The sequence below is a fragment of the Thunnus albacares genome, chromosome 14 (assembly GCF_914725855.1).
Source record: "Thunnus albacares chromosome 14, fThuAlb1.1, whole genome shotgun sequence".
Taxonomy (NCBI): domain Eukaryota; kingdom Metazoa; phylum Chordata; class Actinopteri; order Scombriformes; family Scombridae; genus Thunnus; species Thunnus albacares.
In genome coordinates, this window is record NC_058119.1 from 5,041,332 (window position 1) to 5,329,689 (window position 288,358).

At 40.2% G+C, this 288,358-nt stretch overlaps 10 protein-coding genes, 5 long non-coding RNA genes and 1 other non-coding gene across 25 annotated transcripts in view; 7 read left to right on the forward strand and 9 right to left on the reverse strand.

Annotated features, from left to right (window-relative positions):
- The window catches only part of LOC122997195 (RING finger protein 122-like), a 13,713-nt gene extending 9,641 nt beyond the window's left edge, over positions 1–4,072 (reverse strand). Inside the window, exon 1 of the mRNA XM_044373218.1 lies at positions 3,029–4,072. Within this exon, the coding sequence (XP_044229153.1) occupies positions 3,029–3,053 (25 nt within the window). The 5' untranslated portion in view covers positions 3,054–4,072. The remainder of the gene's footprint in view (positions 1–3,028) is intronic.
- A 4,072-nt stretch (positions 4,073–8,144) lies between these two features.
- Positions 8,145–9,643, reverse strand: LOC122997247. Of its 5 annotated transcripts, none has more exons than XM_044373288.1 (6): positions 9,494–9,643; positions 9,306–9,391; positions 9,106–9,198; positions 8,752–8,895; positions 8,551–8,643; positions 8,145–8,369 (listed from the first exon to the last, which is right to left on the reverse strand). In XM_044373288.1, the coding sequence occupies exons 1-6, from the start codon at positions 9,531–9,533 to the stop codon at positions 8,175–8,177; spliced, it is 651 nt and encodes a 216-aa protein (XP_044229223.1). In that variant the 5' UTR covers positions 9,534–9,643; the 3' UTR covers positions 8,145–8,174. The 5 variants fall into 5 exon arrangements, with proteins under 5 accessions (XP_044229223.1, XP_044229219.1, XP_044229220.1 ...); XM_044373284.1 differs by having other exon boundaries at positions 8,752–9,015; positions 9,494–9,641; XM_044373285.1 differs by having other exon boundaries at positions 8,145–8,454; positions 8,752–9,015; positions 9,494–9,639.
- Positions 9,644–15,379: 5,736 nt separating this feature from the next.
- Positions 15,380–44,215, forward strand: xpo1b (exportin 1 (CRM1 homolog, yeast) b). Of its 4 annotated transcripts, none has more exons than XM_044372019.1 (25): positions 15,380–15,751; positions 17,147–17,278; positions 17,622–17,723; positions 22,734–22,806; positions 24,420–24,481; positions 25,768–25,812; positions 27,559–27,740; positions 29,251–29,299; positions 29,394–29,513; positions 29,607–29,735; positions 29,827–29,985; positions 30,091–30,288; positions 30,911–31,049; positions 31,783–31,964; positions 32,125–32,281; positions 32,411–32,574; positions 32,735–32,869; positions 33,403–33,586; positions 35,502–35,608; positions 36,216–36,410; positions 37,435–37,603; positions 37,813–37,947; positions 38,091–38,250; positions 38,354–38,450; positions 42,752–44,215. In XM_044372019.1, exons 2-25 carry the CDS (start codon positions 17,153–17,155, stop codon positions 42,896–42,898), a joined length of 3,216 nt encoding a protein of 1,071 aa, XP_044227954.1. In that variant the 5' UTR covers positions 15,380–15,751; positions 17,147–17,152; the 3' UTR covers positions 42,899–44,215. The 4 variants fall into 4 exon arrangements, with proteins under 4 accessions (XP_044227954.1, XP_044227955.1, XP_044227956.1 ...); XM_044372020.1 differs by lacking the exon at positions 15,380–15,751 and adding an exon at positions 16,117–16,281; XM_044372021.1 differs by lacking the exons at positions 15,380–15,751; positions 17,147–17,278 and adding an exon at positions 23,867–23,915 and having other exon boundaries at positions 17,633–17,723.
- A 2,082-nt stretch (positions 44,216–46,297) lies between these two features.
- Positions 46,298–57,880, reverse strand: sanbr (SANT and BTB domain regulator of CSR). 2 transcript variants are annotated; one of them, XM_044372023.1, is made up of 21 exons: positions 57,012–57,880; positions 56,075–56,226; positions 55,749–55,920; positions 54,519–54,615; positions 54,142–54,380; positions 53,867–53,925; positions 53,337–53,497; positions 53,045–53,131; positions 52,649–52,759; positions 52,264–52,387; positions 51,868–52,020; positions 51,540–51,682; positions 51,350–51,446; positions 51,115–51,219; positions 50,890–50,989; positions 48,998–49,083; positions 48,857–48,885; positions 48,686–48,759; positions 48,487–48,575; positions 47,268–47,350; positions 46,298–47,156 (listed from the first exon to the last, which is right to left on the reverse strand). In XM_044372023.1, exons 2-21 carry the CDS (start codon positions 56,222–56,224, stop codon positions 47,120–47,122), a joined length of 2,196 nt encoding a protein of 731 aa, XP_044227958.1. In that variant the 5' UTR covers positions 56,225–56,226; positions 57,012–57,880; the 3' UTR covers positions 46,298–47,119. The 2 variants fall into 2 exon arrangements, with proteins under 2 accessions (XP_044227958.1, XP_044227959.1); XM_044372024.1 differs by having other exon boundaries at positions 51,187–51,219; positions 57,012–57,687.
- Positions 57,881–58,276: 396 nt separating this feature from the next.
- Positions 58,277–62,672, reverse strand: pex13 (peroxisomal biogenesis factor 13). The gene is made up of 4 exons (XM_044373512.1): positions 62,491–62,672; positions 60,526–61,247; positions 59,963–60,085; positions 58,277–59,375 (listed from the first exon to the last, which is right to left on the reverse strand). Exons 1-4 carry the CDS (start codon positions 62,652–62,654, stop codon positions 59,002–59,004), a joined length of 1,383 nt encoding a protein of 460 aa, XP_044229447.1. The 5' UTR covers positions 62,655–62,672; the 3' UTR covers positions 58,277–59,001.
- An 11,868-nt stretch (positions 62,673–74,540) lies between these two features.
- rel (v-rel avian reticuloendotheliosis viral oncogene homolog) lies at positions 74,541–90,920 on the reverse strand. The gene is made up of 11 exons (XM_044373365.1): positions 90,793–90,920; positions 90,293–90,331; positions 88,241–88,380; positions 87,916–88,064; positions 87,140–87,231; positions 79,042–79,182; positions 78,035–78,139; positions 77,563–77,781; positions 77,303–77,359; positions 77,107–77,181; positions 74,541–76,984 (listed from the first exon to the last, which is right to left on the reverse strand). Exons 1-11 carry the CDS (start codon positions 90,797–90,799, stop codon positions 76,086–76,088), a joined length of 1,923 nt encoding a protein of 640 aa, XP_044229300.1. The 5' UTR covers positions 90,800–90,920; the 3' UTR covers positions 74,541–76,085.
- A 3,742-nt stretch (positions 90,921–94,662) lies between these two features.
- Positions 94,663–115,019, reverse strand: papolg (poly(A) polymerase gamma). Of its 2 annotated transcripts, XM_044372508.1 has the most exons (24): positions 114,636–115,019; positions 113,239–113,397; positions 112,858–112,924; positions 112,609–112,690; positions 110,726–110,835; positions 107,793–107,846; positions 107,312–107,423; positions 106,940–107,029; positions 106,640–106,778; positions 106,398–106,470; positions 104,716–104,836; positions 104,332–104,416; positions 102,696–102,749; positions 102,291–102,410; positions 100,457–100,566; positions 99,662–99,783; positions 99,381–99,538; positions 99,186–99,286; positions 98,849–99,051; positions 98,647–98,730; positions 98,501–98,557; positions 98,276–98,379; positions 98,058–98,158; positions 94,663–97,014 (listed from the first exon to the last, which is right to left on the reverse strand). In XM_044372508.1, exons 1-24 carry the CDS (start codon positions 114,650–114,652, stop codon positions 96,839–96,841), a joined length of 2,499 nt encoding a protein of 832 aa, XP_044228443.1. In that variant the 5' UTR covers positions 114,653–115,019; the 3' UTR covers positions 94,663–96,838. The 2 variants fall into 2 exon arrangements, with proteins under 2 accessions (XP_044228443.1, XP_044228444.1); XM_044372509.1 differs by lacking the exons at positions 94,663–97,014; positions 98,058–98,158; positions 98,276–98,379; ... (7 more) ...; positions 102,291–102,410; positions 102,696–102,749 and adding an exon at positions 103,577–104,018 and having other exon boundaries at positions 114,636–115,018.
- A 2,285-nt stretch (positions 115,020–117,304) lies between these two features.
- Positions 117,305–121,432, forward strand: haao (3-hydroxyanthranilate 3,4-dioxygenase). Its single transcript, XM_044372510.1, has 10 exons — positions 117,305–117,537; positions 117,730–117,808; positions 118,312–118,395; positions 118,708–118,814; positions 119,290–119,379; positions 119,481–119,524; positions 119,611–119,756; positions 120,805–120,873; positions 121,043–121,125; positions 121,296–121,432. The coding sequence occupies exons 1-10, from the start codon at positions 117,449–117,451 to the stop codon at positions 121,366–121,368; spliced, it is 864 nt and encodes a 287-aa protein (XP_044228445.1). The 5' UTR covers positions 117,305–117,448; the 3' UTR covers positions 121,369–121,432.
- A 1,696-nt stretch (positions 121,433–123,128) lies between these two features.
- LOC122996808 (transmembrane protein 229B-like) lies at positions 123,129–125,400 on the reverse strand. Its single transcript, XM_044372512.1, has 2 exons — positions 125,176–125,400; positions 123,129–123,888 (listed from the first exon to the last, which is right to left on the reverse strand). Exons 1-2 carry the CDS (start codon positions 125,312–125,314, stop codon positions 123,404–123,406), a joined length of 624 nt encoding a protein of 207 aa, XP_044228447.1. The 5' UTR covers positions 125,315–125,400; the 3' UTR covers positions 123,129–123,403.
- Positions 125,401–129,083: 3,683 nt separating this feature from the next.
- hcar1-3 (hydroxycarboxylic acid receptor 1-3) lies at positions 129,084–130,167 on the forward strand. The gene has a single exon (XM_044373419.1). It carries the CDS (start codon positions 129,084–129,086, stop codon positions 130,074–130,076), a length of 993 nt encoding a protein of 330 aa, XP_044229354.1. The 3' UTR covers positions 130,077–130,167.
- A 4,137-nt stretch (positions 130,168–134,304) lies between these two features.
- On the forward strand, positions 134,305–134,398 carry trnai-uau. The gene is made up of 2 exons: positions 134,305–134,342; positions 134,363–134,398. It is a non-coding gene; the product is annotated as a tRNA-Ile (tRNA).
- Positions 134,399–198,560: 64,162 nt separating this feature from the next.
- Positions 198,561–205,464, reverse strand: LOC122997147. The gene is made up of 2 exons (XR_006407155.1): positions 204,990–205,464; positions 198,561–199,746 (listed from the first exon to the last, which is right to left on the reverse strand). It is a non-coding gene; the product is annotated as an uncharacterized LOC122997147 (long non-coding RNA).
- A 7,078-nt stretch (positions 205,465–212,542) lies between these two features.
- On the forward strand, positions 212,543–213,731 carry LOC122997561. Its single transcript, XR_006407235.1, has 3 exons — positions 212,543–212,616; positions 213,293–213,381; positions 213,642–213,731. It is a non-coding gene; the product is annotated as an uncharacterized LOC122997561 (long non-coding RNA).
- Positions 213,732–216,676: 2,945 nt separating this feature from the next.
- LOC122997562 lies at positions 216,677–227,469 on the forward strand. The gene is made up of 3 exons (XR_006407236.1): positions 216,677–216,767; positions 216,852–220,342; positions 224,011–227,469. It is a non-coding gene; the product is annotated as an uncharacterized LOC122997562 (long non-coding RNA).
- On the reverse strand, positions 220,787–224,011 carry LOC122997563. The gene is made up of 2 exons (XR_006407237.1): positions 223,937–224,011; positions 220,787–223,045 (listed from the first exon to the last, which is right to left on the reverse strand). It is a non-coding gene; the product is annotated as an uncharacterized LOC122997563 (long non-coding RNA).
- Positions 227,470–230,188: 2,719 nt separating the features above from the next.
- Positions 230,189–230,555, forward strand: LOC122997255. The gene is made up of 2 exons (XR_006407191.1): positions 230,189–230,243; positions 230,338–230,555. It is a non-coding gene; the product is annotated as an uncharacterized LOC122997255 (long non-coding RNA).
- The last annotated feature ends 57,803 nt before the right edge of the window (positions 230,556–288,358 follow it).

A 288,358-nucleotide genomic window follows, 5' to 3' on the forward strand; every position in this document is an offset into this window, starting at 1 on the left:
TTTTAATCACATAATTGTGGTTGTCCTGACAATAGGTCATGCTAACTTTGTACTTGCAACCTCCGTAATCTGAGATTTCGTAATAGAGATAGAGGCAAGCAGTGCAAGCCTCCTTAAAGTTTCCAAATGATCTTCAAGTTTACATGAATCATTTCAAATACTTGTTGGAATCTAGGCCAGGATAGATTAAACACTTGCTGTAATATATGTTTACCTCTGTTGAAATAGAATCATGTAATGTAGGAAACGTTATGTAATAAATTATTACACAGATGAAAAGGCAGCAGTTTGGTTGGCCAGCAAATTGCCCTCAAAGCAGATTCCCATGCAGTTAGCTATAATAGCTCAGCATGTTAGCATTTGAATGGGAATAGAATCGGACACAGGCTGAAAAATACTGGAATTTCCTTGTTAGGGGCTAAAGAATGACACAATCAATAGAGTCCCCAGAAGGATAGTGAGACAGGTTTACGTGTCCATGTGTGTACTGTATCTTTCTCTTCATAGAGTAAATTCTTCCACTCTTAGCGGAGAATAGGTCTTTCATAATGGATCTGCTGCTGTAGGTTTATTGTTGTTTCTTTGAGTCCACTGGCTCCACCAGAGCCATAGCCATAGCCCTCCATACACAACTGTATCTGGCAGTCCCACACTTTGCTTGTTTCCACCACCCACTGCAAGGATGTGGGATTGGATTATAGGAGGCACACGTGTGTGTTCCTATCTGTGTTCTTTGTAAGGCCTGGCACACATGCTCAACACTGAATCTGGGAAGCTTCTTGTTTCAAATTGCAATGTAATGAGCTGCAAGCTCCAAGTTTCTGAACTTATATGAAAGATATGAGTGCATGTGTAGAGGTGGTGTGTAATGACATCTATGGAGGTGCCTAATTTCTAATTTGCGTTCAACTAAGGTAAGTGAGAAAGTCACAGGAAGGGAGAGAACTGTGTTCTTGTGACAATTTTTTTTCATGCCGATATTTTAAACTGTCAACCCAAGTGACAACCAGTTACCACCTTACTTGTATAATCAATGTTTTTAGGGTTATAAATTCTTAATGGCATAAATCCATAACAATAAAGATTACATGTACACTAGAGAAGAAGAGTCTACTAAGGGAGACAACTCTTTTTTTTTTTCTACCGGTGTTCACTATCCTCAGGATGCTTACTGGCTTTACCAGGGGGCAAACCTTACACATATTTATAAAATTCATAGGTCCCACAGCAAAAACCTCTCTGTAGCACTGCAAAGTACTTTCATGTGAACTTTTACAACCATCCTTGCGTCACACAGGAATGTGTTCCACTTGCTACTTGGCCCAAAAGCACTTACTCGCTGGAGTTTGGGCTCTGGGAGAAAGAAGTGTTTTCAGCCTGAGGGGCTTGAACATGGCACTTTTCATTCTGCATGACGCACATCAGCCTTAAACCACAGTAGTTAACACTTTCTTGAGGTCAAGAGCAACAACTTATATTATGGTGGAGACCTCCTGGTTCAAAAGTCATTTTCTAATGGACAGGGGTCATAGCAGGAGAGTGCCATCTCAGTGTATAGTGGGGGGTGGGGGTGGGGGTGGGGGGGGGGGGGGGTTGGGGAGGGTTTGACAGGAGGTTTGGGTGAAGGAGGAGGCAACTGTAATCTTAGCACGATGTTAGTAAATCATTGATAGTGGAGCGCTAAAAGGTAGGCCACCTTGCAAATGCATGCAGTCTGAGGGAGGACAGTACCTGAACACTGTTATACAACAATAGTAGGCTTGTTTTTTTTTTACAATTCTGGCTAGAAAAAATCTGGTTGTATTAAAGCATTCTTCAGAGGATGTTTGAGGTCATATTTCTGTCATGTTGGTGGTATATCACAGACAAAAAACACATTGTGATCATGGTTCTTATTGGTCATATATGTCATAACTTTGTATATAAAATAATTATATCTGGATTGGGAATTAGCTATTCATAAATCTATTACTAATTCTGTGTTAAAGTCCATAATTCCTTTGTAACTACTAGCTACTTTCAAAATAGTGATTTACTAAACCGTGTTGCACTGTCAAAACTTGAGAAATATCTCAGCTAGTAAAGATTTGCTAGGAAACATCTGTAGTGCTCTCCAATTCAAAAGCAATCGACTAAGCACAAGTTGTAGCATAACTTCAGAAAATTACCCAAGGAGGGTTGAATTGAGGACAACTGGACTTTGTTGTATATACTTGAAGATGTTTCGCCTCTCATCCAAGGGTCTTCTTGACTTGAACCGCAGTAGTTAATGCTTTCTTGAGGTCAAGAGCAACAACTTATATTCTTGCGGAGAGTTCTAAAGAAGGCCCTTGGATGAGAGGCGAAAAGTCTTCAAGTATCTACAACCAAGTCCAATTACCTTCTATTCAACCCTTGGATAACCATGACCTAAGTGACTGAGAATCTTCACAGACATTCAGACAATTACGCTTTTAGGGGGGAAAACAATAGATTAGAAGCTAAAAGCCAAACCTTTGTAAATGTAGGTATTATTATTATTCTTTAATTAATGCATACATGGAGAAATGTGTGTGTTTCAGAATTAGTAGAATTCATGCAGTTTAGAAAGTGTGGGAAATATATCTGATTATGCTAACCAAACCAACCCTAGGCTATTTGGTCATTTAGCTAGTCTAACATTATGTGGCATAATGTTTTGTAATTCAAAGTATATTGTGTTATTTTAGGGAAAAATCATTTAAAATATTCCCTGTTTACATAATCTTTAAACAGCATTTTGCATTTTCTTCTTTTTTTGTCAGTCTTAACAAGTTGTACATTAGCCAGCTAACATTTGTTTTGTCAGTTGGTTCTGTTAGCTATGTAACTTAACGCCACACCTGGCAGTTAGTAAAAGTAAATATATGGTAACAACTAATCCCTACAAGTAGTTTCTGTGGTGTAACCCATTTTAATCAAGTGTATGATGTGTGTGAATCTCCACTTAGTAAACCCTTTCCTTATAACTAGGCTACGTTTGAACTTAGGAAAAGCTGTTGCAACTTACCGTTACACCATTGGACAGGATGCATCAAATGTGTGGATGTTCGGATCGCAAACCCAGGAAATCTTTGGGCTCTTGAGCTCTCCAATATCACGGAATCAACTTTTCTGAGATCGTTCCTCGGACTAAAAAGGACAAGGTGAGGCCTTTATGTCCACTTCTTTTTAAGTTCAGACTACTTGACCCTGATAGTTGAAGGAGCGGATGGACAGTGAGTTAAATCCTTGTGGTCTGGAGTAAGCAGACCTGATTAGAGACTCTCAGTTCCTCAAAAAGACATCATACAAATAACCAGTCGCTCATCTGAACACTGTTTACTCAGTCAGCAGTGGTGATCTACCCTAAAAAAATGTGATACAAACACCCTCCTTGACCCAGATTTAGACTCCAAAACAAGACAAAGAAATCTAATTCCTGTGTCTTCCCTTTGCATGACAAACACTAAAAACAGTCTTGAATCTTTGAGTCTTGTCGATAAAAAGACAACAATGCTACTGACAGCATGAGGAAATATACTCCAAATCCCATCCAGCACTCTGCTTATGAACCTTTGGCCGAGCAGTCCCTGCTTTTTTGCTTTGTCTCCCCTTCAAAACATTGTCACGAGGCTCTCCCTCCCTTCCCCTTCTTTCCTCTTCACTCTTCCTTTCTTCCCTCTCCTTCGTCCTTTCCTTTTAGATCTCCACGTTGCTTTCCTCCTCTCTGGCTGTGAAAACCTGCCGTGGCCAATTATGGAGAGACAAAGGGAAGGGACATGGATGGATTCCCCGGCAGCACGGCCAGCCAACCAGGCAGGCAGCCTCAGTGTTCCTGTGGAAAGCAGCTCTTCATCTCTTCCCTTGCCTTTCTGCTCTGAACACAGACCACAAGATATATAACACAGGAAAACAGTGCAGCTAATGTTAATTCAGATTCAGACTGACGCTCTCTTCTCTTTTCCTGTATTTTCTTCTCACACTCACTCTCCTCCCCTCTCCTTCCCCGTCTCTCTTCTCCACTTCTCGTCTACAGCCCTCAGTTTGTAAACAGATCCATGCTCATGTGATTCGCTGTCTGCATCACAGCTCTGCTTTCACCGCCCCCTCCTTCCTTCTTCCTCCCTCCCTCCCCGCCTCCCAGCCCTCCCCTTACCCCTCGCCCCTCTGGGTTTTTCCCTCCACACACACAAGCCCCCTCCTCTCCCCTCCTTCCTTTGCAGCTGCAAGCTATTATTGAAGTAGCAGCAGAGCAGATGGCAGACGGGCAGATGTGGAAGCAGTCTGTGATATGATAGTTATGATGTAGTTTGATTGATTACATGCTATTTGTAGAACTGATCAGTACTGGTGTGAACTGTCTGTTTACAGACAGACCATAACTTGAACTGATTCAGATGGGGAATATTGATCTGTTTCCACTGAGACTGGACTGCCAACTGGGCAAAGCGGACAATGGCACCTGAGTCCCAGACCCTTAGCAGGCCCAAGGCTGCAGGTTCTCCATGTGGCAATTAGTTTGTGGTTTTAATTAATCGCAAATGTATTTGTTGATACTGTGTGCACCACTGAAGCACATTATAAACTGAAATGATAGGGACCTTATAGCATCACCACCATTATATCTAATCTTGAGCCCCCATCTTCTAGTTCAGCATGGAGTAAAAATGGAGTTTTATGTGGTGCATTTTACTAAATAATGTTGGGTGTAATGCCTACACAATACACAAAAAGTGAGTGAAACAGGGTGTCACCAGGGGTCCACAGCACATTGTTGCCCCGGGGCCCCATGGTGGGTTAATCCAGCCCTGATTTCCACAATAGTGTACATATTTCAGTATCATCTTGTCTCAGAGGCTTGTTCATGCTGATAAGAATATAGCAAAATGGTGAACAAACTATGACAGCCCGTACCATAGACCTATAGTGTGCTTGAATTTAAGTTTTTTTTACATTTTCAATACTTTGTCCTGGTGGAGGGCACTGTCACAACAAAGTAGCATGTTGTTAGCATGCTGATGTGAGCATTTAGCACAAGAGCAGCCTAACAGCTAGCTGCAAGCATGACTGTAGACTTGTTTATTGGTACCAATGGTGCAGGATAACTTGGTTACTTGTACTTCACATGAGTATTTCAGTTTTATGCTATACAGTATACTTGAACTCCCCTAGATTTCTAAATGTATTATAATATATATTATTTCTATTTGTAAATATTGTACTTTTACTCCATTACATTTATCTAACAGCTATACTATTTATGTTACAGTTTCTGATTTGACATACAAAACATATGATCAGTTTATCAAATATTATGCACTGATATATATGAAACTATTCAACATGATAAAAAATTGTTCACAGAACTTCACCTCAACCAGCTACCACATTAAAATACTGCTTATACGTTCATCAGTGATTAATGCTGATAATACTTGTTGGTGTACTTTTACTTATTTGTGATTTTGGGCAGAAAAGTGGTCAGATTTAAAGAGAATCAATATACAATACTGCCATCAGGAACCTTACTTGACACTATCTAATACTTCAGTCAAAAAATCAACACTAGGCATCAGGAAGCCATATCAGTAAAAACATAACAGATCATATACTGAGATGGGGACCAACATTCTTTCAGTATTACAAAGATAAGAATGCGTCAACCACAGGAAGAAGAGTCAACATAAAGACTGGTATTTTGCACTTGTTTCCTGTAGCTTGCTTCTTACTGTGGTTGTCATTTGTTGCCACTTTGCTCTCACCTGACCAAATGAACTGAGCCAAAGCAGTAAACACTCCAGAGTTCAAATAAACCACTCCACACACACACACACACACACACACTTGGTGTGAGCATGCCCTGAGGTTATGGGCCAGAAAAACTGCAGATCTTCAGCTCTGCCAAGTGAGGATTAACTCAAAACGGTGAGTTTATTTCCTCCTCCATAGCTGCTTCAAATGTATTTGTAGAACTAAAACTACAACTTTCTGAAAGATTTCCGTTATTAGCCAGTTTAATGCAGGCAGCATACATTTTCTCTAAGGAAAGAGATGTACTGTATTATGTGCACAGAATATGTTTGGTATGAAACTTAAATGGAACGTGAATGGAAAAGTGGTAATGGAATGAAAGTGGTAGCTAGAAAGTTTCAATAAATAAGAAGAATAAAGAAAAAAAGTAATATATATTTCTTCAGTATTCTTTACATATAAAGAGTGTTTGAGGGAAGGCTGTAGCCAAAAGGCTCAAAGCAAATAATAATAAAGTTTAAAGAGTATAAAAAAGCAGCCAGATGACAAATATGGGCTGGGAGAGTGTTTCTTAGTTTTATTTACTTGAAAACAACACTTTCCATCAATAAACTTTTGACAGAAACGGCAATTTTTCAAGATAAAACCCTAATGATCTGTATGGTAATGAAGCAGTATAACAAAGCGCCACCTGCTGGATGATGTGCAGAAGTGCAGCATGAAGGGAACAGCATTTCTTCAGCAGAAATCTTTCACATTAAACCAGAAGGCAGAAAACTCAGTTTCAGTCACACAATAAGCAGTGTGTGTGTTGCAAAAAAGACAACACGGTGCACCATAAGAAAGTCAAGTTTTTAAAGATTTTAAAGGTTTAGAACACATTATACTGCCCACAACATACTACGAAGTACTACTGGCATTTTGGCTTTAAGACATGTTTTAACAGCTGAAGAGGTTCTTCTTGAATGAAAAGCTGTAAAAAATAATTAATCTAATTTCTTTGCAGTACTAATGATATTTTGTTCTGCCTGTCAAATTATTTTGGTTCTATTTTCTTTTAGCATATTTTTGATGTCAGTATATTGTTGAATGTAATTGTGACGTATATTGTTTACTGTATGTAATGCAAACATGGTTGATAATATGTATTTATTTTTAATACAGACCCCAGGAAGAGTAGTTGTTGCCAAGGTAACAATTAATGGGGATCCCAGTAAAACTGTAGGAATAACTCAGTGTACAATACCCACACACACACTTTCTTGTTTAGTTCACAGATGCATGTGTAATAGCTAAGGTGTTAAATTCAAGTCCTTGTTTATAAGATGGTGTTGTGACATTTTGTGAGCATCTTGTATTTCTGTCTTGAATAATATTGAGGCCATTGTTAAAAGTAGGCTACACATTTAAATGTATTTCTGACACTTTATTACCTAAAGGACAGGTTCACAAATTTTCAGGTCTGTCTTAAAACAACAGTCAGGAGCCCAAATGAACATTGAAACAGGTTTTTCTTGCTCTGATCATTCCTCCTGTTCATACTGACACTAGAAGATCATAATGCACTTACAGTGTAAGTTGGGGACAAAATCCACACTCCTCCTACTGTGCAAAAATATGTAGAAGTTTATCTGAAGTTAATATGAAGCTTCAGATTCCAAATGAGTCAAATCAAGTAGATATCTTTCAACGTTACAGTCTTTTTAGTGCCAAAGTTCCTCTTATATTTCTACTATACTTCCACCACAGCTCAACGGGAAACACAAAGAGGGAATTTGATGCTAAAAAGACTTTAAATGTGTCAGATATCCACTTGATATGACTAACTCAGAATGCTGAAGCCTCATATAAGCTTCACATCAACTTTTAAATGTATTTTTGGACAAATTGCAAATTGATTATGGCCCCCATCAGTTACATTGAAAGCACATTTGAAGGATCTTTTAATAGTCAGTATGAACAGGAGGAATGATTACAGTGAGGAAAACCTCTTTCACTGTTCATATGGACACCTGACTGTTGTTTTAAGACACACTTGAAAAACTGTGAACCTGTCCTTTGAATATTGAAGTCCTGAGTCACAAATACAATGTTATTAATATAATGTATTATTATAAAATGTATATATAAATATCATGACATGTTATTTTTCATGGTACCATGTAATCTGATTGTGTTCCTCAGTTTTGTACTTAAATAAATCTGACATGACATGAATGTGACTATAATAGCATGTGTGTGACATTGGAAATGATGATTACCAAGAACAAATATCTGTATAAAATTTCAGTCCTTTTTGATTGTACTTCTAAATATATATTTCTTAGTAGGTTGCTCAGTCTAAGGTTTTTCTATTTAGTAAATCTTGCAATAAAATGCCCAACTCGTTTTCTGCAGGGATACAAGTATTTATTAATATTTTACTACATTTCTGTGTGTTTTGAACATATTCTTAACTGGCTGGCTGCTCTGTCTCTATCAGTGTCAGAGATCCTGTAGTACACTGGGGATTTAGAGCAGACCTTGGTGCTTTTTATGGCCTTTTCTGTGTGCTGCCCTTGGCGGAGGCCTTGTCTCACCTCCTGCATGTGCAAAGGAAACACACAGACGTCTGGAACCTGTATAGAGACCATTTAAGAAATCCATGAGCTGTGAGGCCTTGTGGATGTCAGGAAGCATCACAAGGGCTTTTTTCAACCGCACCTATGGGATCATAATAATGTTAAATTACATGTTGGAATCTGCAGGTACACTCAACATCTCAAACTAATTAACTGATTTGAATTGATGAGTTAGCACCTTCACAAGGGTTGCGTATGCAGGGAGGAGGCTGAGCACGTGGTACTTTTCATTCATATGTTTGGGCAAGTTATGAACACGAAGACACACACTCTGACAAATAGAAACCAAAAGATTTACTCAAATTAGCCTAGGCACCTAAAATCAACCACAAAGTAGAAAAAAATCAAGTAAAACAAACACAGTTTTGTGCCTCATTACCTGGCTGTGAGCTGGTGGATTCAGTGTGTCCAGCAGACTAGGCAGTGTTGGTGGCGGCATGTCACTGAACTCATCTTGTGGGAGACATTGATGTTCACTTGGACTTTCTGGTCTTTTATTCTCATAGGTCTCTCTGGCTCCCTCCTGGTATAAATACCCCACAAAGAAATCTGGTCTGCCGCATAGCTTCATCATGGCCCCAAAGGCATCATCAGCATTAGAATAGGTCACCACACCATGTGTGAGTCCATTTTTCACTATTTTCTGAGGTATGAGAGGAAAACATCTTGACCACACTACTGAGGACGGTGAAATAAATTCTTAAGCTTCTTAAACTGTCTGTAATAAAGTTACCTGAACTCTAACCACGTATCCAAAAGGTGAGCAGATGTTGAGCAGATCCTCAGCAGTAAATTCGGTGCCCAGGTTTGCATAGATTTTTATACTCTGTCAGCACAAAACAACTGTTCAAAACTGACATCTGACATCTTGAAGTGGTTAAGATTACATTTTCAGAGAGCAGTGGGTTCACTTGTGCATTTTTTAGTCCCTACCTTGAATTCATCCATCTTTGTACAAATCCTCCTCAGGCAGTCCCTCTTCTTAATGCTCAGTGGTGTTGTGGCTGATAAGTTGATAGCTGGTGATTTGAAGTTGATATTGACATTCACTCTCACATGGAGACTATTACTGTTTTAGTCTAGACTTCAGTTTTCAAAGGAAAATAATGTCAAATACCTACAAAACTGAGGTGAAATGTTGTTAAATGTGTGAAATATCATCAAATGAGCAATAATCAGATATAATCAAGAGGATATGCTCATGATAAAATCAAAAACAGGGGGGAAAGTATAGACAATTTCAGTTTCAAAAATAGATATTCTAAACAGGTCCAGTTTGATTCAAACCAAGCTGTTTCCCAGCAACACAGTTCCAGTTACTGCTCTTATCCAGACATCTATCTAGTGCACAGATGATCTGCAGAGTTCAAATTATGTCAAATAAGGAAAAGCAACAGCTGCCAGGTTGAGGTGACATGATTAAAGTCACTTGTGGTAATGAGTGTAAATCACTTTTTCTATCACTCTTCCTTTGGAATTATAAACTTATATAATATCTTAGGAAGCTTAGATCCAGTTTTGGAAAGTGGGGTCTTGGTATAACACATGCAGAGAAGTCTTTAGAGTAGGTAATAAAGCCCAGTGCTGGATAACAGATGTGTAAAGTGGGCAACTGACAGACAAAAAACCTGAAGCCAGGTTGTATTCCATCAAACAAGTGCTGGTTGGTTTCTAGGTCTGTGGTCAGAAAATGAATCAAATTATGTTTAGTGTACTGTGTTGAGTGTGCTTGATGGGAAAACTAAATGATAGCTTCCAGGAGTTGCAGAAGATATTGATCAGACTACTTGGGTTTTTATTTTGAGCTTAACTTGCCTTCAGCTTTAAATTCATTAAGTGGTATTTGATGTCACAGCTTTACTTGACAAATATTCAACAGATTTCAGATTTGTTTTATTGGAAGCCCACACAGTTACTGTTGAAATATTGTACTTTTTACTCCACCACATTTATTTGACAGCTACAATTCAGATTCAAAGCAGTTGGAGGAAAATTGTTGGAGAAAGCTATGCTGCATTCCTCTCCTTGTTTCTGTAAGTAATTCTGTGATATTGTGAAGTTTGAAGATCCACAACTGTTTGCTATAAGATTTAAAACCTGAAACTCACATCTACGTTTTTAGAGACACAGGTCGATTACAGATACAATATACTTTAACATTACTATTACTTCATAAAAGAGAACTGTACACACTGGAAGCAATTCTTGGACGAAGTTCATATTTCTCATTGGTGTCTAGACAGATTGTTTTATCATCAAAGTATAAATAGGTACCAAAAGCACTAACTGTGTATTCTGAACACTGTTTTTGTTGAGTCACAATAACAGAGATAAATCTGGGAAAGTGCTGTAAAACTTACTGTGAAGCTTACCACAGATTTTGACTTCATGACAATTATTGTTACTGTTATATGCATCTTTTTTGTACATTTCAAATGGTTGCTGATTCAAAGTAGCATGGGAACATGCCCAAGGGCTATAAACTGCCTTGTAACTGTTGCTCCACACCACCTCGTGGATTCAATCCAGCGATACTACAACTGCTGGATAACTTGTATAAAAAATCAACAGTTATTGTTTTTGCTAAACTAAAGAATCCAAATATAGATGTCATCGAGCATTAAGCTTGCACAACCAACCTAGACACGAACTCTGACCTAACTAGTCAAAAACACTTGAAGGAGGCCTGATCTTAATAGTGAGTGATACACTATTCCATAAACATACACCTGAAAAGACAAGATGCTCCTACTGGAAGCACTGTAATAAGCACACCAGAGAAAACACTGGCTGTAGTGTTATAATTGTACCTTCATCACAGCTTGTCTGCTCAGCTGAGCTGTAGCAGACTCACTCACAACCCTGCATTTTAAGATGAACATGATCTGTTCAGCCAGATGCACGCTGACGGACTGAAAGTCACCCTCCTCTAAATTCTGTAGAATCGATGAAGGGACAGAACAGAAACTATGATGTTGTTTTACATTAAATGCAATCACTTGTTTTGTCTTAAATAACCATTAAAGAGACCACTAAAACAATTCAGTGGTTTGATTAAACTATCTAACAATATATGGAGCAGTTAAAATGACAAATTACAATATTTAGATTGAAATTTATTTTGGTCTGCAATCAATAACAGAAATAATCAGGTCATATGTATAAGTATACAAATTGATATACACACACACATACATAGATATGTAAAAATGAGGCTGATACTCAAATACCTCAGTTGAAAACAACACAATAACTCAACTTCAAATGCTGCTTCCACGGTAATCCACAGTAATGCATTAATAACAGTAATTCAAAAATATAAAACCATACTCTTACAGGAGCCTAATGAGTACTTTAATATTGCGTACATTGAGCCAGTGGTCCATGTGGATTTTCTAGAATGACAGTTTTCTCCCCAAATGGGCCATGGGTAAAAAATCATGAAGTATTTGGTTGTGATTATTACGCATTTTTATTTTTTATGATCTTTTTTTTTTTATTGTTTTGCATCATAAAACTGAATGGAACATGGCTCTTGCATGTCTTCTTTTGGTCCTCTACAGTACATAGTCACACCAACGATGCATCCTCCTATACATAATGTCCACTTACAATGTTTGCTCACAACTCATGAGGGGGAGCAGCACATGCATACAGGTGGTATACATAGAGTGCATGGCAATTGTAAAGTAAAAAAAAATACAGAACAAGATAAAATAATCTTTCTTTTAATTGTGAGAACACAGTTATTGAAGCGGAAAAAGAACATAACAAATATATTAGGAACATATTGACATCACAGTTAAAAATCTGGCAAGTCATAGACAAAACAAAGAGCCCCTTTGAGCATATAGGCCAATTCACAAGTTCACATGATCAGCAGAAATGACCAGATTAACCATTTAATTTAAGAAGTATAGCAATTATCAATATAAATGGTAAAATCACCAGAAAAATTAAGTTGTCAAAACCTGCAGAAACTATAAAGCTCAGCAAACTTCTCTTGTAAACCCTTTTCACAGAAGTCATTTTGCCATTTTTGCTTGAATATCAAGGTATGATTTAGATGTGTTTCCTATCCCATATTGAGTATAAATTTACATCCATCAAATATTTATAATCTTGTTTCAGTGTGGCTTTCAATAAAAATGGTGTTTCTACTCATACATGGCTGTTTTTTCCCCAGCAGAGGGTGCTCCAGGATTGCATTTCAGATGCAGCAATATTTTAAATACTGGAGTTGCAGAAGATGGCGCTGTTATTTGTTTATATAATGTCCTGACTGAAGCATGGGCTGGAGTAGCAGGCTGATCACAATCACAACTGTGTATTTTAGTCCTAAGTGAACAGATACTATCCACAAGTATAAGCACATGAAATGATTAACATCACTTCAAACAGTCAAGGAAACCTAAAATATGACTATTTGTTATACAATATTAATATGTAGCGTAATTCTTCTGAAACTGTGCACCAATTTTCAACTTTTACTATTATAGGCTTTTATTCCAAAGCTGTCCATTCAGCCATTTGGTTAAAAGCAGTGTGAGCTCACACAACAAATCACAAGTGCTTTTTTTTTAGCTGATTGCCACATGGAGGTCAGCCCCCTAGTGTGGTGCAATGATAATATATGTAAATGGATGGACTGCCATGCCCCGACCAGACAGAACAAGATTTAACCAGCCTACGCCTGAGTGAGGTTGCTTACCCCCAAACTTCACACGTGTAACAATAAATTCCAGCACTGCACTTGGAGAGAAGCTCAGTTGTGTTGGCAGTGAGGGCCTGCAGGCAGTTGACTTTTCGTGACCAAAATGACACTCTGAATAAGATGACATGGAATTTCATAGTACTACGAGTTACTCGGTGATATCAGAATGATGCAAGCTTTGTGAAGTGTGGCTTACTTTGAGTGAAAGGGGCTGGTGAATGCTCTTTTGAATCACTGCTATGTGTTAACCCACTGTTTCAATCACATTACTTCACTGACAGTAACTATTTGAAACATCAACAAAAGTACATGCACAGATTTGAGGGTCCACACACACCTATTTGTAGATTTATGTTAATTTGCACTATAAGACTAAATAGTTGGGTATTAAGAAAATAACAATAATAATAATAAATGTTTATTTATGTAGCACTTATCAAAAGCAGAGATAACAAAGTGCTTTAGAAGGACAAAATATAAAACAATTATCGTAGATAGACATAACAGTCTATCCTGCATGCTTATTTGTTTGCAGTCATAGGCTAGAGAGGAATATAGACCTACGGTATATCAACATCTCTTATCCCATATACTATGTCTTAAGTTGAACTTCAGGTGAAGGTCTTTCCAAGACTATTGTATTCCTAAAAAGTGGGCTGACCAGTTTGTGGCTAGAAATGTGTGTGTTTTCTCTTTTCTTCGGAGGGCAGAGGATTCTAGGAATGCAACAGCACGGAGGGAAAACCAAATGACATTTATGAATCAACGCATAGATAATAGCCTTTGAAATCTTGTTTGTTAATAACAAATAACAAATAACAGATATAGGCCAGCTGCCTGGGGTATGAGGCTGATCCAAGAACAGGGACACATCAGCAGTGCACATATATAACAGGTGAAATAAAAGGTAATTTACATTTGTGATGGAAAATGGTATGTATATATAACTCTGCTGTCAATTAAATCGTTAAGGTTTGAGGTCACACTTTCCTTGAAGAGTTATGTAAGTCCCTGATAACTTTATCATACAACTCTGCACCTAAGCATGATTCCTATATTATAATGAGGGATCCACCTGCCATGCAATTCAGTATGACATTGGATTGTGGGCTTGACAGCATTTTCTATGAGCTGAATGATTACAGTGCACTTAATATAATGACCAGTGTGCAACACTAACCAAGATAATACCAGGGTTTGTTGCAATTACACATTTTCATCAAATAATCCATTTAAAACATGAAAAAAGGACAAAATGACATTTCCTTTCCAGCCCAAATGCTACGTGCACTTTAAAGACAGAAATGACTTTGAACAAACAGCATTTCAGCACCAGACTACTTCAAAGAACACAAATTGACCTGTACATGTTTCTGTGGCTCGCAGAGACATTTAGAAATGAGAGGTAGACATTGTTGCTGGGTAAAGACTCAAACGCCCTTCGAAAAATCCTCCCTGAATGACTTTACTGGGTTGTGTACTGTCTCCACTACACACCAAATCCAGTATTTTTCCATCAAGTAGCGCGCTGGACCACGTGACCACAGAGAGGGGGGGAAAAACGCTGTCATGTTTGCATCCTCAATTGACAGCGGTGCACACTTTTATATGGCTCTGAATTAGCAGAATGTGGACAGTGCTGCTGCATTTCTTGTCTCAGTTGCTGCTTACACTATATATTTATGAAGTCCACCGTGCACTTTGCTAGTGTTACAAATTCTCCTCCAGGTCGTTTTTCTAACCCCGTGCGCTCATGATCATGTAACCACTCCCACTCGTGGCTGGTGGAAAATTACCAGCTTTACAAGCAACAGGCAAATGAATGGTACTTGCAACAGTGTACCTGCATGAGACAGACACAGTACTTTCTGGATATGTTACGTTTAAAAGTGGTATAACTAACAGAGAGAGGGAGTCTAAGTGGATAAAAGCATTAAATAACATTAGTTTTACGTCTCGTGTTAATGCGCGTGTGCAGTCATGTTATCGGGAATTAACATGAATGAAGGTAATACATAGCTTTAACCTGAGGAATATCAATAAAACAGTAAGTTAATCTCTATTCTGATAAGCGGAGTCATGCAGGAGTCCACTCTGCACGGGAGTCTGCCCTCCTTTTTCTCTCCGGGCGGAGTAGTGGCGTGGGTGCCTGAGCGAATTGAAACAAACTGACAGGTCGATCCTCCAATAGGACGCCAGCTTGTAAGTCTCCGCCAAAGCTGTAGCCAATCGCAGAGTGGATGTGGGCGTAACCCCAGTCCAAACTTTACGCGGCGCCATCGGCTGAAAACTAAACCGAGATGGAATCTCCCAGTCTGAACCGGTTTCAACCGGTTGCGAGTCAGTTGCTTGAGAGAGGAGAGGAGGCGCAGACACACAACCTCCATCCCGCCCCGCCGGATATTTATTACAACAACGAATTAATGAGTGAATCAAGGTTTACTTTGTTCCGTAAAATGTACCGGAGGGACATATTCCTGGGTTTGCCGCGGTAGTAGTTTTTTGAATCCACATCAGCGGTTGTTCCCAGCCAGACATCTCTCTCTCTCACTGCTGGAGCTGGAGACACAGTCAACGCTGCTCAAACCTTTTTCTAACCAACAGTGATACTCAACTACTCACTATATCTTGTAGCTTCTTTTCAGTCAGAGCCTCGGACTTTTAGGTAGGTAACCGGCGGTGAAAGTGCAAACCTGCCATGCTGTGATTAACGTGTATTGACTGGCTTTACCTGTGCAGGAAATAAAATGCATTTTTTTGCTGTGTGGGGGTAAAAAGTTGTGTTAATATACAGTTTACGTTGCTTGTCACAGTGCTCCTGCTAAATCAGATACCCAAGTAGCATCATTGGGATAACCAAATAGCATTTAACTACTACTTAATGAGGATTAGCTAGCGTCGGCAGTCCATAGAAAGTGCTGTAACCTGACTAAAAAGCGTAACTAACCGTGTCCTGTAACGTTACGTGCCACGCTGCGGATGAATAAGTAACCAAACAAAGCTGTATGATTTAAATCCGTGCCTCTCCCATCCACAGCAGCATCAGCAGTGTGCGTGATGTGAGCGGATGTCAGGTTGATGTCGCTCGGTGCTTTAGCGACAGCCGGTGTTAACTTTATCCCAACAGACCTGTAAAAGTAATGTAAAGTGTAGCAGCAAATCCCCCAAAGCGTCAACTTCCCCTAAAGTTTCACAGTGAGTAACGTTACCATATCCTCGGTGGGAGTGGTCGCATTGGCGAACCACATGTGAACTGTTTGTACGACACACGGCTAGAAATATAGCTTAAAGGCTAGCCACTGTTAGCATGCTAGATAATGTCAACACAGCTGTAAATTGCGCTCCTTATTCGCAGTTTTAAACCGCAGGCTGCCTGTTAACTGTGAACTCCGTCACTTTACAGATGTAAACAACGTGACGTCGCCTCGTACATCCGGCACGTGGCTCCGTTAACCTTCTTAATATGGTCTTGTAAAGAAGTGACTGAGTAGTCGAAACGAGTCGGCAGTAGGGACTGATTGTGAAATAACTGCTGATATCAGTCTTTCAGAGATCGGTTTTAACCCACTGTTTTTGGTAGGATTTTATGGAGGCAGTCTGGTGAAATCCCTCCAATCACCATTAAAATGTAGGTTACCTGAAGTTTTGAGACATATTTACACTTACAGTCTGGTGTTGCCAGCCACTGGGGTGAGATAATTAACTTAATTTGTCTTTGCTGCAAAAGCCCCCCCCCTCCTCCAAAGTCCTGACTCCTGGGGTAGATCAGAGCGCTGTGCCCATAATTTGCAACCAAATGCAGCAGTTTTTTAAACTCAGCCCAACAGGACAACTGACAAAGCTTGCCTTTCCTTTGTACACTTTTTTAACAGTGGCAGGCTTGTGCCACCATGAGCCGAACTACTTAGAATGACAGCTCACTGGTGGGTTGAGGGGATGTTTGTTACGTGGTCAGCTGTTTGGAATTGTTTCAAAACACACAGTTCACATGACTTTGCCTGTTGAATGTGTTCGGTGCTCTCATGACCCCCCTCTCCTCCCCCTGCTGTCCTTGTTGCAGAGCTCTATGCCAGCAATTATGACAATGTTAGCAGACCATGCAGCACAGCAGCTGCTGGACTTCAACCAGAAACTGGATATCAACCTGCTGGATAATGTGGTGAACTGTCTATATCATGGGGTGGGACCACAGGTAAGATGTGAAGCAGATGAAATGTTTTATAAGCCATGGAACATAAATGTTTGTACCCAAAAGAAAAGGAAAATGTTTCATTTGGGCCAAGATTTTCATTTTTTAACCCACACCTGATCTAAAGTGCATTGTTTGTAAATTCATACTCTCCTGCTCAACCCGTTAAAACACATCTATCAATAACTATTTCATGTAATGTTTATCTGTTTACTTTGGCATCAATAGTGCAACACAATCAAGTCTAGAAATGACTTTCCTCCACCTTTTTTACAACAAGGATTTACAAGTCTCTTCCTGGCACCTGAATGTTAAATCTAAAGTGTCATCCATATTTCTCATACAGCAAAGGATGGCGCAAGAAGTGTTGACACACTTAAAAGAGCACCCAGATGCCTGGACAAGAGTGGATACCATCCTTGAGTTCTCCCAGAACATGAACACAAAGGTAAGTAAGCTTCATCCCACAAAACATTGGTGGGAAAAAAAAAACTTTCTTGTGCTTTGAGGAAGAAGTGCATGCAAAGGCATTTGTGAAGAGGAAACAAAAAAAACATTACACTAAATCACAGTGGTTTGCAGATAATGTACTCAAAGCAGCTTTATGTACCGTGAGCATGTATTGTGGGTGCACATGGACCCAGCAGAAGTTGAATACGTAGTCCTGGTGGCATTCGTGCCATGCCCTAACTCTTGAGCTATGTGGGACCTCTGTCCTTCAGATAAAATGAATTCTGCTGGATCTGAACCTACCAGACGAACAATGGACTTTGCCTGTCACCTCCTGTGGGTAATACAATACAATACCAAATATGCCTTTTAAAGTCCTGACCTGACAGGAATGTGCTCCTATTAGTCCATTGATCTTTCTTAATCATAGCAATCTGATGTGTCAGTATAGTTTACTCCTTTCTCTAGATATTTAAAGTTGATGCTTTTTTCTTTTTAAATTGTCGGCCATGTTCATGATTTAAATATTTAACCTGTGCACAATCTAGTAAATTCGGTAGTTGAATCATAATGAACACAAGTACAGTACCATTCAAAAGTTTGGAAACACCTTCCCATTCCCCTTGATTGAGAAACTGTGTCCAAACTTTGGACTGGTACTGTATATTTATTGAGTCATAAATTAGATAAAATAAAATATACAGTTGTTCAAAATTACTGCTCCTGAATTGCTTTCTATTCTTCAACAAATGGCAATGCAAAATTCAAAAGTTTCAAAATAATTCTGTGCAGCTTTTATGCTTTTCTTGACATCATTTAAGATATGAATAAAAAGCAGAGCTGCAAGTCCAACCCTTTCTGTACTGTATCAATAGAAAGGGCTATAGCTTACAAATGCCAACGTCAAGTAGAAGAATTAAATGACCTGCCCCATTCTCTTTGCTAGTGTTTATTCAAATATTTGGGCATATGTGTGTGTGGTTACTGGAACTCCTTGATAATTTAAAAAAAAATCATCAATGTATCAGTTTTGCAAAGGAAAATGGGCAAAGGTAGAAAAACAGGCAGTCACAGGGAAATGTTTAGATAAAGAGCTGCAAGAAATAAGCTTTTACTTTAGTTTGAGTGAAATCACCATCTCCAACACGTATACCATCAAGGACAGCAACACCTTTACCCTCCAGTTTCCTGTTATATAAAAAATGTCTGCATTATACCCGCAGCATGACCTGTGATCATGGTTATCACAGATGTACCAGCATTTTGGCACATGTTCAACTGCCGGAAACACCAGGTTCACAAACACTGCTTGAGCATTGTCAATAAGTATATTCTTGATTGATCAGTTTCATAACAGTAATTAATTAATTACTAATTAATCATCAACATCCTTAGTGTTTGAGGTTCTCAGATAGTTCTATCTCTTACAGTGTGTCTACTGATAAGTGTGCTGATACATCTGATAAAGCAAACTGCCTGTGACTAGTGAACCCAGTGATTCAGTCTTCAGACACATTCAGAGAATTGTACTAAGAAAACAGAATTGGCCATTATATTTATAATGATGAAGTGTAATTACATATTCTAATAATGAACCATAATGGAAAGCAAATGTTCAATATGAAGTTAAGTGCAATGCATCCACAACTTCCTCAAAGCAATTGGTGACATTTGCCTTTTTCTTTTTTGCTTGCCTGTAAGATTGCTTTTAACACTGACATTCATTACTAATGTCTGAGTTGATGTATCAACAGTACTTTTTATAGCTCCAAATTTGTAATTTGCCAAAAAAAATAGGGACATTAGAGGAAAAGAGGAAACAAAAGGTAAACACCTCTTGAATTCTGCATTTGTCTTGTTTGAATTGTTTAAAAGTGCATACTTTCAAAGCACTTTGAACATTTGGCTTCGTATTCATAATTACAGTAATCATATTTGAAGAAATGTAATGAATTCAAGCTGTGACTATTTGATATTAATCACAATGTTCCATTATGTTTATGGCTTGTAATAGGAAGAAAAGGGGTGTGTCATCCTGTGCATCATGACACAGCTAGGCTTTGACGGCAGGCCTCCACAAGGTCTACCCTTTTTAAATTCCCTTTGACTGAATTCTGTTCATCCGTTTCTATTGCATCTGTTTTATTGGACAGAGGGAGGGTGCAGGCTGCAGTCAGTAGGATCCATAGTAGAGAGACAATCTGTTGAAGACTTGATTTCACCTGTAGGGATCATGGCTCTGTTCCCGCCCTACCTTTCTCTCCTTTTCAGTGCATCCTCTTCCTCCTCCTCCTCCCTCTGTCCCCCTCAGTTCTTCAGCCAAGACCCTTTAATGATGTGCTTTTGCCAGCAAAAAAAGTTGCAAAACATTTGTCAGATTTCCTGCTGGTAATTTCTCTCTTTCAACCTCTTGTGGTGGTTTGTGCAAAGTGTGGCAGTTAAAGGTGAAACAAAACAAGTCAGAAATGTGACACTTGTCAGCGTGCCAAAGATTTCACCTTTAATCTTCCCAGCATCCATTGTCTGTAGCGCATTGTTAATCCGGCTTTAATAACATCCTATACTACATGCCATTCATTATTTTTTGGAATCATTGTACCCTTGTATTGATGATCCCTACAGTTGAAATAGGCACTTGAAGTAACACTAGATCAATAACTAACTTTGAAATAAAAGGTTTTTGGTTTTGTCTTCATGCTTCACTATAGAGCACCCAGAATTGAATACAGGGCGTAACCTGTGGTTGGTCTTGCTGTTCCTTATGACACACCAGTGATACCCTGTTATTTTGATTAAACCATATTCTGTGTTTTAGTTTTAGGATAATTGAGTCACATGGTTCAGGGTTGGGTATCGATGAGATTTTATTGGTTTGAATTTTGCTTAATGATTCTGGTTCTTATTAAGTTGATTATGCTCATTCAGATTCTTGGCGTGCTTTTTCAGTAATAAAAGAAACCAAATTATGAAGGCAAAAACCAACTTTATTTTCAGCAGATTTTAGGCTGCCATAAACTGCCATTTGTCATAAATCCTATGGTGTTTTGTGATTGTGTTTTTAGTGAGAAAAATCAAGATGAAGATTAATCTAATAATATTTAAGCTTGATGTTATTTTACTGGGACATGATAGCATTAGATGATTCTAATGGGGACTGGGGACATTGAAAATGATGCATTCTTAGTGGGCATTCAGACCAAAACCAGCCCACGAACAAAAAAAAATTCAAGATGCCACTTTCCTTCAGGTACCACTGATACCGTAAAACACAATCCAAAAGGTCCATTTTAACTAGTAGATCCATGTGTTTGAAGGATTATCAGAAAATAATCACTGCACCGCTGTTTACTTCCTTGGAATATTGTCATAGTGACAATGACTTCATATTTAGTTGTGATGTAGAGTAGAGTAGAGTAAAGTTGATTGTCCCTGAGGGGAAGTTTGTCTTGGGCACAGTGCTATGGTCTGTTGCTTCACATTAAAAAACATCACAAAAACATGAGAAGCGTTTGACACGATGCATGACAGTTACTTCACATAAAAACATCTTAAAAACATAAGGGACATTTGACTATACATCTGGCATTGACAACACGATGGCTTAAAAAGAAACTAAGAATTAAATCGCTAAAGTGCTAATGTGCTTGTGTATTCATTGCACATTGCTCTGTTGCACTAAGATTTAGCGTTGGAGTTCAGCAGTTTGATGAAGGCTGGAACAAACGATAGCTTCAAGCGGTTTGATTTGCACTTTGGCACTGAGAGTTTTCTTCGTACTCAGAGAAGAAGGGATGTTGACAGTCCGCAATGATTTTTGTTGCTTTTTTCAAGACTGCCTGCTCATACAGGCTCTGTATGGGATCATATTCTTTCTTCACTTTTACCTTCATAGGCATTTTGTGCATGCTGGCAGGCTTTTCAGTTGCACTGTTAGGTTGCCAAACCATACTGTAATTCCATATCTAATGATGCTCTCTAGGATTGCCCGCTAGAACATCAGCCTGATCTGGCTGCTCACTCCACAAAGCCTCTATCGCCTTAGAGAGCAAATAGTATATAGAAAGTAAATCTTATATGGCGTTCATTAATTTACCAGGAATGTGAGCAAGCATGTTTTTGATTGGCCAGTGAAACTCCTTGCAGAATTGCGTCACATTGCGGTCTGGCAAAAGTTGAGCCAGATAAACTTTTCGCCAGGAGACTCTGTGGGGTTTGCTGGAGCTCTCTGCATTGGCAACCCCGTTGTATCGAAACCAAAGTTAGTGTGAACGCTGTCTTGTACCCTTGCTTAAGTTAATGCTTCATCATGATACACTGAAGTTTTTATTACATGCAATTATTTTAGTACTGTGATCATATTTCACTGTATCACTACTGTTTTTTTTAAAAACTTATCTACAACAAGCTCCAGTTTGCCACTATAACACTAAAAGCACTATACTTGTGCTTTGACAACCAGAGACGCATAGTAGGATCGAGCTTTGCTTTCAAGAGTCGATAAGCAAAATCAGAAAGTATGTTTCTTCACAAAATTATTATATACTGGAACCAGTTCCAATCCAGTCAAAATCCGTTCTCGATGCCCAACCCTACATGGTTTCTGTAGCTTTGGTAAAGAAACATTTACCATGGACCTTGTTATTTCTTCTAGTCCATTAGACTCACTCTTGGAGCAATCAGAGCCAAAGCTGGTTAATGGATTGTTTTATTTTTCTGCTGTCTTGTCTGGTGTGATGCTGGGAGAAACAGCAGGACTTCTGCAGTGTTCCAGCTTAATGCTTCTAGAGATTTAAAAAAAAAAAAAAAACACTTAAAAGTCAATGTTCTGCATACTACAAAATCTGCATGAAATATGTGGTTCAGTCCGATTTTAATTTAGAAATACAAGCTATTACAGGCTGGTCCACCTCATACTGTTTTTGGTTCGTATTAAAATTACACAGTGCTTGTTGTTCAGTGTGTTCATAAGGGCTTTATCCTAATGCTTCTCCTTCCTTGCATATTACAGTACTATGCTCTTCAGATTCTGGAAACGGTTATCAAAACAAGATGGAAGATTCTTCCCAGGAATCAGTGTGAAGGTAAATTATTACCGTGTGGCATATCTGTGTTTGATACCTTTCACAAATACTTGAATTCTGTCCCTGTTAGTGCCTTTTTTTTAAATGTGACGTGCGGTTGCCAAGTTGAGGAGTACTCTGCCACTAAGTGTGCTGATTTGTTTTCTGCTCGACTGGCTTGCATTGGCTGCTGCAAAATGGTTTGGTTCTGGACTGAAGCAGTTGTTTTAGAGAGGAAACAATAAAAAACACCCCAGCACTGATTTTAAAGCTTTGTGAAGGGGAGCTTTGAAGCAGTAGAAGAACTTAAGTTAGTTATTTCTTGTCTTGCTTACATTGCTTTAACATGTATGTGTCTAATTTTTATGTGATTGTAGTACCTTTTGAAATTATTATGATGGCATGAGTTTTTGTTTGTAGAAAAAGGAGATGGTCCCAATGATAATCGATGTAGTCAGCCCATTTATATTAGTGCACCTAGATTGAATCTGTGGGGCAAAGCTGGAGGGGGAACTGGCATGCATTGATGTCTGCCACACTGTCTTTTTTTATGCTACCACTAGGTGCCGCCAAGCTGAGAAATTTTCAAATTTTACTCATAGGTGCTTTAATGACATTTTCTGGGAAAATTTACAGATGGTAATTTTATAATTATTCAACTTTTTTTCTTTAAGACAAGATCATGGGTAGAAGTGTTGAGGAAGTATCAGTTCAGTAATTTTGTATGGATGTAACAAATATGTAATGTTTTAAATCCTCCGTAATTCTTGCTTAGTTGCTAATTCGATTTTATCTCCACTATCCCTTGTTTTTTTTGTTTTTTTTTTAATTTTTTAAAACTATATTTAATGTCCTTTGTTACCAACTATAAATAAACACATTTTTTGGATTTTTTTTAAAGAATCTCAAAACAGCATGGGATTGAAATTTAAAAGATTGTGGTTTGAGCAAAGAAACAATAATTATGAAAAAAAAAGATCAATCATGTGCAAATCAGTTGATACTGCTCCCTTCATTCTTATATTTTTTGCTCAAAATTCATTTTTTCATTGACCTAAGACTTCCCTACTTCTGACCGTAGATGCCTGAATTTTGTTCAAGTGGCAAACCCAGTGCAGGGCGACCGGCAAGTATGTCTTTTCCCCCCTTGTGTCAGAGTATTGCCTTGTTTTCGGCTCCGCTCACTACACCCCACCACATTAGTTTCAGAATTCAGTACAACTACAGCCTCTAAACAAATGCGAGGGAGCTGAAAACACAGTTTTTTAACATGCTCTGCTCACATTGAGAATGTTGACTGTCTGTGAAAACATCCGGGGAAATGTAACTCCCACTGAACTGACCACAGTTTTTGCCCCATACAAGTTCAGTGGTAGTTGCAGCCCACATCCATATGTTGACCAACTGGCTTGGCAGGAGCATGTAAATGGAGGACCACACCTTTTTTTATAAAGCAGGGGTATACGGGGATAAGATTGGCAGATTCAGCTAGTGATGAGCCAGCAAACTGTGTAGGATTACAGAGTATCGTGCCCCAGGCAACTCGTCATGTCAGGATATGTTGAGGTTTACACATTTTATTGTTGCATGCTAACAGTGTTCTTCTTCTTCTGATATCTTTGTATATTTGCCAGGTATAAAAAAGTATGTTGTTGGTCTGATTATCAAGACTTCATCAGATGCTTCAAATGTGGAGGTGAGTAACACGTTGAATTTAAATCAAAAGTCAATAAAATATCTGGGGTAGTTGTCATACATGTATAAAATAATGCAGCACACATTAGTTATGATGAAATATCCTCTTAACATTAAGACTTTATCCCAAAGTTGGATCAATGTAAAAATACCAAAAATGTAGGTTAGAACAAATGATCATTTTTTTCTATAATTAGTCTTGATTAAATTGAAATGGACAAATATTTCCGTGTGAAGTTTACACTCATTGATATGGACTGGAGGTGTACTGACCACAAACATATTTGTGAGTCAACTGTCATTGCTCGTAGCCAGTCTCAGTATAGCCATGAGTAATGCTGGTGTAACCATAGCGTTGTGTACTACACACCAAATATGGTGACCTCAGTTGGTTTTCAGCCAGCTTAACCACTCAAACAACCAGAAGTTTACGTTACGATTGTGTTTTACAACACCGACAGCAACTTTTTAGGCCTTTCATCCAGAGAATGCAGCATTCGGCGAGTCAACAAGTGAAATCAACTCCAGTGAATTTTTATTGTTTACTGATGTATGAACAGTCCACCTGCAAACATGCATCTCCTGCATAAAAGAGGCAACAAGTGTACAAACATCAGTTGTCATCAGTGTGGTTCTGATGTAAAATGAAATAAATAGGAATTCAAATTCATTATTGATTACAGAAATGTTCAGAAAGTCACTTCTTGTTATGTGCAGTATGTTTGCCACTGTTGTTGCCACATGTATGACTCAACTGTCTGAACACAACATGGCAGGAACCCATGTTGACTGTGTGTATGTAGTTTCCCTGCCTAATTGAAGTTAGAAGTTATAACTGAAGCTCCCTTTATTATTTAATATTAATAGTGTTATTACTGTTCATGAAAACATGCTCAATGACTAAACAAAACTAAAACTAATTTCCAAAAATTAAAAACTGAAACTGAACTGAAATGTACCCTGAAAACTAAACTGGAATTGAAATCAGAGATGATGATGATTTTGATGATGTTGAAGTGATTTTTGTTCATTTACATTTCAACATGATTTTCAATGTTCTAAATGAAATGTCAAACGATGGGACATGCTGCCACCTTGCTATCTTTTAGAGTCTTTACTATTTACATTATTTGGTGTTTTAAAGGCTTCAGCTCTGTGGTGTGTAAGTTTTGAATAATGCAATCATTGTCATGTAATTTGATGTTATGAAATGACAAAGTCTGGACAAATGTTATGAAACTGAGATGATGCAATCAGAGTTAATTTTTTTTCTTGTTTATTTTTTAGAAAGAAAAGGTGTACATTGGGAAGCTGAACATGATCCTTGTTCAGGTAAGCCTTCGAAATCTCCAAACTGTGACTGTTAGAGCATCTATCAGCTGTTTGTAAACCTCTCACCGTCTGTTGCTGCTGAGCTTTTAGACTACAGAGTGGAGAAGACATTGATTGCACTGTTAAAGCCCATTTACTACATCACATGTGTACACAGTGCATCAGCCTGCTTCAATCTTTTTGTAACTGACATCTGAGGCTTGAGAATTGTTTGTAAAATAAGACTTTTTAATAGAAAACATGCTGAAATTGACATTATTGATGTGGGTGGAAAGCATTTGATCATTGCCTGTGTGCTTTTATATATTGTGAAGTTTAAATGTTGTTTTGTGGTGGGGATGCCTCAAGCCAGTCTGCAAGTGTTTTTTGATTTGTATTGTTTATATGAAGCTTTACCATTATTGTAACCCATCACAGTCTGGGTACACCAGCGGTCAGAAACAGCTCATTGTGCTCTGTTACAATGCTGGAATGTTTTCCCAACCCCACAGCGTTGCATGTGAGTGAATTGTGCAGCGGCACAAAGAAATGGCAGCAAACAGTTTCAATGAAGATATCCACACTGACAGCAAGAGAGCACACCGGAGCAACAGGCTCAGATCTAGCCAGCTGCTTATGTCTTACTCACTGAAAGCCACTAATACTGCAAGAGTATAAATAATACACACTATACAAGAAGATAATATACCAAATTATCTTTGTTTATATTACGAAGTATATTAAGCGAAATACAACATGATGACTCAGTGGTTCCTACTGGCTCTCACAGGTTAAAATACCAGCACTGACCTTTATCATTGCCTGGTGTGGATTATGGATTAGTGCAGATAAACTATATTAGTCATATCACTCTCTCTTCCTGTGAATGTTTGACAGTTTAGCCCATGTGACACACAGTACCACACAGTGCATATAAACAGAAACTGATGCGTCAACAGACTCTATTATACTGAAAGAGCACAGAAACAATGTGGGTTTTTGCATCTTCCTCCTCAACAATTCCTCAACTTTTGTAGTGATGCTTTTTAACCTGAAGATGTCACTCTCAATTAGACTCTGAACCCGGTGTCAGTCAGGTCCTAACTTCTTTATTAAATATTAAATGACATTAATATTAATTCTACTTGAACGTCTCAGCCGAGGTAGCTGATGGTCGTTAAGTGTTACTGTGGCCTCATGACTGGCAGGAGGATCATCTTGAAGAGTGAAAAACAATTTGACACCACCTCTTTGCGCGCATGTGTTTGATGTATATTCGCAGGAGGGACAGAGAAATTGGCTCACTGGCTACATGAGTGACTTTGCATTAATGCCAGTGAGAATGAGTCACTGCTTACGTCAGCTGAGCTAACATTGTTTTGGCCTTCAGGGACTGTGGAGCTCCAGATTCCACACTCATCCTCAGGAGGCTGCGTTTTAAATGTGTGTTCATGTATGTTGCAGTTGTACTTGTGTAGGGTTTGCTTGTATCATGTCACGTCAGAAACACACTTCAGTTTTACATCATAAACACATTTTTACAGTCTTTACTGCTTTACTACTCTGTGATTTTATTTTAAGTCCTCCTACGAAGTAGAAACAGGGGCATATGCTTGACTTGAGATTTAAATGAGGGGTTGTTATTTTTAGCAAGAGTCACAGATTCATCCCCTCAATTCTTCATTTTCAGATCACATGTCCTTCTCAGTGGAAAATGTCACTTTTGAATCATCTAACACCAATGTATGTGTGTCCCTGTGTCTGTAGATCTTGAAGCAGGAGTGGCCCAAACACTGGCCCACCTTCATCAGTGACATTGTAGGAGCAAGTCGAACCAGCGAGAGCCTTTGTCAGAACAACATGATCATTCTTAAGCTGCTCAGCGAGGAGGTCTTTGACTTCTCCAGTGGCCAGATGACCCAGGTCAAGGCCAAGCACTTAAAAGACAGGTCAGCATCTTATTAACCTCCCCTGGAAGCAGCATGTTAACTGTAGCTAATGTCAAAGAATTGGTTTTGCTGGAAAAACCTACCGTGGCTTCTATGTGTCAAAAGCTACAAAGTTTTGTGTGGAATATGACTTTAAAGTCAAGCTTTCTAAACAAACAGCTTAATTACAGTATTTATCCAGCATCTGTCTGTCATCAATTGAACAACGTTTTGTTGTTTTTTTTTGTTTTGTTTTGTTTTTTTCAAATTTACGAGTCCATGTTATTCCAGCACTTTCAGAGCATTACAAAATATGTCATTGTGTTGGCATTTGAAAATATTGCAGCAGGCAATTAACTCAGTGATGTAATGCTGTGATCTGTATCTAACAGAGTTGAAGACAAACTGCCTTCGCAGTGCTCTGGACGTTTGCCTGTAGCTGTTTACACGTTTCCACAAAGCTGCATTTGACAAGTCTATCAGCATTGACACAAGTATTATGCAATGACATTCTCAATGTTGTCTTAATTATGGGCAGTTTATGGACTTGTGTTTGCAGCCTGTAAATATACAGTGTGTATATACAGTATATAAGCATTTCAGCTGCTCTGTGTGGAGACTTTGATCTTAACAGTTTGAAGCAGGAAGTCAAAGATGAATAAACGTAATTTCCCTCATATCAAAGGACACTTGTCACCTAGCAAGGACTGCTGACTGTTGTTGATGTTTTGTTACATTATCTCACTGTCCAGGTTTTGATTATTTTGCCCTTCATCTCTTCAGACGTTCTCAGAGATTTTTAAAGCCTCCAGTCTTTTGACTGAAGGGAAAGCTGTACAAGTGTGCATTTTGTGCGTGTGCTGTCCTGAACTTGACATAAATCTGGCAGAGCTTTGATACATGTTTGAGAATATTTTCCAGCTGAAAAAAGAATCCCTCTCCTTATAGTTTTAAGCTATACACAGTGTCAAACCCCTGCAGAGTGTAGTAGAATTTCTCTTTGGTCTGTGTGCGGTTGATCCTGCTCAAGTCACCAACTCTCCTCCCAGCTGCATCCTTTCAACCACTACATTTGACTAAAGGTTTTTCACAATGTTGCGTTAGCCTTTTGTGTGTCACATAAGCTTTATAGTTGCAACTTTAAGATTTTAAAAATTGATTCATTTGAGAAGAAGTTTTAGGATTTTAGTGTTTTATAGAAGAGGTCGGCTTGTTTGAAATAAAGATTGGCTCCACTGACATCAGACAGTAGTGACTACACTTTAAAGTACCATACCTTCAGGAAAAGAGCCTTTTCATACAGAAAATGCCATATAATTACAGAATGAGGTGACTCATTACACTCAGCTCAGAAGATGACAGTGATTAATCAGTCACACTGTTGCTGGATATGTGTTTTACATCAAGCATAGAGACCTTTTACATTTTAATTTCAAGAGAGATTGTCTCGCTCAAATACAGCTTGATCTATGTCAGGGTCCAACTGTATTAGATGCACATGTTCCATAATATGCTCCTTTGTTTCTTCCAGCATGTGTAATGAATTCTCCCAGATATTCCAGCTTTGCCAGTTTGTTATGGTAAGCAAATCTTCATCTCTTACTTTTGAGTGTTATCATACCTTGTATTGTGCTTGCCCTTCAGCTGTTTGTCGTCTTATTGGTTGCACCGTAGGAAAATTCCCAGAATGCCCCCTTGGTCCACGCCACTCTGGAGACCCTCTTGCGTTTTCTCAACTGGATTCCTTTGGGCTACATCTTTGAAACCAAACTGATCAGCACATTGGTGTATAAGGTGAGTACAAACAAACACACACAATGTCATGTAGCAAGTTTACGTAAAAAAAAAAAAAAAGATCTTAAACTAAATCTGTTTCATTGTTTTCAGTTCTTGAACGTGCCCATGTTCCGCAACGTGACACTGAAGTGCCTGACAGAGATTGCTGGCGTAAGCGTCAGCCAGTATGAGGAGCAGTTTGTCACCCTCTTCACACTGACCATGTGTCAGCTCAAACAGGTGAGCTAAATAATGGACTCAGATAAGACAACAGTGACCTTTCCCTCTGTCTCAGATACAAATAATTTCCTCTTGATCCATATCCGTTTAGATGCTGCCTCTGAACACCAACATTCGGCTGGCCTACGCCAACGGGAAGGACGACGAGCAGAACTTCATCCAAAACCTCAGTCTGTTCCTCTGCACTTTCCTGAAAGAGCACGGGCAGCTCATTGAGAAGCGGCTCAACCTCAGAGAAACATTAATGGAGGTAAGTTGCAGGAAGACAGTATTATCTCAGTGGTAAGACAGCTCGTCTGCACACAGAACAAACAAATAAGTCCACGGTCTTATCGTTTCCTCTGTCCTCCTTCAGGCCCTCCACTACATGTTGCTGGTGTCAGAGGTGGAAGAGACTGAGATCTTTAAAATCTGTCTTGAGTATTGGAACCATTTGGCTGCTGAGCTCTACAGAGAGAGTCCCTTCTCTACGTCCACTTCCCCTCTGCTCTCTGGCAACCAGCACTTTGACGTGCCACCACGCAGACAACTCTATCTGCCTGTACTCTCCAAGGTATCACACAGAGCCAATACTATTTTTAATTCAAGAGTTTACACACATGTATATTCCGAGAGACAACCACTGCCTTGATTGACATGCTTCCTTCTTGTCACTTGATGACATGTGCTCACAAATTGATGTAATATGACAAAATAATACATTGTTTTGATGTCAACAACATGGCAATCAGCTGATTAACTCACAAATATTTAGAATTTGCTCCGTAGTTGAATTGAATACCAATAAGTAAACTATTTCTTAGAAGGCAGAGATGGCACAGCAGATGAAGAAGAGTTTCAGTTGAAGTATTAGCTTGCAGACATACTAGAACCAGTTGGCACCAGTCAAGCAACAGGTGGCTGTCAGACTGCTGCCAAAAAAGTCGCTAGTTACAATGATAATCAGCAGCCAGCAAAATAAAATAACCTCTCTTTGGTAATAACATGTAACATTTCATAACTTAGTGTGTGGAAATAGCCTTGAGACAAGCACCTCGTAGTATAATCATCTTTTTACATTTATGCCCACAGAGGCTACACCGTGATATGAGTGAGTGTCTGTGTACAAGTGTGAGAGCAATGAGTTTATTCTTCGATGTGTGCAAGTGCTGACGGGTGTTTATCCCTCGTGACAGGTGCGCCTGCTGATGGTAAGTCGGATGGCCAAGCCGGAGGAGGTACTGGTGGTGGAGAATGACCAGGGAGAGGTGGTCAGAGAGTTCATGAAGGACACAGACTCCATCAACCTCTACAAGAACATGAGGGAAACACTTGGTACGACTCAGTAATCAATCTACTTTTTTTTTAAAAAATAAATTAAAAAAAAAAAAAAGCCGTTTAGTTGATCAAAACCATAAAGAGTGCTCTTTTTTGCTATTTCTTTTGTATATCTTCTAGTTTATGCATCCATCCAGTAACTTTTTAATGGATTAATGCAGCTTCCTGCACACTCAGATAAGATTAGGTTCATTTTACTATTTAAGTATTGTAGGATAATCTGGTGGCTCAGTGGTTAGTACCGCCTGCTGGCTGGGGCTGCTCTATGTGGAGTTTGCATGTTCTTCCAGTGTCTGTCCAGGTTTCCTCAGGGGGCCAAAGAGAGCAGGTTAAAGGAGTTGGAACTGGGTTTAATAACGACCTGTCCAGAAAAGGGCTGCAGTAGTCTATGGCCCTCGATAGGATAAGCTGTTCACAAAATGGATGGATGCAGCTTTGATATTTATAGTCTTTACTATTGGTCACTTGTAACATTGGCTGAAATGTAGCGATCATGATCGCTCTACACATAATAACGATTGCAGACTCGTAAAACAGTAGCTGTTAGGCACCAACTGCTGGTGAAATAGTTTTTTGATGGATATATTGATCAGTGTCACACACTGCTTTTGTTCCATTGTTTCACTTGTTTCATGTTTGGTCCTGTTCACAGCTGTTCAGAGAAGTGCTTTGGCTCTAAGTTTTTGTTTTCCACCAATTGCACACTGACTGATACTCTGCCATCCTGCAGTGTACCTGACTCACCTGGACTACGCCGACACGGAACGCATAATGACAGAGAAGCTTCACAACCAGGTGAACGGTACCGAGTGGTCCTGGAAGAACCTCAACACATTGTGCTGGGCCATCGGATCCATCAGCGGGGCCATGCACGAAGAGGACGAGAAGAGGTTCCTGGTCACTGTCATCAAGGTATTAAAAAAAGCACAAAAGCGTCAACAAAAAGTAAAATTGCTTAGTTTATATGTATCACACTGTAAGTAAACATTTAAAGCCTTCACTGGTCAGGTCATTTGCTATTTTTCAACTCATTGTATCAAACAATAAACACTGAATCTTGTGTTTGTCTCAGGATCTGCTGGGTCTGTGTGAGCAGAAGAGGGGAAAGGACAACAAGGCCATCATAGCCTCCAACATCATGTACATCGTTGGCCAGTATCCACGCTTTCTCAGAGCGCACTGGAAGTTCCTCAAAACCGTGGTCAACAAGCTCTTCGAGTTCATGCACGGTGAGAGATGAAGGTTTAATTTTTTAAACTTGAATGCAATGTTGGAAATTCAAATACATTGGTTTGAAAATGTTAAATGTATGAATAGAATGCTCTTGAATGATGTGTATTCTGTCCCCTCTTCATCAGAGACCCATGACGGAGTTCAGGACATGGCGTGCGACACATTCATCAAGATCGCCCAGAAGTGCCGGCGCCACTTCATCCAGGTGCAGGTGGGAGAGGTGATGCCTTTCATCGACGAGATCCTGAACAACATCAACACCATCATCTGTGACCTTCAACCACAGCAGGTCAGCACATTGACGCTCATGGCTTTTTAAAAACGATCTCTAGAGATTTATCAGACTTTACAGCTGCAGATACAGAGAGACACAGCTGTTGCCAGAATTTCTCTCATTTGCTGTTGCTCAATCAAGTTTACTCGCTGACAAGCTCTTTTGTTTGTGTCAGGTGCACACGTTCTACGAGGCAGTAGGTTATATGATCGGCGCTCAGACAGACCAGGCTGTTCAGGAGCACCTGATAGAGAAATACATGCTGCTGCCCAATCAAGTGTGGGACAGCATCATCCAGCAGGCCACCAAGGTAAGAGACAAATATACCACCACATATTGTTTTTTAATTATGATTTTAATTAATTTAATTATGTATTTAATTATAATTATGATAGAGTTACCCAGTATATCAGTCTTCATCCGAAGTGCAGCCAGGATTCAAAGGCCATTAAACACTGAACAAAACACTATCAACAAATTAGCAATGTTTGTTAATTAACTTGTTACATTTTGAACTTGTTTATCTGTTTTAAATATTATGTTTATTCACAAAAGATACAACTGGTCTTCGGAGTGAAGTTGTTAAATTTCACTGATGATTTAAACTCCTGCATCACCAAACTACCTTCAAAAATCTGGCTGTTTAATTGAGCCTTCCTAGAGGAAACATATTTTGTGAAATGCAGTCTATAATTATAATTGTAAGTGTCCTGTCTTCAGCACTAAATGGTTGACTTATTATATTTCTAGTGAAATGAAGCCAGCAACTGTTGAATGTCAGATCACTACACAGTAGGAAATGACAGACAAACAAGAACAATGTGTTAATCTCTCCACCTGCAGAACGTGGACATTTTGAAGGACCCGGAGACTGTGAAACAGCTGGGCAGCATCCTGAAAACAAACGTCAGAGCCTGTAAGGCTGTGGGACACCCCTTTGTTATCCAGCTGGGACGAATTTACCTTGACATGCTCAACGTCTACAAGTGCCTCAGCGAGAATATCTCTGCTGCCATTCAGACAAATGGTAAGGGACGTGTGTCTGTGTGTGTGTGTGTGTGTACAGATTCATCTCATCGCTGTTCACACTCTGATGTCACATGAGAGTCATCAGAGACATATGGCCTCTTAACATCTACAAACCATCTAGTGTCTCTCTCTCTAAGATATAAACATATGTATCCTTAACACTGCTGAGTCTTAACTGTTCCTTGTTTTGGTTGTTAAATCTATGTACAGATCCGTACACTGCGTAGACCGTTGCTCCATTGTTGTTTAGGCATGCTGTCCTCTGTGTGAACAAGGCATCGTCTGTGTTCTTGTTTAAAACAAATACCCAAAAGGTTTAATACCACATCTCTGAAGATCAGTTTGTACTTGTTTTCTTGGCTCTATAGATGCAATAGATTTCTTCTTTATTACAGCACAGCAATGTATGTATTGGGTTGAAGTATTTGTTTGTTTTTTCATTTTTTTTGTCATACAGTAATGGCATTTTGTTGGTAGACCAGCATGACTGTGTTTTTCTTCTTGCTTGCGTCTGTTTTGGTGACTCATCTCTGAGCCGCTCTCTGTCTAATTGAGAGGAGCGATGCCGTATGAGGTGTGTCAGTAATGATCATGTATCAGGGACTTTTGCCACTGATTCAGAGGAGGGCAGAAATGCTCTGTACAAAGTACACACCAGTTACTATATGTGCTATGGTCATGACAATCTGTGTAGGAGGAACTAATTGTGGCCCTGTTTTCACCTGGTATTAACATGCGTTTCCACATGCATCCTGAGTGACCACTTGTGTCACTTCCCCGCTCTATATGCAAATAAACACGGACATCATTTCCATTTTCAAAGACCAAATTACTTTATTAACTGGCGGAAGGACCGGACCAGGGGTCTGCTCCGTCCAAAGCTGTGTTCAATTTATCTGATAACAGGATAAACAAATATACAATGCATTGTGTCCCCTCATGAAAATCAAACGACCGTCCTATTGATTCGCTCTAGTGCCGTGTCGGAATATATAGAGTCATATGCAGTGATCTCCCCACAGCTGCGCCTCCATTCAGAGACACTGTGTGCATTTACACATGAGACACAGCAACATAACTTCATTGATTATTTAAATCTCTGACACGCACACAGGATCGGTCAGGATCTAATGTTAATTAATTTTCCATGTTCTTCTACACATCCAATAGGTCAGCTGTTACACACACAGTCCAGGTTCATACTGTTTGGAGTAAAGCAGTCGTCCTCCTGATAAATCCTGAGCTCATTATGTCGAGCAGCGCAGCAAAACTAAAAACTGTAGTTATCAACTTGACAGGACAGAGGAAACTATCCAGCTACGTTTAGCTTCTGAATATGAATATATATATTCATATATATATATATATATATATATATATATATATATATATATATATATATATATATATATATATATATATATATATATATATATATATATATATATATATATATATAAAATCCTAAAAATTTGATTGAGATTTTTTTTTTTTTAAATAACCCGATGATTTTGGCTAATGTAATGAATTGCATAGCCGACAAATCAAGGTAGAAAAGGTTTAGTATAGCGCTTGACAAATCTGTCATCTCAAAGCAGAAATTCTTCATATCACCCAATCCTACTTGAACGTCTGTGTGTGCACCGACTGTAATGTATAGCAGATGAGAGGAAATCCTGATTCGCAAACACGCTCCTGCAGATCTATCTATGCTCAACAGTGGCATTCAGTTGAGTTTTTGGAGGTTATATACATCTTCACAAAACTCAGTCGCTATACCGGTATAGCGACTGAGTTTTGTGAAGATGCAAATGAAAATCGAGCTGAATGTAATTCACTGTATATTGTTAGACAAAAGTCTGGGGACATTTTCTTCATATATGTTTAACATGTGTTTCCTCTTTGTGTTGCAGGTGAGATGGTGACAAAACAGCCTTTGATCCGGAGCATGAGGACAGTGAAACGAGAAACTCTGAAACTGATCTCGGGCTGGGTCAGCCGATCAAATGATCCACAGATGGTGAGAAATTGTACTGAAATCATAAAAGATGTAGAAGTGTAATTGCTACATCAGCATTATCAACAGTAGACCTGAGTGTGAAAGTTCATTGTTGACCTTTTGAGATTGATGTTTGAAGCAATGTCATCTTGCAGTCACACCATCTGTTAAAGACTGTTAAATGTTGTTCAAAGCTCCGAAGATGAAGCTTTTAAATGGACCTTGACTTACTTTTTTAATCTGTTTTGAGTGTTTTGACGAACATTTCATTCTAAATTCACTCGAAGAAAAGGAATCATACTTAAGCAATCGATGAAACAGTTGACAGTAGAAAAGAAGTACAACTAATCCAGTTGGTATTTTTAGATCAAACACAAAGATTTCATTTCCTTGTGGCCATTTCTGCCCTTAGCTGTATTTTTATCAGCATAACAATTAATATTCATAGCTTTTCTGTTGAGTCGAGTTATAAGACATATACAACAATTTAGCTGCACTTTTGTAATGTACCTGTCAAAACTGAACCTTTGAGAATCCTCTCTTGAATCTTTTTCCAGCTCCTGTTTTTAAATGTGTGGATGTTCACGTTCTCCTTCCCTCCCTGCTCATCTCTCCCATTCTTTTCCAGGTTGGGGAGAACTTTGTTCCACCGCTGCTGGACGCCGTCCTCATTGATTACCAGCGCAATGTCCCTGCCGCCCGTGAGCCTGAGGTCCTCAGCACCATGGCAACCATCGTCAACAAACTGGGCGGACACATCACCAGTGAGATACCCCAGATCTTTGACGCCGTCTTTGAGTGCACCCTGAATATGATCAACAAGGTAACTGCTCGTATTCTGACAGCTAAGATTCTTAATGGTGATTCGCTGATCATCGTTTCAATCATCCAATCAAAAAACAGTTAAGTTTACTGTGTGATTTGTGGATATTAGAATTTTACAATTTTTCTAAATATGTGACACAAGCAGAAAGCCTTTTATTTCTGCATCTGTGTATAGTGTTTGATGATGATTAGCACTAGTTAAATACTGTACATTGATCTTATACTGTCTCAGTGTGGTAGGGGAGTGAGCACCTCAGTCATCAAAATCATAAAACATTTGAATTAGCAGCTTTCATTTTCTCACATATCAGCAGTCTATCATGTGGCTTTCACAGCAAACGGTATTAGACTTATAATGCTTGTGCACTTTCACGTGACTGGTCCTTGTTAGTAGAAAACCAAGATACAATTTAAGATGTCAATCAGCTGACTGCAGTCTAAAGTAACAGAAAACCTGATCTGATGATTATGATTGTATGTAGAGCTGAAACGATGAGTCAGATACTGTAATAGTACAGAAAATTGATCTGCAGCTATTTTTTTTTAGTCATATTTAGATCAAAATGCCAAACATTTGCTGGTTTCAGCTTGATAAATGTGAGGACTTGCTGCTTTTCTTTGTTGCAGATGATAGTAAACTGAATATCTTTGGGTTTAGGACCGCTGATGTGATGAAACAAGTGATTTCGATTTGTCATTTTTAGCTCTGTGAGGTGCATTTTTCATGTAACCTATACTGTGAGAACTACTAATGAAAAACTGCTGCGGGAGTTGAGTTTCTCAACTGTTTGTTGGCGATCATCTCTGATACCATGAGGCAAACTAGTCACAGCCTGCACAGAGCTGTTACATAAAGACATTTCCATGCCCTGTTTGTCATGTTTGAAGAAAAAAAAAACCCTCAACATTTAAAATGTGTCAATCACATGTCCTATGGTATAAAATATTTTGAGTTATGCTTTGTCTTGTCAGACTGGTGATGTAATTTTCTTTTAAAAATAAGTCTTGTATTTTTCTACTAGAACTTTGAGGAGTATCCCGAGCACAGGACCCACTTCTTCTACTTACTCCAAGCTGTAAACTCCCACTGCTTCCCTGCATTCCTCGCCATCCCCCCGGCCCAGTTCAAACTGGTGCTGGACTCTATCATCTGGGCCTTCAAACACACCATGAGGAACGTGGCTGACACCGGTAAGACTGCTGGGAGACTCACACCCATTTTACTACTTTTATTAATGTTCTTATTGAGCAAGAACACCTAGAGCATGAATACTAAATGATGTAAAACAAAACTAAGGTGCTGTGTTTCATCATGTTTTATACCAGGGTCTAGTGGGGACTGGTGTCAAAGGGGGGACATAAAAGATAATATATGCTGAGTTGTGTTTTTGCTCATCCAGGTCTGCAGATTCTCTACACGTTGCTACAGAACGTGGCTCAGGAGGAGGCAGCTGCTCAAAGTTTCTATCAGACATATTTCTGTGATATCCTGCAACACATCTTCTCTGTGGTCACCGACACATCTCACACTGCTGGTGAGTTTACACAGATGACCACAGAGGGCACTTTAACTTCACAAAAACTGAATTCTGAACGCAGATATTATACACAATACAATGTCAGAGGTGAGAATTCTGTGTGAATGATAGTTTCTGTAGTAAATGTATGTGTCCTGCAGGCCTGACGATGCATGCATCCATCCTGGCCTACATGTTCAACTTGGTTGAGGAGGGGAAGATCACCACGGCACTGAACCCCGCCACCCCTGCTAACAACCAGGTGTTCATCCAGGAGTATGTAGCAAACCTGCTCAAGACTGCCTTCCCTCACCTACAAGAGTGAGTAAAATACACATGAACACACAATCTGTACTGCAGTAAAAACCTGTTTGTCATTACTGTGGAGTTGTTCTAAGTGTTTGTGTTTCTCTGTTTGTTTTAGTGCTCAGGTGAAGGTGTTTGTGACCGGGCTGTTCAGCTTAAACCAGGACATTCCTGCCTTCAAGGAGCACCTTAGGGATTTCCTTGTACAGATAAAGGTGAGTTTGTCAGTGTACAAGTGGCCTACAAAGCTCTATTACACTCATTGAACAAACAATTGACCGCTGTGAAAGGGCAGCTGACAACCAGGGAAAGACCTAGTGATGGTCTGGATAGACTGCTGACTGGAGGGAACAGACCCCAGCAGGGCTGGCATGAGCTAGCTATTCATGCCAGCAGGATCCATCGCTTGTAAGCGTGTTGGATCCACCCATCTATTGGTACAAAAACTTCAAGACGAAGAATACCCCCTGAGTCCATGAGAGCAGGGGCACAAGGTGACTCAGTGATAGACCACACGGTAACAGACCCAGGAATGAAAATGACAATGAATCAGATGACAAGCATGGCAATTGACAGAGCAGCAGCGCTGGCAGGACAAAGATACAAAGCTGCATCTGTGGCTGGACAAAGATAACATCAGAGAAAGGGCTCAAGATATGCATGAGGGAGCTCGGCAAAGGGCCTTGCATTGCAAGCTCAACCAAGTACAGACCCACCAACAGACATGAGTCCAGAGCCCAACCAGCCTCGGCCAGAATTAAAGAGGAAGTTGAAAGGACGGAAGCCTCAAATCTTGTGACCTAAGTCCTGACAGAAGAAAGAGTGTGAGACCATCAGCGTAGACCGTGTCCATCTTCTAGACAGACTGAAGGGATGCTTAGAAAGAAAACTGGAGAAAATGGGAGACACCATATTAAGCTATGGGGTGGACAGGACACAGAAGGAACCATCAGTCCAGCCCAATTCCAGGAGACAGCAGGAAATTGAAAGACTTGTAAAGGAAATGGCAATGCTGCAAAGAGCAGAATGCCTGAGACCCCTTTTATAGAGACCCTTCGAAGTTTGTCAAAAGCCTCTTTGTCAAGGAGAAGAGTGGGATCCTTCGAGTACCTGTAAAGGAACTGAAGGAGCACCCAAGGAAGACCTACTCTGACAACCAGAGGCATGAGCCAGTAACCATTCCAGATGACATGCCACCAATTCACCCACCTGAGCATCAGATGGACACAAGGCCCCCCTATATGGAACAAGGTGGAGAACACAGTAAAATGGGCAAGAACAGCATCAGCGCCAGGGCCCAATGGTGTTCCTTACAGGCTCTATTAGAACACTCCCGGTGTTCCTCTATACCTCTGGAAGCTAATGAAAGTGGCATGGGGGAAAGGAATCATACCTAAGGCATGGCAAAGGGCAGGAGAGATCCTAATTTTCAAAGAAAAGAACTCCTCAACCATCAGCCAGTTCCACCAGATCAGTCTTCTGAATGTTGAAAGAAAGATTTTCGTAGATGTGGTGGCCCAAAGACTCAGCATTTTTGCAGAGCGACAACTTCGTTGACACATCAGTGCAGGAGGCTGGGATATGTGGTTTCTCAGGATGTCAGGAACATGCAAATGTCATCTGGCACCAGATACAAACTGCCAAGAAGGAAAAGAGCCCTGCATGTGGTTTTCCTCGATTTTACCAATGCCTCTGCATCAGTGCCTCACAAGACTCTGGACAGCTTTCAACTTCGTCCCAGAGGGCATCAGAAAGCTGGTCAAAGCTTACTTTCAGGATCTCATCATTCATCATTCAGTTCATCATTCAAGCATTACGATGAGTGGTCAGAGGGGAACACTTGAAGAATGGGCTGTGTTTTCCTCCAATCGGGGCGTACATGGATGATATGACCACAATAACACCAACAAAAGTATGTCACCAACTGCCTGCTGGATAAACTTCAAGGAAACATCAAATGGGCATGAATCAAACACAGCAGATCCTGCAGTATTTTCAGTGTCAAAGGCCGGCTCACAGACAAAAGATTCCGCATCAATGATTAGCCAATACCAACTGTCCTGGAGAAGCCCATCAAAAGCCTCAGATGATGGTACAACGTAGACCTCAAAGGGCAATGAACAGGTGGAAAAACTCAGGCAGGATACAATCAGCTACCTCAAGCAAATCAACAACACTGCTCTACACTGTTCCCACAGCTACCATCCTTCATCTGTGAAGGAGAGAAATGGGGGGCTAACCCCTCACCTCCCAACTTATGCCCACTTAACGCAGCCAAGGGACTGGGAAATGTGTGTTGAAGTAGGCCAGAGACTCGTCTTCCCATCCAAAATTGCAACAACCAAACTGTGACCGGATCTGGACCTCCGGTCCAACTCCTGCTGACGTGTCTTCATCATTGAGCTGACGGTCCCCTGGGAGGATGCTGTGGATGAGGCATACGAATGAAAAAGGCTGTGATCCGCCAACTTTGCAGCTGAAGCAGAGAAGCGGGGCTGAAATGTAAAAGTGTGTCAAATTGAGGTGGGTTGCAGGGGCTTTGTAGCCAATTCCATTGCAAGGCTCCTGAGGGAAGTAGGAGTCAGAGGCCCATAGGAAGGCAATGAAAGTGCTTGCCAATGCCACTGAAAGGAGCAGTCTGGCTGTGGCTGAAAAGAAGAGATACTATCTTTGCTGCCAAGTGACCATCTAGAGATTAACCATGAGACACACCCAGTTCTGATCAGCCTGCCTCAGCTGAGGGTGTCTTGTGATAAATAATAATGGTAGTAACATCATCTAGTGGTCATCTCCAAGAACAACCCCAGTCAAGTCAATTGTAATGCAGAAACTTCAGGGATTGTAACACCCAGTCCTACATATGAACTAATCAAGTCACTTTGGATATGATTTTCCCTATTCAAGTCAATGGAGCTTTTCTTTTCAACTCCCCTTGAACCTTTTCATACTCATTCCTACTTTCACCTAGAAATTTAATTTAAACTTAAAACCTTTTAACTTTATCACATTAGTCGAGCTTTTTCCTACGCTCTGTTATCACAGTTAAAGTCTTTTGGTCTTTTCAGGCCTTCTCAGATGTTAACATTGTTGTGTGTTGCACGAAATGTCTAAACCTAGAGTGGATGACATCACATATTCATTATCGACACCGTAGTTGCACCAGCTGTTTTAAATCCATCACCAGGTTTGTGTGTAAAGTCTTGTGACATTTAATTAGTTTCAAACTAGTGATTTACTAAATCAGGTTACACAAACTTAGTTTTCTAGTAAAAACTTTAGGAATGTGTAAAGTTGCAGTTGCAAGGAAACATCTATTGCATCATCCAATAAGCAACCAACTATAAAAACAGGAAGTCACTGTAGCATCACGAGCTTTAATGTAACTTCCAAAAATACTGTTGTAGGAGCCAAAAGTTTCAGCTCTTATATTAAGTCTGAACAGGTCAGATATTAGCAAGCTAACCTTAGTTTTGTCAGTTGGTTCATTTAGCTACAGTTCCACACGGCAGTTAGTAGGTATAAATATTCACCAGGTTAAATTTTGTGAATGTGTAAATCTCCACTTAGTTACCTTCTAACCAGACTAAGTTAGAACTCAAGAACAGCTGGTGCAACCAGCTCCAGCTTCCTAGGAAATTCAGCTCTCAACTAAATAAAATGACAAGTGCTTTCCTCACTCACACTTCCTCTGACACTTCAACTGCTTTCAGCTGTTATTGATACTTGAACTGAATTTAACTACTTCCAACACTTACAAGTCAACTGACCTTTCATCTGCCTTCCTCTCTTATTCTTTAAACCACAATTCAACTGCTGTGACTTCATTCAGTTTTTACACTCAAACTGAAACTTCTTCCAGCACTTCCATCATAACTGCTATTTCAACTTCTTTCAATGTTTGTATTTTGACTTCAAATCCAACATTTTGTGTTTCAGTTGTTTCATATGTTTCAACAGCAACATTTCAGCAGTGAGCAACTAGTCTTTTCTAGTTTAATGTAATATATCTGAATAGTCTGATCTAGAAGCAGTATTGGTAAGACTTCCTGGTTTTTACTTTATTTCTCTGATCATGTATAGTATATTTGTTTGCAGATAAGCTGAGCTTAATTGAACAAAGACCTGCATAGCTCTGGCTTTGCCATTTGTTGTCTGTGCTGCGCAGGCTTTGTCTGTTCTCACAGAGGTTATCAGTGACTGCATAGCTAGCTGCTTAGCTGTTGTTTCCATAAATAACATTTTCCTACATGGCCAGGCTGTCCTTCTAAGTATATGGAAGGTTTGTGGCTGCTGTGCTAGAGTTCAGTGAACTTGTGCCCAATATTTTGGCTGCACAATACTTCCTGTAGTTCACTGACTGGTCCAGTTCTCAGCTGTCAGGTGCAATTGATTCACTGGTTATTTTCCCAGCAAAAATGTGGACGTTGTGAGGTTAAAATTAAGCTTTGGAGATGTAGTGAGAGTCACGGATGGATGAAGATGTAATCTGTTTCCTTGTCATCTGCTGCTGTTCCAGGAGTTTGCAGGCGAGGATACCACAGACCTGTTCCTGGAAGAGAGGGAGGCATCGCTTCGTCAGGCCCAGGAGGAGAAACACAAGATCCAGATGTCGGTCCCTGGTATCCTCAACCCCCACGAGATCCCTGAGGAGATGTGTGACTGAGCACCAGCTCATCCAAACTGTACAGTACTCCAAACAACAAGCAAACAAATAAACCCTAACCACAGCAAACACAACAGAACCCAAGAGAGGCACTTGAGTGTGGTGGGAGGCCCCTCACCCTCTGCAGAGCGGGTCGTCCCATTGGATGTTTGTTGACCAAAACAATGCCAATAATATGTAAATGATTACCGCGTCACCCTGTGGCCCTTTTTACATAATATGCGTTTTCTATGGAGACTTTTTGTGTAATATCTTTCCAGAACTGTTAATCTAAGCTTACGTTTTGTTGGTCTCTGGCCCACCCAAGACCTGCATGATGAGGTTGTAACAATTAGGACAAGTTAACCATCTTTGTTTTTGTTCTGTTCCCCCCACCTCCCATGTTCTTTTCCCCAGTTCTTCCCTTTTTCCCCATATATTTGTTTATATATAAATATATTATATATAGTCTGAGCAGGGTTTTTGTGAAAAACGGCATATGTGTCAAGTCTGCATAGAGGCTTCTAGACCTGTATGTGACACAGGAAGTGGTGAGGTCTTTTAGAGGCGCACGCACCGCTTGTTTGGTGCCCCACGGCATTGTGGGAGAATGTGAATCTAACAGATAATGAATGAAGGCTTGAGAGATGCTGTTTCGTGGATCAGCATCTCTTGCTCACGAGTTAAGCTTAACCTAAAGAAGTGTTTGGCTGCTGCCGCGCAGGAGGGTTTTTTTAGGGAAAGCAAAACCGAATATGTGCATATCATCCCAATTGTATAGCATCTTTAATACCATGGGAACATTTTTTTCCTTTTATTCTATTGTTTCTTTTTGTTGTGGGTGTGTGCGCGTGTGTGCTGTCGCCTAGTCGACATCAGCGTTTTGTTTTCCTCTAAGAGGATTGTTGCTCATTTGTGAGCCTTCATTAATGGGATGTTTTAAGGAAGTGGCGGAGGTATTTATGGGTTCTTGGTTGGTTGCATCTTTATAACAACTCCTGTTTAACTCAGATGGCTTTTAAGATTTTGAATTGTACTAATTTAGATTGTTTACCATGCAGTAGTGCTTCAAGACACTACCTTTAGAGCAAAATGAAAATAAAACTGGGTTTACATTTAATTTTGTATTTTTGCATTTTTCATTTGTACCTGTTTAAGTTCTGTCCAAATAAACAAAAGGCTTTTTGTCCACAGAGCAAATGAATTGCCAACGAGTTTAATTAGGAAAAGAATGTATAAATCCAAATAAGTACCCAATCTCTAATGGCAAATTTCCCTTCTCAAGGTGTTACATTTGTTGTGAACTTTTTGAATTGATTAAAGTTGAGAATTTTATAACCCTGCCTTTGCTCAGATTTCTTCATTTCACAACAGAGACTCCTTTTTATAACAATACATTTCATCTTTTACAGTATATAACTCAAACATGCTTCTACAGAGGTGAAGACAAATACGTAAACAATCATGAATATTTCAATCAAGACAACAGAAGTGCAACATTATTGACTTTCCTGTAAAATGAAACTTTAGACCACATGAACTGATAACAGTTTGTCAGTGGGCCTGAAAATGTAGCATTTTTATCCTGAGATATGGACAAATAATGGTTTATATTTAAGGCTTCTATCCATCTTGACTAAGAGTGGAGAAGAAAAATGTTATGGTAGAACTCTTGTTTGGGTGCAGCTTCTGACAGACATCAGTAAAATTACAAAGTACACTTAAGATACTAAACATGTTAAATACATGGAAGATTAGTTCTTAACCATAATGGCATTAAAATCATAACATTCAATCTGTTTTACTGCATAAAAAAACTTCCAAATCACATAAACCAGTCATTGTCACTTCCTCATATGTTAAGGTATTGACTGAGAAGTATTTCTTGTTACGACAGCATGGTATGACTTATTTCTTGTTACGACAGCATGGTATGACTTATGAGAACCTTTTTTTAATGAGACAGGTTGGAGCATGTCTTACAACGAACATATAAGAGTGTTTTGGGATATAACAAGATAAACTAATATTTTGTTATAACAAGAAGAATAGGCAAAATATCTTCCTATGATGTAAAAAAGGTAGTAGAAAATATCTTGTGCAAACAAGACATTAGATCCATCTTGTTTGCACAAGTTAATATCTTGTGTTCCCAATATAGTATCTTGTGCATACAATATTATCTTTCGGGAAATCAGGGGCTGTAGTATGTCGTAAAAAAAAAATTGTCGTCAAGATGGCAGCAATATGCCATACCCATCAAATATTCAACCTTTTTACACACCTGGTTTAAGTTTGGTTCTTGTCTAAATCAAAGCTGAGTGAAATATATCACAGGATTTTAGATAATGGCTTTGATTTACCTAAAGAACTATATAAACCTGTATACTGACACCTGGACTGGCCTCTTCTGATCTGACCCAGCTGTCTGCAGGTGGATGATGATGGATGTCATCTGCCACACACAGTACTCCTGTGGCATGCGGCCATTTCCGCTTAGACATCTTTGGCCAGGGCTGGTGGTGGTGTAAGCTGACGCTGCCACTAATCCCTGTTAACATACTGGTATTACATTAAAGGTTATGATGACGATCTGCTACTGAAAGCTGAAACACTCATCTGAAGCAAAACCTGTTAGCTCCGATGCAACCACAGAGGAAGCTGTCCAAACTTTTAATGGCTGCAGAACCTTGTTTTTAATGTCCACAAACCCCTTTAAAGTCAGGGTCTTGTTGTTATTAATGACACAATTGTATTTTTTTGTCTTGCAGGCTTCAGTGTAGTCAGCATGTCTATCTTCTGGGGTATTACTAGTTAATAATTCTGCTTTGATGCTTTTATAACTGATCTCTCTCTGGGACCATAATTCAGTCCGGCTGTAACTGGACCCCCCTCCCTCTCTTCCTGACCCAGATCCAGAGATCCTCAGCCATTCTCGGCATCCGCTGTCGAGGAGAAGGGGGAACAGCTGGGGTAGACCCCCCTCTACTGCCCGCTCTATGCACTATGCCCCCTTATGCCCTGCTCTCTAACTACGCTGTGGGTAAGCAGGGTTATTAATACCGCTGTGAGTGAGTTATACAGGAAGAGCCAGGTTAGTTCACCCGCACCAGTCCGTGCCTCTCAAACAGAGAAGGTGGTTGACCCTCTCTCCACCCGGTGGCACATACCAGCCCTCTGTCCAGGACTCATTCTACAAAACACACACACTTCTTTTGGTTTTTCAGAGCTTTCATTTCAATTTCATTTTACCTTCATTCAATTCTGTGACATCACCTGGCTGACATTTGAAGCACAAGTGACAGGTTGTGGTTGAACTGGGGCAAAGTTGACCATTGAGAACCCACTACCTGCTTTAAGGTGATATACTGCCACCCAGTGGACAAAAAAAACAGTTGTCAAATAGAGTAGAGCTCTGGCTGAAGTTCATTCATGTTTATTGGTCCCAGTATTGAACAGTACAGTCACAGATAGGAATGACTTTAACTATATCTCTACCAGAACTGTAGGGGGCGACATGTGTAAATTATTTTAACATCTGTTTCAATTTTAGCGTCCGTCTGGCAGCAGGCAGAGAGAGTTAATACAAGTCAATTTCATGTAGTGATGGACTGTGATCAGCAGCTTACCTGACACAAGCTGAACTGTGTTGATGCAGTAAACATTTCTTTACCTACTATGAATCACTTAAGCTTCTCCTTCTACTCGGAAACTAGCATTTCAGTCCCAGAAGTGCGAGGTTTACTGGATCCAAACAAGTCAGGTTGTCAGGTAAATTGTCAGTTAACTAAACAAGCATTTCTTGTGTTGTCCACTTGTCTGAACTCCAAAAATAAATCCTAGAGAAACACTCAAGAGGTCGATCAGTCAAAGTGCATTTCCTAAGAGCTGATCTGGATCCAGAGTGCTGCTTGTTTTTCATGGACTGAGCACAGCTGCACAAATAAACCCTAGCTGAGTGACACGGGATGCAATGGATGGTGATCCGTACATAGTCACCTGAGTTAAGCACAGAGGGAAAGGAGCAGGACTGACAAGGGCTGAGGGGGAGGAGAGAGTCCGTGCTGGGTGGGCTGATGAGGGTTGAAGCACAGCTGGGGTATGAGCGGCGGCCGTGCTAGAGGCACTGCCAGTAGGACGATATGTTAGGAAACCTAGCCCTCACAGAAAACATCTTGCCTCTTCATCTGTTTTCCTGCTCATCTTTTAAACAGTTCAGCTGCTTTTTCTTCATCGAATCTTCTAGGTTGTCCGGATCTGAGCGTAGCGTATTTTGGTTCTGCGGGGCCAAAGAAGAAAAGGGTTCATTATTGAATGGGAGATGAGGAGGTAGGTATGTGTGTGTGTGTGTGTGTGTGTGTGTGTGTGTGTACAATACTATAAAGAGCACCTGGGTGTCTTCTCTGAACTCTGTCTTGATTGAGAGGTACTTTTGAACTGCGCTTCCAGTCTGCAGTAGATTCCCCCTGCCGGCTGCAACAGCATCCACACACACACACACACACACACACACACATACACACACACACACACACACACACACACACGGTAAAAAAGCTGCAAAAACTAGGAAAGCTCAGCACCAATCATGACAACATGATGTGTATTTAGGTCATAAATCCTGCTACAACTTATATTTATCAGTTCCTACCTACAGGAACAGATCATACCACAAACCTCCATCTCCTCCGGGCCCACAGTGCTAAGCTCTGCACCATGGGGGGATGGAGCCTTCTGCTCTGCTGCACCACGCTTTTGGAACAGCCCTCTAACCATCTGAGGACATCACAGACCCCAAGACTCTTTTAGAAAAAGCCTACAAATCTTTCTATTGAGGAAGGCTTTTTCATCTTAACTCTTCTTACTATTTTCTTTGTGTTGTATGTTCTATGTTATTAATACTGTCCCATATTGGCCTCAATATAATAATATATAACATTATATATAAGATACTTTATTCTGAAAATTACGTTTGAAAAAGTGGGGGTCGTCTTATATTCGAGGACAAAACAATTACATGTTCATAACATCAGGTAGAGAGTGTTGCATCATGGGTTGAATGTCTTTAAGTCAGTTTAGAGTATTTTTTTTAAGTCAGTAAGTAAGCAAGTCAGCCCAAAAGTAATTGGTTAGCTCAGTTTAATCTGTAGGAGTATCTGAAGGCTCATGTCATGTGTTTTTGGGAAGAAATTAAATCCTGACGAGCGAAAAAGTCACCAGTGTCTTCCAATGTCTTTACTGCAGAGACTGAAACATCTGTCAAGCAGTAAAGAATTACTGCTGTCACAGATGATAAGGAGCTCAAACACTAACTGCCGGAGAAAATAATTCTGACTGCTTCAAAGAGTGCGACTGATAGACAAGCTATACAAATGTGTGATTTAGGTTCTGCTTTAATGGTGCTGTATTACTTCACTTTTACACGAGAAAGGCTTTAAAGTCTAAACTCTATTCTCCTTGGATTAATAGCAACTCAGGAAAACTTTCCTTACAGGATGAGTGTGAAAACATGTTGTCAAAGACTGTTATGTCTTTTTCCACAAATAGCTGTTAGAAAAGGTGGGGTTGTCTTATACTGGGGTTGATACAGTATATGAGCAGACACGCACCTCTTTAGTATCCTTGGATTTGCTCTGCTCCTGATCGCCAAACCTCATCTTGGTCAAGTAGCCGATGATCTCCACCATGCGACGCTGGTCTGTTACAGATAGAAATCATTGTTAAAAAAAGATAAAGATACAAATATATTTGTGTCAATTTATGCTAAGAGCACTTCAGGTATTAATGTGCAGTAGAGTCCTCCTTCACCTTCTTCTCTCTGAGCGTCCTGGTTGTACCGCATGGAGCGAGAACTGTCCCACTTACTTTTCTGAACACTCACCCTGCAGAACACACAGGTCAAACAGATAAAGATTTAAATTCAAGATATTCAAGTGACATCAGACTAAGCATGAACACAATATTTACAGATGAACTCACGTGAAAGGTGTGTTGTCTCTGGACTGTGACTGTGGAGATAAAGTCAGATTTAGAAAACATAACAACACAGCACCACTTCTGCAGTATTATACTGTCTCTCCTCAGAATATGAATCAAATGTTAATGAAATCACTGACTCACTTTCTCTGGTTTGTCTCTGCGTTGGAAGTTTGGAGAGGACACTTGTTTTTTCAGAGGTCTGTGGGCCTTCTTGGCCTTTTTAGCAGCTGCAAACAGAGAAAAACAGCAACATGATGAATACACGGACGGCATCTGACGCCATCTGCTGGCCAAAGAGAGCAACTGTTTTATTTCCTGTCCTACAATGCGAGGGCTGGAAGTCACAAAAATAGAAATGATGAAAATACAGAGTGTAATAGTGTAGTCAGTCCTGGTGATGTGCTATAAATAGAAGCAGGTTTCATCATCTTTCCTCACTTCATTTGTATCATTCAAACTTCAGCAGTGACTGTGTGTTGACGGTTGGCGGCTCCCAGCATGAACAGGGTCAAATGAACTTAAATTCACTGAAACATTTACTGCAAATAAACATGACATTTACTGTGATGTCAGAGTTGATTAGTCACCCCGAATGATGAAACCTGAAGGCTTCACGTGTTAAATGATACACAGCCAACTGAATGATGCGAAATGTCTATTTTTATCATCTAACTTCTCACTCTAATAAGGAATCAAAGTGTCATGAATGTGTGATTGTGACATTCATGTTACAATTATGACACTTAGAAAGTGAACAGAATTCCTTTTTATATATATATTTCTTATGATTATCCTGTTACCTATGTTCTCAGCATCAGTGCATTATTAAACCTTTCAATTGCTGCCCAAAATACCAAACATTTGGAGGTTACAGCTATAAAAATTCTAATATTAGCTTGCTTATCTGTAATTCATCTACTATGACATTTATTTTTTAGGGTTATGCTGATCAAATGAATAAGAGATTTTAAAGTATAAGGCTGGTGATTCTCTATATTTTTCTTATTGTAAACAAATCTCATGTGCAGAGCAAAACCAACCAGGAACTCATCCTACTGAGTATTGTGCAATTTCTTCTACATTCTACTGTAACTTTGTCACGAAACTTCAGTTCAAAGTCCAGAACTTGTGATATGTAGCACAACAAACTAGTGAAGCTCTGTAAAGTGAACCGTGTTCCTGTGCATGCTCAGTGGTGTCTGCCTTACACAGAACTACTCTCTGTTAGTAGTCTTTGGAGCCGTTTCTACACAAACTACGAGATTTGTTGACAATAATAGAAATATAGAAAATTGCCAGCCTCATCCTTTAAAGGAATGGTTCAACATTTTTGGGAAATAAACTGACAGAAGATCAATATTCATTAATTTACTGTTACTGTACTGTACTGCCTGGCTCTGTCCACAGTGAAACATACAAAAATAGCTGTAACACTCACTGATTAACATGTTGCATCACATCTGTTTTTACAGAAATGTAAAAAAAGACAATTGGTGGTTTAACAGGCAGTCACATGGTATAACTACTTCTTGGCTAACAACAGCCGTCACAGTGAGCGTGTGAAGCTTCCAAGATTCTTCCTGGTGTTGTCATGGTAAGGTTGCCAGGTTTGGTACCATTGTGCCTGATCAGAGACCAAAACCTGCATTCACTGTATCTGACAACTTGTGACATACCCGGAGACAAAGCTCAGAAGTGCTGAACAGATGGAAAAACTGTTGTTTGTCCAGAAAATAGTCCCACCATGTCACTCCCGATAAAATTTCTCTGAAACTGATATGAATCTACTCATCTCACTCTTTCTGAACTGAACTGTTGCTTTAAAAAAAACTGGAACAGGAAACTTGTTAATTAGTTATGTCATAATTTGCCATAATTAATGAAAACATCACTGGGAGACTAGTCCCTGAAGAAAGTCAATGAGTCACTGCCCTGATAGTGCAGGTCAAATCAAAGTTCACACACTCCGTCACTCATTGACTGTCTGCTACAACCATGATCCCACCCTGTTCTGTCACATGAAGCTACTTCACCTTGTTTCTTGGACAGCTCCTCTTCGTCCCCCACTTCATCTTCAGTGACCTCTGACCCCGTGGTGTACTCCTCATCCTCTGACAGCAGAGACTGCTGCCTCTGGAAGGGCAAAGCTCACAGGTTTATCACTCTGTAAACATTGTGCTGCTAATAATTATTTTATAACCTGCAGTCATTACATCTGATCTCAGTAAAAGCATCATTTACAGTTTCTTTGCACACACCTGGATGCTGACACAATGATCCATAACAGAATATAAGCAGATATAATGAAGCAAATGAGAGGGAAGTCCTACCAGTTGCAGACTCCAGTTTTTCAAAAGGGAAAACTGGTTGAAAAGAGAAAGTAGCAGAAGTCAAAACTAGAAAAAGACGCATTGAGAGACTCACAGGTAAAAAAAAAAAAAAAAAGATCAGACAAAGAGAAACACACTTTGAAAGAGAGAGAGAGAGACTTACAGTGGTGCCATCTCCCCTCAGAGGTCTGAGGAGTGTTGGCTCCAAGAGAACGTCACAGTCCTGAACCTTTTCTGCACCGGTCGGACAATCATCAGCACTGACGCGCACAAAAAAATGTATTTCATCAGAAGGTTTAGTAACAAGTGGTTGTGTAAAACTCTGACATACACACACACACACTGATGCTCACCTCTCTGCAGGCGGCGTGTTGGACAAACACACTGCGTCTCTGTGCAGCAGCAGGTCATTCAGGACTCTGGTCTCAGCCAAGGTCGCCTCGTCACAGTTCTCCTCATCCGGCATGTTCACTATGTGGTCTCGCATCTTACAGCCCTGAACACACACAAAACACAACTTAATACTAAGCAGGATTTCACCTCGGCAGCTTTCACTAATTGTTTTGTGGTTGTGTTTCACTCTATTGTTGCAAAATATGGTATTATCACAAAATATGGATACAGTGTGTGTGTGTGTGTGTGTGTGTGTGTGTGTGTGTGTGTGTGTGTGTGTGTCCATACCTTGGGCATACCAGTGGGGTCAAAGCGGAGAACCCTCTGGTTGCAGCAGGGGTAGATTCCTGCACCATGCCAGCCTTTCTCTGTACCCATGCCAGGGTATAGCACACTGTCTGGATGGTACTTACAATGGGTCAGCTCTGCACACACAAACTCCTACACACACACACACACACACACACACACAAACTCTTTAAGTATGGATTAACATACAGTACTTAATAAAATGTCAAATTTACAGAATCAACTTGTTTTCTCCATCTCTACTCACATAATACTTGAGGAAATGTTTTTTTTCTTACTGTGTGTAAGATTCCCACTTTTTCTTATTTTCTTAGTTATGTAAGCCACAAACAAACACAGATACACAAACACAGACACACACATATACTTTCTGACCTGTTGGCATCGGGAGCAGGTGAGGTAGTTGACGGTACCCCAGATTCTCCAGTAGACCAGGACCCAGGACTTGAGCTCCTCATACAGACTAGTGATGTATTCATGCACATCCCAGTTCTTCTGCCTGCAAATACACACACACACACACACACACACACACACACACACACACACACACACACACACACACAGTGATAAGAAACTCAAAATGAGCAGGAAATGAAGGGAATGTTACTACAGCTTTAAAAGGTGACTGAAATGTTTCTGTTCTCTACTGTATTACTGCTGACAGCCAAACAAACACAGGAACTCTGACTACATGAATCTGGTCTATGGGCAGCACACTGCTGTCAAGTGGAGTCATGTCAAGCAGCTGCTATAATACCTCGGGTGTGTATAGATGATCTCTCCTCGAGCGTCAATGTTGATTTTCCCTGCAACACAAGAGATCTTGTTCTCTGTGTCTTTGGTCAGCATCTTAAGGCACAGACCACACCTGGGATGGAACACATGGAATATGTCAATAATAAGACTAACAACAAGAGGAAAAACACAAATCCAGGAAACACTGAAAGTGAAACTCTACAAAAAAAGGATTAAAAAGTCTCCTGCGTGCATAATCACATTTTTAATTTAAGGGTATATAACATCTTCCACATGTTAAAACTAACTTTACTGTCTACAGCAGGCAAGATAAACATATGTAGGACTTTTGTTAATAAAATGTAAGGCTTTTCAAGACCTGCATACAGCCTGTAAGCAGCTCACTGCTTCTACTCACCGATAGAGAGTGGAGGCGTTTCTCGGTGAATCTCTGCTCTGGTAGTTCGGGTCAAAGAGACGCTCAATTTTCTTTTGAAACAATTTGCTTTGAAAGCAGAATAGAAAAATAGATTTCATGTGTAAGGATGACTCATCATCACAGGCCTCTCTCTCTCTCTCCTCATAGCACTGTTACATCAGCTACCTGCTGCAGCACAGATGTTCAGACAAATAGCTGCTAACGAAACATTCAACGGACTACGTTCTCTCTACACCGTTTCCCTCCACCGTTCGCACGTCCCTCTTCTTACCTCTTGAACTTGTCTTTTTTGTCTCTGATGTCGTCTGCCTCGTTGTGGTTGAAGAGCTCGGCGATGCGTGTTGCCAGGTTGCTGTTGATGCAGTTCATGTTGCAGGGCGTGGCCACGATGGCGCTCATGTGTTTGTGACAGTACTGGATGCACTCCTCCACCTGAACGCGTACAAACACAAACAGCTCTCAAAAGATCTTTCACTTTAATTTCATTGAAATAATCCAAACTACACAACCACTGATCAAACACCACTGCTACAATGTTACTAATAAGTACAGCTGCAGTAAGAATAGTTACTGCTAACTGTCTAAATAACTCTTAACATCCATGCAACAAAGCTTTATCTATGGGCCTCTTGTTTTCCCTGGATTGTGAGAAATTATTGGTTTCAAAACAGGAATTAAGTGTATTATAAATGTGAATGTAAGAATTGCATTACAAGTTCTCCTCGTTACGTCGGAGAAACGAGGGGCCCGAACAACATCACCACACCAACAACCCAGCGTCGCACCACTCACAACACTTACTAACGTATCCATCTTCAAGAACTCGGAGGAGATCAGGATTGAGATCACATTGCTGGGCTCTGTAACCGATAAACACCACATGACCAACCGAGCAAACCCCACAACCAACAAACAACACAGAACACGCAGCCAGTGACCCACCAAACACACACAACATCTGGTGAGCGATAAATCAAGCACCACACACAAACATTACATGTGTGACAGCTCAGGCATTCCCATGTGTAATAATGTCATGTCTATTGTTGTTGTACAGTTCTCTTCCTGGATTTTACCGAGCCGGGGTTTGTCTTTGTTTCCCTCTCCGGCTGAGTTCCTCCTGACGTAGTTCATGAGCCAGTCGAAGATCTGAACGTCGCAGTGAACGGAGATGTCCACCTCCTCCCACCTCTGGGCGTCCACAGACAAATACTCGGCGAAGTAGCGCATCTCTTTCACCAGGAGATCTCTGGGACATGTGAAGTCCTGTTTCAGGTTTTTGGTCTCGTCGCACACATGGATGACCATGTTGGGACTGTGTGGGAACATTTTGGATGATTGTTTTTAGAAGGAGTGTCACTTTAAGACAGAGGAGAAGTGTGTGTGAGGAGTAGACGTGTGTTTTTGTTTGCTAGCTTCACTGCTGTGAGAAACAGCACTTCATTAAACTTACTCTCTGGGCTTCTGAGGTTTGTCATCTTCCTCTACTGAGGCTCGTTTCTCCCTCTTCTCCACAGCACCGGTCCTTCCTGAGGGTGTCGATTTGGAGCCTGTTGAGACAGAAAAAAATTAAATATACTGTAACTCCAGGTATCAAAAAACAATAAATATCAATATCATAGCTAGAGATATTTTTTGCCACTGACACATGTAATGTCATGTTCCAAAATGTTAGATTGTTGTGTTTAGAGCTGCAATGATTAGTCACAGAGAGGTGGAGCCATGCCTAGATCACTACCAATTTGCTTACATAAGAAATCGCAGCACAAATGATGCCATTTCTACAATAATGCATCTTGGTTTGAAGAATGCTTCCTGTTGCATAAGCCAGACTGCTTTTTATTGATTTTTTAGTTCTGCTTTTAACACTATTCATCCACACATCTTGCTTAAAAAATGAGTTCAGTTGAAGGTGAATCCCTTTCTGATTAAGTGGTATTATTCTTTTTTTATCAAACACAACAACTGAAAATTAATTCAAGATTTTTTTGAGCAGTCGACTGCACAAACGATACGACTTTGACCTTGACTGATTAACTGATTAGTTGTCAACTATTAAATTAATCGCCAACTATTTTGATAATTGATTAATCACTTAGAGTAATTTTTTTTTAAATGTCCAGATTATCTGATTACAGTTTCTCAAATGTGAACATTTTCTTGTTTCTTTAGTTTTCTCTGACAGTAAAGTGAATATCTTTAGGTTGTGGACTGTTGGTCGGGACAAAAGAAAGCATTTTAGGACGTCATCATGGGCTCTGGGAAACAATGATCGACATGCTTCACCATTTTCTGACATTTTATAGACCAAACAACTAAACGATTAATCGAGATTAAAATTAATTTAATCGATAATGAAAATAATCATTAGTGTTGTTTTCTACTAACTTAAGGACTGTTTCTGTTGAGAAAGTGAGTTTTTATTTTATTTACTATATTTCCTTTGAAACAAGCTTTTATTGAATGACACATTGAAGCATTTTACTGAAATTATTCCTGTGGTGAATCTAAGCTGTCACATCAGCAAATAAGACAATTTCAATAAACAACTGCAGTGTAATTAATAAGCATGTTCTAGAGGTTGACACAATAACAAACAGAACATTTTAATATCAAGCTCTAGTTGGTTCATCTGACTGAATGAAACTTTTTATCTGTACTATTTAAGGTGGCATTAACTGACCTGTAACTTTGCTGGCGCTCTGGCTGCTTCCTGTCTCCACCACCTCCCCGGTGTGCAGCAGCGTGGACAGGCCATCTGGAGGCGAGGTGTTTCCCTCTGTCAGGTCATTACACTGGTTGTCAACGTGAGGAAAACCCCCGGTGCTTTTCAGCTCCTCAAACCGACGGGAACACTGCAACATCACATCAGCGTAACAGTGTTATTTCTTATTGACGAGTCAGGCCTCATGCTGCTAAACCACCTAATGATGGATGGATGGGATGAGATGGGATAAACGGAGGAGTGGATGGATGGAAGCACTCATAGTTACCCAGCATTCCAGTTACCTCCTTGGGAGTGAATCCTGGAACCAGCTTGGCTACATTGTCCCAGTTTATGGGCTGTGGCACTCCCCACAGAGAGCCCAGCACCATGTCCAACACCAGGACGTTGTTGTCGTAAGGAAAGTTGTTGTTGTCCGAGCAGAAGCGGCTCATCTCTACAGAGACAGACAACAACAGACAAGAGGCAGTGAGTCAACAATGAATGCCAAACTGGAGCTGAAACAATAAGTCAATTCATTAAGTGACAGAAAACTGATCTTCAACTGTTTTAATAAATGTTTAAGTCATTTTCAAGCTGGAATACAAAACATTCTTTGGTTCCATCTTCCCAATTGTGAGGATTTGCTTCTTTCCTGATGTATTTTCTGATGTAGTTTTATTATTCAGCTGTGGTCACAACTGAGGATGTAGCTAGTGGAGGGGAATCACTCAGTTTAGCCAATTTCCATAAAGTTTAGCTCACACTGTCATACTAACATAATCTTTAAGAGGTAAATTCACAAACTACATCAAAATAAGTGACCTAGCTCAAATGAATCTAGAGATTTTGTTAGTTGATTAGTGGTTGTGATGTATGATGCTATCACTCACTGGAGGTCAAAGTTACCACCATCCTTTTCTACCACTAAATACATCACAGCAGGTCATATAACATGCTGAAAGCTCTGCAGGGATTGAATGAGATAATGTTAGTATGAGAGATGAGAGGATGAGAATGACTTGTACACACATTTTCTGATATAGAGTAATGTTATATCATGTGAATTCTACACAGTAAGTCAGTAATATCAGAGTAGTGATGCTAGCACAGGCCGAGTCGCTCTGTCCTCCTCCCGGCCGCACCAGCATCCGACGCTTTTAGGTCAAATTAAACGGTTAATTAAAGGCTCTCTACGACACATGTTCAAGCAAAAAGAAGGATAAGGTACTGTTAACATACTTATCTGGTGTCGGAGATATTCCTCCCCGTCGTCTCGTACATAAAAATAAACTGATGCGTGTTTTATGTCATTGTGTTTGGGTGATGCTGCGGTCTCCTACCGGCTAACTGCATCTACAGCTACAGGATATGCTGCCTTCAGGTACTCCTCCTAACAGTCGCGTATAGCTACACCCCTATTAAAAACTTTGCTCACTTCTGTCCAAGTGTAATGCACGGGTTTATTGAGTCAAGTATGGTGTCAATTAGCAAAATTGGAATTAAACTGAAATTAGTAAGCAGACCTTGAGCTGAGAGTGTTTGTCATTACTATTTCCATGGTCAAGAATGAACGTTCACTCCAAGTATCTTCCATAATACAAACATTTCCGATAGTACTGGAAGGCAGCATTAGCTTTAATCAGCTAGTCAGTAGCTACATATATATGTACATATACATATATATATATATATATATATATATATATTCTCTAACCCAGTAGGACTAAGGTAAGGTTATCCACAGGCTACTCTGTCAAAACCAAAGTAAGCTGTTAGATTCAAACATAATTTTGACTAAGAGTCGCGTTTTGTTTGGTTCCGTCGATATAACGATGACTCGTTGTGTTGTCGCAGACTGCAGCAGGTAGCTAACAGCTAGGCGTCCCGTTGCTTAGAGACAGCAGCCGTAAATCTAATGTTTCTATCATAAATCATCCTCGGACGGTCTAAAACTAGATACAATTGCAAGAGAGATACTAAAATATAGACATTCTTTTGACTGAATGATGCGCTAATATTTGTTTTTGCACTTATTATGTTGGGCTCAATTCATGTTGGACTGATGGACGTTTTTATTACTGACATGCCTTTTAATTCTTGGCACTTTATTCTTTTATGTTGGGAAACTTTTATTTGTAAAATAAGTATTTTTTTTTATGAGAAAATGCTTGAATAAAAGGTTGAAAGATTAATGGTAGAAGTTATGGTTATTATTTATTGGTAGGTTAACCAATGTATTAATTGACTAATCAGAAAATAATTGATAGAATAATCGAAAAAATAATTGAAAAACAAAACAGTAGTTGCAGCCTAAAATTAAATTAAATTAAATTAAATCAGTGCTCTTGGGTTTAAGTTTACTGTTATTGAACTTATTAGATGTTAATGATATGAAAACCTTACTGTAACTAAATACTTACTAATACGTATAAGAGTTTTGCTGAATTAAACTTTCAACTCCTTTTTATTTGCTTGATGAAGATATCACCCAATGGACAAAGACAGATTTTTGAAAATATTTATTTTCAAAATAATTATATTAAATATTTACAAAATTACTGTGTACTTCTGTAACTAATGAACTGTTGAAAATGTGCAAAATCAGCCCCCTCTCATTCTGAATGAATCATTCTCATTTTCTCTACTAAGAACACAATACAGAGGACAAAGCAGCTTACAAATGAGGGCCAAGACCAAATGCAAGGTTACATAATTATATTATGAAACTAAATACCTCTGCTTCGTTCTTGTTAGTGTACAGATGACATCGGCACGATTCATTCACTTTAACATGAACTAATTCTTGTTGTTGAGCAATCTGTAGACATTACATCTCGCATCAGACATGATTTTAAGAACAGCATTGCACCATACTGAGAGCGTGCACAAAGCTTTCTTTCTTACACAAGCTCTGACTAAAGAAATGTAAAGACAACCTCATAATTTGAAACACGCTGCTTCTAAACAGAACAGTACAACTACAGGGAACCTGTGTGTTTGACCAATAACCAAAATCAAAATTGTGTTTGAAGACTGAATCATAATTTTTATGAACATGGGACCTTGATCAATTCTTGATGAGGTCCACAGTGTTCCCCTAAATATCTACAGTCAGCTGTTTATTAGTCAAGCTTCAGAGTTAAACATCGAAAACAAAAACTGACTGAGCCGACCGATGTTATGAACACACACAGACTTTCATACAGAGATATGCACACACGCACAAACATCACAGGTCAGTCTTGTCTGGGATGTTTAGCACTGTGCTGGAGGGCAAACTGAAGCTGGAGTTGGATGTTCCCAGACTGACGGAAGCTGGTGTTTCTCTGAACACCGACTCTAGCAGCTCCTCTGAGGAAGCTGAGGTGGAGGCTGAACCGAGGCCTGGAGTAAAGCCTTGGGTAGGATTGGGCTGTGGGTGTGCAGCCGAGGCTGTGTAGGAGGCCTGCGAGTTCTCTTGCTGGACCTGAGCAAGCCTCTCCATCTCTGCATGTTTACGACCTCTCCTCTTGCCAAGGACCTTCACATAGTTGGCGGGGACAAGCCCTGTGGTCTGACCATCCACGCTGGCCAGCAGCCAGCCACGTACCCTGGGCTGTTGCTCTAAACACAGGCGAGAATAAAAAGGACAGTCTTAGCTCATCAAGGTGGAACAACTTTGTGGCACTACAAGTTAATCAAAGAAACTGTCACAAACAAGTTCACAACTCTTTACAAAAAGTAACAGTTTACGGTTACAAAGCATGTTCTCTTTCTCCATTACTGACTAGCTGTTTCATGATGAAAGCTTCATTATGACAACTAAACAATTAATCAGTTAATCAAGGAAATAACTGGCAGATGAATCAATCATGAAAATAATCGTTAGTTGCAGCCCCGCATCTTTGCAATACACACTTTTCAATTATGATACCACATGGGCACAAAAACAAGAGCTGTAATAAAGTTTCTTTGTATCTCTGTTAGTTGTTACCTTGGTTACAACTACACTTCCCAGGGTCCATATTACATACAGTAAACAACAAATGTTTGCACTTAAACTACATAAAGTACATTGTACAGTGAAGGAAATAATCTTCATCTAGTAAGACAATATCACTATCACATCAAACACAAAAACATGATATAAATAAACACGTTTCTCGATTAGCGTATTTCAACAAGAGATGTTGATACTAAAGAGTTCTCACCTTTAGGGGCGAGGTTGAGCATGTCTCCAGCCCGCAGAGAAATCTCCTCCTCAGATGAAGCTGAAAAGTCGTACTCTGCTCTTGCCACAACATGGTCATCCTCCCCGCTGGCCCAGTTAGTAGCTAAACAAAGAAACACAAAATATCTTTATTACCACTGCCATTCAACTCTTCAACACTGTCATATTTGCATTTTTTAGATTGTTTTTATGTGTCAGATAAAGTATTTTGAATTGAATTGAATACACAGACCAATGCTTTGATGTTGGTGTATGTGTGTGGCATATAGAATATCACATTTTCATTAAATCTTAAGCAAAAACAAAAACAAATCCACCAGTACTTGTTGACATACTGATATCAGTCTCTTATATTTTCTGACACCATTTACAGCAGTACTTCTCATCTGTTGCCACTGAGCCACAAGACGGTGCAGGTTTTTATTCCAAGTAATTGCTAAAGTGTGCAGTCAGTGTGTTTGGCTGGAAAAACCTCGGCACGGTCTTGTGGAAGTTTACTATCTCATCTTCAAGTACCAAATCTTAAATGTAACCAAATCTCACCGCTTTCCTCAGAGCCAGGGCTGGAGCTCAGCAGTTTCCAGATGAGATAGGGTCCACCCAGGACTACAGCGAAAAACAGAATGATTGGCCAGGACTTAACTTGACTCAAATCCTCCACCCCTGCTCCATGCCCTCTGGATGCACTTGTAGCCAGGGCGTCACTCGCACTATCTGCCCACAAGTCATCAACCTCAGAGTCTGACCTCCTCCCCAGCAGCCTCTGTAACCGTCGGTAGAGGTATCGCAAGGTGCGCACCAATGCAAATGCTGACAAAACCCTGGTGAGGTGCGCACGCAGCCGTGTCAGGTGATTGGCCACGTCCAGCACGGCACGAAAACTGTTATACACGGCTGAAAAGGTGGCGTCCAGCATCATACTAACTGAGGCAAAGGCCTGGACGATGCTCTCGATGGACTGGAAGGCACCGCGGCTACTCTCCTCTGCCTGCTGCACAAACCTACTGGGGGCAATGTCTTCTGTGTGGGGTAAGCGGCTGTACCCTCCGAGGCCGTAGCCACCGCCATAGCCACCACCATAGCTGTAGGGGCTGTAACCCCCATAGATGGAGCTCCCATAGGGACTGTAAGAGGAGGTGAAAGAGGTGTAGGACGGACGGTAGGACTGCTGGACGGGACGAGGAGGAATTGGGGGGGCCATCCTAGTCAGGACAGGAGGGCCGGCAGATACAGAGGGGCCGGCAGCTGGTCCAAAGTCTGTAGACCTGTTGGGTGAAAAGGTCAAGACGAGACATAAGTTACAAAACATCTTCAGTGATTTTTTATGTAATTTTATTATACAGAAAAGCATCAGTGGGATTTCAATGAAATATTAACTAAAACTACAGCAGGCATTTGGTTTTAGTAAACCTCTGGCACTTTTAGGCCATTTGACTCTTGGATGGTAAAACTTTGGCAATTAAAGATACATTTGTTTTCAGTTTATGGTTGTCTGTATAACAGCTAATGGTCTTTTCGTCATATGTGAGATTGTTTTACATAAGTTTATGGTTTTATTATTAGCATGTTGTACTAAATGTCTTGTTGCACTATGAGCTCACAAAGGCACAGTTTGTTGTAATGGACATAATGTCAACTCAACGTCATTATTGTGAGTCAACAATATTCAAAAACAACCCTTGCTGGAACATTGAAAATGAGTTTCTTCAAACATAGTCATCACATTATATCAGTGGTTCTAAAAGTGGGGTCCAGGGACCCCCAGAGGTTCCAGGGGGTCCCAAGCAAAAAGGGGAATCATTTATTTCACTATATTTCCATCCATAAGTAACACATTGACAGAATGACTAGATTGATCAAGGGTTTCATACATTTTCTGTAATAAAACATCTAAAAGCAAAAATTTTGTCAGATGGGGGTCCACGGTCCAATTAGTGTCATTTTCAGGGTCCTTGACATGAACACGTTTGAGAACCGCTGGATTATTGACATGAAGCTGCTCACAATCACAACAGTAACGTAACATCAATTATCTGGTAACTCAAACAGTGAAGACCAAAGGTTACACAGATTAAAAGACACTTATGTCGGTTTCATTTTAACTACAGTGACAGTTTTTTAAATGGAAAATGACAATTAATAAGCTTTAAAATGATGAAACTATTCATTATCAAGTTAACAAAACGTGTGAAATTATAGGTGGAGTTTGGCTAGAAAAGAACACATGAGGAGGCCTCGTTGGGCCCAACACAGCTAGCAAGTTGTACAACCGTTTCTTTTCTGGACAAACTTCTTTTAGGTGGCTAGAAATTACATGACAAATGGACAAACGATTGGTAAATTGTCGATAATTCCTGCCAGCATGTCGCTGTCTTCACTTTTTGGATGTCATCTCATGCTAAGACTTTAGCAGCAGCAGCAGCAGCGGCAACAGCAGCTAGCAGCTGTGGCGAGTAAACACAGACAGCTAAAGCTGTTTGTTGTTTTTTTGTAGCTAAAGCTGTTTACCTGTAGTTTACAGGTGCACTTATTGATCCTGGAATCCGCCTTTCCCATGGCTTTGGAGGAGGCTGTGAATCCATCGCAAATGTTTGTCTACAAAGTAAGAAAAATAATGCGGAACCTGTCCTGTACTGGTCCTGAACCTCGTCCGCTCTTCCTGCTGCCTTCATGCACTGCTCGTAATTTACGACACTGAAGTCAGCTTCTGATTCGGGGTTAAGGGGAAATAATAAAAAACATAAATAATCATATTTAGCCGCGGATTCTCTGTTTTTTCACCATTCAAACTTGTGGAAAAATGTTAGACATTATAGCAAAATCCTTAACGCTGTCTAAACCTACTCTCAGATCTGTGAAAAATTTATTTTGCTTATGAAAACAAAAAAGGGCAATTTCACTGATATTTTTCCTTCCAGACCACATTAGACCAGGTTCAGATAAACAACAACAACAACAACAACAAAACACTATACTTGGACTCGTCAAATCTGGACTAGATTACCAAGGAGACTCCAGAGTCTCATTAAAACACATTTCAGATTTGTGAAACCTTTATTCTATTTGTGAAAACTAAAAAAATCTCGTCTAATGTCTGGTCTAATAAAGAGGCCATTAGACAGGCTGAGTCTAGTGATGCTTTTAAGATGCACCTTAACACTCACTTTTATTCTCTTGTTTAATTTGTTTTTATTTCTATCTGGTTTCTTGGGTTTTAAATTGTCTTTAAACTTGTTTATGTATTAATTTTGCTTTATTTTCACAACACCTGTTATACACATATATGTCCTTATGCTTGTACATATATGTCTTTGTAAAGCACTTTGGTGCAAAACCTGTTTGCTTTTTCAAATGCTGTATAAATAAAATTAACTTGAAACTTGTCACTTAATGTGGTCTGGATGGAGAAATTTCAGTGAAATCGCCCTTTTTTCTGTTTCAGAAGCAAAATAAAGGTTTCACACATCTGAAAGTGGGTTTAAACAGCATTAAGGCTTTTGCTGCAATGTCTAACACTTTTTCATAAGAGTAAGTGGTGTAAAAACGGAGAATCGGCCGCTAAATATTATTGACCCTGAATTGGTAGCTGACTTCAGTATAATTTCTTACTTCTGATGTCTTAACCTCAAGGGGATGTGGGTGATTTCAATAGGTCTAAAGGGACTAATGTTAAATAGTATTATATATTAAATTGTTTGGTACATATCACTTTGTTCGTTAGAGGTTAGGATGGCTTCCGCGACATTAATCTCTAAACAGGCATAATGAAATTTCCAATGTCTCCAGGAGCTACAATAAGTGAAATATCCATGGATGTATTATAAGAGCTCTTATTATACATCCATGGAAATATCCCGCCAGCTCCTAAAGGCACCATCTCTTAGGCCAGAGTAATCGATAGAAGATACATTTTGTTCACGCGACTCTCGTTCAAAAACCTTGAGTATTTTAGTAGTAACTATAATCAATTTCTTCATTGCCATATTTCTCTATTTTTTGTCATCGATAAAATTACTTTTCAAATCCATTTACAACCTTGTATGTTTTTTCCACACATGATTAGTACGACCTGGACCCTAAAATAATAGAATGCATTTGTCACTTCTGTCCAGCAGAGGCTGCTGTGACTTATCAGAAAACAAGACCTGATAAACGTGTACAGCCTACAATATTACAATAAAAGGGAATTTCCCCCTTCTGAAACACACTGTGATAAACAAAGAAGCCACACTGTTAGTTAGTATCTTACAAACTAATATCCAGTCACTTTAACTTCACTATTTTTATATTCCCAGTGATTTGGCTGAAGAAAAACATTAACAGTGTCCTGAAGTTTGGACGTCGATTTGCACAACATGTATTAGGTGAAATGTGAAATGTGAGCTGAATGAAAAGACCTCTGTTATCAAATTAACATGATGCAAAAGAGTCTGCCATCCACAGACTAATGCCCCGTAATGGTTCCTCAATTAATACCTGACTATAAGCTTTTATCTGCAACAGCTGCTTTTTATTTGATGAAAATCCATTCTAAGAAAGACATAACATGTAATCAGTCTTAAATAGTTCAATCATTTCATCACAGACCACTAACGATAGATGGAGACTTTACTTGCGAAGCAGAATGTCCATAAATCTAAAAAATATATAGTGACATTAGTTTATGACACTGAGTATTATCACTGTTTTCTATGTCGGTTTCATTTCATTGCTGACATAGCAGCAGACTTATAATGACGTGTGAATAGGATTTGATGATGGAGTCCCCTTTGTGTTTTCACCAGCTCTCAAAATCAAGTAAAGTTTTGTTCGGTTAACCCTCTAGTGAGGTGTGTGAGGGGGCGACTCGTGATTACGCTGCTCTGAGCATGAGGAGAGCTCCCCTGAGCGCAAGTACATTGCAGAGGTGCACAGTGTGGTTTTAGAAGGGAGTCCTGTGATGTCAAGTGTTGTGTGGGGGGAGTGTGTACACAGCAGTCACATCAGATTCTCAGGGGGTAGGATTGCACTATGTGCCTGTGTGCTGCCACAATCTAGGCGTGTAGGAGTAAGGCTGCCGTTTGTGACATGATGGTGTGAGGATCCCAGGCCAAAGGTGGGAATCCAAAGTGTGGCCTGTGATGTCGTTGTGTGTGGGAAGACCTTTATGCTGATGTTGGTCCTGGTATTTGGGGTTCGTACTGAGCACCAGTGACCTTTTGCACTGTGATGATATATGGAGGTCAAAGACAGTAAAGGATAATTACATTTAAGCAAATATATAAAGGTCAACTTTCGTGGTCAAACATATGACGATGCCTAACCCTTTGGAGATTGTTGAACACGCCATCTGCTGTGAACGTGACTGCAGAGATTTGCTCCAGTTCAGCCACAAGAGCGTTAATGAGGTCAGCCACTGACGTTGGTTAAAAGGTCTAGTTCATAGTCCGCATTCCAGTTCATCCTATAGGTGTTGGATGGGGTTGAGGTCAGACCTCTGCAGGCCAGTCAAGTTATTCCACATCAAACTGATAACACCATTTCTTTATGGATTTCACTTCACTTCACTTGGGAGTCCTGAAGGTGTAACACACTGAATCTGAGGGGTTAAAAATGATTGACAAGATAGAGCAGCAAAATCTTTTCTGACTTTTCTTAAATGTTTTTGCTTTTTGACCTCTCCATGTCTGTACAAACTTTTAAAATGTAATTTGAGAAGAGAACATCACTGGTTATCACTATGAAGAGGGGTCACAAGTAGGTATGACTTAACTATGAAGAGCCTCAAGCTAATAAAGTTGGGAACCATCAGTCTAAAATGCCATTGCATGCTGGTAGTGTTAACATTTCCCTTAAAGGAGGAGTTCAACATTTTATTTGAATTCTTGCTTAAAGTTAGATGAGAAGATTGATAATGGTATCGATCTTCTCATTTGAGCAAGATAGCAAAAAAAGCAAGAAAGTGTATTTCCAAAAATGTCAAACTTTTCCTTTAATTGAAACTGTAGGCCTAAATCAAATGATGAAAAACAGCACCAGACCAAAAGTACGCAAATTCATGTGGATATACTTTTGGTCATATTGTGTATGATACTGATTTCGGTGATTAGCTTTGTTGACCCCACACAGGACAATTGAAGAATTTAGCCATATAAACTAAAATAAATAAAATGTTTCAAAACCTAGAATTCCTGAGAGAAACAGTGATTTCCTCCTTCACCAATACAAATGTGAACCAAAAGAAACACATCAGTGTCCCTGCAGTGTGTTGCACAAGTATTCTCTCGAAGAGCTGTCAGATATTTTTGGCATCAAGTGTTGCCTATAATTGTCAGATAATCTTAATGAAATAAATAGAACAATTGCTGGGGCTGCCACAAACTTACCCTGTATATTCCTGTGTTTAGAAAACTACAATTGGTAGTAATCATAAGACTGTTTAAACACCAAAAAATTGTTCAAAGAATCCCTAATCTTTTACTGATAACTTATATCTGTCAAATCCCTTTCTGTTTCTGAGCAGATATAGTTTGCTGGTCCGACCAGACCTATGACTTCACTGTAACACAGCGTTTCTCCACTTGCTCTGAAATTCCAGTCTTCCTAGCTTGTTATATGCTGTATTTTTTCTGGGCAGCACGCTGGATTGGCCAGAAAGTGAGGTGGTTACTTTAAACACTGGTTCCTCCTTGCTCTGTGTATGTGTGTGTGCGTGTGTGTGTATGTGTGTGTTCTCTTTGTGCTGTGTATGTGAGCATTGCATAAATTGTACATGACGAAGGGGAAGCTCAAGACTTGTACAAAAGTGGAACTATCAAGAGAAAATATTGGTGGAACCTACAGTACTCAGTTGAAGTTCATGTGTATTTAACACCTTTGTGTGTTTACATGTTTGTGTGGCTGCTTGTCAAAAAAAAGGAAATACAGTGACTGACTGCGACATTAGTTGCTTGACAACAACTATAATAGCCACTGTGATGGACATATAGGAAATATTATCAAGTTCCTTCATCTGGGTGTCAACGTATGAATCACTGTATGTATATATGTGTACTGATATGTAACAATGAAGTTGAGAAGAAAGGGTTTGAAGTTTGAAGGCTAATCAGCCAAAGTGTGTAACTTTGTCATATATTACTATCAGATACTGAACTCTATGTTTTGGCATTTTAAAGGGCATCTAGGCTAGTTAGCTTTTAGCAGGACTAGTTTATGCGGGGTTACATTTTCTCCATTTTGATAATATTTAGCTACTGCCTTATTTATGTGGTATAACTAACTCAATTACTGAGAAGTGGGATTTGGCTTTTTCAATCAGATGAAGCAGGTTGGAAAAATGTCAGTATCTAGTAACTAGTCACTCCGCTAGCTAGTTAAGGCTTGTCACTGCAGTTTGGTTTTTACCTTTGTTTTGTAGTTCTTGTCAGAAACTTTTTTTTTTCACATTTCTATGTACGATATTTTTATATTATAAAACAGATGTCAAAATCCTGTCTCAATGCAACAAGTACATATGTAATTGTTGTGTTTTGGCTTTGTATGGCAGTGTATATCACTGCTGAACAAGTGGTTAGGCCACTTATTCCTATCCACTTACAACATTAGTGAACACAAACAGGGAGTAGTCACTCACCTATAGAATAAGAGCTCTAAAAACAATGCTGTAACACACAGGTTTACACTGCTCTGGTCAAACATTCACAGTATGAGCTTGGTGGGATTTTCCCTGCTCTGAAACATGAGTTAGGTCTTGCATGAGGAGCCTTTCTAGCTACACGTAAGGTACAGTACCTATAATTAAAATGTGCTGCAGGAAGTTTGCAAATTGTAGGATCAGGGAAATTGCTCTCAGAGAATGGAAGTAATAACTGTTCTCCGTATTTCATGGAAAGGTGTTAGCTCAGTGATCTTATAGGTGGAAAAGATGACTATATGAGGTTATGACACTGTTTGGGAATCATCCCATGAGTTGATCCAGAAGTAAACAGATGTTTTTTTTGCCTGTTTACTAAATGAATGGGCCTTTTTGATCCTGTTTTATTCCTGAAAAAGGTGAATTACTGTATGCAGACCTGATGTGATAAAGAAGAAAGAAGAAAAAAAAATATTTACTATAATCCACTGGGTATGTTATCCTCAGTCTGGTGTATGTTATATCAAAATCACTGCAAACATTAGAGGTCAAATTTCTTATTTGAGCAAGAAAGTTGGACACAATAAGACAAAAAAAAAATTGTCTCCACATTTATGATTATTAGTAGTAATATAAAACCCCAGATAGCCAGATTTGTTTTCACTTGTTAAAATGCGAATACATACATAAAATGGACATCACGCTTAAAATACAGCACCAGTCAAAAGTTTGAACACATCTTCCTATTCGCTCGAATGAGAAAGTGTGTCCAAACTTTTGACTGATACTGTATATGTATGTGATAACATCAGATAAATCACAATAATGATGAATAAAGCTGATAAATACCATTAAAATCTAATTTGCTATTGTCAGTGCACTGTTGTTTGATTACATCAATGACAAGCCTGCCCTGTAGTAATCCTAGCCTAATTTGGTGAGATAATGCTGTGTTCATTCAGGTGCAGTGTGACCGGATGCCGGTGTTGTCAGCAACCACTTGCAGCGAAAGAGGGTTTCAGAGCTACAAAGGCAGGGGAGAGAAGGGGAAGGAGGGGAGGTGGAGCGAAGGGGCGGAGACAGAGCAGCAGAGGTGGGGATTACTGGAAATAGGTGGCTAAACAGGTCTAGCTTGCCTTTTCCAGGACATGGTTAGGAAATATTGCAAGATACGCATTGCATCAAGCGCTGAGGACAAACTTTCACTACGTATGCACAGAAGCACAAACATGGCCGAGCATACAAACACAACATACTGAACATGCATGTGCATCCACACACTCATGCAGTTCATTAGAACTTTCTATTTAATCCTACATTAATGCAGTGCAACTCCTTGCAGAAGTGAAATGTCCTGACTGTGGAGGAATTACTTCATTGTCAATGTGAGGACATGTGGTCCTCTTAAATGTACCAATACACTAGATTTGATGTTGCAACACCTTATTTCATCACACAGATCAGTGCCATCTTAACCTCTTTTCACACATGGATTTATTAACTGTGGACCAGTAAGCGCTGGGTTAGGGATTCACTCCTAAACAGCGCAGCCCAGGGTTAAAATTTTCACAATGCTGTTTTAGAAATAAACCTGAAAATAAGCACTCTGGGAGAGGGATTAGTTAGCCTGAGGATAAACGTCAGGCATGCCAAATTTCATGTTGCAAGTCTGAAAAGGAAATGAAAGTCCTTGACCAAAAAGTGTTGCCCAAAAGGGTCTATAAAACCAAGTGGCTGCCAGGCCATGAGCTGCCAGTGTGTAAATACCATAAAAATAAAATTTCAGAATCTATTCATGAGCAGGGTCCTCATGGTCCTTATTGCCCCCTAATGTGATAGACTTAAAATGTCACATTTAATTGCCCTCCCTCGCTCCTAAACATGTCGGGGCATCTTCATTGTTAAGCTTGATGTTGTAATTATTGGTCATTCAAGTGTGTGAAGTGGAACATGCTGAACTGTCACATAATGAAGATGTAGTAATCACACAGGTCTATATCTTGTGCTTGAACCTTTGAACTGGTGCTCTCTCTGAACTGAACTCCGGTCAAGAAAAATATTACGCCAGTGACGTTCAGATGTCAAAACACTGATGTTCTGTCAGAGGGTCAATGGAGTAACCCATGTAAACAAACACATTGTGTGCATTGCCATCATTTTATCTACAGATTAAAGGCTAAAAAAGAGCAGCATTTTATTGACCTCTATGATCACTGGTATTTTCTGGTGGTGTTTTCAATGTTTTATGAGCCAGTTACAGTAGATAACTTTAACAAAACTAGCAAAAATATGATTCCTTCCATCAATCTCTTTATGTCTGAGAAGACAGCTACACTAATCAATATTTTTATATGAACAATATGTCAAATGGATTTGTGTTATGTGAAAGGTCTCTCATAGTAAACCAACAGAATTATCACCCATCTCTGCAGTACCCCTCAGCTCTGCAGAGTATTTTAACTTTTTTCAGCTCATTGTTTTGGTTTTACTTCACTGTTTTGGTTCATTCTCGAGTCACCACTCTCATCAATCTCATTTCCAGCTGTAGCAAAAAAGCTCATAAACCCACTGTATGTTACCTGTCCAGCTTAAAACATAAGACAAAGTTAGCAACTAGCTGGTGAACAAAGTGGAGCATTTAGCAGCTGAAGAGCAAGATACATCCTTCCGAGATGGTGGAGACCAAACTCGAGCTAAAAGGAGAGTGAATGGGATTTATGTTAGTCAGGTGGCCAAAAACACAACTTCAAATCAATGCTAATGTTGCTTCATGTCTCCTGGGTGTGGCAATGGTTTGCTAACACATTAGCCATTTTAACAAAACGATATGTTTGTGTTGCTCTGACCAAAAGTGGCCTTAAACTTGTCTAAGCTATACTGTATTAATATTACTACTGACATTAGAGATTTTAACTGATAGTTGAGGTCATTAAGTTTCAGTTAAACAAAGTCAAATATATTGAATTGAAGCTTCAATAACAAATAGTGTCTGCAAATAAGTTGGGACCGGTGAACTGTGGTGGCCACGCTACATGTGAGCAAGTATTAGTAGTTTTCTTTTTTAACACTTGTTTTCATACAGCACACACTTTATTATTGACAGTTTGTTTGCTAATTTGAGTGCACGCATTTTGGTTAACATTCTGTCTTTGATATTTCTTATGTTAAATCCTGATTTACCGTTGTCTTTTGTTTCATGGATCCGGCGAGTCCTACCTCTGGCCAAAAGAGGCAGCACTGGTAAAGATGGCCTCTTATACTGTGGCTGGCAGGAAGTGGAAGAGGCCAACCGGGCATGTCAGAGGGGAGTCTGCCTTTCGGGATCCAGTTAACTTCAGTTACTTTAGGACTTTAGATTTATTTTTCTTGCTTTTGATGTTGGTTGGGTTGTAAATAGTTTCTTGATTTAAATCTTTGTTGAGATTAGGGTTAATTTGTGTTATAGAGTTAATTGTTTATTCCTGCCCCCCTTGTGTGTCTGTGTAGGCTAGCCAGTGTGTATACAAACCCCCCTTTTTTTTGTGTCATTTGTCAGGTCTGTTATGTTGAGTTCATTTTAGGTTGCTGTTTGTTTAGTTGACCTCAATTTGAGTTAAAGGGCCCTAGTTTTTGAAATTACTTTCCTCTAGTTTTTTCTATTTTTGTATATTGAAAAAAAATAATTTGTCAAGTTGAAATTAAGTTGTAAATAAATTACTAATTTTTGCTTTATACACCTTGTATTCTTGAGTTTTACTGCTTGGTCCCTGACATGAACCAAAACCAAAAGCCCGTGAGCAGATTGTTGACAGTATCCTGTGCACTGAGGCTAAATCAGGGTTCAATGTGGTTCCTTTCAACGAGACAGGAAGGAAGCTACAGCATTTCACCTCAGTCTCCCAATACAAGAGAAAACAAACATCTCCAATGTAGCACATCCTGAGTTCCTTGGTAATGACGCTTTAGGACACACTGTTTGTAAAGTACCTTGGCGATACAGAATGCAGAATTTTTCAAGAAATGAGATTAGGATCAAAATGTTGCTTTGTCACCCAATCAACATTTATTGCCTAATTGTGATGTAAATGTGAACAACACTGATGTGAATATGAAACTGTACAAGAAATTCACAGCGTCATCATGACCGTCATTAAAAAATGTTTACACCAGTGCAAGAAACATTTTTTGCATTTGCGAGAAGACATTTTCACCTTGTCAGACATTAAAACTCATGATATAATAGAAAGCCATAACATGATGACTTTTAACTTTGATGTGTATTTAATCACACTCTTCACATCTACAGTAGTCAAAGCTAAAAAAAACCCTTCACATTGGTTTTCTAATCTTTTGACTGCCATGGGGTGCAAAAGGTATAAATACTGCAACCTAAATTCAGATTTCTGAGTTTTTTAAATTTAATGTACGAATAATAGCTTCACACTTTTGTGTATCATAGAAATGTGTCATGCTGGTCATCTAAAAATCTCTTACCAGAGGTACTTAAAGCAAATAAAACCCCTAAATCTCAGCATGCTCCAGCAGCAGACTCTGAGATTTCAGGTAGATATTTAAAAGGTAATTCTTAATTCTTGACACCAGATTGTTGAAACTTTGAGGTAACGATCAGTTTCACATGTGTCAGAATTGCACGTCATTTCATGTAAAATTACGTGTAAAGCATCTAGTTCAGTTTGAAGCCCAGTGTTTAACAGGAGATGACATAACAACTGTCTTTCCTAGATTTGATCAGTTATTCATATAAGTCATAACAAAGGCATGATATAGATTATCATCTGTTTTTGGTTGCCAACATCTCATGCAAATAAAAAATCTGAGCTGATAAATTTCAAGTAAGTTGCATTATGATGCTATAGAGTATTTAATTGATTTATATATTTATTTTAAGAGGAACTAAAAGGAACATTTCTAGAGAGCTGTTAGGCGTGTCTGCACAATACCATACTCGTCTTCGAAACCACATGAGTAATACAACTAGAGATTAAGAGAAGCAACCCTTTGTTTAGTAGTAAACACACAACTGTTACTTAAAGCCAAGCGCCAGCATTTACTAAACTCTAACATTAACCTCAACTAGAATACACATTTAACATTAAAGATAAAAAATGAAATCAAGTATTTTAACATGTAAGTTGGTATATGCCACAAAATATGTTTAATATATAATGGTTTTTGATCTTAGAAGTAGAAAATAAAAGTTGTTAAGAGACAGGCCTGTTAATAACAATGTAGAAGTTTAAAAAGTGTTTGGGCCAAACACTGTATCCACTTACGTAGCCAGCATTGCTCAATGGTAATAACTATAATTGTCACCACATTTCCTTTATTGGGTAATTGGTGACTTCTAGTTTCACCCTTATTCTACACAGAAACCTGATAATTCAGAGCCTTAAATAAAAGCGAAATCACAATTTTTTCACAAAATGGACGTCTCTGACATAATAGCAGACACACAATATTATCCGATAGTATCCATTATTCAAACTTTCACAAGATTTCCCTGTGACTGCCTAAACTAGTCTCGCACACTCAGGGGGTAGTTAATAAGGGTTTAGGATTTACTGAATATATTTGATTATGCTTAAGTAGTTTAGTAAGTTATTTTGTAGTCTTGATATCAGGACTAATATTATTTTACTGGTGCTTAAGCTGTTGGCTTTCTTCTTCTGCTTTCTCCTTTTGGCAGATTTCTTGTCAAACCTGACATAGCACAAAACATAAAACACAATCTTGAAGGCAGCAGTTTCTTAAAAATGTAAAAGACTCAAAAGTAATGTAATCATTTATACATTTATAGTGTTGAAAGAACCAATCACTTCTTACATTTGTGTATGGACATGAAAACAAAAGGTTTCACGGGTGTACCACAACAACAGGCCACAAAAACCAGGTTTCAGTCTGGCTTACTTTGGATTTTTCATGTTGTTTTGTCTGATTGAGAAGAAAGGGAAGAAAATGTTTCAACCATGACCAAGATCATGCTGGAAAGTCATCTGAGGGCAGGCCTGGTGCAGCTTAAACTGAAAGTGCAAAGTCATGTGGCTCAATCTACTCATCACTTTGTTGAGACTTGCTTGAGTCAGAGTCATGAAGACATGCTTCACTGTCAGGCTATCAACACCTTATTATCTCCAACAGAAAAACAAAAAATCACACCTGACAGCCAGAACTGTCTTAAACAGTACATTTTACACACTACAACAAACATAAACTCTTATCTGTAATGTGGTAGTATTGTTAACAATGTGGAAATTTAGCTTCAACCTTGTACATGGTGATATCTCTCATCTTCCCATCCCACAAATGGTGTTGTTTTTAGTATTTAAGATCAAAATGACATTAGTCAAGACCTAATTAAAGTTCAGTGATGATGTTCGATGGCTTCTTGTAAAGGAAATTGTGTTCTATTAATTGATGATGTCATATAGGTCACTTAAACAGACAAAAGTCACAGGTGCCTATCAAAAATATTATAATTCCACCTATCAGAATTATTGTAGCATTATTTCAATGTTGATGTGTTATGAAAAGTAATTTAAAACAAAATCCTATAATTTTCCAAAAGTAAAGGTTCTCAAGTATTTTAGATGTAATGGATTTTACATTTTTTAATTATTATGCATTTAGACATGAAGAATGTGAGCCACCATATCTTGATATGATAACTTAGCGCAATATTATCATGTATTCTAATTGAATATATGAACAGATCATTCATGAAAAAAATACTTTGTTCAGTGGCATTGTATATGTATGATAATGCTCTCTGAGGTGTCCCAATATAGAGAATAGAGCACTGAACCATTTTTGATCTTATATCAAGACATCTTGTTGCTTGTTGCCTTATCACTTGTATAAATGTTACGTATGTTTGCATGGGGAGATCATGTATACAGTGTAAAAGATATCATATAAAGGTAACAATTAAATGACAAAAAATCTGGAATAAGACAGAATACATTTATTAAAAACTGATCCTGTAATAAAATTCAAAACATATCCAATCTTACAAAGTAGTCATCAAAATATTTACGTTCATTTAAGACAAAGAAGACTCTTGGAGGGTATACAGGTGATATACATCACGTTAGTATGAGCTAGGCTAAAGATGACAGACCAGCCCTGCTTAAGTGCCAGTGTTTGTCCATCATCAGTCACGTGTCCGATCAAAATGTCCTCGAGCAAGACGCTCTGTGAGGCTAAATGAATAAAAAAAACAAGAAAATACAAAACTGACATCTGTATCTGTAAAACATCTGTTAGAAATGCTCTGAGAACTCTGGATAACACATGTGATCACTGGTATGACATAGTCATTACAAAGGAAAGACACCACTCAATGTGCTTCCTCCCACTTCCTCAATGGAAATTTCAGTACCTCGCCAGTTCTTGAGTGCTTCAGCATGGTTATAGCTTTCACTCTCAAATATGGCTAACATGTATGTACAGAGTGCACTTAACAGCAAATGCTCTGATAAAAAATCAATAAAACAGTAACACACCTTAGCTGACATGTGTAATACGAAAGAATCCTTTACACAGCAATAAAAAATAAACCCATGACAACAAGAAATTTCCTCTAATGTACTTTCAATATGCCATCCATTTACCCCATTTTCTTTTTCAAGATTAAACACCCAAACAAAACATTGATTACTATACAATATGTTTAACGTGAATCCATCTTCACATGAGAAAAACAAAGAAAGAAAGTAGTACATTCACTTCTTCAGAACCTTTGTCTTGGAAACCATCAATGTGTCCTTTGGTGAGATCTTCATCATTACAACCTCACACATCGTTCATTGACATAAAAATCTTAACCTTGCAGAAATCAGCCAAACTCCTGTGAGCTCAGTTTTCAAGACTAGTCTGAAGAGCATCTACAGGGAATCGACTAACACCAGGACCTGGAAGCTGAGCCAATCAGTGAATTAAGCAGTGTGAATAAAATTATGATTAAACTTTGCACCTCTTGAAATACCCCAACTGTTCAGAGAGTAAAAGTTGGAGTGGAACTGGTAAAGAATTGCACAGTACACTAATCATGAACTGGGGCTTTAAACAAGGTGTCTTTGATATATAAATGAAGCAACATTCTGAAACTGCATGGTCTATTTGTTGTGTCAAATTTACCAAGAAACCAAAATTTAGTCAATAGTTTTTTGGAGAAAGGTGTCTTTCTAGATTAATAGTTGGAAATGGAAGTGCCACCTTTAGCCAATCAAATGTAGAGAGTATTCTTGGTGATGTCTTTGCTAAAGATGGAACTAGGTAGTAATCAGTTGTAACACCTAGAAACTATACCTTTTTCTGTTTGTGGGTCCAATAGGCTGCCAGTAATTTTGGCACGAATGTACCCAACCCAAGCAAATGCCCACTAAGCCTTACTGGGCCAGAATGGATGAGGCAAAATTTCTAGCTTTGCAGGCTTAACAAGACTGATGTAATCCTTGGCACTGCTTCTGTTTATTTCTTGATGCCAACAATGTCATTCCTTGTAGTCACTGTGCCGACTTGATTTGAGCCAGTCCGCTAAATTTGCATAGTGGCCATCGGCGGTCATGCCATTCTGTGAGAAAGGATTCTGAAGATTTTTAAGAGACTGGTTGTTTCCACTACCGTCTTGCCTCATAGGATCCATGTTGGTGCCATTGCTCATAGGACGAGGAAGCAAGTTGGTGTACGTGTTTCCTTGGCTTTCTCTTGGGGAATGCATGAGGGAAGTATGGGACTCTTGTACCACTGTGATCTGGGGCTCTTGTTTCAGCTGGAAGCCAGTCTGAGGCCCACCTCCCACCAGGTTCTTTAGAAGTTCATTCCCCTCCATTCCCTCTAGGAAGGGGAAGGAGCTCAGCCCCTGTGACCCCCCTCCACCTCCAGGTACAGACCCATTAAAGGTGTTCTGAACTGGATTGGGGGTGCTGAAATTGGGCCACATAGTCTGGAGACCCTGGTTCTGGCTCCCTAGATGGTTCTGGGCCCGGGTGTCAGAGGTGAGTTCCTCTCTTTGGTGCTGCATGTGGAAGAGATGCTGGGACTCTGACTGGCTCATTACAGGAGCCTGGGGGACTGTGTCCAAGCACTGCAAGTCCCTCAGGTTGAGCTGAGGGAGGGTGTTACTGTCACAGGTGTAACCAGACACTGGAGTTGACTGCTGTTGCCTACTGCTATTAAGACGTGGCAAATTGCTCATGGCACTTGCGGGATTGATGGTGACCGTATCCATTGAGAGTGCTGGGTTGGGATTTGCCCATGAATGGTTGACTGGCACATTAGGAGCCTGTGATGTCATCATTACATTCTGAGGGCTTGGTTGGTAGGGTTGGTTGAATATGGCAGGTTGTTGCTGCATTGCAGGCTGTTGCCTCACGTACATGTTGCTGAGGTCTGGAAAACATGTGATGGCTTTGAGTGTGATTGCAGGGTAGTATTATCCTGATCTGGATGAAATGTTGTATTTGGCTTAACATCATTTGCTATTTGTGGGAAACCAAGTATAAACCAGTTACCTTTCTGCATGTGACTCATGGTACTGTGTGGCACCGCCTTTGGCCTGTTCATAGCCAGACCAACAAAATGGCCAGCTAAAGGTGTAGAAAGGCAAAGAAACCATGTTAAAATACATAAATGTGTATTGACTTACTGAGGACGTGCTCATACATAGGATGAATTGTGCTCTACTATATTTAGTATCATAACTCTTACCTGACATCTTCATCAAGTTTCCTCTTCTCCGCTTTTTCTCATTATAGCCATAAGGGTCTAAAGGAAACACAAAAAATATCACAGATATGAAGGATGTGTGGTATAAGATCTACCCAGGTCTACTGACATGACTAAACTTTTCATCTATCAACCTGAATTTAAAAGTGGGCCTTCTTTCCTGGATACTATCAGACAAAGAGGAATGGCGGCGACAGTGCAAGTTCACTTATCACAAAATGAAGATGATGATCACTGCTCACCTTTGTCATCAGGCAGATATCTGAAATCCAGTGGTTCACTGACTTCCTGATCGGACGGTCGGCGCAACTGCATGTGCACGGTGACAGAGTCTGTTATGGAGGTATTATAGAAGGGTGGAGTCTTGAAGACGATAGCCACTTGGCGATGAACATCAGCTTGGGAGAAGGAGCCTTTGGCCTCCCAGCCATCGGAGGAGAAGAATCTGACCTCAATGTCATCTGGAGGAAAGAGGGATGATGGGATGACAGGAATGGAATATTGAATGAACATGCAAAGAGATGAAGCACTATGACTATGAAAAGCAAAATTCGTGATATGAAAAATGAATGGAAAATGGATTGAATGAAGATGCAAAGAGATAAAATAGAAGCAGGATAGATAAAAAAAAAACCTGATTACACCGTAAAAAGAACATAAAAGCGTGGAAATGCTTATCAATTAATTCCAAATGTATTCAGCACATCCATGTACCTTTCTGCACTTTGTCACACAGTAAGAAGATCTCATCCCCTCCTTTTACACAACCACTGTTCCTGTTGACCCGACAGATCCTCAGCTCTGCTGTGTTTGGGGCCCCTGATGATGCAGAAACACATGTTGTAAACATGCAACAAAATAGACAAACAAATCTGACAAATCAGATTGTATACAACTGAGATGCTAGTTTTTTTTTCATATAGAAAATGTCAGAATCTACTTTTACTTTATCTACTTTGTTAATGCACTGTTATGACAACCAGCTGAAGTGGCTCAGTGTAGCTGGTTTTATATCTGTCTCTGTTTAGAAGAAGACCACATTCAGTTTACAGTTGAAGCCTCACCAGGTTGAGTCACATGTCACATGCCTCCTGTCAGAAGAGGAAGTGCTCCATGGTAACGGTGTTGTTTGAGTGTTAACTTCCCCTTTCTCGTTGGTGTGTGAGGAACACTAAACTAGTTCACCAAGTGCAACACTTGAAACTTGTTGAGAGAATATCAACTGGACACACGTACACAGGTCTTGCAACACACACTTGTGTTCAAAGACGCTGCAGCTACAGGCACGTGCAAAGTGCAAACACAGTTATGTGTGTCACTTGCCCTATTGCATGTTTTATTACTATTAATTATAGTAGCAATATTATAGGATTCAATGGCAAATTGCACTGTTCCATTATAATCTTAATGCTGTTTCTCTTTTAATTTTTAATTTGTGCAAAACAACATAATAAATGTCTTAACAGTAATTCTGGGAACCATTTAATTGGTCCAATTAAAATGTCATGCAAATGTACATTATCACAAAATATTAGCTATTAGCAGCTTTCATGAATGAAATATCATCATCAGCTCCAACATCAATTGTACCCTAAGGTGGACACACCTAACCTGAGGCAGCCTGTATTCCCATAAGGGCAATTATATAGCAATTACATGATGTTGCCTAACGTGAGGTCATCATGAACACAGTTTGATGTAGACAGGGCTCAGCCACTCACTGTTGTCGTAAATGGGGTTGGTGACAATAGGGTTGAGTGCTTGGTTGTAGTGGCCAGTCTCATCCTGCAGGAAGACCTGGATACACAGGCGAACCACGTTCAAGTCGTACTCCTCTGACTGCAGGAGCTCCTCGCGTGGCACTAAGGTAACACACACACATAGAGATGAATGTCATTATCACAACCAGATGAGAGTGCTTTATAAGACATTGGTTGACATTGACTGACATAAATAAGCAAATTAGCCAAAGATCACTTACATTACAGAGCTTATGCTTTGATATTAAACAAACATGTTTTGTTGTTAAAGGTTCAGTTTACCCAAATAATATTAAGTTGCCAAAGTTACACATATAAAAATGTGTAAAATTACAAGTTACTTGTACTTAATTACAAGTTACTTGTACTTAATTACAAGTAACTTGTAATTAAGTACTTAATAATAGTATCATCAGCAAAATTTACTTAAAATAGCAAAAGTAAAAGTGCTTGTACTTAAAAAGTACTTAATGTTGAACCTATAATGGCCCCAGTTTTAATGTGTAAGTAGCTATCTATAATAAATAGTAAATCTATAAAAATGCATCATATTTTAGAAACTTACATGTTTTTTTTTGTAAAATTGCTAAATCTGTAACTATAGCTGTCAAATACTATATGTAGTGGAATAAAACATACACATTTCTTGATTTAGTGTAGTAGAAGTACAAATACTCAAATTCAGTACAAGGACCTGAAGTCTGTACTTAAAAACAGTACTTGAATAAAGTTGGTTACTTTTCACCACTGTCCGTCTCTGAGATTCCTGCAGTCACACCATTTAAATGGGGGTGAATAAAATTTTATTTGTGGTCTCAAAGCACTGAAAAATGACTTTAAAAACTCAGCAGCAATTTGTCCATCCAAAAAACAAATTTCTCATTACTGTGAATAATCCACAGACCCTGCAGGAAAGAATTTTCCCTGGAACTACTTTCTACTGAAAAAATAATCACTATCAAAAAAGTTAAATGCAAGGTCTCTGGATTATCTTGAGTAACCAGAATACTGTTTCTGAAAATACACTTTACTTTTACCACCATAAACAAATGACAGCAGATGTTTCAAAGATGGATATCTCAAAAATGGTGAACTGATCCTGTATTATCTCTTGTGCTCTAATGCAATTTGTAAACTGGGTTTAGGGGTGTTCACCCTCCACTACTTCACTTATTATGGGACACTGTAACAACAATATAAGCATGCAATCAATATAACTAATGATCAAAGATAATTTTAGAATAATACAATAAACCAAATGTAACCAAAGATATAGATGATCCTCTATAATGTTCTCATGGTCGTGTCAGTCAAATCTGTAAGCTGTACCCAAAACCTCAAGTTTGGATCAACATAAACACGTCACAGATAAGCTTATTCAAGCTACCTAAGCGGCCTACATTCTCATCTGCACACACTCACATACACACACACACACACACACATGTTCAAGCGTCACACATCCCACCCCCAGAGGCAACACACACAAACACACACCTTGCAGGGAGAGCTATTACTGAGAGACGCCCACACACCAACACACACACCAGGCTTTCACATCTGCCTACTTTCTCTTCCTCCATCTCTCAATTTCTATCTTTCGCTCTCATGTCGAGGCCATCCCCACCTACAATTTGTCGCCACGGTGACGCTCGGCAACGTCACCTCAGGGTGGAAAAAAATGTGTGTCTGTGTCTGTGTGTGAGACAGAGTCTGCACAACATAGAGACAGCAGTTGAGACTCCCTACATGACTGACCATGATGGCTCCTGACGTGTATGAAAGTGGTGGGACAGGACAGAATCTCAAGTTAAATCTCTTTGCTTTTACTCAAATCCTTCATAATGTGTTTCTCCCTTATTTAATGCTGTTTCAAAATGTGAACACCAACAGTACAATATCAAAATGTGTTTTTTACTCTTCCAAACATACTCCATGGTGATAATATGTGCATATTCTTCACAGAAACACTTAAGCATACAACAAAAAACTTCAGTGCAGTTACACATGAGATGTTGGGAAACTCCTCATCCTTACTGAACGTGAAGATTGACGTGTGCAGTGCAAACAGCTAGCTAGGCATTTTTCCTGCTCTGTCTCTGCATGTACGGCTGGCACCAGCCATTTTTCCTCTCGAGGTTCAAGTTCAAGTGAAGTCACAGGTCATTAGTGTTTCTGCTTAGTCAGAAGTCATCAAAATTGTGACTTGAGTCAGACTTCAGTCCATTACTGTGTAGTTAACAAGCAGGGGAAAAAGCAAAAGAAATGCTAACAGGTTATCCCCACATCTACTTGTGCATCTCTGAAGACAAGCAATGTGTATCTATGTGAAGGTTCAAGCTTTGTTCACAAGCTGAACAAAAACTGAAGTTTAAAAATGACAAGTTGCATTTTTATGGTGAGTAATATGAACTCTTTGCTGACCAGGAGAAGTGGCTTCCTGAAGTCTATGAAGACAATCTAAAGAGTTTAGAAGTACTGTATGTAAAAGAGTATGTAAATTTTTGACGTAGCATTACTGGAGTATACAGCATTTACCAAATGAGGAGTTCCCTTTATGTTTCAAAGGAAAGGGTCCTCTAGTTGTGCTCAGATAAGTTTTAACATTTAACATTTCTGAAAACAGTGATTATCTTTATTTGTTTTAACTTTAAGACCGAAATAAAGATCAGTCATCACAAAATAAGCACTTCATTCTTATGAAGCATATGACATTTCTGTCTGGACAGCTGCCAAACAATTTCATGAGTAAATCAAATTATTATGTCAAGACATAGCAGGTGCTTGCTTTCTTAGAACATATAAATAATTTAATACAGTGTAATTTTAAATGTGCTTCTTTAACATTTTTCCCAGAGGCAAGTATGGGTGAAACCACATGGCTTACAGTATCTATATGCATGAATGCTCATTGAGTGGAGGAGTTTGGGTGTCTTGAACAACAACAATGACACTGTGAGGATTAACCCTATATTCTGGGGGAGCAAATGGTCTCTCTATAACCATAAAATTATGCTGCTGCTGCATCTTCTATTCCAGATTTCTGTTTGGTCATCAGGTTTGCCTGCTGTAGGTGGAAAAGACAGACACACAATGGAGAAACTGAAGGAGGGAGAAATGAAGACTTGCTCGTGTATGAAAGCGGAACTGTCAGAGTAAATACCGATGGAACATACTATGTTGGTCTACATGTGTGCGTGAGTGTTTGTGGAGTATGTTATTGTGTAAGACAGATGCTGGACAGGTGCAGGAAAGTGGGTTGTGAGTAAGAGAGCAGGTAGTGGTGATGAGCAAATGTGTGTGGGCTGAGAGTCATCGGGCAGCCTGGCTGCAGCTGCATGGGACGAGACCATTGGCTATGGTGGTAAAGGGGGCAGCGACGGCTGGGGGGTCGGCAGTGGGCGGGGGGGTGGTTAGTGTGAATGTGGGAGCAGAATATGAGAGTGAGAAAGAAGGGGAGGCAGGTGCCAAGCTTCACCACAAACAGCCTCTCCACTGCATGACTCACAATTAACCAAGTTGACACGCAAATTTCAGTTTGTGTGTCTTACTGAGGTTGATGGAATGACTTCAGAACCATTACTTCATATATATATATATATATACCTTTACTGTACTATAAAACTACTGAGTGTAGAATTTTAACATTTTAGATTTCCACACCATCAGTTTTCCTTGGAAATCTGCAGGATTTCTTATCGCACATAGGGAATTGCTTTAGGGTACAAAAATTGAAGAGGAGGAATTTGGGTACAAATAGTACAGAAGTATTCTAGCAATGGCAACTGATACAAAGAGTAAAGGACCACTGGAAAAACTACAACCAGCAACAAACAGGACAAGTGGTGATATCTTCGTTGCGCCTGAAAGCATTTAGTTTTATGGAACGGTTTTTATGGAACTTGCTACCTCCACTGATACAACTCTCCATCATTATCTTATATACTGACGTAACACAATTAATTTACAAATGATAATGTGAATTTAAAGAATAATTTACATACATTTTTTGAAGTAGCTTTGGGCTGCTTACTCAGAAAGATTGTACATTACTTGTTACTTCTGTAGTAATACTATTACTAACTTATTACTCAATAATAATGGTACTTTTAGTTGTACTCGCAAAACAGTGGTAATCCAAATGAAACTCAATAGTTCTTCATTATAATATTCCTCCACAGCACTGACCAACTAGCCCCCAGCACTGCCTTTAAGGTGATGACCCACAACATCAGAATAGAAATAATATGTTTGTATGGGATCAAACGAGGGTCAATAAGATTTGGAGCTTGTGGAAGTTGAGAAATCCTTACAAATTCTGTAGTTGTAAATCACCCTTTGTAAGAAAGTTTCAGCCTAAAAGTCTTTACTCAGATGTTCATGAAAGCACTTCTTTTTTTCTCAATGTCTTCTTGTGGCCTCACAGTTGATAAAACTACACATCCTCTCCACACCTTCACAGACTTGAATTTGTCACGCAGTCTTTGAGTCTGTTCACAGTTTTACAAAGGGCCATCTACAGCCACAAGCTTTGAAATTTTTTTAAACATCATTCCGGAAGCTTTTTGATCCTTATTTAAGCCCATCTCTCTCTCACTCAGTAATATAAAAGTTATGAAATCACTATTGACTGTTTCTGCCCCTCCTGAAATGAACAAACATTTACCACCACATGGTAAGATTTGGTAGGAATAGTAATAAAAACATTACCACGTCACACACTCCACGCACACAGTAGGCAGTTCTGTGTCATCACTGGTAAAGGCGAGGTCAGACTACATGTTTAGGTTTTTACTACTAGGCAGTGATCTCATCATGGCTGTAATCTCATTAAATATAAGATATTCAACCTACAAGTACACCAATGTAGCTCAGGAGGTCAGGCGATTTGTGTAAAAGTGGTTAGGTGCAAGTGTGTTGGGGTGAGGGGAGGGGGGAGGGAGAGCGGGGGGAACTTATCTCCCCCGACACAGGAAGCAGCTGAGTTTCACAGCAGAAGTGAGCTGAAGAGAGGGGAAGGTTTGAGCTATGTGAAAAAGCGGCCCATCACATGTGGCAATAAAACACTACGCTTGTAGTGTAACATGTACCTGCAACCTGACCAGCAATCACTCAGCTCTTATATCTGTACCTTCCACTTAGCGTTAGAGGACTATTTTATGTGCATCGTCATGATGAGACTCTCTTCGGTTGTTTGTAATGTTAGTTAATCTAGACATTAAAGATTATTCCACTGCTGCACTCAGTTTAAGTCAACAAGAGTAAAAGCTAAGCACACAAAAAAGAAAGTATAGGTTCTCACACAAACTGTCTTCATCCAACTTTAATTCCGCTCTCTCAACAACTTTCCTATTGGTAGATGGAAGTATGTTAAACACGGTGGCCCATTTCCACTCATGCTGGGTGATGATGATGATGTTTGATTACCAGAATGACTCTACTTGGAAAAAATATTAACAAGATTTCTTTTATGATCTCATCCATGTTGGAGGTCAAAGCTTGGGTTATCTGCTCAACTCCTCCCTGCACTCCCTTTCTAAATAAAGATGCAGAAAGCACGCCTTTTTAAAGAGGAACAGCATTAAGATAAGGAATTCTGACCCATTATTCGCACACTCGTTTCATCTATTAAATTCCATCTGTACTTGTAACAGTAAAGAAAACCTCTCCTTTAAGGAATGATGGTAAATGATGTAACAGACATGTCCAATGGGATAATTTTGTGCTCATTTATGTGCAAGAAATCTAAGATTTTCTCTTAGTCCCTGAAATAAAACAGCAACAACATTAAATGTTATTTTTCTAGCTAGTTTCTGGCCTTGGAAGAGAGTTAATAAAAATATACACAAAGACCACAGGGATCCTACATTGCAAAATCTTTGCACACTCTGATATGACAGCAAAGACGGTAACTGCAACTTGTACAGACTTAAATTAGTTCCTTAACTCTCTATTATATAGAGCAGTTAAAGAATAGAGATGTGGTTATATATGATAAAGGTCAGTAGTCAGAGCAAGAGACTAAAAATGTCAGCCAGACTTAGAGGTTGATATCACACAGGAGCCATTTATATCAGCTTCACATTTCTTGTCAGTCTTTGAGACTCTGTACTTTACTAGTACTTTATGCCAGACGTTGTGGCCTTAAAGGGAGTTTTAAAAGGACAGACAATAACCCTGATGATGTCATTGGTGTTATCTCGGATTGGGACATGGGCATTTACAAGGCAGGGAAGGTCAACGAAAGATGTAACTGAATTGCATTATGGGTAATGTAGGATCCCATTTTGACTGTTCTTTTTCAAAATCTGTCTCATGTGAGTCTCCCAACTTAATGAAAGAAAGATGCAAAATGGCTGCAGTGCCCCTTTAAAGTATCTGGCATGAACACTTTTGCAATTACAGAAAGTGATGAATCAAAACACATGAGTGGAATTACAAATATGTGAAATATGTGTGGTTCACAGGAGACTCTTTGGTTAATGAAATTAATTCCAATAGTCTCAGTCACCGTTTATTGCCACTCAGACCTGCCAACATGCAAATTTGCCAAGTGGAGATTTAAAAGTGTGAAATATAGTTTTTCATATCTATAACTGTAGATCAGAGATTAGAGATCAGCATCAAACATGTTGTATGTTTGAAAAGCAAAACATATACTATATGTGTTTGAATTAAACCTGGTAATAAGCCTTCCATTCCTTCTATAGTTTTACAGACCTGTAAAGTACCAAACCCTACTTTTATCATCATCTCTTAGAGCTGGGGAACCCCCCTTGGTCCACCCTCCCCCTTTTAATGAATCCTGCATTCCCAGCTCTCACGTGGCATCCTGCACTGTGCTGAATTGAGCAACTGTGACCAAGAATGGGGAAGTAGCTCAACGCCTGTTTGTACACGAGAACCGCTGTCTGTCTGCACAGGAGGACCGCAGAATGAAAAAGAAAGCGCATAGAGGAAATGGCATTACTGTAGATAGTGCGGCTTTAAGAGAGCGGATTTCTGTCTTCATGTTAGGAAAATCTTCTCGACTGCCTGAGAACTGGGTCAACCAGCGTATGAAAACAGTTCTTTTGAATTGTTTTGAACCTGTTTAACAGTAATAACAGCAGGAAAAGCAGCAGCAGCAATAACAACAGACACAGTACCTGCTACAGTAACACTGACAATAAACAACTGCAACTGTACCAATAACAGGAGAATTCAGATTTTTAGGTACTTTACCTAAATATGCAAAAAGAAATGTCAGTATATCCATGTTTTTTTTAAATTAGTTTGCTGTCTGACTAAACTGTGGGGCCCTCACAGATACAAATGTTACATATGCCAGTATGGAACAATTCCTGTTACATTTCTGACATAATTAAAAAATGTGCCTTTGCCAATACAACATTTTTGTTGCACTTGTGCTCTTATTTACAGTTATTATTTAATAATAAGTTAAATCAATAAGTAAAAGGAAAGTCATAAGGTTAGCGAACTGTCTCTGTAGTGTCAGTTACAAAGTAATATGTGTGTAAAGTTTGCTAACATTAGCTCACATTAGCAACCACAAGCTCCTGTTCACACCAGACCAAGTGCGACTGTGACATTAAAAACCCTGAGCAACGCTGTGCTTTATTGCTTATGAATTTAACTTCATTTTTAAGAGTAAGATTTTGTTATTTCTTTTTTCAAAAGTTAAGGCTGGAATTATTCTGCATTTTTTTAGCCATGATAGCAAGCCGTGTGGCTCTAAGGAGAGCAATGTAGGTCGGTAAGTTGGTCAGTCCACCACTTTGGTCCCGACTGAAATATCTCAACAACTATTAGCAACTGCTGCTCAAACAGGAGTAAACACTTTATTGGGGACTATTTTCATGTGTGGATTAATACATATTTGCTGCTTTTGTAAGCATTAACAACAGCAGGACGGTGTAAGCAAGACTGACTACAAACTACAGTGGCTTTGCTTACTGTAATGGAGGAACATGTCACCTGCTGTCAGTGTGATGTGTACTCCCCATTAGATGAAATCAGAAACAGACAAAATAAGGAACTTTGGAGCCAGAGCACTTACCGTTGAAGGGGTTGATGCCTCTGGTAATCCTCTGTAAGATTGCTTCCTTCACCTCCCTCCTCCTCACACACTGGATACCCAGATTCTGGAAACTGTGGGAATAATAATGGAACAATGACATGAGAAACTAGCACTATTGCAACAAGCTGTTACTATCAAAACACACAAGGTCACACTACATACTGAGTTGTGTATGAAAGTAATAAAGTAATGATGCAATCAATCTCAGCCATCTGGTTTTACTTGTAAAACACGGAATATCTAAATGTATCTCAATTTACTACTTCTAGGTCCATGAGGGAATTGCAAATTATAAACACCAAAAGATACTGACTCATTCACACTCTCACACACACATGCTCGAGTACACTCTCTCTCTCTAACACACAGCAAATATGGGTGATGTCACTTGGGGAATTCCCATATTGCCAGTCTCATTACAGACATGGTTTGACAAATATGCTTTGTGTGAGTGTGTGTGTGTTTATGTGAGAGATTTGCTTTGAGTTTCTTCTTCTGTATCTGAGAGGTCACCAATTTACACTCGATGCCTTCCGAAACCGCCAAGTGAAACGAGAAATACTGTTAATAGAGAGCAAATTGATTATGTTGTGGTGTCTACATGTACGACAGAGAGAGTTTGTGTTTATTTATTTCGATGATGAAATGCTGATTAAGACCGAGACCGTGGTGGTAATTAGTCTGACAGTGAAGTCAATGAATGCTATTGGAGAGGAGCGTTGTTGGACAGAGGTGACTGTGGGAGGTGAACTCACGCGATCACTCTGCGGTCCGGCCCAAACTCTGCCTCATAGTATCCGTCTTTGCAGTCCTTCCCCACCAGGTCATGCGGATGTGGTCGGTAAGGCTCGTTCTTCGTCACCAAATAAACACGCACCTTCCCCTTGCCGCAGTAATTCAGGATCTGAGGATGGAGAAGAGGAGGTTGTTTTAATTAATAGGTATATATATACAGATACACATACATTGAAACCAGAGGAGGCTGCATTTCTATACCCAAATGTACACTGTAAGTGTTTCTCTGTACATATGAATACATAAATCTTTGCAGTTTTAGAGGCTGAAGTTAAACTGACTGACCTGCAGACTGGGGTAGGTCCTGTTGTTGTCAGAGCTCTTCTCGCCGGGGATGCTGCCGGCAGAGCGACCCTCACACTTGTACCTGAAGCGCATTCCTCTCTGTTTGGGCTGCTCAAAGATCTGGATCTCTGGCTCGGCCACTAGAGGGGACAGATGATGAGAACAGTCAATGAACATACTTGGAGGAAAAACAAAACATAATTCACTGCTTTTTGTTGCTCCTGAGTGGTGCTGTCACTAACAAAACTATCAAATCTACTTTCATCAACAAAAACTCAAGGCAGGTAGAGTCAGCTCAAAGCATGAGTACCCCTGAGTTTTTATTACATATGACTGCTGAACAGGTTTTGATCATTTTTGTTTGAGTTAGTTCTTTGCTGGAATTACAAAAGTTCAGGATCAACAGGACGAACAGGATCAATAAGTCTAGCTTATTGTCACATTTACTGTATGTAAACAGTGATTTGCAGGTCACAAGACGTCTAAATGTTTTGGTTAAAACTGGGCAAAAAAGGCCTTTTGAGGGCATTTTGACACATAACAACAGGAAAACTCAGGTGTAACTAATGAAGAGCATCATAAATGTTATTAGTAACACCTGTTCTTTTCCTACTGTGAAAAGTCAAGATGTCTGCTGTGAAAAATTAATATTAATTGTTTGGCCTACCTAATGCTCAGATTTTAGAGCTGATGTTTAATTTTTTTCTCTGTATTTTGCAGATATGCCCAAAGGTTTGTTTAAAAGGGATATTTACATCCTAAATATGTGTTAAGCCTGAAGTGAAAAACCTGATGCTGGCTTCAGAATCCCACTGTCAACTATCTATGCTCCATGGAAAACATGACTTATTATATTATTTGATTACAGAAAGATGAGGCTGAAAAGGAAAGAGACTGATAACTGCTCTTTTTTAACCATGTTTCTTCATTTCTCCTTTTTGTTTTCTATAGTAAGCAGAACTTGGGCAGATGGTGCCTTAATCTGTGTACTGAACTGTGCCAATGTAAATGTCTGTTTAATTGATGACCTCATCCTAGTCCTGTTATTCTACTAAATTTGAATGTTAAAAAATATAAAGGTAATCTTCACAATTCTTTGAAAAATCGCAAAAGATTTCTCAGTTGATTGATCAAGTGAAGCTAAGGCAAACCTCACATACTCATCTAATAGTTCTGTTTCTGATAATCCAATTATATTTCAGAGTATAGTTAAGCTTCTAGTTGAAATTGTTTGCTAACACACTGTTGAAACTACAGTTAAATGTAACCTAGACATCTAAAAATATTTTATTTAACCAAATTCTGCCTGGTTGGATCTCTAGATGTCTTTTTAACTGCAAATCACCAATTTAGTTCAGTCAAGCCTCAGCTACGCTGCATCCAAAACAAAGCATGAAATGAGTTTTATCAGTCAAACTTTGATCCTTAAGCATGAAAAAAAAACCTGCCCCACATGATGCCTGTGTGAGAGGAACTAAAACTGATCCGGGAAGTGTCACTGTTTTTGGTATATAGTCTTTCAATGATTTAACAACACAAATATGTCGTTTTGTGGACATGACAGCCGAGCGACAGGCGCTCTGACCAAACTGTGGGACCTTCACACACATACAAATCTTATATAGGCCAGTATGGATCAAGTCCTGTTACATTTCTGACATAATCAAGAAATGTGTCTTTGCCAAAAAGCAGCTCAGCCATGTTCTGCCCTCTCTCATTTCTCTTTTTCACTCTTTTGCAGCTGCTCTACAACAGCAGCAAAAACGCTCCAAACCCAGAACTGAGATATGATGTAGCGCACACACACACAGACAATTTTATCACAATATAAATATCACCACAAACTATAAAGATGATGATTGGCCCTCGCAGACACTCACAGCACAGGTCATAAAAAGCAACGGAACTTGCTTACCAATAAAACAAAAATGAGGAAGTGAAAAGACACTTCAATACATTGAGTGATTTTTTGTATGTTTTTGGCACTTATACGCTTTGACTTGTGGAGACAAGCAGCTTATTTTCACACAAGCGATATCAAAATGTACTTACTTAGGTGTGGATCGTCCCCTAGCATGGAGGGCATAAGAACTGAGGAGGAAAATGTTGACATATAGGAACAAATTAGGCAATTATAAACACGAATAAGACACAAAATCCAACTAAATAGTATTGATAAAATTAAAAAAAATGATAATGTAGCACTTGAAGTGGTTTGCAGTGTTTAGCAAAATCATTCACTTCTACTAAAGCTGCGCTGTAAATCCTGACTCTGACTCCAATATCAGTCAATCATTGCAACAAGGAGGAAGTTTACTTAACTCATACAAATAGTGCCACATAGTATCATTTCACTTAGCAGTTAAACATTACTGTTGCTACTCTACATTTAAGCTTAACATATTCACATGAATCAAAAAGTTACATTTGAGTTATTACATGTTTTTAAACATCACATGCATGATTACTGCTATTTATTTCATTCTATCTTAATCTCTCATTCTGCAGTTCAGCATTGTTATTATACAGTAAACAAAGGTGTTGCTACTCACCGTCCATGGTGCACACTCACACACGCACACTCCCACTCTCAGACTTATCAGAGGTTATTGTCTCTTGGAGAACCCCGAGCTGAATGAAGTGACAGTGGACAGGAAAAGTAATATTTGTCAAAAGAGGTCTAGCCGGGAATTCCCCTCTGTCACCGCCCCCCTCCATCTGAACTGACCAATCAGAAGCCACCTGAGTCACAGCATCGAGCATAAAGGGGAAGGAGAATTAGAGATTAGACAGAATGTGGGGAAATATGGGAACTCAGTGCAGTGCTTTAAGAGTTTGGTAGAGGAAGGTGGTAGAGGAAGGCACATGACAGCAGCTTGCAGCTTGGAAAAAGACATTAGAAAGGTTAAAGGCATAAAAAAAGAGTCAAGCATCCTGTGGTCTACTGGATCTATATTCAACTGTAAGCAGTGCTGCAGACCTACTGCATGTCACCACATGCATCAGGTAGCACCTCACTCACTGTAAAGCATGGAGGCACCATCATACATACCTAATGTCGTCCAACACCGATGGTTAACATGATTTTATATATAAAGCATTTTTAAGTTAGCGGTCCACAATGAGCAAAAAGAAACTATGGAACCAACTTTGTTTTTTTAATCAAGACTTTGGGAAACCCAATGCTTTCACCTATGAGCCTCATACATTTGAGTCACAAAGCTAATTATCCGTTTTTATGGAAAATGTATACCTGGTGATCTTTAACAGCCCAGAAGGTTGTTTAAATGAATAATTTGACACTTTGGAAAATAAATGTGTTTGGTTTCTTGACAAGAGTTAGATATGAAGATTGATACCATTCTTAAATAGTATAAGTAAGATAAATATGTAGCCGGAGTTAGTGGTGCCATACCATTGGTCCGACAGCCCATTATTTCCGAAACCCCAATAGTTTGGAAAACTTCCCATTGGACCAAAAGCCCATTAGTCCAACAGACTGTTATCCCGAAAACAAAAGCCCAATGCTGCGAAGACCTGTTGCTCTGAAAATACACATTCCCCCTAGAGTTTTCTGCCCCTAATATCTTAGTGTATTTTGACATGCAAACGCGAAGATACCACCAAAATGCTTGCTTTTTAGTGCATTTAGTGCATACTAACCCTAACCCAAAAGATGATAATTGGAAGCCTAATTGGAACGCCTAGCCATAAATAATGGCAGTGCGTCCATCACCCATCGATTCAGCACCATGGACAGGGCTGGCAGTCACGGAGCTCCAACAATTCCAGAGTGTGTATTTTTGGAGCAATGGGTCTTTGGAGCAGTGGGTGTTTGTTTTCGGGATAACAGGCCGATGGACTAATGGTCTTTCCATCCAGTGGGACATTTTTCAAACTATTGAGGTTTTGGAATAATAGGTCTTCGGACCAATGGGCAGCAGTTCTCGGGCTAGTGACCAGTTAGCTTAGCTTAGCAGCAGTTTTTTCCAGGCAACCAGTGAAGACTCCAGGAAGTTACTGCCATTGTATTTTCAAATAAAAAGCACATACCATGGAAATCAGTGAGCTTTAGAGGTGCTGGTAGGTGAATTTTGTTACCTTGTGACAGAACCAAGCTAGCTGTTTCCCCCTGTTTCCAGTCTTCATGCTAAGCTCAAAGACTCTAATCTAAAAAATATTCTCTTTGCTGCATGATTAAAATACTTTTTCTTATCCAAATAAAGATGATAATGTGAACCAAAATTTACAAAAAAAATCATATCACTTACATTTTAGCTACCTGGACAGGAAACAGTCACAACTTGAGAAATGGGTTTTGTTTTTTCATCCAGATAGTTAGAAGAGTGTTAAAGGATTCTGTAAATACCTTCAGATCACTGTTGAGTGTTTCAGAGATTGGTATTTATTTTTCATAAAACAGCTAGCTCTGTGACTCAAATGTAATGTTAATACAGGAGAGACAAAAACTGGGGCTAGCTTGGACATGGATCAAATCAAGTCGAACCAGCAGTGGATGTGTCTATGCAAAGATGCTAAAACAAGGTTGATGTGGTCTTCACTTCTCATGCATGATGCAGCCAATACACATAATTCATAAGGACAACAAACTACAAATAAAACATGAAGGAAATCAAGGAATGGCCTGCGTCTGCTCATTCCAGTATAAATGTAAACCTGTTTTTAATTCAGATTGTATTGGCTGCATTACAGATTGTATGTCATGGGATGACAAATTTAGGCAGATTTATTTAAAGGATCAGTGTGAAGGATTTAGTGGCATCTAGTGGTGAGGTTGCAGATTGCAACCAACTGAATAGCCCTCCCCTTCCAAGCGTGTAGGAGAACCTACGGTGGCAGCGAAACTCACAAAAAACACGACAGGCCCTCTCTAGAGCCAGTGTTTTGTTTGTCCATTCTGGGCTACTGTAGAAACATGGCGGTGCAACATGGCATCCTTATTGGAAGAGGACCCGCTCCCTATTTGGACATAAAGGACTCATTGTAAGGTAACAAAAACACAATAATTCTTATTTTCACGTGATTATACCCTAATTTAAACGTACTTAAGAATATTATATTCCATGTATGCCAAGTCAGTTCCACTAAATGCCATTAAATCTGACACACTGGTCCTTTAATGGTTAGGTTGGATTTTGATGTTTCGTGATAGAAGTGGCTCTCCTATCGACTGTCCTGCCAGTGTGGCTCCCATGACAGAAATAGTGAAGACCTCTGGCCGACTTGATGTCGATTTATCTATGAATTTGTTAGTTGGCTAATGTGGAGAATTTTGACTGGGGAAAAAAAAAAACAAATGAGCAGAAGAGGAAGGCTGAGGACAAAAATGAAAACGTAGGAGGGGAGCAGAAGAAAATCAAGACATTTAATGCCAAATGGCAATAATTTCAATGAGGACACTATCAAAGAGATTTATTATGCTATATCTTATTTTTTTCTAATACTTATGTTTAAATTGATCGTGTGGCTTTCAATCTGGTTTATTTCAAGAAAAACATTTTGGCTGGTAACTTTAAAATCTAGTAGCAATATTGGCTGGTGATCAAAAAAGTTATTTTCAAGCCCTGATTACAAACACAGGCTGCATGGCTGTAGGCCATGTTATACAGACCATAACTCAAGATGTTTACAAGTTCTATCAGGTGAGACTCTTGATACCTGTAATGACAAGACCAGTCTCAAAGCAACCATGAACTCAAGGAGTGCATAAAAAGGAAATTCTCATTTTGACAAAGGTTAATTCTTTACTTTGTTTAGCCACCTTCGGTTTTCCAATCTCACCACAAGGTCCATTTAGTAGCTGTTCTGGAGCTTTCAATTGTATCACACCGTCTTCATCAGCAGATGAGAGTGTGTTCAGTTGTCATGGAATTGTAGATGTTCAAATTTCCATTTTTTAAGCACTTCATGGACTTCTCCTCCTTGTTGGCTTAAAGTCAATGTAAAGGAAAATGAGAGATTTTTAAAACAAATTGTACATGTTAGAAAATAATTGCTGAAAATTTGAAGAGACTAAATTATGTAGTACTGAATTGTGGAGTTAGAGCGTTAAACTGTTTTTCACCATTTCTGTGTTCAGGATTTTTTGGGCAGGCCTGAAATGGTGGCTCTTTGATTTAGAGAGGTTACTAGCATGACCCCTCCTTCACTATATAAACACTAGAGTGCATGTACTCTTAGTTACGGGTAGCTTTACAAATTTTCATCAGAGACAATTGTGATTCATTTCGGATAATCCACTGTTACTGGTGAGTGGGGCCATTTTCTCAAGGAGGGGTCTCAAGGAGTTATTTCAAACCCAGCTGAAGCATCTGTTGACGGTCTGAGTCGCCAGCAGCTTCGGCTTGTAAAACATTCAGCGATGTAAAACACGCAACAAAAAACACCACAAGACACCTGTGTAGTTTTTAGGGGTTTAATGGGTGTACGGATTCATTTAAAGGAAGTGATAAACACATACAAAAATACCCTTTCAATACATTTTAGAAACAAACATCTAAATGACCTCTTTTTGTTAAATGTTTCCGAACAGCAAAACATGGGTTGTCTGAAACAGAGTGGTGCAGATTTCATTCAAAAAAGACCTACCTGCTATGAATGCTATTAAAAAAAAGATCACATGGTACAAATATGCAAATATAAATAAAGTGATAAGAAAACCCCCAATAATGAAGAATATGCCTTTTTGAAAAAACTGTTCTCTGTACATTTCGTTGGGGAAACTGATGCTGGAAAAAGAGCCTGTGTCCCTGCGTCCTAACTCTCGCCTTGTTAGTTACACAATGCAGCAGCACATGTTGTATATACTGTATATATCCTCTGTGCTGAAATCCACCACAAAGATGCCCAGCTTCTGACCATAAAGATGGAGGGTTGGGGCCCAAGGCAGGAAAAAAAGTTGTCTCCTGACCCCCCACCTGTGGCCCCAGGAGATGCTTTTTAAGAACCTCCACAGGAGGCGCATAACACCCATATCTAAGGGAATTCCGTCTCTCTCCGACACATAAACAACCATCTATGCATGCACGCTCACACACAGTCAACCACATACACATGCATACACACACAAACCAGCACAACTTGTCAAAAAAGCTTCGAACCATTTTTTTTTTTTTTTTCACAAAGCACCACAAACTCTTTCATGGACATGAAACGCGCTCACAAGCAGGACCTGGCTTCTTCAGGATCAAGCTTCACTAGCCAACAGACCACGGTGAACTGGTGGGGGTGGGGGGGTCAAGCAGTAATCTGAAGAAATTACTTTTTCTTTGTTTAGCCCTCCTGATGGCTGGGTTGTTGACCACATGAGGATAACTTTACATGTTAAACACAGGTACGTACAGTACACGAGAGTCAAGACTGACATTTGAGCACTCTAAACTGTCCTGCACTCATTTGATTCTTTTTTGTGTCTACCACAACTATCTGACATCTAAAGCTTGAACAAACCATGAAAAGTAGGCAGATAATGAATAACTCAACCTTTTCTTTTAATCCAAGACAATATGGTTTTTCCATTGTTTCATACTGATCTTTCCGAGAGCTAAACAATGACTGAGAAGCTTCAGACCCATTTCGTCACTTTCAGAAAACGCCTGACAGTTTCTTGTTGTCGTTAGGATGATTTTCTTGCTCTTACCGGCACCTGAGAAGCACTGCTGTCGCTGGGCGTCTACTACCGTTTCTGTTAAACAAGGATCTGGATAATATGATCACCTACATACACACTGCAAGTCCGATACTAACCTGGAATCCTCTTTGGGTAGTCGTGGTGGTCTAAAGAGTCGTGGTTGTGATTTCCGTCATATCCAAGCAAACCCTCAATAAATCCTCCCTGCAACTGTATCCAAACTTATACGGTGTTTACAAAAAATATTCAGGGCTGGAGACAAATTTTTTTTGGACAAGCAGTAGAGAAAAACAAAAAATTACAATTTTTTAAACTTTTTTTTCACGTTTTTAGATAAAACTACAATAGAATGATCAAAAGACTTAACAGTGATCTTTTGCTTTTTTTTAAGACAAAAAAGTTATGTACATCAACATTTACTGTACAGGTTCCTGTTTGGGAGAAAAGAAAAGAAAAAAGAAAAGAAAAGAAAAAAAAAAAGAAATCAGCATACACCGGAAGTGTGTGTAGCAAGCATCGATAAATGTTCTGGGCTGTTTTAAAACATGTTAACTCGAAAAAAAAGAGGAAAATGAAAAGAACAACAGCTCATTTTCCATCTGTACTGTGTACATATTTAAACACTGAGGGAGAAGACGAGTAAAAAAACTGCCGCTTTAGTTCCCATGTCGGATATCTCCGTAACTGTTGTGTTAAATGCTCTCTGGCTGTGAGTTTGACCGAAGGTGCTGACAACATCTGGTTTGACCAAATCACCTATCCACTGGCAAATCTGTTATCACTGGAGATTTGAGGTGAGGTGTCCATCCTGCTGCTTCACACTTAGGATTGTCCAACCTGAACGCACTCCCCCTCTCCCTGTGTGAAGTCAACTTCTCGGTGTTAGACTTAACAACAAAGCCCCACCTCTGTGTTTTTATGCATTCATCCAGTCTATAGTTGTGTGTTCAAGCTATGTGGATTCTGGCCTTTTCTGTTTCTTTCAGCCTCTTGGCCTGTTCCTCCAGAGATGGAGAGTGGGGTCTCTTGGAGGGCGCTCCGTTCAGTGGGTCGGCTCCTCGGCTCACTAATGTAGGTATGGAGCTGCCGACGGGGGGCACAGTGGGTTTGGATGCAGTATTTTCTACAGAGAGAGACACAAAGACAAAAACACTTGATTAAGATTTTATTTTAATTATTTGAAGTTTAGTTTTAGTCAACAAAAACCAAAGACGTTGTAGTCTTTGTCTTGCATTTTTAAGTCTTCTAAGCTTCTTCTAAGGTTACAGCTCTCACCAACTTTGTACTGTACAGTCACCATGGTCACAGGTGATAGAGTCACAGGTGCAAACGTAATCCTACTAAAAAAAAATTGACAAAGAATGACAAAACAGTGTCATTCTTTGTCAATTTTTTTTTAGTAGGATTACGGTTGCAATTAGTCCATAAATATGTACTGATTACTAATCAGGAGCTACAATAGCTGTGTTTCCATCTAATGTCAAGCCAACTTTAAACAAACTTTTGACATGTCGCAAAAAAGGGAGAAAAAAGAAAAACAGAAAAGAAAATGCAAATCAGGCACGTTTCCATCAGCTGGTTTGGAGTGAATAAACTAGGCTACGGGAAGCCTAGTTTCATCAGGAGTTGGCAGTATAGGTTACGCATGGCTGTAATAAAGAGAGAGGAAGAAGCAGAGGTTGCAAACCAGAAACAAAACCAGTCACCATGGCCATCGACAACAGAAAAATGGAGAGAATTTGTTTCAAATTGGGCAAGTTGTAATTGTTCTTTCATGTCAGCTAGTATTGGCAGCGGAAACAGCTAGTCAGTCATGTGAGTTAAATGTCCGCTACGTCAGAGCTTTTTCGGCAAAGACGTTTCCACCTTCCATTAAGCGCATTAACGCTTTCAAAAAAGGAAAAAAAACACCTCAAGCGAGCGTAAAAATGATTTCACAATTACTTTTGTGTGAAACTGATGAAGTTTTTCTGAATTCCTGTTTCCATCAACCTTTTCTAATGTGATACTTGCAGGTCAGAGAAAAATACTTTGTTTAAAAGGTCATTTGTCCATTTGTTCATCTTTCAAAATATTGTTACGTTATTAATCAAGCCTATTTTGACATGATGAGAACCTTGATGACTTCAGTTTTGAGAACTAGTATGGAAAAAACAAGACACTCACTTGACCCAATGACAGGAATGGACATGCCTTTTTCTTCACTGGTGGGAGGAGCGTCAGTTGTGAGGGTGCCCTCAAACACTGGGGGCTTGGGAGGTGTGATGCTGCACGACATTGAAACAGACGAGCCATGATGAACAATAATTGCAACGGAAATACAATCAAATAACACCAACAGTTTCAACTGCCCTAACGGTGCTGGAAAAACAGCTGAAGCTCACTTGTGGCGGTTCAGGGCCAGTTTAATGGAATTTTTCACAACGCGACAGCTGTTGCTGGCTGGGAGAGGCGAGGAGGCGTCTGGCAGCTCCATGCTGGGAAGTCTCTGAGGTGGGAAAAGGTGACATTTCACAATCCTGTCATTTAACATTTGCTTCAAAGAAACCCATGTCCAGCAGGCAAGGTATGAGATGACCTAATGTTAATTAAAAACCAGAATAAGTTACCTGTGTTCTTGAGGTATCGATGGTTGGAATGGGCTTAGCCTTTGATCCAGAAAGAGTCTAATTAAAGATGAGAGAGACAGAATGTGAAACAGCTGATTTGTTTTGTTAATCTTTACACAAATCTGTCAGACAGAGTTAACACCTACAATGTTGGGTCCTTCTCCATGCATATGGGAGTCAGAGGATGGTGGATATGGCTCTTTGAAAGTAGAGTCATCATTGGACACCACCTGCAGCAAAAACACAGCAAAGTGTCACAAAACAGTCAAATTCCATTAAGTTTAAATCTAACGCCAAATGTATTAAACACACATAACTCCTGCTGTGACTGGAGAACAGCCTGTCTACCTCTGTGTCTTTGTGCCTCTTGGCCAGGTCCTCTTGTGTAGGTGAGTGCGGTCTCTTGGCAGGAGCTCCATTGACGGAGTCCTCCAAGCCGTTGGGCTCCTCTCTGGGGCTGCTAGTGGTGTTGGGCTTCACATTCCCGCTCAGCACTGTGGTGACGGAGCTGCTGGCTGGTGGAGAAGGAGCCTTCGCTTTAACCGGTGGCTCTGCAGAACGCACAAGGTCTATTTATTCACAACAGCTTTTCAAATACAGATAATGTTTTGTGCAATTTGTTTTCACTTTGTTTTACTACTTCACAGATTCCTGCTATATATGATAGTGTAAAAATTAGACTCACTTGAGCCGATGACAGGGATGGACATGCCCTGGTCTGTAGCAGCAGGTGCTGCACTGGGTGCTGGGGAGCCTTCCACAAAAAGCTGCTTGGGAGGGCTGACACTGCAAAATACAGAGTAAAAACAACTTCAGTATATACACTCAGCATCATGTTGGGGATTTGAGCCTGGTCATTGTGAAGATGTGTGTATCATACTTGTCTTCTGTGTCAGACGTGGGCTTGGAGGGTTTGCTGGTTGGGGAGCTAAAGGGAGTCCCTGAGTCTGTGTCTCTGGAGCTGTCCAGGTGACTGCTGTCCAGAGAGATCCTCTTAGAGCTCCCCCCATTAGAGCTACGGTTCAACTCCGCTATGCTCTGCGCAAAAAAAGGGGAGACATTTGGAAAAGGAGGTGAGTGAACCGAGGAAAAAAGAAAAAAACACGAGAGAAAAGACACAATTACCTTTAAATGACATGCACGGTAAAATACCTCACTCACCCTCTTCTTCTTCTGCACCAGTTCAGCAGGAAGGTACTGGTGGAGCTGTTTCTTCTTTACATGTGTTGCTTCAATCTTCATCCCATCCTTCAGCATGTTAATGTTGTTGGCTTGTCTGTACACTGCAGGAGACGTCATGCCATGTTAAGGTTCACTAGTTACTGGCATGAATGTTTGTGTATGATTGACTTTCTTCAGTGCATTGATACTTTCAGACACTTCTTGCAGTCATGCAGTAACAGATTAACTATGCTATATTGTGCTAGTAAGTTATACTTGTGAATTTTGAAAGCTGGCACTGTATTTTTCTGTATCATCTTGAACACAAAGTGATTTTTGTTATGAATCCAGTGAACTAAAGCTGCTGAGTATATACAGCATATGTACCACAGGGCTCGTGCCTCTGTGCACCAGAGCCTTAAGAAACATTGAACACAAACTAAACAAACCAAACATTATCAGTTATTTTTAATTATAGAGGTTATTTTTCGTTATAGCAACACCTACAGTTACAAAAAGGTCTTTTGTTTTAATGTGATTTAATTTCTGGTTTACTAAGAGTTAAAAAAGTTGTGATGCCTGTGATTAAGAAAACACTGATCAATTAAAAAGTTGCTAATAGGACAACAAAAGCTGAAATATTCAGTTACAGTATAAATATCAAGTTAATATTTACTATATAGACTTAAATGCACTCACAGTATGCAGTGATGCTGGTAAATGATCAGCACTGCCGCCCATTTTATTCTATGACAGCACTCTCAGAGAACTGTAATATGTAATACGAGGACCTACCAGTGTCTGTGAAGGACTGGATGTCGTATGTCAGGTCAATATTCACACTCTCTGCATTCTCCACTTTCTTGAAGATGATCCCGATGAACCACATGGACACAAAGTCGTTCCTGTTGCAGAAACACATAAGGAACTAAATGAAAATTGCTCCTAGACCAGAGTATTTAACATAGGTTTATGATTTTTTGTGAGCTAGAATCTTTGACAACATGACAGAAGGCTGTTCTTATCTGTCTGTGATATTAGAGCAAGTCAGGCAGGTTGAAATGTCACATCTAAAAAGGACTCTTAAAGCTGCGTTCAAGCATGATAATTAACAGCAGCAGTGACTTCATGACTTCCTGGCTTACACTAGCAGTATTCACACATGTCAAAACCAAACTTTTCCATTCCAATTACTCAAGAAAAACAAAACTTGCTGAATGTGCTTTGTAAAAGGTTTAATGATTAGCAAGGCTTTCCACAAGGCAATGGAGTAGCCAGCCCGTGGGGAAAGTAGCCAGCTAAGGGGGTCAGGGGGCTCTCCCCCACAGAGAAAGCTTTTGGTCATAACAGGCCAAATTTGGTGGACTCTGGCACATTCTAATGCCACTTTTCAATCATTTACACTGATCTTAATTATTGCATATTTTAATGAGTTTACCAACTGTAAACATGTAGTGAATCATTGTAAAGGAGAATTAGGCTTCTTGTGTGTTTTAGCCCACACAGTCTATAAATAGCTATTAATATTTAAAGCCACACCTATTCCTGACTGATCAGAACTTTTAGAATTAAGACTCATGAGACCTTATTTATTATTTTTTATTTATTTATTCATTGACACCTTCAATGTAGGGTTTATCAAGACATGCCACAATGATAGTTAATGTATTGTGTTACCTGAAACATAAATGCACTCTTCAACGAAAATAAACAAGGTTATTTTAAGGGGGGGAACATGTTTTTAATCATATGTCTTATCTAACCTATGTGTTGGTTTTAAATGAAATCAATTATAAAATATATCTATGCCAAAAATAACATGTGAATCACTTGATTCAAATCATGTGAATCTACTGACTCAACTCCTCTACTTCTAGTCACCTTCATCTTCATTTTCATCTTCACTATCATCCTGAGTGGGAGGCTGAGGCACAGCCTACATTTTCCTCATACGACACAAGCCTGTTACTTTGACAACATTGCCTGTTTTGCTGTGTGTTTGCAATGCAGCTTAGAGATGGTCCTGCTGTAAAAAGCTCAGTGTAAATAAAAGATAATTCATTAATCCCTTCGTTCATTGAGACCATATGTGGCGTATATGGAAAATGCAGCACGTTTAAGTGAACTTTTTAATGGTTTCTGCACAATCATCAAGTTGCTGCCACCGGTGTTTTCCAGTGTTTTCTGGTTTTTCTGGTGTTTTCCAGAGTAACCCATCTAATGAGGATGTCCTGTTTGTGCAATCAATGCAACTCTTCATGTGTTTTGTAATCAATTATTTTGCTAAACACTGATAATGACTCTCCACTTGGCAGGACACAACCTCTCACACTCACATTCATATAGAACATGTGGGGGCGGGACTGATACAGACATACGCACGTTTCTCCGTCATCATGCTCGCACTGTTTTGAAGTGGAGACTAGTAGTCGTAAATGTATACGCAAGTGAATCACTACTTGTTAATCAAAACTATTTGATTAGAAACAAAAATATAATTAAGTTGCCAGCTGGACTTAAATGAGTAGTTGGCTGTTTGGCCGGCAGCCAGCCCTTACTGAAAGCTCTAGATTAGTGGGATATGCTTTCTCACTCAGCTGTTTCTATGTGTGGATAAAACTGGACTTACTCATTGCGGTTCTCTTTGGACCCAGGGAAGGACTGTGGGTTGACATGAGCCAGGGTGATGTACTCATTCCTCTCCAGGTTTCCCACCAAAACACGGATCTTGGACTCCACCAGACCAATCCTGAGGGAAAACATCAGAATGCATTCGCAGAAGTGTCACATATATTGTAATACAACTTATCTTCACAGTACTGCAAGACACTTTCCTGACTTCAGAGTTTTTCATTTAGTTATCTTATATCTGTTCCTTTAGAGCATAAATGCAAAAAAATAAATAAATCACTCTTTACTAACAATGAAGAATGGCAGAGAGTTGCTCTCTGGTTTCAAACTATGTGATAACGAGGGCGGTTTTACATTATTTGACCCTGTAGACCTGCTTGAAATCCAGACCTTTGGCACTCACCATTCTAAGTGGTTTTCTTCTGTGGACGCACTGGCAGTCAGAACGATGTAATGCCTGCAGAACAAAACAAAAAATAAACCAAGACTCAAAGTAACGAAGTCAAACAGACTCCCTGCTAAAACACTGTGCCTAAACAGCCATACAAATAAAATGTGTCCTGATTGAACGAATCCCACATACACAAATACAAAATCTATACCCTGGGCCTGGCACCGTTCAAATGTAAAATAACATATTTGGACTCAAGATGGACAGTTTATGCTACTAGCGGCTGATGTCGCCTCACACAGAGAAGAGGAGCGAGCTACAGCTCTGATAACGTCACTTCTTTATCATTTTCAATCTTCAGCCCAAACTGACTATCTGATTTTGCACAGCTCTCTCTGGAGCCACAAAGGCTTTATGTATCTTTTCACATATGCAGTAGTACTCCCCAACACCCAGAAAAAACACTTTTGGTGTTCTTACATTACTGGGAAGTAACAAACTGTAACCTAGAGCTTCCCAAAGACTGAACCTTTCAGAACTTGTAAGGCACAGACGGTCGTTCTGCCTTGCTTTTCTTACAGCAGGACAGATATCATCATTGTTCTTTATTATAAAAAGTCCTTGTCGGTGTGCACATGGAAGTAAAATGATGGTAACTGCTGTGTTGTGTTTGTAGTAGTTGAGATGTTTCGACATATTTGCTTGACCAATCGCAAGCGACAGTACTGTGAGCGTCCTCCACTCCCCTGCGAGTACCTGGAACTTGATTTATTACCACCTCTGGAAGGGTTCTGACATTTATTTAGCTCCTGTAACTCGTCTCCAAAGCGATCGGAGAACAGCGGAAGCAAAAGCAGTTGCCGTTGTCAGAAAGAAATGACAACGGCAACAAGCTCATTTAACGGCCGGTAAGTCTCAGTTATGGAAAAACACAGATGGATGTATAAAATTGATGGAGTTCCCATTTAAGACCATACAACAAAGGAAAACCTTACTCAAACAAGTCTCAATATAAACAGCATTTATTGCAGGCCTACTGTATTAGAATCAATGCATCAATCTAAGTTGTGGGTTGCAATCCATGTCATGCGATTCATGTCATTTTATTGGATAATTCAGCACCGTTTTGATCATTAAAACTCCTGTGTCTGCTGTGCTATACAGTGGAACAGTTCACACTTGACACTCGTGCTCAGGCGACTAATGTAACTCCAAAAGGCAGTAGAAGCTGGCAGAGAACTCAGTTGTAGCACTTGAATAGTGTGGGAGGGACTTTCATAAACAAAATGAGTCGACCAAACTCTGCTGACCACAGTTAGGATGAGTCAAATCTGCCTAAACCAAAAAAGTGAAAACAATAAGTTGGTAGGAAACTTGCTTCATCTGGTTTTAGTTTCAACAGCACAAATACAGTTTGTGGCCTCCAAAAATGTTAATGTCACACAAACAGCTCATTTCCACACATGGATATATTATGATGCTTACTTTTTAAAATGCGTTTTGAAAACACATTTTAAAGAATTATTATCTTGATTCAAAGAGGAAATTACAACTGACGTTTCTGTCAGGATCATACAACTCTACACGCTTTATTGATCTCGCTTTGGTTTATGAAATGTTCTATCCTTCTGACAAAATCAACACCTACTTGTACTTTTGGAAAAAATTGGGTGGCTCAAAGAGCTTGGACCATTCTGCTTTTCCCTGAAGAATCTCATCTGTGACGCTGAGACCTGATCACGTGAGACACAAAGGGACAAAGACATATTAAGCTAAACAATTCAATATTCAACGTGACATTCTGGAGAACATAAACAAAAGGTAGAGGCTCATCTTTACTTTCTACTAACTCTATTTCTATTAATATTTACCACTGTAAATATAGTTGTAAGAGGATCAGAAATGTACCGTTACAACTGCTTTTCACAACACTAAGCCTTTAAGAACTTTACAGAAAGCAGAAATATGCTTATGTATTCATTTTCTCTTAACATTCTTCATTGTGTCACTGTGCAGTTTCAGTCTTTATTACCGTATTTGAACTCCTCGCTCATGATGGTGCGTGTTGACGTGGAGACGTTGTATGTGGAGTTCTGCTGGGGATAGGCAGGTGTGATGATGGGCATCAGGTGGTATCTGTCAGATGGGTTCACCTAAACAAAATAAAAAAAATAAAAAGGGACAGCAAAGGGACCATGATTGGTTGCGATGAGAACTACACTACACCCACCTAACTGCCTGAAGCAAAGCAACTTCACACCCACACGCTCAAGAGGTATCATAAAACCAACAGCATACATCCCTCCCACCCACACACCCACACCCACACACAGGGTACATCCCAGTGCCCTGAATTGTCTCTGCACTTCCCTCATTTGCATGTTTCCTCATGATATTAGTAGAAGAAACTACGTAGGAGATGCAAGGAAGGGGGACAAATAAGACATGCTTCCCTCTCAAATATCATCTCTAGTGATATGTCAGTTACTGATAAAGGCTGCACCACTGGTTCCCCTGTCAGTGGGCTGTAGCTGCTCGGTAGCGTCTTTCTACAGAGTTTGACTTTACACAGAAATTATTAAGAACTGCCCAAACAGAAAAAAAAAGACAGCATTACTCAGTATTAACCCACACAATAAACCTGTATTTAAACTGTGTGGAGCCCACTTAGTTTATTTTACATCACCAACTAATCTCTATTTTTCTCCAGATGCCCGCCATTCTTCAAGATACACTTCCTGCTTTCCCATATGAGAATATACTTTAGATACTAATTACTATTTTGAAGTGAGAATACAGCTGATATTTTGAATAGTTGATGGAAACTAATCACATTACCAGCAGGAAGTCTTTGCCTTCCAGTTATTTGTGTCTACACCGTAAATGCTTCATAGCACACAGAAATAATTAAGCAGCTAAAACATTTAGGACGTTATGTATTATATTGTATGTAAAACTATACTTTCTGCCCAACGCACACAGAGATTGTTGGCTCTGCTTCGACTGCATGGAAATGACACCAATACACAATTAAAATGTGTTTATTGCTGAAGGAACATAACATGATAGCAAATACACCAGCTAGAATATTTGAAATAATGTTTACAGATGAATTACTTTGGGTGATTTTCTGTTATGATAAACATAACGGTAAAAGAAAGAAACTAAAGAAATAAAACAAAGCCCTGGACTAGCAAAAAAGACTGCGTGTAAAAGGTATCTTTAACACATAATTATCAATGATAACTAGCAAACAGCTACACCCAAGTTGGTGCTGTTATTTTCGACGGTATTTTTTTAAAACTTTTTTTGTCGGTTTAAACACAGTCTGCCGTATCAGGTCAGCTGCACTGTCCAATTAACACGCTAACACACTTCATTGAAGGGGTGTGTCCGTCTGATAAAAAGACGTCCACGTAGGAAGTCTTCCTTGCTCCAAGCTGCTCTGGGAAGCCCCCTCCGAGCAGAATTAAGAGTATTGGAACTCATGATGGGGGGGAGGGGGGACCCGATCGATTTCCGGGTCACACGAGGACAGAGGAGCGAGGAGACATGAAATAAGAGAAATGAAATGTACCTGTATCTGTTGAACAGCAACAAACTTTTCACAACTCAGCCCATTAGCTGTGGCCAGATAGTCTTTACTGTTCTTGCACAGCAGTCCATGTAATAAACACAAGTCAAATAATATGATAAACATGTGGTTATACTTACTCTAGGATCCCACACAGGTAAATTCAGATTACTGTCCTCAGGTTGTTTCAATAGCACAGGATTCGGCCACTCCCTGGGAGGGGGAAAAAAATGACAAATGTAGTAAACAAATTTTCAAGCTTTAAATGTTTATTTGTGTAAATGATGAGACAATTTATACTACATCACACAATGCTGTGAAATACTGCCATCAAGTGGATATTAAGAAAAATGAAGTCATAATTAAAGTGTTAGATTCTCACCATTTGGAGAAAACCAAGAAGAACTTGTGGACGAGCGTGGCAGCAACAGCGTTTGGGTAGAGCTGGCAGGTCCTGGCCACCAGCATGGCCCATGACACTCCACCCAGAAACCCCAGCATGTTGGAGTAGATGCCGCGACCTGCAGGCACAGGGTACATTAAAACAAGGCAGTGTGTCGTTTGAACAACGCTGGTGTTATCTACAAGAGGTTTACTGGGTTACAGGAGGTTGGTCATGTGTAAACCAAATTGTGAAGGCATCCATGAGAGATTCATTTAAGAACACCTTAAATCTACTTACGTTTTGCCCACAGTTTGATGGCTCTCAATGTGAGTCTGAAGTTTTCTTTGTTTGGCACTAGATACAAAATTTCATCTGTCACTCGACAGCCTGTAATAAGACAAAACACAAGAATCCTCAACCGCTGTCGGACCACTATTACACAGTATAACTCAGTTCATGTGTAAATTCCAAGGCAGAGAAGGTTTATGTTTCACATGAAGACAAACCACTGTTATACTTGCCACGACTAGCTGCACAAAATGTGATGCAATATTGGCTTATTTTACTTTTTTACTTATTAAATGTCATTCTGGAAAACAGCATCAGGCCTAAGGTCAATATAACCTTTCTACTGTATGTGTACAATCCAACAGAAGCCATGTGGTGTACCATTGAGGCTGCGGATACAACGAATGTCCAAGTTTCTCAGGATGGAGTCCCCCCTTAGGTCCAGGTTGTCTGGAATGGACTGTAAGGCCAGTCTGGCAAAAAGCAGGTCAATCTGTTCAGACACAGACAGAAGAGTCAAAAAGAAAGTAGAGTTTAAAAAAAAAAAAAAAAAAAGTATAAAACACCGTTCATCTACAACATCTTATCCTAGTCAGAGTTGAATTTTCTGAACTTGGTGCTTCTCTGGATCAAATACATGAGGCCCTGAGGTTATACCTACAATACAACAACTATAATATTAGACACAATGAAAGGCATTTTTAAAATCATAAAAAGGTAGATCAGTGCTGCTCAACTCTTGCAGGAATGGCAAATTCTTTGCAATCCACTAGCCAACATCATACAAGCTGGCAGCAGGTCAGTAACTGAGAACCTCTGATGAAGACAAAAAAAAAATACCACTTTGCCCTCAGTAACTTACCTCTATTCCATCAAATTTGAATTTGATCACTGGTACAAAAGCATCCTCGACAGCCTTGAAAAAGCACCAGAAGAGACAACATCAAAAACAAATCTGGGACGAGGCAAAGTCACAAAGTGGCATTATTGTTGTATGAAACAAACACCAAAAGAACAACAAGTGAAAAACAAAATTAAGAACACTGAGCTTGCACACTGTAATGTGTTTCAAAACAGGTAAAGTAATGTCTCCAGCATAGCACTCATTCAGAATGTCACCTACAGTGCAATGAAAATATGTGTAGACCCTTAAGTAACAGCTAAACTAAATTTCAGTGGAACCTCATCAGATTTGTGGGTGCAGTGTGGATACAAATTCAGAAAACTAATATAAAGTTGTTGTTTTTTTTAAGTAGTAAAACTTTCAAGAAATATCACCTAATTATGAAACTTCATTTCCACATAATCAAAGTTTCACAACAAACAAAACTTAAGATGTATTGCACACTTTTAACCATGTGTACTGGTGTTAGTAAATACACACATTGGGAAATTAACAGTTTGCTAGCAGACCTGGCAACACCACAGGCCTGTATGCTGCTCACCTCCTGAGAGTTAACACATTATTACTCTGCTTTATTAATCCTCTACCAACTCAGTAAATGTAACTATCATACAGATGTAATCCAGCAATCCACACCAGTGTTAGGCATACTCCTGCATTCCCAGTACAGTGCACCGTAGAGAGCTGAGTTCTCTCCCAGGAGCAGTGATGTAAGCAGTCTGTTGCTCTTGCATCTTCTACACTGACAGCGTTGCTGCACAGTGTAGTGCAAATGTAATGCTTATTAAGATCTTTTTAAGCCCTCCATCGAGAAAATGTAATACCTTTCTGCAGCAAAACAAATGCACATTAGGGCTGAGCTCCATGTTAGAAATCAATTTGACAATTTTAGTCAGGATATTTTTCAGGGTAAATTTGTATCTCCATATAACAATCATATTTAAAATCACATAAAGTGATCAAATTAATGGCAAATGCAATGAACTGTGTCCCACTGTTACACTTTACATTAGATAAAACTTTAAAAAAGAAAGCATTTTAACATAAAATTTTAATTATTTTGATTTTGACATTGTGTGAAACAATAAGGCTGTTCTGGTCGTTCTCACACCCACAGAGTAAGACTGTACTTAATTCTCCCCACTACGACACATACATCATACAGTATATCTACCTTTCAACCACTTTAAAGCTATAATATGTGACTGTTCCGCATTAAAATGGCTAAAAACGACTAGACGTATATATATATATATATATATATATATATATATATATATATATATATATATATATATATATATATATATATATTTTGTGGAGTTGTGTACTTACATTATCCCACATTTACTTTACCCCAAGTTTCTAACAATTTTCAAACCCAGAGAAATACCCACTTTTAATCAAGGTAACGGTCCGTTTCATTAGGTCACCTGTCAGTGGCGTCATACTCCCTCTACCAGAGTATACGTGCACAAGATGCATACGTCAGCTTTGTGGTTGTCCACAACAAAAGGTATCTTCTAAAGAGTATACACTTACAAGATTATACGTCAGCGTTGTGGTTGTCCGCCACAATGACGTCTACTTAAGAATACACATCTACAAGACAATACGGCGGCGTGGTGGCTGTTTGCCACAATGGCGTCTGCCAAAGAGTATACACATAAAAGACAATACGTCAGCGTTGTGGTTGTCATAAATTGACTTTTATTCAGTTTTAAGCCACATTTTTATGATAAACTTTTTTTTAGATCGTAGCCGTGTTTAACTATATCTTTTAACCAGATTAAAAATTTTCGTCATTTGACGTCTGGATCTTAAGTTATCAGAGAAACAAGCTGAGCAAACGTCAGCAGCCCCTCCCAGACGTCCTGTGCTTACCGAACAGCATCAGAGAAACATTGATTTTTTACGTGAAACTGCTTTATTCAGTGTTTTACCTGTTTTAATTACCGGGTCTGTTTGTTCTGGAGAGGAGGAAACCTCTGAACGATAAACACTGTAATAATCCTAACCCGGAGAAGCTGGTTGATTAACAATGAAGACAATCACTCCCATGATACCTCGCTACTTCACAACGTCATCAAACTACATCTTTTGTTATTGTTTTGATTGAGAGACCCTTAGCGGCAGAAATGACATATTGTGCGTTTATCTCCAGCTAAGACACATATGTTACAGTATATCTATCTTACATTCACATTAACAGCCCATTAAATCTGTAAACTCCAGCTAAGCAGTCACCAAATCAAAAGTCTGCTCCTCTCCTTCATGTTGCCCGCTGCAGCTCCGCATTACAAACATTATTATGGAGATTCTAGCAACTATCAGATATAACAGAGGACTTCGCGTCTCCTCTGAACCCCCCTGGCTAACTGTCTTTAGATGAGCATCATCTGTGCTGTTTTGTGTATATCTTTAATCCTGTTACTTTGGTGAGAGCAGGTGGCCTGCGAGAAACCAATCATCAACATTACATAAAAAAGAAAGAGCTGGACTACACTGAGTCATCACTGAAGACCAAACCATATTAAATAAGAATCCTGTGGGGAGATATTTCTCACACAACTAGGCATCGCCTCAAAATTTAAGACCTAGCATAATTAACAATAAAGCTTTTTTGTGTGAATGATAAAAATGACCTTAAATTCTGAACATCTTATTTAGGACTTTTTTTAAAAAGGAATTGCTGGAACCCTGACTGAAAAACATTTGATTCAACACTGTGACTATTCAAGGCTTAGGAATGAAACAGGGGCTTCCTTCACTGGGAAATGACCAAACATGGTGGTTCCCCTAAATGACTTGTGAGATTTTGGACACTGAAGCCTATACATGAGTTTATTTGTTGTCTTGTGTTTAAATGTCATAATGCCACAGAGACTCACCCTCAGGTCTTTGATCTCTTCGTGCTGTTTCAATTTCTCAAAGAAAGACTGGAAAAAGTCACTTCTTTCTACGTGGCGTGGAGCCACACATAAGGCATCAATATCAGCTCCTGTAATAAACAGTCACTTTGATCAGTGTAATCTGTGTGAGTCAGTAGGTTAAATGATTGTGAGGACTTCAATAAGAATCTGTCAGGTACACAGACGGTTAAAGAGTTCATGTGATAAAACATTATGCATAAACACCTTTGACTGTGAGCTCAAAAGATCATGTCGAGACACTAAAGGGAAAACTGGACTGGAGATAGACAGCGCTACGTCGAGAGTCAAACTGCTGTCCAACTGATAAATCCAGCCGTGCGTTGGACAGTCTCAGCCCACAAAATGACAGGTGTTTAGATATTTATAACAAATAAAACTACACATCAGGGCTGGTTTTGCTCGACACAGATGACCTCTCAATGCAGGCAAAAATGAAGATTTCAAGCATTTCTTTGAAAGACACACACTAATTTTTGTGCACCTTTAACAGTGTATCAGCTTAGCTTTTATACTGTGAATAGGGCTGGGTATCGGTACTCGATACCTTTAGAGGTATTGACTGAAGTAACCCAGTACCAAGAAGTATCGAAACTTCTCCAGTAAAACGATACCTGCATTTAATGTGACGTGTGTTTGGTCTTCTAGAACAGCAGCTACAACCCATAGGGTCTGTGGTGATAATACTTCAATGTACAGTTATTTAATAAATATAGCAAAAATTTGAACACTTTCAAAATGTATTTGTGTAAAAATCATTCAGATGGGGAGGAGTGGTGGCATTTCACGCAACTGAATGCTTCCATTCACATTATCGAATGAAGCAGGAAAAAAAAAAAAAGTAGTTCTACTCTATTGGTATCAATATATCACTTACAGGGTACTGGTATTGGTACTGGTATCATAATTTTTTCAAATGATACCCAGCCCTAACTAAACGATATAGTTATATTCTACAATAAATTAGACATTTTGAAATACTGAACAAACTGAATTAAAGCCACTTTTCATTTGTTTGCTCTTCTCTGCAGTTCACTTTCATATCACAACTGTGATATGAACAGGTTCCAGTTTTAATGGAACACAATGTGGCAGCTCTCACATTCATTTTAATCAGAAGTGAAACAGTGCACAATAAACAGAGCACTGGGAATTGCTCGGGGGTTATAGAGCTGATACCAATCAACTAATAAAACAACTAAATGAGCACAATTACCAACTGTGTAGATTAGTTTAAACATCCGTACTTATTCAGATTAAAGGGAAACACTACTTAGTTTGCTGAAAATTTTTTTTTAATAGCTTAATTTAAAAAAAAAAAATTGTTTCACAACAAACAGCAAAAAACATAGAAATGCATTTTTCAATAATACATGTATCATTCAAATCATTTTCAGTTTCTGATCTTATTCATTGAATTTTACAGCATGTATGTACTACATGTAGATCACATTCCTACTCAAGCCCTCTGTCCATAGCAAGCGTGTTTACTGTTTTTCACACCCCAAAACTGGGCTTTTCAAAAACTCTCTCCAGCTCAGACAAATACGACAATGCTGGCCTCATGCTTTAGTGTGGAGAGAGAAAACTGTGCTTTTCAAAAACAATGACACATGCCTGCTTAGACTAGGTTGAGTGCAGTGGGGTTGTATTGTTATGGAAGCAATTTTCTTTGCCTTTAACCCTCTCTGTCATTTGTTCAGTGGAACGTCAATATAGCAGATCACGTCCTACAGGTGCTGTCATTGATATTTCATGTTGTTAGACAAGCATTAAGTAATGATTTGATTGATACTGTTACCACTATGAGTGAACACATGAATAAAAACAACAACTAGACATACCTTTTGTGTGCACTCCAAGACGGTATGAACCAAATGTAAATATCTTGCCCCCAACACAGCTTATAGCTGATGGTGGAAGGTTCTGAAGAGAGAAACATAGAAAATAAAGTCAGTATGACTTTTTTCCTCTTTATGGCATATCGGCAAGCTTTCAACTGTTTTAGTGTCTTTAATTCATTAGTCACCTTTAATGACTCCATATTGCATCATATACAATTTCACCAATTTAGAAGGCATGACAGAACCTACCTTTAATTCACTGATCTCTGCGATCCATTCTTTAACAAAGTTATTCAACTTCCCAAGAACTGCAAGTCTGAAAAGAGACAACTTGGGTGTAAATAAATAATACATACAAAACATATTAAAAACTTCAGTTGTAAATATGTGCATTCAAGCAACAAGGCATACACATGGAGTGGCACCACAATTAGTAAAATACAGTACTAGATTGCTAAGTTTCTACGAGGGAAGTGCCGATTAAAGTCTACTATACACACCTAAGTACATTAATTTACAGGTGTTTGTGTGTAACCTGTGTACATGCACATGCTGCAATAACTGTATACCACCAAGATAGTCAATAATAGTGTAGAGGTGTATAAAATTTTCTACTGAGCAATTTCTCACCTATGGTTCAATTCCTCTTCATCTTCAAACACCCCAAAAGGCTTCATAGCATCACAGAGCTTCTTGGTGTACTGGTGGTCTATTTCTCGTGGGGGTGCAAGGCTAATGGCAGAGGTGATGCCATAGTGTTTCTGAGGCTGCTGCCCACCAGGCATGGTGCTGTAAGGGAACACGACAAGGTGCAATACATTACATGACAGCTTCTACACAATGACAGTTAACCTTACTACTCTCATTTTTTGCATGTCACAGCTTCTACAAGTCATTCATAAATAATGAAAAATATGTAAACTGACAGTTGGTTACTACGTCAAAGTTCCTTCCACTCAGACATATGTTTTTCTTCTTGTTCCTACAGTTGGATGTTTGAGCTTCACTATGGAGAATGATGCGAGCAGAGTAGACACTAGAAGGCTGTTTTCACATTCATCTGCTGAAAGTGGAAAGTTTCTCTGCGTTGAAAAAACAATTTTAAAGGGGCCTGTGAGGATGACTTGTGACATCACAAATAACTTTGAAGCCAATCCTTGTCCAATATTCAACTTAAACAAGTGTGATGAGGAAACATGAAGCCTCCAGTGCACAAACACTAAAAATGGACTTAACAGTGAAGTAGGAGACATCTTGTATCCAGCAGGAAAACTTAAGAAATCAACAATGTTTACAGATGAATAGATTCTGGATTTTTAATGAGGGAGAAGATGTCATTTTAAGGATGTTAGCGTTATAACAATACCTTTTTTTGTGGAAAAAACATATCAGATACACATTAATGTTCCAAGCAGAGTATTCTTATACGTCTTAATATATGTCTAGAGGGGATCTTTAAGGATAAGACATTTCTCAGCCACAGTGCTGTGTTATTGTTTGCTGTTTTCTGCTCCTCTGCTTACTGTTACCGTGAATCCATGTGTACACACAGCACTGTGCTTAACGTGCATAACCTGGTTAACACATGTATCAATAGTTCTATAGTTGTGTGCAATTCTAAATGTGACAGGCAAATACATCGACATTGCAGAAAGAAGTTAAAATGTGAAAGTATTGCGCCTCAGCTAGCTAGCGAGACGCTACAAACAGAGCCGCTAACAAACTGGCTAATTTAGCAGGTTAGCAAACGTTAGCTGCCTGGTGCGGAAGAATTGGTTTAAATAATGACTCGTTTTCCGGTCCAACCTACTTGAGAGTTGACATTTTCTCAAACAAAAACAAGTGAAATCGTGCAGTTTGTTAGGCTCGTTCACAGTGTAGCTAAGTTACCCAATAGCAAACAAGCGGACTAGCCAGCTAACGGTGGCTGCAGGCCTTGTTTGGTTGTTAGCCTATTCTTTTAGGACTCTCTCAAAACGCGAACAGAAACGTTCACAAGTGGGAAATGTGCCACATGCATGACTCACCTGGACATTTCTTTCATGACACTCTAAAAAGCTTGCTCTGTTTGTCCCGCTGTAACGTTTAACCCGTAAAAAAACTAAGAAAGTCAGCAAGTAGAGATGGTAACAGCCTCGACCTGATTACAACAATGGTCACTTTCCAGAGAGTTCAAACCTGCCACTGAACCGGAATCACTTCTTATAACGTAACGGATCCGTTCGTAACCCTGATAGCACGGTCATGTCTAATTCATTAACAAACCACACGGGGTGTTTGGATGCTATAAACTAAACACGCGTTTAATTGCTGTTAGGACCTTTTTTAAATCAAATCTACAACTGTAAAGGCGTTTGTCAGCAGCACGCTGGGTAACCACCGTCAGAAGAAGCACCGCCCCACCGAGGAAATCACGTGACCACCGGGGCCTGAAGCTGCCGCTCATTTCAGCTGCAACATACCCGCACCTGTCTCACAAGGTGGGTTTCAAGGGGAAAATGCGAGATATATACACTTTATTGAAGAGTTTGAAAATAAGGCAGCATAAAAAATAATGTATAATATGTTAATAAGCGGATACTTAGGGAATATTGACTCAATGTATGAAAGTTAATGTTGTAAACTATGTTTGTAGCTTGTGTTGCACAGTTGTTCAATGTTCAACTGTTCAATTTGTCCATTTACAAATGAAATATTATGGTTAAGTTATTGTAACTGTTATATTTGTATAAAAAAGACTGGAAAATAATGCATGTCATAATGCATTTCAGTGTGTAAAATAAAAAACCTGCATGTCTCAAAATAAACTACTGTGTAGTGTTTATTGAGAACACCTCGCAGAAAAGTAGGATTAATGGATAAAAACATAAAATAAAGGTGTAAAATGAAAACTAAATGAATCAATTACAGATGCATCAATAGGCCTAAAAAAACAAACCCAAAAAACAACTAAAATGTGGAGAGGGTGATAAAGGCTAGCATTTTGAATTGACTAGTTAGTATTTCCACTGTCAATACAATTTTGTAAACACAAAAAAGCCTAATGATATTCTTGCCTTTTTCTCTCAGTGTCTAATGCTTGTGACCTTAGTAGCCTACTTGTGGAGTTAATTCTGTCACAGAAGAACTGGAGCTAATGTGTTGGCTCCACGGTATCCAAAGTATATAATGATCATCTGTAATTCATATATTGGGAAAATACAATCATTTAATTTTCTCGTTTGTCAGAGGATAATATCAGCCAACTGTACACCCCTAGAATAAATTCACTGAAGAATCAGAATTTGTCAGCTAAACTGACAGCAGTCACAGTAAAACAGGCAGAGATTTTCATTATTTAAACAGGAATTGTTAATTATGAATAAATGTCTGTGACGTCTCTCTATCTCTCTCCTATCTACCACTCTTTAGTTCTCTCCTTTTGTTTGTCTTCCAGGAGTGCCAGTGTTAAGAGGTCCATCAGAATTAGTTGTCTGCAGCGGAAGAGGGAGTGGTTTAAGGAGATAAAAGGGCTGCTGTCCTTGGAGGTTCCTCTTTTGCTGAGCAGCCAGGGAGCCTTCCACATGGCCTTCACTTTAGATTAGTTTGCTTTTGTGTTATTTTCCTTTACTACAACCCACACTTCACTCATCCACATATGCTTTACACCACTGACGCCTAACATTCCCATATTTCATTATGAGTTCTTATACTTAGTTTAATAAATACCGTTTTTCACCTTTTATTAGTGTCTCATTTGTTGGAAGTCCTGAGCCAGGTTTGTGACAGAAGGGGGCTCGTCTGGGAACAATGTAATGTTATAATGTCCCACATAATAAATGTATAAATGTATCACCAAATAAAAGCCACTGCTATGTATAAATAATGGAAGGCAGGTATTAACTCCACTGTTTGTTCTTGTTAGCAGCCACATGCTGTCAGTCACATGGTAATAAATAAAAATAGAAGTCATGTGAATATATTTTCCATCCAACACTGTTTGCAAGTTGTCTATCGTGAGCTGAGGTGAGATGTCACTTGTTCCGGTATTTACACTTCCTCCCAATTGGTAGACTTGTTGCTTTATCTGATCTTTGGTTAAACAGCTGCATCTAGTGGGCACTTTAAATAATTACATCTGCTATAATATAACCCCAAATATTGTGGTATTCTCGTTCTCATTTGTCATGTGAATACAGATTAGATTTATATTATATCGCTAAACATGACAACAAATATATACAACATACAGTATAACTATAGGCTATCTTATATTTAATGTATGTATTTAAGGGACATGTTTTAGACTAAATATGACAATTTGTCACAATTGGTCAATGTGCTCTTTTCTCAACTGTGTTTTTATAACCAAACATATCATAAAAATTAGAATTTACATAAAAATATTTATAGTAGGCTGAATAGGTTAAATAAAACAAGTTTAAAATAAGTGCCTTTCTTTAAAAAACCCTCTATTACAGTAATGTTCTCAGCATTTTGTTTATCCAGTGTGTGTATGTTGTCTCACTGGAGTTGCTTTGAGCATGATGACTCTCAAGACCTACATCCTTCTGTCAGACCTCTATGAAGGCTCTCCACAAGAAATCCTAATGAGAACACGTCTGTTGCCAGCTTGGATTTATGACTTTTGCAATGGAGTCTCTTCAGGACAACACTCTGTTACTGATTGTAACTGTAGAGGCAACCTTTCACCGGTCCACAAAACAGAACTCCTCCCCACTTAGCTTACACTGACTTCTGCATTTTGGACTTTCAGCGACAGTCAGATTGTTTAAACTACTCAAAGCTGACTGGTCAGAGTGGCTTATACTGCAGCACAAAGCCTCAAGAGATTTTAATAATGAGCAACAGTCCTCTTCTGGTGAATGTGGAAAATTGGATTGCAGAAAACCAGAATGCTTTCCTGCCACCAGTGTGCAACAAGCTCATGTGAGTAGTCACTTTTACTTTCATATTAGCTACATTGTTAATATGTGGGCAATGGCAGTGCGTTTTCAGGTTGAAAATCTCTGCAAATCACAACAAGGGCGCAATTTTTTATAGTGAAATGAACAACTAATGGATTATACATGACTATATGAAGACATGCAGTGAGCACGTGATTGTCTTTCTCTCTTTTAGGCACTTTTCCCAGTTGAACATAATGTTTGTAGGCGGACCTAATACCAGGAAGGATTACCATATAGAAGAAGGGGAGGAGGTAAAAGAGAAGCACTGATTTATTCTGCATAAAGTTTCACTTCCACCACTGACATGCAAACTTGGCTTAAACTACAAAAATATGAATGACTTGAGCATAACTGAGGCTGTTATTTTATCCTTCAGTGCTTTATTTAACAGTTTTACATTTCCTACAATATCATAACTCCCCACTTCCAGTTCACCACATAATGACTGCCTGTTAAAGCTAAACTCTTCCCCCACTGACCAGGGTAAACTCCAGCACAATGTTGCAATGCTACCGCTATTTGCTTTGCCTGGGTCCTGTTGTTTCTGGCATGCTTTGCTGTCAGTTATTCTGAAGTTTAGTGTCAAAGTATAGAGGGTGGTCAGCTGACATGCAACAGTGGCAATTGAGTAACAAAAAGTTGTAGAAATTTTCTGCACTTCCCTGAATATGTTTTAATCATGTGTGATATTAAAATGATGTGTTGTTATCTGATCTAGTTGACACTATCCTATCCCTCTCTCTATTTCAAATAGCTGTTCTACCAGTTGAAGGGGGACATGTGTCTGAAGGTGATTGAAAATGGCAAACACAAGGATGTACACATCAAAGAGGGAGAGGTGAGCTGTTGTATGCTTTAATACACTCCAATACTGGTTTACCCTCTTTGACATGATTGTAGTTCTGCATAATTCATCAAAATATAACATAAAATATATTTCTATACATGCGGTGTGGCAGTACAACATGTTGAAAGATAATTCACCTGTCCCTCATCACTTTAAGGGTTAAGCATTTTTCTCATTTTTGTAAATGAGAATAAGATGCTCTGGTGCAATTTCGTCAGTAAAAATTGGATGATGAACGTTGTTACATTCACACTGTTGCTTTCTGACAGTCTGCATTTCATAACTTTTTCTCCCCATTCTTAGATGTTCCTGCTGCCAGCTCGGATCCCCCACTCCCCCCAGAGACAGGCCAACACTGTGGGACTGGTGGTGGAGAGGAGACGGCTGCTGACTGAGACTGACTGCCTCAGGTTAACTATTGTACCTCCCTCTCTTGTCTTCTCTTGTCTTCTCTTCTCTTGTCTTCTCTTCTCTTCTCTTCTCTTCTCTTCTCTTCTCTTCTCTTCTCTTCTCTTCTCTTCTCTTCTCTTCTCTTCTCTTCTCTTCTCTTCTCTTCTCTCTCTCCTAGGCTACAGGGGCCTTGTAAAACAACTATATGCAATGCAACGTGAACAAAAAGTGTGCACAATATGCAAAATGTAACTTTTAGAAATATGTACAGTGTGACAGGAAAATCACAACAGATTTAGAGAGAAAATTGGAAATTCATGTAAACATGAATTGTGCAATACAAAGACTGCATATTCTCAGAAGTACATGTTACCCAGATAAACCACAGGATTCATGCTTTTAATCAGTGAGTGAGTACAGACATACATGTTAGAGTTGCAGGTCTTTAACAGGCTCAAAGCCAGCTTTAACATTGGAGTGTGTTGGTGCTTTCAGGTACTATGTGGACGGTACAACCAGCATCCTGTTTGAGAAATGGTTCTACTGTCAGGATCTAGGGACACAACTCGTGCCAATAATCAAAGAGTAAGACACATTCTCGCTTCATACACAGCTACATACAGTCCCCATCAGTCTTTATTTGTTTTAACACAGTTTCTTGTTGTTGGATGACTTCTTACTTGCAGGTTCATGGTATCAAAGCAGTACAGAACAGGAAAACCTGACCCAAGTGAGTTATTATGAGATTTCTTGTATTATTTAATCCAGGACCCTGTAAAGTTTCAAATAGTTTCATAATTGTCTTTGGCTGAGCAGATGAAGTCTTCAGGGAGCCTCCGTTCCAGATGAACACCTTGAATGTGATGTCGCCCTTCTGCTTTAAGGACTGGCTGAACAAACAGAAGCCATTCCTGGCCAGCGGCAGGCCCATCGATATGTTTGGAGCTCAGTTTGAGACAGAGGTATGAGGAAACATGTTATCAAATGTGTTTTCAGAGGCAGCAATACAGTTTTAAATTGTTATAATAATAATTGAAACATATATATTCTTCTGTCAAATTTCATTCCGTGACCTTAGGTTTACCTGGAAATATGAAATATGAAAACTGTGAACCCAGTATACAGAGCACTGCATCATGCTGACACTTTAAACTGAAATCATTAAAGGTCTCCTCCAGACATGTTTTAAGACATATAAAAAATACTCTGCTAGGAATAATAATTTGTGTCTCATATGGTTTTTGGCTGGACCAGTCCTATAACCACGGTTGTCTGTGAGTGAGTGACTGAGTGAGTGATGAAGTTACACCATTGGTTAGTCAGCTGAGCGTTGGAGTTTCCCCATTGACTGTTGCTCTTTCGAAATGAACTGGTGCGAGATGATGAAAGTGGACAGCAGTATGACACAGAGTGACTGTGTTTCCTGCTCCGAGCTCTGACGCTCTCAGCTCCGGTGTTAAATGCAGCCAAGTCTGCTAAACTCCTGTTTAAACAGACGCGTACCAGCATCTCTACATATCCTCCTCTACCGTCCAGTGTGATTGACTCTCTGGCTGACGCGCTGTCGGCAGCTGGCAGGAGACGCTCCACTGTGTGTTTGGATTTTATAACTGAACTAATACCAGGACGCAAGTTTTTTATTACTCTGACATTTTCACATCACAAATGATGAACAACAGCATTAAAACACAACAAACAAGTAAAATAAGCAACTCATGTAGGCTGTTATATCAGTCTAGTGTGGGGCGGCTGCTCTGCAGGTGCGCTTGATTTGACTGTAACTGTGGTAACCAGGTGGAGATAAGCCTCCTGAATTTGCACCCAAAATGCTGTCAAATTTCCTCTTAAATGGATCTCTTATGATCCATTTAAGAGGAAATTTGACAGCATTTTGGGAAATGAGTTAAAGTGGTTTTAATTGTAAATTTACCAAATGTAGCAGAATTATCATTAAGGACAGGAGCAGATTTGATGTGCTATAGGTAATGCTGCTTCTTATGATCCTCACAGGCGATGCTGTTTGGACCTGGGTTGACAGAGAAGTCATTACGGCAAAGTGATGTGTGGATTTGGCAACTGGTATGTCCTCTAAATGTGCTGCCTGTTCTCTAGCTCATACTGCCCCAGCAGTGCTTTTAGATGCTGCAGTCCATACATATGGATCCATGCCTGACCCTTTGTTTCCACTTAACCAAACTCTTCTTAAACATCATTTTTCTTCTTCTGCTTTTCTCTCTTTGTCTGTCAGGAGGGATCATCAAGAGTAACTATGAATGAGCAGGAGTTCACTCTTTCTGCAGGAGACAGTTTACTCATTCCTGAACAGAACCAGTAAGTCAATATTAACAATAAACGCTTCCAATCACAAAGGGTATAGCAATTTCCACCCCAAAATATCCCTGTTTGGGTGTAGTTTTAAGGGAAGTGATTTGGCAGTAAAAACATATTTCAAGAATCTGATTTTTACCCTAAAAAATCTTAAATGTCTTCTTCTCCTGTAGGCACCAGTGGCAGAGAGATGAGGGGACTGTTGCTCTGTTTGTGGTTCAAAACCCTGAGCGGAAAAGACCCTGAACTTTCACATACTATACATACAGTATGCTGAATGTGTGGGGAGGAGGACTCCTATCTGCACAAATACAAAATCAAAGTATCAAACTCTAAACAGGACACTCACTATCTGGATCTGGTAGATTGCGTATCATTCCACACAGCAAGTATTGTAAATCATGCCCTCATTTCAGTAAAAGGATTCTGTGATGTGTTAATGATAGTGAACTTTGAGCCTATTGATAAACACCAGAACCTATTGAAACGGCAAACTGCACTTTGTAGTAGTTACTTAAGTTAATTTTGTCACTGCAATATATAATTATTATATTAGCATCTTTATTGTTGAATAAATATAAAAAAATGTGTGATGTGATCATTTATCTTGACACACTTCTTGAAAGTTAATGACCTTTAATTCTTATGATTTTCACCTCTCCTGTTTTTCCCCTGAAGTGTTTATGAGTCAGGCTCATTTATCCACAACCGACTCATATAGCCTCATGTGATTTAGTACATAGATTGTCCCTGGACGTGTACAAGTTGAATAAAAGCTTTAATCAGGTGTTTCATGGATAACTTAGTGTAGAATTATCACTTTCCTTATGTCATCAATGTCAGTTGCATCACAATCACAGCTGTACTGTAGCTGTATAATAATACTACTTGAAACACAAGTTTCAACAAGTTTTGGGAGCAGTCAACTTGTTGTCAAATGATATCTGTTTGTAGCATGCCAAGTTGAGCTTGGTTTTCTTTTATTTCAACACCATAATTCTCAGGGCCTTTTCCAGACAAACCCATAACTGCCTGGGCAAGATTTCAGAGCCTATTTGTGAGATGCAATAGGAGGGATTTTCCACTGAAATATAAAACTGTGTCCCAGTATTGGGTACATGTTGACGAAGCATAGGGGCAGGCTTAATGTAGGTCAAATCCACTGCAAGAAACACACGGATCACTCATCATTGTTGGATATTTGCATACGTGCTTAAACTCACTAAAACCTAAAATGTAACTAGGCTACTTATTCTAGAGCTCAAGGGAGTCAATGTTTTTCCTGTCAATATTTTTACATTTTTTATACCTAAATGTTTAATTGCAAAGTGGTCTTAAATGGCTCTGATTCCTAAAATGACTCTCTTTACACTTTCAGAAGTCGGGTTCTGATAGTTCAGTTCTGCATTCAGTGACAAAACAGTTCAAGCCAATGAAAACAATCTTGTATTTAAAAGAATAGTCTGTCAGTTCAGGGAAATATGTTAATTTGCTTTTTTGCTGAGAGTTATATGGGTAAATCAATGCCACTCTCATGTCTGTGTGTTGAGTGTGGGGTTTGAAGAGGCGGTGGGCTTAGCTTAGTTTAGCAAAAAGACTGAAGAGGGAGGAAACAGCTAGTTAGCGCTGTCAAAAGTTCAAAAATACACAAAAGCAAAAGTGCACTATTAACCAGACAAACAGAAATGTTAAATGACAGTTTGTGATTTTACAGGATTCTACATGCTGGAACTATTTCTCAGGGTGCGACCTCCTGGAGGCAGAGAATCAGAGACTTTGCCAGGAAACTAGCAGACACCTCGTGAAATCATTACGCTCAGCCAAGAAATAGTCCAGCACAACCCCCACTTATAAAACCACAAATTGTTGTTTTTATACTTTGATTTTTATCCATGCTAACTGTTTCCTGTTGCTTCTATAGCTTTGTGCTAAATTAAGCTAACAGTCTCCTGGCTGTAGCTTCATATTTAACAGACAGATATGAGAGCAGTATTGATTTTCCCATCGAACTCTTAGAAAGAAAGCAAATTACTTTATTTCCCAAAATGTCAGACTATTACCATAAAGCAGTCATTCAATCAGTTACAGTACGTGAGAAAAAACACTCACAGATTCAACTACAAATTGTCAAATTTTATATGAGACAGGTCACACAGGTCATTTTTTAAAAACAAAATGTCAAAAACTCACAAAAGAATGATATTATTCCTAAAACATTGTCCATAAAATGCTTTGTGGCTGTTGTTGGAAGCACAGTATTCCACATCACAGTGATATCATTTCAGTTGAGCAGTTTTATCCTCAGAGTGTTCCTGATCACATACTGCTCTGCTATAAAGGCAGCCACAGCCCAGGGTAGTGCATACTCCAGAGTCACCAGCCCTCCCAGGTTGTACCTAAAATCTGAGTAGTCCCAGGGACATGCCCCCAGTAGCGTTAGCCCTGCCCCCCAGCTGAACTCCCATAGGTAGATGAACACAGTGTAGGCTGTCAGACGCAGAGGCAGTGGGTAATGCTGAGCCAGCAGCCAGGCCCTCAGGTTCTCCATGAGGTAGATTGCAGTGGCATACATAGGCAGCGCCCACAGGCTGCTGTGTCCCGCCAGCCTCCTGTCTTGGGTGCTGCACCAGTCCCACACAGCAGTGAAGGCCACCTCACAGAGGCAGCCATGCAACGCGTACACATAGAGACGAGCCAGAGAGGAGAGAGGACGACTGGAGACGCTCCCATGTGGCTCTCCTGGGACGTCACCTTCAACATCTGTCCCTGTCACAAAGAAGCCGAATTACTGTGTGTGTTGGCATGTGGTGAAAGTGACATGTTCTCAAAGACACACATGATGGTACACTTAAAATCATTTCCGCAAAGATTATTTGTAGTTTAGAATAAAAACATGAACATAAGGTGACTTAATTCTATTTGGACAATAGGTATTTCATGTTAAAGCTGCTTAACCTTCACTTCAAATGTAAGTTTAGTGCAGCGGTTACAATGATAAATATCTGAAGAAATGTCTGTTGTTGCCAAATATCTGTTCTTTAATAGATGTCAAGTTAAAACTTGCTCAAGTAAAAGTAAAATTACTGACAATTATTGAAATACAAAACTGTTTCAGTTACAAGTGTGGCACAATCAGTACATTTTTGTCTATTTGAAAGAAATTGTATATTATACATGTCACTGAAAAGTTATGCATGAAAAAAAAGAATGGGTGTCTCTCAGCTGGCCATAATTCATATATCACTGAACACACACACACACACACCCACACACACACACACACACACACACACACACACACACACACACACACACACACACACACATTTTCTCACAGAAAAGCTAATTGGGTAAAGAAAGTGTTTTTTCCGACACATTTTCTTCTGAGAATTTTATTACTTGACACTGTCAATCATAAAATTCTCCCGTCTTTAATAGATATACTAATGAATTTTCAATTTCTCTTTTAGTTCCTTTTAAATCCTTTTACTTCTTAAATTAGTCTCTTTTGGAGAAGACACAGTGTTCCATGTGATATATTAAAAGTCAAATCAAGTCAATTTTATTTGAAATTGCATTACATTTGGACAACTAATATTATTTCGATTTGGAAGAGCAGATCTTTCCTCTAGATTTTCTTTTACCACATTGTAATACCTCCAGTGTGTACCGTTGCCTTCGTCCATTCTCCACACAGCATAGTGTACGTGCTCTAATATGGATTAACAGGCTAATAGCCCGGCTTAGCAAGTTAAAGTCTTGGAAAATCTTCAACAGGTTTTCTCTCTGCACTAGAAAATAGTGTCATCTACAAATGCCAAATCAACTTGACTGTCTCTGTCAATTAATTATTTCTCCTCAAAATAAAATAGAATTAACAGAGGTCCCATAGTTGCATTGAATTCAACTCCATAACTTCATTGACTTCAATTGAGATTAGGATGCATTGTCAATGAATGCCACATCAAGCCTCAAAGTGCAGCTTTCAGTAGTCATTAAACATAATGTAAAAGTGCCATTAACAGTCATAATTCTCACTTAGGTCATTATTACCTTGTGTTCTCCTTGCATTTAGCTTTCTCGCCTCCATCCTTGGACAGCATATGGGTCTCTGTGCCTTTGTAATCCCTCTGCTTCCCTGTGTATGTGTGTGTGTGTGTATGTGTGTGTGTGTAGCTCTTGGGCTAAACATTAAGCTGCTCCATGTTATCAGAGTGAGACAGTGATGTCTCTGTCACAGGCTGAGGCTGCATAACTGTTCTGCACACAGTAAGTGTATTGATGTGTGCTTTCAGAAGGCAAATTTAGGATAGTCATCATGCACAAACTCCATTTATTGCCGTATTGAGTCATGTTTTGGGTCGGCTCGGAGGTTATCAGTGAAACACAGTAGTTGGGTGTGTCAGGGAGGCTGCTCGAAAATATACATAGATGGAAGAACTGACTTGTGATACTCGGTACTGTAAAACATACAAACAATACAGTACATACAGAAATACACACCTTTGACTATTTTAAACTATTTTACAACAGTAATTTTCAACTTTGGCTCCCAGCTTACCCGCATTTGTGATATATTTTGGATATTTCCAAGGTCATACTATTTCCACTACATTCATATTAATCTACAATATTTAAATCTCCTTGTATTCTTTATTTGTTTGTCTGAACAATGTCCAGCTTTCAAGTCTCTTTTTATAATTAAAACAGATGAAGGGAATTCTTAGTGACAAAACACTTGATTGAAAATGTTCTTGATGTTATTTACAACTTCACAAATGGCACAAACATCATCATAATGCTGATTTATATACATGTACCGTATGTATGTTGAAGTCTGCTGGGGTCTGTTTATTGAGATATGTGCCTTTGTGTTTGTATAGCCTCTATGCAAAATATAAGAATTCATTTGCATATTCAAGTTTATTGTTTTTTTGGAATGGGTATACAATAAAACTCTGTCTTCTATATTAATAAATAATCTTTGTGTAAGCAGTGTTATTGTTCATTTTGTTTATTTAAGCAAATGAATGTCTTGGCTACAATAAAGAGTTTTATGATAGCATGAGGATCATTAGTAGTCATTTATCTCTATGTTTAAAAACGAGGATCTCATAAGCACATACAGCAAAGCTTAGAGACACGTGTTCAGAGAGCTGCCAACACACATGAACGCATACTGTATAAAGATGGATGCAGAGTGCTACTTGTACAGTTTCACACATGCACAGCGTAAACTGTTGCCATAAAGTGTCTCTGAGAGCAGATGTCAGTCCTGACATGGTGCCACTGCTGGGTCCTGTGTGTTTGTTTTGTGTGTACTCTAATAAAACAGTTAGATGAATGGTGGACCTCCAGATCAGAGTCCAGCGATTCTAGCAAACACACCTTCTCGGAAAGGGGACTACACCGCCGCATGAAAGTCAGTGACCATAAAGTTATCAAGCTGACAAAGGTCGGACTCTTCACACAGTAGTGAGCCGGGCTGAGTTTTGTGCATGTGTGTACAGTGTGTGTGTCAAATATTGATGCATATTGAGTAACCAAGGAGAGTTTGGTTAGGGAAATTAACAGAAAAACCTTTGCTTGTTTTTGAAAGTCATTTATCAATGTTCAGTCAGTCTGGTACTCTGAATTGAATGCACCCAAATTAAATTTAAAGTAATTTAGAGAGAAGATGACTTGAAATGAGATGGAATGAGTTAGTAAATGGAAAACAACTTAAGACAAGATTAGATGAGATGAAATGATTTGCATGTCCTTACATGTTTTGTAATTTTGTGGTCTATGTATTTACTATGTTTTATGCTTAAGTCTGTGTTCTGTGTTTTACCTGGCTGCAAGATACATTTCCCCTTAGGGGCAATAAAGTTTAAAGTCCCCCTTCACTCAAAAATATATTTTTCTTCTTGTTGCTTCAGTTGGATGTTTGAGCTTCACTGTGCAGAATGATGTATGTGCAGAGTTTGAGAAGACTGTTTTCACTTTCATCTGCTGAAAGTGGAAAGTTTCTCTGTGCTCATTGAAAATGAGCACAGTGGAACAACCATCTCAGAGACACATTATTGCCCCAAGCAGAGTATTTATCTTAATACATGTCTGGAAGGGATCTTTAAGTCAGGAGTTGTCTATGTGCTCGAGATGGCACATGGACACTTCATAAATCACCTAAATGAGTTGAAATAAAGTGCAGTAGATGTGATGAAATGAGGACCAGACAGGGCAGGGCAGATGTCACATAATTTTACAAAGGTCAGGGTCAAGGTCGCAAAGGTCTTCCAAGTGCGTAGGAGAACCCATGGTGGAAAAATCCTCCCTAGATCCAGTGTTTGGTTTGTCGTTTCTGGGCTACTGTAGAAACATGGCAGTGCAACATGGCGGGCTCCATGGAAGAGGACCCGCTCCCTCTGTAGATATAAGAAGCTCATTTTAAGGTAACAAAAACAAAACAATTCTTATTTTCAGCTTATTATACACTATTATACACACATAGCATACAGAAGTGGGCCAGTTCAGGCAATGATGCGGCACTGCTGGCCTTCTTTTGGCATGGAAAATGTGAGCCTTAAATGGCCTGCATGTAAAATAGCGAATATGGCCCAAATATCCAAAATCAAATGTGGGTCTTTTTTTTATAAAGATGTGATGCTTTCAGGTTTGCGTATTTTGGATGTGGGCCAGTTCTGTTTTATCTGTTTTTTTCTTGGTTGAGATACAGCTTGATTGTGGCCCAGATCTGGGAAACAGGAGCTAACCTCCCAAGTGCCATCATTCCATGCAGTACGTGGACCGGATGAAAGTGCCGAAAGTGTCAGGTATGGGCCGAGCTGGGCCACAGCAATTTTGCTACCTGGGATACTTATGAATATTATATTCCATTTCTACCAAGTCTTTTCCACTACATGCCACTAAATCTTACACACAACTGTGATCTCAAATACCAGACATGCTTAATTCACCGCTACTTTTCTCTGGAACCTTCGTCAACCATCATCCTCATGTTATGACAAGCCCTCTGAGAACGCCAGCTTTTATACACAGTGTGGCCACGTAGCCAACGCTGACTTGAGAGAAGGAGTGCAAGCAGGTTTCTTAGGGAGCCAACAAATTTAATACTACAAACGGATACAGGTGAGTAGTGAAATTTCAACTTTTTACCTCTTCTGTATCACATGTTCATTTGAGTTTAAACTCTAGAAAACTTGCGATGGTCATTATCTGTGTATCTTTCACCATTAATGTGCAATATAAAGAATGTTGAACTAGGTTTTGTAGGATATAAATGGATGGGAAAAGGTGAAATTCTTTTGGCATACGATTATACACATTAAATCATATATTGTAACGGTTCTAAAAGAACATGTTCTGGCTGACATGTCCCTCTTATTTTTCACTTAAAAATTAAAGCACTGCTTTATCATGTATAGAAAGTTTAGATTAAAAGCAAAGCTTGACATTTTGCAGATAATTCGATGAGCGGTTTGATAGCACTCTCATATTTGTCTGTCACTGACTATGCAGATCAATATCTTGTTTTATATCTCAAAATATATCTTGTTAACCTAACAAGATATATAGTGTTGACTGATGAGCTATGGAGGCACTGGTAGGTGGCCAGGCTAGTGGTTTCCCCTTGTTTCCAGTCTTTATACTAAGCTAAGCTAACTGGATGCTGGCTGAAGCTTCATGTTTAGTGAAGAAACATGAAAGTGGTATCGATCTTCTCATCTAACTCCTATGAAAGGGAAAGGGAGTGGGAGGGGTGTTCAGTTGGTTGCAATCTGCAACCTCACTGCCAGATGCCTCTAAATCCTACACATTGGTGCTTCAACTATTTGGGCCATGTAATATTGAGGTCTATAATACTTTTCTCTGTCCTTCTGTCCTCTTCAAGTTTCTGCTGAAAGATCTGCTGAAAAAGGAGCAAAAACTTGAGAGATCAGACTGCATTTACTGGTGAAATGGCTTCTGCTGGTATCCCCGAGGTGATGAATGAAACCACTTTCTTTCACTGCAAACCTGACCAATATGGAACATCGACTGCGCTGATTTTCATGATCATTGAGATGATAGTGGGCTTGCCAGGCAACATAGCAGCCATGTGGATTTTTTATTTCCACATGAAGTTCTGGAAACCCCACACTCTCTATCTCTTTAATCTGGTTCTAGCTGACTTCCTGCTCCTCATCAGCGTGCCTTTCCGTATCGACACTCACCTGAATGGGGACAATTGGGTGTTTGGACAGGTCTGGTGCCGCATCAACCTCTTCATGCTGTCTGTCAATCGCTCTGCTAGTATTGCATTCATGACAACTGTGGCACTGGATCGTTACTTTAAGGTGATCCACCCACATCATAGCATCAGCCGTATGACCTTAACTCAGGCAGGGAAGATTGCAGGCCTGATCTGGATTTTGGTGATTGCCCTTCGGATTCCGCTGTTGACCATCAACCTCCTGCACCAGCATGACAACCTTGCCCTGTGTCGCAGCTTTAGCTCTTACGAAGTACCTCCTTTGGTGATAAAGGTGCACTATGTGGCCTACATTGCAGAGTTCTTCCTGCCCTGGTTCATGTTGCTGTTCTGCTCGGTCCGGATTACCAGCTACCTGCGCCAACGGCAGATGAACCAGCAGAAGAGCATGTGGAGAGCCATCCTAGCAATAGGGGTGATCAGTTTGGTGTTTACCATCTGCTTCCTGCCAGCTATAGTCACAGGCCTGGGTGGGATTTACATCAAGATGTTCTATCCCGAGGACTGCACATCCTACACACGGATCACCCAGCTCTTTATGGTGTCTATCAGCTTCACCTATCTGAACAGCGCATTGGACCCTGTCATCTACTGTTTCTCCAGCTCCATGTATCGTGACGCCCTCAGGAGCTCCATGAGTCACCTGTGCTTTGTGAAGAAGAATGTCAGACCAACAAGCAGCGTTGCCAATAACTGCTGAAAGGTGACTGAATTATCTATAGCCCCCTTTCTTGTAAGGGTTTATCTCTAGACAATAGACAAGTCAGTGAGAGTCAGTGTTATCAAGATTATTTCATGGAGGAGTTTTGTTTTAGACTACTGAAAATAAATGCTTCAATAAAATACTATATACATTATATTTCAATGGATGCAGACAGAAAGTCACCTAGAAAAAGATGAAATCAGTCAACCCTTGTGTGTTGTCTACTAAAGATACTACTGGACTTTGGGATGGGACTTTGTATAAGTCAGTGATGCCTCTCACCCACCTACACACTCAGTCACTTAGCTGCACTTTTCTTTTACTCACTCACTCACTCACTGATATTCACTGACCAACTCCCTCACTCAGTCATGCACTCATAGTGACTGACATTCACTCAGTCACTTTCTCAGTCATTCATTCACTACAAACTCTTATAAATACACACTTAACTTGGACAGTTACAGCTTGCATTAGAGGAGTATGTTAATATTTTTATAATGTTTTATGTCTTTATTTGTGTACACTGTTCAGACAGTCTGCATTACTTGTTTAAGTATTTACTTTTTAAATGACTGAAATGCAGGTTTAATTACCTGAATGAGTTTGATGCATTGCTTTTTTTTTATTACTTTCTATTTCTGTACACATGTTTAGCATCTTCATTTAAAATGTTAATAAAGTGAGACAGTTGTATCTTAACATTTTAAGACACAATTCAAATGGCTATGGTTATTCACTGTTGTAAATACTGTAAGTGAGTAATATCAAGTCGCAAGGTTAGGAAAAAAATACTTTAAAAGTTTAACAAAACTGATTGTACTCCTCAATGCTAGCAGTCAATTACTTAATAGTGTGTTGAGTAGCATGTTGTACATATTGCAGTTTACAGTAAAAATCTGTAATTGTACCTCTTGTGAAAAAAGTGCAAATTAACAGTAATGAATTGCAATCCTTTTGGCAGTATTTTACTGTAAAAGTAGAAAATAACAGTTGTATGCTGTATTTATAAAAACAGCAACAAACTGTTAATTTCAGCAACAGCAAGACACCACTAATTATAAAGTAAATTAATGGCAACCCTGCTGCCTGTTTTGTTTTTTTTTTACCATTTTTTGACAGAAAAATCTTTAACAGTGTACATTACTACTCTGAAGGCAACCTAGTAGCCCAATGGAGACTTTATGATGCTGGACTCATTGACTGAAACGGAGTTGCACCATTGTGTGGCAACAACAGACAACACTAATGGTGGCACTGAACAAAAAAATCAGTTGTTTAAAACGGCATGAAAAACAAGTTTGTTCTCCTATAGTTCATCATTTTATTTTATTTTACATATTTGAGATGACTGGTTGATTAGTTTGGAGGAAGTGTGTCTTATCAAAGGCTTAGAGCACTAAATGCTATCTCACTGCTGAAATATTCAAACTATACGTATGTGGGAGTGACATTAACATGAGAAAATACAGTGAGAGCTGTATTCAGAGAGCTATTCAATATTTATCCTTAAAACTGTATAATATGGATGTGAGCACAAATAAAAGCAGCAAAATGTGAACATGGGTTGATCTGTTGGCACTGATTGTATCTATTTGTTTCCATACACAGTAAAAGATTTACTAGTGTAATTCTCACATGTATTTCTGATAATGAATGGATACAATTTTCACGATATGCTACAAAATATTTATCAAAGAGGAAAAACAAATGCATAGCTCTTACAATACAATACAATCTCATTAGCACTTCTGTCGTTTGGCTTTCAGAGTGTGGAGACCCTTCATTTTACATGTTATTAATTATGCCATATTTAATATGCACCTATGCACAGTGACATAACACAACTGTTTTCTTGCCATGTAATTGTTTTTCTATCCCATCTCTAAAGAAATGACTCCACAGAAGTTATTCTGTGAATTGTGGTTCTCGTTTACAACACAAAACAAATTTGCCTCAATCTTTTCAAAAAGATTCCTCAAAAAGCTGCATCAGGGGCCTATAGATTCCAATCCAATCAAGGAATCACAATAATTATACACAATTAATATTGATGTTAGTATTAAAGGAATAGTTAGTGTTATTAATGACAACTTATCGTGATATGCTAATCTAAAACTGTTTTTTACACATGCAACCATGCAGGTCACTTGTAGTAATCATGCATTACTATACATTCATGCACTTACAGCTGGATCATGGATGCCTACAACAGTAAGACTACAAAAAACACATTATTTGATAAACATGTATAAAAGGGAGGAAGATATTGATTAAAGGTAAGATTTTCCATGTAAATATTTACAAAAAAGTTAATAAGTAGTCAGTTAGTTAATAAATAGATAGTTTACTATCTTCTTAGTGGATATTCTGTTCAGGTCATTGCAGATCAATATAACACCATGTACACATTAACAACACAATGTAACGTACAATGCGTCCACACAGGTACAATCTGTACAGTGAAAATATTTGAAATGGACCACAGTGTAACACAATATGGCAGTATACCAGTAAAAATAGGTTGATAAACAAGAGACAGATAGACAATGGCTGGACATTAAGCACAGAATTGTACCAGAAACACCATAATGATGTTAATTACAGAAAGAAATGAAATGCTGAACACATAAAAACACATAAAAACAACACATGAAACACATAAACATTGTTATCATGTCCATCCCAATCTTCCTATCCCCTTTAAAATTAAGCTTACAGTGAATAGTCTAAACAGAGAACATGAATGTGGCGTCTCAGAATGTCTGTATCAAAATTCACATTATCTGCTACCATTAGAGAACAGCTGCTGTCCTCTGTAATTGTTGGGTGTTACTAAACTATTACCAATTTGTCTAAGATTATGATGAGAGTTGTTGTTGTTATTTGGTTTAGTGCATTATCAATGTACTTTTAATTAATTTAATTGAACCTGTCCCAATATCAATAAAACTACATTAGGCTGTGCTACTTGTTGGACATTTAATTGGGCTAGATATGATATTGTGCCTAAAAACACCTTTCATCTGCTGGTAATGAGGAGGAAGGCACACCAGAAAACTATGGGTAACAGTTTGCTATATTTGCCACTCTACATTTAAACAACGGTTGAATGACCGTAAAGACATTTGTTTTGTGATTTTTTTTTTATTGCGTGCAGGTAAACAAGAGGTTCAGTATTGCAACATTTGGGTATCACAGGTGCACATTATCATAAAATGATAGGTAATATGAGTTTTTCTTTCTCCATCACTTTATTTAAAGAAAGCATCACTTGCAATGTGTGTGAAACAATTTGGCATCATAATGAAATAAAGATAACATAAAAGACATGACTTCACTTTGAGTTTGTCGATACCGTCAACAAGGTAAGAGGACAAATGGTAAATAGTACTAATAAATAAATAGATAGAAAGTAACTTATCAGAAAAGGTAGGCAATAAAATCAGATTTCTTTCAAAAGTCTTGGAGCGTAATAACTGTATGAGCACATTTCTTATTGTTTATAACTTGGATAAACTCAAAATACTTTCTAGACCTCCAGACTTATGGATGTGAAATTTTCCCGGTAAAATTAATAAACTGACAGTCTGGTTTTTGTTTTCATAGTATAATATTACATCCTTGGCTTCCTGCTTAATTGAATGGTTGGATTGAGTGTCAGAATAATCCTCAATTTTTTCCTCCAGAATCCTGATGTGTACTGACATCCATAAAAAAGATGTTAGGTTGTCTTCTTCATTTTTACAAAAATCACATTTGTTATTGATATCCACAAATCTTAAGATGAATATAAGTAGTGTGAATGTTTCCTCGTGTGTCTGTGGTGCATGACGTCATTGACCCATCCTCGTGACCTGAGCTCGACAGCCAGCTGGTAAGCAGCGCCGCTCTGTGCTCGGTTTCATTAGCAAGACGCAGGGTCCTGGAGGTCATGAAAAGTCCCAGCCGACACATTATTTGGCCATAAATTCAAATTTGGGTCCATAGTGACATCGTTTGTATTATTTTGTGTGCCCTAAATGGCACTGCGTGTTAGAAAGTAGCTGTCATTTCACCATTATTCGTTGAGCCTACCGTTGTGGTTTCATACTTTCATCTCAAATATAAACGTTTGTGAGTAGCTTTAGTAACAGCGTCATCAAATAAATTCAGACAGACGACACAGGAACAATTGATTAGATGTTGCTTGTTTATAAACTGAACTGCGGCTGGCTTGTAGTGAGCTCCAGTGGCGCAATCGGTTAGCGCGCGGTACTTATATGACAGTACACTGTAGAGCAATGCCGAGGTTGTGAGTTCGAGCCTCACCTGGAGCAGTCTTTTGATAGCGATCTATCGCATATTTATGTGAATTCATTTCGTTTTGTTGAAAAAAGATATAAATCCTATTCACATCGGGATTCTCGTCGCATCTCTTTGTGACCATTGAAGCTCGTAACGAGAACAAGAACAATGATACAGCTTTAAATGTAACGTAACTGGGAACCCTTACACATAAACCACGAGTCAACAGGAATATTACAGTTACATCATAGAACCATACCAAATACCATAAAACAGGCTACAGTAAGATCTCTTAAATTCACTTATAGACACACAAAAGTCTACACAGAGAATTTATCTAAGCATATAGGGAGGCATTAGAATATATTTGCATTATCTGATGTGATGTTTTTTATACCAACAAAGACACATTATGTCATTTATATACATATTTTGGGACAAACTTGACAAAAACATCATGGAAATGGTGGCAACAAAGCAGGTAAGCATTATTATTTGAGTACAGACTACAGACTGAAATAGTATTCCAGCTTCGCGGTCAGCAGGGGGCAGCATCTCTCCATCTCTGCACAGACTCAGGCTTAAAAAGGGAAGTACAGTTACACTTACAGTAGGCTATAAGCTGACTTCATATTGTATCATATAATAATCATTTGTTTAAAGTGGATGTCAAATTTTACATCTTGCATGATGTGAAATTTAATTTCACAAGTAATTTAAATTGTTATAAATTCTCAAATCATGCCCACAGCAAATCCTTAAAATCATAGATTTTTAAGTCAAGATTTTTTTTTCTTTGTATTGTAAATTTTGAGGTTAAGAGTTCAATCATTCCACATCTGCTTTTCTCTGGTCTTAAACAGTTTTCCAGAGACTCAGTTTAACTCTTGGACCATTTCATTTCATTAGTGTAGCAGTATAGCATATGGTCACATTCCTCTTATAAACATCAATAACTTGGTTTAACAGTCACGGAATGAAAATATTAGTTCACATGCCAGTGATTAGATTGTGAGTCAGTGTGAGTGAAAAGTGTTAATTATGTTCAATGAATTGTCATTGACTTGGCAGTTTACTGTCCTGCCAGTAGGGGTCGTTGCTGTCCACTGTTTGAGCCCGCTGCTCTTTCCCTCCTGATGCAGATGAGAATGCTTGAATATGACTGGCTGTGTCTCCTGTTTGAATGAAAACAGTTGGTCCGGTTGTGATCTTCCCACTTCTGCACTCCCTGTAGTCTCTCTGCTCATTTTACACATGCAGCTACATTTGACATGAGCTGACTTTATTATCCAGTGGGAGCAAGGACACTGTAGGGATCACTTCACATCTGCACTCATGGATGTCTGTGTATGTTGTTTGTGTGTGTTTATGAAGATGTGCCTTTAGTAGGTGCAGCTTCAGTCAAACAGAACAAGGAATTGCACTCATTCTGTTGCTCCTGCATATATGAAAGTTAAAGAGGTAAAACTATTTTTTCCTCTTGCCACACTGCCAAGAGGGTAGAGTATGAGTAAAGCTCTGGAGATGTGATTTTTGTGTATGTATTTATGTTTGAATTGAAAGTTGGATAATATGGGGCGTAGGTGTTCAACTATGATGCAAACCTCAGTTCAAAACAAACACACACACGCACATTGATTTCAACAGTGTTAACCTCATGATGAATGAGTCAGATGCCTATCATTGACTGTCACAAGCGCAAGAACAGGGCTAATGTAGAAAACAGGGTGTGCTGAGGGACTTGAACTTGCTCCATTATGATCACTTGAGGCCAGATGCAATGAGCATGAGATCACCAGATTACAAAAAAAGTTGGGACATGTGTGTGTGTTCGGGTTGGAAAGAGTACTGGATTACTCTTTCAAGTAAGGCATATTTAGTTTATTGAAGTGTGGGAGGGAAACTCATAAAAACTACTCAGAACATTTCCCACCTGATCCAACAAACACATGCTGTAATTTTTCTTTAATTTTCATCACAGTCCCTATCATCACTGCACTATACCTGCCTGTCCAAACATCTGCAGGAGAGTCTTTTCATTCTACCAGTGTTGTCTTTTCTCCCCCTCCTTCAATGGAGGGATGATGTATTATTGTGTGCTCACTGTAGAATAAATGTACTATGCAGTGACAGAACAATGGTGACTAAAGTATAAACTGCAATCAGTTGTCATTGTAAGGTAACTACTATGTTACAGGAAATGTGATGAAGAGAAAAATCAGATAAAAGACAGAACTTAGCAGTGCTAAAGCTACATGCTAAGTCATTTTAATTGAAGCTCGTAACTCTTGGAGCATTTACAAGAATGTTGTATGCACCTACTATCACACAAAAATGTAAGCATGCATGGAGCTGCTGTCTCTCAACATAGCTCATGCAAAAGTATCAGCATGGAATCTTCTGTCTCAGTGTAGCATAGCTAAATCTAAGAACACTACATCTATATGAATGTTTTGTGTCTATTCCTGTTACCGTCACGTGTCGAGAATTTTTCCAGGTCACTTTTTGTCTCAAGTCCAAACAATGTCTTGGTGACATTGGTGTCTCACGTAAAAAGTAACAGGACAGTGCATGGTGTACTAACAGTTTACCAGTATACACTGTGCATCTTTTTTGTTTTGTTTCGCTTATGTCAGAACAACCTGTGCAGCAATATTAGATCAGAGGTTAGTATTGTTTATACAGTAAGGTTCATATCAACCATCACATTCCACTTGGGACACATTTTGTCTGTCTGAGCATGATGTGGGTCATCATGTTATTAGCTGTGCAATAGCTTTGGTTTGTTATGATTTGAATATACAGCTCACCGACCTGTTTCACTCCAATGGAGAGGTTGATCAGGGTGTGTAGGCATGAGTATGAGTGGTAGTGTAATTAAAATAGTGAAATTGTGATTGCATTGGGAATGGGAATGTAGGAGTGGCTGAGAGTGTGTGATGATGAGAAAGAAAAATACAGACAGTGTATGTGATGGAGAGACCTGAGAATAAACAGAGCTTGAAGGCACCATAACGGTGAGTGTAGGTGTTGTGGCAAGGCCTGTTCCTCTATCTCTGCCCTGATCTGGCCTGCAGCATTAATCACCTCCTCTCATTACCCAGCCATCTTCATGCACACACTTGCATGCACACACACCACTGCAAAGGACCGCAAGTAAGTGTTGTTTTTTTTTATCAAATACATGCAACAACTCTTTTGCAGGCTGCAACTGGTGACAGGTTGACCTATGTCAAACTCTAATGTTGATTTTCGGTGTTTTGAAAGTCATCCTGCAAGAGTATATTAAGATCTTTAGATCTAAACCAGCCTCCAACATGTTACAAACCATGCGGCTATGTGTCACAAGCTATAATTCACATCTGTCTTTGGTTAGGACTGAGTGTTCGCTCACTATCTAGCTGTCTGACAGCTCCCAGGCCCAGCTGTTATGTATTGTGGCCCATGGGCTCTGGTCATTACGTGTGAAGGTATAATTATTATCATTATTGTTTTTTTTGTTTTTTTGTTCTTCCACTGCTCTCTTAAGCCTGGGGCCACTTCAGTGATGAAGCGCCTGTCAAGTTGCCAAAAGGAAGTGATGTCATTCTGCCTGGCCGCACACCAGCAAACTCTGAGGTCAAAGGTGTGTCTTGACAGAAGGGGAGATGTGTGTGTGTGTGTATGTGTGTGTGTGTGTGTGTCTGTGTGTCTGTGTGTGAGTTTTTGTGTGCGTGTTTGGGACATAACCTACGGCCAGGGAGGGTTATTGAGTTTCGATGAAGATGTGAGATAATATTTTGTTCTTAGGCAGCCAATTATGTGACTGTTCTTCATGGGATATGTGTGAATTTTGGGGTCATCTGGTGAAGAATTCCCAGATGTGCCATTTACATTTTTTTAACCTACACTTTCTCAAGGTAAGCCGTGAATGTCGCTCACACTTCATCACCATCATCTTTCATCTTTAGCAGCAATTGTTCAGGAAATCTTAGTGTGTGTGTGTGTGTGTGTGTGTGTGTGTTTGGGAGGGGGAGGAGAGTGTTGCACTGAAAGTAGCACCATGATAAAGCAACGCTATGGGCTGTGATCATGTCGCTACATAAAATGAAATTTAATCCAAGAAGTTCAGTTTGAAAGCTCATCAGACACACTGCACAGCAGTACAAAAGCTTTATAGGTATATATACACACTTTGGTGTGTTCAGACTTTTGACTCGTTCTGTAGTTCATATGAATTAGTCTACATCAAAGGAGAAGTCCTTCCAATTTTTCTGGATTTACACTGTTTTTCTTTCATTGGTCACAGAAGGAAACTAATATATGTCCTATTCAAATGAATAACTGATGTTAGGCAAATTACTTGAAAAATGTAATACCTTACATATTACATATTACTCATTAAAAAGTAATAACAATACTTAACTGTCTACTCAACAGCAAAAGTAATCAGTTAATTACTTGTTACTTAACTTGCAGTTCTCAGCCATCAGCTCCATTAAAGGTGCCTTCAGAGCCTCCACACCCACGTTACATCATCCTCATTTAACTTGTGTAGAAAAGCAATACGAGACGTTGTGTTTTAACAAGCAGCCAGTCTGCAGCAGTGACTACATGAAAAGTCTCATCCTGTCAGTCAAGCTGCATTGTTCTCACAGCTTACAACTCTAACCACATCCCCATACCTCCATCCGCCACAAGCTAGCACGTACCGGACCAGTCTGTCCAATGAAAATACAGAGACCAAACTGATATCAACCCTCCATCAAACTACCTGTAAGATGGCAAACAAGTTGTAATTACTGAATTTCAAATTGTAATCTCTTGCACTAGTTGTTACTAAAAAAAGTTGTTACAAAAAAAACGTGTTACTGTGTTTTGTGGTGTGGTAATGCTTTTTACCATGACGCACTACAGAGAAGTTTCCAGGTTTGTGTGTGTTTACCTGTTGTTTGGTGAAGCATGGTAATACAATACAGACATGCATACAGTACATGTATGCTTGTCTGTATTAAATATTATATATGTATGTTTAAGGGGTAAATAAAGGTCACAACACTGGCTTTGTTAAGTTCTGAAAGAAAGTAAAAGTAAATGAAAGGTTGCTGGTTGCTGTAATTTGTGCTGTGCGTTCTCACTCAGGAGTAATGAAAAGTGAGCACAGCAGCAGGTGGCAGCTGGAAACTTTTTTCATGTACTGAGCACTGTGCTCAGCCCAAAGAGCCAGATGCACTTAAGAAGTGGAGTGTCTACAAGTGCATGTGTGTCGAGGACAAGGGTGTGTAAGGCCAGTTGGCTGTCTTCCCTGCTGCACCACCTTAAGCTAATTAAACATCCCTCCAACAGCCTGGCTACTTTGCCAACTCCAATCACACACACATACGTATACACACACACAAACACAGTCTTCCTGGAAATTACAGTGGATTTAAGGGATTTGCAGTACTTCACTCTTCATTTACAGTCTCTTGGGTCAGATATGCAACTTGTTGTATGAGTCAGTGTCTGTGTGAGTGTATTGTATAGGTGCACATGAATGTACTCTTTTCCCTTGTTTTATAGCCAGGAAACTTGTGCTTAAAACTTTATAACAAACTATTGCAGTTTCCCATAACTTCCAGGAAACTTGGACTTATAACCCCCTAACTACTGCAACTTCCTATATCTTCACAGCAAGTTTTAAGGCTTTCATTTGTCAAAGGAAAAAACAACATGGGGAGTATTATCATCCAGGCCAGAGATTTTGTTTAAATCCCAGCCTCCGCCCCTCTCCTCTGGCCCGGGATTCTGGCCTAGCGGGGCCTGGTGAACGACCACATCCTCCACTGCATGCATGCCCATCCAGATAGATGTCACAAATAATGGGGGGAGCGCTGGGAGATTGTTTGATTTATGTGTGCGCAGGGCCTTCTGGAAGAGGAAGAGTGTGTGACCTGATGGAGGGCCAGAATCTCTAAAAGGGTCCTTCCTGAGAGTCTGAGCCAAGCAGCATTCTTGGCTGGATTGACCTGAACTCATCAGAGGGAGACAGAAAGAGAGAGGAGAGTTTTTATATGTTGTTAATACCAGTGTGTATTTATCTTGCTTTCACAGTTGTCTCCTTTACTGTTGCTGTCTTTTCCCATGAACAGTTATACAGCTTGCATGCGCAGATAAACACACATAAGTTTCACATCTCTGAATTTGATCATTGTAGTTTGAAACATCTGCTTCTTCTATAATAGACACTGAAATAAACACACCCTCGCTCAAACACATGCATGCACTAGCCTCCGGACACCATGACTTGTGTATTTGCTGCTTTGTTGCTACGACAAACACCATAATCTTCATTTTGGCATGAGCCAGGTGCGTTTCATAAATCCTCCAAATACTTAATATGGACCCAATGATTTATAATGCGTCCATTGTGTCTGTTTTGCTCACTGCGTAACAATCACAGTATGAGTCAGATATGGATTGTATAAATAACAGAATTGTGACCTTTGGAAGCCGGCTGTCTGATCCTCTGCCAGTGTGATTGTGTGCTCTACCTGCATGGCCAGCTTAACGTCACTGCGGCCGGAAAATGAGGGTCTGATTAGTGTTAGTTTTTAGTGCATCAGAGAGAATGTGTACATGTGTAGCTGCTTGTGTATTTGTGTTTGTCTAGGCAAAGACGCTTGGCGTGTGTGAGCATATTTCAACATGTTTTTTAATGAATGAATGCGTAACCTTTTCTTTCTAGTGTTTCTATTAGTGTGTTTGTGTATCAAAAATGACAGCATGTCCTGACTATTTGGTGTATAAACTTGCCTGTGTGCAGTGTTACTGTAAAAAATGTACAACTGTTGAGTGCTACAAATTAATATAAAAATGATATGACAATTGATATGAGCACGTTCTCTTAGACATACAGTATATTTGTTTTGATTTTTGATTACACTAAACAAATAAGAAGCTTTAGGAAATTATGATTGAAGTCAACATGAAAGAACTTGAAAATTTAGTATCTAGGAAACCATGTCAACTTAATGTAGCTCACATGTAGTGGTAATACCTGCTTTACTGTGATACGGTTTATAAAATTACTTCTTCATTATTCTGATCATTACAGTCAAAAGTGGAAATATATTTATTAGTGAACGCTATGGAGTTATCTACTTAATATCAAAATGAGAAACTGCTGGCAAGTTATGTCTGACAGTTCAAGCTAGAGATATCAGAAACCTAAACTGATCCTGGTGTTGAGCACTGTGTCCCCTTTAGCTGCTAAGCTAATGCTAACAACAAGCTGCTGCTCTGCACTGAATGTCCGGAGATCTCTATTTAAGTGATTAAGCTGTAAAAGTTAAGTTATTGTAAAGTATTTACGTGCGTTAGCTAGAATTAGTTGTCGTTCACTTAACCCTATATCATTTAGTAAACAGCAGTCTGATAGTCTTTTTGAACAGCAAAAAGCAAACTTTTTTTTTAATCAAAATGGTACAGAGTGGTGCCCTTCTCAAGTTAAGACTTACTGAATCCCTTTCATTGTTGGAGGAACATTACAGGTTGCTTATTTACACAGTGACTATGTTTACATGCACAAAATATTCCGGTTTTTGCCCTTATTCCAAAAAAGACAACATTCCTACTAAGCTGTTTACATGGATTAATGGAAATGAATACTCTGCTAATATTCCTGTTTACATGCAGAGCGTTTTCAAGGTTTCCCTCTGCTCCAGTGGGAACGGAAAACACGAGATCGCCGCAGGCAATGAAGTAAACCAGTAAGGTGAAAAACATTAGTGAGCTGCTGCCTGATATTTATAAGCGATACTGATATGATTGATACTATGAATGTATAGTTACAGGCACATCCAGTATCTAGGTTGTCCCATGATGTTTACCACACTGCTGAGTGTTTTTGAGTCATTGAGGCTGTACGTCAGGATAATAACCAATACCCTCTGTCCCGTCATGGAGAAATTGCGCTGTGTTTTTCCAGTCCGCCCCAAACAGCTCTCCACTCTCCTCTCATTGCTCTCCTCTGTCTGCCTTCCTGCTCCAGCATATGTCATTTTGCCTGCGCAGGGGTGCGTTACACAACCGGCCCATCGTGCATCTCTATCCTAGCCTTGCGAACTTTTGGCTAGTTGGTTTGTTTACAACGCACAGAGCTGACCGTAAACAGGCAAGAGGCCGTATGTTGCAAGAGGCCGTGTGTTGCAAACGGCGGTAAAAACCCCAATTGAGACACATAGTCCGAATGTGCTGTACACATGTCTAAAGAATGCTTTTAAATATCGGCATATCCCACGTGTATTAAAGGGAAAATGCTACATTCAGAATATGGCTTAATTTGAAATATCTAAACGGAATATGCTGTTTACATCAAACTCGGAATATTGTCATATTCAGAATAATAGTGTGCATGGAAACGTGGTCAATGTGTCTTTACAAGCAAGAAGTGACGGATGTGATGTTACCTGATTTGTTTGCTTGCAGTGAGTGTTTTTGAGCACACAGACATATATGCTTTCTAGGTAAAAGCCAACAATTCATTTTGTTGTTTGGCTCACTCAAAACAAATGTTATATTGCTTATAAAAGCTGAAATTGAGAAGCTAGCCAACAGTATTAATCTTGCTCTAATGATTGTATGGGTACACAGAGGTTGTAGGATATAGGATTTTATATTTTAAGAAGTTGATTGTTGCAGTGGCCTGGTGTGGCTCAAATTTTGTGCCTGTAAATGTCTATATGTGCTCAATGCAAACATATTGGCAATGGTCCATATTCCTCCTCCCTCTCTTTGTCTTATGTGTACCGCACATGCCAGTATCAACATCTCATGTAGTCAGACAGGGTACAACCGGGCCTGTGTGTGTGTGTGTGTGAGTGTACAGTATAAGTGTGTGTGTGTACGTGCATTAGTCCTGGGTGTTGTGTGGATCTGTCGGCGCCCAGCCTATCGCTCCCCGTGGGCACATGAAGGGCGGTATGGTGGCTGGGGGCAGGGAGCTGCTGACATGACCGCCCAGTTCAAAGAGATGGAGCAGAAGATGCAGGCAGAGAGCGAACAGACTGGCCTTTATATTCACCTTGGCTGAGCCTGGGAAAACTCTGCAGCCCCCCGTCCTCGCCTGTGGTTACAGGCAGGGAGGCAAGTGGACTTACAGGTGCTGCATAGTGCTGCTTAGACTCTGTGATATGCCAGAATCTGTGATCTGTCAAAAAAAACTCACAATATCCCATGTATTTCAATGAGAGCAAAGCGTTGATGGATGGCACGGATGGTAGCATAGTGTGTGTAAAATATCAGCCAGCCTGTCAAAAAGTTGAAAAAGTGATCTTAATCTTTCCACCCCTGTTCACTTATTTTAATGTAGCCTTATTACGACTGTAAATTGAAAATAGTTTAATAGAACACAGGCAAATGTCATTTATTGTCTGACTTCATCAATCAATGAAACAGTTTTAAGTGTTTTTTTTAAAAATAACAATTTAGTAAGAGAGTAATTTAGTAAATTACTGAGAGTAATTTGCTCTTGATGATCTTTTTTGTCAATAAAAACCCAACACTTCTTCTGTGTTTACTTGTCTTGATAAACTTTGTGTAGTGAACATTTCAACAGCACTGATTCCATCAATACAACAGCCGCTCTGTTGCTTTGATGTTCTCTTCTCTATGACAAATACTGTTTTTATTCACTCATTATTTCCATTTGCTTCCCTTTAAGCTGGTTTTCAAGTGTGGCTAACTTACTGTCAATGAAACTCACCACTTCCTGCGCTAATGTTTCACATTAAAATCCATTAAAATCCCTCCTGTTCCTGGCAAGGTTTTAATTTGAAACATGTACAGGAAGTGTCGGGTTTTATTTATATCTAATTAATAGCGCTACAAAAACAGCAAATAGAAGAGACTCTAACAGTAAATGCAAATACAACGCCCCTCAATATTTTTTGATATTTGTGCTGTTATTTGAGACTTGGACATTATTTGAAGACAAGATCATTTCCTTCTGCCTTCACTTTGAAAAGAAACACCATATTCACGACCCATGTATTAGCATGCAAGAAACTGTGGAACTTACAAATTGATCTGCAGTTTTGTGAGTGAAAATCATTTGTTAAACAGGGAACTGACACCACATGCATGTGTATGTGAATTTATGCTATTACAAAATGTAACGTCAAATATCTATGAAGATGTGGTAACTTGATTTGGATGGACTGAGGGAACGACAAAAGGACAAATCACTAAAATTTACATTTTCCTTCTGTTTTCATTTTGACAGGTTTGAAAATGTAAAATAAAAACTTTGCTTATTTAAAGTTATTTTTTTCTGCAAAACTCACTGTAGCAATAACTGCTGTATAAGTGCTGTTTGATAGAACAAAAAGCAAACACACTTTTTCTAACCCGTTTAAGTCCTACCCATTTTACCCCTCACCATGGTCTCTTCATCCTCATCCTTCTAGTTCCTCCTCTTCTCTCTTCTCCTCTGGCACTTCCACTAGCATGGCGCAGCTTTATTTTCCATTGGCTCCATGCTGCAGCAGCTCACTGAAGTCATCCCACTGGTATTATTCCATTGGCTTTCTATGTAGCACCATTCTTCTCTGCCCTACATACAGCCTGGCTATCGCTTGGTGTTTATAACCTGCAGTCCATGCACTCACACCTGGCTGTAGATACTGTTATACTTGTTGCCCTGCCATCCTGCCCTGCCCTGCCTTAGAGCTACGGTACAACTATCCTCCTCCAGCTACACACAAATTACCCTCCAGGATCTTTATTTTTCCTATATTTTTAAACTCTAACATATTTTTTATGACACCTTCCAGAGGGCTGACTAAGATAACACTTGGTACTGAAGCAGTCTTAAGTGTACATTGGCAAGGCTGGGCAGGTGTCACTCAGCAGGCCCTTTCTGTTTTATTAATAGTGTTTTATGTTTTGCTGCAGATGGCAATGAATGTGGCTATTCAGCATAGGGTGCGAGGAAGGACTGGAGAGCAAAGCGAAGGAAGTTGTGTTTTGTAAGGACTGGCTAAGGTAGCTTGGTATGCTCCGCCAGTGTCTGATGTGAGCGATCCAGGGGGTGTCGGTTGTTTGTGTGTGTGTGTGAGTGTGTGAAGGGAGGGGAGAGGCTGACATCATTCCTTCCAGTACTGAGGGGGTTGTTATTGTTGCCATTCTCAGCTCATAGAGCTGGAGCTACAACAAACATTTCTATGGAACTTCATATCACAGGGGTTCTGTCATTTCCTACTGTATACGCACACACACACACACACACGAATGCACACATGCTTAGATACAGTCTCGCTGACTGACATTCACACCCATATGTACTGTAAGCATTAAAAAAGACCAACACACTTCATACACATACGCACACACACACACACACACACACACACACACACACACACACACAAAAACACCAGCAGATAATTTCCAGTTTAATTAAAGAGCGTAGGGCTGACACTGCTGTATTATCACTCCTGGTGAAACCACCAATTATGGCTCAACATCAGCTGTAAATCTGCCCATCTTAATAAGCTAAAGCTGGGCTTGGGGTGGGGGGTTACAGCTATGTGTGTATGTATGTGTGTGTGTGTGTGTGTGTGTATGTGTGTGTGTGTGTGCATGGGTAGAAGTAGGCACTTGCTTGCACATGTTGCCCAGACTTGGGGCTTAAACACATTAGGCTGCATGCAAAGAACATGCTTTCAGGGGAAATTTATGAAGCCTGACAGCACGGTGCGGGCGAAGCAGTCATTTTCACTGAATGGAGTTTAAAGGTGCAATCTGGAATTTATTTGACCATCCACACTCACATGTGCGTTAAAAAGTTTTACTTTGGGAAATAGCTGATGGGAAATAAGCCTTCTTTAAAACTTTGTTAACCCATCATAACTCAATGCAAATGTTCGACATATGAAAAAAGCTTTGATGCAATTTATCACTCTTATTTTGGCTTTGTATGAAAAGCAGCACATTTGAAAGTGACGAAGCAGTGTGAGTCTAAAGTAGTGTGACAATGATTCCATTGAGGAACTAGTGGCAAATTTTGGATTTTTGAACATAAAGATCAGGAATTGAAACTTTAAGAGGGATATTTTATTTATTGTTGCAGATAAACAAACAATATTTAGTTATTAATTATAATCCTTGAGATTTTCATTATGTTAAACCCAAATTTTGATAATATGTATAGTAATCATCTTATTAGTTATTGACATTGAATGTAACAGTCTCTAATTGGCTGTCTTTGGGTTCAAATTATGTATCCACACACAAGGAATTCACTGAAATCTACGCATGCATGACTGGCCATGGTGTAGAAAACAAAATCCAGAGCGTGTGTGTATTTCATGCAAGGCAGAAAACAACATTCAATTGTGAGTTCAGTATTAACGTGTCAGACAACACTGTTACCTGTTAGGCTGCATGTATCCGATATCACTCCCTATTTACTACTTATTTACTATATAGTGCACTATATCTACCCTGCTCCACTTTATTTGAATGTCTGAATTCTAAGTGTATAAATATATCCACTATATAATGCCATAAAAAACCCACAATTGAACGAAAAAGTAGTGTCCATGACATGTTCACTTCTTTCTGCTAACAGTCCCCAATGCACTGCATTTTACAAACGTGAAAATTACTGTTGTGCAGCTCTACATCTGACAGCGATGACGCAAACTGATGATGATTAGTATGTGTCCCAAATCTCAATTTACTGCTCACTACTAAGTAAACTGTTGAGTGTCAGTTATATAGGAATGAATGAATGAATGAAGGAGTGATTTCAGACACAGTGTTAGTCTTCTTAAAAAAGTAACTCACTCAGTCCACAGTGTGTTTGAGTGCACTGTATATGTATGTATTTTCAAATACCAAAACATTGTCACATTTGACTTGTGGAACATAAGCAGTTAAATCTTGTAACACTTATGTTAATGATCTTGTATACTCGTTTTTCTTTCATTTGTGATTCTGTGAGGGTATGTGTTGGTTATATCAAGTGGAATAAAACATTTCCTGTTCCTTTCCATTTCAGTTGTGAAAACATGGACTTTATCCCCCTGCCTTCTGTCTGGCTGTCTGTCTGTCAGTCTCACTGTGTGTGTGAGTGTGTGTGTGTGTGTGGGTATGACTATGACACAAACCAGACTTAAGACCAGTTGATGAGGATGGCTTGTCCAATTGGGGAAAAAAAGCTGTGTCTCCCCTGATTTTTGGGTCAGTGGATAAGGTTAGGGAAAGGGTTAGGTTTAGGTAAGTAGTGGTTATGGTCAGGGTTAGGGTAAGTCTTCAGGAAATGAATGTAAGTCTATGTAAATACCCCAAAAGTGACTTAAGTAAACCTCTCTCTCTCTCTTTCTCTCTCTCTCTCTCTCTCTCTCTCTCTGTGTGTGTGTGTGTGTGTACTCAGTGCTCAGGGTGGAGATTAGGTCTGGTATTAATGGGATGTCCCTTGCTGCATGTCCCCTCTCTCCTCCCTCACATTCCAGCGTCCCAAACATACACTCTCAAATACACGGCCTTATGTGACCCCTCTCCACCCTGCCCTACTTGAACACACATACACACACAGTCACACACACATTCCCCTTAGGCAATGCTTCACCCCCTCCCTCACCCTACCCTCCCTTTGGACATCAGAGCAGGCCTCCCCAATCCCCCTTTAGCAAGCACCCAGACCTGTTAAACCAACAGACGGCCAGGTCTATTGTCCCACAGCTTGATCTGGAGTGTGTGTGTTGGTTTGGCCTGGCCAGTAGGTTAGGATAAGATTTGGACAGCGTTGGATCCCCTCTAATCCCAGAAAAGCAGAGGAAAAGCCGAGTCCAGGACCTCCGGCGCTTTCAGGATACACCCTCCTTCACCTGCGCGCGCACACACACACACACACACACACACAGTAGTGGACATAGTGGACCCCATAAAGATCGGCAATGATGTCTTCCATTACCTAAAAGCCTGGTCGCACCAGAAAGTAGAACAGAAAAATTTATTCGCCCATCTTTGTAAAATATGTGCTCCTAGTTCGCTGACACATTTACTACTCACAGTCAAGCTAAGCTAATTGCTAACATGGTATCCAGCTGATAACATAAGCAAGTGGTGCAAATGCATCCCCATCATTATTTAATTTGGGGGATCAAAGTTATGGTTTTGCTACTCAACTTTTTTGTCTTTTTAAAAATCACCATACAGTCCCCACAATCAGGTGATTATATATGAGAAGCCAATATCGATGATCGTTTTACTATTTTCAGCAACTGACAAAAACAAGTAATAAAAAAAATCACATATTTTTGGATACTTTGAGTTGGTTCAGTCGAAACTGTCGCTGATCGTTTGCCACAGCATGCTTTAGCTGTCAATCATAGTCAGTCAATCCACACTGGAGTCTGACTGTTTACAAAGGTGAGAAACATGCCATTAAGCCTAACTGCGATCATTGACTAATAGAACAAGGGAAAAGCTAGGCTAGCATATCTTAAATGAACCTGCTTGGCTCACTGACCCCAGTCAAACTTTAACTTAGCTAAAAGTAGGATTGTACTGTCGCTGAAATGCTGAACCGATTTGCACGGCAATGTTAGCTAACTTTGGCAGCCCACCCACCTAACCTACTCGCTGATCGGACAGTGTGGAGACGGGACATTCGCAAGGGAGCTGAATCAGAGTCGGCTCTTTTAAGTGTAACGTGGCTATTGAGAATAGCTACCTGTAGAACCTGTGTGTAAAATAAACAGGTGGGATTTCATTCATCCAAATTGTTTGTACTGTGTTGCAATTGTTAGACTTTGAGGATGGCCTTGTGACTATTGAGGATAGCAACCCTCAGGTTTAACATTGTTTAACCAGGTTTAATTGTCCAAATCATATTGTGATGTGTTGTAAGGATATTTCATTCATATAAATTGTTTGTCCTTGTAGCCAAGTAGCCTGTGTTCTTCTACCATTTTAGACTACATAATGTCTTTTTAAAATGTAATTTCAAATATGAAATAGCCATTCTTCTAATAATGATTTCCTGTCCTGATCCACCCAATTATAAACTGTTCTTGATGCATTCTTGGTTTTCATAGCACCCTCAATCAAACTAATTTAGACTAGTGCAAGTGACTTAATCCATGAGGTTAGGTGGTGCAGAAATGCAGGAAATTAGTTTTAAATTACAATTTTTTTTCCCGGCGGAGGACCTCCAGACCCCCACGCCAATTACGTACCTTTCCAAGTTTGCTCCCCCATTTTAAAACGTAACCAGGTGCCTATGGTTAGCACTAACAGTAACAGTAGCTTTTCAAACTTATTTCTATTTTCTCTGTACAGGACTCTTTGCAACGCTTTGGCATTTCGTTCTCAAAAGTGTACAACATTTAATTTAATGAAGAGTTTTATTGAAGTGGAAAAAAAAGCTCTCCAAGCTAACAAGTTGACACTTAGCAAGCTCTTTAGCTTGGTTGCTAACAGAAAAATAAGTTCACACAGTTTATTTAAAACGTATTTGTATCATCAATTCCTGTCTCATAACTGTCTGCAAACCATTGTTCTTTTGTGAGGCAGGTTATCCTCTCGCAAATTTGTGCATCAAAGTTCACCAAACTCGACAACAGTTAGCATCGGTTTACTTCGCCCCTGCTGATTTTGCTGGCGTGACCAGGCTGTAATACAAATTCTTCAGATTAGATCATAAAAATTCACATGCCCCTACACCGTAGCCCTAAACTTGACCCTTACCCTAACCTAAACCAAATTCTAATCTTAACCATGAAGCCAAGTCCAATCATAAGACATACCCCAGACAGTATTAACCAAAAGTTTGAAAAGATGTGGCTAACCATTCTCAGAGGAACAGAAAGAATGCTTTCTAATACCAAGAAGAAAAATAGAAAGCAAGAGATTCACATTATTCATACTGGGAGAACAACATAAAGTCATTTTTCATTATATGTCATTCCTTCTGTCTTCATCATACCTTTCATTTCCCACACTTTCAGTATTGAATGTTCCCCCTTCAGCCTCCTTGTTACCATACATAATACATGATACGCATTCAAACGCCTGTACATTCAAAACAAGCTTTGATATCCCCCCTCCCCCCCTCTACGTCTTCTTAACCCCCAGCTCCTGAACACTCCTCTGTGACTGTTTCAGAGGAAAGAGTTAAGCCGTGGGGTGTAAGTGTAATGCACACTGCCCTTGCGAATTGACTTTAAACGGGGGAAAGAAAGTCAGAACACGGCAAACGGTTTTGATTTATGGGAGCAGAACCACATTTGATATTCATTTCCGCAGCTGAGGCCAGCTAAAAAAACAGCCCGCAAATAGACCCATACTGACAATGGCACAGTGTAGCCCTCCAGTGTGTGTGCATGTGTGTGAGAGACAGTGTGTGTCTCAGAGCCTGCGTGCGTCACTCCTATTTTAGGAATGTTTTGGGGCTCTTTCAGTCAAATTCGCCGCAGATGTTTCTGATTCGCCAAACACATATAATAAGTAATTATTGAAAACACCTTTCGGTTGCCCAGGGTTGTGTGGTGCTTCATTTTGTGTAATCGAAGCTGTGGTTTCTCAGAGAGGCGCAGGATCCAAGAGTTTATTGAAAGCCAGCAAAACAGCCCCGCAGTCAGAGTTTCCTGAAAGAAGAAGAGAGAAAAGGGAGCTTAAAGAAATATTCCCCATCCCGCCTCGGTGAGAAGACAGAAGGAGAGAAGAGAGGGAGGGAGGTCTGGAGATGGAGAGATCAAGAGGGAAGGATCAGCAGCAATCTTAGCCAGTCAGGTGGAAAGAGATGAGGAGATTTGGTGGTTAGAGATAGAGGGATGAAGAGATTGCTCATCATTAGGATGACTGACTAACTGAAACTCTGACTAAGACTATAACTGGGCATGTAAACTGAAATATTTGCCTCTGATTCAACAACAATGAGCATAAATAAAAGAATATAATATACATACACTATACTGTTCAGAACCAGATTAAATGGATAGATCACACTAAGAGGACTGTGCCCCCCCCCCCCCTCCCCCACTTGCACATTTTGATATTTGGTAAACAAACAAAATGACTTTTAACCAGGCCTGGATTAACACAGTGTGGCGCCTGAGGGTGACCACAATTGAAGTGCCCCCTTCCTCCCACTTTACACGTATAAAAGTGAAATTTACCATGGGTATATAAAGACCATAGATTTACATGAATTTATTGCTGAAGTACAGGCTCAAAAAATGTAAGATACAAACAAAAAACCTGACATCATAGATAGACATGAGCCTACAAACGCCATACTAGCCCCACACTGATCTGAATGCAACTCACATCCCAATGCAACACGTCATGCTAAATATCGTTCTTTCTATCATAAATGACCTGTATGAGCCCTACATGCAAAACCATTACACAGTAAGTCTAAAAAAAAAAATCAGTACACACATATATCAAATAAGGTAAGTCCAATAACAACTGTTGCAAGCAACCATTTCAACAGCTGAATGATCACAGGGCGCCAGGTGAAGTGATGTGTAGGTATAAGGAATAGCACAGACCTAGAGACAATGTATTGCATTGCATAGGCTATTAGAAATTATGGTTGATTTGTTGTTTTCAGAATAGCATATTTGTGAGTCACCTTCACACATGGATACATGCAGTAAATGAGGTTTTACCCTCTTCAATAGTCTTGTCCTGTGATGTTGATGACTCGTTGTCCATCGTTGTTGCTTATGGTGGGGTTTTTGTGTTGTTGTCAAGGAATTATCCTCAGTATTTGTCAAAGTTATGACCCACTGCTGCTCTACTAATGTAACATTGGGGCTCAAATCACCTGCCTCTGCCGTCGAGTCTTCGGGTGCAGAGGGTCTTGCAGAAGCTGGTAACTGAGGCTGGTTTGTGGACTTTGAAATCGTAGGGTCTGAGAGAAACTTGTGTAAAGCCCCTGTCTGTCGTTATCTTTCTTCCTCTTCATTTTTCTTTTTTATATTTGCACTTTGCTGCACCCAAAAGCATACCAATACCAAAAAGCTGCTAGCCTGCTACTAACATATGAGCATGACCTGAACTGGAAATACTTTTTCCTGCACATTGGCGCTAAGATAACATTGTAAATGTTAAAAAAGATTAAAAAAAAAAAAAAGAATAAATATATATACATTGAACACATACATTAAAATAAAGTTTTAGAGAAAGTTGTATATATTTTTAAAATTTTTTTTATATATTTTAAAATATATGTTAAACATTATTTAATGTTGGCAGTTGATGTTCTTTACCCCTCTGTCTGGGCCCTTTATTAGGGCTATGAGGCCCTAGGCATGTGCCTAGAATGCCTGTGTGTAGATCTGGCTCTGATACTATTAGTAAGCACAAACAATTGACACCTCCATACAGGAGACAGCAAATGTAGCATGAAAAGTAGGGAAGGTAAACTGAAACATTCATAAAACGTCAGAAACAAGAGGGAGATGTGAATCACATTTGTATTTCATTTGGATGTGTGCACTAGTCTCTATGAGAGATGCCCAGTGTACTTGAGCACACCAGCAGTTAAAATGGCAAACTTTTCTGGGATACATACAGCACACATGTATGTATACACATATACAGTACATATCAGTGGATTTGGCTGCGAGGTGAGGTAAATCACATCAACTTTGAGTCCAAAATAGAGGATGCTATAGCTTATTAGCTGAATTGCTAGATTGAATTTTATTTAACTCCTCTGTCTGAATATAAACTGCTCCATGAAAGAGGAATGGTTTGTAGCTAGTCATAAATACAATGTCTTTTGAATAAACTTATCTTATTTGGCTGGTGATCAAGCCGACCAGCTTGATAATGTAGCTTTCCAATTAGTTTTCTAGTTTGTTAGCTTTGAGAGCTTTTTCCCATCTTCAGTTGCTTTTCATTGAAAAAAATAATGTTCAATCTTGAGAGCAAAATGCCAGAGTGGAGTAAGCAGCACATTACAGAGAAAATAGATTGAACCACAGATAGATATTGCGATTGACTAGTGCTAGCATGTTCAATATTTTGTGATAATGCGTAGATAAACTTCCCTGTGCCACTTTGTTTTTTAATGATAAAAATCCGACGAGTTAAGACGTTTTATGGAATTATCCGTTTATTCTAGTCGTCTCTCTGCACTGTATCATTGTTCATTTCCCTCAGTAGAGCTGCATTGACTTGCCACTGTGGAAAGTCTCTTTGACTTTCGATAGTGTTTGCACAAGCTTACATGTCTACAAATTGGTGTCTGCGATTCTTTGTGGGTGTCTGGGTGCTTGTTCTGTATGAGGGTGTTTGTGTTCTGTGTGTGTGCATGTCATTTAGAGAGAGAGGGATTTAGCCGAGAAAGAAAGACAGAGAGAGAAAGACAGAAAGAGATTGGAGACGGGATGGGGGATGACAAGCTGGATCTGATTACGGGTTGGAATGGCTGGGAGGGTTTGCGGTGCAGCGCTTTCTCAATAGTACATTCCTGTGTGCAAGCCGGGGCAGGATCCACTGCTACAGGCCGGCCTCTGCCAGAGGGATTGAGTGAAAAGGACGTCGTCAGAACAAGCAGCAGGTCAGAATTCACGTTTAGTAGGCCCTTGCTAGATAGAAGGATAGAAGATGAGTCATTCACACATCCTGCTCCGGCCTACATCACACTGGAACACAGTTTAACGGGCCTCTTGTGTTATATGAGCACAGCAGATATTTTCTGCTGCTCGGAGGTCTAAGGTTGGAACGGGGTTTATTGTTTCTGGACGCTAGGTGGATGTCCAATTCACATGCCCTCTGAAACTGTCAACACCGAGTGTAGTGACCTTTAAAGAAGGAAGCCGACTTTTTAGAAGCTTGTGTATGCCAGGGTTTTGTGTGTGTGTTTGTGTGTGTGTGTGTGTGTGTGTGTGTGCCAGCGTGCCAGCAGGAAACGTCTGACAACTGTACAAATCAGCGCTTTTAAAAGTCAACAGCTGTATGCCAGCGTGACCCCTAAGTACTGGAAAATTCAAAGACTCACCTGCTCTGTCGGATAAAATGCTAAATGTTGCCGATGGGTGCTTTGTGTCCTTCCTCTCCTTTCTACACACACACACACACACACACGCACACACACTCACACACACACACACACACACACAGAAACACATCAGTTAACAGATCAGACCTGTACCTGTCTAGCAGCCCCACTGGGAATAAGCCAAATGTCTACTTTCTTGAGCTAACTGTCTGACTGGCTGTTTGTACTTGTCAGTTAACGACAGACTGTTTCTCTTCCTGTCCCTCCAGATTCTGCACTCACTCTCTCCTCCTTTAGCACACACACACACATAAAAAGCACTCCCTCTGCGTCAAGTTCAGGCTGAGGTTTTGACACGAGTCAGTGAACAACACAGAGGTTCCCATGCTGAAAGCTGATAAGAAGGCCTTCCTCCCACTGCCAACTCCTCTCTCCTCCCATGCGGTGCCAGGCAGTGTGTGGTGTTTGTGTGTGTGTGTGTACGCAGGGAGCTGGGAAAGGTAAGTGGGAGGATGAGGAGGGTGATGCAGGCCTTCGCCCGGGCCTTTGTTCCTTCTCCTACTCCTGCCGCCATGGCTGCTGACGGTAAACACCTCAACCAACTCACAAAAGAAATCCCCTCCTTGCCCTTTAGTTTGATTTACTACACGAAGGAAATAACATTAACTTGGCCGTGCACCACCACCACCACCCCCCCACTAGCTCTTTGTTCGCAGGTTTGTTTACTATTCTCTGTATGGAAAATCCTTCAGGAATGTGGAGGAAGTGGGTGTTTCCTCCAGGAGCTGAGTTTTAATGGGTTTGGGTGGAGGGGAACAAGAGACGGGGGAGGATGGGGGTGGCTGTTCCAATATCCCACAATGCTTCAGGTGGTCACGGAGCAGGTTGTGTGTGTGTGTGTGTGTGTGTGTGTGTGTGTGTGTGTGTGTGTGTGGAGCTGGCTTCAGGTTACCTGAGGCAGCCAGGCTTATTTTCCATCATTCCTCAGGCTGCATTAATTAAAGGTTAGTCCAGTACGTTAAGCTTCAATCCACACCTGCAGACACATGGACAGGATGGATTTCCCTCTGACCCTCCACCAAGCATTTTGAAAAGAAAATATGGTGATGATAATAGATTGAGAATTTCTAATTTAATGTTAGTTTTTGGATTGCTTATGAAATATGAGACAAGAATTCATTACAGCTGCTCTAATCAATATTTTTATACTAACGATGGATCAGAATAGTATGTGTTCTGTGAAAGGGGTCCCTCATATTGATGAACCCACATAGAGTTATCACTGCACACACAGTTCACCTCAGCTCTACAAAGCCTTTTAGCGTCTTTCAGCTCATTGTTTTGGTTTTATGACCCACAACAGTTGTTTTCAGTGAAAAAGCTCTGATAAAAACCAACTACCTGCCCAGCACCAAACTGCAAACAGTAAAAGTGAGGGGCTATCTGGTGAACATAGTGGAGCGTTTAGCAGCTGCAGAGCCAGATATTTTTTCTCAGGGGTCAGTGGACCAAAACAAAGCTTAGAGAGAGAAAATATTGGACTTACATTCATCAGGTGGCCAGCAACTTTATAAGGTCATAGGTCAATGTTGTGTTTACAGCTTGTTCTGTCAGATACCACTTAATATGTCCAATAATTTAAAAACGCTCAACTTAAAGTCCATACAAACACATTCATTTCAAAAGCTGTTTAAACATTAAGATTTCAAGTGGCTCATGACTTTCCTCTAAATTTACACATTAATTTGAAATATTTGAAAAGTCATGATCATTATTGGCAATTTAAGGTGTCATTAATGTAATGTAATGGTCCCTTAATTTCAAAGTATCTCAATTAAGAAATTAAGTAGATTGTAAGAGCTACAAGATCACTTTTACTAAATAATTCATCCTTATTTTACTCCTGAAAGCATATCAATTTATGTTGGGGTGTTAACATAAATTTTATGGCTCATTCAATGTATAATTAAGGGTTTGCTTTCATATGGCTATAATGGATACATTTTGAGGGGTTTTTACCCTTTAAACTGCATCCATTAATCTACCATCATATGATGCAATCCATTACTCCATCATTTGTCCCCTTAAAAACATGTTAATTGCATCATTGTTGATACATCAGTAAATAATGCGGTCAGATAAAAATGATGGATCCAGTTTCATAGTGACTGTTTAGAGAACAGCTCATTTCCTCTTTAGTTGTTATTCTTGACATTTATATTGTAATCATTCAGCTCAAAGCGAATTTACATCTGCAGTCCCCCACAAATAAAACATAGAAAGTACAGTACAAAGCAAAAAACGCACAGAACACACCATACAAAATACAATATACAAAGCTACACACAACAGCACATCACATACACCCACAATGTCAATTAGACATTAATAGTATAAATCAGGTAGGACATTCCACTGAGTTGTGGCTTTCACAGAGAAAGCTGACGAAATGGTATGGTACAATCTTGTATAGAGGATATTCTGGAGGATCTAATAGAACTTACTGAGCGTGTGTACACAAAGTCACATAGTGGAGGAGGGGCCGAACCATTTAACATTTTATAAACTAGGCACAAATACGAGAATAATCGAAAAATCCCAGAGCTCAGTAAAGTGTATTTCTCCAGTGCCCTACAGTGATGGAAATGATAATGACTAACGTCACTGTTAGTCATTGCCACTGGTTTACTGTTAGTGTTGTGTGGAAGTCTCTGTGTTGACCTTTGACCCTCTGCTACCAGTAAAACACACCTCTGTGATTACACACATCCCTGCGGTCACCTGCAGCCTTTCTCTGTGACCTCTCGCATCAACAGCTAACCCTGTGTATAAAGCTGTTTATGTTCAAGTGATTATGTGAGGACAATCCAGATGAGGAAAACATGACGACAGTAACAGTGAGTGTAATAAACTATTAGTTCCTGGCATCTACGCAGGAAAGAAATAAACTGGAAGAAGTGTTTGCAAATACTGGGGGTCACAACCTTTCCATTGTAAGCATAACTTTAGTGGATGATGCTCTCACACCCACTCTCACTCCCCCCTCACTCTTCCACCATTCACACACACACAGCATTGCCCTGTGAAAAGGGGCTGAATCATCTGTGTTAATGAGGGCCTTAGATTTCCATGCCGCTCTGATTCTGACTGTGTCTGCGTCTGCCTTGACCACTAAAGAGCCCCAGCTGCCCACAGAAATGCCTACAAGGGGATGCCTGCCTCCTGACTCCATGTGCTGGCGTGTGTGTGTGTTTATGTGTGTGTTTGACCAGAATGAAAAGTACACTGTGTACCTCTTTTGTGTCATTGTGGAGGGGTTTGTCTCCCAGCTTATAGTAGCAGATGCGGTGGCCTCCTGGAAATAAACCTGCCTTAAAGAATATTTAACCAGAAATTTAGTTAATCAGAGAGCGCACGAAAGCCGCACACTTCTGTGTGACATCACCACTTACCTGACATGACCTGTATTATCTCAGCAATATGAAACAAAGCCGAAGACTGATCTGCAAACACTACAGGTCTGGTTTGAATCATGGTACCTGTTGCTGCAGCTTATTCAGTTTAATCCTTGAGGTTTCTGCATTTATGTCACTGTAATTTACACTCATTTCAGCGGTTAGTACACGTGGACTGTGTCTGCCTGTGCAGTGTGTGTGTGTGGAAAAGAGGAACAGGGAGATAGGGGGGTCTAATCTGTATGTGTGCCTGTCTTTCTATCTTCGCAGGTGATGATCTGATCTCAGGTGTGTGTTTGTGCCCCCCCCCTCCACACCCCATTCTTCCAATCTGTCCATCTCTCAGCGCTCTTGTAGCAGCAGATGAGAGTCCCACCCTTCTGCAGCAGGTGATCACAGGACTCGTTTTCTGTTTTATGGAAACAGGCCTGTCATGCTGGTATGTGGACCGTCCGTTAACACTCAGCACATGAGCATTGCTGCCAAACAGTGTATATCTGTTTATAGAGCTAGTCGCTAGTTCTACTGAACTTTTTAAATCCTAAATCCACCATAACTTTAGCATTGATATCGCTCATTTATCCAAATGAGGGAGTATTAACGAAATTCTCAGAGAAACATTAGATAAAAGTTTTCATTTTTGGCAGATCTGTTGTCTTTAAAAACAGACATTGGGCTGTTCAGTTGTCCGTCTCTGATAAGTGGGAAGGTCCTCCCTGAAGACAGTTTATAAAAATTGATGTTGGGGAAACCATAAAAATGAGCAGAATTCCAATCAGTGGCCGCATATGAATTTGTAATTCTTGATATGGGAAGACTTGATGCTGAACAGTGTGAAAAACTGCTGGGAAACCTGCATCTACCTGCTGCCTTAAGGAGCCACTAACCTACCAGAAAATATTTTATTCACACTGCTTTTAGGAAAAAACTGCTCACCAGCACAACCTACAGTCATAAATTGTCAGCCCATTAGCCAATACGGGTTGTTGAGGAATACAAATCTTGACCAAAAAATTACGTGGAACTATGACAAAGATTTAATCTTTAAGAAAAACTGGCAATGGCTATATATATTTAATGACCTTATGTTTTTCACATTTGAGTGTTTTATTTTTCCTTTTATTGAAAGAATCATAGCAGCAGAGGCATACAGAGGCTGTGTGCTCTCAAAAACTGAGCTTCAGGCCCGTCCATCAGGACGATGTCCTCGGGCCTTTTGCTACTGAAGTAACAAAGCAGGAATTTGTTTATCCCATAAAGTGCCATTGCACTTTATAACACACATAAATGAGTTGCAGCTCTTGTGCCCACACACATTTTTGTAAACTAGTCTGCACATAATTCTTAGCACTCTTGTGACAGTAGCATTCCATCAGCTGCTGTATTTTCATTGCTGTATTCTTTCATCTGCACCTTTGCTATTATTAGTTGTTATACCTTGTACTTGTATACACACTGGAGGCCACTGCTGCATAGTATTAAGGCTGTTTATTGCTGTGTTGTTTTCTCCTGCCTGCATGTATCACGTGGGCTATCTGTCATGTGTGGACTATGTCTTTGATGTGAAGTTCTTTTTGTGCCCACACTGTGAGTCAATTTCCCTTCAGGATAATAAAGTTAATCAACCAGTGGAGAATTTTATTGTCTTGTCTATGTAAATCTTCCTCCATTTACTAGAAAAAACAACACTAACCCTGACATTTTTAAACTTGGCTGGAAGTGAAAGAAAATTTATATTATTCTAAAATACTGAATATAAGAAAAGCATTGGCTACCAGCACCTTAAGACCAAAGATATTTCTATAATTACTAGCCTTCAAAGCCTTAAACCATACAGCACATAAAGTACCATCATATATAGACTGGTCAGTACACCAGATCAACAAGTCATTAGGATGGAGGTAAAACAAAAATCTTGCTCAAAAACTCTTTCGCAAAGTTCTCTTTGCAGCTCTTTTAAACTTCAGTGTTTTTGATTAACATCTGCCACATTCCAGCTCTTTTACACACAACTCAGACTGCTCAGATTATACGAGGCTAGCATGTAAACATAAATCCCGCTCGTCTGGGCAGTAGACAGCTGTACATAACCACAGCAACGTTTCTACAGCCGTTGGGATTTTCTTTTCTTGCTCCAACCCAAACTCTGATGGGAGGAGGCTTCAACTTCAAGTGAAGGGCTTGATTTGGATAGGAGTTGTCATATTTAATAAATATCAAGCACTGCTCAGAGAGGCGATTCACCGCGTGGATGTATACAGCGAGAGGCTGCCTCGCTGTTTGTGGTCAATCCTGCAGATAACATGTAATGGTGGGGTTAGGTGTGTTTTGGATCAATAGGATTACTGTAATTGGCTAGCTGGATTGCAGGGGCAGAACAGTCTGGGTGTCACGGCTGAACAGACCATGACCTAACGGATGATGGAGTTAAACCATAGCTTGTAAAAAAATAATGGACGTAGCCACTGTGACATCACCCACTGGTTTGTGGACTCCTGTTTTAAAGCCTGGAGTTCGGCATTTTGACCATCGCCATCTTGGATTTTTGGAGCCAGAAGTGACCATAGCCTATTTACATGAGAGGGTGGAGCTGACCATAACGCTAGCTGCTAGCTTGGTTATCATGGTGCACTTACAGTCTATGGTTAACTGTGATAATGCTTATGCTAATTTTGGCTAACGAAAAACAGGCTTAAAAGGAAATGTACTCACCGGAAAAACTGAACAGCTGACTCCTTGGAGGATTTTTTAGTACAACCAAATGCTGAACAAGACTTTTTAGGCAACCAAAATGTTACAATTAAATTTCATGAACTGAAAACATTAAAAAAGCAACAGCTACGCCTCTGGGGTTAGGATACGTAACCAACGTTGTTACCGTGGTAGTAAGTTGTCAATCACAACATAGCCACACCCGAAAGCATACCCTGATTTATCATCTATTGTACTCTAAATGGGACCATAATTTACAAAATGAACATCATGCTGTATTGAAGAAGACTTGAAACTAGTGATTGAGACCATAACACATCGGGAAAATGTTTAGTGAGGCAATAAATCAGGTGAGAAGTAGAGTAATTTTCTCATAGACTTCTATGCAATCAGACTTCTTTTTGGAGCCAGTGAAGCCGCCCCCTGTTGATCACAAGAGAGAATGCAGGTTAAAGGCACTTCATGGCTTCATTTTTCACACCAGTAGCTACTGGCTTGAGTTAAACACATAGTTGCAGTTGCAAAGCATAGTTGCAAACTGAATTTAGGAGAAGAGGAAAATAAAACAGCCTATAATCTATTTTGAAACACAAACAGTATACATAGTATGAGTGTGTGTATGTGTGTGTGTGTGTCCTTGTGCTTAAAGCAGTATGGTTCCTAGTAAAAGGCCAACCAGGGATGGTGATAGCCCTTAGTGTATATCCACAACTCCTGCCGTCTCACCTATAGATATAGGTGAAACAGTCTGTCTGTACATAGATATATAGACATAGACTTACATTCAGTTCCTGGAAACTTACCCTAACCCTAACCATTGACCCAAAAATCAGAGTTTTACCAACTGGGGATATGACTTTCATGTCATGTCCCCAGTTGCACAAACTGCCCCCAATCAACTGGTCTTAAATCTGGTTTGTGTCATTGAAAGTGGCTTAAGTCTCTCTCTCTCTCTCTCTCTCTCTCTCACACACACACACACACACACACACACACACACACACACACATACACAGGCTCAGCCCAGCATTTAACCACAGTGTTTACTGTTATCAGATGAGCCTGTAATCTGATCTCTCTTGGAGAAGAGACTGAGTAGACACAGGAGATGGTGATAGTGGGGTCATGGTCAGTAGAAAGAGGGATAGTGATTGGATGTGTGTGTGGTTCAGGTGGGTGGTGGCTGTAATTGCTACCTATAGAGCCCCCCCAGGGTGAACTCATGATATGTGCTGTAAACGGGTGTTGCCGGTACTGCTGGTGGGCTTTGGGGGTGTTTCTTTAATTAAACCAATACATTGTCCTCTAAAACCCTTGGCTCCAAGGTTCTGGATGTAAAATGAGCAGATGATTAGAGAGCTCTGTCTCTCTCTCTCTCTCTGCTGTTCTTTGGAAAATTAAAAGTGGTCACACTTTTTTGTGTCTACATCTGCTGATAGACATGCATACTCGCCAAGTGTATGTTTCTCCCAAAACTAGGGATGCACAAGGGTAACTACACACTAAATCATTTTTATGCTGTACACATAATCACATAGGTCTATGTTGGCATATGATTTTAATACAGGTGATTTTTACAATTTTACATTTTGTGTAAAATGATATTTTTCTTTGCAAAATTAGTTTATTTCTGTCTGCTTGGATTTGACAATGCAGCTCAGCTGAATTCTCTGCCCCTTCCTAAACATGACATATTAGGCAAGACTCTGAGGTCTATTCTGCCACACTTAGTATAAATATCAGAACACTGGCTAACCATAGCTTTAATTTGTGCCTCTCACATATAACGTCTGGTACCATTAACAAGCCTGATAAGAGACGGCACAGAGGCGACATCATACATGAACTCATTCATGCTACTCAGAGAATCGTGGTTATGCAAATAACCCAAAGATTTATTCCTTTTCTGTGGTAGTAAACACAACACATGGGTCCAACGATAACTGTGCTATATTGTGTTATATTACAAGATATTCAGGGCTGACAACAGTAATGTTAGCCATGATAAACAGCAGGGCTTCGGCTACGTACTGACACTCCCCCACAGACACACACACACACACACTGGAGAGTAGAGCTGCTAGCTCAGCTACAACACAGGTACCACACAGAAACTAAAGGGACATGAATGTGCTTCTAGTGACTGTCAAAGCTCCAGCGGAGTGTCTTTGTTTCCGGAGTGTCTGACAGCGGTCTCTCATGGGTGTCCCCTGACTCCCCCGCATCTCACACTACAACACAACACGATACAACGCAAAGCTGGTCATTTTGTATTAGCATGAACTTCTGGATAGCTAGCTGAACCGGCCAACCACCAGACACTGGATGGGATTTTCACAGTGTTACTTTATGTTTAAGGAGTCATTGACATACCTGGTTACTCAGTCAGGACAGTTAGCCAGCTCTCTAGCCACAGCTTTTTAGCCACAGTGGCACAATTATATGTTGTCTAAGTGTGGAAGAGGGGTGCTTGTTTATTCTATCTGTGCCGCCTTTACAGGTGGACAGCACACACCTGTAACTGTCTCATTAACAAAACATTTAGACAGTTTAGATCACTTGTCTCCCCATCATCCAGGTTGCTTGTTAATATATTTCCAATTGATGAAATTTAGTGACTAACCGATTATTGATTAATCATTGACATCCCACTGGTGAAGCAATTCCAAACTTGGATTTGATTTCTGCACATTTAACCTCCACACACATGGATGCCAACAGACTGTAAAATGGTAAGAATTATCTTTGTAAATGTAAAGACATGACAAGAGGTTGGTAATAACAAGGAAGTAGCCAGAAGGTTAATCTACATCTACATGGCTAGCCTTTGTCTTTGCTTTCTCAACTGTAAATTGTTAGCTGTCGGGGCAAAGGCCCCAGTTGAGTTTCCTCTGACCCAGCATCTGCTCCCACCATGTCCCACAATGCAGCAGTGGTGCCAGGGGAAGTGTAGTTTGGGTTCATGCTTGTTTCATTGTGTTTCCAGCATGCCACATCCACAAAGGCATGAAAGACATCTTGCTGGGGGAGACGGGTGAGGGAGGAAACCAAAGCAGCTGGAGCACGCTGAGTCCAGGCAGTTTTCCAATGCGAAGAGAAAAATGTTTCACTTTTGTCCTGCTGTATCATAACAATAACAACAAGAACGCAGCTTTTGTCACAATGCTTTTCCTCGATGTGCCGCCGCCTTCTCACATTCACAGAGAGATGTTGTTGTAGGTTTTCATCGAGCCATTCAGTGTGTGTCCTTGTTTTGTTCTGCCTGTGTCACAGTGATTTAGGAAGTTTGCTGCTATTTGCAGAAATAGTGATGCGATAGTATCAACGAGAAGCAGACAGGGGGCTTGGATACAACACCACAGACTGAGATGGCATTGCTTCAGATTATGTTGTTGTCACACAGATATAGTTAAATAGTATATAATATGGCTGACTAACAAAATGGCCGCCCAACTTTCTGTGATTTTACTTGTTTTTGTAGACTTCTTGTAAAAACTATTTAAAATTTGATACATTCTGAAGGAAAGTGGGGAGCACAACCCCTTTACTTACATAATGAAACACTGTTAAGAGTCTATATCCTCTGTGTTTTATTAAAATTATTAGATATTGAGTGGTGATCTGAAATTGATGTGAGAAGTGTAAGTGAGAAGATTTACATACCATACAGTACGCATTAGAAAATTCATAAAGTCATGATGAGTCATGAGCATCTCTGTTATTTACAAGTAAGTCTTAAAGGACAGGTTCACAATTGAAACAAGTTTTTCTTGCTGTAATCATTCCTCCTGTTCATACTGACATTAGAAGATCATTATGCACTTACAGTGTAAGTGATAAGGGCCAAAATCCACAGTCCTCCTTCTGTGCAAAAATGTATTTAAAAGTTTAAAATGAGTCAAATCAAGTAAATATCTTTCAACGTTACAGTCTTTTTAGTGCCAAAGTCCCTCTTTTTGTTACTATACTTCCACCGCAGCTCAACAGGGAAACACAAAGAGGGAATTTGATGCTAAAAAGACTGTAAATGTGGCAGATATCCACTTGATATGACTAACTCAGACTGCTGCCTCATATAAGCTTCAGATAAACCTTTAAATACATTTTTACACAAAATGACTGTGTGGACACACTGTGGATTTTGGCTGACATCACTTACATTGAAAGCACATTTGAAGGGGATCTTTTAATAGCCAGTATGAACAGGAGGAATGATTACAGTGAGGAAAACCTCTTTCACTGTTCATGTGGGCACCTGACTGTTGTTTTAAGACAGACTTGAAAAATTGAACCTATCCTTTAAGCTTTCATCCAAGCAGGTTATAAACATGACCTGGTTCACCTCAAATCTCAGTTTTATAAGGTCAAAGAAGACTGGCTGTATGTTGTTGAGGTTTGATTGATTTAGGCAAATCACAGCAGAGGGTGTTATTATGGGTAAGTGAGTCATCCTCATTGCGCCAACCACAGGCCTGTTCATGTCTTAGAACATCAGTTGGTAACCTGTAAAGTCAGTTATGAGGAGAGCATGTGATGTGACAGTTATGCACACAAAAACATATGTGTGAAAAGAGCAAGCTCAAGCAGTTGCTTGTCTCAATGGACTCTTGTAGAAGTAAAGGTGTTAAATGAATCAAAAAGGTGTTAAATTAGGTGCTACATTGTACTTTCTATGTCTTGCTGTTAGCTATCCTGCTAGCTAGCAAGGTAGCAAACAAGCAAAGTTAGGCTAATCTGATTGAATGTTAAGCTACCAAAGGCACGGGTGAACTTCCTGTGTTGAAATTAATGACACCACGCTAACACTGACATTATGAAGTTGATATGACAAACATGTTAGCAACCAGACTATTCACACATCCAGCCAACACAGAGCAACATTAATATTCATTTGGAGTTGTGTTTCAAGCAATCTAACAAATGTATTCCCTCTCCATTTAGCTTTGTTTTGCTCTGTATCAACTCCTGAGGGAAATATCTGGTTCTTTAGCTGCTAAATGTCAAGTCAAGTCAATTTTATGTATGTGGCCCCAAATCGCAAATCACACATTTGACTCAAATGGCTTTACAATCTGTACAGCGCCCCATATCTTTAGACCTACGATTCAAATGAGGAAAAACTCCCCCCCAAAAAACCCTTTAACAACAAAAAAAGGAAGAAACCTCTGGAAGAGTAACAGAGCAGGTATCCCTTTTCCAGGACACGCATGCAATAGATGCTTTGTGTACAGAGTAGACAGAGATAACAGTAGTAAAATTACAATATAGAAAATCAGAATGACAGTATTAGACAGATATATGGAAGATACCAAGGAGCATCAAGGTGCCGCCCAAACAGATAGGACCTAAGCCACACAACCTTCTCTTTACCACGAGAACATGGAAGAGGATAGACGTGTACACAAGCACAGCACAGCACAGCCCACTGAAAACAGAGGATGGGAGAGAGAGAGGCACACAGCTTGGATGTCTAGACCCTGCTCTGTTATGTTCACTGATTCATTCCTAGGTTTGTCTGTCAGGTAATGTACAGAGTAAAAAAATGGTTATGCTCACAGTAAAAAAAAAAAACCCCAACTAAACAGCTGCCCGTTGGATATGAGGTTGATAAGAAGTGGTGAGAGTGAACCAGCACAGTAAAGTTGTGGGCCGTGAAACCAAACAATGAGCCAAAAAGTCGATAAAAGGCTCTGTAGAGCTGAGGGAAACTGCAGAGTTGGTGGTGAGTCTCTGTGGGTTTGGCACTAGGACCGACCCCTTCCATATTACACATAATCATTTTTTCTATTGTTACTATAAATATATTGATTAGAGCAGCTTTAAGTCAACAGTAAATGTAAACATACCTGCCTTCAAAAACTACAGTATTTTAAAAAAGTATCTAAAACTGAGTAAGTTGAATAAATGTGATTGAGCTCCCTTGTGGTTCACACTTATTCTCCTTTACACGTAATTATTATTAAGTTTTATTATTATTATTATTATTATTATTATTATTATTATTATTAATTTATATTTAAGTAGCCAAAAATATTTTTTGTATTTAGGTTACTTTCAGTTTCACATTACAACAGATAAAAAAATGAAAAAGAACAGAAAACTTAGTTTTACTTTTGCTTAAAAAGAATCTTTGCTACAACACATGCAACACCTGCTACTTTTTAAATGGCCTTAGTGTATGTATTACTGGCTTTTTCAACCCACCTGTAGCTTCTGAGGAGAGCATAGTTGAAAAGAAGACTGCTAAGTGGCTGCAAGATTCAGATGTTTAACTTCACAATCCACTAATCACTGAAGGTCAGAGGTAACTCCACCAGGACTGTGTGTGTGTGTATGAGACACTACGGTTATAACATGAGAATTGATTGATGGACACACAACAGCGAGCTCCACAGCAGCATCAAGTGAGCCTTGAGGCATCACACTGACATGCAGACACATACACAAATTGTAGTCATGCTCACTGGCACAAACACACAGATTTATAGCTCCGGTCCTGGAGGCATGAGTTACTCGCTGTCTCCCCTAAGACGTAGCCACTCACCCAGAAAATAATGACCCTTGGAGCGGCAGTCAATCATTGCTGCCCAGAGAACATTCAGTCCCCTGGAAAGCAGCAAATTTATGAGAGGACTCATATTATCTGGGTTTCCCATTGGACTTACCCACATAATCAGGCCCTGGAGAACACTTATATATATCTGTCAGAGCACTCTGGTTGCCATATTACTGCTGTAAACAACAATAAAGAGTTTGGTTGAGGTTACACACATAAATGACTGACTGACTTAATCACAGCCATTTATTAAAACACTTCTAATTAAATGTATAATTATAAACCTGGTTTAGTTGATTCCTTCCATCATATTATCTGTTATTAAAATATTTTTTTACCTTCATTTTAGCTCTTTCATCTTGTAAAAGAGCTAAAATAAAGCTCTTCTTGCTTTTTTATTATATTCAATGTACATATTAAATGTGGGGTTGTTATGGGCCGAGTGCTTTGCTTGAGGACACCCTGATGGGGATATACTCCCATTAGAAAGGGAATACTGGCTGCTAGTTCAAATCCTCACATATGTAATTGTGGTTTTGCAGTGCAGCCACCAGGTGTGAGTGTTTGATCCTCCCCATTCCACTCTCGTCCTCAGGCTGTTGCTGTAAACAAGAGTGGACTCTTCCTGAACTGCTTTGTCCAATCATCACTAATCGATGTAATCTACAAAACACTCTGCTTCTTGATGCTTGTTTAGGATATCTGTGACAACATTAACCACTTAACAAAACAAAGGAAACTTCAAATCACAATCACAATCCATACATATAATTATCTCAAGATCCTGGCTCACCTCATCTGTCATGACATGACTCAGAGTGCGGTGTCACTTTAGCCAAAATAAACCTACTCCGATTGTAGACTGCAGATCAACCAGCCTAATTAAACAAGAACAAATCCAGTCATGTATTAATAATCTATGCATGGAGCAGGTCTAGTCTTGTTTATCCTCACCTACAGCAGAGTTCAGAATCTGTATACTCTGGCTGATGTTCTTCACCTCTGGCTGATGTTCTTCACCAACTGGGATTTCCTTTCAGCTTCAATGCAGTACACCGTTTTTTGGTGGAGATAGGCTTGTTGGACATGTTTAGTTGTAGGAAAAAAGACAGAGTCATCCAAGTGTCCCAAATAAATCATTTGGCCCAGCTGTCTATTGTGTTGAGTAATATAAGGCCCCAAGCTAATGTTTTAGCACACACTGCAGGGTGATAACTGCCAACACTTCAGTATAGGCTATGCTATGTTTAGTATGATGTTATGACTGCTGTGGTAGTTTTGACAGATAAACATTACATGAAATGTGACATCAAAAATACACTTTTTAAACCAGATGCCAGATTAAGCTACTAATGTTGTTTCTAACTGAGGCTAATGTTAGATTCCCAGGTGGCCAAAATGGGACCAACTGAGGCCTAAATCCGGTATGCCTCATTCTGGGATTGATGCCAATTATGTGATGAATAGCATGTCAAAATTTATCTATCATTGGTCCAATTTTGGGTGCCATCACTGTCCCAAACCTAGTCCAAGTGCTGCTAGTTTGAGCGAATTCTCAGCAAATCAGCCCGAGTCTACATCCGTAAACCTCTTTAAATAGCCATGAAAGAGTAAGCACACTCTCAAATTCGGCTAGGAACATCTAAAAAATGCAGCAGAGGAGTGGAGGGTAATCACACATGGATAACATGCATGGCTTGGAAGCCTTCACCAGCTCCTTATGTGCTTATCTGATGGCGTAATGACTGGTATTGTTGTATTCAATGCTTGAGCAGCAATAAGTGGAAGTTTACTACTCAAAAAATGTTTTTGGGTGTAGTTACTCTTTAAGTGTTAGTCATGTTTGGCCCTCTGGTACAAGAGAATAGCCGATACTCCATGAGCCGTAATCGTCCCAACTCGATAATAATAATATACTAGAACAAGCTGTTGTATTGGACAGCCAGTGTGCATGCTACTCAAAAGCCAGCAGACTGTCTGTTTCTGTGTGTATGTGTGTTAGGAGGCTGTGGGGTGGAGAATAGTGACTGCGCATGTGGAGACACACTTTGCCAATGGTGACAGGATCAGTCAGCGTTTGCCAAACTCAGAAGGAGATAGAATCCATCAACGTGAGCTGAGTCCTGGAGTGAGACAGCCAGCTTACTTACCCCCAAAGCAGGAGGGGGAAAGTTCTCAACACTTTTCAGCAGCTTACCCGCTGTATTTCCATAGATGGAGCCTTTTGTACCATCATCATCACCATGTTGACTCATGGTAAAATAGTAAAGGGGTCCAAGCAGTGGGTAACACTCAGGTCTTAGTTGCTGTTTCACACGTTTGCATGTTAAAGTGGCTTTTTGTATGAGCTTTGTATATGTATTTTTCTGAGCGTTAATGTGTCATTATTTGCATTTTATGTGTGTTTCTCTGTATGATTCCTACTCTTGGATGCCACCGTGCCTCTGTGTGTTAGTGTGTCAGTGTGTGTGTGTGTGCGTGTGTTACCAGCAGACCGGCGGTATGGCTGAAGGCCCGGCCATGAGAAGCAGCAGGATGACATCAGGGGACAAACTGTACTCATAACAATGTTCGTTTCCACGTAAACGAAGGGCCGCTTTGGCTCTGTCTCCACAGTGTCAGCCCTTCACCTCCAATCAGCACCCAGCATCATTGCCATCAGGGGGCCATCAAATTACGTCGTCCCACTAGCCTTGACCTCCACGCTGACTGCAACTTATCCACTTCACATTGGTTTCCTTATTCTTTCCCTTTGTACCTCTTTCTTTGTCCTTCTGTTTCTGTTTCTCTCTATCTTCCCTTTCCCCCCTCCTCTCTTTCCATTTCTCCCCGTCTGTTCCTCTCTCTTCCTCTTACTCCTTCTGTGTTGTTGGTGATGGCTGTTTTTCTTGGCAGGTGAAAAGGCGAGATGGTGGTTCAGTCCCAGTGACACTGCACATTTTCCCCTCTTTCTCTCTCTTCCTCTCTTCCCTTCCTTTCTCTGACAGTCTATTCTTGGCCGATGACTCTGCGTCCTCAGCAGTTTATAGGCGTAGCTCTCCCAAGGCGTTGCGCTAATTGTTATTCCATTTCCCCATCGCTACATCACTACATCTGAATGTGAGACTGATTGAGTTTGTGTGCGTGCATTTGTCTTTTTCTGCCTGTGATCATTCAGTCGCTTTTGTATATTTGTGCAAAAGTGTGTTTGTATGCACGTCCTTCTGTTTGAGTGTGTGTGAGTGTACATTCAAGTTGTCACGTTGTGTGTGTGTGTGTGTCACTTATCACCCCAGCATCTCATGAATTAGGAAAGCCTGGCATGGTTGCCAGTGTTCCACAGCGAGCGGGGTGAGTGTTATGTAATTAGACCTGGTTCTATGGATGCTGCAGATGTCTGTGTGTTTCGGTGTGTGTACGTGTGTGTGGGTGGGTGTTATGGTTAGCTATCCATCTCCAGGGCATCTGCTCTCCATTATGTTTTAATGGATGTCAGATAAGAACATGACAAACGGATGCAGAAAGCCTGAGAGACACCTCAGCCGCCCCACTGGGGGAGCTAGAGACTCATGGAAGAGAGGACAACTCTTCTGTTTTTCCATTTTTCTTCTCCTCTCTTCCCACCAGGGACCCAAAAAATGGAGCCAAATAATTTTTGACGATAATTTTTATGATTTGTGTTGGCTCTGCTGAGGTGCCAGATGGGTGGGATTTGCCACATAGAACAATACAATGAGTGCCAGAACTATTAGACAATCATTTGAAAGTATTTGAAAGTCAGTTTGTTGAACTTTTCTGTGGCTTGCAACTTGACTTGACACTATTTGGGCTGTTTTAATGGTGTAAACCCCACCTAACCTGCTGGTGCTCCAAGCAGGTTTAAATAAATATTCAAAATTATTTGACCCGACTCTGTTACTCTATCTGTCTGTTCCCATTTATATCATCGCACCTTTCCTCTCCCTTTGACTGCTTTTCTCTTCCTCCATTCTTCAGTCACATTTAAACACCCAACAAATCAAATCTGACACTTTTTATAAAGGAGGGAACACAGCCATGGCAAAATGACAACCCCGTGGCTAAAGTAAGTAAGTAAATAAAATTTTATTTACATAGCACTTTTTAAAAGCAGGATTACAAAGTGCTTTACAGTTGCAAAAAAGGCAATAAAGCATTTGAATAAATCAAAGACAAGCAAAAACATTAATAAAATATCTTTGAAAAAATAAAAAAACGTCTGGAGGTGAGGTTTAAAACACTTAGAGTTTGTTGATCTGACCCACAGAGGGAGCCCCATAATTAAGGAACCAGGACAGCAAAATCTCAATCATGTCTTGAACTTTGAGGGGGACACAACAAGGAGCCCTGAAAGGAGGAGTGGGCCTATATAGAGTCAGAAACTCATGGATGTATGGTCAAGCCAAACTGTGTAAAGTCTTAAAAGCCTCAAAAGTCAATCCTGAAGGGTAATTAGCAAATTAGTAATCATGCAGAATTATCTTGAGCTAATTGTAAATGTGCTACAGGTTTTTGGCTTAATAAATGATACAGGACATTACAATAGTTGTGACATGAAGAGACAAAACAATGGATGATTTGATCAAGCTGTTGGAAAGAGGACGGGGCGTAGTTTGGTAATGTTTCTTGATTGGAAATAACAGGTCTGAATAAGATGTTTCTCAACTGGGAATCAAAAATGATTCCAAGATTTCTACAAACCAGAACCTAAGTTTGATTTGGAGCAAAGACAAGAACTTCAGTTTTGTTGTGAATTTATGAGACATCCAGGCACTAATCTCCTTAAGACAATTATGTAAAATAGTCAAATTTGAAAAGGTTTCACAAATGCATACAGCTGGACATCATCAGCAAAGATCTATGTTGATGATGTCCTGACTCTGAATGTGCTCTAAAGGGAGCATGTAAAGAGAGAATATGAAAGGTCCCAGGATTGACCCTTGAGGAACATCAAAGGGCAGAGAGGCACAGACACTTTCACAGCAATCCATTCAAGAGCTGTACCAGATATCCCAACTAACTTTGCCAGATGGTTATATAAAATATTATGATCTATGGTACTGAAAACAGCACTTAAATCCAGAAGAATTAAGATGCAACTTTCACCACGATAAAACTGCAACAAGATGTCGTTTGTGACTCCAAGGAGAGCTGACTCTGTGCTGTGCCTCTGGTGGAAAAGATAAATATCCGACCATTCCTTACTTTGCGTCTTTCCCCCTCTGTCCTTTTTCCTTGCCTCTCCTGGATCACCTCTCATTTTTCCAGATGGTCTTTTCACACTCCATTCATTCTGCTTGGACAGCAGGAAGTCAAGCCTGTATGGGACACTGGGACATGACTGTGTCCCCCTTGGATGCAGATCCACCCACTGGAAATTAATTGGAACTCTGGGTTCTTTGGGATCTTCCAAGCTAGCTCTGCCAAACTGGCCGCAAAGCCAACAAAATGAGTTATGGTTTAGCTGACCCTGATTTCACTGCCTTTTGCTCTGCTGCTCTTCTCACTTGTTCCTTTTCTTATTTTCTGCCATGCCAGAACTTGATTTGCGAATATGAGACACTTTAATCTGGTTGTACTAGTGCTTGGTTTAGCGTAAGGTATTTCTATCAGTTGTATGTGGTGTTATATTGCAACCATAAAGACGTGTCAGAAATCAAATTCTCTCTATATTCCTTCCCTCCTTCTTTACCTCCACCCAACCCCCAACCCACTGTAGTCTGTTTCTCATTGCCGCTCTCTGTTGGTTCGCCAGCATGCGTCAGAACCTCCCTGCGGCCCCTTCAAATAAAGACAGTAATGCACATGACTTAAACCAAGTGCTATTCCAGTAACCATCTTCCTCTGACACAAATCAGGTGCAATGGTTGGACTCCTGTCCTGTGTTACGACCCCTCTTTGAGACTGTCAAAGTGGGGTCTTGGAAGCAACACGGTTTATGACTGCTGAGTGTTTGAAATGCAACACTCCTCACAGTGAGCCCATAGCACTTCAATTAAGGTCTTGTGCAGACTAGGAGATGCTACATCTGCACGCATTACAAGATGCTGTTTGTTTACACAGACACACAATTAGCCAGAAGTAATGAATGTTTTGGTTCAGGTGTGACCTCTCTCTCTCTTTCTTTCTTTCTTCCCACTAGATGCACAAAGAAACATTTGTCCATTGGCTACCAGGCTGAAACTAGTGATGGTAATGTGCAGCAGCAGATAAAACTCTCACAAACATCCAGTTAGCGTAGAGGTGGCATAAACTGCTGAACAAAATTCAAACATGTTGTGCTGCTGACCTTCTCCCAGCAGGGTTACAATGAGACCTGCCAAATATGTGCCCTGATAATTTGACTTGAACCCGTCTTGTTTGTTAGTTGATGTTAAGCCTAAGAAGCTTTACTCCAGACCTACATGAGTGGCAGCGGGGAGTTGTGTTGGTGGGAGGTGTGTGTGTGTGTTTGTGCACATTCTTATATGTATCTGTCAGTACCTGCACCACTATGTTGCCACGTCTGTGTGTATGCACGCAGACACACAATGACCCTTTATTGCTGTGTCATTTACACTGAGAGTAGAGACCGTGTGTTGGCGTGCATCTATGTGTGCTTGTGCATGTATGTAGAAAGTATTTGTGAAAATCTGTATAAGTATGTAAATAATGGTGCTTTTGTGTGAGTGCTTGTGTGATTATACACCCTTGTGACGCCTGTGTTACTGTCTTACTCTCTCTCTCTTTGCTGTCACTTCACACACACACACACACACACACACACACACACACTTGATTTTACTCCTATGAGGATCCTTCAATAAATGCATTGATCCCCTAATCTACATACTGTATCATCTACTTAAATCATGGAGAGATAAACCTACAACCTGCACATAAAAACGTAACAGAGAGATTTTTAGGGAAGGCTGTATACTGCATGTCATATCACCATATATCAAAGACTGAGCTACAATGTGTAAGAGTGACACATCTCTGCTGAATGAGATGGTGTGTACTCACTGGATTTGTACAAATTACATTGTATTGACAGAATGACTAGTGTTTGCAATTCTTTTGAATAAAACAACAAATTTAAACAAAATTGCACAGACAGAAAATATCTGGGTTCACATGACAATAGCAATCCTCATCTTTTGTAACATAGTGACCCAAATGACGAGTGCTGGCTGCCTCTGAGTCTGCTCGCCATTCAATCAGCCTGTGTCTGATTATTGAGTGGTGGGCGTTCTCCATCTTTTGTCTATGGTGGTTGGAAATGCAGATCCTTGATGAGGCAAAGCATGAGGTAAACTTTTTGGAGTGTTTATAAAGGGGCTATAGGGGACTTATGGAGGATTACGCAGGATTTCCAAAGGATTGGTTTGGTTAATAAATGCAGGCTTGTTGGGTCCTGTTTTTGAAGGACAGAGAGGGAATGCTGGTTGGCAGAGAGGGCAACACATCCATGCACGTATGCACAAACAAACGCATGCATATATTTTAGGCTTGCAGTTGTTGTGGTGAGATGAAACCTGCAGCAACGTTTCAGGAGCTCTCTTCATCTGATAGGCCAGCTCGTAAATCCAAGAACAGATCAGTGGAAACTGCACTGGCGTGCTCACATTTACACACACAAACACACACACACACACACACACACATCTGTTAAGTATCATGGCCCCCCATCCATCGGGGAACTATTGCTGGGCTCTTGAAAAACAGACAGCAATCACCATCTGAGAGAATGAAAAGCAGCAGAGCGTGTAAGGAGAGGGGGAAGCATAGGAATAGGAAAAATACCACGGCTTTAGATCCTACTTTCTGAAACTGTTGGTTGGAACCCAAAATGAATCAGAGGTTTAGTTTTGTTTGTTCCGCATGTGAAGAAACACCAAGATGTGTCAATGAGCATGTTTTAGTTCATTAATTATGACCCACAGGCTGGAATACCTCAACATTTTGTATCTTAATTAGTTATTTTCCATTTAATCCACCTCAATTCTGGGAAAACAGTGCAATTCTCCCCTGAGCTAGCACTCTGCACCATATTTGGTTTTCCTCACTGAAACACTCAAACAGATGATTGTCACTTAAGGGATAAACTCAGACTTTTAGAAGTCTATCTTAATGCAATACTCCCCTGCTAAATATTTGTCGAAAGAGTTATTGATTGCTGTTATTATTCCTCCTCTACACACTGAAGAAGAAGAAGTTAAATTCAGCTGAAGTTAGCCAAATCAAGTGAGTGTCTTCCAAAGTTACTGTGTTTTTAATACAAAACCTCTTTGTGCTCCTCCAGACAGTCTTTCCTTGCTAAGCTGCAGCGGACTGGAGGGATACTAACACAAAGAAGGAACCTCATACTGGCAAGACTATAACTTTGGAAGATACCCACTTGAGTTGGCTAACTCAGTCTAATGTAGGCTAATATTAGCTTTGGCTGAACTGAGGTGCATTTTAGCATAAAAAAGGATTGTGGATTTTGTTCCTCTTCATACAGATAACTGCATTAGGAAGGGATGTTTTCCTAGTCAATATAGAGAGGGGGAATGATTATAATAACTAATAACCTAAGATATGTGATGTACATATTAGCATGTGAGTATTTTCAGATTTAAGGTTTTAAGATAAATTTGAATTTTGTACAAACATATGTGATGTGCAAAATGGGTTTTTGGTTTCTATTTTCCTACCAGAGTTGTATTCAGATTAAAGGCATCCAAATACAAATAGTGCAGCATTAATTATTCCCAAAAAAGTATGTAGTCAAGTTGCGTTATTTTTAAGATGAATAACACTGTTCTGCTGACTCATCGGACCGCAAAATCTAAACACATGCATGCACAATCTGATAAACACTATACACGCCTAAACCTAGAAATCCATTGTATAGAAATAGATTAATAAATATTCTGAACGTGTGTCTGATTAGGTGCAATAATTAACTGTACAGTACAAAAACATCAGAGTTTGTGGAGAGTGATTGAACAACACTGGAACACAGAGGATATGATGCACACCAAGAGAATTTGATAGCTTGATGTGCTGTGTGTACTCAATGTTGTCTGTGCATGTGTGTGTGCGTGTGCTTGCGTGCATGCGTATGTTTAGATTTTGCGGTCCGCTGAGTACGCATAACTCAAAAAACACACTCGCGCTTGGCACAAAAGACTACAGGGCAGCTGTGATTGGCTGCAACAGGGCACACTGATCCACGTTAAATCCCTACAGAGAGAGAGAGGGAGACAGAGAGAGGAGACTGATGGAAAGAATGAGAAACCAAGATGGAGAGAGACAGACATAGAGAAAGATTCTTCCAGATTGAGAGCATTCCTGCTTTTATTGTATATGATGCAAGCTACTCGCCTCTTTAGCCCATTGACCTTTTGTTCGATAGGGAATGAACATGCACACGCACACACGCCCACACACACAAACACACACACACACACTCCCGCCCTGAGTCCTCATTTTGCAGACAACTCTCAGCTGGTCTGGACTTCAACCAGCACCGCTAACTCTCAAAGTAAACACACTGCTGAGATATTTCAATCTTATCACCATTTGCTCTCTCCCATTCACCCCCCTGCCCAACTCGCTCTCTCACTCTCTCTCTCTCTCTCTCTCTCTCTCTGTCTCACACACACACCATTCAAACATCACCCCTCCCTCCCGTGTTGATAACTCCTTTTTTACAGTGTGCCTTGGAGTGTTTTACAGTAAGGGATTGGCCCTTGTGTGATTTATGAGGCCTTGGGTTGTGGCATGGTAATAGCAACCGTACCACACAGTCGTGTTTCCATCACTTCAGAATGCATTACACTGACTTACACTCATTGCCTGGAAACCTTAATCATAACCACCACATGCCTAACACTAACCCTTACCCTAACCTTAATATCATCCTAAACTTACCTTAACTTTAAACCAAGTCTTCACCCTAAAATGATTTACATTAAGGGGACTTGCTTTTTGTCTCCGTAACAGAGGTGAGTCCCCACAACATGAGAAATACCTGGACAATACATTTCTCTTCCCAGAACCAAGTGTTACACATTTAGACATGACTGATACTGATGAGTTGATCCATTGCTTTTAACAATATAAACCATTACCTTAAGTAAATTGAAGGTAATCCATTAATCTCCATTAAAAATATCTAAAATCTCTTGCGCAGCGCAGTCTGTACAGTGACACAGTATCTGTTGCTCTGGCTCTGTACTCAAACACTTTGGATTTAAATTGAAGAAATGACTTGGAGTCCTTTTTATCTGCAGTACCACCTATTTTAAGTCAATGCAGTGAGACGTTTATGGCCAAATAGTGGAAAGTTCTTCACTGGCCAAGCCAGTCACCTGACCTCATTTTAACTGAACATATGTTTCACTTGAAGACCAAACTGAAGGCAAAAAGGGAAGACATCAGTGTCTGCTGATGTGTGGTTATAGATACCAGCCAGCCATTTATTGCAACCAAATTTTAAAGCTGTGCTAATAAGTTTCGTTATATTAACAATGGATCAAATGACTGAATGGGTCTGTCCAAATTCCCACACTTGCAGCATTTTCGAGTAGTCAAGTGCCTACTTGTGTGATGAATTTCCAGTAACTGCTACAGTTCCCAAGTACCCGTTAAGACCACAAGAGTGAGGAGGTTGATCAGAGCTCACTGAGACATGCTTGATTAATGAGGCCATCCCGTGGCTTGCACAAATACAACACTGTACATGGCTCAGTCGAGCTTGTTGGTTCTATTTATCTTTCCAACAAACAGGTAGGATCAACCATACAGTAAAAACACATTTAGGAGTAACAGTAAATAAATAAATCAAATTAGAAGCACGTGGCTCAACTGTACATAGGAGACATAATAAAATGTTATTTGGAAAGTTTTCTGGTTAAAAAGGAATAAATGTCTCAAAATCATTGATAAAATTATATTAGAATGAATGTTTCAGATACGTAATGTTGTCCCCTCACAGAGAAGAGCAGGTTTGAATAATAAATAATAACCATCTGTGGAGGTTCTGCCAACTGTTTAGTGTTTGGAGATTAATAATATTCACGCTGAATCCAACATGTCATGAACTTCAACTTCTTCATGTCTGTTTATAATTACTCTTCACATAACCAGCTTATCAGTGCATTACAGTCAACAATGTTATGCAATACACCGTGGAGAATTGTGGGATACACTTGGCTCTGAATACCGCTTTGAAGCAGTATTAGGAGAAGTGTGTATGCGCGGGTTAAGTGTAGTGTGTGTTGGCAAACACGGGACACACTGGCCTACTACCTCACCGACTGCCCGTGTTCAAGACTGCAAGTGTTGGTATTAGGACACACCCTGTGTTTTGTGAAAGGGTCGCTTGGAGTGACAGACCCACAGAGAATTATCAGTCAGTTCTGCAGTTTCCCTCAGCTGTAGTAACAGTGTTAACATCTTTTAGCTCATTTATTTTGTTTTATGGCCCACAATTTGACTTTTTTGGTTCACCCTCAGCTGTGAACAACCTTATTGTCAGCCGCAGCACTCAATGTACGCTATCTTCCTAGCATCAAACCGCAGGCCAAAGTCAGCAAATAGCTGGAAAACATAGTCAAGAAACAACCTGCTAAAGAGAACGTGGTAGAGAACAAACCAGATCAAAAGGAGAATGAATATTGATCAAGTGGTCAGAAACATGACTCCAAATGAATGCTAATGTTGCTTTGTGTCTGTTGGATGACAATTAGGACAGGACCAAACAGGTTTACCATTACCAACTTTATAAGGTGACAGTATGTCAATGTTGTGTTTTCAGCATGTTTTGCTGCCCACAAAACCCCCCACAATGAATGTTGCTAATATAATGACTATATTACGTCTATGTTAACATGTCCAATTACTCTCTGTTTCAAACAATCTGGGTCATATTTGAAAATTTAAAGGGTTTTTTAGTTGTACTAATGGCTTTAATGAAGGTTAATAAATAAGTAATGCTTTATAGATCAGTCATAACCCATTAATAAGAACAACTTTGGCTTACAAGTTTGGAAAAAAAAATCTTTTTTTTTTTTTAAAAAAAGGACATTTTGAGTTCTCTAGAAGACTTCTCCAATGGGCCGTTCAATTACTTATCCTCTAGAATATGGCTGAAGATAACAAAAATCCTATTACTAACAACTTTATAGGCTTGTTGTAAAAACACTCTATTAATGACTTACTAACATTTGTAATCACAGACTTAATGGCTTAGAAAATGAGACACTCGTGAGCATGTTTTAAGGACCTAACATTTGCAACTCATAATAAACTCTCTGACATGCACTGATAAATAATCTCATGCTCTAGTTTTGCTCACCCATTAAATCAACTGTTATTACAACACGATTTTCATCGACACTTTGATTCTCGAATCTTGCCAGGTTTCCAACAAGAGAGTTGCATCACCTGCAGACCAGCTGTGTTAGTTTAGGCGTTCCTGTCAGAACATTCAGTGACCAGACAAGGAATCAGTCACTTTAGGCTTTTAAATAACTAATACGTAATCTCATACTGAACTGATTATCAAGGGGAAGTGAAGGTTCAAGCCAACATGAATTTTTTTGGAGGCAAAGATTTGAGGCAAAACTGAATATAAATGTGTATAAATGTGTGTTATTTCAAGTAGTTAGACCATCAAAAGGACAATAAATCTCTCCATTGAAACCGAAGATATTATAATATTAATGTAATGTAATGTAACGTAACAGGGACCTTACTTGCCATGCCATTTTTGAAAATACATGTATTCACTTTTTTTGCCCAGAGTGAGATGAGAAGATGGATACTGTCTGGAGCAGGGAGACAGTTTGCCTAGCTTAGCATGAAATAGCTAGCCTGTGACAATTTGCCATTTTTACATTATAATTTTAGCACAGATGATATAAGATATATCATGCTAATCTATGAGCTTTAGATGCACAAGAAAATGAATAAGTGCATTCCCCCCAAATGTCGAAGATTTTTTTTTTACCCAAGAAGCCAAGAAACTTGCCTTAAAGGCCAGTAAAGAAATCAGGCTGCTTTAAAATGTACCTTTCTGTGATGCTCATATCCTGATTAACAACTGTGCCATCCTGCTATCTGAAGGCAGTTTTCGGTGTCATGTAGGAGAAGCCTGAGCCTTCCCCCTGCTATAACGGGGCTCTATCTCTCCCACATAATTAGGGTCAGATCTTATCATCACCTCCCTCCCTACCTTCTCCTCCTCCCTTACAATCACTCCAGCTCTCTTTCATCTCCCCCAAAAGAATGCTTGTTTATCTTTCGCCCTCTCCAGATAGGGCAAGAACAAAGATGCTTTTTGTGGTTATGTTTGTGCGTGTGACAGAGCGAGCACACACGCATGAGTGAAGTCAGAAAATAGCATACAAAAGCAGAAAGTGTGTGATATTTCGTGGATGAAGGAGCCTGTTTGGAATAAATGTGTGTGTGAAACTGTCGGCGACTGCGGAGCTGGAGATAGAAAAGACTTAGAGAGGCTTACATACATATACATACACACACACACACACACATTTCCATTGACTTATTTTGACAGGTTTAAATGTCAGGAATCATTCCATCATCTCCTTTCTGAAAAAATGGGAAAAAAGAAAAATATTTATATATAAAGAGATTCTATTTAAGGCTCAGAGGGCAGGTTAGTGAGTGATATAAAGAGATGCAGAGAAAGTGAGAAAGAGGCACTGTCAACTATGTGTGTGCTGTCTGATGCTCATTTACCTGTGCTGTTTACTCAATAAACTACAGGAAAACAGCACTAAGTACTGTTTTTCATGTCAGGAGCTAATTGGACAGTTTGCGTGTGTAGACCCTCACAACGCTATCACTGTAGAGGCTAACTGCTGGCACCTTGTAGTGTGAGTTACCAACCTCAGGCTGCATGCTGGTAGCTTGAACAGACAGCCTCTACTGTATTTGAGATTTTGAACACATGAAAAACACACACAAATCTGTAAATTTATCATTTAGTGTACATACAGAGTATATTGTTTGGGAAGAAACTGCATTTTTGTAGGAGTGGTATTGTGGTGTGCAGGGCATGAGCCAATCAAATCACCTCCAACCGCCAACACTGTAAAGACCAATCATATGTGTTCCCTGTTCCTCCACCCTTCCTGTGCATGCGTGTGTGTGTGTGCATGCGTGTGTGTGTGTGTGTGTGTGTGTGTGTGTGTCTGAGATCTGGATATCAGGTAGGCTCTGCGGCTCCCATGTGGAGGGGAGGTGGGTTGGATGTTTGGATGGAGGGAGTGCTGATGGAGGAGAGACTGAGCGAGGGGATGGGTGAAGGATTCAGGGGGGTGAAGAAGAAAAATAAGAAACAGCTGGCTTCTCTGAGTTGCTGGCTTCTTGTCAAACAGGGAGAAAGGAGGAGAGATGGCGTCACCGAGCAAACCGTTGCATGGACTGAATGGATTACGGTGCAGTTGAAATGCACATATGAAAATCTGCTTGTATGTTCATGCATTTATTACTTTTCTTATAGCTCCAGTATCCTATGACCACTGGCTGCCCCAACTACCTAGGGTCCTCACAGGGATCATTACACTTTAAACTCATCTTTTGTAACGTCTCCCTGTTGAGCTGTTTTATTCCTGGCAAGTCTTGTGTCCTCCACCCAGCCATTAAACACCCTCCCTGGGATGGTCTCTCAGGACCCCTGGATGAGGCCCACCAGTGACCTAGGGGTTACTTGAGTCACAGCCCTTGTGGTGCTCATCTTCCAAAAGTAAAACGGTTTCTACTCATAAAAAGAATAAGATTAATATTGGGGTTACAATACATGCATGCATTGTTGGATTGAAGTGATCATTTGCTCATGATCAGTGGTGGGTACTTGAAAAATGTAATCAATTTCTCATTATACGTTCCTCTTCAAAAAAAAGTAGTTACAATGCAATTACTTTGCAAAACAGCAAAAGAAATTAATTAGGGACCAGCCTGTCTACTGAACGTAGAGAGACTAAACTGATGTCAGCCTGTAATCAAACTCCCGGTTGTCAATAAGCAGCAGGAGATGGACCCAGGTGCAGGATGCAAGAGTAGCAGGAACTGAAGAATAATTCTTTATTTAGGCTCGAGCGCAGGCAGAGCTAAATGGAACTGAACAGAGCAAAACTAAACAACGCAGAGCAGAACAAACAGAGCAGAACAAAACTGAACAAAGGATCCAACAAGACTGAACTGAAAACCAGAACTTAAATACAAACTGAACTAATGAAACAATAAGGAACAGGTGGCAAGACACAAGAGCAGGCTGGGAGCTGATTGGCTGGGGAGGACACAGGGAGCAAGGCAGGGCTAATCAGACTGATGCAGGGCAGGTGTGAAGGGAAGTGTGGAGAGAAAAGCAGGCTGGGAACACAGGAGGAAAAACTCAGGGCAAGCAGAAAGCCAAAAACACAATCATGCACTTGACTATAACTTAAATACACACGTCACACTTAGCAAATACAGTAAATAAACTACAGCATTACATAACAACCTAGGAACTCAAACATACATCGCTGTGGACATAAACATGAAACAATAAATTTGTCAAGTGGAGTGACCTGCGTGTAACAACAAAAATAGGACTGAAGGACATCTAATGCTCTGAGTTTCAGTTCACTTTTGCACGTAGTTTCTATGAGGGTCAGTATGTAGCAAGCAACAGTCCTTAGTCACATTTCCTTAAGAAAACAACTAGTATGAAAGCAAACTTCAATTACAATTTCAAAGGCCTACTGCCACTCAGTCCAGTTCAACAAACAGGGAAAAGTCTGAGGGCATCCAGTGGACTGGTGGAGGGACATAAAGCCAGACTGGGACAGAACCATGACACCAGTAAGATAGCAAACATACCGACAACAAATTGTCAAGGTAAGAGAGTGTTACTTGGATTGGTAACTGTAATGTGATTACTGAATTTCATATTAATAATAACTCCACACTTTGTTGCTGGAAAAAGTAGTAACAGTAATGTAATAACAGTGATGTAATGTCCTTTTTCAGTTACGCATTACTGTCTAATGTATTACTAAGGCTTCACTCAGTACTGAACTTAGTTACTTTAATGCCAGAACATTCTTTTCTTTAGATACTTATTATTTTTAGTATTTATGTCCTCAAAGGACACAAAAATTCTGAATTGAATCTCTAATAAACTTTTAACCATAATTCTGTTTTATTTTACAAAATTGGTCTTATTATCATAACTTTGTCTATTGGCTATATCAACACTAACCAAGTTAACTGCTGAAATCTTGAAATGCAGCAACATCACTGAAATGAAATCAGACAGGGCAAGAAACTTCAGCGGTCAGACAATCAGACTGGTTTTAAACAAACTCCCTGTTAGCCAAACTCATCTGGAAGAGACAACAAAGGTGATGATCTAAATGATTACACTAACTGTCTGTTAAACATCCAACACTGTTTACAGACCAATTTCCTGGTTCAACTTTGACCTACTAGCCAACTAGGTGTGCACACATTTTTACTGTGTAATGAGGGATTACACTGACATTTTCTATGTGTTCATTTCCAGTATTATATAAAGTGAATCATCCTTTAATGGCCGATCAGATTTTTTAGTAAGGCCAACATTGGTCCAAATCAAACCCATACAGTATATGAGCCTCACCCTACTCACAGTCCCTCACTGCAGATGTGAACGTACATGTTCACATACACTTGATGTTACCTTTGTAGGCCATTTAATTTGATTAATTTTTGAAGGCTGAAGGCTCAAGCACTAATTTCACATGGAAAAAGTAATTAATCGCACCACTGTGTAACTGTGAATTAAAGATCCATGTTTTCACACTCTATGAATCATCTTGTGACTCCTTCGGGGACCATGACCCTCAGACTGAGAGCTGCTGTGTTGGTGAATAGAGGAAGTAACTGAAGGATGGAGAAAATAAATGGTTGCGTTGTGAGGTTCTTGGATTCGGAGCAGGGAGAAAGACTTGTGGAGTGACCCCTAACCCCTCACAAATCATACAGGAGTGTGAGTTTTGTCCATTAGCGGTCAGTTTGTGGCCATAACTCAGGGTTTGGTCTGTACATCCCCCATTGCTCCCACCCTTTATTTTTATTCCTCAAGACCCCTACACCTTACTCCTCCAACTCCTCACCCCCACCCCTCCTGACTGTGCCCCACACACAACCCTATAATTTGGGTGAAAGATTCAGCGGCTGTTATTTTTATTGAATTCCCAATAACGTCGCTGAGATTACAGTTAAGTGCAGGCCGCTGGAGCTCTCGGCTCTGTTGCAGGAGCCATTCTGGGGCCAGTGGGATGCTGAGACTGGTGCCAGGGTGGGAGGTAGGGAGGTCATTGGCTGTTTTTTACAGAGCGCAGGGGAAAACGCAGGGCAACAATCATCACATTTATAGATGGCTCACCACTCTTGCTGGGACCCTGGCAAACGCTGCCAGGTTTAAAGCCAGCCAGCGGGCTACTGGCCACTAATAAAGGGATTTCATCCACAGGGAGTTGTAAAGGCACTCCGTAGTATAAAGAGATGTGTGTTTGTGTGAGGTAGAATGTGTATGTGTGAAAATGTACCTAAGTGTGGTGCATACATATTCAAGTGTATGGATAATTGATTTTATATGCTAATGAGACTCCCTCTGTTTGTGTGTGTCGGTGTGTACGTGTATTGTATTAAAGCTCTTCAGTGCAACTTATCACAAAGCAGCCTGACCGCACTCATGACTCAAATGTGCGCCATCCAGGGCCTCATGTCCTCTTTTACGAATTTTCACTGAATCACATCGACTAATTTGTTCCACAACAGTTGTGTTTTTGTTGCTGTTGCTAAGCAACGGGTCTATGATTAGCGATTATGAATGGAGGCCTATTTGGCTCTTTTCAAGGCTGACACAGTGACGTCAAACACAAGGCTGTTATTCATCCTTCCTCTCAATCAGTAATGTATCAGACTTACAATCTAACGTGTGTGTGTGCACGATTGTTATGATTTCAAGTCCTAAAGTTCAGAAATGTTGGAGTGGCAAGGACACCGTTCTAATTAAATTGACCTAAAGCAGTGTCTTCAAGGCTATGTTCAGAGTTTGGTGCATAGCTGCTGCATAGTGTGTGTGGGGGGCAAAACAAAAGCAACAATATAATACAATCCGCACTACAACAACTACCTTTGTAAAACTTATAATTGACTGTTCGCTAAACACCTTCCCCTTTGTGTTTCCACAGTGAGTTCCTCACTGAGCTGCAGTGGAAAGATTGTAACTACAAAATTGTACACAATTTGGACTAAAACTGTTGTAACTTTGGAAGATATCCACTTGATTTTACTCATTTGAAAGGCTGAAGCCTCATATTAGCGTCAGATGAACTTTTGAATACATTTTTGCAGGGGAGGAAGCCTGTGGATTTTGTCCCCCATCACTTACATTAAAAGTACATCAGGAACGCATTTTTCTTTTAATGGCTAATATGGACCTGAGGAATGATTACAGCAAGCGAAACCTGTTTCAATGTTCATATGGGTGCCTGACTACTGCTTTAAAACAAATTGAAAAATTGTGAATCTATCTTTTAAGTGCTTTAATGTCTTTTTATTAGGTTTTCCAAAACCAAAAACACAAGCATGTCCTGCTAACTAGCTTACAACCCACAGTAGTAACCGAGCGTTAACCTACTTTCTAAACTTATCCTGCTTTTTATTGGATTTCAGGAAGGTTATGCTCCAGCAACCCCAACCAATGTTACTGGGGAAAGCAATAAATTTGCACATAAATTTGCAATAAATTACACATCATCCTAAAGGCCTTTTCTCTTGTAACGTTAAAAGTGAAAATATATTGTTTGTACCAAAGAGGGCCATTTTAGAAGGAAATAACAGTGATTTTGCATTTTTATTTATGATACCAGGACTAACAAGTTCTACATTGCAGAACAAGAACAATGCTGTTTCTTTATTTCCATTTATGTCTTCCACCTGATCATCAGCTGGTAAGGATGGTGACGTTTTGCCTGGGACATGTAGTGTTATCCTCAATCTTAACACAATATCATGAATGTAGCCATCAAGTGCATATTTAAATTCTAAATCAATACATTTTATTTATTTATTTAGTTGTTTTTTATTGGATAGTGGGCAGGACACAAGGGGAGAGAGAGATGGGTATGACATGCAATAAAGGTCCCTAGCTGGAATCAAACTAACAATGTTGCAGTTATATGGCATGAGCAGTAACCATTTGGCTACCAGAGCACTCCTAGCTGGAAATGTTTTAAAGTCAGCCGGAGACAGAATTAATTGGTGAGCTTTAGAGGTGATGTGTTTTTGAACGATGGACAGATTTGACTGGCTGTTTCGCCCTGCTTTAAGTCTTTAAGCTAAGCTAACATCTCACTGGCTGTAGCTCCGTATTTAAAGGCCCCATGTAATGGAAGTTGGAGTGTCTTTAGCTTCTGTACTGTGACTTATTTCCCAGTGAAATGGAACATTTGAGCGGTGTAGTTACAAGAGGGATTTAAATTAAATCCTTCGCAGTTGATTGGACCCTAAAAAGTGGGTGGGGCTTACAGAGTTTTGCAGGTACAGAGCTGCAGGGAGATCTAAAGAGAGCTAAAGAGGACTGTTGACTTCACACACACCTCCTTTACCTGTTGTTAGATCAGGAGGAGAACGAGGGAGAGATGAATGAATTAAACCTCAGCCACATTGATTTAGAAATGAAAACAAAGATTTTTCCCACTAAAATCCAAACACTATTCTCCTCCTATCTCTCTCTATATTGCTCTGTTAGCTACTATGACCCACAAATGGTGAAGTGTGTTTTTTTATGTCTAGTGTGGCTAGCTTCTTGCCACAAGTCACATTTGATTGGATGAACTTTTGTAAACATCCTTGGGTGAGGGATGAGTCAAACATTTACAGGAAGAGAAAAAACTGAGATTTTGATGTAAAAATACTCTGATACTGATTTTTAGACATATATTTGGCATATAACAAGAGATTAATAAACAATTAAAACAGTGACATGGGATTAAAACTGGGAAAATGTACATTTCATTTCATGGGGACAGAAGAGTGATAGCGATCTTCTCATGTAACTCTTGGCAAGAGAGTGAATAGGCACCTTTCCCAAAATGTCAAACTATTCCTTTAATAACAAGAATGAATTAATAAAATCAATAACAGATTTTAACTTAAAAAAACAAAAAAAAACAATGTAGGTATTTTATTTCAAACATGAACCCATGTTTTCCTCTCTGTAGAACTCTTTATGTTATTTCCCTCCCACTGAGTGAAAAGAAAAAAATCAAATCTGAAAAGCTTCAAGTTCAAGTTCCTTCCATAGGTGGACTGTGTTTGTTACATATGAAAAATTGCCCTGACATTTACACCACAAGTGCAATAGTGGAAATAAAAACTGCCAACAGACGAGACAATGTGCAACATTGGCCCATATGTCTACAACACAATCCTATGTGTGGGGAGCCGCTGGTCTGGTCAGTGTAACTCTCTTTGAGTGTTACGCTGTGTAGTGAAATCTGGCCTGCTGTGTGTTTTACCCCTCCTGGCTGTAAGTCTGAACCTCTGGGGTTCTACTGCACTTTCTCACGTTCCTCATCACATACACACACATACATACCACACAGTGACACACACTGTAGCAGCGGTTGCCCAGTGCTCCCCAGAGAGCAGGTTTGGTTACAGACTTGCATGAATCGCAGTGGTGACACTGCAGACACTTGACTCCACCACTGAGGGCAGTTTGGAGCCAAAATGGCCTCCACCGCCTGCCCACCACATGTCGTACTCCCAGACACAACACTGTTTCTGAGCTGGTAGTAGATTTTTCTCACACTTTAAATGACGTTATTGTCTGTTCAGTTCTGAGTTCAACCTTTCGTTCCCAGGACCACCAGACCACCCCTACATCCCACAGCTGTCTTTAGTGTAACCTCCTGGATGATCCTCTGAGTAATCCTCCCGTAATGATACTCTAATCACTGGAGAGACACCAACACTGTTATCCCTCCTACCCCCTGAAACCCCTTAACCCCTCCAAACCAGAAACCTGGACTGTGAACATGACAGCTTGAACTTGCTGGTCGCCTTGCATGACACTATGATGAACCTTCACTTTCATTTACTTTTATGACAAGTAGATAGTACATTTTCTCATCCAGAACAACTCAGTTGCGAGTTAAGCATTCGTTTAATTTTCCGAAAATGTTTAAAATGTTGTAGAAACTGACATGCAAATTTGATGTGTTTTTATCAGCTGGGTTAGAGGTAAAGTTGCTGTGCTTTGGTGCCACCTAATTTGACCACATTTCAAGTTAGTTGTTATCATGTGAAGATAAAAACAAAGATGTTTGGCAATATTTCAATGCTCCTGCAGTTAAAATCTTCATATACTATAGATATTTAAGAAGGCTCTTAAGTATTGTATGAGCTGTGGTGGTATGATGTAGCCAAAACATTGGTTGGGCCTATATATGAATGATAAATACACATTACAAATCAAAATATCTCCTCATCAGCTAAACTGATTTTTACATTTCAGCTGAGATTTTCTAAGTTCATTCATCATAATTTGAATAATTTGAGTATATCAAGAGAATCGAGTTGTAGTACATTATTTATCATTCTGTACTGTAACAGACATTATGCTAAGAACTAGGTTGTATTGCATCACGCTGCCTCTCTGATCCTTCTCTGCAAGAATTCTGTGTTTGTGCATCTTTGTAGTCGACGTGATTAATCATATAATTGAGGACAATGACTTTCTGACAGTCTTCCTGCAAAGGTATTCATGGTGTTGGATTAAAAATGGCAGAAGTAGCTGCGTGACGAATGAACAAAGCTTCAGCTTTTTTGAAGCTCCCTAATTAACACATTATACCTCATTTGTTAAATATGTACGATGTACGTGCAAAAACAACAAGTTGCTGTTGACTATTTCTTGGCCGGGAGGAGTGACTATGAGGAGGCCACTACTTTGGGCCAAGAAATTATCTGGCGCATAACCTCCAATAGAACTGTAGCAAATGAGACAATATTGTGTTTGACAGTGACCCTTGACTGTTATCTGAACACCAAAAATAAGGGATTTCAACTAATCATTGTCCTTTAATTGCACTAGCAGTAGTCAATGAAAACGTGTCTGAAAGCCTTGAGGAACGACTTTGTGGATATTTCTGTTTGTAAGGATCCTTAAATCATAGTCTAGTATTACTGTACATTCCTGTTCAGCCTGTGACTAAGAAAAAGGGCAGCTGTCTCACTTTTCTCAGACATCCGAAAAATAGATTTGCTGTCTGTAACTGCTGCTCTGCTCTTTTCGTGCCCCTGCACTGGCCTGGAGTCGTGTAACTGTGTGACCTCTGACCCCCAAGCGGCATGGAGTCTTGTTGACGTAGTGAGCGGATAGGAGCTGGGCTGCAGTCCGTGGCAGCTTCTCAGCGATTGCCAATAAAGCAGCACTGTGATTTATTCGGGCCACTGCTGCCAAAAATAAGCAGAATAGAGTTAAACTTGTCCTTGGCAAGGCAAGATGTCTGATTCCCGATTGTGCCTCGGCCAAGAACATCTCTTCCCTGCCTCCAGTGTACACAAACACAGACACACACACCAGCCCTGTCGCCCCTGATTCGTTGTGTACGTGTGTGCGTGTGTGTTCACTCAGACCCAACATGTGTTGTGGCTCATCAAGCCAGAACATGGAAACTGTGAGTGGCTGCAGATGTTGAGAAGAGAAGAAGATGAGGTTGTTTTTTTTTTTCACGCTGGCGCTTGGTTTTAACATGCTTCCTCGCACTCCACTAAGACGCCTCAGCAGACCTTCGTCTTATCCCACAATCACCGGGGCTTAGAGGGGGATCTCATAGTCCACATAGTTCTCACTGTCCATCACCTCCCGTCTCTATATAGTGATCCCCTGAGGATTAGGGCTCCAAACTGTATCTGAACTTATTGCTGCACGTATAGAGAGACACACCGGGTCAAATAGGAAGCAAGAACAGAGTGCGAAGTAGATTTGTGATCTGAAGGTCATCAAATAAAATCTTATTTGTTTGCTAGAAAGTCTTGACATGAACTAAAAGTATCAGGGATGAGCAGAGAGGAAACACAAAGACAAGACAGTTGGGGGTTAGAGAGGAAGAGAGAATTCTTCAAATATGAGTGGGCGAACAGAACAGACAGTACCATCCATTGATAATGCAATTAACAGGCGCTCATGCTATCAGCCATCATGACTAATCCTGAAATGTCACAGCGGCCACTAAGGAATCCACCCGCAATATCCCCGTGGTAATTGCGTCGGCATCCGGATGGGCCGACGGACGGGCCGCCACACCGCACAGAGGGGTATTCACCAGACGAGACGTGTGGGAGAAAAAGCTTGACCTTGGAAACTATACATTAAGCCTGTGGTGTTAGCAATCTCTCACCATCATCGTCACACTAGCACGGATTCTCACACTCCCCCCACACACACCTGTCTGTGCGTGTTAAGAGGGCGGTCTGGCCAGTCTGGGAGTTTGTATGACGATGCTGCTTTGGGGGTCATGAGGTCACCCTGCGTGGAAATGTGTGTGCACCTTTTTATCGACTGAACAGTTGCTGTGTCTGCAGTGTGTGAAATGTCTCCGGCCTCTCAAAAGTCTCTCTGAATAAATCACCAGACTGGTTCTTGGGTTTTTATTTCACTCAGCTGCAGCTCCAAATTTATTTTGGATGTACTGACCACAAAGTTTTTGGGGCCAAATATCTGCAAAAATATTCTGTGATACACGCAGTCATGGGAAGGTCTTCACCAAGTCTCTGGTTTCTTGTCATTTCCTGTCAGTGTTTGACATGAGAAATAGATATTATATTTTACTCAGGTGCAGATGCACCATGAAAGAAGCAAATGGATAACATCAATAAAATCTGAATGGTCTTTTGAAAGCAGACAATGTATTATTATCCTGCTCTAAAAACCATTAGGGGTACTATGAGTAAGATATTGCCAAATTCCTGGACATGCTTTTGTGAGATTCAAGAGTCCAATTCAACTCTTGCATTCAGCTGTTTTATTTAGATAGTTTCAAGTACTGATGGAGTTCAACTTTCTTGGTTCACGGGCTCTTTCACCCTGAAACGCTACATAAATATATTTGACTGAAATTTGATTGTAACAGTGAAATGGTGTGCAAAATGAGGGAAACAGAGTCTCTTGTTTATGCCAGAAAACTTACATGAACTTGTTTTTCAGAGCTTATAAGGAATCAGAAGTGACTTTATAAACTTTGATGACAATGGCCTTACAGAGTACAATCCTCTAGAGAAAAGCTCAGAGTACGTTACACAACATTAATCTGTTTTCTACAGTCTAGCCTGGATAAGTGGACACATGTAAAAACACAGGTCTTGTATTGGACAGAAGAAAATAGAACCTTTAAGAGATGTGACATATATTTATTCATAAATATGCCAGCAATGTTACAAAGAAGACAACTTTTTGTTACCTCAGAATGTCTCTGTGTCTCCTGATAGATGACAGCGCAATGATAAGGCTTAAGGTATGGTCACATTACACTACTGAAGCCTGCAGCACAGACGTATTCAAGAGTTTACCTTTGTTAAACTTTGACTAGCGGATGTGCTTACTCGGCCAATGGAAACACTGCTGTACTGTGTTTGGAAATTTATTTATAGAAAGTTATTATTCTGGTCTGTTTCATCACCATTTTCAATACATTATCACCCTACCATGCTACAAACTGCAGTGACCATAACTAAAGACTTAAAGCCATCTTGTGTAACATATGCTAAAGAGTGGCCACAAGTGGCAATTACAGGATAACACACTGTAAGACGAGTAGAGAAGAATCATACAGTCAGCAAACAGAGTGAGTAATGTCAGTTATACCACAATATCTATCTAAAGTTTGCTAACACTGGTCTTATTGGACTACGCAAGACTGTTGGATTGAGTTGAACAAGGTAGACTCTATTGCATATGAATTCAACTTTTCATTTGTAATAGTAGGAATGTGCAATAGCTTTGATTCTGGCTCAGTCATGATGTCATGATGTGGGCGACAATGAAGTTGTCAATGATGTTGACGATTTGTCTTTCACTGCTTGTTTTCAGCACCTTGCATTGGTGGATTACATATTCCTGTAATGTTAGTGTAATTTCTTACTGCCAAACCAGTTCCCCACTTGGACAAATAAAGTGGAGACTTGAACTTAAAGCACCCTTCACATTATTCTTTCATCCTCTTTTTCTCCTCCTGATCCCCCTTTCCCTACTTGTCCCATCACTCCTCCCCATTTCCACAGAGGACCCCAGAGCCCTTATGCAACCCAATCAGGACCCTATTTAGGGAAATCAAGTTAAATAAACTGTGATGTGAACCGAATCCAAATAGGGACTCTTATATAAGAATGAGGTTGCTTCATAGATGAATGGCTCTTGGAATGGACATGGATTCCCAAGGCCTGTATTTATTTTCCTTACCATCGGAATAGCTTTGCCTGAGAGCTTCGTGCCGAATGAGGATGGAAAGCAAATGAGAAAGAAATTCAGCCTAATTCATTTAATCTCAAAGAGTCACTCCCCAATCCCACGCTTTAAACATGATTGATTTTTTTCAATAAACAGCACTCAGTGAATCAACACTTTCCCATGTCGATTAGCTGAGAACTACGGAAAGATTGTAGGTGCATGTGCAGGTTTAAAGGGATAGTCCCCATTTTCTGAAGTGGGGTTGTATGGAGTACTTATCCATAGTCAGTGTATTACCTGCAGTAGATTTGGGTCAGCATGCTGCCAGTTTGGAGAAGCAGGCAGAAGTACCAGCATGGAAGCTAAGTAATGTACTGCTGTGGACGGGGCAAGCAGCAAGATGTATTTTAGCCACCTAAAAAAAGCCCACCTAAAAATATAAATATCAGTTTAAGTGTGTGCTATATTTATATATATATATATATATTCACCACTTCACCACTTCACCATACCATCAGACAGCCCTTTCCTTTAGCACTACATTTTCTCAACCGTAGAACTTCCTACGCATGCTGCACACTGTATTACGCCGCAGACCAGCTGAAAGTGCTGTTGCGGCATAATACAGTGCATGGCATGTGTAGGAGTATGGAATTTCCATGGTTTAGAAAATGTAGTGCCAAAGTAAAGAGTTGTCTGATGGCAAGGTAAAGCGGTGAAAATATTCTAAATATAGTGTACACTTAAACTGATATTGATTTTTTTAGGTGAGCTTTTTTCTAGTTGGCTGAAACATGTTTTGCTGCTGGCCGCGTCCACAGCAGTACATTACTTAGCTTCCATGCCAGTACTCCTCTCTGCTTCTTCAAACTGAGGGTGTGCAGGCCACCATCTACTGCAGGTAATACACTGACTATGGACAAGTACCTCATACAACCCCACTTCAAAAAATCCAAACTACCCCCTTAAGTGTGTGTCAGTTCATGTGCATGTTATTGAATCACATTCCTTTTTGCCGGTCGGTCCCAGCACACCAGGATTACACCTCCGATTTAAACTGCCTCTGTCTCTCCTGATGTTGACACTGGATGCGGTGAAGAATTGCAGTATCTTTTTCTGACAGGAGACAATGCCAATAATCCTTGAGAAATAAAATGTTTAGTTACGAGTGTTACGTGATTTGGATGAGGAGTATGGGTTTTTACATGAGGCTCTCACGCATGATTCTGTCAAAAGAAAGATGAAACTCTGCACACTATAACTCCCTTCAATGCAGTTTAATGAGACATCCACAATGATTGTGTCAACACGATACACAAATGTTTATGCAGAAAGACTTAAATGTGCAAACAGCACAGTGCAGAGGGGATTAGTGTTTGTTTGTAGGATGAGATGAAACTTTATTACCTTGCGAGGCAGCTGGATTTGCGAGATTGTGAAATCACGAGATCACACGTGAATCCATCTTGTCAGGCTTCAAGTTATGCACTTATGTCCGGACCACTGGTGGTTCAGACCAATCAGCATCCTATGAGGATAGTGAGATTGCAAGGTAAGACGGTGATAGCAGACAGTTCCTCCAATCACCTGCCAAGTATGTTTTTGAAAATGCCTGCTGTTTTCCAAACAGTTTCCAAGGATGACTTCTCAGATGGTTCTGTGCAACAAACCATCTGGTCTGTCAGATTAGAAACTTTAATGATCCTGCAGAGAAATTGGGTGGTTGCAGTAGTGACATTATGTGGTTCATCAAAGAGAGAAAGGAATACAGCAAATATAGAGTATTTAACATGAAAATAGCAGAGCATGTGCAAAAATTTGGTTTCAGAATTGTGGGGTGTATTTTAACCCACCAACATGATAATGAAACTGGTCTTGCTGTTTTATTTTACACATTTTAACCTGTGGCCTGCAGGTCAGTATTATTTATGCACTAACTGAGGATTATTTTTAGTTTCATTGATAGAGGGGTGATAGGAAATTAAATAACATTTGTATTTTCCATCCCAAAAACCATATAAAAATAAATAAACTGATAAAATATGCAAACACGCAAGACCAAAATATAGTTTTGCAAATGCAAATGAGTGCTACTTGTAGTTCAGAGAAAAGCGCTACACTTAAAAGTCTGTAGTTTCCCACAGTGTCACACCCTTTGAAGGTGAGCAAGAGAGTTAAATGAGAATATTGACAATGCTCTCATGTTTTTACAGAAACATGACTAGGTCAAAACCTATGGCTGGACCGTGTATGGTCAGTGTGAGAAATTGTGGCCATTGTGTTACAGGGATAGTCAGTGGTAGTGTCTATAATGTGAATTCCTGGATATTAAATGTCCATTTGCAATTTTCTGTAGCAGTCCCAGTAATATTTGCTGGTAAAGTGTATTGAAGTAGCATATCACATAAGATGGTTAAGTTATGTTTGAGTTATTAAAAAAAGGGTATAAATGCAGTTGCAAGAACAATTCTTTCCTCTCATACATTGGGATGTTTGATTTGAACTTATTTTAATTCTGATTATAAGTTTTCTAATTATCTGTTAACCCCCCCTGCTTTTTCATCTGTTTCACTCTGTGGATGTCTCTTGTTTTTCGTTCTGCATTGAGTGTTTTGTCAGCGTGATTGTTATTTGGGGCGCTTTGACTGTGTGCTCTCTCTTTCATGCCTCTATGCGCCTTTTTTTCTGCCTTTCGGTTGAGAATTATGGAGGCTGCAGTGGAAATTGTAAATGAAAGTTTTGACAGCATTTTGAGTGCAAATTCAAAAATCCACCTGGTTACCGCAGTTACAGTCAAATCAAACGCACCTACAGAGCAGCAGCCCCAGACTAAACTGATATAACAGATATATTAGTCTCATATTTTACCTGCAAGACTGGTGTTTTAATGCTGTTGTTCATTGTTTGTGACGTGCAAATGTCAGAAAAATAAAAAGCTTGTGTCCTGGTATTAGTTTATTTATAAAATCCAAATGCAACGCGGGACGTCTCTCCTGCGAGTCTTGGGTTGTCTAACTCTTGGCAAGAAAGTAAATAAACTCATTTACCAAAATTTTGAACTATTCCTTAAATGTAAGGCTTAATAAGCAGCTTTTTGTGTCTATTTTCAAACTCTCTAATAACAAGGGCTGCTATAAGGTTTAGTCACCAAAGCACCATTATTTTCTCAGGAATACTGTCCTTTGCTTTTAGTGCTAATAAGCAAATGTTAGCATGCTAACATGCCAAACTAAGATGGTGAACATGGAAAACATCAGCATTTTAGCATTGGTATTGTGAGCAATATTAGCATGCTGATGTAAGCATTTAGCTCAAAGTACTGCTAAGTAGAGCCTCGCAGAGGCACTAGCATGGCTCTTTTTTGGTGGTTGGATGATGAGAAGATTCAAAGAGATTTTAGTGAGTATATGGAAATATAATCCAAAAAAAAAAAGATGAGATTTGTACATTATCAAGAAATAAAGAGAAATAAGAGAGTTGGAGTATGAAGAAAACTTGGGGGACATACACTGTATTCACAGTTCTGTGCATGTGCAACTTCCCCCCACTAAGCACTTGGCTTGCCCCCTTTCTCTCGGGGTAAATATTGACATTGGCTGTGAGATGAGTAGCGGGGATAGATTCGAAAAGGAGATTGCCATTTCCCAAACTGAGTCTAAACTCTGTCCTACTTTCCATCTGCCTCAATGATTAACAACAGAGAAGAAGCAGGTGAAAGAAGAAGAAGACAGTGAGGATGATGACGATGATGATGAGGAGGAAGAGAACATGAACTGGGGGCGTTTCAGCGATATGTGTCTTTTGTATGAGTTTAAGGAAGACAAGTTTCATACACATCTCTGCTGACACCCCATTTCAGCCTCTGTTCAAGTCATTCAGTAATCCCACTCTCTACAGATGAGGCCTCTTTCCCAAAACAAACATGTCTGAATGACCCTCGTCCACCTCAGCCTCCAATAAAGGACACAGGTGTTGCTCTTTAATTCCAGCTGCTCACTATAACTGTTATCTTTGTATATAAATATCAAGATATATTGATGTACTGTTTTCATCTTTAACTCAGGAATAGCTCTGCAGGAGCGTTTAGCATTGAGTCTGTGTTTATCTGTTATGTAAGCATGACAACGCCATAGAAAACCTGTGCCATAGATAGGACGATATCCTTCTGTGGATAAAAAACATCAATCATCTCTTCCTCTCGTTCTTTCCATCCCTCACTCTGTGTTGCTTCCTGTAGCTGAGCTCAGCACTGATATCTGCTCAGCCTGTCCCACTGCCCCGACCTTTGCCCTAATGTAGCGGATAAGGAAGTGTCAGTGGGAACCAGCCGGGTCAGGTTGGGTCTCAGCCCTGGGATCCTGGTTCCTGGCTGCTCCGCGGCCCCGCCATCCCCTCCCTGTATCGAGCCCTCCACATGTGTTTCCTGTTGTTTTTCAGACTAACAGCGCTGCGCCGGCTCACTGCACCAGAGCAGGGGCCTTTTCCTGAGGCTTTGTTTGGCCTGGCCTCTGGGAATGGCTTAAATTTAGGTGTGTGTGACAGAAGACCCCCTCACCCCCACAATCATCATGTATGCCACAGCCAATACAGTTGAGCCTCGTAAAGACTGGCCCCTCTTTTTCCCTTTTTTATACCTCTCGCCTCCCTTCTCTGTCCAAATTTATAACTTGAGAGCAGAAGATCAGATCTTACAACTGTAAGGAGGAGGGGGAGAGGGAGAAGAGTGTGTCTAGTCTGGTTATTCTGATCTGTGTCAGCCCACTATTGGCCTTTTATCAAATACCAGATATGGTTCAGTCATTGCAGGTATTGTCATTACATTTTTATGGTAGAATTAATCTTTAAACATTATGCATGGAGGTTCATTCTTGACCATGGAAACAGAGGCCTGACAAAATCTTACTGCAACTGTACTTTTTCTGGGCATTTTTGCCTTTTTTGTGCCTTTATTTGACAGTTGACAGTGTAGAGGAAGACAGGAAATTAGGGGAGACAGGATGGAATGACAATCAACAAAAGTCCCCATGATGACAACTAGGCTGAGTTACCTCTATACGCTGATGAAGACTGTGAGATGTGCTTGTCAACAATAGACAGTTACTATTAATTTGAAACATATAATCCCTACACATACTGTAAAGTGTGCATATGGCTTGAATTTACAAATCACTGATCTGTCTGTCTGTATCTATAAGATAATGGTTGATAATACTTTATATGTTTCCCCAGCAAACTCAAACTTTTGTTGTTTGTTCAAGGTCTCAAGAAGCTAAGACCCCCCCTGGCTCCCCCCAGGATTCAAATACTGCTCTCCATCAACTCCTGAGGGAAATATCTGGCTCTCATATGTTCACCAGTTAGTCAACTAACTACTGTTTAGTTGTGGCCAGGTAGTGTGCAGTTGGAAACAAGGTAAGACTGAATTGTAACAGTAGAGTTGTGGATCACAAAACAATGAGCTGAAAGATGCTAAAACGCTCCGTAGTGCTGAGGGAAACCGCAGAGTCAGATGATAATTCTCTATTGCGCACAGTCATTTGATCCAATGTTAATATAAAAAATTTGATTAGAGCAGCTTTAGAATTTTAAACTGCAGCTTCTGAAGAGTAAAAAAGAACATTTCAACTGCAGGGATAATGTCACAAGCCAATACTGGTGCTATGAAATCGCTTCGACATTTACTTTCTGAAATCGAGAGCCTGATTTGATACATTACTAAAAATACTAAAAGCTCACATAAAAAAGAAATGCACCAATTACAGCTGGCAGTATGATGGATACACACACACACACACACACACACACACACACACACACACACACACACACACAAACACAGCTGCAGTGCATGTCAGTTCATGGAAACATAATTTTTAGAAAAATGCTCAGGTCACTCATCTTCAGTTCATTTATAAATACAGAGTTCACCTTTTGAGCCTTTTTAAAGCTGTAATCGATGTTCCAAAACCATTTATAATGATAAAAATTTTGGAATTAGCGTGTAGAAATTCTAGACTAAACATCTTTATTTTTTAACATCCAACATTTTTGAATGACAACAATGATTAAGTAAGGTCAGTGAGGTAAGTGTATCTGCTTTACATGGAGTGTCATTGGTAAATAAAGCCTTGGGAGTGTGTCTGAAGCTCGCAGCATGTCCCCCTTCAAGAGACAGTCAGTGGGACAACACCACAGATGTGTAATATTAACCAGTGGAAATTACTCTTCTATTTTTACCTAATTATCTCCAGCAGAGTGTGAGGCCGGGCTGTTTGTACCGCCTCTGATTTTTCCATAAAGGGGGGAGTATGTAGAGACTTTATTAGAAGCAGCCCCTGCTGTTTCAGAGCAGGGCTCATCTGCTCTCTCTCAGGCTTTTGCTCCTCTGCTGGGACCCATCCTGACGGAGAGAAGTTTTGTTCATGGGCCTTTTTTAACTGAAAGGACACCAAAACCCCCATCCATGACTGAACACGGCTCTCTCGCATTTCTCGGGTCTCAGGAGGCCCCTCGGTGTTGCCCCCCGAATGTTTTCCATCAAGGAACCGGCACGCTAATTTACAGTGTGGTGAGAAAAAACTGGCGGCTCAGCAATTCGCTCTCTCCTGCCCCCTCCTCCCGCCAACCGCCACCCCTCCTCTCTCTCCGTTCGCTCTTTTTCTCCTCCTCTTTCCTGACACAGCAGTACTGTGCCAGTGTGTGACATCACAGTGCTCATCTCCAGAAAACGTCAAAACATTCCCAGCAGTGAATAGAGGGACGGGAGAATGGCTTCCATATGGGGTACACACATCTATTTCACCTCTCCCTCCTTTTCCACGGGGGCGGAGGTTGACGGGCATGTTGGGAGAAGAAGAAGAAATGAGAGAATTGGCAGTTTATCTTTCTTAGTGAAATTTGAAATGCGGCTTTCATCTTTCGCTGGCGCGGGGCATTTGCCCACAGCCGAGCCTGCTCTCCAAATCTATCATTTTATCATCTCTCTGTAGACAGGAAAGACTGCTCATCAGGTCTCTTTCTCTCTTGCTCGGTGATTGAGGAAATGGTAACTGGATCTCAGTGCTGGGCCGCTCTCCTTCCAGCCGCCACAGGTTTGGCTTGGCTGCGGGCCAGCCAGCTGCCTGACACTCCATAGCATGGGAACATCCTGCCTCCCTGGCCTGGCTGCAGCACCAGCTCCCTCTGAGGCACTGTACACACCAGCCAGGAATACACACACACACACACACACACACACACACACATGCACATATCACTTATTTATTTGTGTCCACATCAATGGAATAAATACATAAACAGTATGGAAAAGATGCATTTCTCAAGAAGCTGTGTTTCCATATGGGCTTTATTTGAGATCACATGCACACACACAAACACACACACACACACTGAAGAGGCAGGTTGTCACATATAATAGTGCAGCAGAGTCTGTGTATGTGTGTGTGTGTCGTTGACTGTACTCCAATAGAGTGGAGAGAATAGAAGTCTGCACAAAGAGATTAATGAATGTCTGCCCTTTGTTCTCTTTCAGCCTCGGGGGTTTATGGCCCTACAGTTCCCCTTAAATCTCTCACAAACACACACACACACACACACATACACACACTCTGCTTCTTTATATCGCAAACACAAGCCCAGGGGTCCTTCTTTTTCTTCCAGCTTTGATTTATAGGTCCTCAGTCTGAGTGAAAGGTGGCCCACAGATGGAAAAGTGTGTGTTCTGTGTGGGGGAGTGTGTTTGTATGTCTGCGTATCTGTGTGTACATCTGTGCATATTGCATAGTGTGAGTGCACATGTGTGTATTTGCATGCAGTGTGCACAAGAAGATCAAGAAAGAGAAGCCCCCTTCAAAGCGTCTCCGAGATGCCATGGAAGTGGAGCCTTTGTTTGGCTGCCTTGTTATTTTTCCCATTAATCATAGTTAATGTCCGTCTAATCCTTCCTGCACTGCTCTGATTGCTGGCCGGGGGGTCATCATCAACAGACAGGCAAAATAACACAAGATGGAGAAGGAGGAGAGAAAGACGAGGGGGCACTTGCCTGCTCCTCAACTCCGACCCTGTAACTATTGTTCTGCTAATTGATCATTGCTGATTGAGTTTAAATATTTCAAGCGTTAGATACCGCCGTCCTGATCAAAGAAAAACACCCTCAATTAATCTGCAGGCGTGCTCAACGGATTAACACATTCCTGGCCCGCTGTCTGCAAACAATGTAAAGAAAGAAAAAAAAAGAAGTGTGGAGAAGGGAGAAGAGGGAGGAGCTGGTGGTTGTGGTGGTGGTGGTGGTGGTGGTTTGGAGCAGCAGGTGACCCAAGGGAGTCGGAGGAAAAGGCCGCTCCAGCAATCAAGAGGGCTTAGTCTTATTTTCTTCCCTCAATGAACTCCTTGTACTAAAGTGAGTGTGTGTGTGTGTGTGTGTGTGTGTATGAAGGATGGTGAAAATACAGACTTTTAAACATCAATATTGTTCCTTTGGATTTCAACATGGAAATTGTGTAAGTCCCATACATGATGATTTTTCCCAGGACGTGCAGCAGTGCTCGAGCCAGGTTGGTGAGCGTGTGCCAAGGCAGAGTCCCCAGACAGGAACATGAAGGCCTTTTAATTTAGTATTTAATCAGGTAGAAAAATAAAGGGGAAAAAGGGCTGGAGTGTGTGTGCACCTGCTTGGCTGCTGTTCCCGTGTGTGTGTGTGTGTAATGTACAGGTTGTTTTTGTGTGTTGACTTTGGTTTTTAGTTACACATATATAGCATGTTTGCAAAATTTAAAGTCGAAACTGAATTTTCAGTTCACTCTGTGTGTAATGACATAAACTATGATGATATTGTGCAATTTTTTCCATCCTTCAAAAAGAGATCAAACTTTTTTTGAGAGCCAGCGTTGTTAGGAGATTTGCTGTCAACTTCCTGGTGGAGCTGCAGACTAGAGCACGTCATAGCACTGTAGCCAACAAGATGTTTTTTTTCCCCCTTTTCAACAAGCTCACACAGTATTGGTTATGACTGGTTACACAATAAAAAACATTTGGGTCAATACAGCACCAATACAACACTGGGTTAGCTCTACTCAGTAGCAATTTCTTATTTTGACCCTGTTACACATGACAAGCTTCAGCTAAAAACTGTCACAAATGATTGTTTCTTGTACAAAACGATGTACGTATGACTAGTGTTGCCAACTCAGCGTCTTTCTCGCTAGATTTGGCAACTTTTAAGACCCTTTTAGTGACTATTTTTCAAAAAAGCAGCTAGCGATGTGTCTAGCAACTTTTTGGACAGACCTTAACTCCTCTCCTTGAAGGGAGTTGCCAGTATTTCCAGTGAACAACACTAATGAGGCTCTCTGGACCCTGTGGGTGAGACAGAGCAGCAGTTCACTCAGTCGATCAATCATCAGCCAGACAGAGACATGAATGAGCTGTTAATGTGCGTACCTACTTACCAATCACTGATCCCCATTGTTTGATTCTAAATGCTTTAACTTTACTAAGTTTGACTTTGTTTTGTTACAATAGACACAGTTAACAATAGTGGATTTATTCCAGTACATTATCATCTCTCTGTTCATGATACTCCAGTTAGAGTCGATACAACAGCCTGCATAAAACAGTTTTTGTTTATTAGAGGTAGATGTAGATGCACATTGAGGAGCTGCTTGAGCTAATGATATAGCTACTTACAGTCAGTTCAGTTTAACTTAATTTTCTTTAGATTTTTTTTAAATCTTGCACGTATGTATGTATATGTAAATATGTCATAATGTCATAGATATGCAAATTAGCATTTGACATCATCTAGCGACATCTTGCGACTTTTCCTGCGGGCTTTAGCTACTTCCCACTGAAAATAGTTGGCGACACTGCACATGACATTCAAAAGATACACAAGTTATTTACAATCAATAACAAACCATGATGTGTAAGTTTAAAATGAGTAATTATAACAAGCTTCAGTTTGGGTAAAAACCCAACAGTAAAATGAAAAATAACACTAAAACTGGGTCAAAACACCCCCCCTGGCTTGAGTGACTTTTTGGGTAACATTAACAAAGTGCTCTGTGTTCTGTTTTGCTTCATGTTGTTTCAACTTCTACTGAGTCGTTGACAGCTCTTGCACGCTCAGCATTGTGTTCATTCCACATAGGCGTTAGCTAGCATTAGTTGTCTCTTTTTCATGGCTCCAGTTGTTGTGATGACAAATAACCAGACAGTCAAAACTCACAGGAACAGACATCTGTAACCTTCTCATCCTGTACATTACCCTGTAACCCCTCTAATCACAGACACGGGCTAAGCTAAGCTAAAGCTAAGCTAAAGCTAAGCAAGTAACATTGTTTATAGTACTTGACCACACAGATACTGCAACAATCAAATTAGTACCAAAATCCATTCTAATGTGGAGGCCCAATCATGGCAATAAATAAAGCTTAAATGTCGGCCAAATATGTTACAAGTCAAATTAAAGACTAATAATATATATACTAATTTCACAGCAAAAATTTATTTTAATTTCAGTTTGAGTTGTACTTGTATTACTTTGTATTCATACTCTTGTGAAAAGCAAGAGGAGAAGAAGAGATTGTCAATGAAAGGCGGGAGTGAAGAGGCTCTGTTTGCCTTTTCTCCCTCTTTGTGGTCTATTTACTCATCAACATTTACTGTAAAGGAGGAGGAAGAGGACTAAGAGGAGGTTAATGGGTTTGATTTCACTAGACTGAAAGACTCACCCCAACGTCTGCGAGGGTTTGTTTTGGAACTGGCTCTCAGAAATGTTTGGCAATAGCCGTCTGCAGCTCCGACTCATTAGATCAGAACCAGAATGAGAGCCACTTTAAATCAGAGTGCAATAAAAATTAAGGATTCTCATGTTGTTACACCGATGATGACATATTGGCAAATACCTCTTCACAGTAGGATACACAGAGTGTTGGCGTAGCGCATGAGAAACAGGATCTCACATACAATAAACAAGACCAGGTCAAACCTAGTATTATACGGTTGGACTGTGTATGAAACGCAAGAGAGCTTTTAATTTGTGTGTTGCCTGGTTACGATCAGACATGGACATTGCAGCATTTTTAAGATGTCTGTTTTTATGTAAGTTTAAGTCTATTTATTTGTATAGCACTTCTCATACAGTAGTTGTAACTCAAGGTGCTGTACACATAAGAAACATTTAATATTTAGACTATTACTTATATGCTTTATATATTATTTCACTTACCCACAACCTGAAAAGTAGTTTTAATGCAGTAACTGTCTGTCATTGACTCAGTCAGTCAGTCACAGACAGACTTTAGCGTGTGTTACGTTCCAGCCAAAAATATGTAAGGACTATTGCACAATTCATTCAACTATAAATACTCGCCAACAATTAAAGTTGGATAAGGAATAAAGAACCTAATTGTTATTCCGGTTAAAACAGCCATCCCCTGTTGCCTGAAGGTGCTGCCAGACTGCCAAAAGCAGCCTTAATGATTAATATCGTAAAGTTGTTTTGAGGTTTGACATCTTTACAGCCTGTATCTCTGATATAATGAGACCTAATTATGGTTTAAGTTCATCAATACTGTCATGGTTTTGGCTTCATTTCTCACTGGGAATGTGCTAAAAATACATAAACTCATGTTGCTCAATAGTATCTGGGTTGAAAATGTTAGCTGAAATGTCCTACAATGGCAGCCAGGACTGGTTTTATAATGTATCTCCCCTGATTGTATTTACTGAAATCCGCTGTGCTGTTCCAACTAGTTTTCATGTCAAGACCATCCAAAGCTTTGAATACTAAGAGCTTGACTGCTGGCAAGACGATTGGCTAACATTTTGTTTTCAAGGAAAAACTGCCAAATCTGCCATTTACATGGAAATTCAAAGAAAAGAAAGACAAATGCATTTTAAAGTTAAAGTAGTTCAGGACACCCATTCACAGCCACGTGGTTTACAACGTGCACACACCAACTGTTCAACTGCTAATATACAATAGCAACTTGAAGCATAAAACTTGTAGACAGCTTCGCATTACTTTGAATTGATGCTGGTTGCAGCAAGAAGACCAATACTAGATGACCTGATAGGTCTGTTCATACATTAACGACTTAAAGCGTTTAAAGGATCCATTATATTTTGTTTTTCTGTGGTTTTTATATCATTCTGTTGGTTCCCAGTAGTGTTCTATATGAATTCAAACCTGAAAAATCAAATTTTGGTCAAAGTATGTATGTTTAGCATCAAAATGCCATTTTCTCAAACCTTCTAAAAACTTTTTTCCCACATGACCTGGCGTAGGTTTCTGCATGATGACGTTGCTACATAGAAACCTATATAAACCCTCTAGCCTGCCTAGCCAGTAGCCACAGAGATGGACTGAGCACTCACTGTTGCTGCTGCTCTGCTAAATGTGCTAACAGAAACACATAGACGGAGCACTCACTGTTGCTGCTGCTCAAAGTTTAAAAAAAAAACTCTTGAACTCTCCTCCCGCCAGTAAACGGCTCCGGATCAGAGCAGAATCCAATGTGACTTGCAGGTGTTATTCGTCTTGATGCTCCAGCTCTGCTCCCAGCTCTCTCCTCCAGGGGGCATTAGTGCTCTAACCCACCTCACTGCTTTTGCTAACGGCTGTGGGCGTTTCCATTTATACAACCTGGAAAAAAACTTAGATGGAGTTGTCCTTCAAGCACGTCAAACCCATTTTGATGCATTAATTCAGGCCTTAACGCGAGCCTATATAACTTATACTGAACAGTGGCCATAAGTGACAACTATGGAATAATGGTAAAAGCTACAATGTTGCATAACAGTAGCGCAAGTTAAATAAAGTGTCAGTGAAGTAACTCAGTAATGTACATTATATTGCAATATCTATATTAAGTTTGCTAACATTAGCCACCATACGCTACTAGTCATACCAGACCAAGTAAGGAAGTTTTGCTTCTTTCTTCTCCTCCCTTTTAAGTCAGCTCTTGTGCATATTGGAAGCCATGATACAGTATGAAGACAGATGTAATGTTCTCTTTTCTTTTTCCAAGTCAGAACTCTGTCTGCAGCTTTCTGAATGAACTGCAACTCACCCACAGGTTTGTTGTCCAAAGTGAGAGAGGGCCAAAATAGTCAATTTTGCATCTCTTTATCACTGAACAGCAATGATTACACCCACAGTAAATCTAGCTCATGACTTGGCTGCACCCACCCAAGTTTTTTTGAGATAGCACACATGCACCTTTGCTCCAGACACAACTCTTTCATATACAATTGAACCTATTCACATACTTTCCCCCTGGTTTTAGCCTGAGCTTTAAGACCACATTATTTTGGTATCATGTTAACTCTGGATTATCCACTGGAATTTAAATAAAGTTCTGCAGATTTAAACAAAATTTTGGCTGCACAGCATGAGTTTGTAATGACTGTCCCACTGGTGAGTCAGTGAGGCTTAAAACTCAGAATTAGAGGTATGCTTCCCCTTCATTCATGCAAAATCTCACTTTAATGCTCACTAAGCTGCAGTTCATTGTAGGTCTGGTCAGTTAGACTGACTTTATTTCCACTGAAAGCATTTTGTTTTTTCTCATGAAAGCTTTTACATTATCTGTTCTGAACACAAATGATCTGGTAGGTCATGAAATGAAGAACAGGGTTATTTTGCATAAGATAAAGCTATGAGGAGAGAAGGAAAAAAGAGAGTGAGAGAGTCACAGAAAGAGGCAGAGGCTTCATGGATGAGGGAGGGAATGAGACAGAGACTTTTGGCTGTACCAACCTGCATGATGATTTAGTCCAAACCACCACTATCATCACGCAGATATCTCTCCCATCTCTGCTTGCATCTCCTCCTCAGACACACACACACACACAAACACACACGCATGCACACACACACACAAACACACACACACTCCTCCAGTGGAAATTCCCTCATCATGACTCCCGTTATGATAATAATTGTTATGTCCAACATTTCCATAGCAATGTTAACAAACATCATCCCCAGACAGCAGAACCGCCAAACTTTAAGAAAGATAAAACATCCAAATGTTTGGCAGTGATGCTATCAAACAGCACTCAGTCTTTGACCGCCTACACTTGCTGCAATAAAACTTAAATTAATCGTCAGACAAGGGATTTGACTGTTTCGCTTCGGCGGCTCTAGTGCTGGTGATGAGGTGTTGAAGGCCCTCTGGATGAAGCAGGTTGTTCCTATAGAAGTTTCTATATAAGTCTGACATTAAAACAGCATTACAGCCACATCTGGTCGGCTGTTAACTCGTCTCAAGGGAGGATCTGGCTCGATTTTAAATAGTTGTGTGTGTTTTTGAACAGTATATGGGAACCTGAAGAGCGATGTAACGTCCTGATCGATGTATATCCCAGTAATCTGTTATACCTCCCCTTTTCCTGTTTCTGGGGGGAGGACACCAATGGCTGATCTGCACAGTGTGTGTGTATGTTTATGTGTGTATGTGTATCAAGGCTATAGGTCAGGTTGTGTGTGTATGTGTAGAGAGGCTATAGGTCAAGTTATTTAGCACGGATCGTTGACATTTTCCGTGAGATTAAGAGCATAATCACAGTCATGAGGGAACCTGTTACAGTGTGTCTAGACTGCAGGACCACAGGTTGCTCATTGTTACAGCTGTCCACCAGAGTTTAATGGTTAAAGTGACCCATTATTTTTTAAGAGCTGCTTGCATTATAAATAAAAGAGCAGTGGAGTACATATTCCTTCATTACAATCATCATGGTCAGTGCTGTTTATTTTGACATAAATCCACATCTGCATTTTTGATCCGTTGAAAGTAGCTCTGTTACATCACCAAGCATGCTGTGTGTTTACACCAAGGATGTGTCAAGAGAAGTGTTAGAGGATGATGGCCCAATCTGGCTGAGCTGTTCAACTCCCTAATAACAACAACAGCTTGTTGCCCTCCAAAACAACCCATATAATTATTTTCTGATCAGCCACTTCAATGATTAAGGTTTGGTCAACTGTAGTCACTCAAAAGTATTTGATAAGGTTGTCACCAAAAATGATATCTAGGTCATTTTTAAGTCTTTTACCAAATGACCAATTATGTTATATTGTGGGGACAGACTCAAAAACAATATACTGATACAGGTCTGATGCTAGTGGCATTGCTCTGTGGATGGTAACTGGAAACCTACTGTCAGCCATTCGGTCCACCGCTTTGGTCCAGCCTGAAATATCTCAACAACTATTGGATGAATTGCCATGAAATTTTGTGCAAATGCTTGTGGTCTCCAGAGGATGAATCCTGTTGACTTTATTGATCCCCTGACTTTTCATCCAGCGTCACCATGAAGTTTGGGTGAAATGTCTCGATAACTTTTGGATGGATTGCCATGAAATTAGATACAGCAGACATATTAGGCTGTGGCAGCATCAAATTTTTCACTGGGTTATAGTTTTTTTAGTACATATGTTAAAAAAAAGGCTAAACAAACTTATCATTTAGCAATATTAAAAGTGTGAGATGCACACTACCAAAGATTGGAAAGTTGACAGATATATACTGATGCTGAAAAACCTTTAACTGCTTTCTCAGACTTCCACTCATGGATTTATGACCCTTGTTTCCATGTATACTCTCTTTACAACCATATGCCTTGAATGCTGAAGATATGTCCACTGCAATAAACCAAAGAAACCTCAAGAAATCCATTGATTTTCAGTGACAAGCAAAACTATTTCTGGCTGATGTTAACCACGGTCATCTTGTTTCTTCATTTGGTGGGTTTGAGAGTTTGGCTGTAGCTGAACTTTGGAGGGGCATCTCCCATCAGCAGCCAAAATTAGAATAGCTATATGTCCCAACGGATATTGCAACATTTGTGCTACAAATGGCAGAGAGCAAGGTCAATTTGTTCACTGAAACATGACGTGGTGATACAGCTGATATATCAAGGTTGAGCAATAGTGCTGACACATGCAAGGGTGAGCATAAACAGACATATAGCTCTATATACACTCATACATGAAACAAACACACTCATCGCTGCATTCCACCAGCATGAAAGTGCTTTCATGTTTACAGCAGAACAAACAGAGGAGGGCTTCACCTCCTGTGTTTATCTGTAATATGCTTGTTTCCATGACCGCCTTCCCTCCTAGCAGTAAGAAACAAAACATTTGCTCTAATGGATTAGAGCTTGACAAGCAGCAAGCTTAAAAGAACAACTGATAAATGTTTATTGTCATTAGTAATGGTCATTGGCATTTATACTGAGGATTACTGCTGATGAACATAGTTATGTCACAAATAGGATCAAATGTCTATTTAGTTAAACATTAGTAACTATGGTCAGTAAATTTCTTCTGTTAGAGGATGATTTGGATTTATTATAACTTTGGTCTTATTTTAAAGCTGCACTAATCAATATGTTTACATTAACGATGAAAAAAATTAGTATGTGAAATATGAAAAGTGTCTATTGTGGTGACAAACCCGGATCACCCAACTCTGAAGGTTACTCTGAGCTCTACCACAGAGTTTTAGCATCTTTCAGCTCATTGTTTTGGTTTTACAGCCAGCAACTTAACTATATTAGTTAAGTCTTATTGCTCTCATCAGTTTCCAGCTGTGGTATGCAGCTGTTTGCAGTAATAAAGCTCTGATAAACACATTGTACGTTACCTGCTCAGTAACAAACAGCAGACCAACAAATTTGACAAGCTATTGAACATAGTGGAACATTTAGCACCACCACAGGAGTTTGTGGAGACCAAAGCAAAGTTTAAAGGAGAGTGAATATTGGGCCTACAGTTTCCAGGTGGCCAGAAACCCAACTCCAACTGAATGTTTATGTTGGTCCGTGTCTGCTTGCTAAGACATTAAACATATTAACCTTTAAATGCTTGTAGCACTGGCCCAAAGTGTCTAAATAAATGGAATGCAGAAACATTGCTTTGGCATAAGAATTGAAAGACAAAACAGCAATAAAATGAATCCCAACTTATCCGTCGTTATCATCCATCACAATTTACAGACTCACTTACTGGTTCAACTTTGACCTTCCTTTCCTGTCCAGTCAAAGATTGGTTTGTTTACAAAAGGTCCAATAACTGTCTGACCTCTCCCATTTCCTGCCTGATCAGATCATGACTGTTATCATCATAATCAGTAAAGATGATGGCCACAACTACGAGAATAAGACGCAAGTTGCAATTAACCAGAATTTTCCTTTTGATATAGCTTGGCCAAGAAATTTGTCATGTTAGTATGACACAGTGGGGTTGTGGCTAGATGGGTGTTTTTTTTCAGTGTCTTTACCAGCCAGGAAGATGAGGGAGAATGAATGAGTAATGCTGTCTTCTCCCTCGTCATCTAGCATTGCTATGCCCTTGAGCAAGGCAGGAAGCCCTGCTCTGTGGCCAACAGTCTACTGGCAGCTCCCAAGCCTGAAACAGATTGAATGTGAAGCAGACTGTTGCTCCTGGAAAAGAGAAAGTATATACTCAATTGCCTCCCCTGAATGACTGTAAACTATAATATGTGTATATCCATGGCTTTGTAAGACAGTCCTACATTCTTGCAAACCTCAGTGTCTTGTTGTATTGTCATAAACCAAATCTAGGTAATGTAATAAGTCCAAACTGGCAGCAGGGTCTGGGAAAGTACAGTCCTCTGCTCTGTATCGGTTTGCAGTCAGTGGATGTGGTTGGCGGATGGGGATAGTGGGCAGAGTATGTACGTCTTTCTCTCTGTGTGTGTATGCGGGTGTGCGTACAGTACTTGTGTGTCGGGTAGAGGGTCTAGCCAGCTCTCGTTTCGCTCCATTTGCCATCGAACCCCAGCTGAAATAAAGAACACATGGAAGCTGTTTTGAAGCTCCCTCAATGCCGGTTAAAAATCGAAATTTCCCCCGCGACTTCTTACTGTCTCCCTTCAACCCTCCGCCCATCCCTCATCCTACCCTTTGTGCTTGGAACTGTTCGCCCGGAACAGGCAACACCAATCGACCTCAAAATTTCCATTCGGAAAAGAGACGAAAAACCAAAATAAACAGATGATGAAGAAAAAAGAGAAGAAAGAAGTAAAACAACGTTTGCGTGCACGGCTGTGATGGGAGGGCAAATGCTGTGCCAACTGTGTTATGGTTGGCAAACCTTGAAGTGCCTGATCTACAGTTGAAGGAGGGAAAAAAAAAGCACAGAACTGGAGCGACAGCCTGCCATACAGTGTGGTCGCCAGCCGCTGTATGTTTGAACCATGGGAGAAATTTCATGTGGTTGTAATTTTCATATTAAAGTAATGGGGGTCTATCAGTGTTTGAGATGTACAGATGTAGCCTATGCACCAGCTGCTGTGTGTGTGTGTGTGTGTGTGTATGAACATTTACAGTGTCATTGCAGCTAGCATGTGTGTCGGGAGATATACTGTAATTTACTTCGTAATAGCACCTAATAATGGCACTTCAGAAATGCCACAATAAATGGTATGTTGGGTAGGGTGTGAAAAGGAAAAATAGTCCTTGAGTACCATTCTCCATTTCAGCATTACAGGAAAGCACTTTTGAACATTTCATGACATATCAGCTTTAGACTGATGTATGAGGCTGATTGTTTTTTTATTTAAATTCAGATGTGGTCCACTTAGTGTCACCGAGTACTTATGTTAAATTGACCTACTTGAGTCCTATGGAAAGCCCTTAAACTCAACATGTTCTAAAGCAATTCATTCGAATTTTGACCAGATTCTACAGTACAGAACAGTGGTGATCAAAGTCGACATTTTGCAAGTCCAGAGTCAAGACAGACAAGTATCAAGATAAGTCCTTAAATAAATTTCCCAAGTCAAGTTCAAGACTGAACCATCATGTTTTAAGTCCTTAACACGTTACTGAAACAGAAGGAAATATTAGGCTATTACTTCTAAAAACAAATCAATGATGGATAGCTAACATTACACATTACCAATATGCTGATGATTTTAAAAGACAGCATTTAGGTTATGGAGTTATGGATTTCCTTACCACGCTGACACTGTTGAGGGTTTATTGTTTTCATCAGTGTCTCTATTTGGATACTTCCATTATTACATTATATACTTGTGTAGTGCATGAATTTGGACAGGGTAGTGTTGTCTCAAATTGGACATGGCTGTTGTTCACTTACTGGAAATGATGATCACAACATTTGATGGCGTCCTCACTTCCTGGGAGGTTGGACTCCCGAGCGGAACTTGCCAAGTCCTCAACAAACCTACCTAACTGTACAGTGACAAAATAACCTCAACTCAAAGCTCCACTAAGACTTTTTTTCTCACAAAAAAATAACCTCACTGGCGGAGAGATTAAGTTAATTATTTTAGTCTGTAATGTAGCTAGAATAAAAATACAAACTGTTATGTGGCTTATAAAAATAAAACATTTAGCGGCTCCTCACATCTCTGAAAATGTCGCAACAGCTTTACAAACAGGCATTATTTGGATAAACTTACCACATATTGGGAATCTACATGGTTACTTTCTGGAAATAATAAAACTTAATAAAGTGACATATTAACAGTCCTTCAGTGAAAATTACAACAGCTTTTAGCCTGCTTTAAAATCTCTGCTAGGTTGGTGGTCCCTCCCCTACCGCTACATAGCCAAGATGGCAGCCATTGAGGGTGAGAAGTGTCCAGTGTTCCATACTCAACTTTTTGACCGTTATGAGTACACCATAACTCTGGGTTCTCATAGTACACTGCATTTTGCTATAAATGTCAGTGTGAATGCACTCATGCACTCAAAATAGCAAATGTAAGTACGGAAGAACATGAATTGAGACATAGCACATTTTCAAAGTTAAGTATTCAACACTAACTTCTTAGCTAACATTATCTTAAACCGTAGCTGGCCATAGATTATTAAACATAACTTACCGTTCTTTGTGTGGCCTCAAATTTTGAATGGCAGTGGAAGTTTTATCTCAGTCTGATATTTCTTAGCTGCATGTTTTGCATGTTGCTGCTGACCAAGTGTATATGTTATAAGATCATTTTTAATCCTCAGGCTTGTTTAGGATATTGAGTGATTCCAAGTCAAAAGACTGAAGTGTAAGTTAAGTCACAAGTCATTTGTGATTTTTATGGACTCCATGTTAACGTTATTATAATGCTACAATTATTCTGAAGTAACAACTGAATCTAGATGAATAAAATATTTACTTACAATGGAAGAAATATAATTATTGTATAATTATATTATGTAATTGCACTTACCAGAAGTAAGAGTTACTGATAGTTTTAAAAGTCTAATATGGGATATTCATGAGTGTAATCCTTGTTTGAGTCAACCTATATGTGTTAAATGTATTTATCATTATGTGAGTACAAATTTGATGCTTGCCGTCCAGGTGTTAACTCTTTCCTCCCTGCTAAAGTAAACCAAGCTTGGTACAGCAAATATAATGCACAACAGTTAACTTGGCTTACAGCAGCAGCAATTGCAGTAATGTTAGCAGCAGTGGTTAACAAAGGAAGTGTGCAACAGCAGCATTGGCAGCACGAGTGCACAGTGCATGTCAGCATAAATAAACCACCATATTGCAAGTGGTGCCATACGTTGCAGAGTAAACAGACTACAGCAGTGGAGCTCAAGTTGTCTGCTTGATCTAGCTTGCATGCCTCACTCCATTTTATTTTTTTAGTTATTAGCTGTCACGTCATTGTTGGGGTGGTTTAGCCCTTCATCAGTCAGCTGTGTTTATCCCGGAATGCCTTTCCGATTCAGGTCATTGTCTGGCTGCATGTTTGCTGTTACGACAAAGGCGTTAAGGACAAGCCCTCTCCCTCAGTGACCCTTCAAGGCCTGTTGATACAGTGAGTCTCATGTTCAGGCTTCCCATTTATCTGTCACCACTGGGGTTTAAATCTGGCCTTATTTGTGTGTGTGTGTGTGTGTGTGTGTGTGTGTGTTCAATGGGTGGTCTAATGTTGGTTAGTACTGAGTACTGAGACTTTTTATGTCTTTTTAACAAAACAAGATGAGACTCTCCAGCTCCTCCATTGTAAATCATCACATATTTATCCTGGGGGACAAAAGCATTGTGACCTCTGACCTTTTATCTGTTTTCCTACAGCTCAATGGATTTGACTTGCCCCTCAAGTAAATGGTGTCACTGCTGAGCATCATGGTGTCTAAGCAGCTTTTATTTATTATTTATTAAAGCACAGTGCCAGTATGCTTTTTGTTCATTTTCTGTGGGCACTGACGATATTTGTGCGCAAGCAGAATGACCAAAGATATGTCGAAATCAACTCTGGAGACGTTTAAAGCGATAAAGGTAATCCTTCAGTAATGAGAATAAGTCAACCATGTTTTGAAAAGTTGCACAATGTTCATACTTCATGTTGATTCTCACAAGTTAAAACGGGATATCAGGAGCCGTCTGATTTCCATTTGCAGCCTTTAAGCTATTAAGTGTTTTGGCATGAAAATACAGAACTTAAACATACTTCAGTCTACTTTAGGAACACTGGCTATCTAACTTTAATACTGAAACTGCATGTTAAACCCTACTTGCTTTCACATTCAAGTCTTGGATGAGGATCTGTGGACAATTTTATGTGACTGGAAACAAAAAGAAGAGCTTTGTTGATTAAACATGTTTAATTTTACATCCGAGGCACGCCGTCATATCTTTAAACAAAGAAAGCTGTGTGTGTGTGTGTGTATAGTGTTTGACTGTTGGAACACTGGTATTTGCTTTTGACCTGTGCCAATAAAAATTAGGTTTGATACAACTATCAGCTCTTTGAATGCACCAGTAACACAAACCGAGACTCACTGATGCGTCACATGTATGTGAGGGAAAGGAGCCGAGGGAAGGAGCGGGCAAGAGAACAAACCAAAGAAACAGCGTTCATGTTTCTGAGCTATACATCAGATTCCCTCTCATTACTCCAAACCCAGATATTTGCAGGGTTTTCACACGTCCTTCATAGAGCAGTGTGGTTTTGGATGGGGGTTTCTCCCTCTTGGCCATCAATGTGAAGAGGGTCCCAGGCTTGATTCAGACAGCAGGATTAGTGGTAATACTTCTTGCCAGGGAGATGGGTGGATGATGAGGAGGAGGAGTAGGAGGAGGGACAGGGATGGAAAGCTTGTAACCTAAAAAAAAAAGTCCTTGAACTTGGGAAAAAAAAAAAAAAACAGACGTCACTTCAGATTAATGACAATGCATTTTTAATTTGCTCTTGTGGGGTTTGAATAGCTTTCAGGGGACCTGGGGTCACGCAGCTCGCTGTACCTTTAAGGGCCATGTCAAACTTCATTTCTTGTAAAAACATGAAAATCCCCGTGGTTGTAGTTCAGAGGTTTACACAACAGACAGAGAAAGTAGAAGAAGAAGAAGGAGGGATGGATGGTTGGTTTGGAATGAGGGAGGGGAGGTTTGTGCTCGCCTACTGGATGGAAGCCAAGGGAAGACTTGGCAGAAATTGTAGGATATCTGCGGTTGGAGGAAGGAGGAAAGGTCTGGATGATTTTTAAACAGAGACAGAGAGAGAGTGGGCGCTATTGACCTATATCCAGATCTTCAGACTTCAAACAGTGGTTTGAAAAGCAAAGCAGAGTTTTGTCTGTGACATCCAAGTAACTCCTTTATGTCCTTTATGTCGGTGTTTTATTCAGTCGACACTAATCCTGTTTGGTCTCGCTTGTCTTAAGCAAATCTTCTTGTTTGTTTGGTTCTGAGATGGAGTTTGACTTTTCACTCGATTGGAGGCCTCTCCATCTCCGTTTGTGGTGGGTTTGAGTGAGTGTTTGAAGAGAGGGATCTGTGTGACTGAGTGTCACTTGATCACTTGATTCGCTGCACATGTCGTTATCTGAGAGGAGTATTTGTGTTTGTGGGTCTTGCGGTGATTGACAGTTGTGTCGTCTGAACCCATAACTTACAAGATTCAAGTATTACTGAGCTTGACTGTGGTTCCAATATATTTTCCCAGTTGTTCAATCCATTTAGGGGAAGGTATTTTAACTCTAAAGCCTATGATATACTTATTTTTAACATTTGTGTGCCAATGATGGCTATCCTGTGTTCGGAGGTTGTATGCATCCCTACATATTAACAATGCACATCTGCAAGATGCAATCAAAGGTTCCCTGTGGAGTTTACTTGTAAACCAATGAAAATTATGTTTGTAATTATGTATCAGCATTTCTGACCACAGCAATTGTGTGTATCCTTGAGGTCTAACAAATGTGTCAAATGCATTCCCTTCCTCTTAAAACATTTGAAAAGCTGATTTTTTAAAATAAATATTTTAAATCCTGCATTGTTTACATCCATGTTTGCTTGCAGTCTTCTTCTTCACTGCCTTTGTTAGCATACTGCCACATTGTTGGCCTTGTACCGACACCAATTGTCACTTAGCAGAATAGGGTGAAACAAGCAGCAGGATGTGAATTGCGTCACCTGCATGTTCACAACCAAATGGGTACCAACTCGTAAAAACATTGCTCCATAGTGTTACTCATGGTCAAAAGCTTCACAAGGTATGATTAAGTAAATGCAGCAAAGTCTGAAAATGAAACTACTGTATATCCAATTGCAGTTTGTTTTAATGTGTGTCTTGTTGGTGAAAAGCAAGTAGATCTCAAGCCTATTAGCGCATGTTTTAATTATCTGGGAAGTCCAGACTAAGTTTCTTTTTTGAACTTTTATGAACTATACAGGTTGAATCTGTTGTTTTCACTTAACAGAAAGAGGACAAATTGCCATTTACTCACATGAAAATCCTCTGGAGTCTGTCTGTAGGAGCTTACATGCACACAGTGTTTGACACTGAGCTGATTCTCCTCCCTGTTCTTTGTCCGTGAACGTCTCCTCTGTGAAACCTGACCACGGGGACAATCATCATTCCTCAGCTATTAGCACCAAATCTTTGGCCGGGTCTGAATGTGAGGAGATGTTGTGTTGTCAGCTGGGGGGCTCTGGTTTCTCCCCACATGAGTGGAGAAAGGGGTCAGTGACGCCTGTCAACGACCCCCAACGGCCCCTGGTTTCCTGTCCAGGGACCACTCAATGGCCTCCATTACGTGTCATTGAAGAACCAAAATGGCCTCTGCTCTAGATTTCCACCCCGGAGTCTTTATCGTGATAGTTGCTCGGCTGAAACTCAAGAGTTTTCATAATGAATGCCCATTGGAAGCAAAAGCAAGCAGTTGAAGATATAGCTAAGATACACATACACTGATATAGGTAATTTACTATGAAAGGCAGTAAGGTTCTTTGTCCAATCTCAGAGATTGGAAATCTTTTCATGGGTCTAATTTTTCCATGCAGATGTCAGAGATAGGCAGCTGTAACCAGAGAAGGAACGAGGAAACCTGGCCAGCAGGATGAAGGACACAGAAGAAAGTTTTGAAAATAATCATTGAGTTTGTTCACTAAAAGGCTGCATTTAAATGAAAATAATCATGTGAAAGACCAAGGAAACAGCTATATGAGCAAGCAGCAAAATGTTTAACACTAAGAAACCACATTTGTTTATATTTTATTCTTTAAGTGAACTTTAAGTGCTCTGTGTACAGGATCTCTAGTTTTGCATGGCACTGATAGGTGCTGTGAATGTCAGAGTGATTTTCATCTGAGCTGAGACGAATTCCTCCTGCCTGACTCGGTGGGAATTAAAAGGAACTTGAACTTGAAATAGTCTCATTGCTGGAAAGCTTAAAGCCCACATAGAAATGAAGAGAGTTGGACCTGTGGTGTGACTTTCTTTGCCTGTGAAAATCATCCAAGAGAGCCGTTCAGTGAACCAGCAGTAAAAACTTTCCACGAGTAATGTCTCGCTGTCTCCTCACCTCGCTCTTTTCTCTGGCCTCCTGGTCTCGAGTCAGTGGGTCAATATTTGCCTTTAACTTTTGACCTGTGTGTTTACCCACGTTTTTACTCAATTACTGCCATCACTGCAGTCGAGCTTGGAGAGACCATTAAGCCGAGGAACCAAAAATCCTGTGTCAGGAAGTCAGAGAAAGCAAAGATTGAGGGAGCTGTGTATTTTTTAATGACATTTCATGATATGTAGTGATTTATAGGCTAATACTTTTATGGAAAAGCTGTTGGGGAGATTAACATATTTTCTAGAGCCACAGTGTAGCTTAGCCTATTTACTGTATCTTTGTATGTTGCTGTGCCCTTCAGCAATTTAGTAGTTCTTGTAGTAGTAGTATTACAATGCATGCTACTCTAATGTGGATCAATTCACCTAGCATTTGACAAAATATGCTTACACTTTACATTATGGTACATAGAATTTTGTGTAGTCATGCAGGAACAAATCGTGACCTGACTAGCAGTTAGCTGTCTTTGGTTTGAAGGAAGTGACTGTGGATCCCCAGTAAAAAGTAATTGCTAGCTAAAACTGGCTACTCCTCAGTTTGGACAAACTTAAGGTGACACAAAAAATGGTTGGGAATAGTGATCATGAAGTAATGAGGCATTCTTGACTTCTTACCTGAGATGGCACAAAAATAGTGGGTAATATTGGAGTAATTCAAATTTGATGAGTCATTAGCTTTGTCAGCCGCTAACTCATTAGATTCACAGTTACATGAACAAATCATTACGTCTGTAAGTAACTTCATTATCTATTAATCCTCAATTCAGAGTTATTTAGGAATTACATATTAGTGATTCATTAATTTTCAGCTAGTTGATTACTGCCCACATCTCCAACTGTACAGCTGTGATGCTCATTGACCGGTGTGGACAAACAATTGGCCAGTTTTGTAGGTTGTGATCAAGAATGGGCATGTCACCTTCCTTTATAGCTAGCTAACTACATCCATGACAAATAGCAACAGGTAAATTGCCACAAAAATGGTGACCAACAAAACAACCCTCTACCAAATAGAAAATGGCTAACTGCTCCTTACCCCTTAGTAACTTCTAAAATTGTACAAAATATTTCATGTCAGTTGAGATGTCCACTGTGTGTTTCTATCTCAGGCTCTTTCTATGGCTGTGAAGTCTTTCCATGTAATGACTACAACTACACCTGCTTTTACAGCTACAACTACTGCACCTACTCCCACTGCAGCCACAAGCAGCCAAAATGGTGTCCAGTCCTTTGGGGTAAAAACAGCTCCATTTATCATTGAGTGAAGTTGCATGAAAGTTAAAAAAAATTCTTTGTTACCAGTGGGCCTTGTGGCAAAACAGTCTGAATATTCAGTATCATCAAGGATTTAGGAAATATGTCTTGGTACTAACTTATTCTATTCATTACAGCCAGATGGTGGCAATTATCAAAATTATGTGACACAGACTCATCCCCCTTATTAGGAAAACTACATAACCACAGCACAAACAACTAGCACTAACACTGCCTGAACTGCTATTACTGCAGTTACAAATACCACCACTACCACATATATCACATGTCCATGTGCATACAGTCTGCTGTTAATAATCCAGACTGCTGTGACCTGCTTTAAATACATCCCCAGACTAATAAGCTCATTACTACTCCCCTGTAAGAGCAGTAGGTCAGGAGTTCTGCACACACACTCACAACCACACAAAAGATACACACCGTAATAATGTGCAAAAACACATGTAGTACATACAGTATACACAAATGCATGCAAGGGACGCACCCTTGCACACAGTCTACATGCCTTTGCAATAACAAGATCCCTCTCGCCTGCATGCCTCACATGCAGACATGGATGCACGCAGAAATGCATGTACACTCATACACACACACACACACATTTCCTGCTACCCATCCATCTGTACATCCATTCATCCTCAGCTTTACAGTCACTCATAACGAAACTGTTTGTGTAAAATTAGAAGTGAAACCACATCCTCTCTGATTGAATCTGTGGACCTGCTGGTTCTGCTGGGTGGCTGTGCAAACAAACTGAGCGGGCCCATTACAGCTTGGCTCCTCTGTGGCGTCACAACACACACACACACACACACACACACACACACAGGAACACAGGAACACCTAAAAACACACACACCTAAAGTCATTTAGAAGTTGCATTCATTGGGATGAAATCCTACACCGTTATCTCTAATCTTTATATCTAGAGCTAATCAGCCACACACACACACACATACACACACACACACACACACACACAACACATATACACACATAATGACTCCATTCCTCAAATCATCCCATCATTCCACTGGTCCAGGGACAGAAGCTAAGTATAATAAAGGAAAGCTCGAATAGTAGTAGTAGTAGTAGTAGTAGTAGTAGTAGTAGTAGTAGTAGTAGTGTGGACCATGGTTATGGTCCTGGAAAACCTCATACAGAGAAGGTTGGGGCAAATAGTTTGCCTGCTGTTTTCATCCCATTTCCTGCCAACAGTCAGTGTTGTTTTCTTTTAACCATGAGCACAATCATTCCTCAATCTTAACCAGTTTTTTTTTCTTAAACTCAACTGAACCTAAACCATAGTGATGGCAGATCAAAAAACAATCCAATCAGTAATTTTTGTAACAGTCGTTTGTAACTGTTTTACATGACTGCTTAATAGTTTTTTACAGTGTTGTCCTGATGATAGCAGCTCCGGATCAGAGTTGTCAGCATCCTCCCTTTTTCATTTCCTCGTTGGACTGTTTTCTCTGCTGATGTTGCTCCTCACTGCTCAGCCCAGCAGGGTGACCCTTGTCGGGCATGCTGTGTAGGGCCAGACTGGCAGTACTGATGGAGGTCTCCCACCCTCTCCGGTCACATCAATCTGCTCTGGCATCTTCTCCTCAGGGCGTATAGAACGCCCTGTGCCGGATCAGAATAAAACTAAATGGTAAGAAAATCTGAACTTGTTGTGTCAAATGTCCCCATGTTCCAGTTATAAAAACTGATTTTATAACTTATGGCAACCTAGCTGGGGTTAATGTGTGTGTACTGTTGACAGAGACACACACTCAGGTGGATGCAAATGAAACTCTGGAAACTTTCTTCCTCTGTCTCTCTGCCAGTGTAATCATCTGATTACCTCACATCTCCAATAAGTCTGCTTTTTCTATAATGGAAAAAAAGAGAAAATGAAAAAACAAAAATGTTTTTGTGAAAATATTATATATTAAAATATATATGATGTGCTTAAGGTCATGGACACATAATGAACTTATGAACTAATAATGAACTAATGAACTTAATTCAGTCAATGACATTACATATTGACTGATTGAGGTGCAGCAGAGGGATTTGGTGTCTGTCTAAGGTAAGTCAAGCACATACACGCACACACATTCTTACAGTGTTTATTTTAGTGCACATTCCTGCTTAAGGTAAGATAGAATCTGTAATGGGTTTGTTGGCAAATGCACAACAGGATGGGAGTGCCAGAAAGTTAATCCAGTGATCAGAATTTACAAATTTGTGATCGACAGCTTCCTTGCTACAACGTGCATGTGACATAATCGATCTGTTAAGGAAATAGACATAAGTGCAGTATCTGTTGGACCCAGATCGGTTTCAGACTTTGATCTCCAGGTTTATTAAAACAGTACCAAGACATAACATGACTCTGCAGCCAGGAGCCATAAAACAGCCTTATCATGTGTGTGTTATTCCTCACAGTGTTTGCTTGGCCAAGTCTGGCTGTTTCACTGGTCTGATAGCTCTGATTTCTTCACTGACTCATTCAGCTGGCTTATATAACTGACTGATGAATACCGCCCTCCTGCTTTCTCTTCCCATCCGCCCCCTCCTTTTCTTTCTTTCTTCTCCATTCTTTCTTTTTCCAAATCAGGCCTCCAGCTCTCTGCTGCCTCACCACATCCATGTCTCCTCATCTTTCAGTCTATATTTACTCTGTTATTCTGTCTCTTATAATAAAACCGGCATTTACAGGTCATTTAGGAACATAGCCTTATTTTGGCAAGAGGAGAATCACATCTTCTGCGGTAGATAAAATTGCTCAGGCAGAAAGAAATTAGCAACACTTGTGTCCGGAAAGGCAATGATACAGAAAACTCAAGCCGAGCCAGGAGGATGAAATCACAAAATAGAGGACCAATGCAAGGGTATTAAACATTTCAGTGACAAAAATCATTTCTATGAGCTAAATATTCCCAGATGCTTCCAACCTATGATGCCCAAAAGGATTTGGGGGGTCTAGAAGAAGGCCAACAAGCTGTCGTTTGAAGGGAACAAATATAATTATGGCTACTTTTTCTTTGTATGATTTTGACAATCAACCAGTGGTGGTTTTGTATAGAGAGAGGATGTTGGAAATGTTATGTTGAAAGCTATTTCATTTCTGAAATTCAAAACAGAATCAAATACCAGCGGCTTGGCCTTTCATGAAAATTCATAGAAATGTGGGAAACCTGAATGAAGCACATATTCATCTGTGCTGTTCTCAAAACCCACAGACACACCATGCTTACCATGTCTGTCTAAGAGTTTTGATTTACACCACACTGCTACCTGCAAAGCCTGTGTAGAGCACTTCTGCTTCACTTGACATTTGTTCATATGTTTATTTATTGGATGGTTTTCCTGCTTTGATAGTTATTTAAGAAAAATCTGATGTCTGCAAGTGGAAACATCAAGATTCAGCAGCATCGACGGAGCTTAAAGCTTCAAATAACCTTGGCAGAAATTTCCTTCCATCAGAAATTTCCCTTGGCAAGCTTAGTAACCAGTTCCCAAAAAAAGTGCGCTATTGAGCCTGTTGACTATTTTTCAAGGCCAGGCATCTCCACATGCAGACACGCAAATGTTATGAGAGAAGATCGCTATCAATATCTCCTCTCGCATAAATCCAGTAAAGTGTACAGAATTAAGCTAGTGTGGCGCCAGTGGGGCGCAGGCTTAGATAATGCTACACCTAAATAGAAGACATACCAGTGTTACACCTGCACCACTGTGAATGAAAGAGTAACACATCCGTGCCATTAAACGTGTGTAGAAATTGCTGGCATAATCATAATCTGATACTCTGATGTAAAATATGAGGATGTTGTTGCTTATTGAATCTCGTGTTCTATCCTCAATTAACTTTCGAGACCCAGGCTGTTGCTGTGACCTTTGACCTGGAAGCTGCTTGGTAATGGCTTTGGATGCGGCTGTGGGAAAGTGGTGTCGGTGATAAAAGCGAGGAAGATGAGTCAGATGAGTCATATGAGTCAGAGCGCAGTGTCGGAGAGGCAGCATATCTTGTTTGGACAGTGGTTTCCTGTTGTAGAGCAAGTGACGGGCAGGTTAACTGCTGCTGCCCTCAGCGATCAGCAGAGGGAGAGAAGAGGATGTTTGTCTCTTTACATGGTTCTCTTTGGTGCCACTCTGTTTCACTCAACAGCTCTGGCTTTCTGGCTGTCTGGCTTCATGTTGGTCTTATTTTTGTAGTTTCGGCCATTACTAATGTTGCTCCCAAAGTTTCTTGCAGAGGTCTGAGAATGCAGCAATAATGCTAAAAAGAAGTCAGAAGGGTCAAGAAAAACAAGCAGTTTGACAATTGGCAGCCTTTTCAAAGAAGTTCCATGTTGACCCAACTCGTCTGGAAGAGAGAAGAAAACACAATGGTAAAATTATTACTCAATCTGTATGTTGTAAACATCCAAGGGACCTGCCACAGCTGTGTGTGCACCCAGTTTCATTATTATAGACATTTCTGATGTTCTCACTTTCGGTTTTTACCTCCAAATAAAGTGGTTTAGAAAATCTAATTAAATTTTTCCTGTCAGACTTTGTTGTAGTAATGTTGAAATCTTCCCACATGTGAGTTTTTTTAATCTCCTCTACTTTGGTTAGATTTTGAAATTGAAACTAAATGAAAATGAGTGCTGTTTCGCAAAAATGAAACAATATATACCATAGTTGTTTAGCAAAAGTTAATTCATAGATATTTGGCTACTTTGGGGCAGCACAATGAGCTGCAAACACTGACATTTGTCACCTTATGAACTGAATATGGTGAATGTGTTCACAAGCAGCTGACAGGGAGCAACATTAGCATTAATTTGGAGTCATGTTTCTGTCCACTTGATGAACGCAAGTCCAGTATTCATTCAGCTTTTAGCTCTGTTTTGGTCTCCACCAACTCCTGAGAAAAAAAAAACCCTGCCTCTTCAGCTGCTAAATGCTCCACTATGTTCACCAGCTAGCTGCTAATGTTGTCTGTCTGCTGGTGATGAGATGAGAGTGAACCAAAACAGGAAAGCTGAGAGCCAAAAAAATCACAATAATGAGCTGAAAGATGCTAAAACGCTGCATAGAGCTGAGAGAAACTGCAGCATGATGATAATTCTCTGTGGATTCATCACTATGAGCGACCCTCGCTTTACACTTAGTTTTTTAATCCATTGTTTATATAAAATTATTGACTAGTGCAGCTTTATATTTTAAAAAGAGTCATAGATTCACATCGCATACAGTATTTTAGTATTACCTTCCCTTGCTGTCTTTTTTTCATGTCCACTACTCTCTCTCTTTCTCTCTCTCTCTCTCTCTCTCTCTCTGCAGGCCTGTGTGGCCACCTCAGCTCCCCTGTGTCAGGGCTACACGTCACGGAAAGAGGACCCATCACGGCACTTCACCTGCTGTTCCCAGCATTCCCCGCTTAGCTTCTGTAATCCAGGGGGCCGTGGACAATATAAACACACACAGTGGATTACACTCAGTGTGTGTATGTGTGTGTGTGTGTGTCTGTGTGTCTGTGTCTGTGTTGGATAGAGGAGATGAAACAGAAGATGACTATTCTCGGTGCAGAGTAATCCATTTTCAAACAGCCTGTGTATGTGTGTGTATGTCCATGAAGGGCTCTCTCTCTCTCATACACATACACACACACACACACACATACACACACACACACACACAGGTACACCTATTCATCACTGAAGACAGGCTGTGTGCACGGGGCTTACTCTAGATCCCCAGCTCACACACACACACACACTTGCACACATAACTGTACACGATGGGGCCACCCAAACTCTCTGTGTGCTCCTTTTACTTCTGACAGGATTTTTCTCTTTTTCGTGGTTTCACAGACCATCTCTATTCAACAGAGATCGAATGCCTAAATTTGTGGAAAATTTAAATGCTTCTACACACACACACACACCCACACGGCCCACCCAAGGACAAATGTTAGCAGATTAATGAAACATGCAAATATTCAGGGGGTTTGTCCAGATCTGTCCCCCCTACTGTGTCTCTTTCACATGCATGAGGAGCATTAATATGAACACATCGAAGGGCCTGTTCTCTATGCCCCATTTGAATGTTAATCCACGCGAGAGGAGCAATTGTTTTGCTATTGCAATAGATGGAGTTTGGTGGTAGTGTGTGTAGGGGGTGGGGGGGTTGTATTGGTCAAGAAACCTTGAAACAGTTTTAACATGTTAATGAACTTGAGGGGTTTAGCACCGGACCTGAACAATAAAGTCCATCCTGAGCTTGAAATGGGAGGATGGGTTTCCTGCTGGCCTCACACACACACACACACACACATATGCAGACACGCCATCCTCCTCTCTGGACATCCTTAAGATGTCCTGACCCAGGGAGGTGGGTGTGGGGGAGGTAAGTGGGGGCTGGATGCAGTGTCCAGTCCTTCTCCTCGACCCGGCCCGACTCAACAACAACAGCTGAAATGGCTTGCAGATGTGGCTGCGCTCGGCTAATAAATTCTTTGTGAACTCAGCAGACATGGGGGGTTTGGGAGTTTTGGAAGGGGGTTGTAGAGCAGGCTGGACCTTAGGGGGCTGTTTGGATGTGCACGTGTGTGTGTGTGTGTGTGTGTGTGTGTGTGTGTTTGAAAAAGTGTGCATATGTGAGTGTGTGTGGTGTGCTTGCATCCATGATCTCGTGCATGAACCAGTTGGAGTTTTATTGTACACGTGTATCTGTGGTGTGTGTGCGTGTGTGTGTGCGTGTGCGTGTGTGTATGTGTGTGTGTATTTGTCCAGTCCAGGTCTCAGTAAAACATCAGGCTCAGCGTGTAAATGTCTTTAGCTGCTGCTCCCGTTGATTTATAGAAATCTATCAAGTAGACCTGTAGAGGCAAAGTGGGGAAAACAGCAAACTGTCTACTGATACAACCCAGGATATATTTAGGTGCAGTAAATGTGTAGGTGGGCCACTTGATCTCTGCCTTAAAGCAGGTCTTTGCACTGAAACAGATGAAAAGATTAATCTCATAAGAAATAAAAAAACTGTTGCTCAGTTTAACACACTCAGGAGTTTTGCTGCTCCAGACTTGAGTAGCTTATGGTGGCTAATGTTAGCATACTTTAGATATATATTGCTGTGTAACTGACATTGTGGCTCTTCTCTATTTGAGCTAACTAAATTTAGCATGTGAGCTAAACTTTTCAGTGGTTGGTGGAGAGTCCATCTCATTCCTGGTGACCTTTTCTCTGTTCCTGCTGGTCTGCTTGGTTTCTCTTGCCCATTCCAGTCACTCAGTCCATCATCTAATGATTATTTTTTTAAAGCAAGAGAATCATGGAAAAAGGAGAGATTGCCGTATAATTGCCATTTGTGGCCACAGTCTCCGCTGTTCAGCAAAATTTACACATTCCTGCTTCACAGATATACCCTGGAATTCAGGAATATGGCTGAAGAACTGATGGAAATTCTCCTTTTTACTGTTTTACAATTAACACTTCAAATGGTTCAAGAAATGTGCCCTCTGGTAGAGCTTTTACATAAATATAAAAAGTGAACCAAACTTGAAATCTGAGAATGGTTAAAAACCCCATGCATATATTTAAAGCCCCCTAAAGACAATTTCTCAAACTATTTCTTACTACGAGCAATTGGATTCTACAGGAACACATTATTTTCTGCCAATGTTTAAAGAGTTTTCGCATGAGTCATATCTGTGTTTGTGTTTTTCTCACTGGTTTGAGGTGGGCGGGACTCAGATGGAAACAGGTGATGTCACATACTACTGTACACCAATGAAATGTGAGCAATATTTGAATCAAAAAGTGAAGACAGTGGTGGGCTATTTGCTTATGTTGCCTGGCCACTGTCAGTCAAATCTGATCCACACCCACACAGTCCTGATGAAGCAGATTAGCTGAGCTTTAGGGAAGTATTTTTTCCCCAAATTTAAACTCTAAGTGGTGCTTGCTTGGTCATTTACGTTACTTTAAATACAGCCACACCTCTGGAAAGTAGGAAAGTGGTTTGTAATAATTAGCTCCAAAGTAAAATACAAATTTAATCCAATGAATCACCACCAAAACAAAGCCAGTGACAAGGAAATAGGCAACAAAAATCCTGCACTCAGTGTTGCTGTTTGTTTTTCCAAGGATATCCCTTGAGCCTGGATGACTTCCATATATTTTTTCCAAATCATGAGTTTCCCCACTGAAATGAATGATATTTGATTATACGTTGTATAATCTAATGATATGTACACTGCTGCGAGCTATCTGGGTCACATGTCTTTCTTTTTTTTTTACTGGATAAAAGCCACTTTCCCACTGAGGATTTAGACTGTCAGCACTCAGATTACAGTGCTGGTTCACTTTTATCATTAGCTGCATGCACACACACGCACCATACAAATCATATACCTTCACCTGAGTGTTACACTGACAGCACACACAACCACTGCTCAAACAACTTAATGCGTATACACACACGTACACACACTAGACCTCTTTACACTCTCTTTGGAGTCTTTCTATACAGGGAATGCTGTTTTCCTCTGAACAAAACCAAAATGCCAAAACCATGTGCATGTGCCAAGATGCTGGTATGCCTGGTTTTACTCAGCAAACTCCCCCATACTTATACACACAAACACACACACACACACACACACACACACACACACTTCTCAACACAGATGTAATCAGCAGCTCTGGTGTTCATGCATTGCCTTCCCCCTCCTCCAATAAGACACACACACACACACACACACACACATGGAGCTGCTATCTGTTTCTTTCCCCTCTTCCACTCTCTCTCTCTCTCTCTCTCTCCCTTTGTGACAACTTATGTAAAGACTGTGTGTGTGTGTGTGTGTGTGTGTGTGTGTGTATGTGTAGGGGAGAGAAAAGCCTTGGTGACATTAAACACGGTTGACGGGGAGTGGGCAGAATAAACAAGGTCCTGAGTAGAAAGGCTGCCCTTCAAACACTCCATACTGAGTGCATAGGCCCAGGATCAACTGTGTTTATCAAAGTCCTGGGGCTATGGAGGGAGAGAGACAAAGAGAGAGAGAAAGAGGGAGAGGGAGAAAAGTGGGGAAGGGGGCTGAGAGTATTGAGGAATGAGACAAAATTGGTAGATGAAGTGAGATATTGAGTCAGAGGGCCCTGACACACCAAGCCGACAGTCAGCCGCCGTTTGGCTGACCATCGCCTCTAGTTTCTTTTTGAATAATAAAGTGAAACATGAACCTTGTGTCCATCATTGTTGGCACTAATTGTTGGCTGATTCAGCATGTTGAAGTGAATCAGAGTTAGTCAGTGAGACAGAGCTGTGTGACCGGGTGTTCAGTAGTGAATCAGTAGTTTAGTGTGATTTTCTCCTTGTTCGTTTCCACTTCTTTTATAGTCAAGATTCTTCTTATTATTATTATTATTATGAACTACTGACTAGTTATTTCCTCTCATGATGGTATAGAATGTACTGTATGTACATGTTGGCCATCAGCTGGAGTGATAGTGCAACTTATAAGAAGAGGTGAAGCCTTTGACAGTACTAGTTTTTTTACTTGGAGTATCAGGCCACCATAGTTTCCACGTCTGCATAGTTCTGCATGACCGCATGAGTCTGTGTGATGTAAATTTCATCCCCATTTTAACCGCATGGACTGTCCGCACTACAAGCGTGCCGACTGTGCATGTGCTAGAAAAGCAAACTGGGGGCTTGTTTTGTGTATTGTATTTACTATATTCCCATTTCTTGGTCCCCTTCTTATTAAGCGGTCGCACACACAATTTTCTTCTTTTCCATTTTTCTTGTTGTTCTGTCAAATACAACAAACAGAAACTTTTCCTCTTGCTGTCATGAGGTCGCCGCCCTGTTTTCTAGTGCACATGTGTGGAACACAACTCTGACTATAGTTTGTGTAAGAGCTCGTGCAAGTCCACGTACACAGATGAACCAAGGCAAACATGAATGGCCTTAATGGACTGACGTGAGAGCGAGAAAAGCAGACACATCTGATAGTGGTGTACTCTGATTTAAATCTTAGAAACTGCACCGCTCTATAAGATTTGTGCTTAAGACAAAGAGAGGCAGATTACTACGCTGCTGTAAAGGAATGTTTTGGGATTTTTGGATGATCTGTGGCCTGCAGGGTTTTCATTGGAAGCCTGCTGATCTAAGTAAGATACCAATTTCTCGCCACTCTCAAGTACAATTACTGTGTATTGCCATCGAGCGAGGCACTTAATCCTCAGCAACTCTATCGGAGCTGGAGAATATAGAAACAATGTGGTTACACTGATTAGCATCTAAAATAGGACATTGTGAGTGATGGAGAACATTTTTAGATCTTAACTTAAATAAATGTGACAACCCTCTCTGGACAAACTTCTTGGCATCTCCCTGCAGGAGCCTGGTGGGCAGAGTTTCAGAGATTCAGCTCACCTGGACTGACGGGCTTCTATACAAGCTGGTGGCTTGTCCTGGCTTCCACTCAGTTTGGTTTTGTTGTAGTTAGTTTAATTGATCTTTTAGTTATGTGCAATAAATTTATTTTTAGTTACAACTCATGTGTGGTCTCCCCTCCTTTGTCCAGCCTCAAGCTGGGTTGTGACAAATTAGGGTGCTCATCCGGGATTAAATAAACCATTTTGGTGAGATGAAATTCAGCCTTTGTGGTAGTTTGGCCTGCTTTTGTTTTTGCTGCCTCCTGTGATGATGGGGGTTTGTCAATTTGTTTGTAGGCATGTGGATTTTGGAAAGACTTTGCCTACTTGGTTAACAGTCTGGGGAGTATCATACATGAGCTTTATTTTCTTTTGGGGGAGAGAAAATTTCTAGTCCTTTGTCTCTTTTTTGTTTTGTGTTTAGTTGAAATTTGGTAAGTGCTTGTCTATTGCGCATTTTGGTTTAGGGTGTCCATTATGTTGCTGGAGTTTTTCCCACTAGGTTTTGGTAACAAGCTCTAGCGGTGAGTTCGTTTCAGCTTGACCTCTTAAAGTGGGAGTGAAAGTGGGTAGAGCTATATGCTTTCTGGGGGTAACTGCATAGCAGGTGCTTACTGGACCCACTGGTTTACAGTGAGTAAATACCCCCCTTTCACTATCTTTCTGAAGACGGGTTGAGTTTATGTATTTACTTGTGTTCGTGAGCCTAGAGTGGGGAAGCTCCAGTTTTGTGTGGACTACTTTCTGGTTTTGCTGATGCACATTAGGATTCAGCACTTTAAGTTTCATGTTTTGTATCAGGTTTTTTAATTTGAAAGGGTTTGTTATCTTCCTGTTTGTCTGTCATGTAGTCAGGAATAGGGCCTTAATGCTGACATTCACCTGATGCATTGTCTTTAGTGCTGTGGAGTAATGGAGTTGGCCTTGACACACTCACACATTTGTCATATGCACAGAACTATCCCACATGTTTTTTGTTCTGTCCTTTTCCTCTGCTTAAGAAAACTATAATCTTGATTATCTCCTCATTAGTCTTAAAGACAGTTCCATTAGTATCAAGGTTGCAGACATCTGAGGCTGGACAAGATGGTCTTTTTGTGCCAGATTGGTGGGAGGTGTACTTCATTCATGGTATTGTGTTCATTTTAACCATTTGGCAAAAAAGGACTAAAAACTCAGTGGCTTACTGTGAATGCCAATTTTAACTTAACATTGTTTGTTGTAGTTCCAGATCGTAGTGGACCCTTGGTCTCTCCCTGCAGGAGTCTGGTGTGCTGATTGGGTCATCAGGGAAATTCAGCTCACCTGGACTGACAGGCTTCTATAGAAGCAGGTGACAGTCAGTCACTTGCCCTCTCTCCTCTGACTTCCACCCTATTTGGTTTTGTTTTAGTTAGTTTAATTTATCTTAGTTATGTGCAATAAATCTATTTTTAGTTACAACTCATGTGTGGTCTCCCCTCCTTTGTCCAGCCTCTAGCTGGGTTGTGACAAGCAATATAAAAATACTGCTAAAAGTAAGAGTCCTGTATTAAAAACATTACTCAATAAAAAGTATGTAATGTAATTATTATCTGCAAAATGTATTTAAAGTATCAAATTAGAAGGCTACCCAAAATGCAGAAAAATGCAGCACACAAAAAAATATTGGATTATTACTGTAATATTTACTGTTGTAGTTTGTTGAGGTGGAGCTAATTTTAAGTATTTTATACACTGTTGGGTAGTTTAATTTATAGTAATACATATTTTATAAAGTCATGTTTTGTATGCTACTGTATACAAAAAGCTAAACATTAAAAGAAAATAGCTGGAACTGTCCTTTAAGATCTGACAGCAGGGCAGGATAAAAACCTGCTGAGATCAGTTTAGAGGTTCATGTTAAAAAAAAAAAAAAAAAAAGGTTCTTGACATGAGTGCAGTTATGAAACAGGTTGAGGATAATCATTACGAGGAGGTATTTACTGTCTGCATTTTACATCCTGTCTCTCTGCAGTCTTTTGTCTTATAAGCCTGCAAGTCAGGTTGGATTTGAGGTTATTCGTACTTGCCACCACACTCAAACTTTATCTAGATTCCCTCGGGCCCCGCAGCGCATGTAATCAGTCTGTATAACAAGTGTGTCTGGGTGGACGTGGGTGTGCATCTATACGCATATGTATGAGATAAACTGTGTGTATTGTGGGCTTGTGTGTGTGTGTGTGTGTGTGTGTGTGTGTTTTCGTTCAAACTCTGATCTCATCTCCTGAATCACAAAGCGTCTTCCAGCAGGACAGGAAATTGTGCTGGAATTCAGAGTTTATTACACGAGCTGCAGTTCAAAGGCAGAGCCAAGAAAAGAATCAGACAAATCTTTACATTTATGAGAGCAGAATCCATCTCACAGCATACATCACTCCTGCCCTGAGCACTCTAATACCGCCGTGCAGCGGCAACAATATGAGCTCATAAATCAGAAGTCAGCCTCAGGATTGGGACAGCTCGGCTCCCTTTGCAGTGAAAGCCTGACAGGTTGAACTGACTGGTTTCTTTGCTCAAGGGTTGATACATGAAGCACTCACAGTTAAAGGGTCAGTTCACCCATTACTACAATCATATTTTCTCACTTACCTCTAAAGGTTCCTACTTAGGCAGATAGTGTTTAGTTTAATTTGTCCAAGTTTCTATATATCAGTTTCTGTCCCCAACCCAATAAATTGGCAGTGAATGGATTGGAAAAATTACATTTTAAAAGTTCAGCAGAAATTTGTCTTTTCTTAAACATCTTCCCAGTTACAGTCAAGTTCTCTTTCAAACAACATTCTACTGAAGAAATAGTCCCTGTGAAACGATAATTTCACCCCCATTGTGTTTGGAGCGAGGCACAGATCTCAGAGACGGATATCTTCAAACCTGGGTGAATACAACCAAAACTGTACAATATGCTTGGTGAGATACCACAAGAAGTAAGTGTGAAAATGTTGGGTTTTTTTTTAGCTATACTAGTGGTGTGACTCCAAGAACGGCAATGTCAGTCTCTTTGTCAACAACTATTGGATGGATGGTGTTACATTTTGCACAGACATTCATGTTCCCCTCAGGATCAACTGTATTAACCTTTGTGATCCTCCATAACCAGGTTAAAATTCATTTGTTCATTCATTCGTTCACTTGTCCAGTACTTTGGACAAGTTAATGACCAATTAAATGCAAACTGATGACGAATGTTAGCAAGCTAACACACTAAACTAAGAGAATTAGCATTATAAACATTATACATGCTAAACATCAGCATCTTAGCATTGTCGCTGTGAGCATGTTAGGCTGCTGACATTAGCATTTACCCCTAAGCACCGCCTTTCCTAAATACCCGAACTTTCAACCGAGAGATGTGTGGTAGACGAAGGCTGGAAGACGGATAAAGAAAATCAATTTTGTGACCATATACCACCAGTTCATGAAAGCTTTTTCATTTGTTTCGAACACTTGGTGTCTGGAAGTTCTTTGCTAGTGCAAAGCGAGTGAAACTGAGTGACAAATGGTCTCTTGGAAGTGAAATGTAAAGAATCACAAACCACAATCAGTACTTCACATTTAAGATTGAGACAAAATAAAATGAGGTAAACCCTGCCTCTCTCTTCGTGCAAGCTGGGATCAGCTCCAGCCACTGAACACAGACCCTGAACAGGATACAGGGGTATAGAAAATAGATGGGAAATAAAATAACACCACATCAGTGAACCAAAAACAAGCAAGAAAAGCTGTGACCAATTTGGTGCTAAACTGATACGCTTTGGATAAACCCGGATCTTTAGCTGGCAGAGGTAGACTGGGATAAAACCACCCTGCAAATTTGACCCAGACTTGAAAATCACACTTAATGTCAATTGTTTCCCTCCTGGAAACTTTTCTTTCACACTGATATCATTATCCATATTATTTGTATGTTATTCAGCATGCAAATTCTGAAATTTATGACAGGCACGTGGTAGCAAGAATGAATGAATGAATGTTTCACTTACAGACACATGCACATACACAAACGTACACACTGCCACTTAGTGCTCATAATATCTGCGTCGCTGGATTCATGACTGATGCATCCAAAGAATTCCCATTCATTTCTAATGGAAAATCTCCTCTTTACCTGCCAAGTTAAACTCAAAGTGATACAGCAGACAGTACAGTAAATCATAATGCAAATGTATTTTTTATTCCAGTGCTCTGATAAATCAGCAGGGTAAGTACTACAACATGCAACAGCTTAAATGAGCCAAGAGGGTATTTCCGTGTAATTTCAGTGTGCATTGTACACTGGATGTTGCCTGTACTGTATTAATTTACAACCACTGTGAATCTGTACTGTACTGCACTAAAGTACTATGCTCAAGTACAACTTTTAGGTACATGTACTTTTAGGTACTTGTACTAGTTGTATGAGTATTTCCATTTGATGCTACTTTATGCTTCCACTCCACTACATTTCAGAGGGAAATATTGTACTTTCTACTCCGCTACATTTATTTGACCACTTCAGTTACTTTTCAGATGAAGATTTGACACAATGGATAATATAACAATCTTTTAAAATACAACACATTGTTAAAGATGAAACCAGTGGTTTCCAACCTTTTTGGCTTTTGATGTCTCACAAAAAGCAGTGTGTAGTCGGGGTCACATTTCAGATGTCTATGAGTTGTTAACAGCTCCACCAAATATTGATTTTTCCCTCTAAACTTCTCACATGGTTTCATTTCAATAAATGTTCAAATGATCCAAAAACTGAAAACAGATTTGTGTATCAGAACTTTGTTTTTTTCTTCTTTCCTCTCCCATTAATCATCTCACAACCCCTCAGATTTATCTGGTTACTCTTTGGAGGGGCCCGACCCCTAGTTTGGGAACCACTGGACCAAACTAGCTAACTGTATATAAAGTAGTTCAAACTAGCTCCACCTCCAGCAGCTCCAACATTAACATGCTGCTCTAACACTGATGCTTCTGTATTAATCTCCCTATATAAAGCAAGGAATCTTTGTATGTATGTGTGTTTGTCCTTCACGTATCTTAGGAACCGTTCATCCGATCTACCTCATACCTGGCAGGTGGATTGCTGGGGAAGCAAGGAAGTGCAATGTCATTGTGTGAAGTTATTTGGATGAGCAGTTCTCAAGAAATATATAAAAGTACCTCATAAACAACATTGATTTGCTTCTTCATCTGCCCATGGAGTCAACGAGCAAATACGGACAGTGCCACTCTGCCACTGCAACCCACATTGTGGTCGGAGATAGGATTACATCCATAGTGATAAGAACTACCATAGAGAATGAAATGAAAAAGTTTAGAGAGTTAAGCTTTATTCCCGTTCCTCACATGCGAGAACTTTGTATGAATGTTCAAGACATAGTGCAGGATGTGTCAGGCACATTTTGAACGGGCACTACAGTTCATCCAGTCAACTTCAGCTCAACTCAAAACTGTAGTCTCCACATATTCTGCAAGTGAGGCATTTAGGGAACATGGGTAAACTGCCCATGTTATATATTAAAATGGGCAGTTATAGCGTCATCTGATAGCCTGCGTGTGAGGCGTTTAGGGAACATCGGTAAATTGTGGCGTCTACCAATAGTCTTGATGAGAGGCGTTTAGGGGATGGGCACTGTTCTCTCTAAGTATTAAGAAATCTGCCCATTCCAAAGAGGCAAGTTTTGAACAGACACTGTACTAGTAATCTAATGATGTCATATATAATAATATATCTGTCAGAGGGACCAAAACACTACTTTTACTGCAATACTTTAACTACATCAAGCTGATAATACTTATGTACTTTTACTTAAGTAGGATTTTTCATGCAGGATTTTTATTTGTAATGGAGTATTTTTAAATTGTTGTGTCGGTACTTTTACTAAAGTAAAGAATCTGAATACTTCTTTCACCACTGCTGTAGTAGCATGTACATCTGCACAAGATCTGTATGAATCAGGTTTCGGAGTTACAGTAGAGTTAATCTTGCACCAGCATGCAGAAGCGCTACACAAACACACACATCCACACACACACAGTCAGTTTTCCATCACTTCAGAGGACATTACATTGACTTACATTCATTTCCTGGGGACTTATTCTAACCTTAACCATAACTACCACGTCTAACCCTAACCCTTACCCTAACCTCAACATAACCCTAAACTAACCTTAACTTTAAACTAAGTCTTCACCCTAAAATAATGATTTACGTTAAGGGGACTTGCTTTTTGTCCTCATAAGGGAGGCAAATTCCCACATATTTACGTCCCCACAATATGAGGAATGCCTGGCACACACGCACACACACACAGTCTTCTAGAAACTTGATGGAAAACAAAGATAACAATAGAAATGGGTGTCAGGTTGCTCAGAGGGTGTGAGACTCTGGCATGATGCCACAAACACACACACACACACACTTACACACACGTACACAAGGTGTTGAGATGTTTTTTACCCAACAAGGATGAGCTGTCACTAACGTTTCATGTCATCACACTCAGCACTGCTTCCTACACACCCTCTCACCCAGTCTCACCTCCTCCCCCTGTTTCTCATTGTTTGTCCTCTTACCTCCCTCTTTCTCACTCTTCCATCCCGTCCTAATACAGCCTCAGTAATCAAAGAGTTAACCATAATACCCAGACTTTGCAGACACACAAGCCTTCTTTGTTTCAGTACGGAAAAACACAGTTCGGCACAGATAGAGAGAAAAATCTTAAGTCACGTTCGTGGTCAATTAAGCTTTAAAAATATTTTAAATGTGCTGTACTGAAACAAGCTCTCTGCACTTCAAATGAAAATCATCAGAGGGCTTACCCCCAGAGTAATCTGTAAGGGTTTAAGTATTTTAGTGGGGGTCGCACATTAATGATTTGTGCATGTGTGCGTGTGTGTGTGAACATGAGTAGCTGATCTGCAGCCCAAATCTTAACCAGCGACACGTTATGAAGAAAGTCAGTCAGACATGCAGGCTGTGAGAACATTTGGCCGATCTCCAGAGTAAATATAGGAAACGCACTGTTAATTTATGGCAGGTTAAGTACAGCCAAAGCAATGTATGAAATGTGCTGCTTTCATCCTCGCATTTTGTGTGTGTGTCTGTGTACGACTCCTTTCAGATGGCAGAATGATAAGATTGTTCTTATCCATCCAATTACCGTATGAGCTGCATGTGCATGTGCAGGCAGGTTCAGACTTTAACTGTCACATGTCATTCAGAGAAAACAAACACAACTGCCCGCTTTCACTTTACCTGCTGTGGATTTACCCAATTTCTTTATCACACATCCCTCTGAGATGCACGTACAGTATAAGCTGAATATACACTGAATTTTTCATTAAATAGTAAGCATTTTGCTGCCTCCCTTTATCCAGAGTCATTAACACTAAGTGAGCAAAGTGGACATTTTTGTTGGAATCAAACCTGATAGTGGGACAGTGAGTTAGTGACAATACGACCTGTACATCCTTGTACATACAACCGTCTATAAGGCTAAACACCTTTTCAGAGGCTTATGAATAAACTTTTGGGGCACAAAATCTGTGACCTGGAAGTCCTCAAATTTACAAAACACAAATTTAAAGTCATTAAATATGGGTATTACATATCATCTTATCACATCCTCAATCCCAAAGTGTTGGTATGGGTATCAAGGACCTGCTATACTCCAAAATGAACACAGACCGTGGATGTTTGTGTACGTGAACATTGGGTGTTTGTGTATTCAGATGCATGTGTGTTCACATGTGCACATATAGTCTGCGCAGTCATAAATTTTAGGCTGCATGAAGACATCCATGCAGGCCCTCGCAAACGTGAGCAGTTAACAAAATTTACGCAGACCCTTGTGGCTATGTGAACATAACGCCCCTTGTCACTCCTACTCTAACCTACTGTATCTCAGGTTAGAGGCAGGAATTTGCATTATTGGAGTGTCACTCTCTGTGATGTGTTGCAGTACTAGATATAGATATTTATGAGATACTTTTAGAAATCATTAACTGCTGCTGGCTGCTCAATGTTTAGGTACACTAGAGGCTTTGCATATTAACTAAAGTACATTTGCTAACACAGTGAGAGTTAGTGTTGCAAAGATTATGTCAGTTTCAAAACAAGTGTGCAAGAGCTAATTGTTAACACAAGATAGAGTATAATGCTAATAAGAGGCTAACCAGGATGCTACAGAATCACAGTATTAATTCTAACCTTGTATCCTCATCCTCTCTGATATTTTCTGCTATGCTTTAGATTTTTTACTCAAGTCCCATTAGGTTCAGAGATAAGGGGTTACATAGTGTACAAAACGAACTGTTCCATCATTCTCTTCAGTACAATTGTTGCCGCTATAACTTCCTCCTCCCTTCAATACCAGAATCCAACTGGTCATGGATGTTGGAGTTGGAGTTTTGGGAAGGTCAATGTTTTTGGGGTCAGAGTTGAAGTTTACTCTCAAAACTTGACAGGAAACCAGCTGCCTGAGAAAGCGCAGCCAATGTTTCGAGTTTCCCAATCACTAATATAAAACTTTCAGAATTATTTATGTGTGGGCTTTTTATTCTCTGTCTGTGTATGCCAATATATTCTACAGGGTTGATTGGTGATTAGAAAGGGCGCTACTGAAAACGTTTAATAATTTTCTAATGTTTTTCAGGGTAAGTAACAAAGTCAAATAAGTAACTTCTCATAAAAATGCAAGTGAAAGTGATTCATTTCTGATCTATGAATCCCACGCCATTTCCTGTGAAAGCAGTGAAGAGATGAAAAAGGAAAGCATCGTCCACTCCTATTTCTCTCTCTCTCTCTCTGTCTCTCTCTCTCTCTCTCTCTCTCTTTCTCTGTCTTAACTTGTCCAGGGTTTTATCCTGCTGTGTGTACCAGGAAATTGCCCCATTCTCCAGAACAGACCACAAGTTTGTTTGTATCTCTGCCTCCTTACCGACACACAACTAACCACCCCACACACATACACACACACAAACACAAACACACACACATACAGTAGAAAGATTGGCATACAAACATGCATGCACAGACATGAACAGATACCCACATGCACTCTCACACACATGGCAGGTATGTGCAGATATGCTGACAAATGTGTGTGTGTGTCGGTGTCTGTGTGTGTATTTTTAGGGTCTTGCTTGTATTGTTCTCCTGTGTACCAAAGCTTTGGGAGGTCTGATGACGAACCGTGAGGTCCTGCGACATGTTTCCTGTTTACACTGCTCTACACAATAACCACCCAGCTGACGCATTGTGTGTGTGCTTACAGTATATGTGTGTGTACAGTACTGTGTGTCTTGGCCTGTGAGTTCTTGCCCGCCTGTTTGTGTGTGTCTGCATGTCTGCCTGCCAATGATTTGTTGCCTTGTTATGTTAAAGCTCTGAGCCTCGTTCCATATTCCATAATGCTAATTCAGAGAGAAAATATTATTTCTCAGATAACTGGACAATGGTGAGCAGTATGGCAGCAGTGTTGTTTCTACTGGAACCAAACTGCCCTGCATGTGGAATGATAATAGAGGCTGGTGAAATAGTATTTTATTATTCTATGGATCAGCAGTAAAAATAAACTATTTTGGTATTACAGTCAGACAGTGTTGTAGTTAGCCTTAGTTGGGGTTAGTTTGGGGCTAGCATGCCACAGAAATTCCTTCAATAAAGAAACAAGAAAATGTGCCAAAATACTGTAAAAAGGTTGGCTGAGGCTATTTAAAAGCTAAGACTGTTTATTAACAAGATTAGGAGTCTACAGCCATGCTAGCAACTCTGTGAGCTAAATGTCAGCATGCTAACAGGCTGATGACGGCAATGCTAACATTCAGATGTTTAGCTGGTATAATGTTTACAATGTTCACCTTAGTTTAGTGTGTGAGCATCTTAACATTTGCTAATTAGCTCTAAACATAAAGTGGGTCTACACCTCAGACTGATGGGAATGTTATCTGTTAGTATCAGTTAGTTCTGCAGGTATTTGGTCAAAAATGACAAAGTACTGAGTAAAGTAAAATTTTGACCTGACGATGGCACTAGAAGATAAGTCAAGGAGTCATTTAAGTTATTACACTTCATCCTGAGGTGGACTTGAATATCTGCACCAAATGTCATAGCTATCCATCCAACTTTGAGACATTTCACCCAAAACCCCAAATGTGAACCTCATTGTGGTGATAGAGGAGAAGTCATTAGGCTACATAGAACCATGAATGTTTTTACACGCTGTGGTCTCAAGCCATCATGTAAATGTTGAAAAATTTCACAGGATAAGTTAAAAATGTGACTTGCTTGTGGCGCCAAAGGAAATGTCAGGAATCACCATTAGGATCAAGTCATTAGGACTGATCCTCTAGGCGCCATGTATGTATGTACCAAAATTCATGCCAACCCATACAATAGCTATTAAGATCTTTCACTAAAAGCTGAAAAGGTCAACGTGTTGGTGGTGACAGAGGAAAAGTCAGAGGATCGCCAAAGACTTGGCTGATGGTTCATCCTCTGGGGAACATGAGCGCTTGTAAAACATTTCATTTACTGGCACAGAATCTCAAAGGGGTAGGGGCAAAAATAAAGATGTAAAGTCACATGGTAATGTGACTTGGACTAATGAGAGAGGCGTTAAAGTCAGCCATAGAGAAACTTGGGCTGACCAGAGGAGCAGTTGGGCCATTTTGGGGTGCCGAAAGACCCATTAGGAATAAAAGTGTTCCACTGGACAGAGACATATGATGGTTATGGCTTAAAGATGAAAAGAAGAGGGGTTGTCACTGACCTATACATCAAAAGACAATCATCATCATGTGTTGGAGTAACAGCTTACAGCTGAGAGGGAAGACAGGACTTAATATCTTTCACTGTCTCAAGGCTAAAGGTAGCATACTGTAGGTTTAAGCTCCTTTATCTCTGTCCTAGCTGTGTCTGTCAGTCTCTGGAGATGATCTGTAACCAGTATAATTGAAAGGATGTGTATCATCATATTTTTGTAGATAAATGATGCATGGGAACATGTGATGTTGTATCATCTTGCATGTGTGGGGGTGTGCGTGTCTTGGCAGGACCCCACCAAGAAACTTCATATCTGGCAGAACTCACAGATAAAACATATTTGTGTGTGTGTGTGTGTGCACGCGTGCGCGCGTGTGTATTAGTCATCTCCTTAGTATTTCCAGGTCCCAAGACCCTGGCTGGACTGTTTAACTCAGCGCTGAGTAATGGGGCCAGCAGATGCTACATCAGCGGCAGAAGAAGACGTCTATGTTTGTGTTGCACTTTGTCCTCTTTTTAAAAATAATGTCTTTACATACAGTATACATCACACTCGTCTCAGAGCAGTTGGGGAAGGCATGTTTGTATATTTCTGTGTGTGTTTTTGTTGGAAGAGAGCTAAAGCTAGGATGACTAATCAGATGGATGATAAGATTTTCAGGAAACACTTCAGCCTTGTACTTTGTGAAACTTTGTGTGCAACTAGTGTCAAATATCTGTATTTACCAGCCTGAGGTTTGTCTGCCAACACACACATTACCAATTCATACTGTGAATGTTCAAGCAGTTGTCATTTTTGGGGGGAGAACACATGCATCATTGCAGTATTAGCTTGTATTACAGTGTACAAAAACATTATATAACATGATTCTTTCAGTGGAAAAAGGGAGGTAATGGCAGGTAGTTGATTCAAGGATTGACGACAGAAAATAGGGACAAGTTGAGGACCTGAAAAGTGGGACACCTGAAACTAAGAGACGCCAGCTTTCTTTTCCTTTCCTTCACTAATGTCACTCTCAGCTCTAATTAGACCTGACTCCACTTTGATTCCATAAAACAAGGACTTCTTTTAAGGCGACCCATCCATCTGGAAGAACTTTAAACGTCGTTCCAACAATCTGCCAAAATGTCTTTGTAACGTCAAAGCAACGAAAAAGAAACACAAAATGAAAAACGAGGGGGTCCACAGAACCTGAATGAGATGTAAAAGGGTGTAGCAATCAGTGTGAGAGTTGGAATGTGGTTTGTGTTTTGATAGACACTGTGAATGTGTGTTGATGTGTATTGATACACTGAAAAACCCATGAATAGAGTGAATAAATGGAATAAAGCAAGAAAAAACTCACAAAACTTGGAATTGGCCTTCAAATGTCTTGAGTTAAAAAAGACTCAGACTCAAGAAGAACAAACATTATGAGTCAAGGATGAAATGCGGAGACTTGAGGAATGTTGAAATCAAGATGTTTGAGCCTGACATGACAGTTAGGTTGATGTGAACAATCCCTCTCTTCCTCTGTTTATTGTTTTATCTGAGCCAGGGCGATTAATCACCCATCTGCACACACATGAACATATTCTGTATCCTTCTCTTTCAAAATCACAGTCTTCTCTCAACTTGTTGAAACCCAAAGATTAAGTTTCACTTCACTGGCGTCTGACTCTATGAGTTACTCATTTTCACAATTTTGTAGGGTTCATGAGAAATACATATTAATCTGAGTGACGTTTCTCTTTAAGAGATGCACCAGCGACCTGTGTGAGGACTCTGTCAGAGGTACAAGTGTTTAACCCAGCTCAAGTGTATACTTATAAGGCACATTCGGTCCAAGCCAAACAGTTGGGCAGGTTTTGATTTCAGACCTGCTTCAGCCTTTAATGGCTAAGTCAACATGAAGTCAACAGCAGAGTATTACAGCTGCTGAACGCTCGGGCAGCTTTCAAAGACAGAAAGGTGGACCTTTTATACACTGAACCTCTTGTGTGTGTGTGTTGAAGGATGTGGTGCTGGGATTTAAAACATAGTGATTGTTTGGTTTGGATTTGAGAATTTTTGCTATGTAAAATCAAAGGTTACTAAGAAACCAGGACTGATAATAATCTATTTACTGTTGGTGTCTCTCCCAGACAGGGGAGTTTTTGAAGTTTCATTTTATAAGTTTTTCGTCTGGCAGATAGCAGGTTTGATATTCATCAGCTTCTATGAATTGTGGATGAAAAAAGAAAAACCTGTAGGAGTTGCTTATGGCCTCAAACTCGGGTGCAAATGTTGCAAGACACGACTTGAAACTCCAATACGCAACTTTTTTCCCCCAGGCAAGAAAGTGTATTGTTAGTTGTGCTCTCCTCCCCCTCAGCTGGTCAAGTTCCCACCCCAGCAGTTGTCACTCATTTTGATGAGCTGTGAAACGGCAGCTAGCCTGAGGCTGATGGAGCCAGGCTTGAAGAAGCAGAGCCAACTGGGAGGAAAACTAATAGTCACACCTGTGTTTTCCACTGTTGCTGTCTGATGCACATTTAGTGACTTTACTGTCAGTTGTAGTCCTTTTACAGTGCATGTACAGTGTGACATGAAAGGGGTCACTCATAGTGATGAACCCACAGAGGATTATCTACCAACTCTGGGGTTCCTCTCAGCACTACAGAGCATTATAGCATCTTTCAGCACATTGTTTTGGTTTGGTTACTGTTTTGCTTCACTGCTCTCATCAATGTGGTTTCAAGTTGCAGCAGGTGTCAGTAAAAAAGTTCCAAAAACCAACCATAGACTATGTGCCCAACACAAAATGGCAGATAGACATTAGCCAATAGCTAGTTAACATAGTGAAACATTTAGTGGCTAAAGACACACACATTTCCCTCAGAAGCTAGATACAGACAGGGCTAAAAGGAGAGTGAGTATTGGCCTCCAGATGGCCAAAAAAAATCAATGAATGCAGGTTTAACAAAACATAACACAACACTGAAGCCATTGTCAAAGGTTCTGCCGTTGTTTCTATTGTTCTCTGCCTGCTTTAGGCATGAATTCCTAGAATGTAATTTCAACACTGCTCTGGAGGTGATATTAAAAGTTCCAGGTCATTTCAGATGTTTACAGTGCTGCCAATTGTGATTGGTTAAACAGGTGTGTCATCACAACACAACAAGACAAGACAAGTACATAGTACAATAGTTACCTCCATTTTGCTACGGCATATGTACAACCAATACTTCATCCTGGTCAATTGGTGGTTAGTATTGATGTGTAGTTATAATCGTCCTTGTAATACTTATGTGACTTAAAATTTTAAAAAAGGACAGAAGCTGCCGTCACCAGTAATATAAGGAACAAAAGATTAAAACTATAAAGTAGTTTGAATTTGGGCCACCAACCAGCAGTGCCCTCAGTTCTCCATAAAAATGTGAGCATGAGTCTGTCCCACAACTGCTTACTTCACTCACCTACCTAGCAGTACATAAAAATTAAATTAATTAAATAGTTTATTCTCCATTTGCTTTTTAATAAGGTATATTTCACATGCCATAATTTGTAAAATATAGTGAAAGTGCAAGGCAGAATGAAGCATCACAGCCTCACAAAGTTCTTAAAAGTCAAGGTGACCCACAGTTTTATAAGTTGTTACATTCCTGCAGTGGAAAAAGACTATTATGGTCATGAACATGGGGCATTACACTTCTATGTATTGTAGCTGTACTGTGCACCTGCAGTCAGTGGTCGATCTGAATGGGCCGGCCTCAAAAGTGGATCTTGCATTCACTGACAGTGTATAACAACTGTATACTTTGTCTTCCATTTCCAGTGCCCTCATGTATTTCCTTGCGTCAATGTTTAATATCATCATCTGCATCCACCGTTTCAGCACAGACACTTATGAGCTGTCAGTCAACGCTGGCTGACTTTCCTCCGGTAACAGCAAACAAATTAACTCCACTGCTCTCTCTTAATTGCTGGCGGTGCTGAAATGTATGCTAATACTCTTCAATTCACATTGAGCTCATGCTCTGTTAATAGCTCTGCGCTGTACGGGACATATTCCTCTGTCATCATAGCTTTTCCACACACCCTAACTAATAACTTATAGAAGCTGTTACTGATATACACCAGCCAAGGCAGCACTGAAAATACATTTTTTACTGTCAGATCTGTGCTGGATAATGCCAATTCGTACAGTTTAATAAGTGGTGTTTATGGCACAGCAAGGCCTGAGGCAAGGTTTACTGCTTCTAATGTATTTCTAACAAAGAGTCTTTTATTGATTGTTAGACTAAGCGGACATTTGTGCACCATGTACTTGCATAAATACAGACACAAAGGACATGGTCGTATACAATTTTTTGAACAAGAAGAAGAGAAGAAGAGGGAAAAGTTGTAGAGGTAAAGCAAAAGAAATAAAGACCTCAAAATGAAATATGTGAATGAACATAATCTCCATTCTGAGGGATTCACACACACACTCTACTTGTTTTGAGTGTGTGCATGCGTGTATGTTTGCATACCTTCAGTATACACCTACCTATGTTTGCCATTAAGTGTGTTTTTCTTACAACTGTGTGTGCATACTGTATAAACTTGTGCTCATAAGTGTGTGTGCATTTCTGACTGACCGTGTATATGTGTGGAAAGCAAAGCTGTATGATGGGGGCTCCCAGTCGCCCAAAGCACAGCTGGTTGTGTTTAGACTGTTTGTCATGTGCTGTACTGTGGTCTATGGAGGCAAAGCGACAGACAAAGAGACGCACAGACAGACAGACAGGTAAATATACTTTAAACATATCCATTAACATGCCAAACAATTTAGTATGTTTAAAGCTGCCTGTTACGCTCTCTCAAGCTAGTGCCCCCTAATGGCAGTAAGCAGTAGCTGTGCAACACCCAGCTCTGAATTTGAAGATTTAATTACCCAGAAATTATATGAAATTGTGTCGCAGAACTGAATGCCTTTTTCTCACTGGCTGGCTGCTAGTAAATGTTTCAACCATTATTAGGCCGTCCAGCTTTTCTGAATAGTGTGCTTATTCACTTCTGCTTAAGAGACTCTTGTGTTCATCTTTCAGCTCTTGTGTTCAGAAGATCTATTTCCAGTGACCAAACCATTTTTCAAAATACATTTTGTGCAAATGGAGTATACCTATGGGGTTTCAATTCGATGCATTGTTAACTCTATCAAACCATGTTCCTCACAGAGCTGAAAACATAGAATTTAGGTACGCAAATTAGTATGCTTTCAGCAGGTAAAGAGGAACTTGTGGTTGGAAAACATGATGATTTGATGCTACTTTTTTCCATGTTTTACTCCCCAGTTTGACATGTCCTATTCACACAGTGTTCTTTATCACTACGAACTCCGCTGTTGTCCTGGAGTGGGTTCTTTGCATTTTCCAGAGGGGAAATCTATGAATGTCCCTCCAGGCACCTTAACCAACGAATAGAAATCGCTGTTGCAGTGACAAGGCCATGTTCCCTCACTGGCTTCCCACCGGCAATCATGATCAGTTGTGGTCATTGGATAATCTGTCTTATGCTTTGTGTTTTAACACATTGTCATTTATTCTAAAAATTCCAGCATAACTTTGGGAAGAAAGAGACCACCACTGTGATTTAAACTTAACTTAAATCAAAGTATTGCTGGATCGTCAAACAGGATCTTACATGGTCGGATGATACATTGTATGAACTAGTTTCAAACATACCCTGGCCCTTAAGGATTCATGTCAGGGTGGGAGTCGGATGTGGTTTTGTGCCATAGTACGCTGTTTCAGTGGCCTCAGCTGTGTTCTAGCACTGGATGACCACATGTAAGGGTCGGCTTGTGCTCGAAAAGAAGTAGTTGGTACAACATGTTGTTCGCACTCGTTGGAATCAAAAGGATTTATAGTTGTTCTGAAAGGCTACGTCATAGAAAGGGGGGAGACACAATGTCATGTAGACGGGGATATATGTCATTTTTAGACAGTCTCTCCTGGAAGGTATTCATAGCGTAGCATTCGGTTGCACAAGAGAAGTTAAAACCCTGACTCGTTCCTCAACGCAGCACGCCGGCCCAATCGTGGCTTGAAGTGGCAATGTTGATTTCGGGAAGCTACGAAAATTGTCAGACCCAGTCCTTCTTATCCGAAATCGTAAAGGTGTAAGGAGGAGGGGGTTTCTGAAGGCACTCGACTGTCTGACAAGCAGTTCCGACGCAGCATACTGGCGCCTTAAACCAGCTGTGGCTCATATATGGTTTCCAGATTATACATATACAGCTACACAGACAGACAGATTTACTGTTTTAGGTCATTGCTTCAATTGGTTCTTCTACAGTATGAGCTTTGAAGACTTTTAGCATTGTAGGCAGATGAGTAAACACACAGAGACTCAGCCAATCACACAGACAGATGGACAGCAGACAGACAGGGAATCCTACAGACAGTAAATGGACAGAGAAGCAGACAGGAAGGTCAGATTCATGTGGAATAGAAACGTATTCTCCATTTCCCCCACAAACAAACCAGTACAGAATGTTCTTGGCCGATCGCCAGCGGGTGATTGAAGAGACTCTCTCTCACTCTCTCTCTCTCTCTCTCTCTCTCTGACACTCTGTGTACCTCTCTCGCCCCTCGCTCCCCTCCTCCCTCGGAGCGAAAGATGAATGGTTGACAGAGGAATGGAGGAAATATCCAGCAGCCAGATTCCTCAGCTCTTGTAATGCCATTCACACTGGTGCGAGTGTGTCACTGTGGCGTGTGTGTGTTTGACTGCTGTGCGTGCCCACAGTAAGCTGAAGCATAAATGTGTGTGCGTGTGTTCGACTGAGAAATGTGTGTTCTTTCATCGTTGCTATAAACATCTGCATGTTCATTTCAGACCTTTGTTATACTACGGTGTGTTTCGCTGCAGGGCATTTTACCAGGCTGACACACACACACACACACATGCATTACCCCTAGCCTTAACCAGGACCTCAGAAATGAGGTTTTGCCTCATTAGGATCGGTGTTTATACCGGAAAAGGTCCCTAAGAGGTAACGAAAATGCGCACACACACCTCCACACACACATACTTGTATCTACAGACACAGTAATGTACATAGAAATTTACTCACACACATACTACAATTGAATCTGCCAAGTCTTATATAACCAACTCAGGTTGTATCAGAGGGGACTGGGCCATGATGTAGAGCACAGCTGGAAGGAAACACCCACACTCTCTCACACACACACACACACACAACACACACACACACACACACACACACACACACCGAGGGCCCAGATAAGATTTGTAGCTGTGATTTTCCTCATTCATCACAACCAGTGAGCTGTAGCGCTGCTCAACTGTGGACGGATCTTCTTTGCAGGGTACATTACGTGTATGTGGGAGGGAAGAGAGATATAAGTGTGAGGAAAGAAAAACAAGTGTGTGAACCATTGGGTGTGTTTGTGTGTATTTGTGTGTGTGTGTGTGTGTGTTCTCACCTTCTGCACATAGTAATGTATCCACAAAGCCTCTGACATGAACTCAGAAGGGGCAGTGTGAGGTTAAGTTGTTCAAGAGAGAAACCCCTCTCACCTCTGGCTATACTGTCTCTCTCTTTCTCTCCCCACCTCCCTCTCTCTTCTCTCTCTGCTCAATCTTTTGCTGTTTATTTGTGCAGGTCTTTCACTAATCAGCCTCATGTTTTGTCTCCTGATTGGCTGCAGTAATGAGGTCTTGGAGGTCAACATTACAGATCCTTATCCCCTTTTGTGTGTGTGTGTGTGTGTGTGTGTGTGTGTGTGTGTGTGTATCCTGCTGTTGATATTGTGTATCGCCAGTACATATGGATCCCTGCTTGCAATTTACATGCTGGATTTCTGGCGTAGCCCCACGCAGGAATGAAACACATGGTGCTTGTACATGTTCAGAAAGTGCGCACACATACACACACACATACACACACACACACACACACACTGATTGATGACCCAGTTAATGTGGTTGTGTGAAATAGAGGAGACCCAGGCAGGTCACTGCCTTCTGACATCCATCCATCAACACCTCTCACTGGGGGACTATTCTAGCTGCTAGGTTAAACATACACTGTACTGTTAATGCATGTGTGTGTCTGTGTGTCTGTGTGTCTGTGTGTGTGTGTGTGTGAGTGTGTGTTTGCCTGAGGTATGCACTAAAACCTGCCTTGCTCGTGAAGATGAATTAGTTTTGGAAAGTGCCACATAGCCATGTCGGACTCTGTGTTCCAGGTCAGGAGATATGAACCAAAACCCTAGTTTCCTCATGCACGCTCACACACACACACACACACACACACACACACACACACACACACACACAAACACACACACAATGGCGGCACCATTCATATTCAGCACATCTCTAACATGCCAACAGGTTTATAGTCATTATCTCATTGTCAGTGTTGGGTTGTGTCTCAGGAAAACTGTCACATCATCTGTCCTGAATGGAAACCAGTGTATGAACTCTGACCTTTCTGGGGAAACACATACATGCTATAACTAGGATGACTTTAAAGGAAGACCTTTTCAAATGTCACTGTTTTTCCTGTCCAGTAAATTCATCTGCGCTGTGGTTTATATGCTGGAGAGCTTTGCAGCTTTGTATACATGAACAATCTGCATTGCAAAAGCTTTTCTAAACATGCATTTTAGTGTCATGTGGAAAAAAATAAATGATAAAAACTCACATGAATACTGTTACAATGGTGAAACAACATTTGTCAGAAAAGAATATTACTTCTTACATATAACATTACATTCAGGGTGCTGCACTATTTTAGATTTATACCATGTATCAACAGGCCCCCCAAGTACAGAGTTTATAAGGAGCAATTGAAAATAAATCAACTATACAAATTTAAAACGTCAGCTCACTAATCCAGGGATGTCAATGAAAAATCCCAATTAAATCTTTCCAGTGTGTCTGTTTCCATGTTCATAGAATCGTCTCACATTTATGTTTGATGTTTGTAGGTTCCCATCCTATATCACCTCTGATGACCAAAACTCTAACACTAAAACTTACATGTATAACTATTCAAAGTATTTCTTCTGAGGAGTTACCCTTTGAAGTACAGTGAAAGTATTTTGATGTTGCACAGGTAATTCCATTGCTCCATATGTTTGACATTTATGATACTGTATGACTTTATCATATGTTTTGCATGTGAAAGTATATTCTGAGTCTAAAATTGCAGCTGTCTGATAAATCAAATGAAGGCAAAGATCTTTTGGGGAAAAAAAGTATCAAGTCTCACTAAATGAAATTACACAAGGCATCATGGTAAGATAACTCCACCTGTTTCCAAAGCTCCATGATTTCAGTTTGAGAGTTTTTAGCATCTTGAAAAAAAAAAAGTACAATCAGACCTTCGATTATTGCTCAGATAAACATTGCTGAGGGAGATGTTAAACACAAATCGAAAAGATTCCAGTTTCGCTTTTCGCCTTTAAGTATGACAAAGTTATTACAGACTTGACAGTGAATTACAAGCTGACAAAAACAGGAGTTAAAAAGATCTGGGGCTGAAATGTCTGTTCAAGAAAGACTAAAAAAAAAAGTCTTGTGGTTTGCTGAGAATCTGTGTGCTGGGCTGTGAGCTTCAAAAGCTGAACACAAGGGAGATTGATCAAATGTGGCCAGCATGATCTTTCCATCTTTCACTATCCACACATACACACACACGCACACACACACACACACACACATACAGTATACTCTGGCTCCCCAAGCACTTGTTGTTCTACTAATTTAGCTGACTGAGCACATAAAGTCTGGGAAAACTCCCCGAGCCAAGGACAAGAGGACTTTGAGAGTCATTATCACCTCCACATCTGCTGGTTTCACTCAAGTCAAGATTCCCTCGGCGCTAATACCTGTTAGATAACTTCTCAAACACAGAGGGAGAGAAAGAGAGAGACGGCAGAGAGGAGGACGGCCGGGGGATGTGCAAACACTAGGGGGCAGTCTAATACAAAGCATGGCAGTTGGGGAGTGTGTGGTCCTGAATCAAGATACTCTGCGGAGATGGAGACTTGTTGAAGCTCATAACTTTTTCAACCCTCCTAGAAAACAACAGCACAGCCTAAATCTGGCACAAACAGCCCCCTTCTTGTTTATACAGATGATCATCACTTTGTAATCACTCAATTTTTCAACCAACTTTAAACATGCGGTCATTTAGTCTATAATGGCTCTGTTTAGCGCTCATTAAGCCATTAGAAAGTGCAGGTCACACCGTTCAGGCCCCTCACCCAGTTAGACAAAAGGCAGAGAATGGACGGCTTTATTCTGTCTTTGGCTTCCGCTGTTCAATATTCTCCTCTCTTCTTCTCTTCACGGTTACATAAACACCATCTGAGATAGCCAGCCACATCCTCCATATTAGATTCCATTGAATCTGCACATAATGGCTGTGGTGTGGCCGTGCTGTGGGGTGGAGGGCTCTCTCTCTCTCGCTCTCTAGGTTGGTGGGACCCAGCGGCGGTGCTGCTAAAGCGTCTGTTTAGCAGGGAAGCCAGCGCGCCTTGATGTGGCTTCAGAGGAATGAGAGCCGCGGCCGCAGAAGGAGCTGCATGGAGCTGCTTCAGCGAGCTGTAATATGAGTCAGAAAACAACACCAGGCACCTCCAGCCATGCTCACTCACCGTGTGTTTTGAGTGTGTGTGTGTGTGTGTGTGTGTGAGAATGGGTGTGACTGCAAATAGCACACCTGTGTGTCTGTGCTCGTACACTCTATGTCTGCATTCCCTTCTACTGTGTGTGCATGTGTACTATAAACTCTGTTAGGCAGTTTTTGTAAGTCTCTGTGAGTGTATATCCGTGTGTGTGTGTTATGTGTGTATGTCCATGCACTTGTGTGTGGTGTGTGAGTCTGTGTGTTTAAGATAAGATGAATGCCATTGATCCTGAACAGGAAATGTGTCTGCAAACAAGCATGTGCACACAGTATGTATCTGAGTGTGTGTGTATGTGTGTGTGTGTATATGTCCCTGCTTAAAAATGTATGTGTGTGTGTGTGTGTGTGTAACTGCGCCTGCTGGTGTGCCGTAGGTGTAGGTGAAAGTGTGTTTTATGAATGTCATTTCAAGAACATTCTGTACATTCAGTGCTTTGATACTGACTCTAATATAATATAGAGTCACATTGCATAATAATATATTCAGGATTCGACCATTTGATCTGCAATATAGATTTATATAACATTTTTTGGATGGTTACAATTTCAAAGAATTCTCCCACAATGTCATATGTCTGAAAATGTTTTGTATAATGTTCTGGCAATGTAGACGTACCATACTGTAAGTATATGTTACACATAAACAAAGGACATTCTCAGTGATGTGGACGAGAGCAAAGATTACATAATGTTCTTTCCTTAGTACTGCTGCTAAAGTTGTGTCAAAATGTTTCAGGAATATTCTCACAGCACATTCTGAAAACCTTTTAAAAACACTGCACCAAAAATCATTATCAGATTGTTTAAAAAAAATGCATTAATATAACCCATAGGAATGTCACTGGAGCAGTCCTGGAACCAAAACTCCCTAGCTGGGACAGCAGTTAAATTTTTATAGTGACTAATACAGTAATTGTAATGCTACCATATGGGAATTATAATGCAGAACTGCAAGTGTGTCAGCTCTGATGTGGCAGCAGTAACAGAATGAGGATGTGCGAAGAGCAACTCAATATGAAACATTTATGTAAATTTCCTGCTGTAAATTTACATTTCATGGTTTATTTTTAATGTTATAAACCACAGAAACATAAGTTAGTGTTTTTTTTATTTAAATCATTTGACAACAGTTTTATAGACATTGCTTTTACAGGGCATGCTTGCATGTTGTTTAGTTTGGCATATTGAATGGCACTTAATACTACAATACCCATGAGTCTTATTGATTGATGCTATAGGAATGATGGCAGCAAGAGCCAGGAAATCATTTTTAGCATGTAGGGAATACTTCAGTATTAATTTGTCTGATGTGGAATTTGTCCAAAATTGAATCAAAATCACAACTCTTCATATAATTAACTTTTTATAAGTAAACCCGCATTTTTATATTTTCAAACAATATTTGGGCTTTTCAGACAAAACGTAGTTAGTTAATGATATACTAACTCCAGGCCACTACTGTTGGTAGTAAGCTAGTTAGCTAGGCATGCTAATGTTTGCGTCTTATGTTTGAGCAGACAAACCCAGTGTTTAAACCATTCTTTACACTTTTACAGATGTGTTTTGGGGTGTTGGTAAAGACACCATCCTCCAAACTCTATATACAGAGTATCGCTCTTACTACAGCCCCATAAACTCCACCTCGACATGTGGAGGCGTTGAATTGTCCCAGTCATGGTCATCAAACATTGTTTATGGAAAAAACAAACAGGACTAACTTTATGGAATTCCTCCAACTACCCCACTCTGTAGTAATTGGATAAGGATGCAAATACAGTTATAACACAATGATAGAAATTCAAAACAGTGATGGGATTTGTGATCCTAATGCAAAAGTAGTGTAACTTTCTCCAATTTTACATTACACCTTCTTACCCGTGTACCCCTCCTCACCACCTTGTTTTGAAACTGTGGTCCCTGTTGTCCGGTGGTAAAGTGAGCTTCAGTAGCGCTCCGAGAATCATTAATTCAGCTGGCCATGGTTGAAGGGGCTGAATGGTGAAAAGAGAACAACAAACAGGGACCTAACTCTTAATAAAGCACCCTGGTTTCAGGGATGTAATGGGGGGATTTTGGGGAGCATTTAAGCCGATTGTATTCACTCTCTCTTCAGTGGGGCACTCAGTTTGGAAAGTCCCACCATTCACCTGCTGTTGTATCCCTTTCTGGGAAAAATCAACGCAAAGAAATTCCCGCAATCTCTACCGTATCCGCATCTCCTCTTCCTGGCCGTGTGTTTGGCCATCAGGGTGGGGTCTGTGGTGGGCAGGACAAGGTGTGTGTCTGATCAAACACACCTGGTCAAACCCCCCCACTGCGCACAGTGCCCTTAATACAGAGGCAGTAACGGCTGACAGGAAACAAACACTATTCACTACACTATTCATACGTGTAGCCTTGTGTGTGTGTGTGTGTGCTTGTGTGTGTGTTTGCATGCACACATGTTTCCATGCGTGCAGGGGAGCTTTCAGCAACTGGTGTGAAGGAATCCAACTCCAGTGGCGGTGACCCCCACGATTTTACCCCCCCCCCCCCCCCCCCCCCACCTCCTCCTCTTCTTTTCCCTCTTCTTCCTCTCCCCACTTCTCTTTCACCCTCTTCATCATATCACCCTTACACCGCCTGCCCTGGAGAGACAGCTGCGGAAGACATTATGTTATGCTGTGTGTGTGTGTGTGACAGAGAAAGATAAAACGAAAGAAAGAAAATGAGAAGATAAAGAGGGAAGGAAGAGTGTGAGAGGTAGAGAAAGAGAGCATTCGACACAGTGGTAAAGGGAAGGCACACTGAACTTTTGCCGACATTCACGTACGTGTTTCTGCAGTCTCCTCTCAAAAACATTTGCATCTGGTTTAAAAACAACCCCTATGTAGCCCCTTCAACATATGTCTCACAGATCTACATCAGTGGAGCAGGGGCTCCTTATGTACTCAATCAAAAGGACAATCATTCTTATGCATTTGAACATTGGACCAAAATTTAGGAATCTTTCACTTCCTGTGCATTGAGCAATTTGGGAGGTGGGCTGACAGCTGACAGCTAAAGTTCAACCCTGATGTTAGTCTTTATGGTTATTTCACCGCAATCTGAGGGGTCATTTCACCCACAATTTCAAAATTGCCTATTCATCATAGAAAATTGCATTTCTTGGAAAAGAAAAAAAATAAACATTCATATTCACTTTGTGTTTAACATTCAAGGCCGCTGTGACTGCGCTGCCTCGCCAGAATCAAAGCAGTCTCCTCCAATCATCCGTATTATTGTGGGCATGGGAGCTGGACATTTGGATTTTGATTTATGGGAGAACTTGTTGGGTCCATCAGTTGCATGTGTGTATCCATATCTGTCTATATTCTCATATGCACTTGTGTCAAGTGATTGCTTTTAAAGTCAAATTCCACACAATCTGGGTCTTATTTTTGTAATAATACAATGTACTTATCAAGTTACAGTATTTATTTGGTTTTGGAAACATCACTGAAAAGAAGTTAGACAGGGCAAGAAAAACGATCATGTAGGTTTTAAAGGGGCACTCCACTGATTTTATATATTTCACATCAACACACGGGCAGTGCTAGTCTGTCTGTGACAACAGGTGTACATTGTGTATGTATGTGTGGTGTATATTCTGTGGATATGGAGGAGCTTTGTCAAGAAAACTAATCAGGTGGCATCACTAATCTCTGCTCAGGCTCAGAGGCAAAAAAAACTTTCAACTGAAACACTGCGTTACACTGGCAGTGCGTAGCATAAATGTGTGTCTAGTTGCATTATGGGAAATGTAGGATCCAAGACTGTTGGAGCTTGACTCATGCTAGGGACTAAAAGTCAGGATGTCTCAGCTCCTTGTTTTTAATCTGTCTCTCACAAGTCCCCCAACTTTATGGAAGTTTAATACTAAATTGCTGAAGTACCTCTTTTAAAACAGTGCAAGCAATTTCAACACATATGATAGTACAAGGTGTAATGTGCTTTTGTAGTATTTACCTGATGTCTGACCAGTTCAGCCACTAAATATTGTCTTGTTCCTAGTCCATGAATGCGAGACATCCATGTTTATGTTAGTTCATGGATAGTTGTTAGCTAGCTAGCTTAGCTGTTATTGTTGCAACTAAAATGCTAAAAGTTAAAAGTTACCATAATATTCATCTGGTGTGCACTAACACCAACATCTTCAACTGGAGTGTGGCCCACCCTGATTTGCATACAGCCCAGGAAAAACAAAACGGCGGCAATCAGATTTGTGATCTGGCAAATGGAAACACATACATGAAGCTAAGTGTAAATGAAAGTGTCTTAAATTGCAACTGAATTTTATACAGACATGAGACACTTGAAGTGACACGTGCAAATGGGGCCAGTTAGTTCAGTTAATGTGGCTAAACCGTTGGCTCATTTACAACCATCTGATTGTCTGATTGTTTTTCTATGTTCCGTTTTTCCTCCCCACTCCAACTTCATTGTAGCGATGTCGCAAATCTTTCTTTTTTTCCTTTCTTTGGTGTGTAAAAATGTTCAGATCATAACCAACTGGTTGTAAAAGCTACCAAATTACAACCCAATTGCAATAAACATTATCCTTTAAATATTTATGCAAATGAATTGGTGTGTGATTGCAGGTAGGTGTGCTTGTGTGTATCCTCTTGTGTGTGTTTTGTCGGCATTTGTCTACAGTATGTCCGTATGTGTTCATGTCAATGAGTTTGCAGTAAGCTGCAGTATTGTCTGAGTGTATTTGCAGAGTGTTAATCATTGTGTGAGTCAGTGTGTAGTTTGTGGCAGGACTCTGGATGTGGCTCCTTCATTAAAATGTTAACCAGGCCACCCGGACAATGGACGCACTGTTCATCCTGCTGTCCTCTTCATGCTGAACTGTGTGTCTCTTTCTCTTTCTGCTTTCCCCTCTCTCTTAATCCCTCTCTCTGTATCTCTCTCTCTCTCCATGCCCTCTTCATCTCCCTCTTTATCTTCTGAGACATGCATCGGCCTTGACTGTTGTTGAAACCGCAAGCCCACAAATACAGACCCCTTTTTTTTTGTTTTACCTTCCATCTCTCCGTTTTTTCTCCTACTCTCTTTTGTGTTCATTTGTCACTGGGTTGTGGTTACTGTGTCAGGCCTCTTTAGTTTCAACTTGAACACATTTCAACTCTGTCTGAACCGAGCAGTCATAAATCTGATTATGCTCAGGCACGCTAATGTTACTGAATTACCTTTACATAAGTGTGCACATATGTATGTGCATGGGTATCCGTGTGTGTACATGCATGTCTTTCCACATGTGCACACTCAGAGTGTATCAGGATGCAGTTGCATCACAATAAGAGTGATCCGATAAGATGTACTATACATGCCCCAAAGCAGTTAATCAGAATATAAAATTTTTGACATTCACAAAGTGGTTCCGCCTGCTGTGACGCGTCTAATCTGCCGGATATATAACAGAAGAAGAAGAAGAGGAAGTGGTTTCGCCTGTTAATACAGTTATAGAGATGGGCCCACATTGTGTCCTGGGAACAATATTTGAGTTTCTGCTGTTCTTTCTAATTAAGCATCAACCTCAGCAGCACATACTTTAAGTCTCCAACAAAAAAGTTGTATCAGCCACAGACCAGTTTTTTGTTTTGCTACCGCCATGTTTCTGTCCCTCCTGGAAACTCGTTCACTTCAACTAATGTTACCTCCACGTGGGGCAAACATGCACAGAAAGAATATATCTATTCCAACCAGAGAGAAACGATTGGATTAACCCTTTACATGGTTATTAGGCACTAATATTTTCCTATTGAACGGATTATCAAAGGTTTACACTACCCCTCTCAATCTGATTGAAAAATCCTTCCGATCAGGCCAGTCTCCTCCGATTGAGGTGGTTACATGAGGCACTTTTAGTCTCATTGGGCTATTATTCCGATTAGTAGTGGAATATTAGGGTCTATGTAAACTTAGCTAATGTTAGTCCCTCACCTGAACTGATTTTGAGGCAAAATCCATATTTGTATTAATATGTACACATGACGTAACCAATAATACACTCTGAGCTATCCTGATGTAAGAAAATAATGGACAAGGCAGAGGCAAATGCCACAAGACAAAGCTAAGTTCATCAATGAAACCCCTTAGTGTGATTATCGCAGCTTTACAATGCCATCTTACCAAAGGAAATCAATGTGCATCTGTCAGCCAATCAGAAACTAACTTATTTCATGGTTATGCCACAATGGTTTATAATGTTCACAATGTAGTAGCATTAGACATATTGTTCATGTTAGTGTCCCATGTTGCTCAACCAATCTGACACTGCTAAAAGTTTAGCTTGAAGACCAAAAGTTCTGCTTTTGCTGTGAAATTTGTCATCTCACAGCAGCTTCCATCCAAACATAATTGTTATCAGTCCGAAAAGACTTAAACTGAAATATGATATAATACAAACAAATCCGAAACCGACTTAAAGGAATAGGTCGACGTTTTTGGAAATATGCTTATTTGCTTCCTTGCCAAGAGTTGGATGAGAAGATTGATATCACTGTCATGTATGTGCACTTAGCTTAGCTTAGCATAAAGACTGGAAACAGGGGGAAACAGCTAGCTTAGAAGTCCTCAGGAAGACCACAGAAAGTTACGGCTCCATAAAACTGCAACTTGTTGTTTTTACACTTCAGTTTTTGTGATGAAATATAATGTGTTAATATGTGAGCTTTAGAGTTACTGGAAGGAAAATTTTATTACCTTCAGACAGAGCCATGCTAGCTGTTTTCCCTTGTCTCTAGTTATTATTCTAAGCTAAGCTAAGCGCCTGCTGGCTACAGCCTTACATTTACCATATAGACATAACAGCAGTATCAATCTTCTCATCCTACTCTTGGCAAGAAAGCGAATAACCAAATATATGCACAAATGCTTGCCTGTGTTTGCGCAGATACAGTTTTCATGTATTTTGGCTTGTAACTCCAGCATGTGTTCCAGCTCAGTAATAATCAGTGCAGTTCTACCGTGAGAGCGTCCGTGTTTCCCCAGGCCTGGTATCTGGTTCACCTGTCCCCGAGGATCAGCACTGAAGCTGGGGCAGAGGCAAAGGGTAAGGGGGGTGGTCTGGGGGTAACTTGGTGTGAGGAGGGGGGGTGGAGGGCATATGGTACCCCTCAAGAGACCGGTACTCTACATGTAGGGGCGTAACAAGGATCAAAGTCCCCCTGACACCCGTGGCTCCCATGGGCCGTGTAGCCCTGTATGCAAACGCTCCCCACTCCACCACCATTGCCCCCACACTCCAAAGCATCAAAGCAGCTATCGATCGCGACGGAGAAACAGGTGGGGAGTGCTATGTGTGTGTGTGTGTATGTCTCTGTGTGTGTGTTTTGAACTGACGATCTTTCAGCACTGCAGCTGGGCAGCTATCTTTTGGCTGCTGCCACAATAAAAACGAGGAGACACTTCCTCTTTTCTAACCACTGTTTCCTCTTAGAGAAAAGCCTCCTTCTTCACCATTTAACCCCTGTCACTCTCTCTCACTCACACACACACACACACACACACACACTCATACATTTTTAAGCTGGGACATACACACACATACATAAACATAAATTTACCCAAAATGACATCTGGGTCTGATGAAAGTAAGACGAGCATTTTTCCCTGAATTCACAACATTTGTGACCTTTGACCTTGTTGCCATAGTAACATATTCGTGACATGAATTGTAAACACACACTCATCGGCATGTGCTCATGTGGGAGGACACTCAACTCTCTGACCACAGGAAATCAATCGGGGTTAAAGAGGAAATGATGTCATGACTTACTGTCATGCTTCCAGTCTGATGATAGATTTGATGGAAAGTGTATTGAGTCACATGGAGGGTAAAAAGATAAAAGAAAGACAGAAACCTGTATCTAAGATCTCCCTGCAAATTGAGCATATCTATCTAACTCTCACATGGATGTTCTTCCTCTCGTTGTCTCTTACACACACACACACACACACACACACACACACACACACACACACACACACACGCACACTGACAAACTCCTTAGTCACCTACATTTCCACTTTGCAAATTACAGCCTGAATTACGGCCCCCACCAATCATGGCATGCATCTGTCACCAGCCCGCCAATCACTGGTCTCCGGGGTGCTTGTCGCCGTGCAGGGCGGTCGAGGCAAACTTAAGGTGGTCATTTTCTGCTGAAGCCTGTAGTTAGAGGCCATGGGAACAGGAGGTCGGCCATTTTGGCGCCCTGCAGACCCTCGCAGAACTAGCAGGGATTGTAGGGTTTTAAAAGTTTAAATACTGAATAGAGCTCGTATCATAAAACTGTGCTACATTTTACCGTCTCATTTTGTTATAAAGATTTGTTTTGCTGAATGAACCCCGAGGAGACATTTATCACTGACAGGTTTTATAGCAGCATATGGTCCAAAATTTCTAAGTGGCAGATGCCAGATTTGACATGGGATCTCTTAAAATAGACAGTTTGAAATCCTGCTATGTGTGTGATTCACCCACAAACTATGAAGGAGTTTTTCCAAGCACTAGGGAGTGTTTAGAGTTGTGAAGTAACAGTACATGAGACCAGATAGTCATGTTGTTCCACAACAAAACTGGCAAGGACAAACACGATCATTTACATTCAAGTCTTTTTGATGTTATTTCACTCATACCTACAATGAGCAAGCAGATTGTGGTTCAGAATTACAGTCTGTCACACTTTAAATGAACTTGTGGATGTTAAGTCAAAGATGTGATCATTCTGTTTCAAGTCAAGACAGATTTCTGACACAACTTCACCCTACTTGAAAGTGCGTGGAAAAGGGGAGGCAGCATTGAAGTGACAAAAACTCCAACAGCACTTGTAGTGAGGACAACTTTTTAAAAATGTTTTGGCCTGTGGACTTTATCAGTCATATTATTCTAGTATACCACAGTTGACAGGCACATTTAGGGAAAAGACAAGCTAGAGTTTGATTTAGATTTACTTTTCCTGTCTGTGGACCAAATCCAACATTAAACCCCCTTACCCTACCAGCTCAGGATCCGACTGGTCTATTGCTATGTTACTGTGTACTTAACTGTTAATTATGCTATTTGATTTATTGCCCTTTTTCTTTAATCCTTAAATGATATAAATGTTCTTTGTATACGGTTGTCTATAGAGTTGTAGACTTGGACTTGAGTCAAAAAAAATCCATGACTTGACATAGACTTGATTTCTTGAGATACAAATATCCAAGTCTGATGCACCCTGATGACTTAGAGGTCAGGACCATGAACCACAACGTCCGGCCAGTGACCTTTGTTGCACGTCATTCCCTTTCTCTGTCTCCTCTCATTTCCTGTCATCTCTTAACTGCTATTGTCTAATGAAGGTATAAAATGTCCAAATTAAGGATTTCAAAAATTGCTTCAGACCTGTGACTTGATTTAGATTTGTTTTTACAAGACTTGAGACTTGACGTGGACTCATCTTGATTGTCTTGAGACTTAACTTGGACCTGCTGAGAAAAGAATTGAGACTTGATGTGAGCTTGTCTGGATTGTCTTGAGAGTTAACTTGGACTCGTCTCAACCATCGTGAGACTTGGACTTGCTCCAAAAGACTTAGAGTAAAAGCAGCTCTATGCAGCATGTAAACAGCACGCAAATAGTGCTCAGTAATGATGACATTAAGCAGCAGATTACAGTGTGTTTCGCAAATATGCTGCATGTTACCATTTTGAGTTTAACTTCTCTAACCTTGAATGTCTGACGCCTCCAGTCAGGAATGAGTGTGTGTGAGTGTGTTAGGATGACGTTTCCCGTACAATCTTGACCAAGCGTGATGAGCCATCCCTCATCATGATTTAACTCACGAACTCACAGCTCGCTCTCAAGAAATAAGAGAGCATCCAGAGACGTGTGTGTCATTTCACAGGAGTCCAAGTGTAAGTGTGTGTCTTCAGTGTGCGTGTGTGTGTGTGTGGTGGTTGGCTTCTGTTTGTGAGTGCGTGCCTCTGAGCAAAGCTACTACTAGTGAGTGGTTTGTGCATTTGTATGTGTGTGTCCGTGCGGTTTGGGATCTGCTGTCTGCTGTGTGTGTGTGTGTGTGTGTGTGTGTGTGTGTGTGTGTGTGTGTATGTGTGCGTGCGTGTGTGTCCACAGTCGTCCTCCTAATCACAGTCTTTAAAGTTGTGTGATCACAGGCCTTGCCGAGCAAGCCCAGCCACACTACTGACTGACAGACACACACAACACACTCCTAAACACACACGCACAAACAACATGAACATGCACAATGTTCAGACAAACACACACTATAGTTATGGCCACTTTCACTGTATCAAACTTTAACACACTTTTTCTTCTTTCGGTCTTTTTCTCACACACACACACACACACATTTTCGCTCATGAAGTCATCCTTCACTTTAGGAATGCCACGCAAACAGATGCACAAAAACACACACACACACACACTGCCTGTTTTACCCACCGCAGTCAATGTCGGTGGGATCCACTCTTCTCCAAACAGCCGACCTGGGACAGAAGGGAAGGGTTGGGGGCTATTGTGTGTGTTTTACGGAGAGTCATCTTTACTGAGATTAGTAACCTTTAAATACAGCTAATTAGAGAGGTGTGTGTCTCTGCTGTTGAAAAGCGGTCCGCTGTAAGGGCCAATGACAGACTAGGATCCTCCTGGGTGTCTTGAGGAGGGACACGTTATGAAAGGGATGTGGTGCGCTGTGTGTACGGCCCTCGCTGTCATGTGGCTCAGGTCAGGGAAACACAGTGTGTGTACGTGTGTGTGGGCGGACGCTTCTGTGTGTGGTGGAGTGATGTGTACAGAGCGGCAGACAAAAGTTAGAAGGAGTAGCGCCCTGGTGGCCAAATGGTTAAGACGCATACCATATAACCACAATGTCCACAGTTTGATTCCTGGCAGGGGGACCTTTGCTACATGTCACACCCCTCTCTCTCTCTCTCTCTCTCTCTCTCTCCTTGTTTCCTGTCTCGCAACTCTCAAATACAGGCAAAGAAAACACATGGAATGAATATGATGTTTGGTTGGCAATAACTGCATAACACGTGACATTTCACATTGTCATTGTTTATGTCATATGCGAAAAAGCTGCATCTCATTAATAGAGGTTGGAACGTGTGATAAATTACACATTTCAGTCCATTGTTTCAGTGAATCTGTTAATTTATTAGTCATATGACACACACACACATACGCACAAAACAGTTTTAGTTGAGTATTTTGTTTTTCACAAGGTTGTTTTGTTGAAGTCCTGCTGTGATAATGTGTGTTTTTGTGTTTGGTGATTTAAGGGCAGATCATTTGCCTAATCAGTAATAGTGAAAACAGGTGTGTGTCATTAGACACTTGTGTTTAGGTTCTGTTAAGCTATTTTAGGAAAGTTGAAACTGTTATGTAGTAAATGACATTGTGTTCATTTTTGTCTCACTTTCATTAATATTTTTGTTCATGAATGCCACCTTTTTGCACGTACTCCTGCCTACTTATCTGCTTCTTCAACATCCCCTTTAAAGTTGTCCAGTTTTTATGTCTTTTTAACAGGTGGTGAGACTACTCTGTTGTGTTACATGCTTACAGAATGTCTCATCACAGTTTCTTGTCCCATTAGTAACTTTAGCTGAAACTGAAACTAATACTTCTACACCATTCATTCCCGACTTTTCATTACTTCAGAGTGAATCATGATGTTTCTATCAGTATACAGATTTCATTTCCACCTGGCCGACTCTGACTATCATCCAGTCATTTCCAAGGACGTTGTGGCTTATCAGTTCACTTTCCGACTCACAGGCATGCAATTTCTCCCAAAACTGTGTTTCTTTATCCAGATATCATGCAATAACATTCATTTATGACACAATAAAATTCAAAATCTAAAACTTCCACAATTTTTGATTGTGTCAGGGCCCAATATTTGGAACAGTTCACCAGATGACGTGAGATACATTGAATCTATAAAACAGGACTTTTCTTTCAAGGGGAATTCAAACAATTGTACACATCAAAGTGTGTTTACGGGGTGTTGAGGCGTATTACTGCATATGTGAAAAAAGTTGTATAAATCCTTTTGTGGCTCCAGAGGGAGCTGTGTGAAGTCTGATTGCCAGTTAGAGCTGAAAACTACAAGTTTGAAAATGAAAAAAATATGGTGGTGTGGAATAGAAAGCAGTGAGGTTAGCAGACCTCCGTAGCTGTTCCTCATCTCTGCTGGAGGCTAGCAGCTACATTAGCCGCAACTAGCATAACACACCCGTATCTCTGACCAAACACTCTGTAGTTGAGTTGAGTTGCATTGTGGGTAATGTAGGCGCCAGGTTTTGACAAGGAAGAAGAAGGCATGGAATAAAAACGATGATATCTCTGGTTCTGCTGCATCAATTTTGATCCTTTCTTTTTTTATTTAAACTGTTCATAGTGAGTCTAACATAGGAATAATTGGAGTATTACTTTTAAAGGAAAGGGGAAGAACAAGGATATATCGGAAGGATGAATATTCTTCGTATTTTAGTAAATGTACTATTTGTATAATGATTAATATCTACAATAATTAAAACTGCACATCACAACTTTCATTTAAGTCTGTGATGTAGCAGAGCAACAACAGTCTTTGTTGTTGCCATGATTTTGGGTGACCAGTTTAGTGAATTATTGTTTAATGAATTATTGTACAAGTGTTGATAATGAATCAAATCATTTATATGTCACCAGGTATAAAGAGGTGCAATGTGTTGCATGCGTTCAATTTTTCCTTTTCAGTAGGTCACAAGTTTTTGGAGGCATTTTCTTGTTTTGTATGATTGTTTTTGACATTATTTACATTTAGAGGATGACAGAAGGTGTGGGATGTTCAATAAAATTGGAATTAGAGGGGATGACATGCTTTGTACCCAACTTTATTCAAACTTAGTACGTCACAGTTTCATGGTAGGCACCTTGTAACACTGAGAAATGTCTGTTCAAGATGTATGTAATGTTTTCTTATAATAAAACCCTCCCATTAAAAAATTATTTTACACTGTATATATTAAAGATATGTTTCAAAATAGAAAAGAAGTAAGTCCAGATGTTCTGTATGCACAAACACATGTACAGTAAAAGTGTACAGTGTATTTTAAGTCATAATAATCAACCTATGAGATGCATTTTTAAAATAAACATTTCAGTAGGTTTATTAATGTCTTTTGCTGCCTCATCACTGAAGAACTTTTAGCCAAAGTAGTGTTCAGACAACCAGCAGCCAAGACTTAATACTATATGTCAAACTTTAATATCATTAAACTGAGAATTGCAACTTGCTACTTCCTATTTTGGACTATGGATTATTTGATCACCACATGATCATGAAAATTGTCTCAGCGTCTGTTTTCAGTGTGACAGCTGTCACCGACTGGAGTGTAGGTGGCCTAGAGACAGCGATAAGGAAGCCACCGGGAGCAAAGCGGAGCGGCGATGGAATGCCTCGCCCGTGTTTTGCAGGGTGCTGAGTGTGAGTGTGAGGTCAGGGGTGAGGCACTGGGAGTGTTTGTGTTAGGGGAGGGTCTGGCTGGGGTCAGAGGGTAAACCGTGGGGTAAAGGGAGTGGGTTCAGCCTGTACAGGGTGTTGTTTGATGTTTGAAGATGTGTGTTTTTTAGGGGGTCAGTAGGAGGAGGGGTTACTTCAGTCGGTGTGTGTGTGACTGTACGCTTGTCAGTCCATCTTGTCAGAGCCAGATGTTTTCCTCTGCAACATAGATGCAGCTAAATTAATTGACATACTAAGAGACACACACGGTGTTTGTGTGTGTGTGTGTGTGTGTGTGTGTGTGTGTGTGTGTGTGTGTGTTGCTGTCAACAGGTTAGTGACATTGGCCTGCTGTCAGATCCCTCCGAGTGCTTGACCTGTCACTCCAACCTGCAGGCCCCGCCCACTCCTATCAACACCACAGGCTGAGTGTTGAGTCGTCAGGCGTCTGGATAATATCACACTCACACGCATACATGATTACACACACACACACACACACACACACACACACACACACAGTCCACACCACAGGGATTCCACTAATCAAAAAGTTTCACACTTTTTTTTGTGCCCAGTGTTTCTCTTCCCCTCCACCTCAGCGCACATTTAACCTGGAACTTTTCACCCAGCCGCTCCTCTGATATCGCATCCAAATCTAAATATAGATCATCTCCCTTTCCAATTCTTTATCCTCCTCAGCTGTTACGTGTGTTTCTGATTAGATCCTGTTCTCTTCCTTGACGTCAGCAGGGCTGCTCCCCTCGGGTTACATTCAAACACACTCTCTTGCACCTGGGAGATACCGCTGAGGCAGCTCCACAGGAAGAGCTGCGGGGGTGAGTGCCTTGCTCGGCGGCACCTCAACAGCGGCTGTAAAAATCTAATCCTTGATCTATAACTGTGGGTTTCCACTCATGAGATCCTTCCTCCGACCATCATATCACGCCACGGTCACCCTCCTCTCTGCCTCAATGTGTTTTTGATCAGATTCCGTCTTCTTCCTTGACGTCAGAGCGGCTGCTTTCCCGCTCGACTGTTTATTTTCATACAGATCCCAGTGTGATGAGACTTTATATGACTCTGATATGGAACAAATGATTGCCGAGGAGCTCCACAGGCCCAGAGAAGGAAGCAGAGGTTGAGAGGCCTCTTGATACCTGCTGTCAAACCTTTTCACGCTCAACTCCTCCAAAACAGATGCGCAGACAGGCTTCTGGCTGATGACTCCTATTTCTGCAGAAGAAGAGTTATTGTAGACGTTTGGCTTTGCTAATCTTCACATTTGCTTGATCGATTTGCAGCCCAGGGGCCGAGGGGTGGACAGAATACCGTCAACACCAGTAATACAGTCTAATACTAACAAATGCTACCTTTGCAAAGCTTCATATTAAATTTCAAGACTCTGAGAGTGAGTTATTGATTCAATTCTACGGGAATTTTGAGGCTATATTTTATGCTGCTGTTGTATTTAATTCGATAATTATTATTTATTTTGTTGCTTTCCTATTATATTTCAAATTGCCTGAAAGTCTATAAAGATTTACATTACACCATATGTTTTCCTGACATGAACAAGCAATTTTGGTGACCAAAGCACATTCCTGATGCAGTGTGGCATAACGAGGCTGGAGTAAAGTATATATGTAATTCAAAGGACAAAACCATAATCAGCAGGTGCAGCTCAGTCATGGCATATCATATTAGCTTCTCTCATCCCCTTCAACAGTTTAATGGTTTGGGAGGATACAGTATGTTTCCCTCTCCAGAGAGAAAACTAACAACTAATAACTTGCAAGGTACAAATACAGAGCAACATAGAACACCCCCAGAAATGCTTTCAGGGTGGTTGTTGTCTCTTTGTAAACTGAATCCACATTTAGTGATACACTTTCTTACTACAGTCTTGTTTTCCATGTGTAATAATGAGCAAAACATTCATTTAGGAGACAAGGATATCTGTGCAGTCAGGCTACAATTAAACTAATCAATAGAACAGTTCACTATTGTTTCATTTATCTTGTCTGTCACGGTTTTAAGCAACACAATTAGAAACAGGCAAAACCACAAAACCACAAAAGAATGATTCTACTAAGCATCGCATTAAGCCTGTGTAGTGTTGTGTTGGTTGTTACATTAAATTATGACCAGAGCATTATATATTCCTATGTGGATTTAGCAGATTATTTTTGTTTGAAAGCTCCATGTTGACTATTCTGGTGTTTCCTAAAGTGTAAATGTATTCTTATGAGACTAAATATGTTATAATGTAGATTTATTTTTTATGGTATTCTATGAAAGGACATGTTCTGTGTTTTAACAGGGAGTTTGGCAACTTTTTTATTTTACAAACCAAACTGTGCATGTTGCACATCTGCTAGCTTTACTTTTTTCATTCTGGGCTTTTCCTTGCTGCTGTCTGGTCCCTGGTAATAAAGAGCTGGCAGACAGTCAAGGGAAGTGTGATCCTTGTCCACTATACAACACAATGTGAATTAGACCCACTACACCTGTGTTTGTGCCTCTGGTGGCATTCCATAGAGATTTTAGAAAATATTTTTCAAAATGGTTTTGTATGCCCTATACAGTTTGAAAAACAAAAAAGATGTCTTCAAGCTAAGCAGCCATGTCCTGTACACAGTATATTGTAATGGTACTGTGGCAACAAGATGTCGCAATAACTACATTGCTGATATTGGCAAATGAATGACTGCCACTTTAAATGTTAGACTGTGGTATAATGTGCTATAATGCTAAATATCTTGTTCAGAAATATTCCGCAGGCCAAAACATGATCCACTTGCTGGGGTGACACGTTAAGCACTAGGCCCTCATTGTGAAAAGACGAACACACACGGATCTACACAACGATTTGCACTGTTATTTCTGTATCACGCCTGGTGCCATTAATACGATTTACAGCCTTGGTCTTGTGCTAACAACACAGCTGAGAATCCTTCTCTGCAATTGAGATGTCACATTCAACACGTAGCCTTGTCATAAAGGGAGCATAGCTGGTTATACTTACCTATCCATTCCAAGCAGCAGCATCATTTCATTTCTGACCTGCGCAAATGTGTGTCTAGAAAAGGCCTTGACATGGCTCTGGTCTGAGTAAGATCACTTTGTTAGTACCTCTGACGTACTAACACGTACGCTGGACAAATACGACTAGATTTTGTGGAGTAAAAACATTTGTAACCGGGCAACACTGGTGTGCAGTATGCATGTGCCCGGCCTTGAATATGAGTCATGATTGGCTGATTTATTAACGATGTAACAAACAGATCCGTGTCGGGAAACTGGGTCAATGCTGAATCAGAAAATAGGATGTAGTGCTGATATGAATAAAACACTTATAAATAAATACACTGAGAAATGAGGTCAGGCTCTAGATGTAATATGAATTTTTGATGGAGTATTGCTTTAATAAAATCCCCACTGCATCATTAATTTTTGTCATAAAGATTTACACCAGGGTGAAAAAGTGTATAAACTCTACTCCACAGATAAAAAGCGGGCTTAACTGGATTTAAAAGGATTCAGTTTCCATTCAGCCCTGTCCACTCGTGCTGAGGTGATACAGACACAAGAGTAAAAGCTGCAGGGTTATTGAATGCATGTGGAAAATTCATCAAGTGTGTCCAAAGATCATCAGATCTTCAGATCAGGCCTGTTAGCTTGCTTTGTTTACTTGTAGTCCTGTACACATGCTGCACAATGTTGCTGTTATATTATGCAAACCATAGCCGATTTGATCACATAGCAGAGTTCAGCCACGACTTTGACTAAACAAATGAGGGTGACTATCCTGACGCAGCCTCTATAACCCAGATACACACACACATGCTTTACATGAATGCAAGCATGTCTGTCTTTCTCTATCTCACACTCAAACTCTCTCTCCTACTCTTAATCCTAGGACCCTCACCCCCTACAGGCCACCTAAAGTCAACCAGCCCCAGGGTTGCAGTGATTGATGAATTCAGCCATGGCCAGGCTGCAACCACAGACACACACAAACACACATTACTCACCCCAAAGATAAGCAAATGGTCCGCAAGCCGCCAATGGCCCTAAGTGCTCCACAAACACAGGTAACACTGGCCTCGTTTCAAAAGGGTTCATTACCTAACCGCAGCCTGCTACCTCTACGGAACAAAAAAAACTGAAAGGGCGAGAGGGCCAATGTGTTGGTCTGCTTTCATCTCTTGATCTGGTAGCACGAGGCCAGATCAGATCACTGGCTCTGTTTTTAGCAGTGGGATGCCCTCAGCCTGATGAGAAATAAGCCTCTGCTTCATGTGAATGTTTCTGGGTGCTCCGCCAAAAAGATCTGCCTGAGTTGTTGTACATCTATGTTCTGTGAAGACAAGGAGGTGGAGAAGGTTCAGACCTACATGTACTTGGGGTTGACGTAAATAACTGAAAGCACAGTGCAATGCAGGTACTGTATCAACAGTCAAGGGATGCAGGTAAGATTAACACATATCATGGAAGAACAAGTTTGGTGTTCCTGCCTGCAATCTCTGAGTTGATGATGCAATACCTCTGACAGGTTCTGTCATAAGACTGATAGAAGAGGGAGGATAACAGAGTCAGATACTAACAGGGAACAGGATGGAAAAGCACATCAAATTTTGAAGAATTTATGTAAAATTTTAAAAAGTAGAGGAGGAAATGGCTGATAGTATTTTTCAGACTGTCTCTAGTATCGCTACACAGACTTGAAGAATCGTACCAAGAACTGAAGCTGTTCTGGAGGCTTGTGGTGGATCAACACATTACTAAAACTACTAGCCATGTTGGTTTTCCTTTAATTTGTCATCCATTTGTACAACCTCTTTCTAGCTCCAAAGCTCCACCTCCACAGGTTTTATTTATCCATTTTTTTTATTTGCACAAAGGTTACAATAAAAATATTACACAGTAAAAAAGTTATATTAAATTGTGCAGGAGAGGAAGGAAGCCCAAAGGGCTTATACAAAGTACTCCCCTTCATTTCAACAAGTCATAAAAAACATACTGAGTCATAAAACAATATAACATCAAATAGACAAAGAAACGTGTACAGCAAAAAACAGGAGTGGTGAGGTATTTACAGATTTCCTGGCAAAGTGATGATTGCTCAGTACATTCTTAGCACGAAGAGATGTAGATTATGCTGCAGGACAGGTTTGAGAAGTTTTTATGGACATTTTGATTTGACTCTGGGTTTCCATTGGAGTCGGTTATAAGTTCTATGAAACCAACCTGACTATAGCAGCTGTCGTCCACAAAGGAGCAAGCAACATACTCTTCAGCGCTACTACTCAATCCTACAGATGAAATGTTCATGGCCCTGTAGTCCGTAGCTCAGCACCCAGGACTCAGGAGTTAGGGTTCCTCTCTTTCATCTCCTCCATCCCCTTCTTGCACAACAGGTCGGAGCATGCAGATGAAAGAAGTTGTCTACAGCGGGGCCCTGGCACCAGCCCCCCTCCATCCATCACAATCAACGCCAGCAGTCGGCCCAATTAGGCCCCCGGAACACTCAGGGCCACAGCTTGATTGTTAATACTGTGAAAACACAGAGGAGAGAAGGGGGGCTAACGGGGTAGATGTGGGTTGATGATGGGATGCTGAGAGCTTAGGGGAAGTTTGGGGAGAGATGGAGGAGCAGAGGGGGAGAAAGGTCAGATAGCTGGCGGCCCCATTTCCTCTCTAATGGCCTCCAAACGAGGGAATATGAGGGAACATTGCCCCGTAAAGCAAGTGACCCAGGGGAAAGCGGGGTAGCCACACCCACCTCTGAACCCTCATTTGACTTGGACAATACACACACACACATCTGCACTCAAGCAATTAAAAGAAAGGAATGGATGGTCATGCATCAGCATAATTATGCATCCAAGGCACATTAAATGAATACACAAGGGAGAACCATAAACACAAATTATGAGCACAAGTACGGGGAGGAAATGTTGATCCTGAACATAATCATGCATGTAACACAAACACAAAATGCTGCGTCATTTCCAAGCAATCCCATAACCCCCTCCACCACTAATCAGTGATTTGCCTCACTTCCCTCATTGAAAAGCTATTTAAGAGCTGCGGTGCACTTGGCTGTGCTATATTCAACCTGATCAACTTTCTGTCTTCTCTTGGATTTACAGGAAACAGCAGGACAAAACACTTGTGATGTGTTGCACCACCTATTCTGGAAATCATTACTAAGTTTGTGTGTAAAGTCCCTCCTAAGTTCCAAATACTAAAGTTTCAAATATTAAGAAATGGGTTGCTCCACTAAAACTTAAGAACGTGTTAGCTAGTTAAGACGTAAAACTTGTAAATCGGTTGCTAGAAAACATCTGTAGAACCATCCAGTGAAAAGCAGTTGACTAAACCGAAAGACAATGCAGCAGCAACAGCCGTAACGTAACTTCCAAATGCCTCAGTTTCAGAGCAGCAGCCTGAAAAACCAAAACGTAAAAAAAAGTTGTGGGTTAACAGGGAGTTATTTGTAGAACCGTTGCAGAGTCAGGCTACCAGTTCCCCACTTGTTTCCAGAATTTATGCTATGCTAAGCTAAGTGACTGCTGGCTGTAGCTTCATATTTAACGTAGATATAAGAGTTGTATTGACCTTCTCATCCAAGTCTCGGCAAGAAAGTGAAAAGCATATATGCAAACATAGAGAAATGAGTGGAAAATATCTGATTATGCCAACTCAAACCAATATTATTTGGTAATTTAGTCTAACCTAATTTGCTTAACGTCTTGTAATTTGAGGAATATTGTGATATTTTTGTAAAATTTCATTTAGAATCCTCCCATTTTTCATTAGTGTTAAACAGCATTTTGATCAAGTGTTGCATGTTTCATTGTAGCCTTTTTACTCAGTCTAAATGGGCCATATATTAGCAAGCTAACATAAGTGTTATCTGCTGGTTTAGTTAAGCTACATAGCAGCTACACCTGCTAGTTTCTGGTTGTGAATATTTGGTAACAGCTCATCTCTATGTAAAAAGTCATTTGTGTGGTGCATCCATTTTAATTTAGTGATGTGAAAATGTCCACTCAGCAAACACTTATAACACTTGCATTATAACCAGGCTAAGTTTAAACTTACAAAGACGTGGAGCAACTGGCTTCTAGAGCTGCTGTGGTGTACGGCACTGTTCAGATAAGGAGATCAAGTCATCATTTCATTTTCTAATCATTACAGACAAAGCCAAGGACTGCAGCCAACAGGTAGAATTCCAATAACCATAAGAAACTCAAGTTAGGCACTTAAATCTTCTCTTCTGAAAACAAATTTGCCAAAAAAACACATGCGCTCCTTTTTTAGCCATTTGTACTTTAGCTTACACTCATGTGGATTTGCTTGAGTCTGATGAAATGGAGTGTATAAGTTGTGACACTCTGCTCTCTGGTTAGCTCATTGACTGAGTCAAGGTCTGTTTTGAACCGTTTTTCTCCGGCTTCCTTGCTGTATGTGCCAAGCTCTAAGCAAAACCTGCTGTTCCTACCATTTCTGGTAATATAATCTCACTTCATTTGGGTTAATAAGTGAAACCAACTGGGCTCTGTCTCTTTTTTTCTGTTTGTGTGAGTGTGGGTGGGTGGGAGCTGGCATGTTGCACATACAGTGTAATAAAAAATTATGCTTTTTTTTTTAATAGCATTCATCATGTGTGTGTCATGCATGTACATATGGTTTTGTATATCTCAAAAGAATCTTATCAGCCTGGATTTGAATGAAGATATCAGTGTCCCATAGTGGTTGAAATGCAGTTCCAGAGGCTTTTCCAAATAAATCTGGGAGAAACATTGACCTGGATGTGTTTTTTTGTCCTTTGCATGTGCGTGAGTGCATATGTAACTGTGGTTATTAAGTAATAAATGCAGACCAGATGTCCTATTTTTAGCCAGGCTCTTCATTCCACAGTGAAGGCGCCCATTCTGTCGCAGCAAGGCCTGTGTTTGTCCCAGGGCCGGAAGCGGGTGGTAGTGGGCTGTATTGGTTTGTGTGTAACTTAAATCCATCTCTCTGCGTTGGTCTCTTCCTCTGTCATCCCCTCACCTCCTCCCCCTTCTTCTCTGGAGCTGAAAGGCTGTTTTTTTCTTGGAGGGGGACCGGAGGCAGCAGGGGAGGGTTCAGGCTTGCTTGTTGCGAGGGGAGGAACGTGACGGATGAGAGAACCTGTTTGGCAGAACGGAGAATGGATGTGCGGGTGTAGCTTATACCCCTATCCTCCATACAATACAGCGTAACCAGCCCCTGCCCTGCCCATATCCACAGACAGCCGTGTCTGACGGGCCTGACAACAACACTAAAGGTGTGGAATTGCGATTGTGCGGGGGGATTTTCCGTGCCTTCACGCTCTCTGTGCATGAGGCGAAGACTGGACAGCGGGGTGCGTGTGTCAGTGTGTGTGTGTGTGTGTGTGTGTGTGTGTGTGTGTGTGTGTGCTCAGAAAGTTTGCATGTGTCCACACATGTGATTTAATGAGATCTTGGAGGGTACTCTGCTCTTAATGTATGATTGAGCTTACTATAACAAACGTATACTATCAAACCAGATGTACGGTCTATTTGGCTGACTGCCATACAGTTATGGGAAAACCCCACACACATGCACACACACACACATACACAGGATATACTGTGCTGTATGCCTAGAGGAAGGCTGACATGTCACGCTAAGAGGTTAAAGGGGGATAATGGTTTGCTATTAGACCAAAAGGAGGGTGTACAAACATAGAGTTCCCTGGGAGACTCCTCTGGTTTGTGCCTCACTATGCGTGTGTATGCGTGTGTGTGTCTGTGTGTATGTGTGTGGGTGTGTGTTGTCCGTCTTCATGAATTTCCTTCACATTCCTGTGGATCAGTGTGAGGAAGCTCAGTGTCCTGCCAGCTGTGGGTAGATTTAATGCGTCTGCCACTCACTGCAGCAGTACTTTGGCTCAGTCATGTGACTGTGGAACTTCCTCTTGTTTCTCTTCTTGCACCTGGAGCAAGTACACATTCAACCTCTGGCTCAAGGGCAGTTCAGCACAGCCCTGAGGTTGATTACTGACGTGTATCTTTAGGCTGTCTCTGTGTGTGGGCATACGTGTGTGCGTGCAAATTACGCAGAAAATTGAAGGCAACAAACCGCAGGGGAGAGCCGAAGCATAATGAAGCGAATGATGATGCCGAGGGGGGAAGAAAAGAGCCTGTGGCAACACTCACCTGAGGTGTGAATCTCTTCCTCCATGCAAGCCAAGAAGTGAGTGGCACACTAATTATCGGTTGGGATTCGGATAATTGAGGTGCAGCAATTTGCGGCCACATTTAAGGCGGTGAAACCTTCACGAGCGGGCCGATTTCCTCTGGAGGAGAGGGCCTCCATGAGCACTCCATGAGGGAAAATCCACCCTATAAAAGAATCTACGTGTTACTGCGAGCACTCCAATAAGCTCGTACATTTCAATCCAGATGTGTGAGTACGACAGAACCCCAACCAGGTTATAATATAAGTAGTATTTTGGACAGAAGTAACGTTAAATAAAAAATGTTGTTGCACTGTATCATCTAATTACATAAGGTGAGTTTGAACTTGAGGGCACTTTCCTAAGTGCATCACCAGTGGTTGGATGAAGTCAACTTTTTAGGCTGTAGTAAACAAAAATCACTGTATGATGTATACTAAAAGTATATTACAGTATGGCTCCTGGTGATAGAGGTCAAGAGACACTTTGGCAAGCTTTAGAGCATAGTGAATATGATACAGGGACAGCTGGACCTCACATATGAAAAGTTGATTTTCCCACTGATGCAAAGTTATTTTTGGGGCGATACATCGGTTTTGAATGCTTCTCATAAGCTCCAAGAAAAAGAAATTCTCTCAAGAATGCAGTGCAAGAAAACCACATGAACGTCTTAAAATAATTTGAAACACTGCAATCTGCATGACTGCAGCAACAGTCAACAAAATCTTGTACACTTTAGCAAAGTAACAGTTCCAGTGTACAAACCTAACCCCTGACCAACAGCCCAGTACCTCTCCAAAACAACTTCATTAACATGGATGCAGACAGTCACTGGAACATCTCACTCCACAGTGGAGGGAGAGGAAGTTGACCTCTGACCTTTGTTCCTTAGGTTCAACTGAGATTGTCTCAGGGGGTCTGTGGGGTGAGTTTGACTGTTTTGAAAATTTAAACCCATCCATCTGGGACATTAGAAACACTCAATGTGTTTATTAGCATTATCTCAGCATACTTACAGACACATGGCCACGAATGTGTGTGTTCGAAATGTGCACAAAGGTACAAATATGTGAATATCCACACTTCTTCCTAACCGTGCATAGCATGTATCTGCATTTCCTGCATGTTGACTTGGCTTGGTACTACTATTATTCATTTAGTTACATTTAAGCAATTTAACACAGATTTAGCACATACAGTCCATGTTTTCTAAGTATTCTTTGCTGGAACTAATCAAAAGTCTCCTTCAAACACATACTTTTCTTTTCAAGAAAATACAATTTTCAAGGAAAGTGAGGGCGAACGCACAGCAACACGTCTCAAATAAATCATTAAGGGATGTATTCTCCTCATGAACTTAGAGGCAAATTACATAATTTAATAGGAAATCATGCATTAGTGGGGAAAATTTCATTTGGATCAATGGAAGGTATTGATGTCAACATAAATGGCTGGGTGGACTGTTGTAACCCAGTTTGCAATGGAGGGGAGGGAACAGAGGGGGGAGTTGAGAGAAGAGTCAGCCCAGTGTAGAGGCTCTTTGTCTGGGATGGACTACAGAGATGCGGGGCCTGGCCTGGTTCTGGGATCTGGAGGTCGGCCAGGGCTTGTGGGGGAGCCAAGAGTGCAGAAGTGGCCGGTCGGTCCCATACTGACACAAAGAGGCCTTTCTCTGGACCACAGGTCTGCGGCGGCCCAGGATTCGCACTGGGGACGTCAGACGACAAAAGGGAGGCTGACACACACACACACACACACACACACACACACACACACAGAGTGTGAACGCACACATTCACACACACAAGACACATAGGAGCATGTTTGTGTTGTATCTTATACAAACCTCAGAAGTTTGTTTTATTAATTTTATATTTTCACTTCAACAAAATGATAACAATGTTAGACAAGACTTTAGGCTGCAAATTCCAAATCAATTTCTACATTTGTTTCATTGCAAATATATCATGATGATGCTGGTTTTCATCATGTTCATGCCTGTTTATGTACATACCTTTATAACTAACACGTACATGCATCTGCACATGCCCCTTCTCATTCTCTCCACCCTTTACAATAATGTTATGTAACAGATGTAACAGATTCATCTGGGTCAGAAAACCACATTTTTGCCGGGGAACCTCTATTCTCTCTGCCTCCTCCCCCAATCAGCCGAACCCCCAACCCTCGTCCCCCTGCAGCTTGTAAATTGGGTGAGGTCTGGCCTGGGTTAAGCAGACTCGGCCCCCCTGGCCAGTTAATGAAGCTTAATTAGCTTGATTAAAGCCTAATTAGGAACTGGGGGTAAAGGGTGAGCGGTCTCTGTAAAGATGACCTTTCACCTTTGAGCTTTACCCCCTTTCCCCTTAGATCAGAGCAACCTGGGAAGAGGCACTAAAGGAGCCAGAAGGCTGTATGTGTGTGTGTGTGTACGTAGGTGGACGCAGTGATTGTATCCTGTTGACACAGAGCAGTCTTGGCTTCCCTGCTGTTTTAACACAAAGAGAAAACACACACGTGCTCCCACACTTTTATACTCGCACATAATACTCGGTCATGTATGCTAACCAATTTCCCTTGTTCACCAGCTCATAAGAGAGCATTTAAATGATCGCTCAGTCAAGAGTTTCCATGTGTTAATCATACGGCTCAGTCCCAATAGTCCAACTTGCATGTGAAAAACTCCCAAATCCACGAACATGAATGCTCAGGCTGAACTAATGAGGTGTTTTGCAGGTTGATACCAACAGAGTGAAGCTGATGTTTGCAGTGCTAATGCTGTGTAACACTTCATCTACATTTGACTATTTTCATAAAATGGAATAACATGTATTCCCATGTTTCCCCCAGTGTTTTGCTCTTGGCAAGGCGGACAAGCATCTCAAACAGCTTTTACATCATGGGATATACTACCATACTAAAATTAGGATCAGATGAACTGTAATGACGCTTGTTGGGAAACGTGCCATTGTAGCATCAAAGAGTAAAAGACAGAGAAAATGGGCAGCATAAACAATATAAAGGAATAGAGTCCGGTCTGTTATGTAAATGCAACCAACTGACAAATTTAACAGGAACATGTGCAGTGGCTGGATTATTATATGGAGAAAAGTATCAAGAGAGTTGGCTGAGAAAACACAAAGCAGGAGTGCGTGACAAATACAGAAAACAATGTTAAAACTGAAGTTTGTGTAATAGTTGACTCTCCCACTTCCCTTTGTGATTGTGTCCCTTCATTGAAATTCTTCATATTAAGTTTTATTTGATCAGAATACTTGTGGTTAGTGTAGTTGCAACAGAGAAAAAGCAGAACAATTATTATTTTGTATACTTCAGTGTTTTTGGATGACTTATTGGTTGGCGACGAGATGATTTACTGTAATGTCTACTTCAGCTCCAGTCTAACTTGTCTGCTAGAATGTGTCAAAAGTGTAGGCATATTTCTCATGTTTCTGCTCTGTATTTCTCAGTCATGTAGGATTGCCCAATGTGCTCCACATGTGGTGACCCCAGTGCAATGAAGGTGGACAGCATTTGGTTTGTGGTGCACAGAGAAAAACATAAAAAAATTTCAGAAATGAAACAGAAACAATGTACCGGTAACTCACATAATCCATAGTATCATCTATATACTGTTTTCACTGAGATAATTGTTTGTTTTTAGAGTCTGAAATGCTAAAGAGACTGGAGGCTTAATAGCAAAGTAATTAAAAAAAAGAGTAAACAAAAAAAAAGTAAAAAAGACTTAAATTCTCATAGAGTGTCCAACTCACTGGCAAGTTAAAACATTCACACAAATATTGCACAGTTATGAATATGTTCAGTGTTAAATGTTGTGTTAAAGAGCAAGCTGAAAGTTCAGAAGACTGTCAAATGGCCTTTTTAAATCGCATGTAGACTACACAGAATATGATAAACTTCTTCTGACAGTCTGCACAGTTCATGCTGTGTGCCAGAGCAAGGTGATCAGGCTGCTGTATGAATTATGTAAAGTGTAATGTTGCACTTTTGCAGCATGGTTGACCAAACTTCTGATCGACACATGTGCAACTGAATTTTGTATTTGCACGGGATGGATTTTTAATAGTAAGTGTGACAGGACAGGACTGCTATTGTACAGCTCTGGTGTGTAAATGTGTGAAATGTCCGAGGTCAGACTCACTGGCCTGGAGGTGATCTGTGAAGTGACAGTTGAACCACTCCACCTGGTGTGTGTGTCTGAGTATGTGTGTGTTTTATAGCCTGTGAAATGAAGATGGGGGGTAAGGTGAGGCAGGGAGGGGGAATGGGGTCATGAGATAATCAACCCCGGATCAACTCCACCCACTAACACATACCCCCACACACCACACACACACACACACACACACATACACTGTCTCTCTTGGGCCTGAGATAACCGAGTCAAGGGCCCAGGGGTCAAAGGTCAGGGCCCTGGCTCATAGAGAACACATGGAAGGGATAAAGAGGCTCTGGATTCCATAAAGCATGAGTAGGGACGGACTTATTTATGGCTGCACGGAAAACATCACAACCCAAATCCCTCCACTCCTGTCCAGTCCACTCCCTCGCTGACGGAAAGAGGGATAGATACAGAGAGAGATGAAGGGGAGTGTTCTGTTCTGCTTCTCTATACTTGCTGTCCAAATGGCTTCTTCTCAAAGGCTCTCTGAAGGGGGTTCAAACTTTCCCTCAAAAATGAAAAAAAAAGAAAAAAGACAGAAATCTTAAACAGTCAAACATTGTCAGCCGCAAACTGAACGAATAAAGAAAAGCCATGTGAGAGCACAGTAAAACAGGGAGATATTGTGACAAGCAGTGGTTTTGATTTAGACCATAGAAAGTAATGGCGCACTGTTTGCTTGCTAAAAGGCACATGGCATGGTCTGTGTTTGGTACACATTAAGACTGACTCTCTCTCTCGCTCACACACACACACACACACAATATTACCCACACACACTCCTGTCATTTTCACATTTGGTCCTTGCCACACACACACATAGAATGATCTATATTTTCAAAATGAAATATAGTTTGCTTCCTGTATTGAGTCTTTTATAGTCAACTTGCACTGAAAGTTTCACTGAGACAGGATCCTATACATTCCTGTTTAATCTAGTTTTTTCCAGCTGTGGAGTATCATAGTGATGATGCACAATGAAGGGTTCCAATATGAGAAAATAATGGACGAGGCACAGCTGAAGTCCATTACATCCTTTATTCTATTATTTGCTATATTGGCCATTACAGAGCGCATACATTGTTTCTCCCGCATACGCATAGGGAGCAATTTGCAGTTCAGTATGTTGCTCAAGGACACTTTGACATGTGGACAGGAGCAAAGGACTTAATGATCAACCCTATGATAAACGGCCAACCCGTTCCACCTCCTGAACCACAGCTGCCCTGAAGCTACAGTAATCAAAAGAAAAGAAAACAGGAAAACAGAAGCTCTTCCAATTTTTACCATTTTGAATTCATTAGGAATATAACTAGAAATACCTCCTCGCAGTCGTGTGCCTCCCAGTGGTGGCTGGTGATAAAAAATTTTGGGGGGGGAGCAGGTATGGCGGGGACAAACAAAGTGAAGCAGCATTTCATAGCTCAGCAAAAAACAAACAAACAACAACAACAAAAATCTAAAAACAGCACAGCTGTAATGTTGCCTAAACACTAGCCAGTAGTACTCCTTGGACATAAATTTTGCCTTCCTTTCCTTCTGGCCTGCAAAGTTCTCAATGACTTTCTGGTGTGTAGTCCTTTTCGACCATCCTCCATAGAACAAAATAATCTGAACAGGTTAACGAACTTTGTGATACACAGCCTCTTTTTAAAATTTCATCCTCCTCTCCTTCACTTTGTCTTTGTCAATGTTTATGTCCAGCTCAACACACAGCAAGATGTATTCTGAGTAGAAACGTGCAAGCTCCAACATTTTCTCTTCAGCATCAGCATCACTCAAAGAGAACCATGAACAGAAACGTGTAAAATATTCATTGTCTGTGGTATTGTTATTAAATTTGAACTTGGACTAGGTAAGGTTCTATGCTGTGGTCCCATTGTGTTTTCCAGCTAATAAGTCCTGGCTATAGGTCATCTGCAGGCATCTGTTTGCAAAAAAATATTCAGGCATAAATAAAAACCTTCTACTTCAGTGTGTTCAGACTTCTATTACTTAACCATGCATGTGCTCCTAATGGTTCAAAAACAGCTTTCAGTTTACTTTAGGTAAGGCTCTGATAGGCGTTTTAAGCCTATTTTACAGGAATTTAAAGGAATGTTAAGGGGTTAAGTATGTCGGCCATAGTCTCGCTGTCAACACCACAGGAAAGGCTGAAGTTTAGTTTTTTCAGATCAAATTAGTGCAAATGGTGAAAAACAGAGAGAAAATTATACAAATGGTAATTCCACATTGACCTAAGAGGAAAAAATGAAGGAGACAGAAGGAGTTTGGTCACTTGGTCAGAAGACGAAAGGATTTAAAGAGGTGGTGGAAACAAATACATGAGAGTTAAAGAAAGAAAGATATACACCAGGAGAAGAATGACTTGACAGTGGCCATCTGTCCTGTGTTGGCCTTTTTACTGTAACTCAACCAAGGGTGGTAACCACACACACACACACACACACGCACACACACACACACGCACACACATCACGGTCATTACTATTCTAGCTATTTTCAGTCTGCCCTCCTTGTTTCTCAGCATACACGTGTGTGTGTGTGTGTCTTAAAGTCGTTGGGCTCATCACCTAAAGGTCTTGAGACAATAGCAGTGAGATAATGAAGACAGGAGCCAGTAATGGAGGCTGATGGAGAACAATACAGCGGTAATGGTTCTGGCACAGTCAATGGAGTTTACTGGTCCTCACTGGGACACTTCCTTCCTGTCCTGCTTTATCAACACACAGGAAAGAAAACAACAAATCCACTCCCCCTCCTCCCGCTTCTCCTCCTCATCTGAATGACTGGGGTGTCGGCTTTTCTTCTTCTTCATGCCCTCCTCCTCCTTGCTGTCTCATCTTCTCTGCTGTGTTTATCTTTTCTTTTTGTTTACTCTTGCTCTTCTCATCTTGGCTCTTTTCTCATCTTCTTTGCTCTCATGTCATCTCTCCTATCTCCTTCGCTTTCCTTTTATAATTTCCACATACTTTGACCTTTGACTCTCCTTTTCCCTCACAATTCGTCCTCTTTTTCCTTTGTTCTTTCTCATATGACATCCATTTAACCATATAAAAAAAATTACGACATTTACATTTTCATTTTCAAAAAAAAACAACACGTAAAACTTGCCAGAACCACAAAAAAGAGGAACAAACCAAACCACAGTGAGTCCTGCTATGTTAAGCTAGCTGGAGTAAAGTTACAGCTAGCTTTAGTTAATTTTCCAACACATTTTAATGCTCCAACACCTCAGTAATTGACTGTCTTATACCACATTTATGAAGCAGTAGCTAAATGTAATCATACTGGATATAAAAATGGATAAGAACAACAACAGAAACTAAGCTAAAAGCTGGCTAGCTTAGATGCTGTAAGGATTGTCCAAACCATAGACTGTATATAAATATGCACTTCCTAACACTATGCAAAAGTGAAGCCAAAATATCTCCTTTTCGGGGGCTGCCATTTTGCTTTTGTGATGTCATTTGGAGCCAGAGTCTGCGCAGTAGAGTCAGGCATCGGGATGACGGCCCTCAGAACACGCCCCTCAGCTGTCCCGCCACCTGACGGAGGTTTGAGAGCGGCGGTCACAGCTATCAATCATGACGTCAGACCCCCTTTTTATATCATCAAATAACTAATTAAAAAACAAACTTATCCGAAAAATGAGCACATGACAATACATCAGTGTGATAAGAACTGCCTAAACTGACAGAAACCATCCTTGGGAAACATTTATTTGACGTGTACCTTTTTAGTTTGGCACACGTCCCATCCACTAACATGGAGGGGGCGGGACTTATGACCTATACTGCCGCCAGCCACCAAGGGGCGATGGAGATGTTTTGGCTTCCCTTTTGGGGAGCTGTCATGACGTCCATATTTATATGCAGTCTATGGCCCAAACAGAGTTCAGTATCTGATTTCATCTGACAATGACTTTTTCTTGGTTGAGGAGTGGAGGCATAGTCTTCCTAAAAACACAATTGAAAAAAAGTTTTTACAATTTACACAGCTGTTACACACTTTGGCTAAGTAACATTCAAAATTCAAACCCCCTTTTTCTCAACTTCACTGTTTCTGTAGTTATAGCTGTCATTATTATTCTCCTCTTTTCGTATTCTCTAATCTTGCTTTCTGCTCTCATTTTTTCTTCTCTACTTTCCTGTACTATCTTGTCTCTTTTTTTATTTGTTTTGTTGTCTATAATATTATTCCTATTCCCTCCTTCACCTCTCCATCTTTCTCAACAGCACAGAGGAAGAAGACACGTTGCGCCCTCCCTTCTTTTCCTTATCAGTGTGTTTTCATTCTCCAAGGGGAAGTGGGAGACCTCTTCAATAAGGGATGCTGCATGCTGTTCGTACCATCCCTCCACCCCCACCACTTCTTGCTCTTCCTCTTCATTCCTTGTTTATCTATGTTCACCCTCCCTCTCTCATTTCAAAGCACCCTGAGGTGAGCTGGGAGGGGAGCGCAGGGAGGAAGGCCTCTCTGGGGTTACCATAATAACTTGGCTCTCTTCTAACTCATGAGCTTTGCTGCCTGTTTTACCCAAGGCTGACAGTGTGTGTGTACAATCCTGACCCTTCTTCATCCCCATATTACAAAACACAGTCTGATACTTCAAAGAGAATGAGATTGTTGCCTGCGCACCCTCTGGAGACACAGAGAGACAGTCAGACAAAGAGGGAGAGAGTTGGGTAAGGAGCTGAGACCTCTCAGGATGTTGTGTTTGCAGAGGACAGGAGGTACCTGCTATAAGGGACAGAGGAGGAGAAGGACGAGGGTGGTGTGGTGGGGAAGTATTTTTAAATATTTTCCTGTTGGTACGCTTCACTGCTTTCATTGTCTCCCCACAGGCTCCTATTTAAGAGTTCGGAAGTCATAAATACAGAAATATGGCAGAAAGCAATTTATGGCAGCAGCAGAATGAGAACAACAAATTATACATTATTGATTAAATCACCGTTGTGTTACATTAATCAGTGATTTGAGCTACTTTAAAATTAAGCTAAAAAAAGAAGAAATGGGAATAAACAAAACTAATACTGGTATCAGTCCCACTGCTAATCCATCCATCCGTCTATTGTCCGTCATTTATCCGGGTCCGGGTCATGGTAGCAACAGACGTCCTTCTCCCCAGCCACATCCTCCAACTCTTTCTTAGGGGATTCCAAGGTAATCAAAGGCCAGATGTGATAAGCAATGCCTCCCAGGTCTTCTCTGGATTTGATGTGCTTGTAAAACCAGGAGGCATCCTTATCAGATGCCCAAACCACCTCAATTGGCTCCTTTCAATATGGAGCAGCGGTTCTAACCCCCCACTTCCCAAAGCTAATGAACATTGAAAAAAGTTGGAATATAGATCACAGTGACTCAGTACCTGTCCTCACAAGAAAAAACAACAGTATAGGTCTAAAAATCAGCCAGCAAAAACAACCTATAGTTATGTTTACGCTTTCTAGTGGCCATAGTAATTATGACCCGGGAAAGTGACATATAGATCAGACAATGTCAATATAAGGTGATTTCCTCATCAGGTGGAGGCGGGTAGAGGGGGATGGTAGATAGTTTTGTCAGATGGCAGAAAGGCAAAAAGGTGGACTTAGCTGCAGGAGACCACTGTCTGCTTCCCATTTCCAACAGCAAGTTGGAACATTTTAAACCCTGAACTGTAACGTGGTGTTTACTGTTGCCATGACGATGAAGGTTGCTTAACTTTAAGGAAGTACTAACCACAATTCAAGTGATCATATTTACCCAAACGATGATCTTTCCTTAAACCTGAACAACTGTTTTTTGTGCCTAAACCTAACCAGATCTTAACCACAGCATTGTCACACTGTAAAAAATAGGTCTATTTCCAATGACTCTCAAAACCATGGCCCATGACTCAGAAGGGCGACTCCTATCTCAACCACTTCACACTACAAACTGTCCTGATGTGTGCTGGAGGTCACAGGTCAATGAAATCAGCAGAATCACAGCATCCACATGAAGCAGGTATGCAGGCCACCATACTGGACACTCTGCCCCCTGGCTGTTCCTTGAGATCCTTTCCATGAATATCACATACAAGGCACAACCCTGGCGGAGCTCAACAAACGCTGAGAACATGCTTGATTTCCTGCCGAGAATATGGACATCTTGCTCCAGTTATACAAAGAGAAATGTCTGTATTCATGCAGCAACCCCCATACAACCAGCACTAAGGATAATGTATGTTTAATGTATTGCTTAAAACACGACTTTCACCAGTTAGCAATTCCAATTTACTGGCAGACAGCATTTTTTGACTGACAATGAACAGCTGTGTCATTGATCGATAGATTTCTGTTTGTGTCATGACTTCTTCACCACTACATTGTGGACATGTGAACATACATCTTCAGCATGGGTGCCTGGTAGGAATCTAGCTTGAAATTGTGTTAATTCTGTGCAGCATTTATTGAGGCATACAGGCCCACATAAACACATGGATGAATAGAGGGATAGATGGATGGATGGGTGGATACATGTCTGTCAGTCACTTATTCAGTAAGTAAGACACTGGTTATGGACAAAGACCTGTTTTGAAGACAAAGACATTCTTTCTGTCAGCCCCTTTCTTCACTTTCACTCAGTGCAACCTGTTGATTGATAGCAGAAAAAAATGATTTGGTTAAAGTTTAAACTAACATGCAGGGTTGCCACCACTCTCATCATGGGTGAAACATGCACACACTCACATGTGCACACAAACGCATAGTGTGCTAATCTCTTTAGCATTGCCATGGAGACGTTAGTGTGAAGGCTCTGTGGGGGTTTAGCAGTGCCCTGTCCTCAAACCACTGAGGCTGGGACTGTGGGGGAAAGCCAGGCACTGGGCCATGAAAGCACACCACTGTGCATGTGTGTGTTTGTGTGTGTGCGTGTGTGTGTGTGTATACGTGCATTTGTGTGTGCCTGCCTGCATGCCCTTTTGCATTTTCATGAAGTTAATCCCAGCTCGGCCAAGCGAGTCTGGCTGTGCATAAATAATCACTTTAGGAGAAGTTCAAACAGAATCAGTATGCATGACCCTCCATCTCCCTGACACTAGCAACCAGGACAACAGACCTCTGAGCCACCGTTATCCTCTGGACCAACACATGTCTGCTGGCTAGTACACTACTGGTGTTACTTCTCATGAGGAGGAGAGAAAGAGAAGGGAAGATGAAAGGTGAGGGAGAGGGCCAAGGCATACTGCTGAAAATAGAGGCATGACACAATGAGATGAAAGTTTAGAAATCCAAGTAGCAGTAGAGCAAATAGTTAAAGGAGGAGAAAACATGAGTAAAAATGGGAAAGAAGGATGGGAGGGAGAAAGGAAGGAAGGACGCAAGATAGACGGAAAGATTTGGGGCTTAGAGGAAGATACTTTCCTACCGCCTCCACTCTCACTATTGGCCCATCGTTCGCTCCAGTGATCTAAGCCTGACTCCCCAGCTTGGTCCCAACTGGTCCTCCATGGGTCAAATTAGCTCCAATACCAAGAGCTTAGTTGGGCTTGAAGAAACAGCTGGCTCCGTGTGGGGCCTTGCGGATCCAAAATGGCCGACCGGTAACAACAGTAAAGCTCACACTACCCTACACATTCCTTTCCCACAGACATGGCCCTAAGCTCAGTCCAGCCCAAAGTGGGATATTTGAAACCTAAACACAGAGATGTTATTCTGCTCCTAAATGGGTGAAACTCTTTCCCATGGTGTGGCTGTCTGAATGGGTAGATGGTCATTTGGTATTGTGAGGAGTTTCTTGGTCTGTAGATCTTGAAAATCTCCAGTCCAACTCCAGAATCCGGTCCAGGCTGCAGTTGCAAAAGTAATTTTTGTTTGGGGAAAAAAGTAAAATCTAAGCAAGTTTTTTAATTTACCATGATGAAGGCATATGTTACCCCTCTGCTATTTAAAAGCTTTTCAACTTGGCAACACTTGAACTTGGATATTTTAACCATGCTTAGAGGCCAAGGGATGTGTTGGTCCACCACATAAGTGCAGACTGAAATATGTCAACAACTTTTGCATGGATTGCCATGAAATTTTGTACAGACATTCATGGTACACTGAGGATGTATTACACTGGTTTTGATGATCCCTTGACATTTACTCTAGTGCTACCATGAGGCTGACATTTGTCGTTCAGAGTGAAATGTCTTCACAACTACTGGATAGGTTGCACTGACATTTGCTACAGATATTAAAGGTCCCTAGAGGATTAATTCAAATAACTTTGGTGATCCTCTGACTTTTTCTATAGCGCCACCACTAGGTCAGAGTTTTTACATGATCCTCAGACAATGAATCCTAATGACTTTGGTAATCACCTTACCAACAGGTTGATGGTAGCACACTCTAGTGCTACCATGAGGCTGGCATTTGTGGTCCAGAATGAAATATCTTAACTATTGGATGGATTGTGGTCACATATTCGTGGTCCCTAGATGATAAACTCTTGTGACTTTGGTCATTCCTGTCTGTTAATCTGGTGGCATCATCAGGTCAGAGTTTCAGTTTGTCCAATACTACTCTTGTGACCAAATACCTGCAAAACCAATGACATTAACATTAACCTCAGCTGTAATTTCTGTTTAGTGCTAATTGGCAAACGTTAGCACATACTAACATGCTACACTAACATGGTTACTATGGTAACATAACCTAACATAACCTGCCACCACCAGCATGTTAATATTGTCATTGTGAGCAAGAATGCTGATGTTAGCATTTAGCTTAAAGCACTGCTGTGCTGCGCCTCACAGAGCCACTAGCTTGGCTGTAGACTCTTAGTCTTGTTCTGATGTTCGGGGCATGCATCATTAAATGTCCCTTTAATCTTTGTAGTCTAATTCCCATAGCTTCCAAAAGTATTGCCTTTGGGAATCCATGAGGCTCTTCATAAATATTTCCACTTCTGTAAATTTTAACCTCCTTTGCAGGATTTAGACAAATACATCAACACACATTTATCTCCACTTCTTAACATTATTTGCATGATGTCTAACCCTGATGTCACTCGATATAATGTACTCTAAAAAACAAAATCACTGAATTTGGTTTCGAAATACTATTGGAACCAAACTGGACTCAACAGTGGAAAAACCCTGTTGTGCTCAATCCAACAGTGACAACATGAGAACAGTAACATTGTCCATGTCTCTTTTGCGCAATATATTTATCTGGATCAAATTGTCATTCCCAGAAAAGTGTAGCCTACTATAACTTGACACGCACATACAGTATTTTTCCAAGACTAGGTTCAGCATCATGTGTAATATCTGAAATCAACAAAAGGCCAAAGAAAAGCAACACAGGAATGGAGAGGGATTTGTACTGATGAACAGATGGATAGATGGTAGAGAAAAAGAAAGAGAGAAACGGACGAAGAGAGAGGAGACACAGGAAAGAAAAAGAAAGTGGAAGGAGTCAGAGAACATGTGCTGCTGTCAGTCTGTCTTTTAATCCCCTTGGATTTTTTCTGCTTCCCTTTCCCACGTTCTCAGTGTTAATTGATAAACACAGGGAGGGAACGGGACCCCGTGACTAATCATTCTGGCTGCTGCTGTGTGCTGCTGTGTGTGTGTCTGTGTGTGTGTGTGTGTTTCTACAGGCCAATGAAGTCTGCAGGCCCCAGTGGAGTGGCACTAGTAAGAAACTGGCAGCATCACCAGTCTGCTGCCATATCTTGCCAGCACCTTGTTGTCTGGTTTTTCCTTAGAACCACTTTAACCACACCATGAGCCAAAATACAGTTTGTTCCATGACTCACTCAATACTTTGTCTTTGACTATAAATAAAACTATATACAGTATAATGGTATGCTGCTCAAATGTGTATAAGTGCTCTCTTGACTCCGTTTGCATCAGAGCATTTACTGAAATATGTTTGCTTTCTGTTTTCTTTTTGGACTGCAGAGCAAAAGGAAAAAAATGCTTCCAGACAAAAGCACGGAGAACACTGTTTTTAATACTCTTCCCCGAACACATGCCCATTAGTGTTGAATACCACAAAGTGAAATTGCAATATTTACGGAAAAATCTCACTAAAGTCTGCTCCCTTTTCCCAGAAGATCTGTAAACGAAATCTTTGGAGGGGATTCAACAACTGGCTATCTCCAGCCAGCCTGCAAAGCAGCATTCAATATTTGAAGTATCAAGTGCAGATGATGCCTTAAAATAACGCCTAAATGTCCAAGAACAATGCTCTTGTGCCTCAAGCCACCAAAACAACATGCCAAAATGGCTGCAAGCAACAGGTTTTCCTTCTTGACTCTTGCACATAGTAAAACCCTCAGGTCAGAACAATAAAGTTGGTCATATGCTCCTCTGACCTTTTTAAACTGGTAAGAGGATATGCTGAAAAACAATAAATCATTGACTTCATTTTTTCCATCTCGGGGATAGTGTACAGTACTTTTACTTTTAGGAATTTTGTTCTACAAACATACCACAAACATTACCCTGTAACCTACTGAATATGAAACAAGACTAAAGCTGTCAGTTGCTTCATCAGAAGCACTAGTTGGATGGTCAGATAGCTTCGGAAACCCCTTCCCCCTTCACCTTTTGGAGGTCTGAATTAGGGAGGGTTCATCCAACAATTTCTATCAAGTGACAATTTCTGAAACTGAGAATCTAACACAGTGATTGGCCAGGTGTTTGGCAGTGAGAAGGTAAGTAGGGTTTTAACTTCTGTCTCTACCCTTCTTTGCTCATCCTACACACCTATTTCTGTCACCTTAGACATGTACAAACAACTGCAACACTATGAATGTCTTCCAGGAGAGACTGTCTGAAAATGTATACCATTATCCCCATTTTTAAACAATTGTTTCATCTTGCGCC

Excerpts from the sequence above, each read along its gene's own strand:
- LOC122997247 (XM_044373284.1), bottom strand. The coding sequence starts at position 9,533 with ATGATATTTCACACATTTAACAACATTTCACCTCAGTTTT. Across the intron at positions 9,199-9,305 it reads CAAAGATGGATGAATTCAAG|AGTATAAAAATCTATGCAAA; the intron begins GTAGGGACTAAA and ends TTGTGCTGACAG. Across the intron at positions 8,370-8,550 it reads CATACGCAACCCTTGTGAAG|GTTCCAGACGTCTGTGTGTT; the intron begins GTGCTAACTCAT and ends GTCTCTATACAG.
- xpo1b (XM_044372019.1), top strand. The coding sequence starts at position 17,153 with ATGCCAGCAATTATGACAATGTTAGCAGACCATGCAGCACAGCAGCTG. Across the intron at positions 29,736-29,826 it reads CCATGTGTCAGCTCAAACAG|ATGCTGCCTCTGAACACCAA; the intron begins GTGAGCTAAATA and ends ATATCCGTTTAG. Across the intron at positions 31,965-32,124 it reads TCCTGGTCACTGTCATCAAG|GATCTGCTGGGTCTGTGTGA; the intron begins GTATTAAAAAAA and ends TGTTTGTCTCAG.
- sanbr (XM_044372023.1), bottom strand. The coding sequence starts at position 56,224 with ATGAGCCGCTTCTGCTCGGACAACAACAACTTTCCTTACGACAACAAC. Across the intron at positions 53,498-53,866 it reads TCTTGAAGATGGATACGTTA|GTGGAGGAGTGCATCCAGTA; the intron begins GTAAGTGTTGTG and ends GTACGCGTTCAG. Across the intron at positions 52,760-53,044 it reads AACGCCTCCACTCTCTATCG|GTGTGGTCTGTGCCTTAAGA; the intron begins GTGAGTAGAAGC and ends GTTCCATCCCAG.
- pex13 (XM_044373512.1), bottom strand. The coding sequence starts at position 62,654 with ATGAAGGCAGCAGGAAGAGCGGACGAGGTTCAGGACCAGTACAGGACA. Across the intron at positions 60,086-60,525 it reads CCCTGGCTCTGAGGAAAGCG|CTACTAACTGGGCCAGCGGG; the intron begins GTGAGATTTGGT and ends TTCTTTGTTTAG. Across the intron at positions 59,376-59,962 it reads GCTCAACCTCGCCCCTAAAG|AGCAACAGCCCAGGGTACGT; the intron begins GTGAGAACTCTT and ends GCCTGTGTTTAG.
- rel (XM_044373365.1), bottom strand. Across the intron at positions 77,182-77,302 it reads AAACTTGATGAAGATGTCAG|CTGGCCATTTTGTTGGTCTG; the intron begins GTAAGAGTTATG and ends CTACACCTTTAG. Across the intron at positions 76,985-77,106 it reads CATGAGTCACATGCAGAAAG|ACCTCAGCAACATGTACGTG; the intron begins GTAACTGGTTTA and ends CATGTTTTCCAG.
- papolg (XM_044372508.1), bottom strand. Across the intron at positions 102,750-104,331 it reads AATTTTTTCCAAAAGTACAA|GCATTACATCGTTCTGACTG; the intron begins GTAGGTGTTGAT and ends TTTGTTCTGCAG. Across the intron at positions 99,539-99,661 it reads TGGTGCAGAAGAAGAAGAGG|AGCATAGCGGAGTTGAACCG; the intron begins GTGAGTGAGGTA and ends TTTTTTGCGCAG.
- haao (XM_044372510.1), top strand. The coding sequence starts at position 117,449 with ATGAGCAACAGTCCTCTTCTGGTGAATGTGGAAAATTGGATTGCAGAA. Across the intron at positions 119,380-119,480 it reads CTCGTGCCAATAATCAAAGA|GTTCATGGTATCAAAGCAGT; the intron begins GTAAGACACATT and ends TCTTACTTGCAG. Across the intron at positions 119,525-119,610 it reads AACAGGAAAACCTGACCCAA|ATGAAGTCTTCAGGGAGCCT; the intron begins GTGAGTTATTAT and ends TTGGCTGAGCAG.
- LOC122996808 (XM_044372512.1), bottom strand. The coding sequence starts at position 125,314 with ATGTTTAGCCCAAGAGCTACACACACACACATACACACACACACACAT. Across the intron at positions 123,889-125,175 it reads AAATGCAAGGAGAACACAAG|GGACAGATGTTGAAGGTGAC; the intron begins GTAATAATGACC and ends TCTTTGTGACAG.
- hcar1-3 (XM_044373419.1), top strand. The coding sequence starts at position 129,084 with ATGGCTTCTGCTGGTATCCCCGAGGTGATGAATGAAACCACTTTCTTT.